This window comes from Astatotilapia calliptera, chromosome 11 (assembly GCF_964374335.1).
Source record: "Astatotilapia calliptera chromosome 11, fAstCal68.1, whole genome shotgun sequence".
Lineage (NCBI taxonomy): Eukaryota > Metazoa > Chordata > Actinopteri > Cichliformes > Cichlidae > Astatotilapia > Astatotilapia calliptera.
Window position 1 is genome coordinate 27,696,820 of NC_137432.1, and position 288,358 is coordinate 27,985,177.

General features: G+C 39.1%; 1 protein-coding gene and 1 long non-coding RNA gene across 2 annotated transcripts; one reads left to right on the forward strand and one right to left on the reverse strand.

Annotated features, from left to right (window-relative positions):
* The first annotated feature begins 230 nt into the window (after positions 1-230).
* Positions 231-130,376, forward strand: grik3 (glutamate ionotropic receptor kainate type subunit 3). The gene is made up of 16 exons (XM_026185792.2): positions 231-1,080; positions 91,074-91,247; positions 91,435-91,692; positions 91,783-91,964; positions 94,834-94,887; positions 97,412-97,582; positions 98,175-98,318; positions 102,492-102,599; positions 104,610-104,723; positions 107,295-107,498; positions 112,550-112,773; positions 117,283-117,401; positions 122,664-122,881; positions 125,666-125,891; positions 126,139-126,389; positions 127,080-130,376. The coding sequence occupies exons 1-16, from the start codon at positions 966-968 to the stop codon at positions 127,443-127,445; spliced, it is 2,928 nt and encodes a 975-aa protein (XP_026041577.1). The 5' UTR covers positions 231-965; the 3' UTR covers positions 127,446-130,376.
* LOC145431829 (uncharacterized) lies at positions 91,117-218,051 on the reverse strand. The gene is made up of 2 exons (XR_013912130.1): positions 217,791-218,051; positions 91,117-91,563 (listed from the first exon to the last, which is right to left on the reverse strand). It is a non-coding gene; the product is annotated as an uncharacterized LOC145431829 (long non-coding RNA).
* Positions 218,052-288,358: the final 70,307 nt, after the last annotated feature.

Consider the following 288,358-nt stretch of genomic DNA (forward strand, 5'->3'; position numbering starts at 1 on the left):
AGTGTCTGAAAAAAGACAAGAAGCTCCAACAACAACAGATCGCAATGAGACAAACCCAAAAATACTGTATAATAAAAATGAGAAGATATTAAGAATACCATAATGTACGTGTACACAGCATTTGGGACAAGCAGTGAATCAAGTGATCATTCGGATCCCTCTCACCTCCATAAAACACTTCTTGGACATAGTTGACAACTATGCGCAAGGACGCGTGCCTCTAGTGGCACCGTGGAAGGAGGCTCGTCAGACGCACGCTGATGCACAGCTTTCAGCACTACCTTTCCATCCAGCACAAACTGGAAGATTTGTAAAATCAACACTGTTTAACGGGGGTCCCTTTGAGCAGATTGGACGTTCTTCGATAACCAGCCCTGTGCAATCACCGTGCGCAACTGGAGCGGAGCGTCACGGAGCTGCTTTCCTCCACTGTGTTCTGAACTGTTAGCGTTAATGGAATGAAAGACTGGAGTGACTAAACTCCAACAAGCATTTTATTTCGTGCCACTTAAGTGTATTGAAAATCCTCTGCGCTTTTTCTCTGTTTGGCTTTCGGACGGCAGAATCGTCCGAGACGACCCAAAGTTCCGCAGGCGCAGTTCTCCTCTTCAACAGAGGTGTTGGAGTCCGGCTCGGCTGTTGCCGTGGTACTTGCCAGCAGACAGATAGCATCGTCGGTAGGAGGGGATAAAGAGACTCCTGCAAGCTAATTGTTGCAGCCTGCGTTCGCAGGTGTTTCGCTGATCTGCTTGTGAGGGACTGGCGGCTTCATCCTGATCGGGTCGCTTTTAGACTTGTGAGAAACAGAAAAAAAGAAACCCCGGGAGAATGTTGCACCAAGTACAATGAGCGCTGATTTGTCGCAGACTCCAAAATCCATATATGCTCCGTCGAATTCAGTTTTGATGAGCAATTTTGACTCGTCTTTGGAATTTTAAAAAAGTGGATCCCGCGACTTTACAACCATGCGAAATACTTGGCTGTTCCCCCGGAGTGCGATTAGGGATTACTGGACATCGCTGATTGCATGTCTCTTTTGGATTCAGTACTCTTACGGGATGCCTCATGTTATTCGAATAGGTAAGTTGTCCACGGTTACATTTGCACACACACGTTTGTACTCTAACCCTGAAAGTTGATGCCTATTCAGTGCATTTCAGCGTTCCGCTTTCTCCGCGACAGCAAATAGTTTTTGTAGTAAATAAACAGTCGCTTTCATTTACCGCTCTCCACAGCCGGGTCGGATGTAAATATTAGATTTACTTATACGACGTGCAAATGGTAAGCAACAAGAGAGAAGTGCATTAAAGCGCACGCTGCCAGTAATATCGAGAAACACTCGGAAACCATGCAATGAAATATTGTGGGTTAGTGTGACCTCTATGCACCCTGCTTTGTCTGTTACATTTGCTACAGCCAGCATGTTGAGTCACCAGCTAAATAAGGCTCATTGCCATGCCTTCTGGAAGTAAGTTTTTAAAGACAGTCTGTCAAATTAAAGAACATAGTTATAAATCAGAAAAAACAAGCTCCATCCAAAAGTTTAATATCGTCTTATATAATATATTAAGGGGACAAGGATGTTCCCACAATATCAGTCAAATCACAGAGTAACACGCTTACTATATATAAACAGTAGCATTTTCAGGTAAATCTTGGTTACTTCATTTATCTACACCGACGGACCCTAAAAAAATGAAGCCAGGTGTCTGGTGGCTTTGTCTTTTTCTCATCACTCACAGTGGAACAATGTGCGAATTGTCATCCGGAGCTGGCAATGCGCTGAAACGTTTTGCGCGGCCAAGAGACAGAAACAGAATGAAGATCAATACGTTTTTTTTGTCACAAGGCAAATCGTTTTTGACATTTGGCAGAGTGCAGTGCAGGACAATTACTCAAAATGGCACTGGTCCACATTAACATACCATTACAACAGCCTGAGTACAGGGAGTGAGAGCATCTTCCAGCTGTAAATGATGGGCGAAAGTGGAATAATGTTACAAACAGGGATAGCCCATGTGTTACACAGTAACAGCGGGTGAATTGCCTTAATAAACCAGTTGTCTCTTTCTATGACATATCTACAAATCATCAACATCCCACAGTGATTTTGTAATTCATAATTCCTGGCGAGCACTGTGGGTGGTCCCTGAAAAGCTACATTTAAAATAAAGTTATCAGACTCCAACATGAAGATGTATAGCAGCAGTTTATTGCACAATAACCTTGAGTGAACGCTGTTGACCTTCTGCATATTTAATGTGCTTTTTGAATTAAAGCCAAAGAAACACGATGCATACACTCAAGATGTGTGGAATAATGTTTACTGCTGAACATAATATGAAGATATCGGGCAGGCCTGTGTACCTGTGATTGACTACAGTGTTGTGAGGAGCCATGACTCCTGACATCACACTTTATGGACTTTGGTGATGTATTAGAAACTGCATAAATCCTCAGGCTCGCTTTCTTCTGCTCTAACCTGAAATTTTTTGGTTAAAGGGCATTTTTCCCTCTTATTGCTTTATCTATTTACTTATTTTTATCTTGACAGCAGCTCAATTGAAGACCCGAAATAGACTTGACAGCCTTTTATTTTTAAAAATGTCAAAGTGCTGACAAATTTACCCTGAAATGTGCTACAGTCCTACTATTGCTTTTTATAGAATCTATCATAGCTTCCAGTGCAGGATCAGTTTAGTTGCATGTTTTTTTTATGTTTCATAAGAGTAGAGACATACAGGAAATTGAGAATTTACCCGAATGCCAAAAATAGGGGAAGAAAAAAATCGAAAGGCTCATCTCTCTATAGGATCTTTTAAAACTGAATTTGTATGCATGATAGCTATGTGTGTATTCATGTAATTTGTTTACCTTACAGACAAATATTTGAAAGGTAAAGAAAAGAAAATATATCTCACCATATTTACATTGTGTAATTTTATTCATCATAGTAGCTGGAGTGTATGCAGCCTGCGTGTATTATTGTAAACATACCGCATTGTTCTCGGGGACAGAATGTTGGGTATTGTACAGAACAATTTATTTAGGAATGAGCGTTTTTTTTTTTAGAGCTGATGTGCAGCAGACCTGTTTTCCCTGTTTTTTCCTCTCTTTTTTTGCAATTTGATACTTGGTTTGGAAGTCTGTGCACGCACTCTGTGTCACAGCCACTCCACTAAAACCAACAGAGGGCTCTCTTATAGTCAGTGCAGGGTAGCTAATGTTGCTCCTCAACACTGGTTACCAACATAAGCGAACCAGTGAAATTCATCGAGGTGGGCGGTGGTATTTGAGCATGATACTCTCTGTCTGTGCTGTGTCTGCTCTTGGTTAGGTGGCCTGCAGTTCTCCAAGTACACCATCTGGGTAATGGTGGGCATCCAAGGTAGAGTTGTTGCCATTGATTTTAGTGCTTTTACAGTGCATTGCTCTAAGTTGAGGCCAGATGGTCGCTCCGTCTCATTCAGCAGCTTCTATTTGTTGGAGGGAATAAAAGACTACTCCTCCTGTATTTGTCCTCTTACATGCTGTGCTCCTCTTTAGTCTCCCTCTGCTTGCTTTTCATAATTCTTTTTCTCTTTCTGACGTGTTTTGCAATCTCTCATCTCATCTAGGGACCATTTCAGTTGATGATGCAATGTTTTTATAATAAAGACAAAAGTGCTCGAGGATGCGAGTGCAGTATTTTTTTCCGCCTCGCTCCAAAGATAATGTGCGTCCTTAGATAATTTGCATGTTTGCCAACATGGAAAAAGATGGTATACAAATGATTTTATTGGATATAGTAGCAGCTCTTTATGCCTTATTCTGTAGCCCGAGTGCGCGGCATTCTGTCTGCAATTTGCTAATGCTCTACACACACTGCTTTCTTCCCAAGACAGGGATTTGAAAATGTGTTCAGATGAAAATATATTCATAGCGTTCTTGAATTATAATATATCTACCAGTGAAGCATACAGTAATGACAGATTAATATACGTTGTCTCTTTCATCTGCGGATTGATGAAACTAATTTATCATTTGTTGTCTCTTTTTTTCTCTCACTGAGGTTATTCACTGCCTGACAGGGATTTATTGAATAATCAATTACTTTATCTACCTAATACTTAAAGCACTTAATCAGTGTCAGTTAATCAATCTCTTTCATGATTTCGTGTTGATTTCATTTCCTCGGCTCCACAACACCTGGTCACATGCATTTTTCACTTAGGTTTCCTAAAATGCTTTGGGCAGGCAAGACTCCAAATTTAATTATTGCCTGGGAAACAGCCCTGACATTAAAGCTCCGCAGCACTTGAAGCTGTATGCAATGTGACCACTCCGAAACTTGAGTGGGATAAATCGGGTTTGTGGTCACCACTTTTGGTTGAATTCTCCAAACACAGAGCCACTTCAATTTCTTGTCGTTATCCCTGCACCAGCAGCAGAGAGAGACTGAGAAGTTTTCATGTGATTAACTCTTCTAGCGAGCTATAGAGTGTGCAGTCTCCTCTCGCACGCTCCCTGAGATCCTTTTTCGCTTGGGGTCTGTGTAAATGTCTCATCTGAAATGACTCAGACATATTTCAAGAGAGCGCAGAAAACCGTAATGGCACTTTGCAATTCTACTTTTAACAAAGTCAAATCCAAAAGAAGGGCTTGTATCGAGAATTACCCAAAGGAGTGTTGCAGAGAATTAAAAAGTGTTTGGTAATGAAAAAGAACAATAAGGAGATATTGCATCAAAATATGTATCAAATTAAGATGGCCATCAGTTGCTGAGTGGGAATGAATATTTCATTTTCATCTAAATTTAATCCCTCCCTAGACGCAGAGAGAGGGAGGAAGCAGGGAATAAGTAGCCTGCTGGCGGAGACTTGGGGCTGGGAGTTGTTGTGGTGAATATGAACAAAGGCTTGTAGAGGTCACAGAAGAATTGGATACAGAGAGTAGCTTCTTTGATGTGTAATTCCATTATCTGTTAGTGAAAGCAGAGATTGAAATGGGAGGAATACAGCGGTTGTTTTACCTGCAGTAACACACACCCCTTCATCCGCTTGTATAAACATGGATGGATAAACGGACTGCAAAAGAAATAGCAGAGGCCTATTTTCAGTGTCTTACACTCCCGGGCATCTGTATCTTAGCTTACACACACGTGCGCGAACGCACGGACACACACCATATAAACCCATATTCTATCCACAACATTTTCTAAAACATATGTCTGGTCTCACTGGGGCTCTTGTACACAATCCAATTCCATTCTCTCTGTCAGCACACTCGTGGCTCATCATTAGCTTCAATCTCGCTGATGAGAAACGGCAGATGTTCGTTTTGTTGAGCAGAGTACCCGTTTCTGAACGTGCTGCCTTCTCTTCGCGTCTGTGATCCTGTTTCACCGCTTTAGAAGGAAACATGCTTCCACAAACAAACATGTGCTCCAAGCGTGCCGTAATCTCTCTCTTCTGACATGCAGAGCACGTTTTTAAGAGAAGTCATTGACGGCAGTAATCATGTATTAAACATACAGCACGAGTTCAAGTCAGAGAATATTTGGTAAATGGTATGTGTGTGTGATTTTATGTCAAAGACAAGGTGCAACGAATGCATAATGCTACGAAATGTGTTCACAGTGTGTATTCTGATCACATTAACAAGAGTGAACTGCAAAGGAAGTGCAGGTACTTAGCCCTATGTTCAGTCACACACAGTAATGATCATCCAATAATCCAAGCCACTAGGGGCTAATAGAGTGGATCTACCAAACAGTAAGATAATCCTGTGACACAGCAGGGCCCTATCTAGCCCCAGCTAGCTTAGCCTAGCTGCTGCTCACACACCAGATGGTGTTTTCATATCATACTACAAAGTGGGTGCTCCACAGTGAAAAGTCTGCTGCAAGCATATGCTTCTGCCTATTGAAATAAATAAGCCGGCGAGTTCCTTATGGCTATAAATTTCCTCATTTTTATTCAAAATGTGTCGCAAACACTTAAATGTTATATGTGTGTTTGATGTTAACTTGCAGTTTAATGTTAAAAATCACTGGTTGTCATTTGTAATCTTTTATGGATAAAACATAGGGGTCAGTGCACCCGAATTACCAAAAAGCTAACAAATAAAAAAAAAGATTCTTATTTATCGCTGGATTATTTCTGGATTAAAATATTAGAATGATGTACTGTAAAATGTAAATTATACTTGAAGAAAAAAAAGCAAAAGGAAGAAAAAGATGTGCCGCTCGCCTACAGTTTAAGGGTATAACAAGCAAACGGTGACCTTGTATTCTTACACTGAATTATAAAGATTATGTGACGACCATATAAATATTCCTGTTAGTGTATAATATCAGGCTACTTCCCAGAATAATTTCCCATTAGGGAATAAATGTCATCTCTTATAAATTTTACACAGCTTCTCAGGTTTGTTGTAGTTCAATAGTAGCTTTTCTCGATATGTAGCACCTAAGAATAGTCGGGAACCTCTGATGTCAGTGTCTTTCTTAGCTTACTGCTAAACTCTACTATCCATACCAGCATGGCAGTTGTGTTGGCAGGTGCGTTGCGTAACTGTTACGCTGAAACTTACACCTATCTAACCACTTTATTGCTGAAAGCAGCAACTTGATTAACCCTGTCGGCATGCACTTCACATTGGCTACATGGATTTAATGGTACTTCTTACTACACACTCGAGCTGATCATTTCCCGCAACGCTGCACCTACGTAGCACAGGGGTTAGACTGAGGCGTAGTGATACAAGAGCATCATTACAAGTCAGGTTTCTGCTGCTCTCATCAGCTAATGTAGGGATCTTGAACTGGTACTTTGAAGCACTCACCTTCAGGGGCTGCCCTGCCCCCCCCTGTTAATTTGGATGATAAACCTTTTTAAAAACTCATCACTGAACTCTGTGTCGAGGTGTCAATCAAAGAGAATAACTTGACTGATTTTTTTCCTTCAATTTGCCTGATTTCGCCTGTGGGCTCCTCGGGGACTCAATGTCACTGTAGCACGATGTGTGCTTTTTGGACTTGACAGTGTTTTGAAATTCATGGCATGTCAATGTTGGCTATTTCCTTGTGAATGTTTCTGTACCAAGGCAATGAATTAAATTTCATGCTCTAGCCATTTGTCTTTATTATGTGCCCTTGTCCTTTCCATTTGACTCTTCAATCTCAGCCCTCCTCGGGGCTCTGCTGGAAAAAGTCGAATAACAACATCAAAACTGTTTGAGAAGAGAGCTTGATCACAGGGCATTTCACTTTCAGGGTCATGCTGGTAATAAAACATAGTTAATTAGAATGATCTTGTTGGAGGTAATTCGGTGATTATTTTTTTTTATATTTCAGCACGGGGAGCAATTTGTCTTCACTGTTCCAGACAGACTATATATGTTTGCAAGCCACGCACACGCCATAGGCACACAAAATACTGCAGGAGGCGGAGGAAAGGGAAAAAGAATGAGGGTGGCTACATAGATGAAGCTAGGGGACTCTTATTTAGCTGGTTAATTAGCTTGAACCTTTTGATCCCAATTTTAAAACTCACCACATTGCAATGCTGGCTTCTTTTGTGTGCTGCCCCAAGCCAGATAAAACGCAGCTTTATTCTTGTGCCTTTTTAACACCAAGGCTTTCACCAGAGCTGTATTAGCTTTGCTTTCCCTTCCTCCAAGAGCGTCATCCTTATCTGTTCCCAGACGCTCTGTGTAAAACCTGGTCACCTCTGACACCTCAGTTACATACAGTTATGCACACGTATTGCAATAACAAGACCTTTTCTTCCCGCAGCTTTAAAGCAATCAGAATTTGACAGTGGAGGTATCAGCCACATTGCACAGGTTTAAATCCTATTTGACTTGGGCTAAGGACAATGAATGGAGGGTGACACTGTTTCATTCTGCCCTTTTAATCAAGCTCTCATTGTTATAGGTGCACTGCAAATGTCAGGTCTTGGTTGTGTGATTCCCTCAAATTGCTGTTCCATGACTGTAGGGAGACGTGAGTGCACGAGCACATGTTTAGGAGGGGGAGAGAGTGAGAGAAAAAGAGGAAGTGTGAGTGTGTGCATGACAAGGGGATGTATAAGGGGAGCTGGCATAGAGTCCCTGGAGCGTAGGGGTAGAGCAGGAGTTACTAATCAACTGTGAGAGAGCAGGCTAGAGAAGACTCACCCTCTATTTCCCCCCAGAGAGAAAGTGAAGGAACAGATAAGACAAACCTCTTCAGGCCAAAAACACTACAAATGAATGGCTATCACCAAAAATATCTTCGGGGGGGGGCAGAAATCCTTTCCTTCACACTCTGCCTCACACATCTGTTTTCACCCCTTTCCTTTTCATCCCAGCAATAACAAATGCGAGGACTACCACTACAACTGCATAAGACTCAGGGGTTACCTCGCTAGCCCCTCTACTCATCCCTCCACTGATGGATAGCCAGGAGGTTGGAAGCCAATGTCGATTTAGTTAACACAGCCAATACCCAGAAGATTCCACACAGCACTCGCACTGCGTGCAGGCGAGACAATCTGGGATAGTCTGTCCTCCGTCTCAGCAAGTGTTTTACCGGCTGCCGATCTACTGTCCAGGTCGCCCCTGGAGAACAGTGTGGTTAACCGCAAAAATGTTCCCCTGTGACTCATCTGAAGACAGCTTGTCTGCATGTGACCAACCTCAGATATATGGAATGAGACAGAGATTATCATTGACAGGAAAGAGAATGAGAGACTGTGGGTGTTTTGAGGCTGGCAGGACGTTTTAGGAAAGCTATTAGTGATGCTTGTATGAATTGCAGCTTTTAATGTAAAGCCAAAAAAAACCCTAGCAACTATCTGTCCCTGAGGGTTTTTTTTTATACCCTTTTAGATGAGGTTTGAGAAGTACAGATGGCTGTCATAGTAACCACTTAGTTGGCGATCTAGATTGATTAGTGTAGATTATAGCTTGTGATTAAGCAGCAGGTTTTTTGTTCAAATCAATTCTCTATCACAGAGAGTTAATGAAGAATTAGGCTTCTGATTGTTCCTAAATCATGTTTTTCAGTTTCAAGTGCTTCTGTTTTTAGCCTCAAATATTGTTTTCCTCTCTTCAGTGTTGCTGTTGCACTGTCATTGCATCCGCAGTCAGTGTTATTTATATCAGGTTAAGAAGTTTGTTGATGTTTTTTGATGTTGATGTTGCAGCATCTTCTAACTACAGGACATTCCACTTTTTGCTTTAAGAAATTTCATCTGCTTTTGCCCCCCTAAACTTTCCTGCTTAGTGGTTACAGTGTTTAAGAAAATGCTGCTTAATATCCCATCCGAATCCTCAATGTCAGAGTTATGTTTTGACTCGTATAGAGAAATAAAACAGAATTAGTTCAGTGAAAGATTTCTAATTTCTGAATAAAATCAGACAAACTGCCAGCTATGTTCCTAATTGCTTTTCACCAAGACTGAATATAATACCATGGAATTTGCCTGCTCCAAAATAATCTGCAATCAGGAAGCATTATCTGGTTTGATGAAAAGGATCAATTGAAGTAATGCTGCAATAATCATATGCAAATTTAATGAGGCATCTGCAGTGTATTAGTCTGATTATTTTCACTGCTAAAGCAAACAATGCATGTCCTTCTTGCCTGCCATTTTAGTCAGAAATGGCATAAAAACATTAGCGCTGAATAAGATTAGCAGTTTTTAAAGCACAGTTACAATTTCTATTTACTATGTAAAATGTTGCATTTGCCTCTATGTGTTTGCTAAAAATGGCATCAATCCTCAATTAAATGTTGCTTGTAATTTTAGTCCATGGCATCTACATGTAAGTGGACTTGGAGAAGAAAAAAAGAACAATTTACTTTAATAACATGTCTAGGGTTACAAATCTAAGCTTACAAATTTAAACTGTAACACTGTTTAGAAATGTCAATGTTACAAATGTCTTGTAAAGTCTATTCTAATATCACAAACCGTAGGGACGTGGGAATGATGGCAATAAAGATATGCAACTATGATGAGGCTTTTATGTCTCTTGCCTTCCTTTTCTTTTAATTCCTGACAAATACGTATATAAATAATTTTTGTTTAAACAGCCAAACTGCGATTGCAGACATTTGCCTCTCCCATTTACACCAATATGTTTTTTCAGCTATATTGTTGCTAATAATTTTCAGAAGATTGACCACATTAAAAAAATAATTGGCTGCATGCTGGCATCAGAGATTTAATGTTCAGTTAATATCCTGCTCAGCCTCTGTCTGCACTGCTCACATATGGAGCGTATTGTCTGCCAGAGTGACAATTCTTTTAAATGTGGTCAGGTCCATTTAAATTAAATAAATCGATTTAAAATGTGCTAGTTCCTTCTTGTCAAATGTGCATATTCCGACATATATGAAAATTTGAGATTAGATGGAAAATTGTGTGTTATTTTCTATCGGGACCTGGTGCAGCACAATCCACAGGTTTATATTATCTACTAGTCTGTAACATAGCTTGAGCTCCTCATCAATATTCTAACTAAGCACAGTCAGAGGCGACAGGATGAGCGTGCGTGTGCGCCAATGATTTTTTGAGTGGTGGCTATTAGTGAAGGGAAGCCTCTCCAGCCACTGTTAATCTTGAAACAGGACAGGAGGAGCTATTACCTCCAATTATGTGGTGTGGTGAATTTTACAAGTGCGAGTCCCATCTAGCTGTACGACAGGGCTCCAGTTTTTTGTTTTAATTACACATACCATAGTTAAAGGGACCCCAGTCTTCCCCTTTTCTGGTCCTCTTTCTTGTCTTCTTCTTTCCCTCATCTTCTCGTCCTTATGAAAAGATTAAAATTACCACTTAAATCTTGTTCTTTTTAAGGTGGGTAAAATAAAGCTTATAAGTCGCATTCATCGCTTCACTTCTCTTTTTCACCAGACAAAAACTTTAACATATGCTCATTGTGGTAATTCCTTGCCAGAGTAAAATGAGAACTCCCTTCTCTCACCTTTTTGACCCGTACACCTTCTGTCTCCTTAGCACACTGTATTACAAGACTTGCATTTCAATTTGCAAGCCCAATCATCAGGATCTTATAAACCTGCTGGTTGGAAAGCAATTGAGCCTCATTCAATCTGCTCCCTTCGTGTTTCCAATCCATTCATGATTTTTTAAAGATATTAAATGGCTTGAAAAAAATCTCTTGCAGAACCAAAAGTTTCTTGGTCTTTCGTTTCTTTTGTCTTTTTTCCTAACCGTTGATTGCACCCTCCAGCCACCTTTGCTTCCATCCAGTACTTCCCTGGTCATCTGTGCACCTTGATTTGAGAGTCGAAGGTTTGGGGTGGGGGTGGAACTAACATGGAAATAAGCTGGTGATTGCCTTCCTTCCAATGTGGTGATGGAGGGCTTGAGTGATCGTGCCCCTTGAGCCCCTCCTTGGTGGCTGATTAGCTGTGGAGCCCTGGAGATCCAGAGTGACACACTGGCTCATCAGACTCTACTCAGCTTGTCAGGGACCACCTTGATTACATGGTGCTTCATAATTGTTCCTCATTTGGCTTCAGTGTCCAGTGTGGTGCAAGCTCATCATCATATGAGAGAATGCACCATATGAAGCTTGACATTTCTTATTGCTGGTCAAAGAAGAAAAAGTTCAAAAAAATGCCATCCAGCCAGGACATATGTGTTGCTAACATACGACAATGTTCTTTAGGGCTTTGACTGCATTGTCTCAGAGTCCTGATCTCTCAGTTACAAAAGATAATCAATGGAAAATGAAAAGTCTATCCAGATGCCGGTAAAAATAAAGCATTGTTATTCTAACTGATGCAAGGTTGCACTACACTGCAATCGCAGAAGAGGTTTATGTGAAGGAGTGCTTGCTCCAGATACTGGTCCCTTTCTGCCAACACCAGCGATGGCAAATGGGCCTGGTGTAATGTCTTTTTTAGTAAGGCAATTGAAAAAGAAGAGAGTCATCATGGCATTTATAATCACTGAGTTGGTAGACATGATTGAAAGTTAAAGCAGTCAGAACTGAGAACTCGAAGGACTCTGACCCGGGTTATTGATTCATATGGCTTATGTGGGTGAACTGCCCGAGGTGTGAAACTCATCAAATCATAGACTGTATTAATTATTTTTATGTTCTGGCATTAGCCTCAGGTGACACTTGAATTCCTTAAAGTTGAGAGTTATGCCCACGCAACAGCAATCAAGCTGTAATTCCTTGGCCAAGTCTAGTATGAAGCATGTGCAGGGCATAGTTCACAATCCTGATGGCCTGAGGAAAAGAGCTTTTTCTTTGAGCGTAGAAGCAGATAGTCTGTCGCTGTGGTTTATAATCCTACTAGTTGCGGCTCTGTAGCGTCAAGAGTGCAGATGCAATGGTACACTCCACTTGGCTGAACAAACTACTTTCTCCATGATCTTAGGCAGAGCAGTTTGATTGATTTTGCTGGCATTCAGTAAGAAGTTGTTGACCTTGCATCACAGTGTTATGTCCCCCATCTCTTCCAGGCCTACCTAGAATTGTTGGTAATCCTGCCAATCAAAACTGTGTTAACTTGAGAATGGATTCTGAGCTGATCCTGCCGCAACATTTATCGGTGTACAAATATTGCAGCAAAAGAGCAAGTAGATAACTTTGGGGGCCACCTGTTTTAAGGCATTTGGAGGTGTTGTATATTTTCTGATAGTATTAGAAAAGGGTATATTTTAACCCAAACCATGATCTTCAAATACTTTCTGTACTCAACCCTAAGTACTTGTGCCTAATTGAGATAAAAAAAATTGTAAAATGTCAATTAAATGTTGAAATTGTCCCAGTTAAGGCAGGAAGTCCAGTCTACTGGTGTAAAGGGGGGTGTTTTTGTGCTACAAGTGCTGCTATCTCACCCTCCTCGTAACAGACTTTTTTATCATTTTAAAGTGGAAGTTATGTTGTTTGATTAAATAACAAGATATGGTTCAGAAAAAATAGCATGGTAATACTCAAAAGATCATTTGTTCAGAGGACTTATGGTTAACCCCAGGCCCATTAATGGGCTGTTGCATGCTTTGGTTGCTGAACCGAAAGATTAGACTTTACATATTCGTCTTAAGCTAAACATTGCATCCCATGCATCAGACAGCTCTGTTACTCTGGTTATGCTTTCAGCTCCCTCGGACCCTTGCTCTGCCTCTGGGGACAGACACAGCAGGACTGCTGTGTTCCCACATTGCGAGTTTTGATTCAGCAGATAGCTGGCATGACCTCCAGTCACTCAGCCCACTCAACCAAGATACATGAAATGACATATCCGTTGTTTTGGCTCCTGGAAGCTATTGTCCATGTTCAAGTCACAAATGGCAATTAAAGCTGCAAGCAGCGTTATGAGGGCCCTCGCACCCCCGGCACGTCGAGCCACTGCCAACAACTCAAACCGGCACGTCCGATGTGATGTCACATTGATGGATTTCATGCTTTTAATCACCAGCTAACATTTCATCTTATTCAACCAGGATTATAGTCATGCCACTAGGTGGCGCTCTAACCATTATTGACAAATAGCATAACAAACATTTCCAAGCTCGAGTCTCATCACACCTGCGACCTTTGGGAGAGATTGGACATTGTGTTTTTTAGTGACAGCAGATTACTGCTTTTTGCGAGTGATTGAAACTCTACGTGCCGCCATGACCACCCCGTTTCCCTGAACGGAAAAAGCTTCGCAATTTAACATCACAAAGGTCTTTAGATTCTACACACTGAAGAATCCTTCAATATGATGAAATCCCTTGGAGGAGTTCGTCAAAGTATGAGGCCTGAAAAGGGGGGAAAATGTCATCAAAATTACACATTAATTTTAAAATGGCTGACTTCCTGTTGGATTTGGGATATTGCTCCAAGAGACTTTTTTGTACATCTTGATATCTCCTATAAGCTTACCAGGTTTCAGAATCATACATAGAACACAGAGCAGGGGCTGTGGTTTTGAAATATTGTAGGGGGCGCTGTGGAGCCATTTCGCGCTATTCAATGAAAATGATCACATGCCAACAAAGCCTTCATCCATTTGGAGGTGTGTGCCAAATTTCAAGCCTCTATAAACTTGCCAAGACCCTCAAAAGCCACTTCATCTTTCATGTTGAACAGCATTGCCACCAGGGTGCGCCGTTCAGTTTAAAGTCACAATTTTTGCACTGAAGCATCACGAGGGACTGATGGTGATATTCACCGCTTTTGAGGTGGCCAAGATGAACCTGTGAAAATCAGTACAACAAAATTAAAGCCATGACATTTCCTGTTGCCACTAGGTGGCGCTGTCCGTATTTCCGACAATGGGCACATCAATCTGTTCAGGGCGGGTCTGACATCATGCCTGTAAAGTCTGGTACTGATCAGACTGGATTTCATTGAGTTATACTAATTTGTTTCTTCATGGCGTGACATCAAAGTTCGCCATGCTGCTGGGGTCACACCCTTTCGCGAAAACTCACAGTTTTCACTGTAACCCAAGACCAACTCGTTAAGGCTTTCCTGGAGAAATTTGAGGCTGCAGATGTCACCCATCACTATACTGTACCCCAAAGTGTAAAACATGACATTTCCTGTTCCCACTAGGTGGCGCTGTCCTTGATGTCAAATATGGCAGTTGAAATATGTTCAGGGGTGGAGCCTTATCATATGTGTGCTCTTTGGTCCAGATCGGAACATGTATGACAGAATGAGAGGCAATAAGATTTTCATGGCGAGTCATCGAAATTCGCCATGGCACCACGGCCTCATAGTATTGTGAAAACTCAAAAGCTCCGCAATTTAACATGGCACAAGGGTGTAGTTGACACTGTCCAAATTTGAAGCTTATAGGACCAAATCCCAAGGAGGAGTTCGTTAAAGTTCGAGGCATGGAAATGGCAAAATTAGAGCCAAAATGTCACCTTCTCTTCCAAATGGCGGACTTCCTGTTGGGTTTGCGTCAATGGGCCCACAGACTTTTTTGTTCGTCTTGGCATGATACACATGTGTGCCAAATTTCATACGTGTAGCTCAAACGATGTGGTCGTAGGGCTGCATTTAACAAGGCATAGGTGGCGCTGTAGAGCCATTTCCCAGTGCTCATAAGTAAAACCATTAAAATACAAAATTTTTCACCAGACCTGGCATGTGTGCAAAATTTCATGAGTTTTTGAGCATGTTTAGGCCCTCAAAAAGGCCCTTGTTTGGGGTGAATAATAATAATAATAATAATAATAATAATAATTAAAGCTGCAAGCAGCGTTATGAGGGCCCTCGCACCCCCGGCACGTCGAGCCAAGCCCAACACCTAAAACCAGCACCTCCGATCTGATGTCACATTGATGGAATTCATGCATTTAACCACCAGCTAACATTTCAACTCATTCATTCATGATTAGTTAGTCGTTCCACTAGGTGGCGCTCTAACCATTATGTACAAATGGCATAACAAACATTTCCGAGCTCGAGTCTCATCACGCCTGCGACCTTTGGGAGAGATTGGATATTGTGTTTTTGAGTGACAGCAGATTACTGCTTTTTGGCGAGTGATTCAAACTCTAAGTGCCGCCATAACCACCCCGTTTCCCTGGACGTAAAAAGCTTCGCAATTTAAAATCACAAAGGTCTTTAGATTCCACACACTGGAGAATGGTTCAATATGATGAAATCCCTTGGAGGAGTTCGTCAAAGTATGAAGCCTGAAAAGAAGAGAAAATGTCGCCAAAATTGCACATTAATTTTAAAATGGCTGACTTCCTGTTGGATTTGGGATATTGCTCCAAGAGACGTTTTTGTACATCTTGATATCTCCTATAAGCCTACCAGGTTTCAGATTCATACATAAAACACAGAGCTGGGGCTGTGGTTTTGAAATTTTGTAGGGGGCGCTGTGGAGCCATTTTGCGCTATTCAATGAAAATGATCACATAACAACAAAGCCTTAAGCACAATGGAGGAGTGCGCCAAATTTCAAGCCTCTATAAACTTTCCAAGCCCCTCAAAAGCCACTTCATTTTTCATGGTGAACAGCGTTGCCACCAGGGTGCGCCGTTCAGTTTAAAGTCACAATTTTTGCACTAAAGCATCATCAAGGACTGATGGTGATATTCACCGCTTTTGAGGTGGCCACTATGAACCTGTGAAAATCAGTACAACAAAGTGTAAGACATGACATTTCCTCTTCCCACTAGGTGGCGCTCTTCATATTCCTGACAATGGGCACATCAATCTGTTCAGGGCGGGTGTGACATCATGCCTGTAAAGTCTGGTACTAATCAGACTGGATTTCATTGAGTTATACTAATTTGTTTCTTCATGGCGTGACATCAAAGTTCGCCATGCTGCTGGGGTCACACCCTTTCACGAAAAGTCACAGTTTTCACTGTAACCCAAGACCAACTCCTTAAGGCTTTCCTGGAGAAATTTGAGGCTGCAGATGTCACCCATCACTATACTGTACCCCAAAGTGTAAAACATGACATTTCCTGTTCCCACTAGGTGGCGCTGTCCTTGATGTCAAATATGGCAGTTGAAATATGTTCAGGGGTGGAGCCTTATCATATGTGTTCACTTTGGTCCAGATCGGAACATGTATGACAGAATGAGAGGCAATAAGATTTTCATGGCGAGTCATCGAAATTCGCCATGGCGCCACGGCCTCATAGTATTGTGAAAACTCAAAAGCTCCGCAATTTAACATGGCACAAGGGTGTAGTTGACACTGTCCAAATTTGAAGGTTATGAAATGAAACCCCAAGGAGGAGTTCGCAAAAGTTCGAGGCATGGAAATGGCAAAATTAGAGCCAAAATGTCACCTTCTCTTCCAAATGGCGGACTTCCTGTTGGGTTTGCGTCAATGGGCCCACTGACTTTTTTGTTCGTCTTGGCATGATACACATGTGTGCCAAATTTCATACATGTAGCTGAAACGATGTGGTCGTAGGGCTGCATTTAACAAGGCATAGGTGGCGCTGTAGAGCCATTTCCCAGTGCTCATATGTAAAACCATTAAAATACAAAATTTTTCACCAGACCTGGCATGTGTGCAAAATTTCATGAGTTTTTGAGCATGTTTAGGCCCTCAAAAAGGCCCTTGTTTGGGGTGAATAATAATAATAATAATAATTAAAGCTGCAAGCAGCGTTATGAGGGCCCTCGCACCCCCGGCGCGTCGAGCCACGCCCAACACCTAAAACCAGCACGTCCGATGTGATGTCACATTGATGGAATTCATGCATTTAACCACCAGCTAACATTTCAACTCATTCATTTATGATTAGTTAGTCGTTCCACTAGGTGGCGCTCTAACCATTATGTACAAATGGCATAACAAACACTTCCAAGCTCGAGTCTCATCACACCTGAGACGTTTGGGAGAGATTGGACATTGTGTTTTTGACTGACAGCAGATTACTGCTTTTTGGCGAGTGATTCAAACTCTAAGTGCCGCCATAACCACCCCGTTTCCCTGGACGTAAAAAGCTTCGCAATTTAACATCACAAAGGTCTTTAGATTCCACAAACTGCAGATCGGTCCAATCTGATGAAATCCCTTGGAGGAGTTCGTCAAAGTACGGTGCCTGAAAAGATGGGAAAATGTCACAAAAATTACACATTAACTTTAAAATGGCTGACTTCCTGTTGGATTTGGGATATTGCTCCATGAGACTTTTTTGTACATCTTAAGATCTTCCATAAGCTTACCAAGTTTCAGACTCATAGATAAAACACAGAGCAGGGGCTGTGGTTTTGAAATTTTGTAGGGGGCGCTGTGGAGCCACTTCGCGCTATTCAATGAAAATGATCAAATGCCAACAAAGCGTTCATCCATTTGGAGGTGTGTGCCAAATTTCAAGCCTCTATAAACTTGCCAAGACCCTCAAAAGCCACTTCATCTTTCATGTTGAACAGCGTTGCCACCAGGGTGCGCCGTTCAGTTTAAAGTCACAATTTTTGCACTGAAGCATCACGAGGGACTGATGGTGATATTCACTGCTTTTGAGGTGGCCAAGATGAACCTGTGAAAATCAGTACAACAAAATTAAAGCCATGACATTTCCTGTTGCCACTAGGTGGCGCTGTCCGTATTTCCGACAATGGGCACATCAATCTGTTCAGGGCGGGTCTGACATCATGCCTGTAAAGTCTGGTACTGATCAGACTGGATTTCATTGAGTTATACTAATTTGTTTCTTCATGGCGTGACATCAAAGTTCGCCATGCTGCTGGGGTCACACCCTTTCACGAAAAGTCACAGTTTTCACTGTAACCCAAGACCAACTCCTTAAGGCTTTCCTGGAGAAATTTGAGGCTGCAGATGTCACCCATCACTATACTGTACCCCAAAGTGTAAAACATGACATTTCCTGTTCCCACTAGGTGGCGCTGTTCTTGATGTCAAATATGGCAGTTGAAATATGTTCAGGGGTGGAGCCTTATCATATGTGTGCTCTTTGGTCCAGATCGGAACATGTATGACAGAATGAGAGGCAATAAGATTTTCATGGCGAGTCATCGAAATTCGCCATGGCGCCACGGCCTCATAGTATTGTGAAAACTCAAAAGCTCCGCAATTTAACATGGCACAAGGGTGTAGTTGACACTGACCAAATTTGAAGGTTATGAAATCAAACCCCAAGGAGGAGTTCGTTAAAGTTCGAGGCATGGAAACGGTAAAATCAGAGCCAAAATGTCACCTTCAATCCAAAATGGCGGACTTCCTGTTGGGTTTAGGACATTGCCATAATAGACTTTTTTGTTCGACTCTGAACGTTATATAGGTGTACCGACTTTCAAACGTGTAGGTCATACCCATACCGGGGGCTCGCGTTTTTCATTTTTCTAGGTGGCGCTCTAGAGCTAATTTTCCCTGGCCATGTCTGGGAACATTAAAATACGTAAATTTTCACCAGACCTGACGCGTGTGCAAAATTTCATGAGTTTTCGAACATGTTTAGGCCCTCAAAAGGCCAATTCATTTGCCGGAATAATAATAATAATAATAATAATAATAATAAACAGAGCAATTACAATAGGGCCTTCGCACTGTCAGTGCTCGGGCCCTAATTAAAGCTGCAAGCAGCGTTATGAGGGCCCTCGCACCCCCGGCGCGTCGAGCCACGCCCAACACCTAAAACCAGCACGTCCGATCTGATGTCACATTGATGGAATTCATGCATTTAACCACCAGCTAACATTTCAACTCATTCATTCATGATTAGTTAGTCGTTCCACTAGGTGGCGCTCTAACCATTATGTACAAATGGCATAACAAACACTTCCAAGCTCGAGTCTCATCACACCTGAGACGTTTGGGAGAGATTGGACATTGTGTTTTTGAGTGACAGCAGATTACTGCTTTTTGGCGAGTGATTCAAACTCTACGTGCCGCCATAACCACCCCGTTTCCCTGGACGTAAAAAGCTTCGCAATTTAACAACACAAAGGTCTATGGATTCCACACACTGAAGAATAGTGCAATCTGATGAAATCCCTTGGAGGAGTTCGTCAAAGAACGATGCCTGAAAAGAGGGGAAAATGTTGCCAAAATTGCACATTAATTTTAAAATGGCTGACTTCCTGTTGGATTTGGGATATTGCTCCAAGAGACTTTTTTGTACATCTTGATATCTCCTATAAGCTTACCAGGTTTCAGACTCATACATAAAACACAGAGCAGGGGCTGTGGTTTTGAAATTTTGTAGGGGGCGCTGCAGAGCCATTTTGCCCTATTCAATGAAAATGATCACATGACAACAAAGCCTTCATCCATTTGGAGGTGTGGGCCAAATTTAAAGCCTCTATAAACTTTCCAAGCCCCTCAAAAGCCACTTCATCTTTCATGGTGGACCGCGTTGCCACCAGGGTGCGCCGTTCAGTTTAAAGTCACAATTTTTGCACTGAAGCATCACGAGGGACTGATGGTGATATTCACCGCTTTTGAGGTGGCCACGATGAACCTGTAAAAATCAGTACAACAAAATTAAAGCCATGACATTTCCTGTTGCCAGTAGGTGGCGCTGTGCGTATTTCCGACAATGGGCACATCAATTTGTTCAGGGCGGGTCTGATATCATGCCTGTAAAGTCTGGTACTAATCAGACTGGATTTCATGGAGTTATACTAATTTGTTTCTTCATGGCGTGATATCAAAGTTCGCCATGCTGCTGGGGTCACACCCTTTCGCGAAAACTCACAGTTTTCACTGTAACCCAAGACCAACTCCTTAAGGCTTTCCTGGAGAAATTTGAGGCTGCAGATGTCACCCATCACTATACTGTACCCCAAAGTGTAAAACATGACATTTCCTGTTCCCACTAGGTGGCGCTGTCCTTGAGGTCAAATATGGCAGTTGAAATATGTTCAGGGGTGGAGCCTTATCATATGTGTTCACTTTGGTCAAGATCAGAAAATGTATGACAAAATGAGAGGCAATAAGATTTTCATGGCGAGTCATCGAAATTCGCCATGGCGCCACGGCCTCATAGTATTGTGAAAACTCAAAAGCTCCGCAATTTAACATGGCACAAGGGTGTAGTTGACACTGTCCAAATTTGAAGCTTATAGGACCAAATCCCAAGGAGGAGTTCGTTAAAGTGCGAGGCATGGAAACGGTAAAATCAGACCCAAAATGTCACCTTCAATCCAAAATGGCGGACTTCCTGTTGGGTTTGCGTCAATGGGCCCACAGACTTTTTTGTTCGTCTTGGCATGATACACATGTGTGCCAAATTTCATACATGTAGCTCAAACGATGTGGTCGTAGGGCTGCATTTAACAAGGCATAGGTGGCGCTGTAGAGCCATTTCCCAGTGCTCATATGTAAAACCATTAAAATACAAAATTTTTCACCAGACCTGGCATGTGTGCAAAATTTCATGAGTTTTTGAGCATGTTTAGGCCCTCAAAAAGGCCCTTGTTTCGCCTGAATAATAATAATAATAATAATAATAATAATTAAAGCTGCAAGCAGCGTTATGAGGGCCCTCGCACCCCATCGCGTCGAGCCACGCCCAACACCTACAACCAGCACCTCCGATCTGATGTCACATTGATGGAATTCATGCATTTAACCACCAGCTAACATTTCATCTCATTCAATCATCATTATAGTCGTCCCACTAGGTGGCGCTCTAACCATTACTGACAAATGGCATAACAAACATTTCCTAGCTCGTGTCTCATCACGCCTGCGACCTTTGGGAGAGTTTGGACATTTTGATTTTGAGTGACAGCAGATTACTGCTTTTTGGCGAGTGATTCAAACTCTAAGTGCCGCCATGACAACCTCGTTTCCCTGAACGTAAAAAGCTTCGCAATTTAACATCACAAAGGTCTTTAGATTCCACACACTGGAGATTGGTTCAATATGATGAAATCCCTTGGAGGAGTTCGTCAAAGAACGGTGCCTGGAAAGAGGGGAAAATGTTGCCAAAATTACACATTAATTTTAAAATGGCTGACTTCCTGTTGTATTTGGGATATTGCTCCAAGAGACTTTTTTGTACATCTTGATATCTCCTATAATCTTACCAGGTTTCAGACTCATACATAAAACACAGAGCTGGGGCTGTGGTTTTGAAATTTTGTAGGGGGCGCTGTGGAGCCATTTTGGGATATTCAATGAAAATGATCACATAACAACAAAGCCTTAAGCACATTGGAGGTGTGGGCCAAATTTCAAGACTTTTTAAACTTTCCAAGCCCCTCAAAAACCACTTCATTTTTCATGGTGAACAGCGTTGCCACCAGGGTGCGCCGTTCAGTATAAAGTCACAATTTTTGCACTGCAGCATCATGAAGGACTGATGGTGACATTCACCGCTTTTGAGGTATCCACAATGAACCTGTGAAAATCAGTACAACAAAGTGTAAGACATGACATTTCCTGTTCCCACTAGGTGGCGCTCTTCATATTCCTGACAATGGGCACATCAATTTGTTCAGGGCGGCTCTGATATCATGCCTGTAAAGTCTGGTACTAATCAGACTGGATTTCATGGAGTTATACTAATTTGTTTCTTCATGGCGAGATATCAAAGTTCGCCATGCTGCTGAGGTCACACCATTTCGTGAAAAGTCACAGTTTTCACTGTACCCCAAGACCAACTCCTTACGCCTTTCCTGGAGAAATTTGAGGCTGCAGATGTCACCCATCACAATACTGTACCCCAAAGTGTAAAACATGACATTTCCTGTTCCCACTAGGTGGCGCTGTCGCTGACGTCAAATATGGAAGTTGAAATATGTTCAGGGCTGGAGCCTTATCATATGTGTGCTCTTTGGTCCAGATCGGAACATGTATGACAGAATGAGAGGCAATAAGATTTTCATGGCGAGTCATCGAAATTCGCCATGGCGCCACGGCCTCATAGTATTGTGAAAACTCAAAAGCTCCGCAATTTAACATGGCACAAGGGTGTAGTTGACACTGTCCAAATTTGAAGTTTATAGGACCAAATCCCAAGGAGGAGTTCGTTAAAGTACAAGGCATGGAAATGGTAAAATCAGACCCAAAATCTCACCTTCAATCCAAAATGGCGGACTTCCTGTTGGGTTTAGGACATTGCCATAATAGACTTTTTTGTTCGACTCTGAACGTTATATAGGTGTACCGACTTTCAAACGTGTAGGTCATACCCATACCGGGGGCTCGCGTTTTTCATTTTTCTAGGTGGCGCTACTGAGCTAATTTTCCCTGGCCATGTCTGGGAACATTAAAATACGTAAATTTTCACCAGACCTGACGCGTGTGCAAAATTTCATGAGTTTTCGAGCATGTTTAGGCCCTCAAACGGCCAATTCATTTGCCGGAATAATAATAATAATAATAATAATTAAAGCTGCAAGCAGCGTTATGAGGGCCCTCGCACCCCATCGCGTCGAGCCACGCCCAACACCTACAACCAGCACCTCCGATCTGATGTCACATTGATGGAATTCATGCATTTAACCACCAGCTAACATTTCATCTCATTCAATCATCATTATAGTCGTCCCACTAGGTGGCGCTCTAACCATTACTGACAAATGGCATAACAAACACTTCCAAGCTCGAGTCTCATCACACCTGAGACTTTTGGGAGAGATTGGACATTGTGTTTTTGAGTGACAGCAGATTACAGCGTTTTGGCGAGTGATTGAAACTCTACGTGCCGCCATAACCACCCCGTTTCCCTGGACGTAAAAAGCTTCGCAATTTAACATCACAAAGGTCTTTAGATTCCACACACTGGAGAATGGTTCAATATGATGAAATCCCTTGGAGGAGTTCGTCAAAGTATGAAGCCTGAAAAGAGGAGAAAATGTCGCCAAAATTGCACATTAATTTTAAAATGGCTGACTTCCTGTTGGATTTGGGATATTGCTCCAAGAGACTTTTTTGTACATCTTGATATCTCCTATAAGCCTACCAGGTTTCAGATTCATACATAAAACACAGAGCTGGGGCTGTGGTTTTGAAATATTGTAGGGGGCGCTGTGGAGCCATTTTGGGATATTCAATGAAAATGATCACATAACAACAAAGACTTCGTCACATTGGAGGTGTGTGCCAAATTTCAAGCCTCTATAAACTTTCCAAGCCCCTCAAAAGCCACTTCATCTTTCATCGTGAACAGCGTTGCCACCAGGGTGCGCCGTTCAGTTTAAAGTCACAATTTTTGCACTGAAGCATCACGAGGGACTGATGGTGATATTCACCGCTTTTGAGGTGGCCACGATGAACCTGTGAAAATCAGTACAACAAAATTAAAGCCATGACATTTCCTGTTGCCACTAGGTGGCGCTGTCCGTATTTCCGACAATGGGCACATCAATCTGTTCAGGGCGGGTCTGACATCATGCCTGTAAAGTCTGGTACTGATCAGACTGGATTTCATTGAGTTATACTAATTTGTTTCTTCATGGCGTGACATCAAAGTTCGCCATGCCGCTGGGGTCACACCCTTTTGCGAAAACTCACAGTTTTCACTGTAACCCAAGACCAACTCCTTAAGGCTTTCCTGGAGAAATTTGAGGCTGCAGATGTCACCCATCACTATACTGTACCCCAAAGTGTAAAACATGACATTTCCTGTTCCCACTAGGTGGCGCTGTCCTTGATGTCAAATATGGCAGTTGAAATATGTTCAGGGGTGGAGCCTTATCATATGTGTGCTCTTTGGTCCAGATCGGAACATGTATGACAGAATGAGAGGCAATAAGATTTTCATGGCGAGTCATCGAAATTCGCCATGGCGCCACGGCCTCATAGTATTGTGAAAACTCAAAAGCTCCGCAATTTAACATGGCACAAGGGTGTAGTTGACACTGTCCAAATTTGAAGCTTATAGGACCAAATGCCAAGGAGGAGTTCGTTAAAGTTCGAGGCATGGAAATGGCAAAATTAGAGACAAAATGTCACCTTCTCTTCCAAATGGCGGACTTCCTGTTGGGTTTGCGTCAATGGGCCCACTGACTTTTTTGTTCGTCTTGGCATGATACACATGTGTGCCAAATTTCATACATGTAGCTCAAACGATGTGGTCGTAGGGCTGCATTTAACAAGGCATAGGTGGCGCCGTAGAGCCATTTCCCAGTGCTCATATGTAAAACCATTAAAATACAAAATTTTTCACCAGACCTGGCATGTGTGCAAAATTTCATGAGTTTTTGAGCATGTTTAGGCCCTCAAAAAGGCCCTTGTTTGGGGTGAATAATAATAATAATAATAATTAAAGCTGCAAGCAGCGTTATGAGGGCCCTCGCACCCCCGGCGCGTCGAGCCACGCCCAACACCTAAAACCAGCGCGTCCGATCTGATGTCACATTGATGGAATTCATGCATTTAACCATCAGCTAACATTTAAACTCATTCATTCATGATTAGTTAGTCGTTCCACTAGGTGGCGCTCTAACCATTATGTACAAATGGCATAACAAACATTTCCGAGCTCGAGTCTCATCACGCCTATGAGCTTTGGGAGAGATTGGACATTGTGTCTTTGAGTGACAGCAGATTACTGCTTTTTGGCGAGTGATTCAAACTCCACGTGCCGCCATGACAACCCCGTTTCCCTGAACGTAAAAACCTTCGCAATTTAACATCACAAAGGTCTTTAGATTCCTCACACTGGAGATTGAACCAATCTGATGAAATCCTTTGGAGGAGTTCGTCAAAGAAGGGTGCCTGGAAAGAGGGCAAAATGTTGCCAAAATTGCACATTCATTTTTAAATGGCTGACTTCCTGTTGGATTTGGGATATTGCTCCAAGAGACTTTTTTGTACATCTTGATATCTCCTATAAGCTTACCAGGTTTCAGACTCATACATAAAACACAGAGCAGGGGCTGTGGTTTTGAAAGTTTGTAGGGGGCGCTGTGGAGCCACTTCGCACTATTTAATGAAAATGATCACATGACAACAAAGCCTTCATCCATTTGGAGGTGTGTGCTAAATTTAAAGCCTCTATATTCTTTCCAAGCCCCTCAAAAGCCACTTCATCTTTCATGTTGAACAGCGTTGCCACCAGGGTGCGCCGTTCAGTTTAAAGTCACAATTTTTGCACTGAAGCATCACGAGGGACTGATGGGGATATTCACCGCTTTTGAGGTGGCCACGATGAACCTGTGAAAATCAGTACAACAAAATTAAAGCCATGACATTTCCTGTTGCCACTAGGTGGCGCTGTCCGTATTTCCGACAATGGGCACATCAATCTGTTCAGGGCGGGTCTGACATCATGCCTGTAAAGTCTGGTACTGATCAGACTGGATTTCATTGAGTTATACTAATTTGTTTCTTCATGGCGTGACATCAAAGTTCGCCATGCTGCTGGGGTCACACCCTTTCGCGAAAACTCACAGTTTTCACTGTAACCCAAGACCAACTCCTTAAGGCTTTCCTGGAGAAATTTGAGGCTGCAGATGTCACCCATCACTATACTGTACCCCAAAGTGTAAAACATGACATTTCCTGTTCCCACTAGGTGGCGCTGTCCTTGATGTCAAATATGGCAGTTGAAATATGTTCAGGGGTGGAGCCTTATCATATGTGTTCACTTTGGTCAAGGTCAGAAAATGTATGACAAAATGAGAGGCAATAAGATTTCCATGGCGAGTCATCGAAATTCGCCATGGCGCCACGGCCTCATAGTATTGTGAAAACTCAAAAGCTCCGCAATTTAACATGGCACAAGGGTGTAGTTGACACTGTCCAAATTTGAAGGTTATGAAATGAAACCCCAAGGAGGAGTTCGCAAAAGTTCGAGGCATGGAAATGGCAAAATTAGAGCCAAAATGTCACCTTCTCTTCCAAATGGCGGACTTCCTGTTGGGTTTGCGTCAATGGGCCCACAGACTTTTTTGTTCGTCTTGGCATGATACACATGTGTGCCAAATTTCATACATGTAGCTCAAACGATGTGGTCGTAGGGCTGCATTTAACAAGGCATAGGTGGCGCTGTAGAGCCATTTCCCAGTGCTCATATGTAAAACCATTAAAATACAAAATTTTTCACCAGACCTGGCATGTGTGCAAAATTTCATGAGTTTTTGAGCATGTTTAGGCCCTCAAAAAGGCCCTTGTTTGGGGTGAATAATAATAATAATAATAATAATAATAATAATAATAATAATAATAATAATAATAATAATAATAAGAAACGGAGCAGATACAATAGGGCCTTCGCACTCTCGGTGCTCGGGCCCTAATAATAAGAAACGGAGCAGATACAATAGGGCCTTCGCACTCTCAGTGCTCGGGCCCTAATTAAAGCTGCAAGCAGCGTTATGAGGGCCCTCGCACCCCCGGCGCGTCGAGCCACGCCCAACACCTAAAACCAGCACGTCCGATCTGATGTCACATTGATGGAATTCATGCATTTAACCACCAGCTAACATTTCAACTCATTCATTCATGATTAGCTAGTCGTTCCACTAGGTGGCACTCTAACCATTATGTACAAATGGCATAACAAACATTTCCGAACTCGAGTCTCATTATGCCTGCGACCTTTGGGTGAGATTGGACATTGTGTTTTTGAGTAACAGCAGATTACTGCGTTTTGGCGAGTGATTGAGAGTCTACGTGCCGCCATAACCACCCCGTTTCACTGAACGTAAAAAGCTTCGCAATTTAACAACACAAAGGTCTTTGGATTCCACACACTGAAGAATAGTGCAATATGATGAAATCCCTTGGAGGAGTTCGTCAAAGAACGATGCCTGAAAAGAGGGGAAAATGTTGCCAAAATTGCACATTAATTTTAAAATGGCTGACTTCCTGTTGGATTTGGGATATTGCTCCAAGAGACTTTTTTGTACATCTTGATATCTCCTATAAGCTTACCAGGTTTCAGACTCATACATAAAACACAGAGCAGGGGCTGTGATTTTGAAATTTTTTAGGGGGCGCTGTGGAGCCATTTTGGGATATTCAATGAAAATGATCACATAACAACAAAGCCTTATCCACATTGGAGGTGTGCGCCAAATTTCAAGACTTTTTAAACTTTCCAAGCCCCTCAAAAGCCACTTCATCTTTCATGGTGAACCGCGTTGCCACCAGGGTGCGGCGTTCAGTTTAAAGTCACAATTTTTGCACTGAAGCATCACAAGGGACTGATGGTGATATTCACCGCTTTTGAGGTGGCCACGATGAACCTGTGAAAATCAGTACAACAAAATTAAAGCCATGACATTTCCTGTTCCCACTAGGTGGCGCTGTCCGTATTCCCGACAATGGGCACATCAATCTGTTCAGGGCGGGTCTGACATCATGCCTGTAAAGTCTGGTACTGATCAGGCTGGATTTCATTGAGTTATACTAATTTGTTTCTTCATGGCGTGACATCAAAGTTCGCCATGCCGCTGGGGTCACACCCTTTTGCGAAAAGTCACAGTTTTCACTGTAACCCAAGACCAACTCCTTAAGGCTTTCCTGGAGAAATTTGAGGCTGCAGATGTCACCCATCACAATACTGTACCCCAAAGTGTAAAACATGACATTTCCTGTTCCCACTAGGTGGCGCTGTCCCTGGTGTCAAATATGGCAGTTGAAATATGTTCAGGGGTGGAGCCTTATCATATGTGTTCACTTTGGTCAAGGTCAGAAAATGTATGACAAAATGAGAGGCAATAAGATTTTCATGGCGAGTCATCGAAATTCGCCGTGGCGCCACGGCCTCATGGTATTGTGAAAACTCAAAAGCTCCGCAATTTAACATGGCCCAGGTGTGTAGTTGAAACTGACCAAAGATGAAGCTTATACGACCAAATCCCAAGGAGGAGTTCGTTAAAGTTCGAGGCATGGAAACGGCAAAATTAGAGCCAAAATGTCACCTTCACGTCCAAATGGCGGACTTCCTGTTGGGTTTGCGTCAATGGGCCCACTGACTTTTTTGTTCGTCTTGGCATGATACACATGTGTGCCAAATTTCATACATGTAGCCCAAACGATGTGGTCGTAGGGCTGCATTTTACAAGGCATAGGTGGCGCTGTAGAGCCATTTCCCAGTGCTCATATGTAAAACCATTAAAATACAAAATTTTTCACCAGACCTGGCATGTGTGCAAAATTTCATGAGTTTTTGAGCATGTTTAGGCCCTCAAAAAGGCCCTTGTTTGGGGTGAATAATAATAATAATAATAATAATAATAATAATAATAATAATAATAATAATAATAATAATAATAATAATAATAATAAGAAACGGAGCAGATACAATAGGGCCTTCGCACTCTCGGTGCTCGGGCCCTAATAATAAACAGAGCAATTACAATAGGGCCTTCGCACTGTCAGTGCTCGGGCCCTAATAATAAGAAACGGAGCAGATACAATAGGGCCTTCGCACTCTCGGTGCTCGGGCCCTAATAATAATAATAATAATAATAATAATAATTAAAGCTGCAAGCAGCGTTACGAGGGCCCTCGCACCCCCGGCGCGTCGAGCCAAGCCCAACACCTAAAACCAGCACCTCCGATCTGATGTCACATTGATGGAATTCATGCATTTAACCACCAGCTAACATTTCAACTCATTCATTCATGATTAGTTAGTCGTTCCACTAGGTGGCGCTCTAACCATTATGTACAAATGGCATAACAAACACTTCCGAGCTCGAGTCTTATCACACCTGAGACGTTTGGGAGAGATTGGACATTGTGTTTTTGAGTGACAGCAGATTACTGCTTTTTGGCGAGTGATTCAAACTCTAAGTGCCGCCATAACCACCCCGTTTCACTGAACGTAAAAAGCTTCGCAATTTAACATCACAAAGGTCTTTAGATTCCACACACTGGAGATTGGTTCAATATGATGAAATCCCTTGGAGGAGTTCGTCAAAGAACGGTCCCTGGAAAGAGGGGAAAATGTTGCCAAAATTGCACATTAATTTTAAAATGGCTGACTTCCTGTTGGATTTGGGATATTGCACCAAGAGACTTTTTTGTACATCTTGATATCTCCTATAAGCTTACCAGGTTTCAGAATCATACATAGAACACAGAGCAGGGGCTGTGGTTTTGAAATTTTGTAGGGGGCGCTGTGGAGCCATTTCGCGCTATTCAATGAAAATGATCACATAACAACAAAGCCTTATGCACATTGGAGGTGTGCGCCAAATTTCAAGACTTTTTAAACTTTCCAAGCCCCTTAAAAGCCACTTCATTTTTCATGGTGAACAGCGTTGCCACCAGGGTGCGCCGTTCAGTTTAAAGTCACAATTTTTGCACTGCAGCATCACGAGGGACTGATGGTGATATTCACCGCTTTTGAGGTGGCCAAGATGAACCTGTGAAAATCAGTACAACAAAATTAAAGCCATGACATTTCCTGTTGCCACTAGGTGGCGCTGTCCGTATTTCCGACAATGGGCACATCAATCTGTTCAGGGCGGGTGTGACATCATGCCTGTAAAGTCTGGTACTGATCAGACTGGATTTCATTGAGTTATACTAATTTGTTTCTTCATGGCGTGACATCAAAGTTCGCCATGCTGCTGGGGTCACACCCTTTTGCAAAAAGTCACAGTTTTCACTGTAACCCATGACCAACTCCTTAAGGCTTTCCTGGAGAAATTTGAGGCTGCAGATGTCACCCATCACTATACTGTACCCCAAAGTGTAAAACATGACATTTCCTGTTTCCACTAGGTGGCGCTGTCCTTGATGTCAAATATGGCAGTTGAAATATGTTCAGGGGTGGAGCCTTATCATATGTGTGCTCTTTGGTCCAGATCGGAACATGTATGACAGAATGAGAGGCAATAAGATTTTCATGGCGAGTCATCGAAATTCGCCATGGCGCCACGGCCTCATAGTATTGTGAAAACTCAAAAGCTCCGCAATTTAACATGGCACAAGGGTGTAGTTGACACTGTCCAAATTTGAAGTTTATAGGACCAAATCCCAAGGAGGAGTTCGTTAAAGTACAAGGCATGGAAACGGTAAAATCAGACCCAAAATGTCACCTTCAATCCAAAATGGCGGACTTCCTGTTGGGTTTAGGACATTGCCATAACAGACTTTTTTGTTCGACTCTGAACGTTATATAGGTGTACCGACTTTCAAACGTGTAGGTCATACCCATACCGGGGGCTCGCGTTTTTAATTTTTCTAGGTGGCGCTACTGAGCTAATTTTCCCTGGCCATGTCTGGGAACATTAAAATACGTAAATTTTCACCAGACCTGACGCGTGTGCAAAATTTCATGAGTTTTCGAGCATGTTTAGGCCCTCAAACGGCCAATTCATTTGCCGGAATAATAATAATAATAATAATAATAATTAAAGCTGCAAGCAGCGTTATGAGGGCCCTCGCACCCCCGGCGCGTCGAGCCACGCCCAACACCTAAAACCAGCACGTCCGATGTGATGTCACATTGATGGAATTCATGCATTTAACCACCAGCTAACATTTCAACTCATTCATTTATGATTAGTTAGTCGTTCCACTAGGTGGCGCTCTAACCATTATGTACAAATGGCATAACAAACACTTCCAAGCTCGAGTCTCATCACACCTGAGACGTTTGGGAGAGATTGGACATTGTGTTTTTGACTGACAGCAGATTACTGCTTTTTGGCGAGTGATTCAAACTCTAAGTGCCGCCATAACCACCCCGTTTCCCTGGACGTAAAAAGCTTCGCAATTTAACATCACAAAGGTCTTTAGATTCCACAAACTGCAGATCGGTCCAATCTGATGAAATCCCTTGGAGGAGTTCGTCAAAGTACGGTGCCTGAAAAGATGGGAAAATGTCACAAAAATTACACATTAACTTTAAAATGGCTGACTTCCTGTTGGATTTGGGATATTGCTCCATGAGACTTTTTTGTACATCTTAAGATCTTCCATAAGCTTACCAAGTTTCAGACTCATAGATAAAACACAGAGCAGGGGCTGTGGTTTTGAAATTTTGTAGGGGGCGCTGTGGAGCCACTTCGCGCTATTCAATGAAAATGATCAAATGCCAACAAAGCGTTCATCCATTTGGAGGTGTGTGCCAAATTTCAAGCCTCTATAAACTTGCCAAGACCCTCAAAAGCCACTTCATCTTTCATGTTGAACAGCGTTGCCACCAGGGTGCGCCGTTCAGTTTAAAGTCACAATTTTTGCACTGAAGCATCACGAGGGACTGATGGTGATATTCACTGCTTTTGAGGTGGCCAAGATGAACCTGTGAAAATCAGTACAACAAAATTAAAGCCATGACATTTCCTGTTGCCACTAGGTGGCGCTGTCCGTATTTCCGACAATGGGCACATCAATCTGTTCAGGGCGGGTCTGACATCATGCCTGTAAAGTCTGGTACTGATCAGACTGGATTTCATTGAGTTATACTAATTTGTTTCTTCATGGCGTGACATCAAAGTTCGCCATGCTGCTGGGGTCACACCCTTTCACGAAAAGTCACAGTTTTCACTGTAACCCAAGACCAACTCCTTAAGGCTTTCCTGGAGAAATTTGAGGCTGCAGATGTCACCCATCACTATACTGTACCCCAAAGTGTAAAACATGACATTTCCTGTTCCCACTAGGTGGCGCTGTTCTTGATGTCAAATATGGCAGTTGAAATATGTTCAGGGGTGGAGCCTTATCATATGTGTGCTCTTTGGTCCAGATCGGAACATGTATGACAGAATGAGAGGCAATAAGATTTTCATGGCGAGTCATCGAAATTCGCCATGGCGCCACGGCCTCATAGTATTGTGAAAACTCAAAAGCTCCGCAATTTAACATGGCACAAGGGTGTAGTTGACACTGACCAAATTTGAAGGTTATGAAATCAAACCCCAAGGAGGAGTTCGTTAAAGTTCGAGGCATGGAAACGGTAAAATCAGAGCCAAAATGTCACCTTCAATCCAAAATGGCGGACTTCCTGTTGGGTTTAGGACATTGCCATAATAGACTTTTTTGTTCGACTCTGAACGTTATATAGGTGTACCGACTTTCAAACGTGTAGGTCATACCCATACCGGGGGCTCGCGTTTTTCATTTTTCTAGGTGGCGCTCTAGAGCTAATTTTCCCTGGCCATGTCTGGGAACATTAAAATACGTAAATTTTCACCAGACCTGACGCGTGTGCAAAATTTCATGAGTTTTCGAACATGTTTAGGCCCTCAAAAGGCCAATTCATTTGCCGGAATAATAATAATAATAATAATAATAATAATTAAAGCTGCAAGCAGCGTTATGAGGGCCCTCGCACCCCCGGCGCGTCGAGCCACGCCCAACACCTAAAACCAGCACGTCCGATCTGATGTCACATTGATGGAATTCATGCATTTAACCACCAGCTAACATTTCAACTCATTCATTCATGATTAGCTAGTCGTTCCACTAGGTGGCACTCTAACCATTATGTACAAATGGCATAACAAACATTTCCGAACTCGAGTCTCATTATGCCTGCGACCTTTGGGTGAGATTGGACATTGTGTTTTTGAGTAACAGCAGATTACTGCGTTTTGGCGAGTGATTGAGAGTCTACGTGCCGCCATAACCACCCCGTTTCACTGAACGTAAAAAGCTTCGCAATTTAACAACACAAAGGTCTTTGGATTCCACACACTGAAGAATAGTGCAATATGATGAAATCCCTTGGAGGAGTTCGTCAAAGAACGATGCCTGAAAAGAGGGGAAAATGTTGCCAAAATTGCACATTAATTTTAAAATGGCTGACTTCCTGTTGGATTTGGGATATTGCTCCAAGAGACTTTTTTGTACATCTTGATATCTCCTATAAGCTTACCAGGTTTCAGACTCATACATAAAACACAGAGCAGGGGCTGTGATTTTGAAATTTTTAGGGGGCGCTGTGGAGCCATTTTGGTATATTCAATGAAAATGATCACATAACAACAAAGCCTTATCCACATTGGAGGTGTGCGCCAAATTTCAAGACTTTTTAAACTTTCCAAGCCCCTCAAAAGCCACTTCATCTTTCATGGTGAACCGCGTTGCCACCAGGGTGCGGCGTTCAGTTTAAAGTCACAATTTTTGCACTGAAGCATCACAAGGGACTGATGGTGATATTCACCGCTTTTGAGGTGGCCACGATGAACCTGTGAAAATCAGTACAACAAAATTAAAGCCATGACATTTCCTGTTCCCACTAGGTGGCGCTGTCCGTATTCCCGACAATGGGCACATCAATCTGTTCAGGGCGGGTCTGACATCATGCCTGTAAAGTCTGGTACTGATCAGGCTGGATTTCATTGAGTTATACTAATTTGTTTCTTCATGGCGTGACATCAAAGTTCGCCATGCCGCTGGGGTCACACCCTTTTGCGAAAAGTCACAGTTTTCACTGTAACCCAAGACCAACTCCTTAAGGCTTTCCTGGAGAAATTTGAGGCTGCAGATGTCACCCATCACAATACTGTACCCCAAAGTGTAAAACATGACATTTCCTGTTCCCACTAGGTGGCGCTGTCCCTGGTGTCAAATATGGCAGTTGAAATATGTTCAGGGGTGGAGCCTTATCATATGTGTTCACTTTGGTCAAGGTCAGAAAATGTATGACAAAATGAGAGGCAATAAGATTTTCATGGCGAGTCATCGAAATTCGCCGTGGCGCCACGGCCTCATGGTATTGTGAAAACTCAAAAGCTCCGCAATTTAACATGGCCCAGGTGTGTAGTTGAAACTGACCAAAGATGAAGCTTATACGACCAAATCCCAAGGAGGAGTTCGTTAAAGTTCGAGGCATGGAAACGGCAAAATTAGAGCCAAAATGTCACCTTCACGTCCAAATGGCGGACTTCCTGTTGGGTTTGCGTCAATGGGCCCACTGACTTTTTTGTTCGTCTTGGCATGATACACATGTGTGCCAAATTTCATACATGTAGCCCAAACGATGTGGTCGTAGGGCTGCATTTTACAAGGCATAGGTGGCGCTGTAGAGCCATTTCCCAGTGCTCATATGTAAAACCATTAAAATACAAAATTTTTCACCAGACCTGGCATGTGTGCAAAATTTCATGAGTTTTTGAGCATGTTTAGGCCCTCAAAAAGGCCCTTGTTTGGGGTGAATAATAATAATAATAATAATTAAAGCTGCAAGCAGCGTTATGAGGGCCCTCGCACCCCCGGCACGTCGAGCCACTGCCAATACCTCAAACCGGCACGTCCGATGTGATGTCACATTGATGGATTTCATGCTTTTAATCACCAGCTAACATTTCATCTTATTCAACCAGGATTATAGTCATGCCACTAGGTGGCGCTCTAACCATTATTGACAAATAGCATAACAAACATTTCCGAGCTTGAGTCTCATCACACCTGCGACCTTTGGGAGAGATTGGACATTGTGTTTTTTAGTGACAGCAGATTACTGCTTTTTGCGAGTGATTGAAACTCTACGTGCCGCCATGACCACCCCGTTTCCCTGAACGGAAAAAGCTTCGCAATTTAACATCACAAAGGTCTTTAGATTCTACACACTGAAGAATGCTTCAATATGATGAAATCCCTTGGAGGAGTTCGTCAAAGTATGAGGCCTGAAAAGGGGGGAAAATGTCGCCAAAATTACACATTAATTTTAAAATGGCTGACTTCCTGTTGGATTTGGGATATTGCTCCAAGAGACTTTTTTGTACATCTTGATATCTTACACAAGCTTACCAAGTGTCAGACTCATAGATGAAACACAGAGCAGGGGCTGATGTTTTGAAATATTGTAGGGGGCGCTGTGGAGCCATTTTGCGCTATTCAAGGAAAATGGTTACATAACAACAATGCCTTCATCCATTTGGAGGTGTGTGCCAAATTTCAAGCCTCTATAAACTTTCCAAGCCCCTCAAAAGCCACTTCATCTTTCATGATGAACCGCATTGCCACCAGGGTGCGCCGTACAGTTTAAAGTCACAATTTTTGCACTGAAGCATCACGAGGGACTGATGGTGATATTCACCGCTTTTGAGGTGGCCACGATCAACCTGTGAAAATCAGTACAACAAAGTTAAAGCCATGACATTTCCTGTTGCCACTAGGTGGCGCTGTCCATATTTCCGACAATGGGCACGTCAATCTGTTCAGGGCGGGTCTGACATCATGCCTGTAAAGTCTGGTACTGATCAGACTGGATTTCATTGAGTTATACTAATTTGTTTCTTCATGGCGTGACATCAAAGTTCGCCATGCTGCTGGGGTCACACCCTTTCGCGAAAAGTCACAGTTTTCACTGTAACCCAAGACCAACTCCTTAAGGCTTTCCTGGAGAAATTTGAGGCTGCAGATGTCACCCATCACTATACTGTACCCCAAAGTGTAAAACATGACATTTCCTGTTCCCACTAGGTGGCGCTATCCTTGAGGTCAAATATGGCAGTTGAAATATGTTCAGGGGTGGAGCCTTATCATATGTGTTCACTTTGGTCAAGGTCAGAAGATGTATGACAAAATGAGAGGCAATAAGATTTTCATGGCGAGTCATCGAAATTCGCCATGGCGCCACGGCCTCATAGTATTGTGAAAACTCAAAAGCTCCGCAATTTAACATGGCACAAGGGTGTAGTTGACACTGTCCAAAGATGAAGCTTATACGCCCAAATCCCAAGGAGGAGTTCGTTAAAGTTCGAGGCATGGAAATGGCAAAATTAGAGCCAAAATGTCACATTCTCTTCCAAATGGCGGACTTCCTGTTGGGTTTGCGTCAATGGGCCCACAGACTTTTTTGTTCGTCTTGGCATGATACACATGTGTGCCAAATTTCATACATGTAGCTCAAACCATGTGGTCGTAGGGCTGCATTTAACAAGGCATAGGTGGCGCTGTAGAGCCATTTCCCAGTGCTCATATGTAAAACCATTAAAATACAAAATTTTTCACCAGACCTGGCATGTGTGCAAAATTTCATGAGTTTTTGAGCATGTTTAGGCCCTCAAAAAGGCCCTTGTTTCGCCTGAATAATAATAATAATAATAATAATAATAATAATAAGAAACGGAGCAGATACAATAGGGCCTTCGCACTCTCGGTGCTCGGGCCCTAATTAAAGCTGCAAGCAGCGTTATGAGGGCCCTCGCACCCCCGGCGCGTCGAGCCACGCCCAACACCTAAAACCAGCACGTCCGATCTGATGTCACATTGATGGAATTCATGCATTTAACCACCAGCTAACATTTCAACTCATTCATTCATGATTAGCTAGTCGTTCCACTAGGTGGCACTCTAACCATTATGTACAAATGGCATAACAAACATTTCCGAACTCGAGTCTCATTATGCCTGCGACCTTTGGGCGAGATTGGACATTGTGTTTTTGAGTAACAGCAGATTACTGCGTTTTGGCGAGTGATTGAGAGTCTACGTGCCGCCATAACCACCCCGTTTCCCTGAACGTAAAAAGCTTCGCAATTTAACAACACAAAGGTCTTTGGATTCCACACACTGAAGAATAGTGCAATATGATGAAATCCCTTGGAGGAGTTCGTCAAAGTATGAGGCCTGAAAAGGGGGGAAAATGTCATCAAAATTACACATTAATTTTAAAATGGCTGACTTCCTGTTGGATTTGGGATATTGCTCCAAGAGACTTTTTTGTACATCTTGATATCTTACACAAGCTTACCAAGTGTCAGATTCATACATAAAACACAGAGCTGGGGCTGTGGTTTTGAAATTTTGTAGGGGGCGCTGTGGAGCCATTTCGCGCTATTCAATAAAAATGATGACATGACAACAAAGCCTTCATCCATTTGGAGGGGTGTGCTAAATTTAAAGCCTCTATATACTATCCAAGCCCCTCAAAAGCCACTTCATCTTTCATGGTGGACCGCGTTGCCACCAGGGTGCGGCGTTCAGTTTAAAGTCACAATTTTTGCACTGAAGCATCACGAGGGACTGATGTTGATATTCACCGCTTTTCAGGTGGCCACGATGAACCTGTGAAAATCAGTACAACAAAATGAAAGCCATGACATTTCCTGTTGCCACTAGGTGGCGCTGTACGTATTCCCGACAATGGGCACATCAATCTGTTCAGGGCGGGTCTGACATCATGCCTGTAAAGTCTGGTACTGATCAGACTGGATTTCATTGAGTTATACTAATTTGTTTCTTCATGGCGTGACATCAAAGTTTGCCATGCTGCTGGGGTCACACCCTTTTGCGAAAACTCACAGTTTTCACTGTAACCCAAGACCAACTCCTTAAGGCTTTCCTGGAGAAATTTGAGGCTGCAGGTGTCACCCATCACTATACTGTACCCCAAAGTGTAAAACATGACATTTCCTGTTCCCACTAGGTGGCGCTGTCCCTGGTGTCAAATATGGCAGTTGAAATATGTTCAGGGGTGGAGCCTTATCATATGTGTTCACTTTGGTCAAGGTCAGAAAATGTATGACAAAATGAGAGGCAATAAGATTTTCATGGCGAGTCATCGAAATTCGCCATGGCGCCACGGCCTCATAGTATTGTGAAAACTCAAAAGCTCCGCAATTTAACATGGCACAAGGGTGTAGTTGACACTGACCAAATATGAAGGTTATGAAATGAAACCCCAAGGAGGAGTTCGCAAAAGTTCGAGGCATGGAAATGGCAAAATTAGAGCCAAAATGTCACATTCTCTTCCAAATGGCGGACTTCCTGTTGGGTTTGCGTCAATGGGCCCACAGACTTTTTTGTTCGTCTTGGCATGATACACATGTGTGCCAAATTTCATACATGTAGCTCAAACGATGTGGTCGTAGGGATGCATTTAACAAGGCATAGGTGGCGCTCTAGAGCCATTTCCCAGTGCTCATATGTAAAACCATTAAAATACAAAATTTTTCACCAGACCTGGCATGTGTGCAAAATTTCATGAGTTTTTGAGCATGTTTAGGCCCTCAAAAAGGCCCTTGTTTCGCCTGAATAATAATAATAATAATAATAATAATAATAATAATAATAATAATAATAATAATAAGAAACGGAGCAGATACAATAGGGCCTTCGCACTCTCGGTGCTCGGGCCCTAATTAAAGCTGCAAGCAGCGTTATGAGGGCCCTCGCACCCCCGGCATGTCGAGCCACTGCCAACACCTCAAACCGGCACGTCCGATGTGATGTCACATTGATGGATTTCATGCTTTTAATCACCAGCTAACATTTCATCTTATTCAACCAGGATTATAGTCATGCCACTAGGTGGCGCTCTAACCATTATTGACAAATAGCATAACAAACATTTCCAAGCTCGAGTCTCATCACACCTGCGACCTTTGGGAGAGATTGGACATTGTGTTTTTTAGTGACAGCAGATTACTGCTTTTTGCGAGTGATTGAAACTCTACGTGCCGCCATGACCACCCCGTTTCCCTGAACGGAAAAAGCTTCGCAATTTAACATCACAAAGGTCTTTAGATTCTACACCCTGAAGAATGCTTCAATCTGATGAAATCCCTTGGAGGAGTTCGTCAAAGTATGAGGCCTGAAAAGGGGGGAAAATGTCATCAAAATTACACATTAATTTTAAAATGGCTGACTTCCTGTTGGATTTGGGATATTGCTCCAAGAGACTTTTTTGTACATCTTGATATCTTACACAAGCTTACCAAGTGTCAGACTCATAGATGAAACACAGAGCAGGGGCTGATGTTTTGAAATATTGTAGGGGGCGCTGTGGAGCCATTTCGCGCTATTCAATGAAAATGATCACATGACAACAAAGCCTTCGTCACATTGGAGGTGTGCGCCAAATTTCAAGCCTCTATAAACTTTCCAAGCCCCTCAAAAGCCACTTCATCTTTCATGGTGAACCACGTTACCACCAGGGTGCGCCGTTCAGTTTAAAGTCACAATTTTTGCACTGAAGCATCACGAGGGACTGATGTTGATATTCACCGCTTTTGAGGTGGCCACGATCAACCTGTGAAAATCAGTACAACAAAATTAAAGCCATGACATTTCCTGTTGCCACTAGGTGGCGCTGTCCGTATTTCCGACAATGGGCACATCAATCTGTTCAGGGCGGGTCTGACATCATGCCTGTAAAGTCTGGTACTGAACAGACTGGATTTCATTGAGTTATACTAATTTGTTTCTTCATGGCGTGACATCAAAGTTCGCCATGCTGCTGGGGTCACACCCTTTCGTGAAAAGTCACAGTTTTCACTGTAACCCAAGACCAACTCCTTAAGGCTTTCCTGGAGAAATTTGAGGCTGCAGATGTCACCCATCACTATACTGTACCCCAAAGTGTAAAACATGACATTTCCTGTTCCCACTAGGTGGCGCTGTACCTGGTGTCAAATATGGCAGTTGAAATATGTTCAGGGGTGGAGCCTTATCATATGTGTTCACTTTGGTCAAGGTCAGAAAATGTATGACAAAATGAGAGGCAATAAGATTTTCATGGCGAGTCATCGAAATTCGCCATGGCGCCACGGCCTCATAGTATTGTGAAAACTCAAAAGCTCCGCAATTTAACATGGCACAAGGGTGTAGTTGACACTGACCAAATATGAAGGTTATGAAATGAAACCCCAAGGAGGAGTTCGCAAAAGTTCGAGGCATGGAAATGGCAAAATTTGAGCCAAAATGTCACCTTCTCTTCCAAATGGCGGACTTCCTGTTGGGTTTGCGTCAATGGGCCCACAGACTTTTTTGTTCGTCTTGGCATGATACATATGTGTGCCAAATTTCATACATGTAGCTCAAACGATGTGGTCGTAGGGCTGCATTTAACAAGGCATAGGTGGCGCTCTAGAGCCATTTCCCAGTGCTCATATGTAAAACCATTAAAATACAAAATTTTTCACCAGACCTGGCATGTGTGCAAAATTTCATGAGTTTTTGAGCATGTTTAGGCCCTCAAAAAGGCCCTTGTTTCGCCTGAATAATAATAATAATAATAATTAAAGCTGCAAGCAGCGTTATGAGGGCCCTCGCACCCCCGGCGCGTCGAGCCACGCCCAACACCTAAAACCAGCACGTCCGATCTGATGTCACATTGATGGAATTCATGCATTTAACCACCAGCTAACATTTCAACTCATTCATTCATGATTAGCTAGTCGTTCCACTAGGTGGCACTCTAACCATTATGTACAAATGGCATAACAAACACTTCCAAGCTCGAGTCTCATCACACCTGAGACGTTTGGGAGAGATTGGACATGGTGTTTTTGAGTGACAGCAGATTACTGCTTTTTGGCGAGTGATTGAAACTCTAAGTGCCGCCATAACCACCCCGTTTCCCTGGACGTAAAAAGCTTCGCAATTTAACATCACAAAGGTCTTTAGATTCCACAAACTGCAGATCGGTCCAATCTGATGAAATCCCTTGGAGGAGTTCGTCAAAGTATGAAGCCTGAAAAGAGGGGAAAATGCCGCCAAAATTACACATTAATTTTAAAATGGCTGACTTCCTGTTGGATTTGGGATATTGCTCCAAGAGACTTTTTTGTACATCCAGATATTTTCCATAAGCTTACCAGGTTTCAGACTCATAGATGAAACACAGAGCTGGGGCTGATGTTTTGAAATTTTGTAGGGGGCGCTGTGGAGCAATTTCGCGCTATTCAATGAAAATGATCACATGACAACAAAGCCTACATCCATTTGGAGGTGTGTGCCAAATTTCAAGCCTCTATAAACTTTCCAAGCCCCTCAAAAGCCACTTCATCTTTCATGGTGAACCGCGTTACCACCAGGGTGCGCCGTTCAGTTTAAAGTCACAATTTTTGCACTGAAGCATCACGAGGGACTGATGTTGATATTCATCGCTTTTGAGGTGGCCACGATGAACCTGTGAAAATCAGTACAACAAAATTAAAGCCATGACATTTCCTGTTGCCACTAGGTGGCGCTGTCCGTATTTCCGACAATGGGCACATCAATCTGTTCAGGGCGGGTCTGACATCATCCCTGTAAAGTCTGGTACTGATCAGACTGGATTTCATTGAGTTATACTAATTTGTTTCTTCATGGCGTGACATCAAAGTTCGCCATGCTGCTGGGGTCACACCCTTTCGCGAAAACTCACAGTTTTCACTGTAACCCAAGACCAACTCCTTAAGGCTTTCCTGGAGAAATTTGAGGCTGCAGATGTCACCCATCACTATACTGTACCCCAAAGTGTAAAACATGACATTTCCTGTTCCCACTAGGTGGCGCTGTCCTTGATGTCAAATATGGCAGTTGAAATATGTTCAGGGGTGGAGCCTTATCATATGTGTTCACTTTGGTCAAGGTCAGAAAATGTATGACAAAATGAGAGGCAATAAGATTTTCATGGTGAGTCATCGAAATTCGCCATGGCGCCACGGCCTCATAGTATTGTGAAAACTCAAAAGCTCCGCAATTTAACATGGCACAAGGGTGTAGTTGACACTGACCAAATATGAAGGTTATGAAATCAAACCCCAAGGAGGAGTTCGCAAAAGTTCGAGGCATGGAAATGGCAAAATTAGAGCCAAAATGTCACCTTCTCTTCCAAATGGCGGACTTCCTGTTGGGTTTGCGTCAATGGGCCCACAGACCTTTTTGTTCGTCTTGGCATGATACATATGTGTGCCAAATTTCATACATGTAGCTCAAACGATGTGGTCGTAGGGCTGCATTTAACAAGGCATAGGTGGCGCTCTAGAGCCATTTCCCAGTGCTCATATGTAAAACCATTAAAATACAAAATTTTTCACCAGACCTGGCATGTGTGCAAAATTTCATGAGTTTTTGAGCATGTTTAGGCCCTCAAAAAGGCCCTTGTTTCGCCTGAATAATAATAATAATAATAATAATAAGAAACGGAGCAGATACAATAGGGCCTTCGCACTCTCGGTGCTCGGGCCCTAATAATTAAAGCTGCAAGCAGCGTTATGAGGGCCCTCGAACCCCCGGCGCGTCGAGCCACGCCCAACACCTAAAACCAGCACGTCCGATGTGATGTCACATTGATGGAATTCATGCATTTAACCACCAGCTAACATTTCAACTCATTCATTTATGATTAGTTAGTCGTTCCACTAGGTGGCGCTCTAACCATTATGTACAAATGGCATAACAAACACTTCCAAGCTCGAGTCTCATCACACCTGAGACGTTTGGGAGAGATTGGACATTGTGTTTTTGACTGACAGCAGATTACTGCTTTTTGGCGAGTGATTCAAACTCTAAGTGCCGCCATAACCACCCCGTTTCCCTGGACGTAAAAAGCTTCGCAATTTAACATCACAAAGGTCTTTAGATTCCACAAACTGCAGATCGGTCCAATCTGATGAAATCCCTTGGAGGAGTTCGTCAAAGTACGGTGCCTGAAAAGATGGGAAAATGTCACAAAAATTACACATTAACTTTAAAATGGCTGACTTCCTGTTGGATTTGGGATATTGCTCCATGAGACTTTTTTGTACATCTTAAGATCTTCCATAAGCTTACCAAGTTTCAGACTCATAGATAAAACACAGAGCAGGGGCTGTGGTTTTGAAATTTTGTAGGGGGCGCTGTGGAGCCACTTCGCGCTATTCAATGAAAATGATCAAATGCCAACAAAGCGTTCATCCATTTGGAGGTGTGTGCCAAATTTCAAGCCTCTATAAACTTGCCAAGACCCTCAAAAGCCACTTCATCTTTCATGTTGAACAGCGTTGCCACCAGGGTGCGCCGTTCAGTTTAAAGTCACAATTTTTGCACTGAAGCATCACGAGGGACTGATGGTGATATTCACTGCTTTTGAGGTGGCCAAGATGAACCTGTGAAAATCAGTACAACAAAATTAAAGCCATGACATTTCCTGTTGCCACTAGGTGGCGCTGTCCGTATTTCCGACAATGGGCACATCAATCTGTTCAGGGCGGGTCTGACATCATGCCTGTAAAGTCTGGTACTGATCAGACTGGATTTCATTGAGTTATACTAATTTGTTTCTTCATGGCGTGACATCAAAGTTCGCCATGCTGCTGGGGTCACACCCTTTCACGAAAAGTCACAGTTTTCACTGTAACCCAAGACCAACTCCTTAAGGCTTTCCTGGAGAAATTTGAGGCTGCAGATGTCACCCATCACTATACTGTACCCCAAAGTGTAAAACATGACATTTCCTGTTCCCACTAGGTGGCGCTGTTCTTGATGTCAAATATGGCAGTTGAAATATGTTCAGGGGTGGAGCCTTATCATATGTGTGCTCTTTGGTCCAGATCGGAACATGTATGACAGAATGAGAGGCAATAAGATTTTCATGGCGAGTCATCGAAATTCGCCATGGCGCCACGGCCTCATAGTATTGTGAAAACTCAAAAGCTCCGCAATTTAACATGGCACAAGGGTGTAGTTGACACTGACCAAATTTGAAGGTTATGAAATCAAACCCCAAGGAGGAGTTCGTTAAAGTTCGAGGCATGGAAACGGTAAAATCAGAGCCAAAATGTCACCTTCAATCCAAAATGGCGGACTTCCTGTTGGGTTTAGGACATTGCCATAATAGACTTTTTTGTTCGACTCTGAACGTTATATAGGTGTACCGACTTTCAAACGTGTAGGTCATACCCATACCGGGGGCTCGCGTTTTTCATTTTTCTAGGTGGCGCTCTAGAGCTAATTTTCCCTGGCCATGTCTGGGAACATTAAAATACGTAAATTTTCACCAGACCTGACGCGTGTGCAAAATTTCATGAGTTTTCGAACATGTTTAGGCCCTCAAAAGGCCAATTCATTTGCCGGAATAATAATAATAATAATTAAAGCTGCAAGCAGCGTTATGAGGGCCCTCGCACCCCCGGCACGTCGAGCCACTGCCAACACCTCAAACCGGCACGTCCGATGTGATGTCACATTGATGGATTTCATGCTTTTAATCACCAGCTAACATTTCATCTTATTCAACCAGGATTATAGTCATGCCACTAGGTGGCGCTCTAACCATTATTGACAAATAGCATAACAAACATTTCCAAGCTCGAGTCTCATCACACCTGCGACCTTTGGGAGAGATTGGACATTGTGTTTTTTAGTGACAGCAGATTACTGCTTTTTGCGAGTGATTGAAACTCTACGTGCCGCCATGACCACCCCGTTTCCCTGAACGGAAAAAGCTTCGCAATTTAACATCACAAAGGTCTTTAGATTCTACACACTGAAGAATGGTTCAAAATGATGAAATCCCTTGGAGGAGTTCGTCAAAGTATGAGGCCTGAAAAGGGGGGAAAATGTCATCAAAATTACACATTAATTTTAAAATGGCTGACTTCCTGTTGGATTTGGGATATTGCTCCAAGAGACTTTTTTGTACATCTTGATATCTTACACAAGCTTACCAAGTGTCAGACTCATAGATAAAACACAGAGCAGGGGCTGATGTTTTGAAATATTGTAGGGGGCGCTGTGGAGCCATTTTGCGCTATTCAAGGAAAATGGTTACATGACAACAAAGCGTTCAACCATTTGGAGGTGTGTGCCAAATTTCAAGCCTCTATAAACTTTCCAAGCCCCTCAAAAGCCACTTCATTTTTCACGGTGAACAGCGTTGCCACCAGGGTGCACCGTTCAGTTTAAAGTCACAATTTTTGCACTAAAGCATCATCAAGGACTGATGGTGATATTCACCGCTTTTGAGGTGGCCACGATGAACCTGTGAAAATCAGTACAACAAAATTAAAGCCATGACATTTCCTGTTGCCACTAGGTGGCGCTGTCCGTATTTCCGACAATGGGCACATCAATCTGTTCAGGGCGGGTCTGACATCATGCCTGTAAAGTCTGGTACTGATCAGACTGGATTTCATTGAGTTATACTAATTTGTTTCTTCATGGCGTGACATCAAAGTTCGCCATGCTGCTGGGGTCACACCCTTTCGCGAAAACTCACAGTTTTCACTGTAACCCAAGACCAACTCCTTAAGGCTTTCCTGGAGAAATTTGAGGCTGCAGATGTCACCCATCACTATACTGTACCCCAAAGTGTAAAACATAACATTTCCTGTTCCCACTAGGTGGCGCTGTCCTTGAGGTCAAATATGGCAGTTGAAATATGTTCAGGGGTGGAGCCTTATCATATGTGTTCACTTTGGTCAAGGTCAAAAAATGTATGACAAAATGAGAGGCAATAAGATTTTCATGGCGAGTCATCGAAATTCGCCATGGCGCCACGGCCTCATAGTATTGTGAAAACTCAAAAGCTCCGCAATTTAACATGGCACAAGGGTGTAGTTGACACTGTCCAAATTTGAAGTTTATAGGACCAAATCCCAAGGAGGAGTTCGTTAAAGTACAAGGCATGGAAACGGTAAAATCAGACCCAAAATGTCACCTTCAATCCAAAATGGCGGACTTCCTGTTGGGTTTAGGACATTGCCATAATAGACTTTTTTGTTCGACTCTGAACGTTTTATAGGTGTACCGACTTTCAAACATGTAGGTCATACCCATACCGGGGGCTCGCGTTTTTCATTTTTCTAGGTGGCGCTACTGAGCTAATTTTCCCTGGCCATGTCTGAGAACATTAAAATACGTAAATTTTCACCAGACCTGACGCGTGTGCAAAATTTCATGAGTTTTCGAGCATGTTTAGGCCCTCAAACGGCCAATTCATTTGCCGGAATAATAATAATAATAATAATAATAAACAGAGCAATTACAATAGGGCCTTCGCACTGTCAGTGCTCGGGCCCTAATAATAATAATAATAAACAGAGCAATTACAATAGGGCCTTCGCACTGTCAGTGCTCGGGCCCTAATAATAATAATAATAATAATAATAATAATAATAATAATAATAATAATAATAATAATAAGAAACGGAGCAGATACAATAGGGCCTTCGCACTCTCGGTGCTCGGGCCCTAATAAACAGAGCAATAATAAACAGAGCAATTACAATAGGGCCTTCGCACTGTCAGTGCTCGGGCCCTAATAATAATAATAATAATAAGAAACGGAGCAGATACAATAGGGCCTTCGCACTCTCAGTGCTCGGGCCCTAATAATAATAATAATAATAATAATAATAATAATAAGAAACGGAGCAGATACAATAGGGCCTTCGCACTGTCGGTGCTCGGGCCCTAATAATAATAATAATAATAATAATAATAATAATAATAATAATAAGAAACGGAGCAGATACAATAGGGCCTTCGCACTCTCAGTGCTCGGGCCCTAAATATGGAGTATGACTTGAAATGTGATAGATGGCTTCGTGTTTTGTAGAATAACTTGCTGACTATTTTTGATGTGTGCAATGGCATTTAAGACCATGCCACTTTATATCTTATTTCTGTGACCACATGCTTGTTCATGTCGAAACTCTTCCTTTACTCCCCAGTTGGCTTTTTGCAGCTGTCAATCTTTGGAAAAATTCACTTGCTAACATTTGCCAGTGTCCTTTCCTTGGTTTATTTCCTGTCATCATTTTTCCTATAGCAAAAGTAATTGCAGAGTCGTGCCTTACCACTGCAGTTGCTTTTTCTTGATCACCTGGCTTTCTGTGAACTTTTATCTTTGATGGTACATTTGCTTCATTCATCTATTATAATTTAGGTGATTTAAGCGGCTCTACATTTACTAGATGTGGAGTATAATACATCCTTTACTTATAGTGCCGCAGCTCCGAAATATGAAAAAAGGCCTCGGTATAAGGGTGATAGACTTCACAGTGCTTGAAGAGGCTTGTATTGAAAAGTAAAACCACCATGACACTCAGTGCAACCATTTACATAAGAAGCACAGCTGCAGCAGATGACTGAGTCCTAACATGATTGATTTGTTCAGTCAAAACATAAAAACCAGTCAAGGTGTTTGCCATCCACTAAAGACAGAATATCTGCTTCATCAGGTGTCCCTGAAGAACTCTGTAACCATGGTATAAATGATATGTGGGTTTATATCACTTTTTAAATGGATGTCTGTGTTTACATATTTCTGAGTGGTCACAGGAATTAAGTGATAGCATGACGTTTTTTCCCCCCAAACCGACTATGCAATTATTTTGATCACGTCACTGATGCATAGGAATCATTTTAACTGCTTTTTTCTGCATTTTGTTGTCCTTTTCATTTGATCTATGCTCAGTTATTTTTACATAGGAGCACTTCACAACGTAACTCTTCTCAGGGCATGGTATATTGTATGATAAAGATAGAAACCTTTTGTGAAAAAACATTACATTACTTGTCAGTGCTATTTATTTAGCAGAGCAAGTGACCAAGTGTTTCTCACTAGTGATTTTGATGAAAATATATATATATATATATTTTTTAATCTGAAACATTTTAATGCTTGCTATAGAAATGCACCATTGCTGTATATGGTCTTCATTCTAGATTGTTCTGAGGGCATATTAAGGAGAAACGTATGTCTTACGTCCTACACATTTTGCATTGTCAACAAGATGGAATAAAGAGAAACATATAGACTAACTGGTCAAGGTCAGAGGTTTATACAGCGATATCTGTCAGCCAGAGCTATAATTTTGGTAACCAGGGAAATGTCAGGAAAGCTTGTTGCGTGTCTTCTGGTTGGAGCACATGTGAAGTACTGTACCATTCGTCACCTTACTTCACTGCTAATGAAAGATATTGGAGGTTATTGTTTTTCCTGTTCAGAAAATGTAACTTAAAGGTTAAACCATTATTTGGGAACTTTAGGCTAAGAATACACTGATTGGATTAAATTGTGGCAATAAAGGATTCCTGACTACATTACCTTTATATTATAACAGGTCATTCTTACAAAGTCAGTGGCGACTGAAGCTTGGAGAGATCCTATCTACTTGCAGGTCACACATTAAATAGTATTGTTTGTGCTTGGTACTGCATGTCAAAATGAATGTGCTAAATAAAAAAAACACAACAGGATTATATCAGATGTGAAGGTGCATTATTGCTATATTAGATTCTTTGGCCAATCTCTTTCCTCTTGGAGGTCATCAATGTGGAAATGATTTACTACTGCTCAGTGGTGGAAGTCCACCAAAGCTGATCAATGCATGAAAAATGGGGCCGATTATTTCTTTGCTTAGTATCAACATTTTATGTGCACATGTGCAATTCTCAGATCTACATTGTCAAGTAAGGTAAAATTAACTTGAACATGCCATCCTACAGTTTATACCAAAGAAAAATGTGCATGGCTCTCATTTCCATAACTAATCTACAAGTGAAGTCTGTGTGATAACATAATTAATGGTTCATGGAAATGTGGACTCTACTGTTAGTCAGTGGCAGACTCTTAAGTGCACGCTGTAACATGAGCAAGAAAAACACCGAGTAAGAAAGACATACTCTCTAAAAGAAAAGCAATGGACTGGAGAGTTGAGACAGTCTATTCATCTAGTACCAGCAGTGATGGAGTCTCCTCCTAAATCTGACTCAGTTATTTTACACTCATACTCGGGGTGCAGGCCACCCGAGACCAAGAGAAATGTAACAGCTGCCTTGCTGCTCTGTCTGGCATTCTTACAACCCTTTCTGTTAGAGCCCCTATGCATCTCTAGTCTACAGCCAGAGGGATAGTGCAGGTGGGTCCATCATTTCTCTGTGCACCAGTTTTCCCACTCTCCCATTTGCACTACGCAAAATGGGTGTGACTCTGCAGCCCTCTACTTCCCTGGACAGACAGGATGTTGAAGAAAGACAGTTTTTCCAGTTTTTGCCTTCACCTCTTAATGCCACACTGCCGTTCCGTCAATATAACCAAGAGGGGCGATGGAGGAGGAAATAACCTCAGTCCTCAGGAAGGAAGCAAGGAATAATGACAGTCCTTCAGTTGATGGCACAGATGGGCTTTGTCTACAGTGTTTGCCACTGTGTAGCCAATTGCATTGCATTAAAGTTCAAATAAAAATGCTTTTTTTTAAAGCACAGTGTACATCAGTAATAAAATAAAATTTCAACATTTAAATTTAATCTTATCTTGCAGCTCTACATGAAAGCATTGCCATTGGGCTAATTCGTTGAGGGCTAATTGATCACTGATTGAGGCTGATATCATTTAAATTAATTGATGTTAGTGTTTTTTAATCTCATGTTGTGCTTGAATTCTGTATATCTTGGTATCATTATGGAAATATATGTTTTCTTAAATACTGAAGGTAATGCCTCTTGAATGATACTTCATAAATGAGCACAGAGTGGCTGTTACTGCTTACATCACTCATTTGATGTGTTTTATATGTACTGAAAAAGGCAGCAGGTCAATAAGGTTGCAGGAAGCTATGGAAAGAGTGATTGTTTTTCCATAACCTATATTTAAATGCATCAGACTATCTTACAGTTCTGATCAGACTAGTCGCTAAAAAAGTGAGAAATCTCTGCCATGGCGGATGCTTGATGTTTTTCAACCATTGTTGTGTAATCAGATTGCTTTATATGTATAAATACCTAGTGTTTTTAGCATCACAAAAATGATCTGAACTTCCATTGTTAAAGGGTGAAACGTTACCCCCAAGTCCACTGTCTATTCTCAGTGTATTTCTTCTGTATTGGCTTAACAATATGTAATGTCTCTCAGCGCTGCACAGTTTCCTGGTTATGCGTCACAGCTGGAGACAGAGACACTCACCTCAGTTCAAAGTACGGTATGTAATTTTGTTGACAAGCTGTAGCTGGGTGCTGGGGAGTATGCTTGGGAAGACATTTTCTGTATTCCCTCTCGGAAAAATCTGTATCCTGACAGTTTTTCAGTGTTCTGTGCGAAGATCTTTTAAGTGGAGCATCTAGATATGGTTGAAAATGTAAGCTGTGTTAACGATAGAGCCAACATAATTAACTGCTTATGTACTTATGACTACTTACCACATGACGTTAACTTGTCCGCCAGTGTGGATGTGAGACAATCATGGTGACAAAGTAGGATCTAGTGAATAAGGCCCCAGTCACCCAGGCCTTGATACTGGTCTGCAACCACTGGCAACTGCTGGTCTTGAAGTAAAAATTAATATTTCCAACTGGTGGCAAGTGGTTGCTGGAGGTTGATGCAGCTCTGAGCCACAACTTTTACTTCGGTAGTAAACCTTCTCCACTTCCAATTTCTGTTGCACTTTCTCAAGTTTTACTATAGCTATGCTAATGGTTAGCAGAGGTGTGGACTCGAGTCACATGACTTGGACTCGAGTCAGACTCGAGTCATTAATTTTATGACTTTAGACTTGACTTGAAAAAATGTTCTAAGACTTGTGACTTGACTTGGACTTTTACACCAATGACCTGGGACTTGAATTGGACTTGAACCGGTTTACTTGAAAAGACTTGATATTTCACCCCAAATATAAAATTTAACATACATATTATATAGAGATTGAAAATGTGACGTCATTCAGGGGTAAAACCGCAAAGGATTCTGGGAACTCGTGGCAAGAGGTACTAGCGCACGCAGGCTTTCAATTGAAATCACAGCGATAAAAAAGAAACACAAAAATGGCAAGAAGCTGTTGTATTATTAACTGCAATAGCCGGTCGCATGACAGCCACGGGAAGCCGACCGGTAAAGAGATCGGTTGTTATCGGATTACGTCGTTGAAGAGAAATTGTTCGAGCCATGTTTCCGAAGTAACAAAGAGGCGACGGGTGGCCTGGATTGCAGCCATTCAAAGACCAAATATAACGTCCCAGAACACTCCAGCTCACAGGTTAGTCTGCTCCAAGCATTCCCACAAAGGTCAGTCTTCTGTTGTAGTTAATGCGTCATTTTCATAACATAATTGGTGATATAGGTTACAAGCAAGTCTGGCGCTGAACAGAAATTGTCGCTCCTTTGTTTGTTGTGCATAAATAGTGAATTGTCCTGACACAATATTGCATTTCGCTTCTGTTATTATGGTACATTGACAAAAACATATACTTTTATTCACAGGATAAAACAGGTTTTTTGTATCACTAATTGCCCAGTACGATTACAGCATACAGTATTATTGTCACTGCTACATTTCTGTAACGCGTACCAGAAATTATTTCCACTGCTAATTAATTACCGTTGAGCTTAAAGGTCCTATTAATAAACGGTTAACGATTGTGTATTTATGAAGACGATTTGTGAGACTGGTAAACTTATGATATGTACGATGGTCTTTCGTTCTACACGGTGCATTTCAAGGTCCTGCACCCATCCGTCGGTAAACTGTACCTGGGCTTGTTGCAGTGACCTGAAGTTACTACTTTGGCACGACACCGGTCCTACAACCGCATCCAAGAATAACATGCAGCTTAGAACTGTCAGTGAAAATTATCCTTGGAGCTAGGTTTAATTGAGCTGCATTTTAAAGAGGTGCAATTTCACAATTTGTGTATATTTTCCAAGTTCACTATTTTGTCATGTGTTGAGAAAAACACAGATTTAAAAATTACATGGTCTAATATTTACATTTAGCATAACTGCAACATTATTTTTTCGTTTTTTTCTTTTTAAAGACTCGAAAGGACTTGAAATTCAAAATTTCAGACTTGTGACTTTACTCGGACTTTTACACCAGTGACTTGAGACTCGACTCTGACTTGCCTGACATTACTTGAGACTTGACTTGAGACTTGAGGATAAAGACTTGAGACTTACTTGAGACTTGCAAAACAATGACTTGGTCCCACCTCTGATGGTTAGTGAGTATCGCCACACAAACATGAAAAACTATAGGCAACCATGGCAATCCGCTAGCAACCAAAACATTTGGTCAACTGATTTCAACCAGCAACAACCAGTAACATCCAGGAACCACTGCCAGTCAGCTTGGGAATACATATTTTTCTCTAGCAATCCATGTTTGTATCATGTCCAATATAGTGGAGAACTCTTGAAATGTGCGCAAGACATCATGTAAAAAACCTCAAGAATGACATTAAAGTTGTAGCGTTAATGGGTACCCTGTTGAAGGTATCGAGTTGATAGAACCTCAATACCTTAAAAAAGATTAGTATTTGAGATAGTTGTATTTCAGCTTCAGAGATGGCCTTTTGTCATGTAAACAATGAGGTGTACTTGTGTTGAAAATCAGAAAAAATGCTATATATATTTCTTGTTCATGTTTTTTTCTGGACGTAGTGCATTATTCATCTTCGATGCTCCTTGGTTGCTCATTAGCTTTTGTAATGGTAAAATACTAGTGATCAAAACTGGTTGTTCATACGTCTGTGAAGGTTCTCAGTCATCCAGGTCATCGTAGTCTAAGGAGCTTGGAAAGAAAAGCGTCTGGACTTCTTTAAGTTGCTTGAAGACGTTTCACCTCTCATCCGAGAAGCTTCTTCAGTTCTAGGGTCAAATAGTGGAGAGTCCCAGATTTAAACCCCGTTGGAGTTTCCCCCCCAAAGGACCCCCTGATGATCCTCTACCTAATCACATGAGCCAAGGTGTGAAAATGGGTGTGGGTCACAATCAGCCAAGATTTCGGGTGAGCTCATTGTGAAATCTAGCCCCACCCTATCATGTGATTTCCTGAGGTCAGATGGCCCAGGGTGTGAGTGGGTGTTAAGGCGTCTGGGAAGGGATCTCAAAACTGGATTATAGATGGCAGACAGTTGGTGTCGTAAGTCACCGCCTCTGTTCAAAGATGGTCGCCATTTATGTCCACTGTGAGCGACCATCTTTGACCATCTGTGAGCGACCATCTTTGAACAGAGGCGGTGTCTTACAACACCAACTGAGAGAGGATCATCAGGGGGTCCTTTTGTCCCTCTTTGGGGGCATACTTCCACGGGGTTTAAATCTGGGACTCTCCACCATTTGACCCTAGAACTGAAGAAGCTTCTCGGATGAGAGGTGAAACGTCTTCAAGCAACTTAAAGAAGTCCAAACGCTTTTCTCTCCAAGCTCCTTAGACCGGTTGTTCATACATTCACCAGTTATTTCACAACTGCATTGTATTGATTTGCGATTCTACTACATGTACTGTAGGCAGGTTCAAACGTGCACAAGGAGAGGACCTTCACGAAAAGATCATCAAAATTAACCACCACTAACAAAATAGAAACACCATAGGACAATTCATTGTTCTAGAGATGTACTGCATTTTGTGCTTTGAAAAAATATTTGTCATACCACTGGTCCTTGCTTTTATCTGCTTGCTTTTATTTAATTCAGTTTCAGCTATAGTATGGTAGTTTTTTTTTTAGGATTTTTTGAGTGAGAGATGGATGGATGTATTGGATGGAGTGAGATACAATATTCTTCTTGCTATATCAGGGACCTTGTGATTGCTAACCTGGCTACCCTCATCTTTGGGCCTTGTGAATGCTAAACAGCAAACACTGCCTGATGGTAATGACTTGCATTATGGCCTTGGTCCGTCAAAGGCAAAAGATCGATGTTGATGCACATATTATATTGCTCTACTTAGTGTTTTGCCAAACACATTTTAATTTCACAAACTCTCTGGAGTAACAATGGAATCAATAAGGTTTCCTGCTGGCACTGTGATTAAGTTCTCCACCGGCTTGGGATACAACACTCTTTAGGTCAGGGAGCCAATTGTTTTCTACACAGAATTTGGTTCAGGTGCAAAGTCAGTGCTATGGCTACTCGTTATTAAGTTGTTGTATTTCAGCATCTTTTAAAGCAAGTCCTACTTTTTAGCCCTTCGACCTTTTCCAGATTAGACAATGTTCACTTTGTTATTCTGTTCATATCTAACAGAGTGTAAACATTATAGGTTGAGCGTATGTTTTATTAGTGTAATTACACTCACTATTTGAGACTGCATGTCTCCACCTTCAATTAAATTTCTGCCAGTGTATCTGCAAATGTAATAAGTGCAAAGTTTGCTCAAGTAAAAGTGATACTACTCCCCTCTTTGCTTTTTCGTTAATTAACAAAAGATGTGCCTTACGTTCCCTCACATTACCTCAAGGATGTCATGGTCTTTGTTGAATTGAAAAAGCGTGTCTGTAAATTTGCTACCAAGTTGGCTGTCAGCATTGAACATAATGTTAATGTGAAGGGAAACTCAGGAAATTATGCTTAATTCAGTGCTGTGTTGCTATTAACTGTCCATCTATTTGTTCCATTCATTCCTATATTGTGCAGACTACTAACCACACACACACACGCACACGCACACACACACTCTGATAAGACCTTTGTTTTCCAGGCCACATTCTATCACATCAGGCAACGATGAATATGAGACAAGTCATCCATTATAAGAATTTGATTGGTTTTGTAGTGGCAAATATCATGGCACCATTTCATCCCCACACCATGGACATTCACATCCCTACAGCAACAGACACATATCCAGACACAGCGTTGCCCAGCCCATCCTTTTTCATAATTTTCTTGTCAAGCATAGCAGCCAGTGCAACGTGAGAAGGAATGCACCAAGTAAACAGCAGACAGAGTCTAGCTGTATCTCTGCAATGGAGCAATTACCTATCAGTGAGGGAATGCACATTGCTGCGTTCCAGAACTCTAGTTCAACAGAATCAAAAGGAATCTTCAAATAAGCTATTAAAATTTGATTACTAGTATTTTTGCAGTCTGGTTTAACCCAGACCATTTTTAGCCTTAATATTAATTCCCACTGTATCCTCAAAGCCTCTTTTATATACATAGATTTTAATGCATTGCCTGATGATATAGATATAATCCTCATGGTCATGACACAGTCATAAGTTTAGAAACTACAGTAGGCTAACTGATGCTGTCTTTTTGGTTGTCTGTGTTTTGTGGGTTCCAGCTGAATGTTTCGAAGCTTGTCATTTTTACTCTTGTCTTTATTAAGGTGAGTGAGAATATAGCTCAAGATGGGGATGGCTGTCATGCAGAAGACTTAAGAGCAGAGCAAGCTGTGTGGCATAGTAAGAATCTGTGGCACAGGGAATCATATGGTTAGAGCATCATTAACACAAGGAACAAAATAAGCTCAAGAATTTGTCTAGCTACGGTGGTGGGTAATGGAAAAATCTGTCAAAGACAGATAGGAAATTCAGCAGGTAGTGCAGAACCAAAAGGAAGTATGGTCAAGGACACACAAGAGACACAAACAGACAAATAACAGGACAAAAAAGGGCTCCTTTGAACTATACTCCTCCCGGTTGATCAGATATTGGAGGGCATAGCCCTGGCAGCACGTAAACAGTATGTTTCTAACTGTATATGCAGACTAAGTAATAGATAGTGGAGGGATTTCCAGCATTGCATAATGTACTGAAAGACAAATGATTTAACTGGGGGTCATGGAAAGACTCGTGAATACAGATGGTTTAGGAAGCTGACGTTTGACATTTGAAGGACTAATGATCTTATTCGTGAAGAGTAAAACTGGCAAATCTAAGGAAGTGCTGCAGCTGTTTCTAGATAGAGGGTCTTGGACACACAGCTACTGATTTCTTTCTCGGTCTGTCTTAGCCTGCCCACTTTCATTAATATAATCCAGCAATATGACAGAGCTTGCATAAGCCATGCATTTAGGTCCTCCTGCGTCTCTCCTGCAGCTGGTTGTCTAGCTTGATAGCCAGCTAAACAACAGTCCAGAGACAGCTCTTTTATCATAATGCATGTAAAATACACACCCAGCAAAGATTCACCATTGTGCTCAAACTCAGCTAGAATCCCAAGCTCTTCAGAATAGTGGGGACTATTAGATATTAAACAGTCTTTTAACAACTTCACAACTGCACATAGCATGATCAAATACTTCCTTCTTAAACTCACAATAGATACAGCATCAGCCCAATTTAAAGGGTACTGGTAAGTGGCATCTGGTCACACAGATGAAACTACTACCTCTGCATTTTCCTAAATCCCCAAAATAAGGTTTAGATGGTGTGGTAGACAATTTTCTAAAGTTGGGTTATGGAGGAGTAGGGGCCTGAATGAAAATCAGCTGTTAGCAATTGTTGCCTCTGTGCCTATAGACTGAACATGAGGCCCTGGAGAAACTGATGAATGAATGGGGAGGGTGCAATGAATGGGAATTACTTCCTGAGAGTCAGACACTGCTGGGCCACTGGGTCCTTGTGGCCAGATTGTTCTGTTAATTGGCTATAACAAGTGGACCCCAATGCAGCACAGTAATTAAAAATAGTTTAAGGAGTTTATAGTAAAACTGAACTCTTTTTGTTGTAAAAGCATGCACATGTATCGTTATAGATACTCCTATTTAAATGTGATAGGAATTGCATACTGTATAACTGATGGTATGAACCTGGGATTACTAATCTAACCATGTATTGCAGAGCAACAGCCCACAAGTCAAGAAGCAAGTATGAAACATACTGTCAGGATTTTAGTCAAAACAGATCAATATGGAAAATGACAAAATGGTGTTGAAGATGAGAAGGATGGAGTTAGAAACCATGTAGCAGTTTTTTATATTACCTTTCCAGTGTGAAACACAGACTGGGAAGCATGGAAGCTCTCTGGTGTTCAGTTTGTGGAGACCACTGTACTGGTAAGGGGAAAAAAAGAATTATTAAATGTAATAGTATGTAGGAGAGAGAAAAGCAATGAATAAATAAGAGGTTATATAGTGGTGCAATTCAAATCAGCCTTGGATTCAATTTGTCGATAGAATGGTAATAGGAAGGCCAGAAAGGAGGCAGAAAATGGCATGTGATTTCCCCTGCTCGCTTGCATCACACCATGCTAATTTGTGTTTCATGCTCTACAAATGCAAGCATGAAAAGAAAACCTTGGTGTGCAATTAGATTTTTTGTTGTTGTTTTAAATACTTTTTTATTTATTTGTTTATTAAGTTACCTTTAAAATATTCAACCAAAGGCTAGTTTTTGTAATAATCACAAGAGCTGTACAGCTGTTAGGTAGTCTTTCACAAAAACTACTTTCAGTCCAAGTGGTGGCTCACGTTTCATTTCCATGATGTCTCCGTAGCCTTGTGGCTCTCTTCAAAGACCACAAAAAGTGTATGAATAAGAAAGGCACAGTGTAAATGGTCCTCCTAATGACTCTCAGCAGGACTACTCGTTGTGTCTTTTATGAGCCAGGAAGAAAGGCGCGCATCATTATACAGTGCCCATCTGAAATCCACCAGCAGCATGATGCTCAACAAAAAGAATCCCCTCCTGGCAAATCGGGCGTAATGGGACACATTAGCGTATCGTTAGCCTGTTAGCATGCCTGGAGGTCAGACACTTGCTGCCAAATTCCCGCTGCTCTAGAAAAAGAAAAGCTGACTCTAGACGTCTGTTCATTCATTTGTGAACAGATAAAACACTAGCGTTCTTACGAGATACTAAAAACGTTTTCAAGATTCAGTAAGGATAGCAATTAATATGTGAATTCAAACCTAACAACAGGGATATCTTAGCTCACCAGAGAATGATATTCATAGACGGTTTAAGCGCTGATTCTATTGTAGCAGCTGTGCTCAAATGAATGCTAAGAAAATTTCCAGTATGCATTAGGAGTAAATGACCTGTATTTGCATAGCGCTTTACACATCCAGTCATCCACCCATTCACACACACATTTACACACTGGTGATGGCAAGCTACAGTGTAGCCACAGCCACCCTGGGGCGCACTGACAGAGGCGAGGCTGCCGGACACTGGCGCCACCGGGCCCTCTGACCACCACCAGTAGGAAACGGGGGAAGTGTCTTGCCCAAGGACACAATGACCGAGACTGTCCAAGCCGGGGCTCAAACCGGCAACCTTCCGATTACAAGACGAACTCCCAACTCTTGAGCCACGATCGCCCCAATATAGTAAATACAGTACCTTGTCGCTCACTTGAAATACATTCAACATCCTTTTGAGTCTTTGGCAATAATGTTAGGTCATAAAAAAAGGAGGAGAAAAATTGTAGTTTTACCAAGTAATTTGCTTTTTTTCCACTCGATCTCTTCTTAGATTTTGGAGGGCGTATAAGAATATGTGCTTATTTAAAATGGCACTGTTACAAAACACAAGAACATATTAAGATAAGATAAGATAAGATAAGATAAGATAAGATAAGATAACCTTTATTAGTCCCACACTTGGGAAATTTGTTTTGTCACAGCAGGAAGTGGACAGTGCAAAAGTTATGAGGCAAAAATTAGAATACAATAAGAATAAATACAGTACACAACTGTACAGAATAGAATAAAATAAAATACTATATACAGTAGAATAAAATAAAATAAATATACAATAAGATAAAAATAGAATACAAATACAAATACTATATACAACTGAGTAAAAATACAACGATGACAGAAAGGATTATTGCACTTAGTATTAATTAATTATTACAGCTGAATTAATGATAGGAAAATGATTTAAATTTGCAGTTGCTACCAGAGAGTTCACCTACAATACTGTTTCTCCTTGTCATGAGGAGATACATATCCTCATTCTGTTTATAATTGCATTATAAGACAGTTAATAGCCCAATGAACTTAATGTCACTGAGGTAGACTACATGACATCAAGGCAGAGATTAATAGGCAGATTAAAGGAAAGCACAGCTGATGATTAAGATGATTGGGGAGAAAGATGGATGACTATGGTCAGGAAGAGTTTAATAAAGAGAGGGGCAAACACGAGGGCTGTGACTGTGGCTATTCACGTGGTGCCATCTGTTGCCCACTTTACAGTGCCCTCTTGATGGGATTTAAAACCAAAATATATCAAAGATTTGCATCACCTTCAAAACACACCATCACAGGATCAATGTATTCTGCATCACAGGAAAATGAATCTTAGATAGTAAAAAATGACCTTCTAGATCCTGCAGCACTATCAACAGTACGCAGAGGCTTCGATTTTCTAGAAATGATAAGTGACATTTCAATGCATCACTGTGCAATCTAGTTAGGGGCAAAAGGTGGGAGATGGGGGAATTGTAAGGCTAAGAAGTGCAGGGGCTAGTCAGCAAATAATGGGAAAGTCATCTGTGAGAGATGACTATCAATTAACGGCACTTAAAGCACTAATGATCAGCAAAGGGTTCCTAATGAGAATATGTGAAGGTGGGATCACATCTCTGGAAGTCAAGTGCAGTGTTAAGATTCCAGCAGTACGCTGAAAGCCATGGCTACACACAGTCCCACTCATCACACTATCAAGGTCATTAGATGGTGTAATCAACTTAGCTAGCATTGTTTCAGGGAGAGACAAAGTTACTTTGTTTTAAAGCAGCGACAGGAAACCATGCGCCATGGTACAGCAGGTGATTACGCTAATTAGTTCCTTCTGTCAGCTAGAAGGCATGCTAATCAGTGAAATCGCCCTGTGCAGTGTTTGGGTGAAATGAAAACCTGCACACTGTGGGCTATTCCCTGTCACACGGTTGCTTATCCCTGTGTTACAATAGAGAACTAGAGACTGTGAGCTCAGCCAGACTGCTTCAAAATCTAGGCTACAGAGTTAAGAAGTTTCAAATAATTAGCTGAAACAATTACAGTTACATGAAATGTACGGGGAAGACTTTTATTAAGCAGTAATTATTTATTAAAATGCCTGTAAGACAATATGCCGTGTACCACGAAATGAAAAATAAACACCAGTTGTGATTTCTCTTAAGTAATATAACCGTTAGATATTTTCAAGGATGCATTTTCTGCTTTATGCGTATGTTTTAGGCTTTAACAAATTAACTTGCACTTGCTAATACAAAACCGCCTAACAGCAAGCAAATACAAATGCCCCTCAGCTCAGCGGCACCATCACTGCCCATACCCTAGAGTTTTGTTAGCATTGTGTCCAGTTTACATCTATCTGCAGCATCTTATGGTACTCCCCATATCACCTGCTGGGAAATGTGAGGGTAAGCAGCAGGTGTGTCTGGGCCATTTCCAGTGTTGTTGTTAATTTTAGATTTTGAAAGTCCCATTCTGTCCCCCTTCACCTGTGCCTTTGTAATGCATGATGGAGCATCACTATTGTGTCAAAATAGCAATTCTTACCTTTATTTATTTGTTGATTAAATTCTTTTGGGAAGTTAAAGATGCAGGGATGCAAATTAGATGAGTGGGGCGGGCTGGGAATGAAGATTGTGTTGATTTTTTTTTTTTTGGGGGGGGGGGGGGGGGGGGGTAGTTTTTTTATTTACTAATTTTTATCCTATTCCCATTTTTTCCCATGTGAACATGTGTGCATTGTCCTCACCAAAACCCCACGTCTACAAGACCACTTACCTTCAAAGAGGGCAAAACACACCACAATGAATCCAGAATCTGATTGTTTCTCAAGCAAGAACAGAGAAACAACATGCAGTGAGGACACCCCCACTCCTATCAGGGCCACTAGGGCCTGAACATCAACACACCGAGTGGCCACATGACTGTAACTTACAGCGAAGACCAAGCTGAAAGTGAACACGTGTGTTGAGCCAGTAACAGGCAAGAGAGGCCAGTGCCCAAGGCCCCAGCAAGACCCAACAAAGGCCAGACAACACATTCTGGTCCCACCCAGGCAGCTCAGACAGCCAGACAAAGGAGCCTACTGCACTCCAGGAGCTGAGGGACAGTGAACCGATCCAAAGCCCCCAGTGGCACAGGCTGACCCAGCTCCACTGGGCGGCCACCCGATCCCCCAAACCCCCCTCTCTATCCCGCAACAGAGCAAAAGGCGCCCATGCTGCCTTGGATGGCTGGACACACAAGCCAGGCACACCTCCCTCTGGGGGCACTGCACAGTTAGCACAGTGCAGGGGGTAAAAACAAAAGAAAGAGAAGGGTAAAGGGTAAATGAGAGATTGTTCAGTGTAGCCAGAAATATTTTAATGCACCATGACTGAATGAATGACACTGAGGGAGTTGTACCTTCATGATGCCACAAGTCAATTCACAAATTCAACATTGTTTTCTGTGAAACACACGGCAAGGCTTAGTTTCTAAGTTTGAGGTCCATAGTGGAATAATAGAGCTCACCGTTGTTGCAGACATGAACAAATAGTATTTCAAATGACACATCTGTGAAGTCTGCCTGAAAGGCACATGTGTAGTTGTGGAAGAGTCATTTAAAACTGAAACCTAGCATACTCATGGCTGCAGAAACTATAATTCACATGCAAGTGGTCAGAATGGGAGTTCCAGGGAGTGATTTGAAAATAATGGAAACTGTCTGGACATGTCCAGGAAGGTGGCCTTGAATGGGAGGTTGGCCAAATCTTTTCATTTTTTACGTACCTGTTCTTGTTAATTTTTTAGCTACCACAGACAGCCATTTTGCCATCACCAGGTACGAATGGAGCAGAATACAAATCCAGTATTAATCAGAATACAAAACAGGGTTTTGTTTTGTTTTTTAGTTAAAGAGGAAGAGAAAAGTCAAGCAGCTGCTGTTTGTCTGAATACAGAGACTGCCACTGAGAGAGCACAGATTGGAAAGCAGTAGCAAATACCGATTAAACTGTAGCACACTGCTCTACAATTATTTATTTAATTATTTATTTTACCTTAACTGTTTTTTCAAAGATATTTTTTTTATTATGTCTGTTGTTTTCTGGAAATATTTTAAGTAGACTTTGTTGCATCAGGAACAGGAGACCTACATTAGCTCTAGCTACTAGCTCCTTCACCAACACACTTTGCAAGCCTTTTGCGGATATCATACTGAATGTTAGTTTCTCAGTAATGATTGTGATTATATTTGGGTTTAGGAAACCCATAAATCAAAATTGCATTCAGATATTTACATTATAATAGCTCATTGATGAACATTTGGATTTGTGTTTAATCTTTTAAAACTGAAAATGTATATTTATATATATTTTTTGCGTCAGTGTCCAATGTTACAAACAGTGGGATCACTGCATATCCCTAATAAGACGATTTTTTTAACATTACTATAGTATGTTAATTATTTATATGACCACATGTATCATTTAAAACTTCATCTTGCAGCTCATAAAGTGAGCAGGTCTAATGCACATAAAAAAACAACAACTCAAGCAAAGGAAAAGCGTGAACTGAGCTCAGCTTCAGAAAGAAAATATTGTTTGGGGTGGAAAGACCATGATACTGCTGACATTGCACACTCTCAAGCACCTCCAGGTATTTTATTATCTCCGTGGCAACCGGTTCACTGATGACCCCCATTACATACCCGGCACAGAGGTCAGGCACACACTGTGTCAAATAAAATGTATTTCCTGACAATCTCAAGAAGCCACATAGAAAGAAAATGGAGATGCAGGTGCAGTTTTACATAGTGTTATTTATAAAGCCTGTCTTTAAATATTATGCACAGTTGTAAAATAGCATGCAGATTTTCTTTTTTTTTTAATCTATTTCTCATTGTTTACCTGAGCAAATAAATAAATGTATATGTAATCAGACAACAAAGGGTATGGTAGTACTGGTTTTGTTAAATTAATTAAAAAATGACAAAAGCAATGTGGGGTGTATAGTTATATTTTAGAAACCAACCCAATTTATGTGTAGTTGAGGTGAAAAATATTTAGTTTTATGTTTATAACCAATATACCAATATATCACTGTATTTATATTAATGGCAAGACTGTAGTACGGAGAACTGTATATTTGTTCTTGTAAGTCTAGCAGGCCAAACACTGCAACACATTCTGTCATCTCTCAGAGTTGATAGAACATGCTTTGTTTGCAACAGTCAACATGAACAACCTCTACAGAGTGTAGGGTTGGCACACAACCATAAGGAATGCACATGGAGTCAAGTTTGATAGGTGGACATTTGGTTCACCTCACATAGTGACATTAAAAGTATGTTTCATGGATGGAACTATGGTAGAGTACATGCTTTATACACACAGTTGCTCTGAAGCACACAGTTCACAAAACCTGAAGTTATGACCTATGATGCACAGTCATAACTCAATTACTTTGCAGTTAATGGAGTATTGAAAGAAGCAATATACATATATATACGTAATAAACCTGTACAATGAGCCATCTTGACAGGTTACATAAAAATTTAAAGGGTAAACAACACAACAGGAACAAACCACAACCTAAATGTAACCAACTAACTGCAGAATATGAGCCTTGTGATCATGTGATATTTTTGTTTTCTGTTTTATTTATTTAACAGGGACAGTGCAGTTTAACATAGTCCAAGTACAAAACATGAAACTGATGTAATGCACAGAAGTTTATAGCTATTGCTAATTTTCAACCACTGTCCCTTGTTGGGCTTAGAATCACAATACATACATACATACTTACAATAAAACACACATTTTCATAAAACCAAAATACATCATAAATACAACTACAATTAATAGACAATAAATTTAAAACAACAACAACACCAAAAAATCTGTAATTAATACATATTAGTGGGTGCAAATGTTCTTCAGTGTGGAACAACTTTTTACTTGTGGTGGTACAAACACCATTGGTGACACACAATGTGACACTCCTGAGTCCTAAGTACTTTGTAGTGTTGTGTCAGAAGCTTTCTAATAGTCAACTTTTCTAGGCTGCTGTTTTTTTTCCTGAATTTAGAGATAAAGTGTTTTTCCAGATTCTCCAACTGCAGCCTTTGTCAAGTTCATGATTGACTTTATTGTTGTTATATCCAAAACTGTCTTCTTCTGTGGATCGGACACCTTAAGTGCAGTGGCCAGCTCGGTTTCGCAGTCATTAAAGTGCAATATCTTCTATCCAAGTACACGATTCAAGGCACTGAAATGCACTCTCTGTAGCTCAGTTTTGTCACTTCCCCTTGATCTGATTGTTTCTTCAGCTATATACGTGGTGTGTTTTGCTTTGGTTTTATAGGAACAGTGGTTTATGTGCCAGTGGTACTTTCTGTGTCCCAGAGTGTCAGTCCATTTAAAAGATCCATTGCTTCTTCTTGTTCTAGCTGCATAGTCAAATAGCAGGAGAAGCACCAGTGACAAGGTTGGTGTGACAAAAAAATAGAGTCATGAGGGAAATAAAAATGAAAAGACTATTTCACTGTAATACATACCTTGTGAAGCAACTTTGCTCTGATATCTCTCCTAAATTTGCTCTGATCTCTGATTTGCATCTTGAGGCTTGTGTAAGTTGTGTTTTGACAGATCAGCTTGACAGTTTGACACAGCTGGAGGACACGGGATAAGAAAAGCCCACCGCTTCCTCCAATCAAAAAATACTTCTAATATAGGCATCTGGTTGGGAACTAGTGACTCTATGACAAAAATATAATTAGAAGTGCTGTTTTTTTTCTTTACTGTGATAGGGTGAAAACATGAATAACCTCTTTTTGTTCCAAAGAGACATGAGGGGATGCTTCTCAAGGTTGATTTGCATAAGCCCATCCACTCCCAAATCATCGGGGCAAGTGTCAGACTCCACTAGCTGCTTAAACCTGAGAGCATCCGTGTCCTGAGTGCTATCATTACGTTCATCACCGCAGCCAGTCAGGATCAGGTGCAGTGGTAACTAGACTTATATTTGCCAAATCATTAGCTTGAGTTCCTACTATGACTGATTGCACATATTGCTGCTGTTCCAAACCATATTCTGATGGGTACTATTGGCCAACTTGCACTTCAGTAGCAAGTTAGCATCGATTCATTTGAAAACCAGTCCCATTCACCTAACAACCTCTGTTACCCATCATGTAACAGAGGCTAACTGGCTTGCCATTAAGTGACGATTGTTGTTTTTTTCAATTCGCTAGGCTATACAGAGTTTGTGATCATAGACTGTACATGGTTGTCAGAAAAGAACTGCTAAATTGAAGTTGTTTATCTTTTATTTTGCATTCCCCTGTTAGCCCCTTTATTAACAATTTGTATGATTTCAGTTCAATTTAATAATAACATTTCTCAATGTTATTTTCCAAGAGTGGCGATCGTGGCTCAAGAGTTGGGAATTCGCCTTGTAATCGGAAGGTTGCCGGTTTGAGCCCCGGCTTAGACAGTCTCTGTCGTTGTGTCCTTGGGCAAGACACTTCACCCGTTGCCTACTGGTGGGCCCGGTGGCGCCAGTGTCCGGCAGCCTCGCCTCTGTCAGTGCGCCCCAGGGTGGCTGTAGCTACAATTTAGCTTGCCATCACCAGTGTGTGAATGGGTGGATGACTGGTTGTGTAAAGCGCTTTGGGGTCCTTAGGGACTAGAAAAGCGCTATACAAATACAGGCCATTTACCATTTACCAAAGTAATTGGAGTATGTCTGTGAAGGTTTTCAGTCAATAATCAAGTAATTGGAGATTTTATCATCTACAGCACATAATATTAAATTCAATTTATTATTAAGTTGCTATATCCACAAATGCATATTAGAGGAAAAAGGAGTGTATGTGAAAATATCGATGAAATGTTGCAAGATTCCATTTTTTAAAATGTATTAATTGTTTTGTAAAGGTCTTACTTATTCCAGCAAAACAATGCCAAAGTACATTTTGCACATAAGTATAACTAAACAGACACGTCTGCCTTTTAGGCCTTTCAGCCACTGAAAAGATTTTAAACATTATGAAAACAAAAAAATATATGACAGACGAGTCACCAAAATGCAGCCGAAAATCCAGAAACAAACAAACAGAAACATTTTTAATTTCTTCCTCAAGGAAGAATTTAAAAATGTTTAAAACTGCAGCATATGGGTTCCACAGTTTCTACACCCTTAAAAAGTGCATAAATGAAGAGGTGATGCAATGTCTTGGTAAACTTTCCCACGTTCCAGCTTTTTGGAAAAAAAAGCTTGCATCAAATCAACATGACCATATTTGTGTACTTCTCAAAAACAACGCAGAAAGCTGTATAACCCTAGCCATTCCTCAGTACAGGGGTAAATTAAATAATTTACACGGCATCCTCTATTTCTCTTTTCTTTTCTTTTTTTTTTTTGAAAACATGAAGTAGAAAGGCTTATCTAAGTACTGGCATCACTTAAAGGAGTTTGTTAACAAGACCACTACTGTTAACAAGTGTAACCACCTCTGACAAAAATAGAAAGTGAGATTTTTGTGCATGGCAGAAACTGTAATTTTTCAACTGTGAATATCATTTTAATGGAGGTATTATTCACCCCATTTCCCTTGGCAGAGTAAAAGTGTGACTGAGTATGTCTGTGTCATTTGGCCATGTGGGTGTTTTGGAATAGAGTGTGAGCTTTCACATATCTTGCAGGTTATTTTTTCCAATCACTCAACTGTGTTAAGGAAATGGGGAAAACATATGCTGTACATCAGCTATTATAGATTTTTTTCACATTAAATTATTTTAAAAATGCCCTCTATAGTTGACAATGGATGGCGTCTCTCTTGAACTGCAAAATAAAGTCATGCCTGCCTGTGTACTTAATACTAAAAAAACAAACAAACCCCAAAACAAAACAGTTTTCTGTGGAGTTCATTTAATATATTTTTTTCCACTACTGTTAGTTTCCTACCTGTGACTATTTTAACAAAAGACAAAGCATATCAAATTCTTCTATGCTTTTGGATTAAAGTCACACTGCATTGAACTGAGGTAAATGATTGATAATTCAACAAACAGTATACTGGCAGAAAGGAAAAAAGACTCTGGCTCTTGCACTATAAAAACTAACACTTTATCTCCCCAGAAGCACTACGCATATTAGCCCTCAGTTAAAATAACCACTGTATATGGAGCGGCTAACCTATAGCGTCACAAATTATCACTGGTGTGCTCAAATGTTTGTCTCTTAGCTAATCAATTGCCCGTCTGCTAAACCTTTAGTGCTCATGAGAGCAGTTTATATTCTATGAAGTACACTTGAGGATAAGTACTGACAGTGTAAACTTAACTTTTTCAATTTTTAACTGACTAATGTTTTTTAGAGCAAAGATATAGCAACTTTAAATCCAACTGTTGTTTTTCATTGTTGTTCATTAGTGAAGTCAACATTTAGTTGCTTTACAGAAGCTTTAAATGACTAACAGGGCTCCAGAGGTACCATACATGTACAGCAAACTGAGTCCTGGCGCCTACTTGATGATCTCAGGAGAAGTCTCTAGCACCTTCCCACACCTGCCAGGGAGAGGCCTTCCTGTGGTTGCCTCTCCTCTTCCTCCTCCCACTAGCAGCAGGGCAGGCGGTAATTAATTTCCACATTTTAACTGGGAGGCAAAACGCTAGTATCCTGGGACTGAGGCGCACGCCACCAGCCTACATTCAGGATTCATGGGATTAGGATAATTAGCCCCCGGAAGAGTGGGCAGACAGATGGAGAGAGAAGATGGTGGCACCTCGTGGCCGGGGAGGCTGATCCCCCCCAGTTTTTTCTTCTGTCTTATGGAAGCAAAGAAGCTGTAAACAATAGTTTTCGAACTTAGTAAAATCTAAACACAAACAGATTGCTAAATACTTTTGCCACAAAGCATTTTTTTTTCTCCCCGAGAACATATGGTTTCAGAAAGATTTCAATCTAAATTCCTCTGCTGTGGGAAACTGCTGACTAGTTGCAAACATGCAAAGGAGGCAGTGAATCTGTGCATGTCTGTATGTGGGAACAAATGTAAGGAATCCCTGTTATCTTTCAAAATGGTGCCTGCTAATGTGCGTGATGGTTGGGCAGGGTGTTTTGACAGCATCTCTGCTCTCTGCTCTGCTGGTCTCCAGGATCTCTCTGTCTCTTAATGAAAAAAGAGAGTGGACTTGTTGCAAGTCACTGGTGCAGAAAACAGATTAACTCAGCTGGGTTGTATAACAAAAGCATCACCTCAAGTGGTGGACATGAGCAGACACAGTATAAGAAGGGTGGATAACAGGAGTGAAGTTGATGCAATGTACAGCATTGTAGTATATGACCCTAATAGACATAGACATAAACTGTGTTTGGAAAATGTGGAGGCTGTGCTATATTTGAACTCTTAATATTGGGTATTGTTTTCAAATGACGAGACTACCTGCATAATGCTGCATAATGGCTTATTTTTCTTGGTCACACTCCTCTTTTAGTCAATCCAGATGTCTTTAGGCAGCATAACAGGTTATGTCGTGATCACGGTTTATATACGCATAGGTAAATATTGCTGGGTTTAGCCCATTTATCAGAGTTAGTCAGCACTAAAAGTGTTTGGATTTTTTGGGATCAGTTCAACCTACAGGCGATTCTGACGGTTCATGTAACATGGCTTAATGTCACAGAGGAAATAAATGTGTGACAACTGAAAAGGAGTTAATAGCACCTCTCGACATTACGGCAGAAATGAAGCAGGAAGAAAATCTGTCAAACAACCTAGAGTTATGGCTGTCACAGACGATGAGCTCAACAGCACAGTCTGAAAAATACATTGGGCACTAGAGCTTTATATGGAGGATAGGACTGATAAAATGTACTGTAGATAAGTGATAAGTTTGAATATTTTTGATATAAATATCTTTTTTCCATTCATTACAGGTACTGGGCCAACCCCCTTCTGAAATGAGGCGTTTTTAGTCCCATTGCCACAGGTGTAAAAAAAATCAAGCACCGAGCCATGTAGTCTGTCTTTACAAATGTTGGTGAAAGAACGAGTCAAAGTTGTCAGTTGACTCACTAACTGCAGACTTCCAAACCTTATCTGGCATTAACATCAGCACAAAAACTGTGCTCCAGGAGCTTCATTACATAGGTTTCTGAGCAGGTCCTGTAGGTTTGAGGTATAAGATATAGAATAGCATACAAGGGATAACATTATACACATACAGTACAGCATACACAGGCTTTGTCTTTGCCTCCACATTCTCCCCTAGTGTACTGTAGCAGCATCACTGGCAATACTAATGTTACATGGCTCCCAATATGTGTATGTCCTAATGAGTTCTACCACTGGCTGACAGCTTTGGTCATATCTTTTCTTTCTGACTGTGTTTCTGTGCTTTGCGCTCCCCCTCCCTATTAAAAGCACTGGGAAAAAATAAGTGACAGTTAGCTCCAGAGACTCCAGCGCAGTGGTGCAGCATGTCTGTAGCTGGCATCTGACAGACCACAATAGGGGGCCTGCGGTTGTGAATAGGCTGGAGTAGCAGGGGGTGTGGTGGGCTGGCAGTGAAGGAGGGGAGCCAGCAGTACAGTGAAGCCTTTTGACAGGTAGACAGCAGGTGTGAGTAAAAAAGATATACTTGTACCTGTGCAGAATGGGCTGTATCACTCCAAGTGTTTCTGCCATCACTTTTTTTTTTCCTTTTCGGTTGGCTGTTTTTAAAACTGTGGCATTCAGTCGGCAGCTGCTACTCTCTTTGTTCGTTTCATGTAAAGCAATAAATCTCTCCTTTCTTCCTATTTTAGTTATGTGCTTTGTAGATTTCAAGTTGCACTTTTAAAATGTCAGAGAAAGGGTTTGTTTTTTAACAGTAATTACAGTGACCTGGTGCAATAACTCCTCAGTCTTTCAACTTTCAACAACTTTTTTTTGTGTGTGTGTGGAAAAAGCAGTGAATAAAAAAGCTGCCTTTGAGGTCACTTCATTGAAGTGTTACTCTTTCCACTCTGTAGACTGTTATAATTAGAGAGCACTCTATAGTTAACAGCATCACATGAATTAGTTCCTGCCACATCTGAATCCCAATCAAACTGACCTTCACTTTTACATGAACTCATACGTAAAAGCAGCCACCTCTGTGTACGGTCACAATAGTGTTTGTAAGTTGATCTTAAACTGATATTATTTATTTTATAAACAGTAGCTCAATGGTTTAGGTCTTTAGTCATATATTTAATTTTGACAGACAATAAATATATTATCCTTTCATTTGTTGAATTTGTTGATTTGTTGAATTCTTTTGTTGCGGAGGAATGTTTATAAAAGCAAATCAATTCTGTTGTGTGTATCAAATGTCATACTGTAATTCACAAGAGACAACAAAGCTAGATGTGGGTCACCTGGAGTAGAGACAGGTGGCTAGTGAGCAAGCTAAACGTCTTTGTATCTCTGTAGGTTCAGAGGAAACAAAAGTAGAATGGTCCTCCATGTGTGCAATAGATTAAAGCCAAATAAAGTTACAGAACAACATGCTCACAGCTAAATTTTATCAGTACATATTGCAAAAACATGATCATTTAATATCCTGTGTATCATACCAATCATAAATCTCTTCCAGGGAGACGAGCAACATCTAGAGCACATGCATCATTTTATATGCTCCAGTCTAAACTTAGCTTTTTTCATCTTTTGGGAAATGAATACAGACTGGCTCTTTGTCTTAACAACAGCACCTGGCAGAGAGAACAACTCTGTAGATTTTGCACGGTAGACCAATACTTGAAAGAAGAATAATTATGTCCAAATTACCTGGTAAGCAATCATTTAATTCTCCTTGTCACATTGAATAAGGATTAATTTGCAGGCAAATATTACACAATGAATTATTGAATAACTCATCTCCCAAGCCAAATTAATCTTGAGGACTGATGGTGTGGATATAACCTGTGATCAGAGTAACATTTCATGAGTCATTGCTGGTGTGCTACGCGATCACGAGGGCATTACCAAGTGATGACTTGATTTCGACTGACTGTCCCCGTTTGGATCTAGGTTATATAAACAAACGGGGGACATGAGATCGGGAGTAGACGGAATTACAATCGCACTGAGCTCTTTAATTAAGTATGTTAACGGATTATGACAGTGCCTGAAACATTACGCATCACATGTAATGACTCATGAACCATTCCTTTCTGATTCCTCCAGACACCCAAAATGATTTAGCACGGTGTCCTCTAAAAGTTGAGTGAGGCTCCCTTGATGTCTGGGATTGGGACTCGGTGATGCACAAACAGCTACGCCACTGTAAAACGTGATTTTCTGCAGTCTGTCATCCCCCCTCAGAAAACTGTAATATGGACAAGGTAGAGTAGGTCATAAGTTTCTTCAAACACCATAGTGCTTCAGGCTGACTCTGCTTTGAATGACAAAATAGGTCCTTGACTTCATCCGCTCACTGGCTTTACAGCATCTCTTTTTTCACGTTTGAAGCACTGGCGTTGAAGTGACTGTTACTAAACTAGTGCTGTGTGAAAGTCCTTAAGGAAGCAAGTGTATTACAGTTGTTTCTCTGTGTGATAGTCACTTGCCTCGCCATGCTCTTGGCTCTCTTTAGGTCAGGCATTATGTTTGCTTTCGGCTCTTGATCCCATAAGCACCCTTGAGATTGGCCAGGCGGGTGCAGTAGTTGCCTCCTGGCATATGGCCTTTATTATACTCTGTTAGATTGGCAAAAGAAAACAACTGCACTTTTTGCTTTATGTGTAAGAGGCTATGGGGCTATAGGGAGGGGTCTCAGCAGTTGTTCAAGGGTGTCAGCAATATACCCAGCAGCATTGTTCAGGCTCAAACTGCACAAACTCTCCCTAAGAAATTACATATACTCTTTGCTACTAATATTTTCTGCCAAATATGTTTTCAGGGGTCTTTGTTTTGCTTGTATGGTGCATCCACACAGGGAACCAAATGCACAAATGTCAGCATGCCTGCAGTGCAATTCGCATGCTGCTTGTGGTTTAGTTGCACAATTTAAAAAGAGCTTTTTTTTGAAGAAAGGAATTCATCTGACATGATTTGCTTTACTTCTAACAGAAGCGCTATAGGCCTCATTCACTTATCGCTGCAAAAACTGCACACAAAAACTTACCATTGGATTCATCAAATGTGCGCACCACCCAGTTACGTTGATGTGCTCATCAGAATCACTGTAAAATTAGTTTGTACTCCCCACCTGCAGTCTGCGTACTGCCCTACCCCCTTTTTTCCTTATAAGAAAAAGCAGCCTGTAAAAAATAAAAGCAATGTCCGACTGCACTGATGAATCCAGATGTCACAGAAATATAAAAATAAAAAATGAACCGCTGTGCTGAATATTGTTTCCACTGAGACACTCACTGTCTCAATAATTGCCATCATATCAGCTTTGACATCAAACCTGATATGATGAAAAACATCTATATCATCCAGGATCCAGGAGCAAATCTTTATTTTTTTAAAGAATAATAAAAAAAAAAAAAAGATGCCTATTAGAAAATATATACAAAATTAAAGCCTTTACCATTTCAGTTAGATGTAAAAAAAATATATATATATTATTGTTGAACTTAATTTTAACTATGAGAGTTTGTGGCTTGTAGTGCTTTGAAAAACTGTTAATAATATAAAAAATATTATTATTGTGTTATTATTATTAATATTATGATAATATTATCATATTAAAGTGACTGAAAAAATAACTTGGATGAGTGATGAAATGTTTCACCCACTGAAAACGTAACATCCAGAACAGAATCAGCTTCATAGCAATTATGATACTACTACTTGTATTAATAAAAAAGGTAATTATTATGTTTAAAGCTTAATGTGTATTTAAATTTAATAAGACAGACAGACATGACTTCATTATTTATTTGTATGCATGTCTGAGGCACTTCTAAATTAGCTGGTAGACTACAAACTAATTCAAGTTAGAAAATATTGATGAATCCCACATTTGTGAGTAACACTGCATTGTTTTTAAATGAGACACAATGCTTTTTGACTGCAAATTTACCTACAACAGATTTGTTTGAGTATTTAAACGTTTTCACATTTCTTCACATATACCGGTATGTAGATTCTTGGTCAGGGTCACTCATGTCCTGATATTTGAATGAACTGTGCAACATAAACGTCATTTTTTTTACTTGCAGCAAATACATTTGAATAAATGACTCGTTTCCTAAACCTAACCATATATCTGTGGTAGCTAAACCTAAAAGTAAACAGCAGGCTAAGTTCAGTTAAACACTGAGTGAAATTTGAGTTAAATTAAGGGAAAATTAACCGTGGAGTCCATGGTAGTTTTTTTCTTCTTCTGCTAAACAGTGTATTTTGCAAAGTATATTTTTATAGTGTTTCTAAATGTGGGAAACAGGTTTGAGAATTGCCATTCATTTGGGGGGAGCACTGTGGAGTTTCCCATGGCAACTGTTTTTCGTTAGGTTGTTTATTTAACTTCTTTGTGTCGCTCTGGAGTGTGTGTATTTTCATGTCAAATCTGCCTGATTATTTATAAAAACCTTAATTTAGATTTCAGTAATATTCACCGATAGACATTTTGTATTTCACTGGAGAAGCTGCAGCCTCCTAAGTTAAATAATGAAAGAAAAAACGTTCTTTTCAAGATGTAATAGGAGCTACAAAAAAGCTTGAATATGTGAAAGGAATGTATGGGATTAAAAACATGACCTTGACTTGACACCAACCCACCTGTGTTGTTGTGGTCAGAGAGAAATTGCAGCATGTGCAGTTATTTTTGAAACCTTTTATTAGTAAAAGCCCCACAAGAAAAGCTGTTAGCTCGGTGGTTTCAGTGGGTAATGAACTTGTCAGCTCTGAGGTTTTAGAGTTTGTTGGCTTTGTCGTTTTCTGTTATTATTCAATTCAGCACCTTGGTCACACTTCTCCCCCTTCTGATTTCTCAAGTCTCCACTTGGCCGCTTGTTTTGCACGAGGAACACATTTTAGCTTCTCTCTGTGGACCCAAGGTATCGAATTGCCTCTCTTTCAAAATAAATAATCTGCCCCCATAATGCCCCTACTGTGTATTCCAACAAATGCTAAACAGCCGAAATGCTGTTCTAGCAAAGGGATTTTCTGTTCTTTTTCAACAGCCCAACAGTAGTATTAGACCTGCCAGATAAAAGCACTGAGACCTGACTGCACAAGATGGTGAGGTGAGTATGAGGTATGGATTTGCCTAAGTCCTTTCTCACTCCATCTGAGATTTCTTGCCTTTTTCATTTGGCAGAGGAAAATGCCATCGGCTCAGGTAGCACACATTTCTCTGTAGTGGGTGGGAAGAAGTTTTTCTGATAGCCCATATGGCCTTGTAATATTTTGCAGCAGTTTCTGGGACAAAAGGAGTATAGCATCCAATTATATAACGCCCGATGTAATAACTTCTTAATCAGGTAGTAACATTGGGCTTGAACAACACAATGTCTCACAATTTCAGAATAAAATGAGCTAGGCTGAAATAACCTCAACAAGCTGTAGATATTTCCTCAGGTTTGAAATCAAGAAATTCAATGTTGACAATATTTTCAAAGCTGGTAAATAGGCTTTAAACTCTACAGTAATATTACAGCTCCTTTATCATTATAAATAAAAAGTGGCAACATGACAACCTCCCTTAGTGTGGTCAGTTGGCAAGCGTGCCAGTCCCGAGTCGCTTAGAGTAATGTGCACTGATTTGACTGTCTGAGCATAAGAGGCGGTGCAAATTTAAACAAGAGAACCAATTAAAGACCATGCTTCCAATCTGAAACCATACTGCCAAATGAAAGGAGCCCGTGATGACAAAGAAACAGCTTCTTGGACGCCGTCCTATCCTGGTGTCGCATTCAACTTCCTGTTCCAGCAGCTTCGCTGACCTGCACTGTCTCTCTCGCTAACACACACACACAGATATAGTAACCAGCATTTTGATTAGTAACTGTAATTTAATTCCATAATATAATCGTGAATACAGACTTGTGATCTAATAATTTCGCTCTCTAACTCTTCCAGTACATTTGGCCTCATTTTAAGTAACATCTTTAAATTTAAAAGGAATTCATTTTTATTAAAATTTGTAACATTTGGTGTGCTAGAATGTAAGACATGTAATTGTTAATGTCAATGTTTAACATTTTACAAACCAAACAAATAATCAGACAATCAGGAAAGGAACACCACGGCTTCTTTTTTATTTCAAAACATAATTTATAGTTGGTGAAATAAGGACGTAAGAAGCTGTCACTCACATAAGAAACATTGTTTGCACTGATGATAGACAGCTCTGTTGCAGGGTTCGCTGCATGATGAAAATAACAGTGTGGTGGCAGTTTTAGTAAGAGCTATAGGATTAATATTTGAAATATTACAAACTTAAAGAGCTTAAATGCTCTCTACAAAGTGTTTCCCATAATCTTGATCTTGTTTAATTATGATTCCATTAGTTTAACAGAAACTGTACTGTAAACGATCATATCAACCACTCTTGTACCAGTAAATACAGACTAAATCAGGATTCCACTGCTGCCAGGTCAGTATTTCCACTGTATTTTTGGGTCAGTGATCAGACATGATGCACAGCCTGTTGTATAGGCAATTCACATCGTGCACATGTTATGTGTTCTTTTAACAACAAAGTGTCGGATGATTGTCAGTACTCCACATGGAGCTGCTCTAGCAGGGTGCCTTGTGCATGTCAGGGATCAAAGCAAATAGTGAAGACAATTTATGCTGTGCAGCCTGTGTGACCATTGCTCAGTGGGCGAGTAGGGAGGAAGTGATGTGAGAAAGGAAGTTGTGGTACTGTGAAGATGTTGGCAGAAAGACAGTGGTGTTGTTAGGCTGCCCGTTACCTTTTAACTCTGCTGATGTCACTGCAAAGCTCTCCCACCTTGAAGCATTGATCAAATATTGCCTGTGTATTGTGTGAAAAATATGAGGGCACCACACTGTTCTTAGTTTAAAAATGTAAACATTTAATGGAAAGCTTGAGCTTTGGTCATCTGGGAATTGTTTGGATGTATCATGTTATGTGAGAGCTGTAATAGCAAGGCTTTTCAAATATTGCTGTGGCATGATGAACTGTCCTCAATTTTAGATAACTTGAGTGACCTTCAGGTTAAAATGTGATAGAGACTTAAAGTGAAGCTGCATTAAAATATCTGATTTACGTCCTTTGAAGTTAGTATGCTAGAGGACTCCAAAATAAATACACCATGCCCATATAGCTGACAATCTGATATTTCTGATTAACTTAATGGAGAAAAACAAACAAAAAAAAAATCATACATTTTCCAGAGGATTGCCCGTGGTCTTTATCAGTGCCTGTATAATGAAACACGTAGTTAATGGGTTTGTTTAAAATGGTCTAATGGTGTTCTTGGTCTGTGTCCAAAGATACTCAGAAAAGCAATACAGGAATAATTTTAGACATTTAACTTTAGGCCGTATATTTTTGTCAAGGGCACTGATCTCATTAGAATTATTCCCATATGCCACAGACTGACGTTTCTTTTGTGCTTTGGCTTTTTGACTCACAAGTGTTTGCTTTGATTTCGATTTCACTGCAATCGGTGGTGCGAGGGAACTTGGCACTATGAACAAAGATCAGTGATGAGACTCGTTGCACCTGTCAGAGCTGACCAGATCAGGTAATGAGGAAAGTCCCTCAGGATGTTAACGAAGCCATTAAGCACTCATGTGTGAAACTGCGAGGAAACCGGTGTGTTAAATCGTAGCAACCAAATTAAAATTCACTGCACATGGCACTGAAATGTAAATATCCTGCCTTTGCAAGGATGAGCTGGCCTCTTTCTTCGTGCTCTAATCGGCTTTGAAAAGACGGTGCAAAGTGCTTAGGAATAATGCTTGTGCTCTGTGATAAAAAAGGCAGCTTTTATTATAAACCTACAATAGTCGAGCCATGTTTGAAAAAGAACTAAAATAAAAGCTTTGGGCATTTTGCATTTAGAATAAATGACTGTCATTCTGGATTTAACATGTATGCAACAGTTTGCTCACACGGTATCTCTTAGTTATCGGTGTTTCATTGCAGAGGATGATAAAAAAAAATCAATGGCTGAAACTGCACATCGATACTTTTTCACCAAACAGAAGCAGAGATTATAAAAATAAAATTAATAAACCTCACTAGCATTATTTGTTTCATGAAACTGCACAACTTGCCACTGAGAATGTGTTTACAAGAGAAACTTCATGTAGGCTGTCAATCACATCGCGCACTCAAACAAGTTGATTTACATACAGTCATGAGGGAAATGTGCTTTGAAGCGCATAATTAAGGCGATATTTTTAGAGGGTTTTTTTACAGTTATGAAATTTTAATATGATGAGAGTTATATTTGACCTGTAATACTCTAAATTTAGATTCTATAAATGCTGAAAATGCCACTCAGAATGTATAAGTTAATATCCCTCGGTTCACTGGTCCTTCGCATCTGTTGCTCCTTGCTCTCTGCTAATCCCCATGAGTACATATCCCACTGTACACGCCCTGAGGGGGATAATCTCAAACCTCATACCACCAGAAGATTTGGAGAACGTGGATAAATCATGTGCCTAGGGCTTCAATTCAGATGTGTTAAGATTGGTCTTGTTCCACAGGATGCATACACTCTAACAGACACAGTGAACTTGAATTTCGATTTGAGTGCCTCCTGTCCCAGAAACTAGCCAGAGGTGTCCCATATGATCTGACCCGCACCTCCTACTCATTTGTCTGCATTAACTTTGCATGTGTGGTCCGTCCAATCTAAAGTGGGGCAGATTTATATTTAGACGCACCTGCAGCCTGACTTTGAAAAGCAGGGTGACTCTTGTCTTCAGACCCTAGTCGAAATCACAGCTCTAGACCAATATGGGTTTATTGCAAATATTGGCTTTGACTGCTACTTTCGCATAAGTTGCGCTGCAATCAAATTCCTTTTTTTTTTCTTTATTGAATAAAAATGCAATAAAGTATGTCATAGATGTTTATTGCATTTTGGAGAAGTAAAGCAAGAGATTGTAAAAAGATACTTACATCCTGCTTTCATTATGCCACTGGTAAAAGACACTAATTTCTGTGGGTGGATGGGTGGGTGAATGACGATAATAGCACTGTCAAAGAGTTTTATATGAAGCTGAACTCAAACTCGTGTTCTCATTATGTTAAGCATTAAAGCAACTAAGTGGTTGTCAAAGCTTCATGGTAATAAGGTGGCCTAAATTAAACAATTCCTTTTCATTTTACTATGGACTTTGAAGCAGCTTGCAGGGATAAACACAGGCCTTGATATTAATTGCGCCGTCAGTTGCAAAATCAATGTCAATTACAAAGCGCAATTTTTGTTACCCAGAGTAGTTCTCTAACCTTCCACTGTGGAAAACTATACATCTAACCCCGTGGTGTTTTTAACCCTAAGGATAAGTCAACTGGTCTGCAACAGGTTTGTGACAGTAACAGTAAAATGTACCTTCAAAGTGCCGCTAATGAAAATGAAGCCCCGGAGCCCCAAAGTGACCAGACACAAAGAATATGAACATAAAACACCACAGTGAAGCCTTGAGGTGGAAAGTTATCATGTTCAGCCTTCCCTGCTGCTCTTTTGCTGACGCTCATCACTTTATATTGATTTTAACATGAAATATAGTATGATGGAAGCTGTGTGAGAATAAAAAGTGATTGTGTTTGTGCGGTGGAGAGCATGGCATGCATATATAAAGAATGCAAGAGGCTACATTTGTGATGGAATACGATCAATAGAAAGGGAGGTGGTGGGGGGTAGATGAGTAATAGAGGCTAAGAAGGTTTCAGCTGTTCATATTATATCAGAAATGCTTTTACAACTCTGGAAAGGTAACAGGCTAGACTGATTTAAGGTAATGCTCTGTCCTTAGGAGTCCCAGGCAACAAATGTAAAATACCATCATCACATTTTAAGGTATCTTCTGTACCAGGAATTGGTTCCTGTAGGTTTTTGATTGGTACATTGTTGCAACATGCCAACCCCAAGCACACACACACACCTTGCTTAGAAAGTGATTACGTTGAAATGAATTTCAAGACTGTGTTTTTGTCACACACTGCTGTCGTCTGCCTGAACACTGTCTCACTCTGCTGCAGCGGTTGTTGAAATACTGTTGAAATCACTCTATTTTGCTTGCCTGGCAGGTAGAGCCCCCTTACTTCCACACTTACTGAGATTCTTTTTTTAAAGCAATCAAACTGAGAAAGGAAATTTAGCTATGTGGTTATGGGTACACAGCCTGTATTTCCAGATCTAATTCTAAACAAGTGGCACTCCACTGACCTGCAAAGGCAAATCCTTATACATGTATAATACCTGCTTGTTTGCATTGCGTAGCAATATTCACAACTCCATGAATGCTACTGATGACATACAGCTATTGAAAAAAAACAACAGAAAAAGCTGGAGAGGGCAAAGACAGGCAGTGGAATAAGTATGGGGTTTGTGTATAAGCTGGTGTATGTGAAGCAGCATTCCCTAGGCTCAGCATCATATTGCAGTCAGGATAAACAGATTAGTGTAGGTAAAGAAAAGGCTCAAACACAATAATATAGCTAAAGTGCAGCTATTACTTTTGTATTACACAGGTCTATCAGCATTTTCATCTGTGACCAGTTGAACAGACACAGCAGTGTTTGTACTGTATTTTGCACTCAGAAAAGAGGAGGCGGCCAAAGCTTCCTGGTGAGTAAGCTTGTTTAGGGTCACGATCAAATTGCTTATTGACAAATTTAGCAAAGGATATAAAAGTAGCCACATTCTGTATTTATCTTTACGTAAGTCAACTTTAAAAACACACACACAAAAACACACTTTCAAAAACTGCATTCACAGTGTGGCGCTTTTTGTGCTGTTGGCCACCTTAGCATCCCACTGTGACAAAATGCCAAGGCTGCAGGTCTGCGTAGTTTCTGCCACCATATGTGGACAAAGAGTGGCTGTGGGTGAGGAGATGGATGGGGTAGGGAAGGTGATGGACACAGGTAGCTTGGCACAGCTCAAAGCCTACATCCACCTGGCATTAGTTACCATTGTCTCAGTCCCTGTTTTTCTGGCATAGCCTTTGATTGAACTGGCTGTGAGGTGAGGATTTGGCATGGGGAAGGTTTTACCTCCATGATAACAATAGACCACAGACAGGGGAGGTGGCTGTTTGTATCGTGCATTGTGGAACAGCATTGTCTAATGGAGGTTCACTGTGCATTGTGCAGCGTTTCTGGAAAAGGATTTGCAGTTTGTAAAAGGGCATCTGAGCCCCGCTGCTCGGTTTGGCTAATCAATTCAGTGTCCTCGCTGGGTTGTCCCACAATTGTCCTCATGCAGTATGAGGCAGTTTCTCTTTGCTAAAGAACCTAATTGACACAGCCAAGATTTTATAGCACGCAGGGAGAACCATATATCCATTACTTTTAGTTTGGTTTAAAGGGAGGGGGAAAAATGGTATTTTCATTGCAAGCACGCCCCAGCACCCCTAATCATGACCAGGGTGCCCTGTACGGTGCAGAGCACAGGCTCCCGCCCTGACAGATTATCCGGTGTGAATGTTTGGGAATGATAATGAGATCAAAACACCTCACTAAGCTGGAAAGAGAGGGTGGAGACTGGAGAGGGAGAAAGCTAGCAGGAGCAAGCAGGGAAGAAGGTGAGCGATAGCTGCGATAAATTGCAGAAGCAGAACCACTTGAGCATAAAATTAGATTTTACAAATGTGTTGTTACCTGACAGTTCTCTGACAGAGGAGATATCACAACATTATAGGGCTGCATGAGTACTACTAATCGTATCAAATAAATAAGAATGCCTCTCAGCTGTGATAGAGCTGGAAGGGGATTCAATGTGGACAGTGATTTACAGGGAGAAATAACATAATTAAAGCAGCCTTTCTCATTATGGACTCAAACATTAGAAGCCCAAATTCAATTTATATGGTAATATACAGTATTGTGCTGTGTGAGAGCTGTACATGTTATTGCATATTTGTCCAAATGTTTTGACACTTAAAACATGAATCTTTTTAAATCTTTTCTAAATTCAAAGATTCAAGATTTCTCGTCTTGATTTAAAAAAAAAATGAATGAAAAATGTTTCTATATGATACAGCTTCAAAACATCATGGGCAATATATATATATGAGGATACTAGAAACTGCATCCTTTACCTGCCATCACTGCCAGATATGTAAACATCATAAGAACTTTTCATGTAGTCATTTGGTGAAACGTATGGAGGACGCTATTGCCTTTTAATAGTTAAATCGATTCAATTTCACAAATCATACTATGTGCAAAGAAATATAAACACGCATTCTACATAATGCCATTTGACAAAATAATTGTTTATAAGTGGTGGTTACAATAGTAAGTTAAATGCATCATTAAGGCAACAATGGAGTCTGAATGACTCAGTTTGAATGACAAATAGAAGCTCTAATTCAAGTCGGCTTCACAGAGACACAACGTGTGTGTGAGAGACGAATCACAGAAACAAGCTTTATTTACAGTATGCTTCAAGGAGAAAGAGTCTATGAGTGTCAACCCATTGCAATATAAATAAATATAATGAGAGTTTTCTATCCCCGAGGTGATAAATATGTGGGGAAATATTTTACCGCATGTTTATTGCATGACATTACAAACAGATAAAGATTATCTTAGCCATTACAATCCAAAGGTCTTCACAGTCGCTGAATAATAATGAATAATAATCCATCAGACATTAAAGTCTACAATTTAGTTTCAGTTTTTATTCGTTTTAGGTTAGCTGCTATTTTCAAAGAGAGTTAAAGCCCTGCTGTCAGATTTACATATATTTTTAAAATCTTTTAAACAATATCAGATATTAATCCAAATTTTGATTTCATCTTAAAATATCTGTTTTTAAACACCAGGAATTTTATACATCTTGCTGTGTCGTTGTTATAGTACCTGCTACTTTCACTAGTATCTCAAATACTGTGGCAAGTAAAACAAACGTACTGTTGTGGTTTTAAAAAAAAAAGCAAAAATATTACCAGCTCAGTGGCAGAGTTGCTAATTTTTTCAAGGTTAACAGGTTGATAGGCTAATATTACTATTGTTCTTTGATGTCAAGTTTTATTTACTTACATTTTATCCAGTCTTTCTTTTGCAGAAGCTTTTTATTTTAATGATTTTAGCACACAGACAAAAAATGACAAACTTTTATTTTATTTTCTACATTATGACTTACAGTTCTCTGTGTATTAGTATTATTTTTATTAACGATAACCAGTGTTGGTCAAGTTACTTGAAAAAAGTAATCAGTAACTAATTACTGATTACTTCCCCAAAAAAGTAATCCCGTTACTTTACTGATTACTTATTTTCAAAAGTAATTAATTACTTAGTTACTTAGTTACTTTTTAAAAACACGATTTACAACCTGAATAGGTGATAAAGCGATAGATCTTTCAGCCCAATTCTACTTTTTCTGCATAATCCATCATACAAAATGTAATCAAATGGAAAAGTCTCTTTTTTTTAAACTTGTTTTTATTAGTTTTAATCTTTTAACTTTATGCATCAAGCAAAAATTAAATTATATGCAACATTCTCTGACTGGAAGAAATTAGTTTAACATTTAAACCTATTTTCTGCACATTCCAGCACATAAAATAAAATATTTTTTGTGTTTACACTCAGTCTTTCAAATAGATGCAAGTAAAACACAGCAGAAAATAAATAAAGTCAAAGACTAGCGGTCCTTTTGCTCTATTTTCACCTGTAAAGCAGGAGTGGGTTAGGCGGAAGTTTACCCTGGTGCAGGTGTGCCGCAGCGGTCAGTGGAAGAATCCCTGAGTTTCTGAGTTTTCCATTACATCGTTGCCCACGAGCTTATTTAGGGTGTTTTTCGGTGTAAAAAGAAGTTTTCTTCCCACGCACAACGGACGCTAATGTTTTTGTCACTTTTTATGGAATCAAACTCAAAGTAAGGTCAGTACTTCCACGCTTTAAACGCTGCATGCTCATACTCTCCTCAGCACTCAATATATTATCCATTGTTGATCTGCGCACAGCTGTTGTCACAAACGTCGCACTCGCTTACGTCACTGTCATGAGACATTCTCGCAAAAAGAATCACGGTTTTAGTAACGCAGTAACGCAGCGTTCCTACGGAAAAGTAACGGTAATCTAATTACCGTTTTTGCAATAGTAATCCCTTACTTTACTCGTTACTTGAAAAAAGTAATCAGATTACGTAACAGACATGAATAAATAAGAGTATAAAGCCACTGATAACTAGAAGTGTTGTGATCCATATCATCTTCCTTTAAACCTAACTCCATAACTGTTGCTGTTGCTGGAGATAAATAATTAGTGGCCAAGTTTAACAGATGTTTCAGATAACATTTTAATAGCTAATTTGTCTTTTGCAGTGTTACACTGTGTCACTTGTGGCATTTTGCACTTAATGTGCGTGCCACTCACATGCACATCAATTACGCTCATCAGTTTTAATTCAACACTATCAACAGTAATTACTTTTAAAATTGAACTGTCGACATGTTGTTTAGCACAATAAAGAGCCTCAATAGTCGATATTCTTCCGTTTCTCTGCTGCAAACATTTAAACCTTTTGTTAATTTGGTGAGTTTGTTAATAATTACTTTATCGACAGTTCTGTAAAATAACTTACACCACTTATTTCTGATAAAGATTAGAGAGGGACTAGCGCATTAGTGGAAAAAGTAGGGAAACAGATTGAGAGGGTTGCTGATGAACTGCTGCACTGACACACATGCTCACACTAACACCTACAGGTGATCTAAAGTCTGATTCACTTGAAAGCCATTTGTTTGGACTGCGAGAGGAACCCTGAGCAGTGAGGTTAAACCCAAGTGAGCATGCAGAGGAGAACCATAGCTAAGATCAAACCCAAAACTGTCTTGCTGTGAGGTGACTTTGCTAACTAATGAGCCAACATGCTGCCAGACATCATTAATTAACAAGCGCCCTTAATTTCCTCTCGTGATACTCATCATTGATTAAATGTAACAGATTCCTGGCCTGATTTATTTATTTATTTTCTGAATTGTGTGTTATAAAATGGAGCTTTGGCTAAGTTAACAACTGGTCTTGGTATTGTGTAACAGTTGGCCTCTAGTGTTTTTTGTTTCTCATAATTATGAACGAACATGTTCTTCCTCAAATTGGCTGCATTTCTGAATGTTCATGATGAATTGTGTGTGTTTTCTTTATGCTGGTCATTGTTTGCTGCCACCATTGTGAAAATGAGTGTTGCGGCACATCCAGGGAGACAGGAAGCTATTCACAGGGAGATTGGGAATCCCACCAGTGAAGAGAAAGTACAAAAGAGCAACTCTCAGAAATCCAGTGGGCGAGCGCACATGTATCCAAGAGCATAATGAACTAGTCTCATTGTTTGGGTTTCTGCATTGGTTTGTATGTAAGCAAGGGATTTTATTTTAACAAGCACAACATATCCTGCAATATGGTCTTCATCCTACAATCATTTCTATGTTCTACTGTTTCTACAATGGTATAACATCGAGAGTGAATACACAGTAGACTAACCTTCTTTACTTATTCATTTTAAGATTAGTTTGATTTGGGATCAGGGAAATTAATTTAAATAATATCAACTTAATATGATTATAGATAAGGTTAGTAGGTGCCTGCCTAGACCTGTTCAGTGTTTTTTTTTTCGTTTATTTTTTTCATTCTAAACAATAATAAATAGCAACCAGGATTATTTAAAAATCCTCCCGCAGTGCATGTGAATACATTCCTGGAGTCAAAACCCCATGAACCTTGAAAATTGAGCTCTCTAACATGTCTTTAACCTTCTAGTTTGTCATCTATTCCTAAGTTTAACTGGGTACCGGTTACTTACTGTAACTGCTAAGGTTTTACCTCTGTAGTTAAAAGATTCTGTACACACACATCTGAAAGGGAAAAATGTGTGTTGTTTAAAGAAAAAAAAATATCCTAGTGACATTTCAGTTAAAAGTAAAACTTTGTGATAACTGGAGAAAAATGCATCTAAGCCTTTGGTTGTTTTCTGCAAAAAGACATGAACACTGATGTTAATTTTGCACTGCAAACAAATCTGACCCCAGTCACTAAAAGAATGAAATTACATTAACACACAACAACACAAAAGTGTGTCCAAGTAGTCCAGCTTTATCAGATGTGGGGAAATTGGTGCAGTCGGTAGAAACACGTTACACTCAAAACGATTTTACTGCCAAACTGGACAATGTGAAACTTCCACTTAAAAAATTGGCAAAATGCATCAAACCAAAACGAAAAATAGAAAGCAGACCTCTTTTAATGTATTTGTTTTGGCAGACTGTTATTCTTCCACTTATATCACATTATTAAAGTCAATAAATGCAGTAGATGATGAAAATATGTATTTTCAGTGGAACCCAGATGACAACTAAGCTGGTTTGCAGGCAGTCTGCCACAACACAACAGCAGAGGGTGGGTTTATGCTTGTGCATTTGCCCACATTGTTTGTGGGCACATAACATGTGTGGCTTTCATGCTACAACATTGATTTTTGCAAGGGCATGTACAGCTAAAATGTGAAACCTCTGATTCTGACACTGCACAGCATGTCTCTGTCAGATCCTTTAGGCCCTGCAGAAGCCGCTGTACCCATAGCTTCTGTTTATGATTAATTCCTGAGCTGTTTTTGCATAAAGGCCAAACGATTAAACGCTTACGTTTATTTTTTTAGTCATCAAGCCCACAACAACCACCAGTCACTAGGGAAAAAAATGTGCATTCCCTGACTGGCTGCCGAGTGGTTTCTGGAGGTTACTGGAAGTTGCTAGTGCTGCACTGAAAACCTGTTTGCTCAATAGCAGATTGCTGCAGACACACCAGAAATGGAGAGCCTCCACCTTCAAAGTAAGAGATGGACCTTTTGAAACATGTTGGTGGCAACGGTAACGCACAACTTTTACTTTGATGGCAAACATTTTCTGTTCAGCTGAACTGAATTTTCCTTCAGTGGTCTTTAAAAGGATTTGGACCTATTATAACATAATCTCTTTTAATAAGATAAAAATGTTGCTTGTTGCAATAGAAGCTAATAAGAATCTGTAACTTAAGGAAGCTATTAGAAAATAACTTTCAAACAGTGCCACTAATCGATGGGAATTAATAAGAATATAAGTGATTCAGATTCCATTATCGATATCACTTATTGATTTGATTCCTTTATTGATTCTCATTGGCTCCGTTTTGAGAGTCACCACCATTGCTAAGCAGCAGTAAAGAAATTACATTCGTCTAAATTAACTGCATGCTGCGGATCAAACGTTTGTGCGTTTTTGTTGAGGTATTTCCCCTCTTCGCTGTGATTACTGTTACTCAAAAAATTCATTTGATACACATAACACACAGAACACTTTTCTTAAAAGTAATGCAGTACGTTACTCCCGGGAAAAAGTAATTTGTTATACTACTTGTTACATAACTTTCATGTTGCCCTGTTAAATAGCTGAAACACATTATCTCATAATGACCATTTCCTAACATAAACCCGAGGCTACAACCCCACACATCAACACAAATCCCTAATGAGGACACGCATCTCCAAGATCTTGCTCTTGGTAGAATACAAAGCTGACCGCACAAAGCAAAGATGAAAACCAGACAGATGAAAACTGACTGCTCATCTGCTTGTTACCTGTTGAAGTTCAGGGTCTGGCTGCTGGGGTAGGCATTCACTTAGCTTTCACTCTGGGTTCTTGGCTAGCTTAGCATTAGCATGCTGTCTTGGCAGGTAGTAGCAAAGAACCAAAGTTGTGTTACCAGTTTGGTGCGGTTGTTTATGTCCTGGATGCAGTTTACCACTTTACTATTTAGCTGGTCCTTTTGTGCAATAAAAATAAATGTCTATATCCACGCTCTAGACTGCGTAACTATTTATGCCCTGACATGCAAAATGAAATCAGCTTATTGTAGCGCAAGTACAAGAACCGATAAGTGGGATCAATAGGCAGGCAAGAAATTGGACTACCAGACAAGTACAAGAACCGGTTCTCAGTTCCCATCTCTAGCGCCACAGATGAAACACTGTCAATCCCTAAACTTGCTTTATTTTTACTTTTTCAGCACCACTGCTAGTTATGCTTGTTTTTGCTTTCAATACACCACTAAGTTTGGGTGATCTAGTGCCATATGCATTTTGCAATTTAAGTTTGAATCACTAGCTACAAATACATAATCTTGTGGCTTTTCAGTGCAGCTGATCCACAAAGTCCTCAAAGGACAAATTATGGAAACAGCTGCAATTAGTAGCTGATTTATATATTGTGATAGGACCTTAGAGACTAATTAAAGGCTTTTGTGTTCTTGTCTATTGGAGACATGCTAATTTGAAGCCTTTTGACTGAGAATCACAAGAACAAGTCTGAAATTCATGCATCTCAATTTGCACACGCCCACTGCAATAACGAACATTCAGTGTAGTTGTTAAAATGGGAACTTGCAAACATGTCCCTAATATTCGGATGCCTGCATCATTAGAGTAAATTCTGTATGATGCTAAAAAGAACTGCTTGTCCCTTATCTGATGGAGTTGTGGGAGGTCTTGTGCATTAAACCTTGTTATTGTGGTTATGGTAGATTTCTGAAAACGGGCAAAACAAATTATCTTCTGGATTTTCCTTCCAAGGAGCAGGTTTTCCCCTGTTTATTAAATTTGTTAGAGTGCTTCTGAGCAATGCACATTTTATCTTCTTAACAGTCAAATTACTATATACTCCATTACTTAATGTACTCTAATGAGATTTCCCCATGAAATGGAAGGATTCATTTATTTTAATGTGACGCATTCTACCGGGTAGGTTTATGCATCACATCCCCTTGCAACTCACTGAAACTTTGTCTCATAACTAGTAAGATGAGCTTGGCTTTCAGAACTGCCACTCTGGCCACAGTAACAGAACTATATAATTGTGTGATCCAGGCACTGGGGATCTTTTCAGGGGCATCAGTGGGTCACAGGTACCATTTCTAAGCTAAGCTCTCTGCAGCCAGGTATTCTCTAGGATTAGTAAAATACCTTGTAAAAACAAGCTGGCAGGCAGCATTTGTGTGATAGACGAAGGGAATCCAAAATCTCAAACACATGCTGCAGAAAAAAATATGAGGTAAAATGAAATGTATCGCTTTGTATTCTTGGCCCACTGGCTGAAATCAGCGATGTTGCAATATACCGGTATGGGCGACAACTGGAAAATACAAAATGAAAAATTGCTATGAATAATTGATTTTCAAAGAAATAATTGGTACTGGAAAAAAAGCATATGATAACATCGTAAATCATTCAGTGTCATTATGGTTATGGTTGCAGACTCAGTTTGCAGTTTATCACAGCTCTTTTTTCAGTAACTACTCTTCTGCACCATCAGCCTGTCTATGCAAGTTATTAACAACATTCATTTTTCTCCTACACATTGGAACAAAATTAGTTCCAGTAACAAAGCCAGTACGCTAAACTGGACCACTTACACTACATTTGCTCTGCTGCAGTCAGGCTGTTGTTACATTGCTGCGTGAAGCACCCGAGATGGGCAACTGTTAACGACTTAATTCTTAATTTGATTACTGATTTTCTTTTTATTTGCTCTTGCTACGTCTCCCGCTCTCTCCATTCCAAGTGTTCTGAGCATATGCTAGCTGCTTCATTAATCTGTGCTACTGTGTCTACATTTTATGGATGGACTGAGTCCCTGCAGTCTGATATATATTTACACTACCATTCAAAATCTTCTTCTTATTTAATGATTTTTCTCTATTTTTACTACTTTCTATATTGTAGATACGCACTGTGGAAATCAAATATATGATGCAAGATATATGAAATTATGTAGCAAAGAAAAAATTGATAAATAACTCTAAATGTGTCTTTTATTTTATATTTTAAATAAAAAACATTAAATAAGAAGGTGTTTCCAGACTTTTGACTGGTAGCATGGGGGACTCAGTCAGTAAGAATTTGAAAAAAATAAAATAAAATGTAAAAATTTTAAAAAAGCTATAATTATGATATGAATTTTAAGTGCAAATCAGAGATCATGACAGCCCTAGGTGGACAATTTTAAACTTTGTTGTATTTATTTGTTCAGTGCACTGTAAATAAATATTAATATTAATGTCATGTTGTGAATGTTGTAATGTATGTGAATTGAATAACGTATTTATTGGTAAAAGTATTTCACTGTTCAGCCCTCGTACTGAATGCTAATCATTGTGTTTTTGAATCTGTAAACTGGAATTTAACTATTCACAAAATCTGTTTACTATTGTCAGACTTCGTATCTTCAACACTGGTTAATAGTCCCTTATTAACTGGATATCTTAAGGGGTTTGACATTAGCACAGACAAATCCAGCAGCTTAAAGAAATCCACTAAGGTATATTATTTTAATACAAGCATGAAATAGAGATGTATAAAAGTACAATAAAAGAATAGGAGGAAAATAATTAGGCACTTTCAAATGCTCTGCGGCATCACACTAACACAAAGCAATTTGTTGTTCCTCCTATCATTTCCTGATTGAATTGGAGCGTTAACATAGACTGGGAGTGATTATTAACTGATATCAATATGAGCCTGAGCCTTGACTCATACACCCTATTAATATGCAGCAGAAAATACTTTAAAGGCATCCTCTATTGGTGTTTAGACGTGTGTGATCCCGGTGTTTAAAAAAAGCAAAAAAAGACCTGGTTTTGAAAGGTTGTCTGTATATCTGAAATATTGGGCATAAAGTTAAACTTAAGCACTGACATTTGTAACTTTTGATGGTGGTGAGCATTTTTTTGTTCCAGAATTGACAGAAGATGGCAGAGACTTTTCGCTTTGTTACTGAAATGGATAATATGATGAGAGTGGAGGTGGAGGAGCCATTGTCTCCATAAGCTGATGTTCCTGCAGGCATCTTTGAAGAAGCTGTCTAAACTGTCTTCTTTAAGGCTGTAGCCGAGACACGAAGGGACTTTGCTGTCTTACATTTGACAGTTCATGTTTGTTACTGTACCAATTACATATAAATTGAAACGCTTAAACTATTTAACATTAGATACGGCATGCGTCAGCTTGGAGGGGTGTTGAAATAATGTTTTAATGAATCCCAGTTAATGGAATGCAAAACACAAATATTAACTTAATAAAATGAGTTTACAACAGAAAGACTCCAGCACCAGCTTTTTTGTTATTTCTAATTGTGTATTATACAAGGAGTAGTGAAAAGGTGGATGAAAGAGGGATTTCAGCTTCAGTCTATCATGTACATCTAGGCTGCCATAGCCTGCTCTCCTTCAAAGCTAGGATATCGTTCCCCCTCTGCCAGCATCAAAGATCTTAGAATACCTTAATTGCCCATATCTCCAGATCCACTTTTTTGCTGGGAAAAACATTGCACAGTTTACAGTGCATGAGAGTAAATTTACATTGGGTGTATAATTTTACGTAGCAAACTGTGATTTGTGCAGGTGATGAATGCAAAACATAATTAAGTTCTGAACAACTCCCACTTTTCTACTCCTTTAATTTCAAAGGTGAACATTAAAGAAACATTTATCTTTACTTCTGCCACTTAACAGAATACAAAATAAAACCCATTGGTTGATAATGCATGTTACTAAAGGCAGGAGCTCTTTCTACATTTACAACCAGTTTTCAGGGGACTGGTATTAATTTTTAATTTAATGATTACATTTTTTTTTCTTTTTTAACATGTTTTGACACCAAAAATCCATCCTGATTCTATCAATCATATCAAGAAAAAAGGTATTCCAAAATAAACAAAAAATACATAATATACAGTAGTGGATGTAGTACAGGATTACCTGTCTGATACACCACCGTCTAAAGCAATACTGGACTTTGATGTTCATACAGACATGTTTGCAACTTTAGAGCAGTGGTCCTGGCCATCTGAAAATGGGAAAAATGCTTTCCTTTGAATTGTATGTTAAAGAAGAGTGCCCAAGTCCAGTTATCTGCACCAACAATGTGGTATTCGGGCGAAATAAAAGGATATCTTAATGGAGAGACAAGAGCCTGAGATATTCTGCTGCCCTGATGAAACAGCCAAACACACACACACACCTTAAATCCATTATGGCTTTGGACTTCAAACAGATATTGGGTTTTTTGCCCATTTCCTAAAAATGGAGAGAGTTGCTCCATGTTTGCTGAACAAAATTTTATATCTCACATAATGTGCACTTCTCCCATCAGTATGCGTCCTAATATTTTCTCCATTTAGTCCTACCTTAATTTGTGTCTGTCTTCCTGCTGTTGTTTTTTGATTAGATTTCAGACCAGTTGTTGTGGTGCTTACCCGTCTCTCCTTTTTTGTTTTTCAGGTGGAATTTTCGAACAAACAGACGGACCTGTTTCGCTCGTCAGTGCGGAGGAACTTGCCTTTAAATTTGCAGTCAATAACATAAACAGAAACAGGACTTTGTTACCAAACACAACATTAACTTATGACATACAGAGGATTAATATCTATGACAGCTTTGAGGCATCAAGAAAAGGTGAGTAACTTGTCTCACATTTATTCAAGGATTGTGACCACAGTGTGGATGAAGGCAGGAATCTGGTTTGTCACACTGTCATTAACTTCATATTAATCTGTGTTTTTGATTTGAGAATTCCCAAATTCTGCTGTGACAGGACATAAGTGAGGTTCTTCTCAAGCTCTTGTCCCTTTCTCCTCTTCAGCTTGTGACCAGCTGTCTTTAGGCGTAGTTGCAATATTTGGGCCCTCACATAGTTCATCATCGAATGCCGTGCAGTCCATCTGCAATGCACTGGAAGTGCCGCATATCCAAGTGCGGTGGAAACATCACCCTATGGACAACAGAGACACCTTTTATGCCAATTTATACCCAGATTACTCATCTTTAAGCTATGCTATCCTGGACCTGGTGCAGTTTCTCAAATGGAAAACAGCTACAGTTGTATATGATGATAGCACAGGTAAACAGACTGGTATATTATAACATGTTACTTCAGTTACTTGGGGTATATGTTATATGATCATTTTTGTACTGTTTCTTGTCTGATAAGGTCTTATAAGACTACAGGAGCTGATAATGGCCCCGTCTAGGTATAACATCCGACTAAAGATCCGCCAGCTTCCTCTCGACACGCAGGATACAAGGCCTCTTCTCAAAGAAATGAAGAGAAGTCGGGAGTTCCGGATCATCTTTGACTGCAGCCACCACATGGCAGCACAGATTCTCAAACAGGTTAGTGTATTTATAAATGGTCCTACTGTCAGATCTCGGAATGGGTAGAGAAATGAAAGGATGTGGTCCTGTTCAATATATTAATTCCCATCAGATTGGTTTTGATTTAAGTTACAGAGGATTACACATGGGACCGGGATTGAAGAACAGTAACAGAAAATGCACCACTAAAAATAAGACAACAGCAAGCTGCTAGGGAGTATGGGGATTTCCGCAATTACATTATTTCTTTTTTACATCAGTGTGATTCTTGTGCCCAGATCGCTGGTGCTGGTTCCAAAAGGGAAGCACAAAATGGACACAGCACTGCTAAAGTGCTCGTCCAAAATTTGGAACCGCTGATATGAGAGAGACTACAGGAATTTCATCAGCGAATGAAGCCCACAAATTCTGTCTGCAATAATTTCCTTCCTACAAAAATTACCCCAACTTCAGATATATGAAGGTACATAATGTTCACTTCTGAAATCTGTTGAAGGTGAGCTGGTTCTCAATAGGCACCAAGGCAGAACTGACTCGGCCTGCACCAGCGTAAAATTGGTAGAAAATAGGTGAAATTGAGAAAACTTGGATATTCGTTTCATTTGGAGGACATTTGGAATGATTTTCTTGTAATCATGAGCGGAGACTGTCAGTGTCTCCGAATTTTGGTTTTGCCCATTAAATATTTGCAAACTAATACGACACTGTGAATTCCACAAGGAAAAAAGAACAAAATCCACATCCACATTCTTATTCTGTTTGCTAAACTTTTAACTACTCAGACAAAAAAAATGCGATCTGAGAAGTTTTATTATCAAAACTGTATATAGTGTGTTTTGATTCTAATGATTGTCAGTCAACAAAGAGCTGTCACTATGATGCATGGAGCAGAGAATATGTAGGTGGTCTGATGCTCTTTGGATGTCAGGAACAGGCTGGTGGATCCCTCCACCCCCACCCCTCATTCAGTTTGCTGTCAGCTTCTGTTAACATTTTGCCAAATGCATCATCTCCTCAAAAGTTATTTGAATAACTCAGTCCACCCCAGTTATTGAGATCTAAGGTGACATATATTCGCTCTTGGCCAGTCTGCACATCTCGCGCTAAGAAACCAGTGTCCTCTTGAGAGAAGTGGTGAGAATGCTATAAGGCAAAAAAGCTCCAGACAGTTGTCTTCCATGACTGAGCCGGCCGGCCAAAGCTTTTACATAGAAATAAGGGCAAACTACATTCATTGCTGACTGCCTTTTATGTGCCATGGATCAATTAAAAAAGCTCCTTAAATGTGCATCTGTCAAAGTGTGTGCTGTACTGTATAGTACTGTGACCTTACATATAAAACGTTATTGTACTTTGCTGTGATACATTCTACAATAAATTTTTTGTGAGAATTTACTTTACGAAAAGTGCATTAGACACAAGTGCATCATATTAACTGTCAATCCCAGGTATTCATCCAAGCATTATGTTCAGTATCAATTACATGTCTGATATTTTTTCTTTAATTAATAGTTGGGCCTTTAAAATATCAGAAAATAGCGAATAATTGCTCATCGTAAGTGTCTCGAGACATTAGTGATATATTCAAATTGCTTGTCACATCAAAGAGAACAAAGAAAACACTGATGAGATATAATTTAAGACATTTTTACTTGAGAAATTACTAAAATGATCAGCTGATCTTTTTTTTCCCTCTTTCATATGTTGACTGACTGGCTAACCATTTTACCTTCGATAAAGTCAGCTGTGCATACTGTCAGTTTGGTAAATCTTCTTTATTTGTAATGCATGGAACAATTTTTAAATAGAATGCGGTGTGATTGTCACTTAAGACTTGAAATGCAAAATTTTGAATGGATACCATCTGTGCTTTGATTAGCTGGCAGCATTCACTGTATTTATCAGCTACTATTAAGGCAGACTGGTCCATTTATACATTTACAAAAAGGTTGCTCCAGACTAAGATAATGAGTAAAAATGAAAAGCATTGAATTCATTTGTAATGAGACTTGCATCAGGCTATTCATCATTGCAATCTGGATGATGCGACTGAATTTTACTAAGCTTTACACTCTGACATGCTTTATTGGAATCATTTCTTTTGTCATAACAAAACACTCAGTCCTGTCTTTCTTGCAGCATTCTCAGATTTACAGGTTGTCCTGTCGTCACACTCGTCAGACTGGGCAGGCATATATAATAGAAGATTACCAAAATAAAGAGTAAAATAGAAGGCTGACAGGGTTACGCAGCATCGGGAAAATTACAGTTATTAATGAAAACTCCTTCTTATACTATAAAAAATAAAATAAAATTTCAATGTCATGTGTTTAGCTGTCTATAGATGCAGAAATAAATTTGCTACCACATGAGCATAACGTCTTATTTACATAACCTTCGCTGTTTTTTTTTTTTTTTAAACAACAGATGGTACAATTAAATGGAAAACACAGCCACCATGGGAATGTAGTGCCTTTGAATGTAGATGGAGTGAAACAAGTGGCAATGATGGAGTGTTCAGATATGAGGCAAAGATTACCGAGCTCTTTTGATTGAAAGCTCTCTTGTCTGCTGGGATAACGTCACATGCCTCGAGGCATTCCAAACCATTTAAATGCATAGAAAAGCATCAAGCCATTCTGTAATTCTGTGGACCACATATGGTGCAGAAATCCCAGCAAACGGCAGCAGAATCTCACCCGCAAAATTAACAGCATGTTGGTCAACATGCTCGTTAAAACCTCTGTCTGCATTCCTTTAGCATTGTTTACTCTGACAATGCCGTTGATTCTAAAATGCCCTGACACGACACAATTACAGTCTTCTCTGTCCCGTCTCTACTCATTCACACCTTTCTTTCCCATCTTCTGTCTTCATATCCTTTCAGGCCCAGACCATGGGGATGATGACAGAGTATTACCACTATATCTTCACCACTCTGGTAATGTACCATGCTTGTTAATGCAAATAGAGTCTCGTTTGTTCTCATCTTCCCACCACTTGAGTTTTTGATGAATAGTGGCTAATTGCCAATGGAGTTTGGATCCAGTCCATAACATCAATTTTGTTTGACAAGCCGAAGGCATAATGGAGTCTTCTGTTTGCTGTAGTAAACACTTCGCTTTATAGTAAAGTCAACAGAAGTCTTTGAGGTAGCAGCATGGGGAGGAAAAAAAGGAAAACAAAAAAAGACAAACAAACAAAAAAAAAACCAAACCCAGCAGATTGAGATTTAAAGCTGAATGTGACTTTCAAGTTGGTACAATCATTGTATATATTAAACACACACACATATATATCCTCTTATGTACTTGCAGTTTATGCAGTCAAGCAGCCAGGTGATAGTCTATATCATTTATATTCAGGCACTCAAGAAACAAAAGAAATCGCTGCACGAAGAAACAATGAATGACTGACTGAAAGAATTTAGGTTGATCATTTAGATATGTTTAACAGCTTTTGAGTATGTAACCGTTTCCCTCCCATCATGAGTATTTTTAGCTCCCGCTCTGATGAAATGATCTCATCTGACTAATACTAGCAGACCCAGCAGGGTACCATTGCTGCTCCCTACTGCAACCCTGACTATCTGGTGACTGAATGAGAATGAATACCAGCGTGTTCGGTGTTGTTCCTTTCATTCCCTGTTATTGTCTTTGTTTCTGCCTCCCTTGTGCACTCCGTCTCTCCGGACTTGACCAGTCTGTTGTGATAATGCAATATGACATAGCGGTCCAGGCGTGATGTGTGTCATCTTTCATGCTCAATAGCGTGTCAATGACATTGTTCTGCTATGTGCCATGTTTGTATAGCAAACTGGTTGGTTTAATAGGGAATGCAAAATGTCTTTTCATCGCCGGTGCACTAGTCTGTGTGTGTAAGTGCAGCAGTTTCCTGGCTTGTTCTCTAGCAAGATATTTACTTGAGGATTAACTGAAAAACTTTTATTTGATATGATTTTTTGCATCAACAATATTTTTCACATAAAGGCACTATATCTTTATAGAATCAGAGTGCGATATCTATCTAAAGCTGCAATATACTGTCATATTGACAGACACCCCATTAAGAAGATTATACCTCGCGGCTTGATTTGATCCAAAATGATGAATACTTGCATGGTGTACATGGCAATACAATTTCCTCTCGATGGAATTCACTGATGTCTGTGTTTTATCTTCTGAGGTGAGGGAAATGCCGACTTATTAGAGCATGAAAAGGTAACAGCAGAGTGGTATCGGGTAATAACTTCCTTGTCCTTTGAAATGAGTCTGTCATAGCTCCCGCATTGCCATAGCTATCTCTGAGAACCTAAAGACAAGAACTTTGTTATGTTTGGTACCTGTACAACACTTCTGTGTGTATATAGATATACATTGGGGTTTTCTGGTAAAGAGATAATTGTACGGTTACACAAAGTTTGCATAGCATATGTGTGCGTGGAAGGCAGCAGTGCAAAATTCAGACTTGTAACAGATTGCTTTTCTGGCATTGCAAATGGGCTAAAGCAACCCCTTTTCCAAAAATGCAGTGATGTGTAAATCATTGCATTGTGTGCTTGTAGCAAAATCAAAATGAGGGCAACAATAAAATCTCAGCGTTTGTTGTCATTGTTAAAAATAAAGACGTATTATACTAAATTTTCTATCCCAGTATTTTTGGATACATAGATTCAAAGCTAAAAAACCTTAAACCTGATCTGCTGTACTTTATTGCTGTACTGCTTTCTAGTGGGAAGGGGGGAAAAGATGAGAAATATTTCAGTGATTCAGAGCAACGACCGTTTTTTAGTAAGTGTCTTACACGCTCTTGTTCTCCCAGCACTAACCCCACAGGGTGCTAATGAAATATCTATGTTCATCCAAATGTCTTTTCCAAGCCCCCTGGCCCATTCTGACACGACATGTGTCAACATGTGACTTCACACTTCAGCTACAATGGCTTCCCCAGAAATTGCAGTGGCTCAAATTGAATTGCTTTTTGCTTATAAGGTACCATGGGAATGCAAGTGTTGAATTATTAATATTCATTTTTTTTCCTTTCCTTGTTCTTTAATTCTTTCTGAGCCACAAGCAATAATTAGAGTCTTGCCAAATTACAAAAGTACCTATAGAGATCTATTCACATAAAAAAGCAAAATACATCCTGAGCTTTTAGCTTGTGCACTTGGTTCATCATTTTGTAGGAACTAAAGCAACAAAACAAACAAACAAAAACAGTTAACAGGCTGGCTTTAAAAGGATTATCCAGCAACAAAAGCTATTTAGGTCTTTTGAGGTTTGCCTTATGATACAAATACCACTTTCCATGCCATACTTAAATCCTACTTTATTTCACCTTAATAAAGTTATCGCTTTAATCAGCTGCTGTGACATTATCTTTATGTGTGGGATTGAATAAATACTTAAAGACGCTCAGTGGTACTAATTAAGAATCCACTCTTCATTACTTCTGTCCCTCAAAAGGACCTGATGGCCATCGACCTTGAGCCCTATCGCTTCTGTGGCGTCAACATGACTGGTTTCCGCATCCTCAATGTGGAAAACCCTCAAGTTGCTTCCATTGCAGAGAAATGGTCAATGGAAAAGCAGATACCACCTAAACCCGATTCAGGCCTGCTGGAGGGCATCATGACGGTATGTGGTATATACTTTTGAAGTCAGTCTTAAAAATCTTTAATCTTGTGTGGTTTGGTACGAAATTACTCTTTACCTCAGGAATTATCTCTGCAGTAAGCTCTTTATTTTGGTCTTGTGCTTTACTGCTAGGCTTCAGCAATGACTGAAAAAAAGACAAAGAAGTTCATCTTACACATGGCTATCCAAAATTATGTGTATATAATAAGAACCAATTATCCTTTGAGATGTATTCATCACTCTTGTTCAGTTTAGTTATTGGGACATTGTACCTTGATACATAGTATATTTTTAGGAAAACAATAGAGATGTAATCTTAATAAAGCTCTTTTGGGGTAGAGTGGAGCAGGATGCTTACAGCGTGAGTGCACCAGCCACACACACACATAAAGGAAACGGAGACCATGTTTATTTTTTACTGTTCTCATCAGTAGTATAAATAAGGCAAGCAAATCAAGGTTGAAGGTTGAATTATTAGTTAGTGTATAATTGATGTGAAAATAATAATAATTAGTAGTAAGACTAACGGTGACTCAACTGTTTATGTCTTTGTAGAGTCTTTAGCTGAAACAATGTTCACCCCTTATTCCAGACAGATGCAGCTCTGACCTATGATGCAGTCCACATTGTTTCCGTCTCATACCAGCACGCTCCTCAGATGACCGTAAACTCACTGCAGTGCCACCGCCACAAACCCTGGAGATTTGGAGGCCGCTTCATGAGTTTCATCAAAGAGGTGATGGGGCATTGGCCTGTTGATATTTGATATAAGTGTTTATATAGAAACATAGTGAGTGAGTGGTGAAAAGGACTACGGTGAGCAGAGTGAGAGCCATGTAGTCGTGTGGGACTTGGATATTTACCCAGCAAAATCAATCTTATCCACATACAAAGTGAACCAAGACTTGATAGACACATCAAAGCAGCATTGTTGTCAGCTTTATAAATTCCCTGTATTCATAACCTATTTTCCAGAAAGCATGTACTGTAACCTTTTGAAAACACAACTTGTGTAATCGTCTCTTATTTCATCTAACATGAGGCCCTGACAGTGCCTCAGAATTCAAAGACGAGTCTGTGCAAAGTGAGAGATTAAGGGTGTGCAGAGATGCTACTATTTGTATCTTCATTTGTACAAACAACAGAATCATTTGTATCTGTGTTTTTCACGGGTGTGGTCGTGTGTGGTGGGGAAGAGTTGAAAATGTCAAGTTACATTTTTCTCACTTAAGAAAATAACTCCAGTTAAAGCAAATTTGAATGACTGTACACAGGCTTTACTTTCTAAAGAAGATTCTACAACTGTGGGAAGCCTTTTTTGGTTATTTGGCAAAATGGATGTGTTGGTGGTGTTTGATATATGGTCAATATTTGTGACCAGTTTGTGACTAGTCCTGTGGTCAGCTTTGGTCACTTTTCTTGTAGGAATCTCAAACACCACTATGATAACGGAGAGGAAATTTTCTATGTACATTATAATAACTGACCTGATACCCATTCACTCTTTTATACAAGAAAAGTATTCTGTTACGTAGGGCTGTTCGATATAACGATATATATCAGATGACGATATAAAAACGTCTATCGTTTCATTTTACGCTATCGTTTGTTTCGTGGTGTTGCAAAATAAAATGTTTACGACAATATTTTTTCATCGTTTTGATGGTCACTGTAGTGGCTATATTAATTTCTTAAAGTTCTCTCTTTCTCTTATATTTAATATAACCACACTACGGACGGAAAAGCGCCTGTTTTATGCATTGTGGTTAGCAACTACGATGGTAACAGCACCGCGTGTCCGCTTGTTTATGTTCCACATAAACCTTTCACAATAAAGCTCAAGATCCTGTTGAGACTTTTCAAAATAAACTGAATCACGTGAAAGAGCAGATTATTTACGGATGAGAATAAAAAGAGCCACCAGGTGCTAAAAAATAAACTTTAGACTCAAACGTTAGAACAGGCTTTTCCCCGCAGCACGCCGTGTAATGACTACTCACAAAGAAAACGGCGGCCGTTACAACTTATGTCTAAAAATGTATAGTTTCATGCATCTGTTAAAACACTGGACTCCAGCTACATGACGCGCAGCTGGAAACACTTCACGCAAGACGAGCTGCCCGAGATTCGCAGAATTTACAGAAAATGTTACATCTGTGTGATTTATAACGTTATGGGACAATAGAATTCTTATATCGGGATATGAGATTTTGGTCATATCGCACAGCCCTACTGTTACGTAATTACTTTTCCTAAAAAAAATGCAGTATGCTACTTAATTACTCCTCAGAGAAAGTAATTCAATACACTACTCGTTATATTACAGTCATATTACTCTGTATACTGACTTGAAATGAACATAACTGCCAGTTAATGATATAATCCTCAAGTTACAGTCCTACACAGCGACATAAAATGAGGACGTACATTATGTTTCTTTGAAATTTGTTAAACCCAACGCTGAAAATAGGTAGGACAAAATCACAATAGAGCTGTCATTGTGGATGGTCACCTTCACGTGTTCCCCCCCAAAAAACAAAAAAAAACATGTTCCCTGTGTCATGCTGTTTCACTTACTCCACTTTGCCTTTAATAAAAGCAGCAAGGGAGCAACGAGTAAACAGTCTCTCTCATTAATGTATGTCCACTGATCTGTATCTGCAACCAAGCTGCAAAGAGAGGGAAGAGTAGACGTGTCTATAGATCCTTGTGTGGTCCATTTGTTGGGCAGGACAACCCCAAATACAGAGTATCAGTTGCCACTCCCTTTCTAGTCTAGATTACCAGGAAAATTAAGTGCAGAGAAAACATCATCTGGCTTGCAGCCTTGTTCAGTGATAAGCACAAGTGGAATTGGGGCTCCAAAGGAAAATAAGTATAACCTTTCTTTGCCCTAATGCATTGCTTTCAGAAAGAAAGTGGGGGTGTGTGGGAGGTTTTAAATGGCCACGACTTGTAGCTCCTCCAAGACTTTGCTTCACCAACAGATGGCATACTTGAAAGAACAAATTCTGGTCTGGTCTTTCTATAAATGGTAGTAGACTCCCAGTAAGCATTCAAATACAGTGTTATAGCCAAATCATCATCTGACTTTGCTGAACAGGAAACACTTTTTTTTGTTTCAAGTGAAAATATAAGGTGGTATGATTTTTGAGTTGCCTGGAGATGCCTTTTTCTTAGTGGCAGGGATAGCAGTGCATGTGCTTATGTGTCTTGGACTTCCCAGCAGTACACTTGAAGAGACCTGAAATTATAAAGCACACTAAGACTGTATTTGCAGTATTTTATTTTCACAGATATCTGAGTTCAGTTCATTTCATTTTAGACGACTCTGTAATTAGAAATTGGATCATTTGATTCATAGAACAAAGGAAGACGGGTGAAGATGGGTAAACTGATGAGTGAAACATACATAAAACGGTGTAACTGTATATTAAGCAGTTTTAATTAAAGCTAATTAGTTTTAATTAAAGTTTTTTAATTAATTAATTAAAAGTTTTTTATTGATTAACAGTACTGTATTATTACCTTTTACTCACAATGTTGCTGTTTTTAATCATTTAACAACACTAGGAATTTACTACATATACTATGCACTGAAATGTGATATATATTCTGTTAGTTTTTGGCTACACGTTGCCAACTGGAACAGGAGCTATAAAATCCCGCTGCTGTTTGAGATGCAGTAATAGACACAATTCTCTTTGCCTGCAAAGTCTGCACACCCTATATCTTACAAACGTCTGGTGTCTGTGTGTGTCTGCAGTATTTAGTTTAAAAAAATGCCAGTGTTAGCCATCTTGAAAGGATTAAAGTAAATTCAATATTATTACATGATTGTTCTTATGCAAACATCGTAAGTCTTAGGTTATGAAAGCTTAAACTCAGGCCTAATTTACGCTTACTTCAAGACAGGAGTGTGACATATTCTGAAGGTCGACTTCGCCCTTTCGATGTGATATGGCTGACGCATTTATGTCACTCTCTGAATTAGAGCTGCTTGAACATACCACCCACCTATATGGCAATAGGCCAGTGGGAATGAGGTATGACAGTGTTTGGAAAAGCAGAGTGCCACAAATTTTTCCTTGAAGCCTCAATATTCTCATGTTCTGGCAAGCTACATGGTGGTTGGACAGCTATAGCCTGTAGTGTTGTCACAGTTTAGATTTTAAACATCAGAAAAGTGTTTATGATATGTAAAGATTCATTACCATGTACAAAGACCCTTTAAAAAAAACCTTACAATGCTGTGGTGTACACACTGGGGTGCAATCGCAACCATAAAACTAAAAGAGACAAAAATAAAATGAGTAGAGTTACTTCCTGAGTTTTTTATGATTGCTGCAATGGTCTGAGGTATGTTCGTGTATTTAGTACGGGCCTGCATGTATTTGCCTGTGCACACGTCTGTGGAGGTGGCAGGTATCAGGGAATCATAATAGGGGGCAGTTGTATGTTTTTCCCCTCATGGGGAATCAAGCAAAGGGAGACGGTTGTTAATTAACTCCATAGTCTGAAGGGAAAATGCGTTGGAGGCAGTGAAATGTAAAATGTAATTAAAAAAGAAAATGCAGCCTGTGTGATTTGTGTTTGTACTTTTGGTTCATGTCTGCGTGGGTGTGAATTTGCTTTCCGTGAACGTCAAAGTATGTTGCAGTGTGTTCTGTTGATAGGACTTAAACATCTTTCTCCGGTTTGTTGTTTCTTACTGTTGTTGACGTACCTTGCACCTTCTAGTTTTTGAAACATGTAGGAGCGGTACAATCAAAATATTATATACAGGTATATGGGTAGATGTGTACTGTATATAGGTGTCAGAAAGTAGGTATGCAGTAGCACTAAATTCTGGAAACATGGGTAGTTTGAGCTCATGCTGGGTAAAATATGTAGATATTTTGTCTTTCAGTCCCACTGGGATGGTTTGACGGGTCGACTGTCCTTCAACAAAACAACTGGTCTACGTACAGACTTTGACCTGGACATCATCAGTCTAAAGGAGGATGGACTTGAAAAGGTAACTATTGTTTAATGTAAATCCTTGTTAGATGAGGTGAAACATACAGCAATGTTTCACGGCAAGGAGTATATAAAATGTAGGATTTTCATCAAAAGAATATATAAAATTGCTCATTAAAATATATATATATATATATATATATATATATGCATATTTCTGATTTTTTTAATGTTGAATACACGCACACTTGGCAATATCATTTACCTCCTAACAAGGAAGCAAATTGGCTGTTTCAACATAAGCATAAGTTAGTGGATCATAAAGCAAATTGGATTAGGGTACACATTAGGGTGTTAATTGCTGCCTCTCTTAATGATAATTTGAGGTGATGCCCAAAATGCTGTTTGGTGTTAATGAGCTGTATAAACATGTTTCACACAAAAAGGGGGTGTGGGGGACTAAAAGGTTCCTACTGTAGAACTTATTTTATTATACTGGAAGGCCTCTGGATTACAACAGCTATTCTCTACTAAAAGGCTTTCATACATTATGAATACATCAAATAGGGATAAGTCCCATTATGACTTCTTCAAGTACTCCCTAAAGGCTCAAGAATATATAATAGCAGGGGCTTTTCAGCTTGTAACTCCTCTGTTCCAGAATGAAGCTTGTAATACTGCAGCTTTGAAATGATTCTTCTTCCCTCTTTTATTGGCATCTTGTCCTGCATGTGGTCAATTAAGTTGAAGCGCAGTCATCTCCTAAAAGTATTTGATGCCATATTAGTGCATTCTCATTGTGCATCTGACAAATCCCACTCTAATGCATGCTAGGGTTGATCCGGCAGCATGCTGCAGATTGCTGGAATTTTTTTTTTCCCCTTGTATATCCGTGGAATCGGCTTTGACTGTTTGAGCCTATTAAGATGTGGACTTTTTTCTCAACTAATCCATTGTAATTGAATATTAGCCTAAGTTTGAGCTCACGCTGGAATTATGAACAGGTTCTCAGACTGCCACTTTCACTCAACACTGGCATGCTCAGGAGGGTGAAATAAATGTAATGCTCTCCGTGTGGATGCATGAGTAAATAACTTTTGAATCCAGTCTTTTGCTAATCATGTTTAATGAATTGAGCTAATTGTAATTGGGTACAATTAGAAAGAATTTTGCAAAGCGGAAAGCATTCAGATATTTTTAAATCTCTCTCCTGGAGTCCTGTTTGGTTGTGTGACAAGCTGTAACTAATGTGCTTTTCAAATTAGAGCATATGCCTTTATCTGGATTAGGCAGGGAGGACATTAACAAACATTTTTCATGCTTTTTTTCTGGGGTGGGGGTGGGGAGCAAGTTTTTAAATGGATCCACCTCAAGCACAAATCCCAGTGAATATTAAAAGCACTGTCTCTAGTAATAGAGAAAGAGGGAAGAATGGGAGGAGGGTTTGGTGGAGAGCTCGATTTGCAAACAGAGATTGTTACCGACAGCCACAGGACTATTTGTGCTAATGATATGTTCCAGAGAGTGTCTCTACAATATGCAGAGTTTTTTTGCTTCAGGGCTTCATGCATGTATAACTCCTTTTATTTGTTCAAATCTCTTGGCTTATATGAGGCTGTACAGCAAAATTACTTTCACAATGCAGTCCTAATGGCATCCCCATTCTCCAACTTCATTTAAATTTACTGTGAGCTTGTTGTAATATTTGAAATATTCAATATTTCTATTGGTTTAATACACAGTCGTTTCTGTACACATGTTCATATTACATAGATTCTACATTTATATAAAAATGTTTTGACGTGATTTGATTTATCTGACTTATCGCATTGCAGTTCATTGTTCCAGTTTCTTTGATTTACCCATAATGCTTAATGCTTAACTAACCCCCTACTCCCCAAAATATACTGGCCTGCTGATAAAAGGTGACTCAGCCAATCATCTAATGCTGCCAGAGATGTGTTCAGCCTGGCACTAATGTGGGAGATGGTTGCCGGCAGAGTCTGCTAAGGTCATTGCTGATCAACAGAAAAAGAACACTTAGCTACACACTTTTCCTTTTGCACAGGTGGGGAAGTGGAGTGCGTCTGGAGGTCTTAACATCACAGAAGTGCCGAAGCGAAAAGGGATGAACATCACGGATTCTCTGGCTAACCGCTCCCTTGTCATCACCACCATCCTGGTAGGTCACCTGTGTTAGCCTGGCGTAAAATATGCCATACCCTTCATTCCTTCCCAGTTGTCCATCTTATAGATAACACATTGCAATCCAAGCCTTGCCATATATTTACTTCTTTTCATTCTGTTTGGTTCACTGCAGACTAGAATTCTTCAGGCGTGCTTTATACTGAATATACTGCACTATAAGGAAGAGAAGTGGCTGCTAGATACAGTAATATGTTGTACTGACAATTCTAAAAATAACACAAATACTGACACAAATCATAGATATGATAGTAGATATTTTTTTTTATAGCAAAAGCAACTACACAACACAGACCTGTCAGTTTTGAGAAGCCCTGGGGCAAAGAAAAAAAAAGGAAACAAAAGAGTCAGTGCTACAATAAACTATTCCTGAGAATGCATTAATTACATGTTCAGATAGAAAGAACTTGGCAAGCCCTCCGCCAGATCCACATTACCTTCATTTGTACAGTATTGTAGATTCCCAGTGGTATGTACTTAACACTGTCACTGGCTGTTGGGGTCTTTGTATAGCTATCAGGAAGGTGCTTGCCCAGATGTTCGCCTGTACACCCCTTTGGGACAGCTACACAAGCTACAATGATAAACACTGTTATTAAGCCTATATTGGACTACAAAGCTATAATTATGAGAAGTGAGGTCAAGGTGGGATATAATTAATGCCTATCAGGTGGCATCTATGTTAATACTGTCTTATACAGGAGACATGAAACAAGGATTTTAGTGCTATACTAAAATATACTAGCACTAGTAGTTACAGACTCATTTCTGTGAGAGTGGTGTAGATTTTGGATTTTTTATCTGCACTTCATTTTCTTCTTAAAGAGTATTTCTAACATTTTCCAACATTTTCCTTAATTTGCTTTTTCTTTGGATATCATTTGTTTAAGATCATAAAACTGACTATTTTCAAATTGCCGAAGAGAGCTCCAGCTTTAATATCAATCTCACGTCTTAGTGTAATGGCATTGCATCAAACTGATTCCAGTGAAGCATGGAGAAGACGTCTGACAGCTTTATAGTGATAACTTCGTAGAAGAGATTAAGGCACTTAATGTGTTTTTCCCCTTACATTAATTGTTTGCACTCCATTGCCTGTAATGTCTCTGCGCAGGCCCACCTTCCTTCCCTTTCTGTTATGCACGCCCATGCTGCGATTGTGAGCATAGAACTGGTATAAACACTTTGCTTTGAGTTAAAACCTTGGGGAATAGCAAGAATTGGAAGGCTAGAAACAGATGGTAATGACTTTCTCCCTTAACATGCAAACTTTTTGATCAAGTTAATTGGACAACTTGAGCAAAGTTTGCTGCTAAGCACTTGCTCTCGGAATGCATTGTCATCAAGTATTCATAACTTATTATTTATTTAAAAGGTCATCCCGATTGTAATGTCCAAGTAGCTTCATATTTTGTAGACAAACAAAGATCTTGAGCATTTACTGAACACTTTTATGGGCATGTAAGTTTAACTAGGATGCGTAAAATAAATTATTGCCTGCTTGATACTCGGGTTGCTTTACACCTTCTTTTACAGACAACTGAACAGAATTATAAGTGTAAATTTTTATTTTTTATTTTTCCCACCCCTCATTTTCTCCTAAAATAACTTTCTGGGGGACTAAAAGAGTACTGTGACTTTTTTTTCCCTCCCCCTTCTTGACTACATCATTTTCTTTAGTGCTCTACCAGCTACAGCTGAGGGAAAAAATATAAAGAAAGGGGTCACCTTCGATAGAGAATCAATTACCCTACGTCTGAGCTCAGTTTGTAAATTATACATCTTGCTATTGGAGGCAGTAAATTGTATTACAGCTTTTGCATAAACACACCAACATGTTTTGAAATGCACAGTGAGATATGCTCGTCTATCTGGCAGAGAAATGGTAACAGGCACTAAATAAAGGAAACCATTTATGAGCGGTTCTGCGTTAGTCATTGTCACTGTAGGCATCAGCTCAGTTGCTCTCCCTTGGAGGTTGGTGACAACTGATGAAGGCAACACAGTGGCTATGTTCCATTACACTGCTGCATTCTGTTCCTAATCAAGCTTTTATACAGCTTAAATTATGAGCATCCGGGCAGGATATTACAGGCCAGTAAAGAGTGTCAGCTACCTGACCATAAAATAAACGGTGCACCAGCTATATAGGTCAGTGAGTGGGAGACAGTAGGTTTAGCTATTTGAACACTAACTAAGCTCATTGGTAATATAAATATTCCTTCTGTGTGCATTGCCATCACTATAAGAATCACTAGATGCTGATATAAATACCTGCAATATAAATTTTTTACTTTACATTACCATCTTGTTTTAGCTCGGGTCCCGTTTCTTTAATACTTCAATGTAGGAACAACCTCAGCCTTCTTTCATATTTTACCACTGCCTATATCCACACTGTGTACTTGAATCTGCTGTCACTGCCTGTTAAATGCAACAGCGACTCGTCAGCTCAGATCACTTTGCTTCAATTAGGTTCATGTGCTGAAACAAATTGAAAAAGCTGACCTCACCATTGCTTTTCATTTGATCTTTTTGGTCTGAGCAGGAGGAGCCATATGTCATGCTTAAGAAATCTGACAAGGCGCTGGTTGGGAACGACCGTTTCGAAGGATTCTGCATCGACTTGCTAAAAGAGCTGGCCAACATCCTGGGCTTCACGTATGAGATCCGTCTGGTGCCTGATGGGAAATATGGCTCCCAGGATGACAAGGGCCTGTGGAACGGCATGATTAGGGAACTTATAGAACATGTAAGTTTTACTCCTTGTTGACGTCTTTTTTTGACCAGAAGCATTATATGCTCATATGTGCATAATATATATATAGCTGTAATCTTTAAAAGACAAAACAAAGCAATAAAAAAAAAGATACGCCTACCAGAACCTCCAAAGCTTAAGACAAAATGAGGTATGTGTTTAATAGAAGCAAAAACAATCAAATTTGTAATTTTATAGTGGTTATGAACCAGACTATTTTTTATTTGTAGGGAGTTTTTAACAAGAAATCATTTTATTATCAAAGTGTAATGATTTAAACTTTGATTTATATGCTCCAAACAGTCTTTCGCATCATCATGCGCACTTACAAAAGCATGCCATTGAGCTGAATTACAGGTTATGTCCTCCATGTGGACAGTGATATAGTTATGATTGAGTACAAGTCACAAGGAGCCTACAAAGCTGTCAGTTACATTTATGGCACAATTATGTCAAGGTTGCCTAAAAGTTACAAGTGTGTTGATGTCATTTAGTAAGACAGGCCATTTTGTTCAGCTGGATAAACCACAGATCTAGGATGAGCACGTAACGCTGCATAGATTCAGGGAAACACAATGGCAATCATCTTTCTGAGGGATAGCGACCAATCGTAGCTGTCTATGTCAAACTCAAAGCCTCAGTGGCCATGAAACTGCTTCGCATCGAAGCGATGGTGGCAATTCTCTGCTGGCATTTCATAAGTGTCCCTGTCAGTGCTCTCTCTTTGTCCTCAGCCCCATCGGGTCAGCGCTGTACTCAGCTGAAAACTTGTAATAGCTTAAGTGGCATTTAGTGCAGGGAATCGTATGGCAGGAGTCAATGGCTTGGTGCTGAAAGGGTTGGAAAAGGTGGGCTCCCACTGCAGCACTTTATTTCTCCGTCCAAGCTTTTTGCTAGATCCGTGTTGATAACAATAACCTTTAGAGGAACAAATAGATTACCAAAGGGAGAGACAGCTGGCACGAAAAGGAGATGCATGACTCCATCATTAAACAACACATACGTTATTGGTGCATTCTTTGGTTTCAAAGAGAGGACTCACAGGTGGCCACAGAGTCTGTTCATCTGCTTCCAGCCAAATAAAAAAAAAAATAATAATAAAAAAAAACAGTGCAAAACTGTGGCATCTGGTGATTACGACCTTTGCACTCAGCTTAAATATGAACATAAGCTGTTGAACACACATAAACAGCAATGTAACACCATTTAGTCTATAGCTACAGAAAGTGAGAAATTCTTAAGTAACAGAGATTGGAAAAAGGAATAGATTTAAATGCTTTTATGATGCACACATATGGTCTATTTTAACCTTTTTATACCTATTGCTTTTGTAAATAGCAGCAGAAGAGGAGATTGGAATCTATACTGCTGGTTATTGCTTTTACTGCTTCTTATCACATGGCCAAGGATGCAAGACGATTTTTTTGTGGATTTTTAGTCAGTTCTATTTTGTGGTCTAGTGCTTTCCTTACTCCACTGGTATGGATAAGCTGATCGTAATTCAGCAGACCTGAAACGTAAACGTTAAGGCAAGCTCAAGAGATCTGACCCTGAGATGATATGGGAGAACTGTAAGGATACAGATTTCTTCAAACTATACTGCAGCTGTATTTTTTCTTTGCTTTGGGTCAAACTGAGACATGCTGTGCAGAAAGTTTCTGTTTTTCTATACATGCATTGGAAGGAGGATATTTCTATAAAACAGATAACAACAAAGAATGTTTTCACCTCTTCTGTTTCTCTCTTAACAATGAGATACAGAAGGTAGCTGACATTTTTTATCTTTTCTCTGTGTATTTATAATTACTTTATGTTAGCCCCCCATTGCTTCCCCTCTTGTGATACAGATAGATAAGCTGTATAACAGTTTATTGCGGCTTAGCGAGATAGGGTCTTAGGTAGAAAGCAGGGAAAATAGTTGGTTTTGAGTGATAAAAATAGTCCTGAAGCACGAGACTTGTACTTTTATTGCTATCAGCTTGCCCACTGTACCCTCAAATCATCACTGCATTGCATAATTGCACAATTGTCTGTTTAAGTGAACAAAATGCAAGTTTTAGTGTTAAATTCATTCATCCCTGTAGCTTACAGAGATTTTCACACTGATAGCTACATGTGGCAGAAATAGAATAAAACCCGTATATATTTTTTAGTATGAAAATGAAAGTCAGTTATGATTTACTCGCCACAGAATTGGAGACTTGAATGAGAAACTGCAGTGTTGCCAAGTGCAACGATTTAGCATTGTGTAACATGTAGCGCTTTATTTTCCTCTGTGCAGTCACAAAGCTCACTGCAGTGCCAAAGGGCATTGTTTAGAAGGTGCTAAATGATGCAACAGGCCTTGTTAAACTTGATTTAGTCACAATAGATGATCACTTTAATCATGCTGTGATGCAAATGTTAAAGGCGTCCTTAACACATCATTTGTTTCTGTCATGGCAATTAATCTTTGCTTCGACAGATACACTGGAAGATTATAGTCAGCCCACTTCCTCTTTGTCTACATTGCTACACAGTTGATTAGATTTATTGCACAAGAAGTAGTTACCCTATTTTCAGTTAAATAGCACATTTTCCAAGGCCTCAAAAATCTTATGATCAGCATATGCTAGATGGACAGGTGTCATTTTGATTGCTAGTTATTTTTATCTTTAGTTTTGTATTTATTTATTTATTTTTTATGTGAGACAGCAGCGTGATATGGTGGTGACAGTGACAGACCCATAGCTGCAAGGACAAAAGTTCAGCTGCCACAACAGCAAAAACATGTCCCGCCTGCCAAGGCACCCTTGAGTAAATCACAGTTACACGCCACGACACTCTGAACCTTCAGCTGATGCAAAGTGACAGTTTCTTGATTACACCATCCCTGCCTCATAATTAACCCTTTGTATATTTCGAGACTACATTGTATAGTATAAGAGGTACATCTATGCTCATGTGCTTTGTATGTATTTCACTGTGCATTTATTTTCCACTAGCGGTTTTTTAAATGCATGTAAAAGTGGCTAGGCATACCGTATGTGTTATCTTCCCTCAGCATTCCTATATCAGAAATTGCCGCCTGTTATCTTCAGTAACCATTGCATAGTTCAGAGGAGGGGGTTTCTGCAATTAGAACCCACTCTACTGAAGCAACACACAGTATGCACTTCTATCAGCTCTAAATATTTCATAAAAGGCAGAGATGCACCAGCTGTGAAATTCAGAGCCCATATTGATAGTCACGTTTGAAAAAAAACCAAACAAACAGTTTGACCAGAAGCAGACATGGATCTATTTATTTTTCTCACTTTTTCCATGCACTGGAAACAAAGAAAACTTCCTGATGAACATAAATCAACTTTTTTTAAAACCCATTCAGCTTTACGCACTATCTTTAAAAATACAGTGAGCGTGAAATTGATGTGACACAAGAGATAAACATCAGCCACTGCCATCAGAAAACATCATTTTGTTTGCAGATAGGCTGGTGGCAGCTAACAAGGACGTTTGCTGCAACCAATTATCAGTGCATCCGTAATTAAGAAAAAAAAAAAAAAGGTCAACATGGCAGCAACATATGTCCATCCTATGCAATCCTTATAACCCACTATAAAATGCAGATATTTGGTACTAAAAACTACATCCAAGTGTTTCATCAAGAAATAAAATGTTGGTTGTTCAGTTATTACTAGTTAATGACCTTTTAGTGTGCTATATTTATTCATTTGCAAAATACCGGTAATAAATAGCTACAGACTAAGACTGTTATGCACTCTGCGTTCTGTGTACATTCAGTGGGCTGTAAACATGTAGATCATGATGGTTGTAACTTTATGAATCCTCGAGGCTGTTAGGTACAGAACACCACGACGCCCACCATCTGCAAACCAAGATAACACCAAGCCATGTGGCACATAGCAGGGCACTATCAGGTTATCTTGCTTGTGCCCAGTTTGTGTTGGTAAGCACAAAGCAGAACAAGGACAGGCGGCATGTATATTAGCCCTCCATAGGGATCTGTGGAATCGCATGCTGGCTGACTTTACGGTTGAGTGGCAGGTTGGTTCAAGGCAGTAGAGAAGAGAGGGAGCAGTGTGTGATCTACAAATTTGAATAGTTTAAGAGAAACAGCCGATACACAGCATGATGCGCTGGTTTTCCCATTTTTCTGTCTCTTCAGAAAACGCCACTGTGCATTTAACTACCATGGCGTGGACTGCAGGAGTATGTAATCCGCAGTGCCACATGCAAAGGGAAAATGTTGTCATTCGAACCTTTATTTACTGCGATGTGGTAGTTATCATACGAATCTGATAGAAGAGCTGCCTAGGACACAGAGAAAATGTAATTCATGTTGAGAACAGCCCCAAGATCCTTAGAGGACAACTTGGAATAAAAGTTGTTTTATGGTATCAACTATCAGCAAACATAGAGTATGCTATATAATAGATGAGTTCCAAGAACAGAGAAGTCGAATGGGTGAATCATTTGGGTAATTTTCATTTCATTAGGTTTGCGTAGGTTTAGCAGGTTTAATTCACATAGGACTAGGTCTTGAAGTTTTGCATAAAGTTCCAAAGCAAACACGAGACCTAATTTTATTTTTAAAAAGCTGTACGGTGAACTGATGTATGAGCAAACTCTGGTTCTCTCCCACTGCTCACTATGTAGAAAGTAAAGAAAGCCTCCCCTTGTGAGCTGTGTCGTTTCTTGGAGGAAAGAGGTATTCGAGCGTGAACTAAGCAGCTGGTTTCATTAACCTCCTGTCCAGCCATGGTGCAGGGGAGCAGTGGGGGCTGTCAATACAAATGGTAACATCCAGAATATGTAGTCATACACATATAATAGGTGAATGCACCTCATCCCGACATGTTCAGCCTTGTTCACTGCATGACGCTGTATGGTGTCATATGTCATTCTTGTGACACTATATAAAGCCTCATAAATGGGACCCCATTTCATCTATTGGGAAAATGTGTCTACTTTGATATAACTTGATAACTTGATATAGTCAATAAATATCTATATAAATGTTGTGTTTTTTTCCCCTAATACAGAGAGCAGACTTGGCAGTCGCTCCTCTCACCATCACTTATGTACGTGAAAAATTCATCGACTTCTCCAAGCCTTTCATGAGCATGGGCATCAGCATTTTGTATCGCAAACCCAATACTACCAACAATGGCTTCTTCTCCTTCCTGAACCCCATGACTCCCGACATATGGGTCTACATCCTCCTGGCCTACCTGGGTGTTAGCTGTGTCCTTTTTGTCATTGCCAGGTAAGTGCAAAAGTTACATGCTATTTCTCTGTGAGGTCTTCCAGTAGACATAGTAATTTACTCTATCATCACAGACTGGGGTTCGAGTACCCAAGCCAGTTCATCATACTGCGTTAGTTGCTGGGTAGTGATCAAGGCAGTTTTGTCTGCATGGGCTCTCTTCAGCGCAGCAGTTGGGGAGGAATACAAAAACCTCCAGTTGAGTTGCAAAGTCCTATTCAGAGGGCAATTTCTTGTTTCCTGTGTTCTGTCTTTGGAATTGGCAAAGCATCTTGAACTAACCCTTCAAAAAGTACTCATTTCGCCTCGAGCTAAAATAAGAAAAAATATATATAATTGTCATATTCAGCCATGCAAAAAGAAAAGAATATATACACCTGATGTAAAATTGCATCAGAGTAGGCTATTTATAGTTGATCACCAGCATTCACATATATTATAAATAATGAACTTCCAGGCTGGTACAAGTCAGTCACAGTTTTAATGGAGGGAGATTATCTGTTTGATTGGGTGAGAAGTATCTCACTTGTAAATTATTTTTTTTTGGTCATGAATATGATGAATATCTTTTTAGTGTCATTGTCTGTATTTCCTGCTGCTTCTCATGCAAAGTGGTGCTTGAGGAAGTTATAGAAAAGCGAGCACTGAAAGGAGTTCAGGGGCTTGAGAGCAAACAGCTGCACTCTATCCTCATTTGCTGTTGTGAGACCAAACAAATTCTGGAGTGGCTTCACATAAGTGCAAAATCATCTTAAATTGTTGCATCAAGTTTTTGAAGGCTGGCCTAGATAGCTGAGTCGCATCCCTAAAAGTGCGTCATAATTGAGCATAAAGCAGATGACAGAAAACAGAGACGGGGCTACTCCAAGCACAAATAGGCCATTTCAAATGCTGGACATTTGCGTCAGTGTATTGTCATCGATATCAGGCAAATAAATATAACAAACATATTAGAAATATATGAAATACAATATTTATGATTTGAAGGAACACTTATTTATCCACAGATAAATAGCATATAAACTATGCTGTAACACTGTGCTGGAAAAATCGCCTATATATTAAAATTAGAGATGATTTCTGAATATTTTTGCCTCACACATTTAAAACCTGAAGATAATACATCCGAAGAAAAAACATTGCCTCACCAATAAATCTGAAAATCTCTGTAACTTGTTGATGTGGATGAGCATTTATACTCTCACTGTCTGTTTAACACGCTTAACACACACAACTAAGCAAGTGTGTGGTTTTACACAACATATTCAATATGTAAAGATATCGTGGCTTCTTGATCCGTTTACATTTATTATACAGAGATATCCAAAGGATCTGAATAGTGATATCCATTCAAAGATCCACTAAGACCATTACCTGACAAAACACAGATCCTACTAAGAATGATTACCTGTGTTTCCAAAGCCTTTTATAGTTTATTCCTCTGTGCTGAGGAGCTCTGTTGTTTTTAAAGAAAACACATTTTTGCACTGGGTGACCTGTTCCTTCATTTCCATGAGCCAGTCTCACTTTCAAAAAGAAATATCCCCACCAAATATACAATTTACTTCTGTTGCCTAAAAACAAATCTCTAAACCACAAAATCCAGCGTTTGCAGGCAAAGATTGGAATCAACACTATATATGTGTTGATTTTAAAACCCTTTGATTTTCACTAAGAACTTGGCCCTTTTGTGGGAATTAAATAAAAAATATAGACTGTTGTTAAAAAAATGTTACAATCCTTAGAACCACAAATGTGTATTTAGATTAAATGTGCTACATTAAATCAGTTTGCAATATCAGCGCATTTTGCCTTTTTTTTTTTCTTGTCTAGTTAGTCTTGGTATTTGTGTGCTTCCTATGAGATCAACTTTATTTAGAGCTAATCGCAAGACATGTCTTTGGGTAAGCTTTGCTCGCCACATCGAATAAATCACAGATGCTGATTTGGTCCTCCAATGATCCAGACTGAAATCATTCACAGACAACAGGGAGTGCTGTTATTATAGTCTGAAAATAGATGTAATTTAATAACTGGCAGCACTAACATTTCAACAGAAAAAAATTGACAAAAAAGTTAAAAACTGTGCCGAAGTAGTATATATTTAGCAAGCTAATGTTTGTGAATGCAAAAATGAGGCTTTTGCTTTGTTACGTTTAATTACCAAGCTGTCTCCAGGTCATTATTTCTATGGGCATGCAGTTGGTCTAACTATATTCTTGGTCGTGTAGAAATGAAGTTTATTTTCCCTCATAGCCACATTATCAAACACTGTGGAAAGCAGAACCTATAGTCGCTTTCTGCATTTGTAATGGTGGAAAATTAATGGTTATTTGGGACATGTGCATTTAGCTAAAGAAGGTACACGTATAACAAAGTGAGACCAAAATCTCTAATACTTCAGCCACTGTGTCATCCGTACACTTTTGCTTGGCTACCTACCAACTACAGCGGGAAAATATGATCAAAAAGTCCACATCAAGTGGAATTATGGCCACAGGAGAATTTACAAAAAAAAATGTTGTATTAGAGTTTCCCTTTTTACTAAAATCACAACTAGTAAATCTAATAACATATATCAGCAACACATGATGTATTGAATGAATCCAAAAAACTGTCGTTTGCAGTCCCTACCCGGGAGAGTACCTTGTTCCGCAGCATCACTCTACTGCATGTAGGCTGCTGCATGAAGTCTGAAACATGCTTATGGCCCTGGTTGACAGCACAACCTTTTTAGACATTAGCAGAGAAATCAGGAGGATTGAATCAGTACTCTCACATTGCCTATGTAGGAGATGCTCTGAAATAATGAAAAAAGGCATTCTGGTTTTCCTCATTTGTGTCCTGTTTAAGTCCTGTTCGTGTATATTTTGGCTGCAAAAATCTCTCCTATTTTCCAAGCCTCTATCACATATTACATGGCCAAGGCTTTCAATTTAAGATTAAAGTAAAACAAAATGAGACTGAAGGAATTCATTAAAATGTTAGAGAGCACCACATTTGTACAACAGCTGCCCAAGGCCTCTTTGATGTCTGCACATGTTATTAAGGGCAGATGAGTCGCGAATGCTAATGGAAACACTTAAAGATAGTAACACTGGTGAGTATATGTGGCTGTTGTCATTTTAGTCTATGGGAAACAACACTTAGGCAAGATCACAGTGGGCAAATACAGTCTTTTAATGTTCATCAGTTCATATATCTGGATGCCTAAATAAGACTAGAATTAATGAATGACACCTGGAAAAGCCTCTGTCTATTTCATGATTACCCATCGGTTCAGTTCGCCCTCAGATTAAAATAGATTGCTGACATATTAGAAAATATTTCTGCGCTGTGTAATTAGATTGAAGTCTATTAGTCTTTTCATAATATACATTCTAGTTAATTCAATCTTTCTAGATTATTCCTGCCATATCCCTTCAGAACAGAAATATGCAACCAAAGATTCAGTATAGGAGAGTCAGTGGACTGTTTTAGTTACTCATTATGTCTAATGCCATATTCTGCCACATTAGCAAATAAGACACGTCGGGGTAATGATGACACAATTCTTGCCACGAGGACGTCAGAATAAAATATAGTTAATATTAATACTTTTTCCCAGCCTCTGTCCTCCTGTGCAGTAAAGTTGCATGGGGTGGAGGGTGGGTGTCACAGATATGGAAAGTTGCACAGGGGTCCTTATTCCTCACATTCTCAAACATGACATTTTACACCCTCTGAAAAATTGTATTTTAATGCTTCAATCGTCACCTTTAACTACAAAGCATGTTGGAATAAGTCAAGGGGGTTTCCAGAGGTAAGGCTTAAAAAACTAGGACCAGTGTATTTAAATTTTTGATGTGACATTTGATAATAGTTTGAAAATTTTTTTGCACCTATATAACCATTCCAGCTACTGCATATAAACTATATTATACATATTTCACCCAGACGTTATGGCCATGTTCGTGGCCAAAATAACCGACCGACTCCGGAGTCCCCCATAGTGACTCCCCTTTGTTTTTGTAACTCATTGTTTTTGTGTTAAAGCCCACAAATCTATTGCTTGCATTATTCCTTTGTATTATTAAAAGACTATCAGAGAGCTACTCTTAGTGAAAAAAGGCCTAAAACTAGCTGTACAGTTACTACCCAGAATTAAGGCAGATGATGGAGACAAAATTCTAGATTAATTACTTAATTGATTATTGGTGTTGATCCTTAGCTTGACAGATGTTTGCTTATATGTTCACCAGATCAACTGTAGAGGCTAATAATCAGTCCAAGGTCGTATTTACAGCTTAATTTGCTGCTAATAATCAATTAATCGTGCTTTAAGTAGTGCTTGTAGAGTTGCTGTCTAATGCATCATTATCTCTTTTACTCTAAACCAAAGATGAAACTCTGAAATAGCAGTGCTATTCAACATTGTTCAAGAATGATGTAAAAGATATAATACTATTGTTCTTTGATCTTGTGACTGGTAGAGGTTTTTGACTCCTTTCCAACTTCTCTTAATCTCAGATTCAGTCCATATGAATGGTATGACGCCCATCCTTGCAATCCTGGATCAGATGTGGTGGAGAACAACTTTACCCTGCTCAACAGCTTCTGGTTTGGAGTTGGTTCCTTAATGCAACAAGGTAAGGCGGCGCACACATCCTCTTTCCTGTCAGAAACAATCCTGTCACCCCCACCCTCCTTTTCTCTTCACCACCACCTCCCACTTTCTGCCTCTTTAACTGACAAGCTCCATGATTTCCATTCCGTGACTGTTTCATAAGACATTTACCTGTCAAGAACAACTGCCGAGCTCAGTCTTACATGACAAAGGGAAGCTGTTGTCACCTACCTGCTGTTTAAAAAGGGAAGAGTATGTGCCAGACACTTGTCAGAGATTGGCGGGTAAGGGTGGAACACATCGTTGCATTTATTTCCATGTTACACAGTCACTGGCCCTGCTCAAGAGCTTTCTGAATGTTGAGGACGCAAAGGGTAAGTTGAGGAACATGTTTGACAAATGCCAGCTGTCAGCTATGCTCGAACTGGCTGCTGTGACGTGTTCAGCACTGCTTGGCTTGCGCTAAGAGTGGCCGGGTGTAGAGAATCCATATGCTTCAATTATAACTGTCCAACAAGTAGCCCACCAACTTATGTCACTGTTGATGCCTTATAATTTTGAACTCAGTCATCATATATTTTAGTGTCAGATCAAAAAGCGTATTGTCGATGTAATATTATTAAGTAAAAGCAGAGGGATATAAATAAGTGTTTGCTGTTAGGCCATTGCTAGGTGTCCCTGAAAGGGATAGGTAGGCAAATAAAGGCCCAGAAATAACATAATGAAGTCAACTGTGGAGAAAAAGACCAACGTAACAAAAATGTTTAACCTCAGTGTAACAAGACAAATCAAGGAGGCTTAGTGAGACTCGGCAGTGGATCTTTGCCCGTAAGGATAGCAAACACATTCAGCAATTCATTAAGCACAGAAATTCGGCGGCACTCTTGTGAAACTGCATAGCAGCACTGCCAATTTGCTGGTGCAGTCAGAGGGTTATGAGTATAGCACCAGTGGGCTGGAAGGGAGAGGAGAAAGAAAATCAAAACAAAATGAGCTAGTTAGTAGCCTATATTATTAAACTAAACTGGGGAGAATTTTTCATTATAATTCATAGAGTGTTGTCTGTAAATGCCTCAGCTCCAGTTCTTCTTATTTAGCCTGCTGGAGCTGACTAGAGCTGCGTCTGCTGCTAATCAGCTCTTCATAGTTCATTGAATAAATTTCTTCACACCAGGATATCAAGTTAATATAAGGTTAGTGTTCCAATAACTGTTTCTCCGTGAATTTTTAAAGAGGTACAGTCAAACGTATATTTCAACATTTAATGCATCGACGTGAAAAAAAGCGACGACGCAGACTGATTCTGGGATTCGGTGACACACATTTGTGCTATGGTACCTTGCACACATGCTGCACGGTGGGATCTGCAGCGAGTTATATTTTGTCTGTGTCACATAAACAGACTTCCCTTGCTTGTCTGCCAAACACAGTGACAGCAGCTGAGACGGAAGCCATTTCCTTGACATGTTTAAAATGCAAATGGACGTGTTTGAGAAAATCCAAAAAAATCTACCAGCTTGTCTGTGGGAGGGAGGTGTCCTAGACAACACAAAGAACATAAAATATGAGGAGGTGCAAAAGCAAACACTTTGTGTGCTTCAGATGTGTTCCTGGGGTCTCGGTAGGTTTTTGCTCACATCATGTCTGAACGTTTCTTGCAAAGTGGCTTCTGCAAAATAAGCACTGCAATGCAGTTTCTGATATTTGTGATGACATCGTTTCTTTATTAATTAAAGCACATCTCCCTGCATAATATAAATAGGATTGTGAATGTATGTTTACCATGATTTTTTTGTTTTGAAATTTTAAATATAGCATTCTTTATTTTGTTATTTACACATTATTACATTGAGGTGGGTTTCTCTCACTCTGGTTGAGAAACTGGAGCAGTGTCCTTGCTTTTTTTTGTATCTTGTTTTTTTTAGAATGGCATCAAAATTAACTTAGCCTACTTTGCGTGCAATGGGACAAACATTTCCATTCACAAGTGTCCTTATTTTAAACCAATTAAGTAAAAGTAAAAGCCTCAAGCTTGGAAAAGGAGTTTTTGTCTGACTCCGTAGAAGAGAATGCTAAGTGCAGGTAGCTATTCTCATGGGAAAGCCGAGTGCTAGTGTTGAGGTGAGACATTGCTTGCGGGAAGAAACACTCCAAAAAACCAGGTGCATCATACTTAGCACGATGCATTTCTAAATTCAAAGAGAAACTCTTACTCTCCCCCCCAAAGGATGACAACTCAAAAGGCATTATTAGATGCAAAGCAATCTGTTCGTTTATTGAGAAGAAAATAACATCATACTGTCAAAGAGACTTCTTAATTATTGTGTTTTGATGAATGTATGTTGAGATGTTAGTAGCAGCTATAGAGATGGTATATTTATCATGCATTAGCTTACAAAACAAAGGAAAAATCCTTTTACAACTCAAACAACTATTTCAAAATAGATTCATTCAACATGATATAGAACTCGTAACATTATAATATTAATATAGAATCAAAATGCCTCTATAATGCAGACCTTCAATAACAAGTGAAAGATTTCTAGTTCCATTCCGGCAGGAGATGCAAATCCCTGTAGGGTTGCATCAGGAAACAAAATAAATCAAAAATCCGGAGCCACCTGCTGTGGCGACCTCTTGTGAACAAGAGAGCAACCGAAACTAGTACTGCATAATGCATAATCTTACGACTTAAAAATGCAACACTACAATTTTTACATAATTCAGTTCAAATTAACTTTCAAAAATCAGCCGGGCTATTTTTTTTTTCAATATTAAGCGATGACCATAGTTTTTGAAGCATTGTTATTGCTCACATTTAAGTGGAATTAGCAAAGTATAGCAAATCAAATGCTGTAGTGAGAAAGGATTTGCTTTGCTGTATCGGCGATAAGAACTTTATAATGTGCAATAGGAGAGATCTGATGCAATGGTAAGAAGACACAACTGTGACATGTTTTAACATTTACAATTGTAGGCATCATGCTTGTTTGTGATGATGACATACCTTACCATGAGAAAATGAAAATATTTTGATAATATACATTTAAATTTAATTTTTTTTAATTTTATAATAACAAAAATATATCAATATAAATGCTATATAATGCATTACACAAATAAATACATCCAAATGATTGGATGCTGTATTGTCAGTTTATTTTAATTACCAGATTAAACATCTGTAATGTCACAGTCATCAGTGTATTTCAGTAATACATTTTTACCTTGAAGTTATAGCTTGCAGTACTCAAAATCTATATTAAATTGAAAGTATATAGGCTAAACATTTTTTTAAAGATAAATTATTATAGTACTACTGCAATGTAATTATTTTGCTGACTACTCCTGTTTGAGACAAAGCCTAATGGGTTAGTTTGATGTATTTTTTTCAGTGGCCTATAGAATTAAAATATTATAGTCATGTCTTTATTAGTGAAAAGATATCAACTTCACCTTTAGTTAGTGCACATGTATGTTAATTTTATCAAAACATTGCTAGTGTTTTGGAAGCAGTCTGTGAGTTATTAAGGAAAATCTTAAACATTTTTAGTCTCTATCGCCTAAAAAGCCCTTATGAGTTAATTTTTAACTCGTAAAATATGATATTTTCTTTTGAGAGTATGCAATATAATACGAGAAGTTTCACCGCTTTTTACTGGAAAATGTATACATCAAGGGACAGTGAATTTTTATTTCAGCTAAAGATTAATAGGCTATTGATATTGCTTTAGCTAGGTTAGCTAACTAGTTTAAAACCATTTTTTTTGCTTGTTAAACATAATATATACACTGTTTGTAATATATATTGTATATATTTTTAGAAATACTTTAATTGGTTATGGAAATAACCATATCGACATTTCTTCTGAGAAAGTTTAGAAAAAAAAATGCCATAATGCTAATTAGCTTAGCATTAGATATATACTGGATGCAAGAGAAAGCTAACCAGAAGTAAAATGTTTTGTTGCAAAATAGTAAAATATTAATCAATACACACATTGTTTCATCTGTTACTTTGTTAATTGATCACTAAAAAAGGAAACATTTCTGAAATGTCAAAAAAGGCAGTGTAGCTCCTGGACACCAAGATGTGAACCGCTGGCTACTCATAGGATCTGTATTGTTCTCCCAGAAAGTACTTTGTTATTTCCTCGGTTTACAAGAGACCTTCAAAGAACTGTATGGTATATTGACACCATTTTATTTCCTTGGCACTACATGACTGATCTGCTTTTTGTATTTATTAGAGTTTTCTGATACAGCACCATATACTGCTCCCTGCTGACAGCAGCGCTTTATAGTGTGGAATTCAATTGAGTTACACGTTGCTTCACTTCATTTTTAGTGCAACAAGAGAATGCATCTGGATCTTCCATCTCTGAAGTCATAGTGAATTAAAGGATGCTACTGTCTTCCCTTGTTTGTAACCAGGCAGAGTCTTTGTCAGACCACAAAGGACAAATCCAATCAAATTTGGTAGAAGAGGTTAAAGAGCTGACCACTCTGCCCCTCTTCTGTGGGCTTGTTACTCTTCAGAATTGCCCTCGTAAATCTTCTCAGTAAAGTAACAGAGTGCACAAAGCACAAGGGTATTTTAAAGGTTGTCAGAGATGAGATATAAAGTAACTTTAACACCAGTCAGTGAGCCATTGTAAACATAGTATTACTCAGCAGAGGACCACTCAAAGTCGAGGTTGATGCAGAGGTGCACTGTCAGTCCGGCTAGGTATTATAGCTTACCTTTATTTTCTTCTCATTTTTATACTGGTGTTGATGATTTGACACAATACCTCAATGTAAAGAAATGATAAGTTATGAAATGCCATGAGGGTATAAATAAATAAGCTTTTCATCAGATTTCACATCCTATTTTTTCACAGATTAAGTTCTTTTGCAGTTGCTTTACCAAAGCTGACTTTAAGAAAATATTGATGACTGAATACAATCAAACACATCAATTATTTCATTTTCATCTTGCTTGAAAAAATAAATAAATAAAAATAATGTAAAACTCTAAGCACCATACAGTTTTACTGATCTGATCTGCCATTTTTGAATTCTAAGCTTAGAGTGTGGCTAACCTGGCAAGCTCGCATCAGTTTCCATTTCCTCATTGACAGTACCTTGATCAACACTAGTGGCACTGCCAAAAACATTTGCAGACCAATTAACAAAAATGCATGGTCATGTCACTGCATTTGTTTTATTCAGTTACACTGTTGGCATGTACAGTTTTATATAGCTAATTGTTTAATAGTCTCTCACTCTACGTTGCCTACAGGCTCAGAATTGATGCCCAAAGCCCTGTCGACCAGGATAATTGGTGGGATCTGGTGGTTCTTCACGCTCATCATCATATCATCCTATACAGCTAATTTAGCAGCTTTCCTCACTGTGGAAAGAATGGATTCACCTGTGGACTCAGCTGACGACATTGCCAAGCAGACCAAAATCGAGTACGGCGTGGTCAAAGATGGTGCAACGATGTCTTTCTTCAAGGTACAAATGGTAGTATTATTATCAGAATTATATTACACATATAAATTCAGTTACATTTTAATTCCCACAGCAAAGGCTTTTTTTCTTTTTAGTTTCTCCACTTCTCTACACCGTTTGATGTGTTCCAGATGATGTTTTTTTTATTCCGAAGTTTCAGCGATTGCCTGAAGGGTCTTGACTTTATTTCATTATTTTGAGCTTTGCTTCAGATGCTTCTGCTGCTGTGGTGCTGAATAACACATGTAACAGAGTTACAGTTTCTCAGAGTAAGAAAATGAAAACACTGCACATTTCTATTGAAGACACATAAGATTATGATATTCAATTGGAATAAAGAAAAAAAAAAACGAATACTTTTTCAGGGCCTGCCCTAGTTTTTTTTGTTGCCCTGCAAATCCTGTATTTTAGTTCATGAATACTTTAGTCTTCACTGTCGAGTTTGATTTATGCATATTTTCTGTTGATAATGTTTACATTGAAAACAATATTGATGTGCTGATGATTAATCGAATTGCATTTTGCTTATGTAAAGGAGTATCACCATAATCGCAGTTTACCATCTATGCAGAAGTAATCTGTATTTATGTTACTTTTTCCAATGTAAAACTGTTATTTTTGATCAGTTTCAATACTTTGATAATCACGGTTGTGATTATTGCATCATAAATAGGTGTATAATTATCCAAGACTCACGTGCCCTCTGCTCCTACTTGCTCTTACAGAACGGCTTAATGATGTTAACTCAATGAGGCAGAGAAGCATGATAAATACTGATGAGACCAGGGAGCAGATAAAGCCTCTGCAAATGGATGCATTTGGTCTTAAACTTATTTAGAAAAATATATTCAACTGTTCGTAGCTTTGCTCTGGATGGAGTCACACGTGCTGTGTGCTGCACATACAGAGGACTGAGGTCAAAAAAGCTACCAAAAGATTGTGATACCAGATGATTTCTGTTACTACCATTTGGGGATTAAGATTGTATTGAGATTGTGTATAATTTAAGCCACGGTGGCACGGTGGTTAGCACTGTTGCCGCACAGCAAGAAGTTCCTGAGTTCAATTCCACCATCAGGCCGGGGTCTTTCTGTGTGGAGTTTGCATGTTCTCCCCGTGTTTGCGTGGGTTCCCTCCGGGTACTCCGGCTTCCTCCCACCGTCCAAAGACATGCAGCTTGTGGGGATAGGTTAATTGGATAATCCAAATTGCCACTAGGTGTGAATGTGCGAGTGAATGTGAGTGTGAATGGTTGTCTGTCCCTGTGTGTTAGCCCTGCGACAGACTGGCGACCTGTCCAGGGTGTACCCCGCCTTTCGCCCTATGGTAAATGGCCGGTATTTATATAGCGCTTTACTAGTCCCTAAGGACCCCAAAGCGCTTTACATATCCAGTCATCCACCCATTCACGCACACATTCACACACTGGTGACGGCAAGCTACATTGTAGCCACAGAGGCGAGGCTGCCGGACACTGGCGCCACCGGGCCCTCTGACCACCACCAGTAGGCAACGGGTGAAGTGTCTTGCCCAAGGACACAACGACCGAGACTGTCCGAGCCGGGGCTCGAACCGGCAACCTTCCAATTACAAGGCGAACTCCCAACTCTTGAGCCACGATCGCCCATCGCCCTATGACGCTGGGATAGGCTCCAGCGCCCCCCGCGACCCTGAAAAGGATAAGCGGAAGCGAATGGATGGATGGATGGATGATTATTTCAACACATTTATAACACAATCTAAGTCTAGTTTTACATTTATCCAGAATAAGACAGCTTTCAAATCATGATCGTGAAATTATAATAGTGTTGTAGCACATGTTTCGTTTCTCTAGAAAAAGAGTCAACCACTATAGGCCAGAACTTATCTTATGAGCTGCCCATTGGATTAAAACAAGTGCACTAAGGAGCCTGTCTATGACTATTACCACCTACTAATGATAGGCTGAAAAAATGCCTGATGTAGCTCCCATTGTTCACTGGGGAAAGATGGGGAGACGTTCTTTATTATGAGTCATTCGTAATTTACACACTGCTGTAACACAAATAAGCCGTACTAAGCTACCATATGGTAAGATGCCAACTTGGCAGCATTTGCCATACATCTTAATTGGTACTTTAAAGTTTTAATATCAGACTATCATATCTCAGTTTTAAGCAGCCAAGATTGTGCTTATACTGCAGTTAACAATAATAGAGGGCTTCTTATAGTGGCATCTTTCACAATTTGAAATGGCTTATACTCTTTAAATAGTAATTATCTAGGATTAGACATGGCATAAATGTGACCTCCTAGAAAATTGCATGAAATACCACATAGCCCGATGTAACACTAATGGCAAGGCTGTCTATTATTGCTGCTTCAGTAGCACTTATGAGGACAGATATGTACAGAGCTTTAATTTACTGTCCTTTAATCTTGTGACAAAGAAGATATGGGTAATCATTTAAATCTATTTGATCACAAGCTAAGAAACTGTATTGTTAAGTGCTGTAAATGAACAAGTGTCATCTCTGACATTTTCTATTCAATTTTTTTTAAAAGAAGGAGAAAAAATCCCCCTAAGTTTTTCTTCCAGAGGGACTAGAGAGATTTTATGGTTAGCAGTATTTTCAGATTTAACACCTTGGGGCATCTAACATCTGAAATTTATTTATTTAAAATTGATTTTTTTTTTTTTTAGTGGCAGAAGCATTGTACTTTTTTTAGCTACTTTCTCTCGCCTGCAGCTAGGGAACTGTTAAAATGAGTCACTTTTTAAAAACTGCATCTTTTCATCCTTTACAGAAATCTAGAGTTTCTACTTTTGAGAAGATGTGGGCCTTTATGAGCAGCCGGCCAAGAACTTCACTGGTGAAGTCTATTGAAGATGGTATTCAGAGGGTGTTGAAGTCAGACTATGCCCTCATTACGGAGTCCACCACTATTGATTACATCACTAGAAGGAACTGTAACCTGACACAGGTGGGAGGACTTATCGACAGCAAAGGCTACGGCATCGGCACTCCCCTCGGTAGGACTTTTAAATGGCTAACGAGTATATTTGAGACTAGAAGTTATAAAAATTGAAAAGTTTTCAAAAGTTATGTGTTACTTTTTGAAGAAGGAGGTTGAGGTATTACTATTCAGATGTGGCAGCAACATAAAACTTTTTTTTAAGCTACTAGTGAGAGTGTGTCACAGCATGTTTATGAACCTTATTATCACAGAGTCCAGCTGGTGTTTCTTCCAAAGTAAAATAGGCCTTATGTTGCTTCCAGGCTCTCCGTACAGAGACAAAATCTCCATAGCAATCCTAAGCATCTTGGAGGATGGGCGCCTACACATGCTAAAGGAGAAGTGGTGGAGTGGGAGCAGCTGCCTGGATGAACGGCATCGCGAAACAGGCCCCATGGGTATCCAGAACCTGGGTGGTATATTCATTGTGCTGGCATCTGGCCTAGTGCTATCTGTTTTTGTGGCAATTGCTGAATTCATCTACAAACTACGGAAGACTGCGGAACGTGAGCAGGTATATGTCCTCATAAATTAACAGAAGAATATATTTTTTTAAGTATGCATGGAAAATTACTTAGAAATTAATTTAATTACACTGTACTAGCATTTGATTCACCTTTTTGCTAAGAAGTTGGTGCATGTGCCATTTTGTTATTTTGCTGCGTTCCATATAGCCGCTAAACCAAAGCTGTGCTCTATTCATGGCTTTTTCGTTCAAACATGTTATAAAAGGATTTGCATGCCTTTGGCTAATCCCCAGGAGGACTTGGCCATAACACCACAACATTTACTTATTTTAACAAGCATAATTGCAAATTGGAGCATAGAGACGTAATCCATTATTAGTCACTGGCGATGTCAGAATATCATGAGCGCCTTTGCTGTTGTAAATCATTAATTTGAGTCATGTTAAGAAAATAGTTGCATGTTCTCACACCAAACTTTTTTGACACAGAAACAATGAATTGTGTGAACTCTACGCGGGGTGGTGTTGCAGTTTGATATTGATGACAGCCATGCACATGCACACAATGCAAACATACCAGAATTAACCCAACATAAATGTTTTTATCCATTTTGTGCTCCTTAGACTGCCGACACTCTCTGCTGTCAGAACAATTTAAAGCTAAGGCATTTACCCCCCGTCCCTTTCCCCTCTTCTCCTTCTCGCTGCCCTCTCCGCATCCTCCCTTTTTGCCCAGAGGTCTTTGTGCAGTGCCATGGTGGACGAGATCAGACTGTCGTTCACCTGCGAGAGACGGGTGAAACACAAACCTCAGCCTCCAGTCATGGTGAAGACGGATGCAGTGATCAACATGCACGCCTACAACGACCGACGACTCCCAGGAAAGGACAACATGAGCTGCAGCACTGGGATGACTCCTGTGTTCCCGTGACAATGTGTTCCCCACAGGGCAAGAGCCTGCTGAGCAATGTTTCAGGGGCACTGCCAGTGACTAGAGACAATGGTATAGATGGGATCACCAGATACAGCATTAACCACAGTGACATGGGAACACTAACAAAACATGGGCAACTGAAAATGGCAGCATCAGCCACACAGGTATGACAACATTCACCATTGTAATCCAAACTGAAAGAGGTAAAAGCAGGATTCAGTGAGGTTCTAAGAAAAGAAAAAAAGCCCATTCCTGAGAAAGGAAACAGTATATACACTCAATCAGTTTCAAGTCTGATGTTTACGTGCGCAACATAGAAACACAAGGAAAAAAAAACACAATGTTCAAGGAATCCTGAATCAGGCTGAAAAAACTTAGCAGAACACAGCGAGAAGAATGGCTCTATGGACAATGGCAATAAATGAAAGATATACAATACAAGAACGGAAGGAGATCTGATTGAAGTTCAGTTTTGCCACATGCAAAAATTGAGTTTCTACCTTTACCCAATTGATTGATTTACACACTCCTAAATGGCCTCAGACAGCAAAAAATAATGTTACCTCAAACTTGTTGTCTGGGCTTTAATGGTTGTCATTGAGTCAAAAGGTATAGGAAAACTAATTTAGTATGTGCAGTATTGTTATTGGTGGACGGCTAGTTAAAAGTTGAGCAATTAAGTTAGTTGTAATTTGTAATTAATTATATTGATAGACACAAGCAATCATAGTCACTGATGCAAAGTGGATTGTTGAGATGTATTAAAAAACGAGAGATACAACCTTGCTATAATGGTCCTAGTAATACCTTTTGTGTCTAATAATTTTGTACATGACTAAATTTTATTAACTTAAAATGATGATTGCCAAAGATATGATGATTCAGTAGAAGCATTTACATTAGCATATGGGGCAGAACGGTTCACTTAGGAGCACAAATCTTGCATCCAATGAAAAGTCCAATGAAAAGCAAATTGGAGCGTTTTAAATTTTGTTGTAATAATCTTGTTGTAATATTTGTTCAAACCATGCAGGGTAATAGGTATCCTAAATACATTATATTTTATGGTTAAGCAAACCAACTTAGATTAAAAAAAAATGTTTATCAAAATGTAATGTAAAACAATTATTGCACAAACAACACAGGAAAACTTATTGATCAATTTCCTGTTCAAAAGTCAAAAATGTCAAACAGTTTTAATAATAATACTGAAAATATTGAAGCAGTTTTGACTAGTTGTGGCAGCCTGCAGTTTTTCTAAAATCTCTAACTCTTGATTGGGCTGAAGGGCATTAGTTCAGGCATTTCTGTTTATATTACAACTGAGAGACAGAGTTTGTTTTGTTTGGGTTTTTTGTTGTTGTTTTTTTTTTTCAAGCATTTAAGCATGACATATTCACTAAAATATGTGTTTGGTCTGTGTCTGAATGTGCCACAGGACCACTGAATGTCCCAACTGCTTCTGACATTTTAAACACTCCATTCATCTGTGTGATCTGCAGGCTTTTTGGACAAATGATTGGTTTGCGTTATATATACTGGGCATAAGTTTGGGTTTAAATGAGCAAAGCAAGATTCTGAAGGTCATCTGCGACCAGAACGTCCGTATTCTTCTTTTCAATTACCTGATGTGGACTGAATTCATACGTGTTGTGTGTGAACATACTGAAAGACAATGTGGTGACAGATCACAGTTTTGTGTGCTCATATACTGTATGCTATACTGTATCTAAAGCGAGTGTCGTGCCCAAGAAAGATTCGAGGAGTCTGTGAGCTGCTGTCGCCTGAAAGCTGAATGAACAGCAAACCTCTGTGAGGTTTAAATTGTTGATACACAGAAACAACATCAACAACAACAACAACAACAAAATAATAATTTGTAACTATCTATGATTCAAGGAAACTCCAGTCTGTAATACTAAGCATTGATTTGGTAGAGATTGACTGTATTATTGTTTTATCAATTCCCTCCTGCAAAGTAGAATATGTAGATAAAATCAGCAGGAGAAAATGTATTTTGCTAAATTTATACTGTTATAAATGAATTCTGTTAACAGGTAAATATGTTCTAGATGCTATTTATTTCATTAGAGAGGTCAATTTTAACTACTTCCTCACTTTACCCCAAATCCATAGCCCCACACCTTTTTTTAATTTATTTAAAAGAAATGCATTATATGATATGGTATATTGGATTAATATCATCCGGATGGAAAAAATATACAGTATGTAAATCTTCTTATATGATGGCGAGAATGTTTCTATGAAGTGAAAATGAAATGGAAATGCTGAGCTTTCCTAAGAATTTGGGGGACGTTGTTTTAGAGTAGGATTATATTACGTAACCCTAACCCGGACCTTCACTCTTCATGAAATCCTGATGACAACCTGGTCTAAGGTACGGCTGTGGTTGATACATGGTTCTGCTACGTTACTGTTACCCTCATGTGAACTGTAGCTTTTCATGCAGGTTATTGAAAGACAAGATTGCTTTTCACGTCTGTAATATGTGAAAGTAAATCAAAATGTCATCCGATTAGTTGGAATTACAACAGGGTTTCGGATTTGGCTGATCCAGTCAGTTTGATTACTGAATATATATGTTTTTTAAGAAATAAATTAATGTGAATAATGTCATTTTACACAAACTTGTAAGAAATGTGGGAGAAAAGTGTGTTCCATTAGCAGTGTGTGATATGAATTTTGATTTTCTAGCAGTCATGATGGTATGCCTTCTTATGTATACCTTTCTTTTCAGTTGCAAAGCTTCTATCATTTGGCAGAAAACCTCTCAAACAATATGATAAATATGTTGGTGCCAACCAGGGTTTTCTTTGTGGACATGCAGAATTTCTATGAATATAGTTTTTGTAAGGTTTTGTAAAAAAAAAAAGGAAAAAAAGATTTTGTTTTCCTAGTAACTGTATGTGTTAAAAGAACATTAGAATAACCCACAGCCGAGTAAAACATGGGGAAAATCGACAAAATACTATATAAAAGCTACTGAATTATTTTCTTTTTAACACACTGTGAATAATTCAATTGTACAGTTTGCTGTATGGGTTATATGAGGTTTTAAATAAAAATACAAACTATTTATATCTGTTGATCTACTGACTGATTAGTGATGTTCCATCGTGCTAAAGATGTGGCTTTAGCATGTTATCACTGAATATCTTTGAGCTTTCAGTATCAACACATTCAGAGTTGCAGTTAAACGTTTTGCAGCGAGTCTCACATTCAAGGTACTATTTGCATTTCTGTGATTTTGGTTGCTTCGTGTTAGAAAGCTTGCAGATGTGCCCAAAATTACTGGATTAGATTCAATTTCCTCGAATCAGATTTTGATTATCATTTGATTATCATTATGAAGAACCTGTTAGTGACTATGCCATTATGCAGAATGCATAAGGAAACATCAAAGACATAACAAAAATGTATAACAGCAAGCGATGATGATGAAAATATATTGTCTAATTGCAAATACAAACAACCATGTGTGGAAAGAGAAGTCAGTGCCCACTGTTTAAGGACTTTGACTCAACATCTGATGCTTTCAGGCAACATTCGAGGATTTGAAATCAAACTGAAAGGCTGCATAATAGGATGGCATAAAGCAAGTTATCTTAGCCAAATGCCTTCTATAGAAAATAAGATTAATATTCAAAAATATATTCACTGGTATATTCATTAGTAGGTAACCTTCTTACTAACAGGTTGGTCCCCTTTTGCCAACAAGATGCTGGAAACATGCTTTATGGATTTTGGTCCATGCTGACATGATAGCATCACATGCTTACTTGATAAATAGCATCTTAAAGGCATGTCCCTAAGAAATATGAAAAAAATCCATCAAAGACCAAACTCTTTGGCACTCCCTTTGAGAACTCTTCCTGAAGACTAAAAGAAATTGCAGAAAAGCTTGCCTAGAAGAGTTCAGGCTTTGTTGAAGAATAAAAGTGATCATTATCTTTCAAGCTCATTAAAATTGTACACACTCTGCCTTATATACTATATTTTATAACATTACCAATTTTCTTAGCTGAAATATTTCCAATTTTCTTAGCAAAGCATAATGAGGGGTGGCTCAGTAGGCTGTGGCATTTAAAGAATATTCAACCCTAACACTAAAACTTGGTTGTAACAAGCGGTTATTTGAGTTACTGTTGGCTTCCTATTTGCTCAAACCCTCTAGCCATTCTCCACTGACCTCAATGAAGGATTTCACCCAGAGAAATGCCTCTCTCTATTTTTTTTCTTTTCCAGATTCTCTGTAAATTCTACATATGGTTATGCGGGGAAATCCCAGTAGAACAGCTGTGTCTAAAATAGTGAGAGCAAATGGCCTAGCACTAACAACCGCGGCACTCTAAAAGAAAAAATAACCTAGTAAAGTGGCCAAAAAGTGTATAATTTGCAACAGTAAAACAAAACTGATCATATCATAACAGAACATAGAAAAATGACAACATAGATTATACATTCTTAACAAAACAGGTCTATGTGCTGAAACTGAGACATTTTGAAACACCTGAAGACTTGACATATTCTATAAGTATCCATATTCTAGATTGTTATATTTCCTATTTAGTTGAAGATTTTGTATGCTGGTCTTTTTTCAAATTCTCTAGATTGTTGTATTTGCATACAACAGCGTGCACATATCCAAGCTTCTCAACTCTGAGAAAAAAAACAAGAAGAGAAAGAATAAATAGACATGTGTGCTTTAAATGGCTTTCATGCATGAACAAGTATGTGTCTTGAGAGAGAGCCAATCTGCTACGATAGAGAGAAAGAGATTAACCTTGCTGGCGTTGGGATGGCAGATGTGTGTGTTAAAAAAGCCGGGGAAACCCCAGGCCATGCCGTTGAGGAGCAGCAGGTGCATAATGAGCGATGGGCAGGGGCCTTGCGCCTAATGGGAAGATTTATTATCTCTCACTATCAATTAATCCCTTTGGACAGACTAGGGCCAGCAGGAATGCATCAAGGGTATGTAAAAGAGAGAGGGAAACTTAGAGAGAAAGGGAGCTAGACTGATGAAGAGAGATGTGAAAGGGCATCAGAAGTGAGGAGAAAAAAAAGATTACGAGACTATGAAAAAATTAAATAAAGAAAATGATTCTAAAACAGTTGGGTAGCCTCAAAGATTTGAGAAACAGAAGTGAAGAAAGAGCAAATAATGAGTAAAACTCCACTAGATAAAAGAACCCAAGTCATATATGAGAAACTTAGAGAGCATAAAACAGAATTTGGGAGACTGATAAATACTTTTTGAGATCATCTTGGAATCTGGACTGGTAGTGCAGCACTCTGGATTATCTCTGGAAGTAGTTCAACAGATGTTAAGAAATTACACTTTCTGAATAAACTACACAATCACTAAATGGATTTAATAAAAAAACAAATCAATTAAAAAGCTGTTACATGCAGTGTTGTTTAATTATGTTGGAGAGGCTTTTAGGAAAAATTACATTTTTTTTCTATTTTTTCATTCTGATGGATATTCTGTGTTCAAATTAATGTTAATGGCCTGCAGCCCAATGTTGAGCCATAAATTATTTATCTAGAGGAGGGTTTGTCGAACTCGTTTTAGTTCATGAGTCATATTCATACAGTCCAATTTGATCTCAAGTGGGCCTTGCTGATAAAACCATTGCAACACTCTATTAAACAAACCTTCAAAAATATTATTTCCCTTTAGTGTTTCAAAAGTAGAAAGGTATTCTTTATTGAAATTATCATGTATAAGTCAAATGTGCTTTAACCTGAGATAGCTTATGTAAATATGTGTTTAGGTTTTTTTTTAATTCGGTAATGTGTTTGTTGTTGGACCTGCAGGGAGAAAATGACATCCTGGACAACTACTCTTGTGTCATTTATATACAGTATAATGATTTAAGAGACAGTGGTTCCTGGTGCACAATGCAGCGAAACTGATATCATCCTCATTAACAGTTTTTCACTCTACAAAACAGTCCATTCTGTTGTGTGTCAGTGCTGACATCTCCGATCTAATTTTTCATACTGGTGTCCATGTTGTGACTAGCTAAGCTAATAAATGACATTAGTACTTTGCAGCACCTTTTCAATACCATGTACTGTACAGAGATCATTCTCAAATGTCTGCCACAACAGTAAAACCAAAGACAGGCAATGCGAATGTCTTTATGCAATGATACCTGCCAAGGGACGTGATATATTAGGCAGTTGGAGAACGGTTCTTAAAGTCAGTGTATTGGAAGCAGGGAAAACTGCAAGTGTAAGGATCTGAGCAACTTTTAAAAGCGCCAAATTGTAATGACAAAATGACTGGGTCCAAGCACCTCAAAAACAGCAGGTCTTTTGGAGTGTTCTCGGTATGGAGTGGTTAGAAGCCAACATACTAAAAATGGTCCAAGGAAAGACAACTGGTGAATCTGTGCCATATTCATGTGCAGCCAAGGCTCATTGATGTTCATGAGGACTGAGGGCTGGCCAATATTCTGAGTCCACTCTTAGGAAAAATGTGGAAAACCTCAATACTACAAATGTTTCAGTTCACACACTGCATATGAGCTTGCTCCAAAGTGGAGTGGAGCTACAGACCAGTAGGGCAGCAATGACCTTGAAAGGGCCGTCACTGGATGACGTTATGCTTGACACTCCAGGGCAATGTGCAGTCATTCAACCCATTTCGGCACCGACCCGTGCCATGCCCATCTCTGTGGACCCATGGGTGAGAGACCCATCTCAGCTGAAGCTGAACCAGCACCAGAGGATTGGCTTGATAGGAAGGCCAATGTGCGCTGAACCTTATTATAGGCAATGTGAAAACTGAATTCCCTCCAGGGAATAAAGGTTATATAGCTGTAAAGAATGAGGCTGAATAAAAACTGTTCTAAAGGAATGAAAAACATGAAAAAATATTACTTTTTAACACAAGACAAAAAACAGGGCATGAAAAGTAAAACTGAATCTATGTTCCCTAAGATTTTTATGAAAGCACGCTCCATATTTGATGCTATATATGGTCAGCATTTTCCCATTAGTATCTGTTCAATGCATTTACATTCTGTAATTACTTTAATAACTTACTTCTTCAAATACATTCTGTTATTCTTGTCAGTTGTACAGTCTGCTTTTCCTGTCTTGAATTCAAATTGTCTTCACATAAAACGCACACACACATGACTCATACGAACAAAAGTGGCACAAAATCCACATAGACTATATAACAGAGCTGTGCATCGCCACCCTGTGGTTTGTGGATTACTTTTTGGAAAGCTCAAGTCTGACATCATGTCCACTGCCACCTTGATGTGACCATATTTGGGTGAGTAACACCTGAAACCACATAAGGGAAACATAGCTCCAAGTCCTAATATCTACCTAATGAGTGGTACATTTAAAAGGCAGTTTTGCATTAACGGGACCTTTCTGATCTGTTGGCTACACCCATCCATTATATAAATCTATTAGTGCTGTCAGCGTTAATCTCATTAACATGACGCTGGACGGGGTCAACGCGCCACGCACGGAGCGATCCCCGGTAACTCGTTAATGGAGATTTGTTGTGTTAATGCAGTTTTGGCGTTAACGTCAGTTTAACGAGATTAATGCAGACAGCACTGAATTCTATAGCAATCAACTATTAAGTCAACTTTAGTTCAATGGACTAAGCTTCACTGTTCACTGGCTACTCAAATGACTACTAAATCCTAATCCCACTAAAACCAGTTAGCAAAACATGGAGCAGCTATTATTACAATGTTGCTGTGTGTTTGTTATAGTCATTATTCATTTAATCAGCATCTTTCAGCAGATCATTTAGTTCTCATTGTGTCACTACTGCAACCAGAAAGGAAAGCCACAATAAGGTATCATCCAGCTCCTAATGAAGGTGAAGTGTATCTAGATATCACCACTACCAGGAGCAAAACAAATTTGCTGTCACGTCACATGATAAAATCTGAATCCTTACAATCACACGAACACGTGAATGTTACAAGTCACACGTTGAAACTGTACTGACATTGATACATTTCCACGTTTAGTTTTGGACAGTGCGCCAGAGCAGAATTACGAGACTAATAGGTCGATAGCCGTGACCGTCCCTATAGCATTAAAAATGATGAACAATTGATGAGAGTGTAATTACAGAACATCGTAATGCTCTAATGAAGTGATTCCACAGTGGGAATACTCATGCATATTCTGCATTCCATAACGATCTCTGCATTGCATTTGTTGTATGTGGACTCGGAGACGCCATATGGCAGAGTGTCACAATGAGACAAGGCCGTTGTCTATTCCAGACCTAAATCACTGCCACCGTCACTACGAGAGCTTTATCTTGACACCATCGTGCTGAATTATCCATTTGAGTTTAGGTGAAATAGCGTGATGGAGACGTTGCCCGTGAAATGCCTTAGCGAATTGCTCTCTCTATTCTGGATCTTTGACCCTGATAATGACTGGAATAGAGGCTTTTCATGAATATAAATATACATGTGCATGAAAGGCAATTTTCTCCAGTGTATAACACTCTTGAACATTTAATTTAGAGCAGTGTTTGTCAAGAAGGTGCTGTGTTGTGCACATAGTGGCCACTCCACCATTTCATTTTACATGAATCCGTCACGTCCCTTGAGAAGTCATTTAAGCCTAAACATTTTGTGATGCTTATTTACACAAAGTTGATGCTATAATGAAATGCTATTGTTTCTGAATAAGGGATAACTGACTGTACCACCATCTTAGACCAACAATTATAGTGGGTAGCTGATGTAACACACACAGCCGGCAGTGCCAAGAAAAAACAAATTTGTTCATGAGAGGTGTCAGAAACGAGTGTGCTGACAGATGGGCCACGAAAGAATAGACAAAAATGTTGTGCAAAGGGAATTTCATTAAAACACAGTTCACTGAACCTTAACCTTGACAGGTTATGGTAAAAAAAGTAACTATAGGGGTAGACTATGATTGAGCAGTGGAGCTCTACCAAAAATAATCGACGTTTCTGGTTTGACATGCTGATGGGCGGTTGTGTGTGTTGTGAACAATATGGAAGGAAGAACAGCGATGGACGTGCATTTTATGCCAATAAAACATCATCTGTATGAAAAGAATGGTGGTTTAGATTGTGCAAATAATACGCAGCATAAAATATCCACGTACCAAATAAGTGTCGCAGGGTAACAAGAAATTAATTCAATTACAAAAATATAAATCTGTATTATGATTAACAAATTAATTGCACTATTCTGTCACATAAAAACATTTCACAAATTAGCAGAAGGTATACACTTTCAAAATAATTGCACTAAAAGTTATATAGCAAAAATATTGATATTACTTTAAGAAAAAAAGAAATTGTAGTGGGTTTTTTTCTACCCTAGGATGGTGCCAGGAACATAAGACTCCACCAGCCTTCATAACACTTTCAGTTTTTGAAACACCTGAAAACTTGAGTTTTCAGTTTTGCTCACCTGTCAACAAAAGCAACCAGGTCCTACTAAGGAGAATATATCTGGGGTGACTAAAAACCAAAATTGTGTGTCCGGAAAATGTTGTTTTTCAGCTACACACTACTACTACCTATTAGCTCGTACAATAAATCCCCAAACAGAAAAGGACTTTGAGATGAAACGTTAGCTGCATGAATGTTTCACTAATGTCACTTTAGAAAATCCTGGATGTTTTCCAGTCATCAAAGACTGGACTCCTTTGAAAGCGTCTTCTCCACACACAGAAGAATTCTGTTTGTTCTTGATGAAACAGAGACAGCTTTGCATCACTGTAAATGATGAAAACCTCCTAAAGGCAAACCTCATCCCTGTGCAGAACTGTAAAGTGCACTGCCTGCAGAGCTACATTTACAGAAGCTATTGCTTTTCTTGCCTGCAGGTGGCACATATAAAAGGGTTTTAGCAATGACTGATTACTTCCTCTTTTGGTTAATACATAGTCTGCTAAAGGCAAGTCAATCTGTGATCATGACTGAATTGCAAGTCACTATACTTTGAGTCGCTTTGTTTTCTACACAGAGTCCCATTGAGCTCATCTACAGTCAGTACAGTTAATTCAACACTATGAGACTTAAATTCAACTTGTACCTACTTTTGACAAATATAGGATTCTCTTTAAACTGTTTTTAAGTCTTAAAAATTACTTAATCTATCACAGAATTGCACACAACAGAATAAAGTGCACAAAATAAGCACTTTTGCTTAAGTACCAAAACTGTATTACTTTGAATAAACCTTGAAGCTGTTGAAACAGATCTTTCCCAAAAGACTCCACGATTTGTGAGTATAAATTTTTTTTTTCAATAACTTGCCTGTTATGCAAAAACAGTCTGTTTTTATTAGACAAAGTTATTATCCTAATTAATATCAAACTAAATTAAGGACATTGTTAAATAGTGCTAGTGCTAGTCTGCTCTCTTGTCCAAATATGGCCACTCCGGGCTTCAAATTATACAATATTGTCACACTTGATGTTTTAAAATGGTCCCCGTGGCTATTTCCATGTGTTGCATGATTGTACCATTAACTCATTAGTGATGTCCTTGAATGCAAAGAGAAAAACAAACACACAATGTTGTGCCTACAAGTGAAATTGCTGGTCATACTGCAACATGTCTTCCTCCACAACATTAAATGTGAGCTAAGAACATTTTACAACTAGAAAAATTTGCATTTCCTGCGAAAATGCAGTGTGGATGCTTAAAGCTGAAGCTGTATGCAAAAAGTAGCTGAAAAAGCTGAAAAGTTGCAGAAATTGTAAAAACTTTGCAGAAGCAAAAGAAGTTTGCTAAAATGGAATAACTTAGCAGAACTGCAATATCTTAGAGGAAACATAATACTTGGCAGAAATACAATAGCATAGCAGAATTTAGCAGAAATATTGTAACATACCAGAAACATGATAACTTCTCAAAAATACAAGAATTTAGGAGAAATAGTATAAGATAACAGAAAGAATATATTTAGCCAAAAATACTTAAACATTACAGAAACACTATGATTTAGAAAAATAGTACAACAGAGCAGAAATATTGTGATTTACCAGAGACACTGTGATGAACTATGAATATTGTCATTTTAAATTGAGACTATGTTTTAGCACAAATATTATAATTTGGCAGAAATACTATAATTTAGCAGAAATACTATATTAAGCACAAATCCTATAAAAAGCAGAAATGGTATGATTAAGCACAAATACTACATTTAGTAGAAATACTTTGTTTTAGCACAAATCCCATAAAAAGCAGAAATACTGTACTATGATTTAATAGAAAAACTATAATTAATCAGAAATACTAAATTTAGCAGAAATACTATATTAAGCACAAATCCTATGAAAAGCAGAAATAGTATGATTAAGCATAAATACTACATTTAGCAGAAATACTATATTAAGCACAAATCTTATAAAAAGCAGAAATACTATATTAAGCACAAATCCTATAAAAGCAGAAATAGTATATTAAGCACAAATCTTATAAAATAGCAGAAATAGTGTGATTTAGCACAATAGTAATAAGTTAAACAGAAAAATTGGAAAAGCAAAATGGACAGCTGAAAAAATGCTGAACATGCTGAGGTTCCCTCAAATATACTTGTTAAATGACAAAAATCAGCAAAAAGATTTATGACTGCCACACAATTACAAATATGTACACATGAGGAAACACACATGCACAGAGAGACACACACACAAGATCCAATTCAGTCAACCAGTCTAAATATATTGAATTTGAATCTTACAATGGGATCATCCCATTAAAAGGCTTTCTCTCCCTCTCTCTCTCTCTGTCACAGACACACACACACACACACACACACACACACACACACACACACACACACACACACACACACACACACACACACACAGGGAGAGAGGACTAAGTTTCTAGGTCAGCCTGGGAACTGCTGAATTTGAATCCACCAATCAGAGAGCCTGTGCACTTTTCCCCACCAAAACAGGTGCATCTGTTTACACACGCAGCAGCACAGAGAGACACAGGATTTTTGCAGTCTATTTCTCATAGTGACGACTCCCTCAAACAAATGACCGTAATTTCCTAACCGTAGGGGCTAGAACGGTCATTCTTACACCGTTTTGTTCAGAAGAGGTGGGGGAATCTTCAAGTGTTGACAATTTAATATTAAAATATGAATTTTTAGAGATATATGACATGGATGACTTGTTGACTTAGAAGCCACGAATTCCCCAATATGCAAATTTGAATACCTGGAGCCCACATACATGATTGGCTGGCTGGGAAGCTGTGCAGGCCCTGATTTGTGGATTTGAATTCCTCAGCCCTCAGATATGATTGGCTGGCTTAGAAGCCATGAAGTCCCCAATATGCAAATTTGAATGCCTCAGGACACATATATGATTGGCTGGGAAACCGTGCAGGCCCTGATTTGAAAATTTGAATGTCTAAGTCCTCAGAGAGGATTGGCTGCCTGGGGACCTGGCAGAAATATATAGAAATACTATGATTAAGCATAAATACTACATTTAGTAGAAATACTATGTTTTAGCACAAATACTATAAAAAGCAGAAATACTATAATTTAGCAGAAATACTATATTAAGCACAAATCCTATAAAAAGCAGAAATAGGATGATTAAGCATAAACACTACATTTAGTAGAAATACTATGTTTGAGCAAAAATCCTATAAAAAGCAGAAATACTATATTAGGCACAAATCCCATAAAAAGCAGAAATAGTATGATTAAGCATAAATACTACATTTAGTAGAAATACTATGTTTTAGCACAAATACTATAAAAAGCAGAAATACTATAATTTAGCAGAAATACTATATTAAGCACAAATCCCATAAAAAGCAGAAATAGGATGATTAAGCATAAACATTACATTTAGCAGAAATACTATGTTTGAGCACAAATAGTATAAAAAGCAGAAATATTGTAATTTAGCAGAAATACTATATTAGGCACAAATCTTATAAAATAGCAGAAATAGTATTATTTAGCACAATAGTAATAAGTTAAACAGAAAAATTGGAAAAGCAAAATGGACAGCTGAAAAAATGCTGAACATGCTGAGGGTCCCTCAAATATACTTGTTAAATGAAAAAAATCAGCAAAAAAATGCACAGGGAGAGAGAAGTACGTTTCTAGGTCAGCCTGGGAGCTGCTGAATTTGAATCCACCAATCAGAGAGCCTGTGTACTTTTTCCCGCCAAAACATGTGCCTCTTTTTACACACGCAGCACAGAGAGGCACAGGATTATTGCAGCCTATTTCTCATAGTGACGACTACCCTCAAACAAATGACCATAATTTCCAAACCGTAGGGGCTAGAGCGGTCATTCTTACACCGTTTTGTTCAGAAGAGATGGGGGAATCTTCCAGTGTTTACAATTTATCATTAAAATATGAATTATTAAAGATATTTGACTTCTAATGCACCATAACTGAGTAGAGCGAAGCAAAAACTGCCTTGACTTGCCCTCAAACAACGCTTTGTAACTTGAAATCTATTTGGAGTATCGATATCATTCTTTCACCGTAAGAGACAGCAGGCTTTGGTGAACAATCATGGAAATTTTCAGGTCTCTGTGGAAATCCAACAAAAAGTTATGACGAGAGAAAAAAGTGGTTCATTTCCACAGTTTGAAATCTGAAGAAATCTGAGCGAAGGACGAATTTCCTACCCTCAAACAAGTCCAACTCATTTCAGAACGGTAATAGGTGAGAAAGAAATTCTTGAATTGTGAGCGTCAGGGGTGTCTGAAGATATTCGGGGACAAGCCTCATGTCTTAACTTTGCTTCGTTAAGGAGATATGACGATTCGAATATGCCTCTCATTACAGAAATCCAGCGGTGATTTTGAACAAGCTCTCCATTCACTTTATATGGAGAGTTTTCTGACCTTGTGTTAGTCTGAGGAGATTTGCAAAAATTCTATAAATCCCACAACAATGATGGTGACATTTTCTGAAAGCCAGCAAAAATACCTACGTTTTGATGTATAATTTGTGGAAGTTGAGTGAAAATTGAGCAAGTAGCAGGAAGTTGTTCGGACATGAAGTGAAAATTGCAAAACCTTCAGTGGCACACTGGAAGCCAAGAGCATAGCAACCATAACAACACATGTATTTTGTGAAAAATCACAATTTTGCAACTCAAAACTTTAAGAGGCATAAAAGTAAAACAGTAAAAGATTTGAAAAAGCTGAATCATACCTGAATAGCCCAATAATTTGTGAACATTTTAAAGTTTGAATGGTTGTTCTAGGTGAAAATATGAGGAAGTAGTTAAGTTTCAAAAACAAGCAAATTTTAGCAGAATTGCTGAAGTTTCCCATTCATTTCAATGGGACAAATTAAAGGAAAAAAGCTTAATATTTTAAAAAGTATAATAGTTAAAAATACCAAAAGTCATAGCGCACATTAGCAGAAGAAGCAGAATAGTTTAAAATTTGAACGGTGAAAATCGGCTGAAAATTGTGGAAGTAGTTAAGTGCCAAAAAGTGTACGGAAGCAACTAGAATAAAGTATAAAGAATAAAGAGAAACAGGAACTCAATAGTGTGGATGCTTAAAGCATCCACACAATTATATTGTGGCTCACAAATAACACAAATAACAGTAGTGATTTACTTAAATTTATGTCCAGCGAAACATTGTTTTAGAAAACTCACGTTTGACAGAGAAACTCATGTTTGACAGAGACACTAGTCATCTTGAAAAATCAATACAGTGTGGAAATGTTTCCAGAATCTGACACTCAACTCCCCGTGTCAACAACTCAACTGTTTTTGAGGAATAATTCACTTGCAGATCCATTAAATTATGTTTTTGTGACCAACTCTAATACTGAAAACGTAACACTTTTAGACGTGTAATATAACCTAGCTTGGTTTACTTAATAAAAAGTTAATACTGTTTGTTTTTTCCATCATTAGCCAGTAACTTCAAACCGTTTTGCTCCATCCTGAAGAGATACTGTCAGTGTTTCATTCCTGAGTTGCCTGAAGCCTATAGCAAAACAGTTTGAAGCTGGATCTAGACCAGACCCCATCGGTTCCAAATGGAGGTATAGTTCACCAGCAGACGATTTGCTATTCTCTAACAAACTCAATCCCTGCATCCCCATTGAGAAACCAGCAATATATATATTTTATATAAGCTGCCACAAAATTTCTTACAGTATACCAGTCGAGACTGTACAAACTCAATATCAAAATCAATATAACGGTTTGACATGGACATGAGTGACAGTCAGTGCCTGACATATTCTTGTCAGTTGAGTGTTCAAATAACTTTTTATTTTTAATAAGTTTAGAGTTTGCTAGTAGCATATTCACTATGACTAGCACGTCAATAATTTCATTTTCTTTTAGTATGAAATCATTTGCTGCACAATTGCTAAGATAAAGTAATTATTATTAAGCTAAATTCTAGTGTGTATTTTTGCAAAAGCTCTATTTGCCTATTTATTAAAAAAATCTTACTGGTGAAAGTCAGTCAGTCTCTATTCTCTCACTTTTTCTCTTCCATAAAATACATTATATGACCAGTCCATTGGGAAAGTGCTAGAAGGTGTCTGACTAGCTGGGGGGACATTTATGGTCTGTGAAGGTCAATTTAATCAAAGTGCAGACTAAGAGCTGCTATGGCACCTCCATACTTTACTGTTTTCCAGTAGAACATTATAGAAAAAAAGAAAATAACTTACTTTAGGTAATAAGACTGTTGTCGAATAGTTCTACATTACTTGATATTCAGTCAGTGGCATAGATATCAGTTTGTAAACAGCTCATTAATATTAAACAGGAAAGTGACAGTTGGGGGGACTTGGCACACATTCTTGGCAACTTTAGCCAAACTGCTAGTGCAGTGAAGGCTGGGTGCTTTGTTTAACCCAGTGGTTCTCAAACTGTGAAATTAAGCTAAATGAATATTATTATTATTGTAGCTGATATGTTTTAGGAAAAAATAAGTAGGCAGGATTTTGCCTGTGGACAGTTCTGAGGTTCTGAAGTGGGACATGCTAGAAAAAGTCTGCGAACCACTGATTTAATTCAACATGTTGAAGTTGCTTCTCGGACAAGTTCCTGCATGCCTAGTCGAGATATGTTTTCAGACTACAAATCCTAATATTCGATGATAATTTTACAGAAGGTCACATCTGCATTGTAATAAAGTCCTTTCTGCACTGGTTTACAGTATAGTGGTCTATCAAATGCAACGTGTTTTCTTGAATAACAGAGTGGGCATTTAAATCAGAAGCAAAGTAATTTTTTCACTGTTATTAATTCATTCTTATTAGTATTTAAAATTCTGTTCTGATGCATGGCTATTCAAGGTCTTGTGGATCTATTTTCTATAACAGACTCAGGCAGTGTTAGGCAGTTAACTAACACCACCTTATGTCACACACTAAATATGCAGTTGTAAACAAAGCTACACGCTGCTGCCACAAAGTGAATGAACAACACGTATGTCAAGCTTTCAGTTTTTATGAGAGATGACTTTCATTTTGCAAGACCGACTAATATCAACACAAAGCTACAAAAATGTTAATACGTAGCCACTGAAAATAACAATTTATGCCCTCTATTGCACTTTATTTGTGTGGCTCATCGTTGCTTGTGTTTACGAGTAAGGCCAAATGTAAAGTCATATTTAATTACAGACAATTATTGCTCAATGAGGCTTTTTTAATGCAAACTTGTGTCTCAAAAATAAAAGATAACGAGTCAGCACCTGTAGCCAAACATAAATGGGGTAGTACACTACCTCTTTCATGACACTATGTTAACTAAGCATTTGTTTTACGACTGCATTTTGGAGATATGTGCAACATATAATTCTAAATTATATATTAATTTGATGAAAAGTATGAATAAGTATTGTTGGTTTCTTAAATGAAGGAGATTTGGATTAATATGTCTTAAGAAAGGGACCTTGAAAGCAGCTTAGAGGTATTCCTCCTAAAAGTCAAGTGGCATTTCAGCAATAAAAAGCCTCCAGATCTGAAAGAAGATTCGGAACCCCCACACCACATTCCAATTCCATACCGTTGACTTCTGCAAGCAAAAGACCGTTAGGAAACGCTATTTGGCATGAAGCGAGTGGCACAGACTTCGTTGGCGGTTTGTGCCATTGCATATGGGAAGTCTTTCAAAGTCAGCCGTCATGCCGCAGGCAGCATTCTAATGAGGTCATCAATAACCCGCAACAGCTGCTCGGAAAGAGAGACCTCATCTGTTGCGCTCACGCCACCAGTGACTCTGCTGTAACTGAACAAACAGCTCCAAAAATAATGAGAGGTATTCTATGGAACATACAGCAGTACTTTACTATGAATCATTAATTGGTGCAACTGCAGTGAATTTTATAAAGTGACAACAATGAAAGTGAATGAGCAAATGGAAGCAAATCCCTCAGGGGCTGTCACCTGCTCCGTGGTTATACTGGAAAAATGAGCCTTTAAAAACAAGTCACATGTTTGGGCCAATTACAATTTTGTCCTCATAGTTTTCAGCTACAGATCTGAATGGAAAACTGCCAAGGGAACACTTCTTTAAATGATATTATGTTAAATTTAAAGATTTATCACTATCAAAAAGCTGGGACATTTATTACACGCTGATGTTTAAAACAAGGATTAGCAGTGCCAGATATAAAGGATCATTACTGAGGGATAGGCGCAGACCTACATGTAGCCTACCCTATCGTTTGCTATTATTCACCAAGGGAAGCACTTGTTGGTTTCTTGTTCATTTTTTCTAGGTTGAAAAGACCATAGTGGCATCCACGTTTTGATATTGGAGGTAACATTTGGGTGAATGACAGATTTTCAGTTTCCCACCTTTTTCTCTTTTTAATTTTTAAAGTAATTAACTAAAAATGTACCCATTTTTTCCACACACAGTTTTTAGTTTTAGTTAACTATCATAATTTTGGTGATGAAAAATCATGGCTCAAACTACAGTTCAAGTCCTTTTTCATTGATTGTTCTGTCTCAGAGACCTTAGTATGTTACAGTAGAACTTTGTGTTAACAGTCATTGAAAAGAATAAAAGTGAGGCGTGCTTCTGGCCTCACTCTTCACCAGACACATTGCTTCGGGCTTAAAAACTGTGAACTTTTCAGCTGAAAACTGCTGAGGATAATGGTGAAATCATACAGCGTACAGTGGACTTGCAGAGAGCAGATTCCTAGTAATTGATCTAAAAATTATGCTGGAAGTTCACTGGAAGACATGCCTGAGAAGACGACCTTGAATGGGAGATAGACCTCATCTACAAAATCATCATTTTTACCGGCCCATTCCTGGACCTTTTTGTTGACACCTCATGTTTGATGAAACTTTATAGTTTGGTCAGTCATTCAAACATTACTATTCTGCTAAATATAGCATCTTATTCATTTTCCTTCAATCATTTGCTGATACATGTGGGTAACAAATAACAGTACAAATCTGCAACCTTGCACTGTAAAAATATTTACAACTGTATTCACTTGGATTACCTGTATGTGTGGATTTCAAGGTCAAATATGCACAACTTTGCAGTTCCTGTTATACTGTTTCCTGAAGCCTTCAAAAAAACAACCTAATACGATTCTACACTTTGGTACCTTTGCCGAGAGAGTTGTTAAAGAAAGATGTGTTGTAACAATCATGTAAGTAGCACTTATTAAATAAATTCTATGGATTTAATTAACCATAGAGCTAGTATAAAGATGCTCTAGTTTGCAGGACTTGAAAATGCAAAACACTGCCGTTAAACTTCTGTTTTATGTGCAAATTTTACTCATGATACTTATAACATCAGCGTGAGCAAGGCTTGGTGAGTAGGTTTCTGTGTGACATTGAGTAACATGAGTAAAATTTCTGATAAGCCTGCTTTTCTCTGTAGTTCTGCCAAGATGGCTTGCATGCAGGAAGAAGTAGGGAGGTGGTGAATGGATTAGGGACAGGTTATATGTGAGGCTCAGCTGCAGTAGGGCACACTAAGGGGTGAGGATAGAAGTTCAGCAGATGCTGCTGGAGCCTGGCCACGCAGTCACAGATATACAGGCTCAAACTAAAAACACACTAACTCACTGGAGCTTCTTTACAACAGTTATATAAATTTAAAAAGCTGCTATTGAAAAAAACATTGTAAAATACATATTTGTGCTGTTCTTGTTAATTTACCACTTGAAAATAAAATAACAAGATGCTACCTATGCTTATATGTGGACTTAGGGCTCTTCAAAATTACACATTTTGGCTTATACACATTTACGTTAGCTTGTCTGTAAAGCAAGTTGGGGCATTGGAGATTGAGCTATCATTTGTTACAAAGTTACATTTGGCAAAACAGGAATTAGCAGTGACTGCCAAATTATGCACATCACATAAGAGGTAAGTCAGGTGGGAAAGGATACCATAAAGGCCCCACATAAGAGACACTGGATGTATTTAAGGAGGCAAAAAGTGAGAGTAACATGGAGTCTGACCTCTCCTTGTCCTCTCTGTAACTTCAGCAATAGTTAACATCATAATGCTGCTATTTATGGCACCTGTTAAATAAGGCAATATCTCAGGATCGATTTTGCTGCAGCTTGCTCTCCCCTTTGGCACTCTCTTCTAACACACGTTGGATTTGATAACTCAAGCTCTATTGATTTTTATATAAGTAAAAATAGCCTGTATAGAGGCATAAACAAAAAATATCGGTTGTGTCCACATGATTTTTTTAAGACAAATATTTGCATGTTTTGTATTGTTTGTGTGGGATACTGTAACTTTGTATCTAAATGAGAAATGCACTGGCAAATAATGAAAAAGATGTACCAAATGAGATGTGATGAGATAATTCTTTAGTATTCCCACAGTAGGGACATTTAAGATGTTATAGAAGCAAAGATATAGCAGCATAGCAGCATAAACAGTCCCATCTAAAGGGAGAATGATAATAAGTAAAAGTAATAAGTATAAAGAAAGCAATACTGAGATGATAATAAAAATAAATCATGTTGAAGGTAGGCACTGCAATGGCTTATATTATTTACATAAGGCACACTGTTTTTTCAATACTGCAGGAGTGATTATGCATATGTTAGCGTTTAATCTAAAAAGCACTGTTGGTCGTACAGTCTAACTGCAACAGGGACAAAGGGCCTATGTTATCTCTTCTTCAGTCATATTGGGTGAAGCAGCTCATCACTGAAGGAACCATCTATTGATTAGACTTGTCTGACCTGTCCAGTTCATCGTTCGCGTGGACACCCGAATATTTATAAGCGTTCACAATCTCAATGTGTTTTTGAAAGAGAGCAACTGATAGAATGGTACAGATAAATTGCTTCCGTTGCGTAAACAGAAATGCAGTCTATGCAGCAAATGTAGAAAAGGGTAAAGGCGAGGCAGTGTCTGAAAGATCTTACAGGCTGGGGTGAAAAAAAAAATCTAGCGGAAAAATAGAAAGAGATGCACCATAACATTCAAATACACGATTGCGATCATGCTTCCTGAGTCGGGGAGAAAATGACAGAGACTAATGGACTTTTGTACTTGTTGTGATTAAGAGGCTGTACTAAACCTTAGATAATGTGCTGATATCTGCTGGGAGCTGCTTGACGCTGGCCGATCATAATCAGTGGACCCAAGACAGTCTGCGTTGTTCACCCCTCTGCAGTATTGGGCTGGCCCTGCATGTCTGGTCTGGTTCTGTCTGATCCATCGCCTCTACAATCAGTCTCTTTTCAAATAATACAGGGCTGATTTGTTTCAAAGTTTTAAGACTTGCAGGTCATGGCTTACTTGATTCACAGAACAAAACGGATGCATAAGAATGTAGGTCTAAAAAAATGCTAGTGAGTAGAGAGCTAAACCTCTTGTAAATATTACTTGTTGAGAATTCACAAACCAAAACCTCAAGTTTTGTGGAGTAATTGCTTGCATTAAGCATTGCTGACATTCTTACACATGCTGCTTGGGCCTCACTGTGCTGTTGTGCATTTTAATTGTAATCTTAATCAATGTTCCGTGCTCTAACGAGAGCACTGGTTTTTACACGCCTGTTGACCTGACAGATGAGGATGTACTAAATGTGATCAGAGTCTTATTAGCCTTGGTAAGGTAAGCGATCTTCTTACAACCTTACAGCACCATAACAACTACGCCAACCAATGCTTCATTGCTGGAATTACCTTGCTTTTTTCAAAGGAATAACATTCTTTGATAGGAGAGGGTATCATAATCCAGCGGTCCCCAACCTTTTTGCGCCACGGACCGGTTTATGCCCGACATTATTTTCACGGACCGGCCTTTAAGGTGTCACGGATAAATACAACAAAATAAAACTAGTACCGGTACCGAAAAAAAGAAGATTTATTCATAACACACGTGAAAAGACCCAGGAAAACCGAGTTAACGATAAAAACGATAACGAAATAACGCTGAAAACTTATAAAAACCCTGAAAAGCATACATTTCACACCTGAGCCTCAACTCTCGCAGCCCGGTACCGGTCCGAGGCCCGGGGGTTGGGGACCGCTGTCATAAACCATGAGTGAGTCTGTTATGTAACATGTAGAACTATGACTCATGTCCATCCATTCCTTACTGTCATTACTACTTAACTGGTCCAGTGGGAGCCCTTTATTGCAGAATAACAAGTTTCTGCATTGCAACAACCATATGTCCAGGGATTCCCTGGGGAAGATGCCTCTGGCTACTCAGATCCTGTTCCCTTGCTGTCAGCTGCAGACAGGAGAAGCCTGACAGGTATATATGTTGTCCAGCCAAGATGGATTAGGATGTGTTACTGTGCTTTCAAGTGTTAACAGACATCTTTTACAATATAAAGTCCATGTTGATTAATCTTGTGTGTGTTCTGCCCAACTGTAATATTTTTGATTGTGTCTAAACCAACATCACAGGCCTACAGATAAGAACCTTTATTTTTTGATACAGGTGCTGTGCACCACATAACTAACTAAAGAAATATCACGCTTAAGGTCCAGACCCTTTGAGACAGTTTCTGGTTGATCATCTTATCTCCCCAAGAGTGAAAATTGATAAATCCACATTGAGATTAAATTATCACTCTGGCTTGTTCTAGAAAAAGGTGAATGAGAATAATGATAAGATGAATATAGCTTAAAGATAGATTTAGGAAAAACCTGGAACAACTGTACTACCTCTGAATATATTTAAACAGAATTCTTTTTAATGCTTATTAATGCTGCTCTGTGTACTTACTGGCATTTTAAGAGTGAGCTTTTAAGATTACTAACTCTCCATGCACTGACAGTTAACAATATGATTCGAATTAATTGCATAAAAACGTAGAATATCTCATTTGTTTATTTTTTTCTCTCCCTTTGTTCATTATTGAATTAAATGACACAATCCAATTAGTGGTGTGCATTACCCTTTCTTGCAGTTCGATTAAGCAAGTAAAATATTAAGCCTGATGCTCAGCCAAATTATGTTGCATTACAAATCCTCAAAACCACAGTGCTTTCATTCATGTGCAAAGATATAATTCTACAGAAAGTCTCTGAGCTGCAGGATTAGAACAAGAACGCCTGCATCTGTTAGCGGTTTTGGGTTTATGCTTTTAGGAGTGACCAGTCCAAAGACATCGAGTATAATGTGGATTCCATCAATGTTAAGAAATGGATGTTAATGGATTTTCTTACATAGAAAATCATTTTCTTCTCACTCAAACCCCAGTGCTACATATATATATATATATATATATATATATATATATATATATATATATATATATATATATATATATATTTTTTTTTTTTTTTTTTTTTTTTTTTTTTTTTTTTTTCCACAGTCATCACAGTGTATGTGTAATATCTCTCCTCCCCTCTTGGATTGTCAGGACAACAAATATCTGAAAAGAAATGACCTCAATTTCGAAGGAACATTTCATTTGGCTGGAGTGCACGTTATACATCTTGAGGAATGGCAACATGTCAGGGCTGCCAAGCTGATTCCTCGAGTAGCTAAACATGACACCGCTTACAGCCAGCTGTCTTCACCACACGCGTGTGCTGAGTATTTTGGATGTCACTACAATTATTTTACAAATCAGGTGCAGAGGACGTTTTGTTTTGTCTCGCTCTTATTCACCCACTTCCTTCCCTTCCAGGGAGTGCTGTGACACACACAGGCCATGTTTTCATTGTCAATCAAAGGATCACCTGACAAGGTTTCGAGAAAACACCTTTCCACTGTGCCCGAACACATTACTTTGACGGTATGTCTGCTGGAGAACAACAGCTGTTGGGATAGTTGAAGGTTATCACTTTTTATTTTCAAGAAAACATGGCAGGTGTCATACATAATCCACTGACACACTGCAGCTGGCTCTGTGGAGGAATCGCTTCAGCATAGGGAGAATTAAACACTTTATTCAGCCAGTTACTAGACTGAGTAAGCCACCAGAAAATATAATGTATGACCCCAGTTTACCAATGGTTATGACAGATGTATTTTCTTGGGTCTGTTAAGAGATTTATTTTCTCTTTAAACCAATTTCAAGGGTTAGAACAATAACTGACAAAGCATGTGATATCTGTGTCTCATATTAAAGCTCTTAGCAACAGTCTATGTCAAAACTATGTGATAAAAATAATAGACAAAAGATAAGATAGCAGTTTAATGATTATACAACTCTTGGAAAAAAAGGATGAATGCCTCCCCCATACTTGCTTTTAGTTATAGTTGTATGCTACATATTGAACGACCAATTTCAGGGCTTATGATTACCAATATTAGCAAAACATCTGTATTTGCTTTGCATAGTCTTAAATCGAAGCCAGCATGACCAAACTAAGAAACCTCGATTGACAGATGTGCAGGCTTGCAGCTCAAAAAAGGAAGCAAATATAATGACAAATCAAAATTGCAGTGCCATAACAATGCTTTGTCAAAGGGACATCAACAAGGAAATTGAGTACTCATGAAACAATGGAATAGAAAGGGAGAGCATCTATTTGGAATAATAAAGTGCAAATACAAGCAACCAGTCCTTAATGGAGCTCCTCGCTGTATTGCTCATTGCCAGGGCCCCCCAAGGCTTAGCAAGATTGAATACACCATATGTTTATCTGGAGCTTCTCCCCTCGTAAGTGGCACTGACGGCACGGTTTTGGCAGTACCCTTGTCCTTCCCATAATACATCAATCCAAAAGCTCATTTAGCCAGTCACTTCCCAGACACCACACACAGAAAGGGAGTGGAGCATATATTTGGTTTTTAGATCACAGCTATCCATCCACTAGGATAATTTGTCTGTTGAGAATATTTCCTTTGCCTGACCACTAGAAGTTTGGCATATAAGTAACTTCTATTCCTTGTCAAATTATGTTTATTATTAGGTTTTGATTTCAAAATGATACACTATAGCATATTTTTTCTCAGCGTAACAAGACTAATATTTATATAACCTGGTAAGTTTTCACTTGTCAGGCCTTTTCTGGTCTGATGATACAAAACTCAGTGTTTGTTTATTGTTTTATTAAAATTTCAGCCACCAAGGCAATGGTAATGTTAATTATGAGTAAGAAACAAGTTGTAACCTTGTTGTAAAGCTGTCTCTGGGATGAGATCTGAATGAATGGATGGATGATTAGTCAATAACCAAGGTCATTTGAACATGTAACACATTTCTCTTAAAACACATTTGCTGTTGTTTATTAGTAAGATAGAAATATAATTTCTGGTAGAAACAAGCTTATTATGCCATTGTAGTTTTTTCAGTAACCCTCCAATTCAGTGTGCTAATCCAGGTAGTCTACCTGCTCTTTCTGTGTGAACTGCGCTCTGATTATTATTTTGTGATATCCATATCTCACATAACCTTGTAATGATATTCTCTTGTCCTGCCTGAGCGGCACTCCCCCTCTCCCCAGTTACCCTGCTGCTGCCGTACGGCCATTTTTAGCCCCATAATTTCCTTGGCAGTAAGCTCCTGATGAGGTTGGTCAGGGATGAAGACTTCTATTAACTCAAATGTTGTACATGAAGGGAATTGCAGACCCATAAAGCAAGGTCTTGTCAGTCTCCCAGGTGAGCTAAAGCATGAAGAGCATAGTCTCCCTCTCCTCCCACTGGCAAATTTGCCTTAAAAGTTTTAGCGCCTGAGGGGGAAGGTGAAAACTTTGGGAAAGCTGTTTGATTTCACTCTTCGCTTTTCGAGCATGCATGTTTATTGCATGAAAAAAAAAGAAGTACAGTACATTTAGAGTATATAATTTAACAATATGGGGAAATTTTATGCTGAGGCCCCAGCCATTATGGAGACGTAGCATAGTTAGAAGCTGATTAGTTTTGGCTTAAAATGTGTACAGACAGACAATGCTGATGTTTGAGCTTAAGACTTTAAAAAGTCTTTCGAAAGTATTTTGAACTGAAATCAGTTGAAACTGAGGAAACATTTCTAAAAAGCTAAAATATCCTGTGTGATGTAAGCACATGATACAGCTATTTTTAAAAGCTTCAATGAAGCTCATTTTGGATGCAACTGATAATTTAGGAACTCAAGATCCATAATGAAAACTGTACGCCAGACCACAAGGTCATATTTTCCTTTATAAATGGACAAAAAATAACTCCACTGAACTTCAATTGTCTTAAATCTAGATCATAGGACAGACGGTACTTAAAGTCATATTTTATGAAGTTAAATTGCTGAAAACTGTAACAGCGATTCAGCTATGTTTTATTCATGGCCAGCCTGATTAACACTATTGTCTAATCAACCCAAATGAAAATGAAAAAGTCAAACTACATTAGATAAAAATGCTGTGAACATTTTTTTTTATCTATTTTTTTTAATTCAAATTTCCTTTAATAGAACTTCTTAGAAAGCTGCACATTACGGAATATGGATGTATTATCCTGAACACTGTAAGGTAGGATATTGTGCAGACAGCATAAATATTAATGTTGTTAGACAGTGTGTAAAGTAAAACAGTCATGTTAACTCAAATAGCTACACATTGTTTCAAAATGATATTTTAAGAGAAATGCCAAATCATGTGGGCAAGCATTATTTTATCAATGCCTTAATGGGGAAACATTTTCTGCTATAGCTATTGTTTACTATATGTAAACTCCCACCATTTCTTTTCTCGAGCTCATGTATCAGTGTTGTAACAACCTTGTACAACTTGAAAATGTGCAGCCTGGTTATCCATAGGTATTCTGCCCACGTAAAGTACTGAATGAACTCCTATAATTTGGTTGATAACCCTCTGTGTTATGTCAGCAGTATAACATTCCCGGCGAGGTGCAATGCAGTGTAAACAATAGTGATTAAAGTGTGTTATCTATACTGGCATTTGACACTAGTATATCTGTAGCTAGGTTATGAAGACACATGCTGTCAGGTAATAAATCTCAGTTATTTCCCCAGGTTTAACCATGTTTACATTTAAAGTGTTGCCTTCAGTCTTGTGAAGCATAATATCTCAGCTAGTCACATCGGTGTTTTGTAAAGTTTTCATTTAAATGTGTCTTTTAAATATAAAACAAACAAACAAAATACTGGAAATACACAGCTATTGACTCATAACTACTAAATCAAATAATAAGATTAATAACAATAATAATGATCAGGGGCAACTTTTCTGACACGCCAGCTTAAAATTCCACCGTGAAAATCAAGGTCAAGCAAGCTATTGTTTTTCTGCTCCACGATACATTTTTCTCATTCCTGAGTTTGCCTTAAGACACTTGTGTATTGCCCATATTTCCCACTAGCACTGACCCCAGTGGGTACCAACCAGCAGCTTCACACCAAAAGCGAGTGCCCACATAGAGCTTGTTTCCTCAACTAATCGATAGGTGAAATTCCTCTCGTTTCTCTTCACAGTGCCTGCGGTCACCCAGAAGACCCAGGTGAGTGTCAAGCTCACCAAAGTCTTCTTTTCCCGCTGATTTTGTCAAGCCTTTTCCCTCGGCTGTGATTTTTTCATTTAAAGGATGCTTAGCTGGTACTAAGGGACCCAAAGTGTCCCAAGAAAAGTTCGCTCACACCATTACACCAACACCAACCGCATGAACTGCTGATACAAAGCATTGGATTGGATTGAATATTTTTTGCCCCAAATTTGATCCTACCATCTAAATTTCACAGAAATTAGAAATCAATACTCATCAGATCAGGTATTGTTTTTCCAATCTTCTTTGTCCGATTTTGGTGCGTCTGTGTGAATTGTAGGACAAAGTTTCCTGTTCTTACCTGACAGGAGCAGCACCCAGAGTGACCTTCTGCTGTTGTGCACCATCTTCTACAAGCTTTGACATGTGCATTCAGAGAGGTGATCTTCTGCATACCAAGGTTGTAACAAGTGGTTAATTGAGTTATAGCCTGAAGCAGTGTGGCCATTCTTCTTTGATCTCTGACATCAACAAGTCTCTGTTCATTCTCCTCAGTTGAACTTCAGCTGGTTGTCTTGACCATTTCTGCACGCCCAATTGCACTAAATCGCTGCCATGTGATTGTCTGATATTTGCAAAAGCAGTTAAACATGTGACCCTTAATAGGTCGGGGGGTGACTATGTATATAAATGTGTGTTGTATCCTGCTGAATTGTCCCACCCAATGTTTGTGAACTACCTTATTTTACTTGTCCATTTCAGTCAGGTCTATAGTACAGCCTAGACAGCTGGTTTTCAAAATAACAACAACAATATGTCAAATATATTACATTTAATATAACATATAGAGAGATTTTGTAGGTAAAAATGCACACAATACACAACTTTGTTTGCTGGTTAAAAGAGAAGAAAAGAAAACCCAAGTGCAGTGAAAGTGGAAAGGTATTACACATTCAGAGCAATGCAAGAATCTTACGTCACTGCAAAATATGTTCAGCCTACCAAGGTGTCTGCCTGCACTTTAATGAGAATCAGGGTAATGGGCTGTTTAATCTGGCCTCAGAGCATGGATGGATATTATGATTAAGAATACGACAGCGCCACTTCCACACCTTGAGAAAGTGATGATTGTACACGTGTTGGTTGTCGCCTTGCGTTAAATGGTTGTTTCATCACTGTCAGTGACAGATGCCGCGATCCCTTTGCTGCCATCCTGAGCTTCTGTGCAAAAGCTTTGTTACAACACCCTAACGTGACAGGTGAAGAAATCATTCACTGGTGTGTATTATTCTGTAAAGAATATCAATCCTGTTATATGTGTTTATAGAGAAGATATTGTATCAAACTCGAAAACAAGTGCCCTCCTGATACTTGCCTCAATTTGGTGTCATGAAAATGCCTCAGACAAGAAAAGGGCTCATTTACTACCAGATCCCCAGATGGAAAAGTAACATTTGCTGCAATACATCACCTGTTTCAAGGGAGGTGCACTGCTGCAGGCCATTAAGACCACTCAGGGTTTAACCACACCAGCAATGAGTTGTAGTCATAAACTACTAAAGTGTAATTGTGTGGCTCTCTGTGAGCAGGTTGTACATAGTGATGGAGTGCCCAGACTTCAATGAACCTATGAGTTGGCCAGTGTTGGATCATTTGAACGTCATGCTGTTGTAGTGCAATATAAATATAGATTGTTCTGCTCTCACTGGGGTAAAATCCATAACCATGACCTGGGAAGCTTTGATCTCGGGTTAACATATGACCAAGGCCAGTTTTGTTTGCTGAAGGTAAACAAGGCAATCTATAAAGAAACATAACCTCTATGGATTACTGCAGCATGCTCATGCTTTTGAGAAGATTCAGTAGGGAGAATGATTGATATCCTTCTGTCTTTTTGGGTTCAAGTGAATATCAAACTGAAGTATTATTTACAATAAAGACAAATAAACTATTTGTTAACTGTTAGTCATTTAAAATAGAAGCTTACTACTTAAAGTCATCAATTCCTTACAGTACATACATTTTTTTTTCATTTAACTATAAAGATTAAAGAATCTAGCGAGGGTATAATAATAGGTAAAAAGTATGTGATTTTGTAGCATTTTACTACTTTTCAATTGTTTGACCAATCTTTGTTGTATTTGTTAGATCATCAAAATATGTATCCACACACTATGGACTAGTAGAATAAAAAGAAAGTTTCCTCACAATGTGATCACCAAAGTTATCCCTAAATTAGGGGTTTGTTTTGTTATTATTCAAATTATTTTCTACTAAGTTTTGCTTTTCATTGAAGCATGAATAAGCTTGTTTGGGTATCCACATTCAATGAAGGGATCGTAAACACCAGAGCCAGGGAGGTTAGCCGAGTTGTAGGTTTAAACAAGACCCTCTTGTTCTACAGACTGAACTCCCTGTGAACGTTGACATGATGATGGAGGGAGTCCGGATGGGACCTTGTCAGTTTGCCATCCTGCAGTGCAACACTACAATGGATAAGGGTGCCACGGCTCTGTCGGTTAGCATAGAAAAATGAGAGAAGGGTAAGCCGAGGACTGTAAAACAGGGTCATTGGGGACTCCCTTCATCTAGTCCCACATCAAGGAATGAGAGAAGACACACAAGCCCTGCTTTTAGAGAGAACACATTCACAGAGTAAGCAGTGAATGGAGCTCTGTCAATTTGCCAAACTAGCTTGGGTGATTAACATTTGAACTGTGGCACATCAAGAGCCCCCTGTGGATGAATGGTCATTCTATCAGCCTCATTAGGGGAAACCTATTCAAGGATGCCAAGCACAAATTGCCCAGGCCCAACTGTCAAGCATGGATAGGGAATGACAATGGCCACCCAAAGTAAACAGTCATGTCTCGCAGATCGTTCAAATCCTCCAGTAAACAACATTCAGAGCCAGGATTAGCAATGAGCTTCTTAAACTGACGGAGTGTGTCATAATCATAACCTGTGTAGCGCCATAGTAAATCGCTTCAGTGTGGTCGTCTGCTCAGAGTAAATAACATGGACAAGCAGCTTGGTGGGCAATCAGCCATTTACTGTCACATAAACACACACACACACACACACACACACACACACACACACACACACACACACACACACACACACACACACACACACACTTTTTAAATTTATATTCCTGTGTTGTCAACTATCCTTTAACATTAGCAAACAAACTTCTGCTGCTTTTGTTTTCACTTAGACGTGCAGATATCAGTAGATGTCAGTAATTATCACCATACAACTCCATGGAACAACTGTGTCAACATGCACGCCTTCCACTAATGACACAAAAATCAGCAAGTAGCTCCGATTTGTTAACTGACAGATTTTTTTGAGACGCAGCATGGTCATGCCAGTATTTTAACCCATTGTTTGGTTTTCCTGACTTTTGCAGATGCATAATTAACAATTGCTGAAATTTACAGGGAAGCATACACACAGAGGCCAAGAAGAAGAAAAAAAAGGTCAGTGAAAGCAGCTGCACAACAGTTACAATTACCATACCTAAAAAATACTTTCAAATCAGCAAATGCAAACGCTTTGTCAAGAAAGCAATGTGTGAAATTCCAATTTCCCTAAGGCATGCTGGATCATCTGCCTTGCACCGAAAGTGGATTGTCTAGTTACACAGCTACACAAAGCACATCTGTACTCACTGTTTCACCACAGTCCCCACTGAAACCACTTCACCAAACCACTCATCAGAATTTTCACCACCTCTGTATCAACTTGGTATTTTTTGCCTCCATTCAACGCCACCACTCACATGGCTCAGTCCTGAGCTCAAAATCCCTCTGATTGCGATTTGTAAACTCTCAGTCAAAGGGACTCACTCCAGCCCTGACTCTTCCTTTCTCTGTTGCCCTCTCCTGTCAAATCAGTGGCTTTCGAACTCTGGTTATCAGCCCCGCTGCCCCGAAGTCAGGGCAGTTGTGTGTTTTTTTTTTCTTTTAGAAAAATAAACAAGAATTTGCTGATACTGCTGTGATGACCTTTAGCTAAAGTTCTACTTGGATCCTTCTTCATCATTAATGACTACTGAGGACTGTGGGATGTAGAGTATGAACTTTTCTTGCCTAGTAAAATGGAATCAATGCCTTAGACTAAGAAATCACACCTCTGCCCTCTACTTCTCAATCAACCTCTGCCATTTAACCAAGAAAGGTGCCCCCGGAGCGTCTGTATTTCTCCCTCTCTCGCTGGTCAGACTTTCCCTTATACAAGAAAATGAGCTTTTTTTTCTTTTTTTTTGGTTTTGTTTTTTCAAACAAACCTAAAACTTTATCCCTGGTCTTCTGTGTTCTGCACCTGGGTTATGGTTCAGGCCTTATACTCTCATGAACATAACAAGATAGGGGGAATAGGTCTTAGGGGTTGGGCTACCTTCGTGTTACCTGAACAGCTTTAATATGTCTTGACACTGATTCTACAACTCTCCTAAACTCTCCTGGTGAAAAAAAAAATCATGTTATGTTTATACTCAAATACATCAGAGTCCATTTGTGCCTGTGGGATAGGTGTCCTGATATCCCGGAAGAAACCGGTTCCATCACAATAATGCCTCATGATAGGATAAATGCAATAAATCTTCATTCATTAGTAGTAAATCATCCCTTTAACGGGAAAACTGGACCCAGATCATGCAAAATGCCTATGGCACAGCATAACAGAGCCACTAGACCCCTCACTGAAGGAATCAAGCTTTCAGCTGTTTCATTTATTTTATCAGCCCTCTTTACATCTAAATTTCACTGGGACTTTAGAGAGAGAGAAAGAATAGAGGGGACATTTGTACAAGCAAAATGAGATCCAAAGCTTTCTATTCATGTCTGTGTTTAAAGGTTTTAGGAAATGAATCAATGAACTGTCTCCTGACCAAGCTGCCCAATTTCCCTACTTACCAAGGCAAGTTAAATGCACCCAAATCCATAGTGGAGCTACCAGATCCCTTAAGTATTCATGTTTGTTTTCTTTTTATTTTGATTTGTCCTTTGAGTGTACGTCTGGGGATTAAACATTAAATTCGCTTTGCCATGTAATAGCCATGAGAGGATGCAACTGGTATCAGCTTCTGATGCAAAGGATGGAAAAAATGTGGGTAAAATAGAATTCTTTTTCTGGAAATGGTAATATTCTAAAGTAAATTAATTCATACGAGTATTTAGTTTTTCAAAATAACAGTGCACTATTACACCAAAATTTGTCTCTCTCCTTTTAGCAGCAAATTGCTGCTATTACAGATATAGAACCGTCCCTCTTCCAAATCCTAAGTGGGAACTGCAGCCATTTTGGCACAAAAAATGTTCACGGTTAATGATTGCTCTCCCATATTTGTTTTTTCCCCCCTTCTCTTCTCTCTTTAGTTAAAAATCAGCATGATCTTGTTTGATAGACATGTTTACCCAAGCTCTGGATGGAATTCATTAGCCATAATTAAGCGTTTACTTGATCAGGAGGGTAAAAAAAAGGATTATGTGAAGTCAGATTAAAGGGAGCTGAGTGAAACCAACGAAGAGATTATCAAGCGCTGCCAGGCAAGCAGCCTGCCTTTGGAGATGGGCCCTCTCTGATCGCTATCTCGTTAGTGCTTTATTCGTCAAGCGTAAGCTAATGCCTAAAACAAGCTTGGCTTTATCCAGACTCTTCTGCAGGAACCCAGCTCTAAAGATGTGTTATTGACCGATGGTGGAGTGTGTACGCTAAGACAGACACGAGTTTAAAATGCCTATAGAAGAGAACAACCAGCCACCTCAAACTTGTCTATGATTTAGAAAGAAGGGCGCAGTGGCTGGGTCATCTTTGCGGTCCTTGCTGGAAATTGTAAATGCTACATGCATTGTCTTTCTTTTCCTCTCTTCTTTTCCGTCTTTGTGTTGGTCACTGAGTATCATTAAATCACACAACCTATGTGTTATACATTGTGATGGACTGTGCAGCGAAGGAAACTCGGGCACAGGTTAAAGTCTAAAAAAAGGGTTTTTATTTAACCCCAAAACAATTGATTCAATTGTACAGAAACATCTAAATCTAGGGCCCATAAAAGAGGTCAAAATAACAGAATTCTACTCAAAAGTTAAAACCAATACTCAGACAAACTGACCTACCTAAAAAAGACAAAGGGGAAACATAAATAGTGGCTGATCAGCCCACAAAAACACAAAAAAGGGGTAGAACACAAAAAAACTAACTGAAACTAACATTACAAATTCCAAACCCCCCCATCATGATCCAGAGTTATGGTATGAGCCAATTTACAGTTCTCCATCTAGGCTTGCTCCGCCCCTTTTCCACTTAAGGGACTGGAGCAGCTGCAACTGAGGTAACTCAGACAACAAAGAGATTAAATCATACATAACAGTTTAAACTAAAATGTGCACACTTATTTTAGAATACTGTGTTATGTGAGTATGTAAATTAATTTTAAACCAAAACTAGTTAGTTATTATCCTGTATTTAGATCCTATATTTTAAGAAAGAAAAATGTGAGTGTAGCGTTATGTGTAAGCCTTTACACTGATATTTAGTGGATATTACCACTGTTGATATTTTTATTATTTTTACACTTCTATTCATTGCACGTCATGAGACATGACTATGGTCTTCATTTAGTTATTTGTAAAACTGTGAGGTATTTGATCCAAAGACAAATACAACTGATGCACGCACATATACTGTCTGCTTACAGATCAAGTTACACGTATAAAAATACTCTTTTAAATGCCAACTACAGCTATTCGGGTTTGAAATTGTAATTGTCAAACTGAGAACTCAGTGAAACGTGTCCATTGCTGTGTGATGGACTACACCTGATGTTACTCTGCGAGAGGTTCTTGAGTTCAGTAAATTTCAAGGTCATCAACATTTTACATTCACTATAAATTACCTTGCAAGTGTTTCCCACTAAAATTGTGCAAACACACAGCTAAAAGTCTGTATAAGTGACAGGAAGAGCTGCCAGCTCCTGCAAATACATCACTGGGTTTAGATCCTTTCTGATTAGCAATGCTGATAGTTACAGAGTTACTTTATACGCACACTCAGTTTTCAAACAACAAAGACCTGAAAAATCTTGTGAACCTCAATACTACCACAGGTAGCTGGGAAAACAGGTTTTGCTGTTGTGATGTTAAAGAATTGACCTTTTGGAAGTAAATTAAGTTATTTCACATCAACTTTTCTGCATCCCATCTTTCCATTTATTTTCTTGCACATGATCTTTGTCAACAGAATTCCGTATCAGAACAGAAATAGTAAAAGACACCATCTCATTCTCTTCACACAACTCCTTGTAATAACAGGTCAGGAATGTTAAAACACTCCTGAATGTTAAAACATTCCTGACCTGTTGATTTAAGGACTGCAAAATATACCCTGTCTGATTTTTCCTGGAATGCTGAAAGAAAACAGTAATGAGACCTGTGAGAGATGCCAACTGGTTGGAAACCAAAGAATACCTGCTGCTGGCTGAGATACAAGGCAGCCTAGTAAGCCAGACGTAAGGATTACTGGCTTTTCAAAGAGAAAGCAAAACTATGGATTTAAAGTTTACTGCATGAAAAATGTTTAATTTAGCTTTTTTTTTTAATGTTTTCATTTGATAAAAAAGGTTGCCAAATTATTTGAATTATCTAATCACGGCATGGTGCATCTCAAAAAAGTAAACATTCATATATTATATTGTATGTGTGTGTATATATATATATATATATATATATATATATGGATATATATATATATATATATATATATATATATATATATATATTATATGTTATATAAAGTGAAACACTGGAATTTTTTTCTTTTATTTTGATGGTTATTGCATGCAGATCATGATCAGACATCCAGTATAGCAAATTATTACAATCATAATACATGTCAAAATATTTGAATATTTGATTTCAATAGTAAATTGACACTGAAACAATTTGTATCATATATATTGAAAAGGTTGCTGACTTAACTGGTATCTAGATCACGATCCAGATCATCATAACCTAAGCCAAAGATGTCCATTGCTGGTTGTTCGCAGCATATTAAGTTCAGTGGAAGTGAAAAGTGTGGCAGGAAAAGGTGCACAACCCACAGGAATGATCACAGCTTTGACAGGATTGTCAAGAAAAATTGAAGAACTTGGAAGAGCTTCTTAAGGAGTGTACTGAGACTCGGGTCAATAGCCTCCACACACACATCTAATATAAAGGCACTCCAGAACCAATGTCAGGAGCATCTTACCTGGGCCAAGAAAAAGAACTGGACTGTTGCTCAGTGGCCCAAAATCCAAAGTTAATAATGCATTTCAATTGGAAATAAAGGTCCAAGAGTCTGGGAGAAAAGTGAAAAGGTACGAAGTGTTTGAATTCTGGTCTGTGATGATTAGGGGTGACATGTCATCTGCTGGTGTTTGTTGGCCCACTGTCTTTTATCAAGTCCAGAGTCAATGCGGCCGTCTGCCAGCAGATGTTAAAGTATTTTATGCTCCTATCCCCTGACAAGCTTTATGGAGTTGCTGATTTCCTTTTGCTTCCCCAGCAGCAGATCGTATGCAAAACTGAAGTGCAGTATACAAGTACACTGAACACATTTTAACTGAGTCATTAAGATTGTGGAAGAATACTGGTACATGGATTTGTAAATGTGCAGTTCACATTCCCTGGGCTCTTTAAATCCAAGAGTGCAATTAATACCACTTATTGCACTGACACATAAATGCCAATTGAAGTTAAAACTTATGCATAGAAAACGGAGAAAAAAGAAGACCTTTCTTTTAGCACGATCATAGTAAGAACTAATCAACTTCTGAAACATTTGCTCTGCGTGTTCAACTCTGCTTTTTTTACCTGTAGAAAATTCAAGCTTTGGCTCCTCAGTCTGTGTTTTCGTGTAACAGAATCCACAGTCTCAGCTTGAACTTCACTCAGGGTCAGGAGCTCTTCTGCCATTGCTTTATGTTAGCATGTTTTATTCCAGGTACTTGGAGAGATTTCATGTTTGTAGAAATATGCAGTTGTTTCTGGATTGGAACAGTTGATACTATACTGCGATACTCTTTGTCTTAAGAGCACAGAATTCAAAAGGTGCATATCACCTTTCCACAAAAGATGAACACTGCTCTACACATGGATTGGAATCAGGTGAAGGCAGGGAATTTGATGAATGGTGGTACAAAATTGACAGCTGACGGTTCCAAATTACATTTTTGCGTATGCCGCTTCCCTCCATGCAGCAGGCTAGCATTTTACAGCAGGTATGAATGCCGAATACCAAAAAAATACAATCTAAAAAAGTTTTCCATACCAAAAATGTATTTTTTGGCTACTGACTGTTTAGTAACAGATATGAACATCCTGTTAAATAAATACAGTTTGTTGTGTTCCTGCTGGACCTATACTGTATGTGAAGCAGAGTTTGCTTTGACCTGGAGTAGCACATTAGTCTACAGTGGCTTGCAAAAGTATTCGGCCCCCTTGAACTTTCCCACATTTTGTCACAAACATGAATCAATTTTATTGGAATTCCACGTGAAAGAACAATACAAAGTGGTGTACACATGAGAAGTGGAAAGAAAATCATACATGATTCCAAACATTTTTTACAAATAAATAACTGAAAAGTGGCGTGCGCGTAATTATTCAGCCCCGTGAGTCAATACTTTGTAGAACAACCTTTTGCTGCAATTACAGCTGCCAGTCATTTAGGGTATGTCTCTACCAGCTTTGCACATCTAGAGACTGAAATCCTTGCCCATTCTTCTTTGCATATCTTGTCAGGATGCATCATAAAAAATGTGGTTAAATATTTAAAATCAGTCACAGTCACTGATATACAGCTTAGAGGAAACATTCATTCTTCGAGTGGCAGAAGCGGCTAGGCATATTGCTTAAATTCAGTGTGATATGCTTTGAAGAATGTGGCAGAGTTGTCTGATGAAATCAAATAGAAACAGGAACTGATGCTCTATTTACTCTGCAAAGTATAGCTCCAGACTTTAAATACTCTGGTCATTCAGCCAATATAAATCCATTGTTTCTTTGTAGATGTTGAGTAAAACTCATAAAATAATTTGTTATTTGTTGGTAACTCTTGGTCAAGGATAATTGGGTTTGATTATTTCCCTATATAGTATTAATAAGGTTATGTTACATTTATTTTGTTAATTTGTTGTAGTAGAATGCATTCACTTAATTAACAGTCTGTGTAAACCCTGGTGATGGTTGTTTTGGAAAACACCAGTAGATTAGTAGTTTGTGAAATACTCAGACCAATGTGTTTGGCACTACAACCATGCCATGTTCAAACTCACTTGAATCACCTTTCTTCCTCATTCTGATCTTGCTCAGTTTGAACTTTAGCAGCTTGCCCTAATGATGTGAGCCCAAATGTAATGTAAATGCTTTGCTGCTATGTGATTTGCTAATTCCATATTCACATTAATGAGCAGCTGAATAGGTATGTGGAAAAACAGTGACCATGAGTGTACGTGCATTTTTAAAGAATAGGAAAAACAAGAAAAGGAAATGTCTTAAAGTAGGCTAAGCTTAAAGTTGCTTTTCATTTCCAAAAGGGAGTTGCGAATCTGCCCATTCTGTTCCTTATTTAATTTAATTGTTGGTCCTGAATGAAAGGAAATATCTTTTTCTACTTCTGTTTTCTTCCCACTGAATTTTCAACCAGCGACTTCTCAAGTTTTCCAACCAGAGGCGTTCCTTATATCCATTTTCCTTATATCATTACCCCTGTGTGTTGTATTACCACAATGCAGATATCAGGACTCATTTCTCAAACTTGTTCACTTTGCACAATGAAACATTTGCATGAATGCACACAAATACTGCACACACACCACAGTAAGCAAACTACACGAGGGTATAACAACTTTTGATGTGCAGCAAGAAAATAAATCAGCTTGTACTTGAATATGTGCACATCAGAGCCCTTTGGTTATTGTAATTACAAAGTGCAATAAATCAAAATAGAAATTGGAAGCACTTTCTGTAGCTTTTCTCTCTCCCAGCTGATTTTTTTCAGAAGATCCTACTGCTGATGCAGCTTTTCATGAGACAACAAGCCCTGGAGAATTGCGCATGTCTCAGCAAATATGAGAAATCGACATCAGGGGTAATGAAGTGACTGAAATAAGAGTACGTGCTGCCACATGGAGTTGTAATAATGTTTTCTTCCAAATGATCTGATTGTAGGGTAATAATTAGCGTGCTTTTGATTAACTTTGGACAAAAGTCTTTAACTCCTTAATGGACATGTCGACTCTGAAGAATTCTCATGCATTACATTGTAATTACATAGTTTAAGAGCTTCTATGAGTTGCTCGTGTGTATCAACACAAGACATAATCCAGAGTGAACCATAATGAATTTGTTAGTAATATTACCACTGGATAGGACTTAGTGACTTATTATTTTCACTAAAGAGAAAGGTGACAGATGCAAGCCAGCTCCAAACACACTATTATTTGCAGTAAAATCATTTATAAGACTGACAACTTATTCTGTCGAGGATTTAAAGACAACAGTTTCACTCTGCTTGCCGCACTAAAACGGAAGAATAACACCATAGTAAAAGGTGAATACAAAGTGCATCTCTTGCAGTTTTCACTATGACTTTTCATTCAGCTGGGCTTTCTTTGACAAGCTACAAAAGAATGCAGACTTCAATTTTACCATTGTAGAATTCATTCCAGAGGTAAAAGTACCAAATTCCAAAGATGATTCCATGTTGCTGCAGTCAGCGAAGTCGGATTATGCAGTATTAATACTGCATTGCTCTAGGGGAACATGTCATATTAAGTTAGGTGGCAAAAGAAATGCATGGCTCAAGGTTTCTAGGCTTCTAGAACATTTCATGCAGACTTAGTATGTGGGGCCGTGGCAGAAACAGTGGGGCAGAACTCCAGAGAGCATGCCCTTTCAACCAACCCTGAGGTCAGTGGGCTGTCACTATCACTCTGCAACAAATGTCAACACTCCATTTTGATTTGTGTGTATTTCAGAGTGACATCTGAGTTTTTGCAAGTCATGGGCAGATTGCATAGTATGAAGAGTCAGTATGTATGAAAGATGTAACGCAAAAGCAAATTATTGTTAAATTCCTAAAGTGATTTTTTTTTCTGCAACAGGCCAAAAACTCTGCAAATTCTGGAAAAGAGAAAAAGAACTACATAATTACAATCCTTTGGATGGTGAATACACATGCAAACTGCATACAGTACACTATAAAGATCAGTGCATATGAGTAGGGGAATGAGTATGCATCATCTTATTTGACAGAGATCTGCAAAAAATTTCGTAATGTTTAACAAATGTGGCTATTATGTGGATGTAAATGAAGCCCCATTTATCCAAAAATGATAAAAGAAAATTGGGGAGGGTCCGGGTAAGAAAACATGACTGGTTTGACACAGTTAAAACTAAGGATGGTTAATAAGCATTCATGCCTCAGTTAAGCCAACTCTTAGAAAATTGCACTAAGATTAGGAGCCATGACTTTACATCTTGGTTTTTTAAATCTTAAGCATAGGATGTACCCACCATGCAACTCTGGCAGGATATAAACTTGACATTGCTGATAGCTAGCAAGCTAGATGTTAGAATGTAACCATAATCGAAAATAAATCTTTAGAGTTACATTTATAGTTCTTGTCTTTCATTAGAAAGCTCAGTACACTTAAGCTAATACTCATGAGCTAACCGTCGCTCACTGAATCGCATTAAATCAACACAATATGGCCATAATTGTTGTTGACTGGTTGTGATCCAAAATATATCTCCACCTTTCAAGATCTTTGCTAACTGTTCAGTTTATTTTATCTGTTTTCCACTTAACCAATCCAACAGGGACAGGCCTGATTTTTAACAAGCAGCAGACAATTTTTTGGGCTTTCACTTTTATTGAAGCTAGTGTCTTGTCTGTGCCTTGGATGATTGCTTCAGTCAAGAAAGAACAAGATGTTATCAGAAAATGTGGGCAACCCATGATGAAGAATGTTCTCTGGTTTCCATGGCTACTGATCCTGTGTAGCGGAGCACAATTGTCAGTCTCAATTACAAAACGGCTGATTAGTATCAAGGTACTTGTGCCAGAGGAAGTACTAGAGCTTTTCAGATCCACAGGCAGCTGTGCGACTGAGGGGCAATCAAAGTGTGTGATTGCCACCATTTCATAAGAACTCTGTTTGTTTAGCGAATTAGCTAAAAATCAAAAAAGAGGTCAGAAATGCTCTGATCACCTATGAAGAAGGAAAACTTTGGAGTACATCTTCTTTAGACCTTACATGTTGCGAACGTGAACACATTTTATTTTTTCTTATAATGCATCTACCGTGAATTATAAATATTCCTTTCTTAAAGCATCAATTTATCCACTCTGCATTTAATTTACAGATGACATTTAATTTAACCAGTGTGGAACCGAGAACTTTGTGGCATTGCAAAGCTAATTAGAATGATATAATAGAAGAAGAAAAAGGTTCGTAGGTTATTTGTTAGAAATTTTTTGAATGCAACATGTATCCAAAGAGAAGAAGCCCTTATTTATCTCTGTTGGTTCGCCTGGGTCAGGAAGAGGACACAATCAAGCTAATAACAAAATTAGCCTTGATCAAATTACTTCTGCCTTGGTGGTTAATGATACTGCAAAGTTTGGAGCCCCCTGGAGCCAAGAATGCACATTTATCTGATGTTCGTAGTGCAGATTAAGTTAAATTACCTTTAAAATCACAGAACACTAATGCTTATGGGTCTGTAGTCCTTTAGGCTTCCTCAATAGTCCCTCCTCATAACACAGTTTCACTGTACCTTAGCAGCATCAAATGACTTTGACATCTGCGTTGTCAGCATACTTTCGCTGCCATTTCAACTTAATGTGAAAGAAACTAGATGGGTAGACATTATGAGGCCTGTGATAAACAATGTTCTATCTTTAACCTAAGCTCTGTAGCTCTAGTGTCTTGGTCAAGGACAATTCCAGTGTAATATCTTTACTATGTGGGATTGGATCAAGTCCTGCCATGGTTTCTGTCTGTGCCCAAGGCCACTCTAGTGCCCAGTCAGACTTCACAGCCACAGAGCTCTCAGTCTCCCGGTGGGAGCTCATGCTCAGTGTCAGGTGTCAGGTGGAGTTATTTGGGCCCCGGAAAGAGGACTCCATTGTTTGTGAAAGCCCCAGTCATTGTCACAACACATCTCTTGCCGCAAGGAGAGATGTTACAGGAAAGCTTCTGTGGTGATCTGATCTCTGTTAGTAGAGTTAACTGCAACAGGAAATGTGGCTTACATCTACAGTAAGGTTTCATGCATCTGAATGGGTCGCATAGCTACAACTGCCTTGGGTGAAAGAGCAATGTACCAAAAAAATATAAAATAAAGCAAATCTTTAATACCTTACAATCATACCTCAAATCTACTATATTGAAAATACATTTATTTATTATTTTGTACTGACCAATTATTTTGGATATAAAGCAGCGAAAAGGCAGAGATGATGGTAGAGATGCAAAGGAAGCAATGGAAAAGTTTCCTTGAAGCAAGAGTGAATATGATACCTGTCACTCTACATTTCAGCTTTCTTATCACGAGGCAGCCAGAGCAGATGATGCGTGGTTTTTGTCATGTTGCTCCAGTCAGTCTTAAACAGAGTGGTTAAACTGACTTGACTATATTAGCGCTTGACTTTCAGATGACCCTTTTTCACAAAGACTCCAGAAAGAGCACTGCATATTTATATGATTGATCTAAAAAGTAGTAGGTTGATAAAAAAAAAAAAAAGCTTACATTTTTGCAAGTCCTTGTGAATTGAAAGAAATTAAAATGAGGGGCAGCAGAGAGATAATTCAGAAATTGAATGGTGATAAAACTGAGCCTTTTATTCAGTGTTTTGTGAATTTACAAGGTCACCTTGCTTTTGACTACAACAGCAACAGGAATTCATGTGGCAGTTGCTCTTATCTTATTCACGACTTTCGGCACTACAGTACAAGAGAGGCACATCCATACTGTACCCCCAGGCCTTTTTGCAGCTTGACATGCTGCTGTACTGTCTGCTTAGCTGTCCCTTCTGTGCTCTGCTGTGGTATCACTACACCTAGTCTACACTCTTTTTACCTCTGGAATGACCTTCCCACTTCAGACAGTCATAGCTGTGGCTCCAATCTTCCATCATAGGGTGAACATCACCTTCTGCACACTGAACAAAAACAACTCTTACTCCTCTCACTGCAATTACTCCCTGAGAAAGCCCATTTCATCTGTCTTTTTCTATTATTGTATTTATGTTATGAGTCTTGCCCTTTGCTCCTACAACAGTGATATACAGTTACAGAAATATCTACTAAATGTGCTTTAAATGGGACATTAGTTATTTTGGTAATTTTTTAAATTAAATTCTACTTCAAGTATCTCTTTCCTCACTGTAACATACCATTGTTTGTCTTGTCTCCTTCATGCGCCGACATTTTCAACTTTTTGTAATGTCCTTTTTTATTATTAAGCTTCTCTTTGTACAAGTATTTATCACTTTGAATTACAATAAAGCCAACTTTTTGTTGGCTTTATTGTATTTTTTTTTCATACAGCTACTAAATTGTACATGGTTTTACAGATTGTGTTTATAGCATTTACTTGTATAATTGACATAACCATAAGCAATCTTTTGAACTTGACTGTTATTCATTGGTGTTATCCAATATTGGTGTCATTGGTGTTACTCTTGAGTAACTCAAACAACAATGAGTTAACACATCAGTAGTGGTGCTGCTTAAGAACTTAAGTAATCTGGCTAACCCCCTCCTTGTTTAATGTTGTTGCAATCCATGTATCGCATGTCTTTACCAAACTATTCCTTGATGGATTAAGAGACATTAAAGAGTTCTTCCATTTTAATATAATGCCTTAGTAAGTTATTCATATCTAAAGTGTGGACATTTTATCCCTATGCAGTCATAAGGCATCTATGAACAGTCTTGTATCCAAATAGCTGTTTTAAAGCTAGTTGGGTACTGCAGACATATGACTGCTAACAGTGTGACTTTAACTTGTCAGAAACTTTGGATGTGTGGTAATCATGAAATCATATGATCGAGTAAGGCCTCAATCATATGAGCTTAGAAACTGGTCAGTGACAATCTCAGAAGCACCCACTGGGAGAGAAACATGTATATTCCCCAACCAGTTACAAGTGCTTGCTAGTGGTTGGTGGTAGTTACTAGGAAAATAATTGGTAAGAATAATTATTTATAACCAACTGGTTAGTAAAAACCTGTAGCTGTAGAGAAACAGTGAAAAGTGTTACACAAACCAGAAACAAAAGGTTTGTCTTCAAAGCAAAAATTGTGCCTTTTTAAACACGTTAGCCAACCGGTGGTCTGGGGCAGAACTTCTACTTTGAAGGCGAAGCTTCTCCATTTCCTGTTTGTGTCCCAGTTTCTCGAGTTTTACTACACTTTAGCAGGTAGTTAACTTTAAACTTCAGGCACCTGTGAAAATATGTTAGCAACCAAAGCAGTTAATTAGAAGTTTCTAGTAAAGCATATTCTTTGCAACTGATTTCACCCAATGAGAACCAGCAACCTCCAGGAACCACTGCTGACTAGTCAATGAATAGACATTTTTCTTTAGCACTTGTTGTCTAGGCAGCCACAAATGCAGTGGGTGCATGATGCCACATAAAAAACCTGAATAGCTGTGTTGGTCTTCTGTAAAAAGCTAATTATTTGTTTTCAGAATAATTATCATATTTTCCGGACTACAAAGCGCACCTGAATATTAGCCGCACAAGCTAAAATCAGGGGAAAATCCTGTTTTGTACATACATTAGCCGCACCTGACTAGAAGCCGCAGGGTTCAGAGCTTGTGCAGAAAGTAGCGGCTTATAGCCCGAAAAGTACGGTAGTTACAGAAGAGAAAGAAAACGTGTTCCTCAATCTCAACTGCAACAATTTACAAAAACAGCTTCAAAAATTGAAATAGTCCAAGTTGTCCTTGAAAATAAAATATGCAATACATCCATCAACTTTGTCTGATAGCCATTTATTCATGAATGGGTATAGGGACAGGGGAAAGGGTGTTTTCTTATCTTGGTTGACCTTCTAGCAATTTATATGCATTGAAATGCTATTTCTTTAACAAATATTTAACTCATTATAGTGGTTTGCATCTGCTTTTTTATGAAGGTTACTAGAAAGCCTTTGCCTCTAAAGTCTTGATTTTTTGACAAATTCAATTAATTAGTGTGAAGTTGACAAGACTGTCTTTGAACAGCATGCACAGAAAATTACAAATACTGTAGTTTTACCCTTGTATGACACAGGCGACTCTTGATCTTTCACAATTGCCTGCCTTATGGTGTTTAGCAGGGAAGTGATGATATATGTTCCAGCTAGTAAAGGCTTGCAAGGTAATTAACAAATGCTGTCTTGGCTAACAAAGTACAGCCTTGATGGAAATGCATTGCTTTCATGGAGTCCCACAGCTAGGCCACTCACAAAGATGCTGTTTAATAGAGCTAGATGAATGGACTGTGACTTGGACCAAGCAGGTGGACCTTCCACTACCCCCATCTAGACCCCTACTGGCTCAAACACTCATATACAATCACAGACACACATGGACCAGTGCACATACACATCATCCTCAAAGGAGAGTGTGTACAGCTGCAAGGTGAAACATGGCAAAGAAGAGACCAATTATCCTCCAGACAAATGACTCAAGCTGTGGGAGGCCTCATCATTTTTCTGCCGCAGTTTGAAACCATGCTGTTGTCGGCGGCTGACAACTGGTCTCCTCCTCTGTAGCATAGCCCTTTGTTTATGGTACAGGCCACTTCAAAGAAACACTTTACCAACAAACTGTTTGAGTGATTGGGTTAAGATGTCACTGTGTTTACTTGTAAGATATATAGAGATAGAGCAAATACATAGCTATACAGGGAGTGCAGAATTATTAGGCAAATGAGTATTTTGTCCACATCATCCTCTTCATGCATGTTGTCTTACTCCAAGCTGTATAGGCTCGAAAGCCTACTACCAATTAAGCATATTAGGTGATGTGCATCTCTGTAATGAGAAGGGGTGTGGTCTAATGACATCAAATTCAAATTCAAATTTTATCAACACCCTATATCAGGTGTGCATAATTATTAGGCAACTTCCTTTCCTTTGGCGAAATGGGTCAAAAGAAGGACTTGACAGGTTCAGAAAAGTCAAAAATAGTGAGATATCTTGCAGAGGGATGCAGCAGTCTCAAAATTGCGAAGCTTCTGAACAATGGCGTGTCCAGCGGGGTGGCCTGGGGGGGCACAGGCCACCCCCCAAACCAGACTGGCCACCCCAGGTGCCACCCCAAAGGCAAAACAATAAAATTCAATCAAATATCAAATGTCCGATTATGTTTTCACGGTGACGCTCAGATATCCGAGTGTAAGTGAATGCAGCATCGCTTCTGCGCTATGCGCATCACGTTAGCAAAGGTAGGAGACCCAAGCGCGAAAGACGGCACTGCAGGAAACAATTTTTCGGTGAAAGAAAATGAGGACAGAATAAATGTCCCGGTAAGTAATATCAAGTTTGTTGAGTTTAGTAAACTTCGGTGAAATTAGAATACCAAGGAAAAAAATAACACTTAAAGAATTATTGCAGCTGTGGAATATTTCAGACAGTATGCTACTGAGGGCAGCTAACATAAGAGTTATGAGTTATAAGATATAATCTAAGTCGTAACATTGCTGTATGGAGCTGCAGATTTGGTTGCAGGTTAACATAGCTGCAGTGGCGTGTCTAGAAAATTTTTGTTGGGGGGGCCAGGTAGGGGCACAGATTTGGAGAAGGGTGGCAGATTTAATTGGCAGATAATGTTTAAAAAAAAATTCTACCAACCCTTAACCATAATTCAATAATCCTATAAACCTAATAACCAAATGCACTTTTAACTCTTATTAGAATGAGATTTTAACCACTACGGTGCAAAGTTTTTAGATACTGTGTTGATAAAGTACAAGAGATACAATCAGTGCTTTGTCAGTGCTTACTCAGCATTCAAGGACATCAATATTTGCATAGTATTTTTATTGACATATAGTGCACATATGTTTTGGGCAAAAACATTTTTGAAAATTAAAATACGAACATTTGTAACAAACAATTGACAAATTAGCCAATGCCAATGCAAAACTTTATCTGCCTGTTAAAAAAAGAAGATAATCTTCTCACAAACTGGTGTTTGATTTTGAAACAGGAAAAAAGTGGGGAAACAACTGAAAAGACTAACATTTGAATAAAACCTGAAAGCAAGTAAATACTTTCTATGCTGCCTTATGGTAAACTTTGGTAATATTGATAAAGAACAACACTGGCTGATGATAAAATACAGTCAGCTGGCATGGTGACACTGCCAGTATTAACCTGCAGGGCTGGACTGGGACAAAAAAATTGGGCATTTTTACTACAGACCGACCCACCAGGTAGTAAAGCCATAAAGCCTTTGAATGAAAACAAATGCTGTTGTGACAGTGATGTACAGTCTTGTTGGTATATGTATGATTTCTATACATTTTACGTCAGATAAAAACTTTGGTTGTAAGATTTAGATAATTATTTAATAAAAACTAGGTATTTTAAATGAGAATAAGAAAGAAAAGTATTTCTTTGTGCCCCCCTTTCCCTGTTAATGCCCTACCTGGCCCCCTGGCAAAACTTTGCTAGACCCGCCCCTGCACAGTTACCAGCTGTCAGCTACATAAAAAAGGATCCTGGTGTTATTTATCTCTCAGAAACAGTTGATAACTTCAACTCATTCATGTCACCTAAAAGGTAAACCTGTTTCTCCATCACCTGTTCAGCTCTGATGGTTCAGTAAGGACATCTCCTGGTTTCATCTTCATGTTTCCCTCTCACCACATATCTAAACAGACATCATGACCAGCAGCTTTACAGCTGTGGCTCCAGCAAACATCAGCTGATACTAGAAATTAATATTAAATACATTCTAACAACAGCTGATCAAGCTTAAACGTGCTGCTGTTGTTTAGCGCAATATCCGCTGGTTTCCTCTTTCTGGCGCAAAGTGGGCGATAAACAAACAAGAGAGAAAAGCCGATCAGCTGATCATTGATCAGTTTCATGATTGAAGTAGCAACAGGAGAGGGAGGGGGAGAGAATGAGAGAAGAAGAGGCAGCTGTGCAGCATAAAGACAGAATAAATCCAGCTTTGTGTCTTTTTTCCATTCTAGCTAAAGTCCGGGACAAACTGCGTCTCTTCTCAGCTCAATACGAAACGCGTAATATTTTCTCTGAATGAGGGACCATTCCATTTTTTTAAGGAGCCGTTGGCAACTCTACTAACCTTATGAATAAAATAAAGTTCACTATCAGTAACATCATAGCACCCACCCAGCTGTATAAAAACTCCGTCAAACTGGCTAGAACGCAGTATGAGTTATTGCAACTGACAGTAAAAAGTCAGCAACATGAAAATAAACTCCACCTAAACTTGGTTTATATCTGACCCAGATAGACTGCAGGTCATAACTTCTTACCTGAAGTTCAGTTCACCTGACACTCGGACTGGCGGCTGCTTCGGGTCTCTCCTCCTGCCTCCCCTTCCCTCATCCACCTGTTGCCTCTGTGGAAGCCCCGTCATAGCCACCACCAAACAACGGAGTTATTTCTACACATCGACCTGCATCTGGCCAATCCACCACCTCTCATTGTTCATGCCATTACAAAAAATAAAATAAAAAATAAGTCACCGGGCATATGCCCGGTATGCCCGATGGCCAGTCCAGCTATGTTAACCTGCAACCAAATCTGCAGCTCCATACAGCAATGTTACGACTTAGAATATATCTTATAACTCATAACTCTTATGTTAGCTGCCCTCAGTAGCATACTGTCTGAAATATTCCACAGCTGCAATAATTCTTTAAGTGTTATTTTTTTCCTTGGTATTCTAATTTCACCGAAGTTTACTAAACTCAACAAACTTGATATTACTTACCGGGACATTTATTCTGTCCTCATTTTCTTTCACCGAAAAATTGTTTCCTGCAGTGCCGTCTTTCGCGCTTGGGTCTCCTACCTTTGCTAACGTGATGCGCATAGCGCAGAAGCGATGCTGCATTCACTTACACTCGGATATCTGAGCGTCACCGTGAAAACATAATCGGACATTTGATATTTGATTGAATTTTATTGTTTTGCCTTTGGGGTGGCACCTGGGGTGGCCAGTCTGGTTTGGGGGGTGGCCTGTGCCCCCCCAGGCCACCCCGCTGGACACGCCATTGCATAGCTGGACTGGCCATCGGGCATACCCAGAGGTGGGACCAAGTCATTGTTTTGCAAGTCTCAAGTAAGTCTCAAGTCTTTATCCTCAAGTCTCAAGTCAAGTCTCAAGTAATGTCAGGCAAGTCAGAGTCGAGTCTCAAGTCACTGGTGTAAAAGTCCGAGTCAAGTCACAAGTCTGAAACTTTGAATTTCAAGTCCTTTCGAGTCTTTAAAAAAAACCCGAAAAAAAGCATGTTGCAGTTATGCTAAATGTAAATATTAGACCATGTAATTTTTTAATCTGTGTTTTTCTCAACACATGACAAAATAGTGAACTTAGAAAATATACACAAATTGTGAAATTGCACCTCTTTAAAATGCAGCTCAATTAAACTTAGCTCCAAGAATAATTTTCACCGACAGTTCTGAGATAAGCTGCATGTTATTCTTGGATGCGGTTGTAGGACCAGCTTTAAAATCGCATGACAAAAATATCATACATATTAAAAAAAACTGAATCACCAACGTAGCCTGGAAAACATTTGCTAGTTAGATGAAGTCAGCTATCTCATCGTAGCATATTTATATGCATATTTATAATCATACGGTTCTTGGAGTGAGTGCACACACTCATGAAGTTTAGTAACTTCCGGTCACTGCAACAAGCCCAGGTACAGTTTACCGACGGATGGGTGCAGGACCTTGAAATGCACCGTGTAGAACGAAAGACCATCGTACGTATCATAAGTTTACCAGTCTCACAAATCGTCGTCATAAATACACATTCGTTAACCGTTTATTAATAGGACCTTTGAGCTCAACGGTAATTAATTAGTAGTGGAAATAATTTCTGGTACCTGAAGGAAACGGTTTCCAGGGCCTAATCCGTGGATCGACTTCCTTCGAGGCGTGGACGTCTATCAGCAGAGAATGTACCTTCACCTATCAGCAGAGAATGTCCCTTAGTCTGTAACACAGTCAAATATATTCTCAAGTAATATTCAAGCATGCCATTCAGCGTGTTAGTACGAGCTCGGGAGCAGCTTGGGAGAACAAGAAAACAGAGACTGCTTTAGATTGTCTTCCCAAAGTGACTCAACTTTATTCACAAGTACAACAGTTTATATAGAGGGTAAAATTCATGAGACAGCAGATTTATCAGTTTAAACCAGTACAGACCAAGATAAGGCAGCGTCTTCCTGCCCTTGGGTGAAGAAGCATCCTTTGTGTAGTGTATCAGTTCAGCTACAATTGTGATTATCTCAGCGACATATTTTCAAGGCACAAAACGAAGAGTTCTTTCATTAGTGAAATCTGAAACAAACCATTTGGCCTTCAACAGGCGTCTAAAAGATTAAGAAACTAATGTAGCTGAGGGAGTGATCTCTGTGGTATTTCAACCTTGTACCAGCCTGTGATTCTCACACATCAATTCTTGGGTCAAAGAGAAAAATAACTAAAACAAAGGGGCCTTATTGAATGACAGAGTTTTCCTGTATAATGTCACTATAAAACAATATCCAGTAAATGCTACCATGGTACTAAAATACCTAACAGTACCCATCACAGAAATGTAGCAGTGACAATAATACTGTATGCTGTAATCGCACTGGGCAATTAGTGATACAAAACAACAGTTTTATCCTGTGAATAAAAGTATATGTTTTTGTCAATGTACCATAATAACAGAAGCGAAACGCAATATTGTGTCAGGACAATTCACTATTCATGCACAATAAACAAAGGAGCATAGCGCGACAATTTCTGTTCAGCGCCAGACTTGCTTGTAACCTATATCACCAATTATGTTAAGAAAAATGACGCATTAACTACAACAGCAGACTGACCTGTGTGGAAATGCTTGGAGCAGACTAACCTGTGAGCTGGAGTGTTCTGGGATGTTATATTTGATCTTTGAATGGCTGCAATCCAGACCATCCGTCTTTGTTACTTCGGAAACATGGCTCGAACAATTTCTCTTCAACGACGTAATCCGATAACAACCGATCTCTTTACCCGTCGGCTTCCCGTGGCTGTCATGCGACCGGCTATTGCAGTTAATAATACAACAGCTTCTTGACATTTTTGTGTTTCTTTTTATCGCTGTATAACTGATTTCAATTGAAAGCCTGCGTGCGCTAGTACCGCTTGCCACGAGTTCCCAGAATCCTTTGCGGTTCTACCCGTGAATGACGTCACATTTTCAATCTCTATATAATATGCATGTTAAGTTTTATATTTGGGGTGAAATATCAAGTCTTTTCAAGTAAACCGGTTCAAGTCCAATTCAAGTCCCAAGTCATTGGTGTAAAAGTCCAAGTCAAGTCACAAGTCTTACAACATTTTTTCAAGTCAAGTCTAAAGTCATAAAATTAATGACTCGAGTCTGACTCGAGTCCAAGTCATGTGACTCGAGTCCACACCTCTGGGCATACCGGGCATATGCCCGGTGACTTATTTTTTATTTTATTTTTTGTAATGGCATGAACAATGAGAGGTGGTGGATTGGCCAGATGCAGGTCGATGTGTAGAAATAACTCCGTTGTTTGGTGGTGGCTATGACGGGGCTTCCACAGAGGCAACAGGTGGATGAGGGAAGGGGAGGCAGGAGGAGAGACCCGAAGCAGCCGCCAGTCCGAGTGTCAGGTGAACTGAACTTCAGGTAAGAAGTTATGACCTGCAGTCTATCTGGGTCAGATATAAACCAAGTTTAGGTGGAGTTTATTTTCATGTTGCTGACTTTTTACTGTCAGTTGCAATAACTCATACTGCGTTCTAGCCAGTTTGACGGAGTTTTTATACAGCTGGGTGGGTGCTATGATGTTACTGATAGTGAACTTTATTTTATTCATAAGGTTAGTAGAGTTGCCAACGGCTCCTTAAAAAAATGGAATGGTCCCTCATTCAGAGAAAATATTACGCGTTTCGTATTGAGCTGAGAAGAGACGCAGTTTGTCCCGGACTTTAGCTAGAATGGAAAAAAGACACAAAGCTGGATTTATTCTGTCTTTATGCTGCACAGCTGCCTCTTCTTCTCTCATTCTCTCCCCCTCCCTCTCCTGTTGCTACTTCAATCATGAAACTGATCAATGATCAGCTGATCGGCTTTTCTCTCTTGTTTGTTTATCGCCCACTTTGCGCCAGAAAGAGGAAACCAGCGGATATTGCGCTAAACAACAGCAGCACGTTTAAGCTTGATCAGCTGTTGTTAGAATGTATTTAATATTAATTTCTAGTATCAGCTGATGTTTGCTGGAGCCACAGCTGTAAAGCTGCTGGTCATGATGTCTGTTTAGATATGTGGTGAGAGGGAAACATGAAGATGAAACCAGGAGATGTCCTTACTGAACCATCAGAGCTGAACAGGTGATGGAGAAACAGGTTTACCTTTTAGGTGACATGAATGAGTTGAAGTTATCAACTGTTTCTGAGAGATAAATAACACCAGGATCCTTTTTTATGTAGCTGACAGCTGGTAACTGTGCAGGGGCGGGTCTAGCAAAGTTTTGCCAGGGGGCCAGGTAGGGCATTAACAGGGAAAGGGGGGCACAAAGAAATACTTTTCTTTCTTATTCTCATTTAAAATACCTAGTTTTTATTAAATAATTATCTAAATCTTACAACCAAAGTTTTTATCTGACGTAAAATGTATAGAAATCATACATATACCAACAAGACTGTACATCACTGTCACAACAGCATTTGTTTTCATTCAAAGGCTTTATGGCTTTACTACCTGGTGGGTCGGTCTGTAGTAAAAATGCCCAATTTTTTTGTCCCAGTCCAGCCCTGCAGGTTAATACTGGCAGTGTCACCATGCCAGCTGACTGTATTTTATCATCAGCCAGTGTTGTTCTTTATCAATATTACCAAAGTTTACCATAAGGCAGCATAGAAAGTATTTACTTGCTTTCAGGTTTTATTCAAATGTTAGTCTTTTCAGTTGTTTCCCCACTTTTTTCCTGTTTCAAAATCAAACACCAGTTTGTGAGAAGATTATCTTCTTTTTTTAACAGGCAGATAAAGTTTTGCATTGGCATTGGCTAATTTGTCAATTGTTTGTTACAAATGTTCGTATTTTAATTTTCAAAAATGTTTTTGCCCAAAACATATGTGCACTATATGTCAATAAAAATACTATGCAAATATTGATGTCCTTGAATGCTGAGTAAGCACTGACAAAGCACTGATTGTATCTCTTGTACTTTATCAACACAGTATCTAAAAACTTTGCACCGTAGTGGTTAAAATCTCATTCTAATAAGAGTTAAAAGTGCATTTGGTTATTAGGTTTATAGGATTATTGAATTATGGTTAAGGGTTGGTAGAATTTTTTTTTAAACATTATCTGCCAATTAAATCTGCCACCCTTCTCCAAATCTGTGCCCCTACCTGGCCCCCCCAACAAAAATTTTCTAGACACGCCACTGCTTCTGAAGCGTGATCATCGAACAATCAAGCGTTTCATTCAAAATAGTCAACAGGGTCGCAAGAAGCGTGTGGAAAAACCAAGGCGCAAAATAACTGCCCATGAACTGAGAAAAGTCAAGCGTGCAGCTGCCAAGATGCCACTTGCCACCAGTTTGGCCATATTTCAGAGCTGCAACATCACTGGAGTGCCCAAGAGCACAAGGTGTGCAATACTCAGAGACATGGCCAAGGTAAGAAAGGCTGAAAGACGACCACCACTGAACAAGACACACAAGCTGAAACGTCAAGACTGGGCCAAGAAATATCTCAAGACTGGTTTTTCTAAGGTTTTATGGACTGATGAAGTGAGAGTGAGTCTTGATGGGCCAGATGGATGGGCCCGTGGCTGGATTGGTAAAGGGCAGAGAGCTCCAGTCCGACTCAGACACCAGCAAGGTGGAGGTGGAGTACTGGTTTGGGCTGGTATCATCAAAGATGAGCTTGTGGGGCCTTTTCGGGTTGAGGATGGAGTCAAGCTCAACTCCCAGTCCTACTGCCAGTTTCTGGAAGACACCTTCTTCAAGCAGTGGTACAGGAAGAAGTCTGCATCCTTCAAGAAAAACATGATTTTCATGCAGGACAATGCTCCATCACACACGTCCAAGTACTCCACAGCGTGGCTGGCAAGAAAGGGTATAAAAGAAGTAAAACTAATGACATGGCCTCCTTGTTCACCTGATCTGAACCCCATTGAGAACCTGTGGTCCATCATCAAATGTGAGATTTACAAGGAGGGAAAACAGTACACCTCTTTGAACAGTGTCTGGGAGGCTGTGGTTGCTGCTGCACGCAATGTTGATGGTGAACAGATCAAAACACTGACAGAATCCATGGATGGCAGGCTTTTGAGTGTCCTTGCAAAGAAAGGTGGCTATATTGGTCGCTGATTTGTTTTTGAATGTCAGAAATGTATATTTGTGAATGTGGAGATGTTATATTGGTATCACTGGTAAAAATAAATAATTGAAATGGGTATATATTTGTTTTTTGTTAAGTTGCCTAATAATTATGCACAGTAATTGTCATGGTCCCCGTGCCTGCTCGGCTGGCCCTGTGTGGCTACATGTTATGTTTTGTCTTTTCTCTCTCCTCTCTCTCTGCTCGCTGCCTGGGCGGAGCTCATTGTGAGCTCCCGGCCTCCACCACCTGTAGGCAATCACCTGTGGCTCCTCACCTTGTTTGCTCCCGCTACTTAAGGCAGTGACTGAGAGCACCTCGCCGCTGGACTATTGAGTAACGCTCGTCAGTGCTACTTTAGCCTCAGCCAGTTTTGAGCTCTGTCCGTGAAAGTTCCGTGCTAACTCTTGTTCTCTGTATGCAGATTTCTCGTGCTTGGTTTGGAGACTCTGGACGCTTTTCCCGACCCCTCTCTGCACCCCTGGGAACCCTGGCCCCCTTCTCCTTCACCTGTATATAGTGCACCTGGAGTGTGTAAATAAACCTGTTTTTCTGAGATTTCAGTCTGCGCCGAGTCCTCCCTGCTCCTCCGTGACAGTAATAGTCACCTGCACACACAGATATCCCCCTAAAATAGCTAAAACTAAAAACAAACTAAAAACTACTTCCAAAAACATTCAGCTTTGATATTAATGAGTTTTTTGGGTTCATTGAGAACATGGTTGTTGTTCAATAATACAATTATTCCTCAAAAATACAACTTGCCTAATAATTCTGCACTCCCTGTAGTAATAGTAGTAAAGAATGATGCTCTAAACTCACATTTTAATTTACTATTACAAACATGCAAAAACAAGCATTTGCGTATCTTCCTAAAAATATCCAAAGTAAAAATGAGCCTTCCATATATAAAAGAAAGTTCAGACTCTTTCAATTCTGGGATTTTATGTATAAGAACATAATACAAGTTATTAAAGTAGATAAATACAATCTCGGATTAACAAAAACACATGGCACGTCACATTAAGTCATGGTTCATTTAAAGCTAAAACAAAATTCTGAAGCAGTGCAAAAAGAGTGCACGATTACTGCTTCCACAACAGTTAAAAGGTTAAGTAGCAGCCAGGTGGTTTTAATTTGAAATGCACTTGATCATCAGCAAGTGTGATCACCAAGACCATCATACATCGTTTCCAGACCTCAGTCCTATAGAAAATCTGTGTAGGGAACTGAAGCTTTGAGTTGTCAAGCGACAGCTGAGAAACCTAAACCTCTGATAAGAGTAGGCCAAAATCTCTCCTAAGATGTGTGCAAAAAGGGGTTTTCCAGTAAGTACTAAGTCATGTTTTCCTTGGGAATCAAATAGTTTCACGCGATGACATGTGTGATATGCTTGAAAAAACTTTTATGAAATGTTTTTTTCCCCAAGTCCCTGGACTTTTGGTTATTATTCAGTCTTTCTCTATTAAAATGAAGCTACCATAAAATTTGAGTATATTTTCTTCGTGAGTGAGCAAACTTAAAAATTCAGCAGGAGATCAAACAATTATTTCCCCAAATATTTATCCACATATGTAAAATAGAACTGACGATAAATATACTTCTCTTTTCATATCACTGTATCAACAAGCCCCGCCAAACTACACCGACCCCAGCAAAGGTCTTTATTAGAACGGAAAAGTGGAACAGATGCATCTAACAGAAAAGCAGATTCGAATAAAATGTTCTACTAGTCTGGAGAACTTTTTATTTTACTTATTTTACTCTTAAATTTTTACTGTTATGTCACTACTACTTTGTTAGTCTGAAGCACCATGGTGAGCAAGAAATCATGAGAATACCTTTGTAAAATATGCAATACTGATTAAAATGTTTCCAAAAATGTTTGTGTCTAACAAAATGACAAGATAGAAGAGATAGAAGAAACACTGTGATAGTGCAAACCCCCACAAAGGCAGCTTACCCTCTGAGCAGCATTTGCTTTTAAGGGAATAGTATTGTATTTTGTATATTTTCATTTTGTTTTTTTTGTACTTTTTAAACAGAATGCAGTGCAGTAAAAATAATGCATTTTAGGGTCAACTTGAAAGAAAGGCAGATCTGTAACATGTAAAAGATCCTCAGCGGAGCAGCCTAATAAGACAGGTTTCAGGGCTGAAGAGAGGTGAGGATGTAAAGAGCTGCAGACTGAGGCAGAGTGGTATTAAATGTGGATGAGAGAGAGGCTGCAGATGTGAAAAAATGATAAACTTGAGCTTTTCTCCTTCAAAAAAATGTGTTTCTAATTTTGCAGTAGCAAGTTGTGAGGTCAAAATGTTGGCAGTGACTATTTCAATCTTTTAGTGTTTATTTGTAATATCTTTTTTATTTTTCATAAAGAATATCACATTTTACCAAAAGTTCCATTGTAACTATAATGCTCTTCTACAATAATTAAATTATTGAGCTGTTGTGATGTGCTTTTTGTTGTTCACTTTATTTATTCGTAGCTTCTAAAACACATTTTACCTTCATAATCTGTAAGAAGATCTGGGACAGTGCCTCTGGATTGGCAGACTGGGGTGGTGGTTCCCATTTTTAAGTAGGGGGATCGAAGGGTGTGCTCCAACTACAAGGGGATCCCACTCCTCTGCCTCCTGGGAAGGTCTATGCCAGGGTGCTGGAAAGGAGAGTTCGTCCATTAATTGAACCTTGGATACTGGAGAAACAATGCAGTTTTCATCCTGGTTGCAGAATACTGGATCAGCTCTTTATCCTCTCAAGAATATCTGAGGATGTGTGGGAATTTGCCCAAGCAGTCTACCTCTGTTTTGTGGACTTGGAGAAGACATTTGACTGCGTCTCTCAGAGTCGGGTATGCGTCTGGTGTATGGGGTAACTGGCCCACTACGAGCCATTTGGTCAACTATTGCAAAAATTTGGTACTCATTGCCAAAAGTAAGTTGCGTTCTCGGTGGGTGTTGGACTCTGCTTGGACTGTCCTTTGTTACCAATTCTGTTTTTTGACAAAATTTCTAGGTGTTGTCACATGGCAGAAGGCTTTGACTTTGGTAGTCTTAGAATTGCATATCTACTCTTTACAGAGGATGTGATACTGTTGTCTTCATCAGGTGGTAGCCTCCAGCTTGTACTGGAGCAGTTCGCAGCCAAGAAGTAGAGGAGTTTCTCAACCATAGGCCCATACAACACTGCACACATTATTGCATTCCTGGACACCTTGCATGACATGCTCGCTGTTCAGAGACCAGAGCAGACCCGATATGTCATCATATGGGACAATGTTAGTTTCCATAGGGCTGCTTTGGTCCGCAACTGGTTTACAGACCATCCATCCTTCATGGCACTCAACCTCCCTCCATACTCTCCATTCTTGAATCCCATCGAGGAGTTCTTCTCTGCCTGGCGCTGGAAAGTGTATGACCGTCATCCTCATCAACAGGTAGCCCTTTTACAGGCAATGGAGGAGGCATGTGGAGATATTGACCAGGCATCATGTCAGGCCTGGATATGGCATTCAAGGAGATATTTTCCCCGGTGCCTTGGACTGGAGGATATCGCATGCGATGTGGACGAAATTTTGTGGCCGGACCCAGAAAGACGACATGATGTAGGCTGATTGTCTTTTTTTTCCCCTTTTATTTGTGGAATTCCTATTTTGTGTTCTGACTTTGTCTTGGTTTTGATGAGTGTGAATAAACACCAATACTTGACGTTTGGATCCTTGTATGTTTACATGACACTATGACAAAGGTGTGACCTCAAATTGACATCTGTACACAGAGAAAGCAAAAGCCAGATGTGTTTTGTATTCATACCATCAGTGTGCAGTTGGCGCATTGTGTGCTTAGTAGATGATGGCTTGTGTGTACTGTTTGATACGAAAACAACATTTTTACAAAGGTGTGAAGGGTTAATCTAGCTGTGTTCGCTTTTGCAAGAGAACTAAAATGTTTTGATAATTGGGTGACAGGTTTTTTTATTTGTGTGTAGAGTTTTGCAAAATTAGCCAATAGTTACAAAAAATGTGCTTAAGCAATCAGAAAAAAACTGTAAACATATGTAAACAACATTCATCTCTTATACCTAATGCAGAGACAGTATGAAACTACACTACAATGTGACCTGGGGAGTTAATCTACACAATATCTCGACAAGTTGCTTAGTCAATGAAAGATTTCAGAATAAATTAACATAAGAATTTCCCCGGAGGACTATTCTAATCAGAGTATACTATCGTTTTCTGTTCCTGCTTAATGAATCATACGAATTATAGTCATATTATAAATGGCAAGTCTTTGCAGGGCTATTAGTTTGTTTCTTTAGGGGTCTAATAGAAGACATGCTTCATTTAGGGCCCTGTAGTGTCCCGCAGCAACACGAAATGAATTGCATTATTTCCAACAGCTGCCATTTTCCAATGATCTTATCAGAAATGCACTAACATAATGTGGCAGAGGAAGTTATTATTCCAGACCAGCCGTCTCACTCCTACTCCATAATAGCATTCATCTTTCTGAGCAGGTCTTTTACTTCTAGCTCTCCGTCCTCCTCGCACATTTCCCACACATTCATTCTTAATTACAAAAGATGGATTCCATCAGTAGATACATTTCTGGTCAAGATTTACATTCAGTAGGAGTTTGCCTTTAACTTTCATTTTGATGCTAATGCCTTGTGCTTTATTAACTCCCCAGCGTGTAAGCCCAGCGTGTAGAATGTGTGACTGCCTGAATGCAATAACACCTCATTCAATATGTTGATTAAATTTTGGTGCATCCGAAGAGATGTCCATAGAGATTTCACTAGGTGGGACAATATCCCTTCATCCTATTACTGGCCTTAGGCTTACTTTTGGTTACTGCAGAACTGAGAACAGCCTTTATTTTTCAATTTTTGGCTTCTTTTGTTTTGCCCCCAATATGAGTGAAGTGCTTTATCTGGCAGGTAGTCTGTAGGAGAATGAAACAAGCACCTCTCAAGTGCACATTTTTCCAGGCCTAATCATGCCGCACCTGCTTTGCCCGTCACACTTGTTTGTCATCACTGAGAATGAGATAGTTTCATGCTTCCATCTTCAAATCCATTATAGTTATAAGCAAAGTTCAATTGATGTATGAAATCAGGACGATAGATGATTTATTATTCTTTCTGAATACGTCGTTAGCTAGGTTACTGTTACATAATATAACTTTTTTTTAATCACATATTTTTTTGCTGAAAGCTTTACAAAACCAAAGACAATCATTGCTTTTATTCAGTGCTAAAATGTTTTTTTAAGTGTATGTAAATGTGAAATTTAATATTTAACTAATTCTCTGATAACTAAAACATGGCAGATATACACAGAAACTTTATTACTAAAAAAATACAGTTCTTAATAGGGATACAGAAAACAAATTTATTGAACAAATTCAGTTTGGTTATTAACCCTCTCAGGCTCAAATTAAACTTTTTGTTGCTAATGCACAACCAAGTCCTGCAGTGGTACTTCTGAGTAAAAAAAAAAACCTCATAAAATATGTATGTAGGGTAATCAGGTTGTTAGTTTTTAACTGTTGCAAATCGTCGACGCCTGCCTTGAGAGGGTTAATCAGCAATTTTTTTGTGCAGTCAAACTGACAACTGATATGAAATCCATCTTGTAGCCAACAGTCAGTAGGGAAAAATGTGTATTTTCCAACCTGTTGGTGAGTGATCGCTGGCTGTTGACAGGTGAAATCAGTAGCAAAGAAGGTGCTGTACCAAATATGTCTTTCACAACAAGCTTTACATTTTCATTTGAAGCCTTGTTTGCATGGATTACGCAAACTTGTCTCCATTTGCTTGCTGAGCACAAATAAAGGCTGCTCCTTACTGCTGCAACAATGACACTATTTAACAAGCACACCTTTTAATTTCAAGGTGAATCTTCCCAGATCTTTGGTAGACCAATGTTTATTGGTGATGGTTGTGGGGGAGTAATCATTATTTTATATATATATATATATATATATATATATACACACACACACATACATATAGGTTATCAGGCAAAGATCCAGGGAAGCTGAACCACAACAGAAAACTCCAGGACTGAAGTCCAAAACAGTTAGCTGAAAGTTGCTAAAATGCCTTATGCTGTGCGCAACTGAATAATAACTCTCTTTGGACAGTGTCAGAGATTGTTTAATATAAAATTACTGCAGCCTTGATATATAAAGAACATAAATAAATATTGTAATTTTATTGGTGCCGACAAACTTAGCTAATATAGACGTTTACAGTAGCAGATGCTTTCCTCCATCACTTTTTTAGAATCAGCAAAAGATATCCATGAATATGTATGGAACATTTAATAGATAATCCATTATTTCTAAATGATTGAGGAGAAGCTTTTTACAGACAGCTATTAAAACATTACACTGTGGTATATTTCTATGCGGTTCCCTCTCCTTTATGTGTTCCCTCCAGAAACTATACAAAAACAAATCCTCAGCAATAGCTCAAACTCTAACACAAATCCCATTGTGTCAATCAAACTGCTCAATATTTTAAACACGAACGAGACTGCCCTCAGCCTCCTCTAGTCTTATACAACATCACTGCAGTGATAAAGCAGCTTGTGGTTTAACACAACATCTTACAACATGAATGCAAGGACATGGTGGTCTGATTACTTAAATAATACATGAGAAATCTAATGAACATACTCAGACGTCACCTGCCTGTGCCGCACCGAGCGTTGATTAAAGTTTGCCTGTTTGGCATTTGAATAATGAACAAACACTGTGAAGAAATGGCAGCCATTAACCTTTCAAAGAGTCCCTCTTATTCTAAATCATGGTGTATCGGGACGTTCCAATACCTGAATCCTATTTTCCACTACATTACCCCTTTGGAAAAGATTCCAGCAGTGTTCCTGTCAACAGGTATGTCTTTTTTCTTTTTTTAAAATGTATGAGCAAAACGACGAGTTGCTATACTGTCTGTGTACTTGCCCTTATTTAACAGTGCATGAAACAGTCAGTTAAGTGTAGATATGGATATTATAAAATATTTGAAATCATCTGCTGGCATTAAAAACAGAGACGTGCAGTTTTTTGAAATGACAATTAAAAGTTGTGACACTCATTAGTTGGCACCACAAAAACTAGTCAGTCATTAATAACATTTTAATAATTACTTAACTGTTAGCTCTACAATGTTAGTACAAGCAGCGGCAACTGTAACAGCAGGACCACTTGTTCTCCATAATAGAAAGTAGTAAAACCCAAAGTGGAAACATAAATAACCACCTTGTGAACCAATATAGCTCTAAAGTCTGGGATCTAGAAAATGAATTAGGTGTGTCAGAGTATTTTTACACATTCAACTAAAACAATATGTAACTATATTCTCCACAGGTGTGTTGACTCACATTTCAATGGGATTGAAAAAATGGGTCGATTGATTATCAGTGTTTTTTTAAATGGCTATTACAAACGTATATCATCTCTACCCTCAGTGTTTAACCCGGTTAGAATATGCTCAGTTTTGGCTGTGAGTCATTTAAGTTTAAACTATAACAATTAGGTTAACTTGATGCTAGTCTGCTTACTTGGCTCTTTCTCAACTGTGATTTCCCTAATGCTTGACTCGCTGTTCAGGTTCCTATTGTAGCAGATATTGATATCATCAAGCTCCTGTCTAAAATTCTAACTTTATAGTTTTAAACTATAGTTGACAAAGCTAATGGTCACAGCATGACTCTAATAATGTAAAATAACCTTTTCTTTAGCAGGTGGGTGGGGGGACAGAGACAGACGGACAGGCAGACAGATCTGCTGCATTTCTGTTAATTTCTTCTGTTACTTAAATAGATTACTTTTCAGAAGGACGCCAGAAGCCTGCTGAGTTTGAATTCTGTTTGCAGAGCTTTAACAGCATTTGTACAGTTAACATGCTGCTATGAGTATTGTTAAAAACAACCTTGTGATGTTTTCATTCAAGCTGAGAATCTGTGGTTAACAGCTAAATATTACGCGGCTTTCACAGCTATCAGGTGGCAAAATGTGGTGTCTTACTGCGCTTCCACACTTTTCTTTCCTTTTTAAAAAGCGGCCTTTGCGTGTTTGTGGCAAACATTTCTGCTTCCGCCAAGCATCTAGAATGTTGCAAATGGTGTCTGCTCAGTCTTTGCTCCAGGAAGTGGTACTGTATCTTGTTAAGAAGAGCTTTTCAAGGAATAAAGTAAAACTTTTCCATCAATTAATTAATTTAATTATTGAAAGCTCTTCCCAGCAGTTAAAATGTTATTTTAAGTGAGATTTTAAATATGAGTTCTCAAATACCAAAAAGACGAAACCTTAAAACCTCTGTCGATACTGCAGTAACCAGATAAAAGGTGTTCATGCAATGATTTGTGATGACTTCATAGCAATAAAAGCTTATGGCAGCAGAGTGTGCACACTGCTTTTACTGGGACTTCTTTCAGCCATCACTTATATACCACAATACATATTTTAGCAGTATATATACAGGCATGCATTGGCAGGCAGCAGCAGTGACTCAGAGTATGTAAAAGCATTGAGATGTAAACATTCATCTTAATTATCTGGAGGACAATATTTGCATTCATTAAGCTGGAGTGCTTTTACTGGACATTAAAAGAAAGATGTGTGGTATGATGAGGTTAATTTTGTCTCAAGTATAGAATGAGTTGTTGAGAATAAATCACAGTGACACCAACAGTAGAGCCTAATACCGTATTTCTGCAGCCAAGCGGAAACGCAAGTGATGTCTGGCTAAGCTAAAGAAGAAAAAAACTCTCAGGTTTTGTGCTAATGTTCAGCATATGGTCACAAAAAAGTGTGACAATCAACACCAAAAGGTGCAAACTACCCTAAACAACTGCATACGCTACCATCTGCCGGACATTTCCTGAAGTTGCTGCTTCTTCAATTTCTTTCTTCTTTTTTTAATGAACAGGAACAACAACTACATGTAGATGTCTTCCCATTCAAATATTGGCCAAGTCTCAAGCTTGTAAATTTCACATTGTGCAGAATTACTGTGTAATGAGGCGGTTGGAAGATGAAGAGTCCATTTCCAACAACTACTCTCCTTAACATTTCGTGATTGTGCATGATTTCATTGTGCTTTCCTTTAAAAGAACTATATCAAAAAGGAATTGTGAAGTTAAGCGGAGTATGAGGAAATATGATTTCTGGATTCTTTTGTCAGACATTTTCTTTTAAAATAATTGGGATATGCTACCAATAGAATTGCCCAGTGTGTAGTTTGAAAGTCTGCCGCTTAGACAGAAAATGTACAAACAGCCCTCGGACCAGTAATGACTTTGGAGGAAGGGTAGTAAGGAAAACACTTCTTTAACAATGTGCTGAACCTCTGCAATTCTTTTGCTGCATCCACTGAAATCCTGAGGAGTAAAGAAGAAACGAGGAAAAACAAACCCTCTGTAAACTGTAAATAATGAAAAGTCATGTTCAGTGTTGATGGAATACTGTGCTGTCGACACCTCTGTCTAGAGTGCAGATTCTGAAGTAGTCTTGGATGTTCATCAAGATTCATGCTGGTAGGTTCCCGCTGGCTGGGATTGACGGCCTATTGTTTGCCTTGACTAAACAACCTCATCATTTGGTTCACCTGTAAAGCTTAATATTCAAGAGCAACATTAAAATGTAGGAAAATCTTGATAATAAGAATGAATTAATCCATGAGTGCTGAACACGTCATAGACACCTCAGCTTCACTACTGGAACTTTAACATTATGCACTCCATACTGTACAGTGATGCCACTGTTTTGCACATGTCCCAACTCTGTATATTTTTATATATTTTATTTATTGCTTACTCTATTTAATTTGTAAAATATGTGTACACACACACACACACACACACACACACACGTAGAAGAATATTTAGTATACACATCCAGAAATGCATATACTATTATACTGTATATTGTACATATATTTATTAGTTTCAGATGTAGCCATTCTTGTATTTTGCTTGTTTACATTATTGTATTTTGCACAACTCTGTTGCTTGTGAAGCTCGCACACAAGAATTTCACTCACATGTGCTGTACCAATGTACCTGCACATGTGATGTGACAATAAAAGTGATTTGATTTGATTTGATTTGATTTGAGTGCACAGATAAGACATGGAACAGTCAAAGACTAGCTGAATGCAAGTTTAATTTATTGGCTTTGTTTAATGTTGAACTTCTTTCTGAATATACTTGATGAAAACAAATATGCATTTGGGGCTTTTTGAAATGCACATATACAAAAAGATGTGAGTAAAATATGTAGCATAGTGTGTCTAACTCATCGGGTCTTTCCTTCTTTTATTTCCTCTTTTTTTCAGACAGAAAATTACTTGTTGGCAATCATTTACTTGTACTCAATCTTTCCTTTTATTCAACTATTTTTATTAATGTGATTTATACTGGTTGATGTTTGCATCATACTTTGAGAAACACCTTTTTTCCCCAAAGGCAATTTCTTTCACATTATTTACAAGCTTAGGCAGATCAAAACAACAGCTCATATGCCTTAGACACAGTGTTCTACTAGGTCATTCGACAGATAATGTTATATAAAAGGTTGGGTATATCAAAAGTCACATAAGCTATAATTAACATTTGTATTTCACTTGTATTTCACTAATATTTATATACATAAAAAATTAATTCTTTGAAACTATAACCATTAACTGAACAACTACATTATACAGAAACATATACAGCCCTTTGTCACTTCTTTCGAAGTTCTGTCAATCACTTCATGAAATGTGTCTAATTTGAAAATTACCTCATTCTTTAAAACTTATGTATGTCATCATCTTTACAATATGACAATCACTGACAAAGCACATAAAGCCTCATTTGATGTTTGATTTTGTTTAATTAGAACAATCTGCACATTGTCAAAACATGAAATTAAGTGATGATGAGTATTTTTGTAAAATGTTGGACACCAGCATAATGCACATATTGCTCAGTATCTACTACAGATGGTTACTGGGACAGCTTGATCCTTAATAGTTAATTAAAACTGCGCTTCTCTGAGTATTTACGCAGACTTCTGTTTTGCTTTGTTTTTTACCCAGTGGTCGAAAATAACATCTGAGGCTTTATCAAGTTCTTCTTAGTATAGGTTCAAGTTGCAAATGGGAAATATTTGACTGGAAAATGTATGGAGCTGAGACTTTAGCAACAGACAGAAAAGAGACCTAATTCCATAAAATAAGAGCATATGCCTTTCAGCAGTTATATCACTTCTCGGGGGCTTAAAAATTAGTTAAATACAAGACAATGTATCAGATATAGTACAAGTATAGGAAACAATATTTCATTTGTGAAAACAGGTCATAACAAAATTCCTTCCTCATATCTCGGTTCAGAGTATAAACTTTTGGGTCTCTTGGGAACATGCTGATTTTTGGTCTGAATTCCCCTCTGACTCGTTCATATGCCTTCGGCAGTGTCTGATAACACTTCCATTGTTTGATAGCATTGAAACACACCACACACTCACACACTCACACTGCTGCTGTAGGAGGGGGACGGAAGTGTCAGCTGGAGGCATAGAAAGATAGGCCGCCCCCGCTACACAGTTAATCTTAATGAAAAACAAGTCTGCCTCCAGACTGGGTACTTTGGCTGACATCCATTGATGTTTGTTCCTCAATGTATTTTTTGTTGTTGTTGTTGTGTGTGTACATACACATATATACACACATACATATGTGTATATATATATAATTACATATATGTATGTAATATACACATATATACTTATATACATATATATATATATATATGTGTATATATATGTGTATATATACACACACACACATATATGTATGTATATATATGTGTGTGTGTGTGTGTGTATGTATATATGTATATATCCATAGGTCCGTCATCCTATTCATGTATTCATGTTACTTGCGTAGTAGCATTCCAACAACGCCCTGTTTTTGTCTCTTGCCCATCGATGCCTTCTTGTTCCAGTAGCCCACTTTTCGTCAGGGTGCCCTGGTTCCTCAACACCTGACACAGACCTTGTTGATCCGGGCGACGTCCGAGCCGACATGCCTTCATATTTATCTGTCTCGCTCATGTCTGCGGTAGGCTCGCTTAGCATAGGGGGTCTAGCCTTAGGACCCTTACTGGATACAGACGCCCAAGGCAGGAATGGATCTTGCGATCCTGGGTTCCAAAGGCGTGTAGTCTAACCACTACGCTATCCAGCTGCTCTTTTCCTGGAACGCCATAACCAAGTGGCCGGCATAGTGTACAGGAACATCTGTGCCGAGTACAACCTGGAAGTCCCGAGGTCAAAATGGGAGATGCCCCCAAGGGTGGTGGAGAATGACCGAGCTAAGATCCTGTGGGACTTCCAGATACAGACGGACAAAATGGTGGTGGCTAACCAACCGGACATAGTGGTGGTAGACAAACAGAAGAAGACGGCCGTAGTGATCGATGTAGCGGTTTCAAATGACAGCAATATCAGGAAGAAGGAACACGAGAAGCTGGAGAAATACCAAGGGCTCAGAGAAGAGCTCGAGAGGATGTGGAGGGTGAAGGTAACGGTGGTCCCCGTGGTAATCGGAGCACTAGGTGCGGTGACTCCCAAGCTAGGCGAGTGGCTCCAGCAGATCCCGGGAATAACATCAGAGATCTCTGTCCAGAAGAGCGCAGTCCTGGGAACAGCTAAGATACTGCGCAGGACCCTCAAGCTCCCAGGCCTCTGGTAGAGGACCCGAGCTTGAAGGATAAACCGCCCGCAGGGGCGTGCTGGGTGTTTTATATATATATGTGTGTATGTGTGTGCGTGTGTGTGTGTGTTTGTGTGTGTGTATTTTAATTTGAAAAAAAAAACTGTCATTTTGATGCTGTTGGCGTTTTGATTTAAATGCTATGAATATTAATGTGGATTACTGGCTGCAGCCTTGTTTAAACGCAGCTGTTATGGCTGTTGTTCTTTGATAAAGAACATATTAACTGAAGAAAATATTTTGTAGTCCAAAGACAAAATTAAGACAAAAAAATTACAGAAAATTACTACAACTTCCTTCCATGTAACTTAGATAAGTAGGGCAATTTACAGCAGATAAAAAATTATGAGTCCAAAGTCAGTGGCACTGAAGTTGTTTTTTTTAATAGAATGTGTTGAGTTGTGTCTGTGCTTTTACGTCAGAAATGACAAGAAATCTAATATGTATGGCAAGCTGATATAACTAACAACATGAGACAGAATTTTTCACAAATCTCATATCTTCAATAGATGGATGCAGCATCACCATAATGATACGACTGTTGTAAAACTTACTCCAGTAAGGGTTTTTTTGGTGTGTGTTTCAGGAATAATATGAACCCCATCGGCTATACTTTAATTAATAAAACAATATAGCTACTTAAGATAAAGAAGGGATAACCAAAAGGTAGAGTTAAAAGATCTTTACCAATGGGACAAGAGTGTTGAACGGGTTCAATTGTTTCTACACTTACTAAAAACAAGTGCCTTGAGCGGAGTCCTGACCTCTTGCGCCTTGCAAATGCTAAAGTTGGTGCTGTGACTTCCAATTTACTCGTCTCATTGTTGCAGCACTGGGGGGGGGGGTGGGCTTTTTCATGACTGGTCTCCAGACAGACATGGAGCTCAGCGAAAGTGTCTCGTCCCCCTGGGAAGCTCCGCTGGCATGGTTTATTTTCAGGGTTCTTAACATGACGTTATGCATTAAGAATCCACTGTGCATAAGTGCATAAAGGAGCTTGACACTCTCCCCCCCTGAATAGCCAAGGGCTTGGACACTTAATTAGGTCCTCACAGTTCTCTTCACTATTCATTAGTGTAAAGGGTTATGAGTCCAGTGAATACATGAGCTTTGTCAGGAGTGGCCATCTAACATCATAATAGCGTATAATCTGTTGTCTATCTGTGAATGATTGCAGCTCCAGTCCACATTTAATGGATTCTCTCCCCCCCCCCAATTTGCTTGCATTTTCAGAAAACCAACTGAAAATGCAAAAAAATATCCTCAGTAGTCGATACTGGAATAATATGCATTATGTCAATATGGACCAAAATCTCTGCGGACTGTTGTAGACAGTTGTTAAAGCAAAAGAAGATCCAGCTTAAGTACCAATGTGTACTTAATAAAAAGACCAGTAAAGGTATGCAAAGTTGGTTTGTTTGTTTTTTGAAACAACTCTTCACTTAAACCTAACATTGTATTGATAGAACCAAAACTAAGCAAAGGATTGGTATGGAGACTGTTCTAAAAGACTGTGAAGCATAAAAGAAAAATAGTATGATATATGAGCGTAGTCTGTTGCAGGAAAGAGCACTTAGAAGTAGAGCTATAAGTGTCACGACTATGATACTGACACACTAAGCTGAGGGACTTCCTAAGAGTTTGATAAAGCTTCATACAGTATTTTTTGTCTGGGGAATGATTTAAATGACTGCGCAACAGGGGATATACCTTCATCAGCAAGTGTATTAGCAGAGTTTGCAGTTTCTTTGGTGTCAGCATAAATGTAGAGAGAAAATAAGAAGCAATCCAAGTTTCCCAGACACACACACAGACACTTCTCCAGATGTTGAGTCAGTGGAAGTTCCTAATTGGATGCTAACTGATTAAAATCAACCATTTTATGATAGTGAGACTTCTGAAGAGGCTTTGTTGGCAAGGTATTTGAAATGTTATCGCACTATAGCAAAAAGATTCTTGGTCTATCAAAACACTCCTCACACATTCTCATCACTTTATCAGAAAAGCTCTGAAGTACACCACCTTTCAAGTCATCAAACATGTCTGTATGGGCCTCGAGTTTCAGCTGCACTCTTTCTACGGTGTGTCTGTGCGCTGTGAGTGTGAGTATTTTGTGAAAGTTGCGGGTCTAAAGCAATTACGTACCACAGACAAGCCTATTGTTACACCACGACAAACCAATTTCCTGAATCTATGGCAGCCAAGTGACTCATCACTTTACTTATTCAGACTCCTTAGCATACAAGTAACACATAGGAGCCCTTGAAATAACCAATATTTCTTATCTAAATAAATCAATAACCACCATCTGCACACATCCCCACAAGATCACTGAATTCTCAATTTCTGCAACCGCTCATGATTCAAATAGCTGGCAATCAAAATACTGAGGCAAACCAGCTTCATAATGCAAGCATTGTTGTTAGGTGAACTAAATTGAAAGCTTCCATTAAACAGAGGGCGCCTCATCAGGTTTGAATAATAATGATATTCGTGCCCATCTCATAATAAGTCTTGGCTTTATGTGGTAGACAGCTTGAGCAGCCTGGGCTGAAATTGAATTTGGTTCATTTCCTTTGGCTCCCTAATTCTTTTGTGCGCTTCTCCTCTGTTTGGCATTGACTGGTACTCAAGATACTAGGTGCATCTAGAGTAACTTCTACACACACAGAGACACACACGAACGCACACAGCTCAGTAAGGGTCAATGTGTTTTGCTGTATTTTGCACAGTGGATGATGGAATTGGCCCCAAACCAAATGAACCTGAATGCGAACAAGCATGTAGGTCAAAAACAAGTGAATTAATGAAGGTGAATGGTCACTATCTCATTAACAGCAGTTTTTAATTATGATAAGCAACAAACAGTGTAGTGAAACCACCCCTGATGCAGTCTGTCCAAGCTTTCTGTTCTCGGCTTTGTCCACATAAATTTCAACCTTTTTAATCAAACACATGCTGTAGTGAGGACATGGTAGCTGTCACAGTTTCAATTTTGGACCCAAAACCCAAGTATTTAAGATAATTACTGTTTATTGGGTCTGGTTCATGCTCTGACTATCAGTCATGGCATTTTTGTCCAACCTCTGGGGCTTCTTTAGTGCCAGTAATCCTTTCTCTTTTTTTTCTTTTCCCAGACAGCTGTTCTGGCATTTGCCCCCAGATTAGCACTAATGTCAATAATGATCACACTGTGCAGAAAAACATCAAAGATGGTCCAGCCAAGTCTTTAGTACCACTTTGTGTAACATCTCTGAGCACAGGAAAAATCCATAATTCGAAAGAATAATCTGTAAAGCAAGTGCATTTTATAAAAGGTATAGAGCAACACTGTCTGGCAATACAACGTTTTACATAAAATGTGTGTCACTGTTAAAATGACTCACTAAAATGCACCTGTCTGTTTTGATCACAAAGCACCACAGCACAGATCTGACACTAATATGAACCACACTTAGCCACGGAGGAGGTCGAGCTACAATTTATGTAACACACTGCTGCCAGACAATTTATAATAAGTGATATCTTATCTTTGTCTTAATATTAACTATGACTATGAATTCAGTAAAGTTTAACATCTACTTTTTTTTTTATTTGATTTTACTGATTACTTAAACAAAGTCAGTAAAGTAACAGGATTACATTCTTGGAGAACTAATCAGTAATTAGTAATTAATTACGTTTTTTCAAATAACTTGACCAACACTGGAAATAAACAATAATGGCAGTCTGCTGCAGCTGGGACAGACAGTATTGTGCAGTTGCAGACAGATAATAGACACCAGTGTATGGGTCACAACGATAAAAATGATTTTTTTCAGCCTTTTGGATTATTTATTTATTAACTTTTTTAATATCTGTGTTGTAAAATTTATGGAAATGTGTTTTTACAAGTTGCACTGTTGGATGTTCTCTATTTTGTGTACCAGTACTGTGCAGACGTTTTCAGCTACCCCTCACGTCTTTATGTTTTACTTCCAAGGAGTAAGACTTTCTTTTAACTTCTTTTGAGCAATAGTTATAGAGGCTTTCTTAAGGTCTTTTCAAGTTTTTCTTTTGGACAACGCCTCCACTCCTTGCACCTGACCATTTTCAGAGGCTTTTTATTTGTTAAATCATTTAATACTGACCTATGAAAGCATAAAAAAGGCAGATAACTCAAGGAGATGAACCTAACAGACAATTTAGCAAAGATTGGATTTTAGATTGCATCTTAGGCGCTTTGTCCATTATTCGGGAAGGGAAACTGGAAAAAAGGATGAGGTATTTTATTTGAATGAAGAGACCAAATTTGAAATTTGTGGGTGAAATCACTGTCAACATGTAAGGCGGCGATAATGAGAGAGGTACAATAGTGAATGTTTACAGACATCTGTAAAACTGGATGGAAGCTCTACCTTGATTTGGAGCTGCATTTCAGCCCCTGGTGTTGGACATATTGCGAAAGTTGATGGAATCACAAAAAAATATTTTCATATTTTATTTATATTTGCTTTAGTGTTTAATTGTTATTTATATTCGACCATGCTATAAAGTGGATCAGCTCAATTTTGAGGGTGATGGCAAAGGCTGTGAATAATTATGCACATGTTATTATTTTGTTTTGTTTTTTAATAAATTTGCAAGAATTCCAAGTAAACCTTTCACACTTTGACATTATGGGGCATTGTGTGTAGAATTTTGTGGTGAAAAATAAATGTAATCCATTTTGGAATAAGGCTACAGCATAACAAAATGTGGAACAAGTGAAGTGCTGTGAATACTTTCTGGATGCACGGTACCATGTGGTAAGTGCCTGATTGGCAACAGCTTTGCTTTTCAGTATGATAATGATCGCAAACACAATGCCAAAGTAGTAAAAGCGTACCTGGATAGAAAAAACATACAATGAAACATATCAGTCATGGATGGGCCACTCTAGAGCCTAGACCTTAACATTATTGAAGCAGTGTGAGATTATCTTAATAGAGAATAAATCAAAAGGCAATATCCAAAGAAGAGCTTTGGACTATTCTTTAAGAAAACTGGGCCACTATGTTTGCATTTTAGTAACTGTTGCACGTATTTCACCTACATTTCTAGCAAAATATAATGAAACTAGCAGTAATGCAGAAAACAGAAAGGTATAAGCTAATTGTGATTTTTTTTTAAAGAAATTTTTTTCTCATTTGAAAAAATAGTCAAGCTGATATTTTTGTGAAAGTTCCCTTTGCAACCTTTATTTAAAATCCTTATCATTTATTGATGTGGAAGGAGGTGAACGCAAGAGGCAGTAAATTCTCACATTAATTGGGTCATACCTGGAGTGCAGGGAAGGAATTTGGAGTGAAATCCCATACTCCTGAGCGTGTGTGCTAAGTTCAGATAAGCCTCCACTGCATGGATTCTCCATCTTATCTTAAGCCAGCAATAGGACTATGAGATTGAATAATCTGGGGAAGGTTGTGGAGCAATAGTTCTGGCATCCATAGGCTCTTAAAAGCAATTTGACAATGCTTCCATACTTTAATAAGTGTGGCAAGTCCGCTGTCAGTGAAGGACGCCAAAATAAGAGATTCCCTCTTGACATCCTCACTCACAAGAATATAAAACAACCAATAACTGTACGATGCAATGTTAAAGTCAAAGTCATGTGAAGTGCAGCCCCTCTAACCTGTATGCTGTTACAACTATGTAGTTTTAACACAATACTGTGATAAAACATAAATCAAATATTCACAACTGAACTGAAATGGCAAAGGATTTTCTCAAAACATTAAAATATAATGCTTTTTATGAAATGTATTCAAATTTGCAAGGTTGTACTTTAGGTCAGTTACTTATTTGGCCTACACCTTTAATGAATGTCAACTAAAATATCAAGCTTGAAGGTAAATTGACTGTATTGCTACTTCATTTTTATAGAGTTCAATAACACTGTCAAACTGTATAGAAAAATGAAGTAGAACTGCTCTGTTATGGAAAATGATTTTGGTTAGTACTGAACATGACTACTTACTGAAATCACATATTTATTGAACTTAAAGCGCTAAAACTGTTCACTTCCTTAATGTTTAAATACTAGATTATAAGATTTCCTAAAACACCTTGAAGCACATTAATCGAACGGTTGTATATTGTTTTATTTTGGGCATTTTCTCTGTGCTTCCTCTTTTAAGTTTGTAAAAATAATACATGTTAATAATCTTTAAAATGGTTTCATTGGAAAGCCACAAATTATTCCATCAGTTTATGACCCATGAGTGTACACGAGCTGTTTAGGGGACTACTGAGTTTATAGGACAAACAAATTACAAAAGATGGCAACGAAATACTGTTATAGATTAATAACGGTCCTCTTGAAGCCCAGTGAAGTGTACCACCTGGATGCCATGAGGAGAGAGGAGACATGAAGAGAGTGAAGGGGAAAAAAAAAAAAAACAGTCACGGTACGTTTTCTGAAATGTAAAGATTAGAGATCGTCAGAGAGTAAGAGGCTATGAAGTGTGAGCGAAGGAGCGGAAATTGAACCTCACTGCCATAGCACCAGTCAATCAGATAAATAACGGTATAATCGAGTTTTGCCTCTCACATGCATAATTCATCTTACATTTAGTTTTATATCGCTTTTTTTTCCCCTCTCAGAGTGACTTTGCTGCTTGGGACAAATTGTCGTGGATTTAAGAACATGATGGGAATTAATTTTCCTTCTGTCAAACGTGCTACAGGTTTTGGCCCAGAGGAATATTACAGCGGTCTCATGAAAGCCAGAGAGTTGAACTTCTATGTACAGATCGCTCTTTCATCCTCTCTTTGAAAATAGACTGCATCAATAAATCAGGTGGCAAAATTCCTCACAGGGATCAAGGCCATAAAAGCATAATGGCGTTCAAAAACAGTAATCATTAGGAATAATATAATTTTCTTTCAAATTGCAAAAGAGTAATGTTGAACTAGCGTCATTTTAATTCGTCCGTCCATTTTCTTAATCACTTACCCAATTCAGCTGTACCAGCTGACGTTGGCCCTTATAGTCCTGTTTGTTATTTCAACATACGATTTTAGTTTCACCCTTTGCATTCTTTACTCTTCTGATAACAAAATGATTATTCTGAAGATGCTGCAATCATGATGGATGACACATCACCACCGGCTAGATACCATTGATATATTGAACCAGTGGGAGGTGCAGGAGAGTCACCTGGGTGGAGAAAAATAGAGTGTTTTCTTTTGGCTCCGCAGTCCTTGGCAGGTGTAGAGGCAGCTCACTCACAACTCCACGGACCACCTGCTGCCAAATCTGATTTAGTGCAGGGAAATATTTTCTCCCTGAGACCCTGCCTTCGGTTTAGAAGGCCAGGCCACATGTTGTGAAACGAAGTAGGCCGCCAAACTAAACGGGTTGTCATTTGCCCACACTGCGTAGCTATTGATTTACTGCTCCTTGCTGCTGGTTTCCTGGAGGGGACTGCAGGTTCAAAAAAAAAAAAAAAAAATGCCTGCATGCTCCATCAAAAGAGGTTCCCCAGGCCAGACCTCCCGTGAGGCTCAACTGCCAGCCTTTGGCACCACTGGGGGTTGAATAAGTGATTAGCAAACGCACAAGTGATGACATTAATTGAACATGTGTCATCACATGCAGGTTAACGGAGTGATTCCTTTTGTTGCTCATTGATTTTACTTTATTTAAAATGAGCTGTTTTTTATTTGCTTGTTTTTGTTTTGCATGCATGCTACAGCTTCAGGCATGTTAGACTACATTTGTGCAACACTGATCTTGCAGAAGTCTTGGTGATCTATTGAAAATATTCCGTTTTTCCTAATGACTCAGCTCAGATTCATGCATATTTGAAACAAAATATATGATATATCTCAGGGTGAAAACGTATGAAAATGTTAAGAACATTACACAGAGTCCACTTTTTGCACTTCAACCTTCTTGTTTTTGTAAGAATGGCAATAGCAGTGATAATAGTTATGACAGAGCCATAGTAATTTAGACTTTAGAGCTCTGATCTGATCCTACTCAGACATTGTCTCAACTCAAGCTACAGAAGCACAGTGGAAGTAAATAAATCCAGATCAGATCTCTGCGATACCCAAGCATGGATCTGATGATAACAATCACACTGAAAAGACCATTTTAAATGCAGCAAGACTGCTCTGTGGTACTGTGGGAGCATCCTGAGTGGGAACTCATCACTCATTATCTTTATTTTTTAATTTATTTATTTTTTACATGTGGGTTGGTCCAGTGGAGGTTTCCCTGAAAGTCTGAAAAAGATGCAATGAAGTTACTGAAAAGTGCTTTGCTGGTGAATCTCACTACTGCGGGATGTAATCGAGGAAATGCCAAAGAAGCTTGTTGCAGGAATAGTCAATCTTTAGATGATTGTTTATTGTTGATGAAAGTGTGTCCTTTCATGACTTTGCACAAAACTGCACCATGTAGCTCTTTGCATAAAAAAAGTAGTTTTGCTCCTTAAATTAACCACCTATTTACAGTGAGGAAATAAATATTTGATCCCCTGATTAACTTATAGGTTTGCTCACTTACAATTAAATGAACAATCTCTAATTTTTATGTTAGTTTTGTCTTATGGAGGGAGAAAAATACTTTGTGGACAAACTCTTTTTAGCAAGAACACCTCCCGTGCACATGGTAAACCATTTCTGGCAGCTGGTCAGCAGGGTTGCACACATCTCTAAGCTTCAGCTCCCTAGACAGATTTCCTGAGGTCTCAAGACTGGCTAGGCCACTCCCTCACCTTAATATACTTCCTCTTTAGCCACAACCTTGTTAACTTGGCAGCATGTTTTGGGACACTATCATGCTGGAAGACCCATCCATGAACCATCTCAGTGTTATGGCTTATGGAAGGAGGGTCCCGTTCTAGATGTTACAGTACATGGCCCTGTCCATTGGTCACTCAATGCAGCAAAGTCATCCTGTAACCTCAGCAGATGACAAAAACTGGTTCCTAAAAAAGTCACATCTCAAAGCATCAGGGTTTCCTTAAAATAAATAACATTAAATGGAAAAACTTGCTTCAACCCCTGTACAGAATCATCTGCTTCCTTGCCAGTAAATTAAGATGCTGATGCACTTCAGTTATTTCAAAACAAGATCATAAGGCAATGTTAATGCAATCTGTGCGTGTGATTAGTGCTGGTGGCCAAGGTGCAGACTGGCTGCGCATTGCATATGATCAACCCATTACATGCTGCCAGGGCCGGTTATGGAAATAGACTTATAACAGTGCTACCTGATGTCGCTGCCCACTGAGACAGAGGGAGAAATCACATTCATTTACCTGCTTCCAATTAGTGCTGAGCCCGCATCATCATCAATTCACATACTAATTGTCCCGGGTGGCTGGTATAGTATACCACCATCTGTGCAGGTCCTCTACCTCTTGAGCAGGTTGGAAGGGTTTTTTGTTTGTTTTGTTTTGTTTCAGGGTTTTTTAATTATAGAAAAAAAGTGGTAAGGTCCTTCAACTCTGTAGATATTTGCACTGTATGCACCTAACCCTAACCTTAAATTATATATAATTCAAAACACCATTAATAATTTAGGAGATTAAAGAACATAACTTTGAGTTTATCATTATAACAAATAATAACTGTTGAAATGTTTAAAGAGTGGACAGAACAGAAGCAGAAATGTTTCTTCAGTATAAAAGCGATAAACATCAAGTTTACTGCCTCTCAAAATCAAAGAGCACTGTTTTCTCTATAATTGCCATTTTGCGTTCTTTATCAAAAAATCATGCTGCAAAACTCCACGACTGAAAAGGTCAATTTCTCAACCAGCTCTAGCCTCAATCGACCAGAACATGAAACTTCAGACATAAGGATTATTGAGAGAGGAGAAGATAAGAAATCATAAACTGAAGAGGGAAAATTCAGACAATAAATAATTATGAGAACATTAGAGCAATTAGCTAAAGGTCCAAAAGTGTTAGTGGCTCAGTCATAAATGCTTCAGGAAAATGTGGCTGACAAAAATAAGTTTACTGACAGAACAGCCAAGTAACAATTTAAGTATTTTGGCTACATATGCTGCGTTAGGCTGCAGTGTAACCCCAGCAGCTGCTGTGGTAAACTGCTAGCAGAGACTGTATAACTGTTTACCCTCAGGTTTAGCACAGACCTTGAAGTGTTTTCAAAGCTTACATGGAGGGTAGGTGGCTATGAAACTGGCCCTACAGGTTTAATAGAGACCACATTGCCCAGCAGTCTATAAAAAAAGACAGGAATTTCACCATGATATTGATGTGAATGGCTGTACATAGTTGAAAGTCTTCTGTTCAGAGCTGCAAAAGAGCAACCTACTAAAAACATATTTCATAGTTACATAAAAAGGAAAGATTTTTATTTATTGCAAGCCTTTAAGAGTTAAACCTGTTAGTATGCTGACAGCATTTTTTAACAGTACACTATTGTTTGAAAAACAAAAACCTATCACTATTGTTGACTTTCATGTACAGATATGTATTATTTTACTGATGAACCAAAATTTACTTTTGCATTTTTTTCTAATTATCTAACATTAAAACATTAAAATATACCGTAAAAATAATTAACATTCTATTACAAGCAATTACAACAGATAAGTGTTGTTAAAATAGGACTTTTCCCCCACAACTCTGTCTTTTACAGAACTGTTTTTAAAAAGTATATTGGCTCAGCCTATGTGTATGTTTCGAGATGTCTGGTCAAGTGCGCTTCTGATAACACATTTCGACCTGGAACTAAGTCTGATCACGCATCCTATCCAATCCCTTGGCTGGCTGCAAAGTAAAATGATTCAATACATCCAATAAGCTTCTCTCTTTCTTTTCATTTCTTTCATTTGAAGCTGGTTGTGTACTTCCATCCTGGGTCAGCCAACCCCATTTCAAGTGGCTCTCCTTCAATCTATAGCACGAATTTCCTCTGTGGCTTCTCTTTTCAGAAAATCACAAACCAAGGCATTAGGGTCTCACGAAAACACAAAAGAGAATAAATCCTTTAGCATGATAAGACAGTTCATTGTGCCAAAGAGGATTATTTACAATAATGCATTGGCATTGTTAAATCTAGATGGCACAGAGAATCAACTCTGCAGAGCTTCTAACAAATGGCTTTGAAATATTATTCAATTATCACTTGATTCATCAGGTTGTACGAGTGCAATGCATTTTTAAATGCATTGTAAAAGCTGGCAGAAATCACTCACTTTTCTAGCTCATGAGTTTGAACTATGAACATTAGTGAGAAAGGACAGACAATAAAACTGGACATTAAAAATGTCATCCTCCACTCTGGCTCCACTGACGAGCATTAGACCAATAAGCACAAATGTCTGAAGGATAATGCTCGCATTAGGGCCTGATTCATTCGCTGTTCCTATTCATAGCCCTCTGTGAAACAGTAAAGTGAATATTACTGTGTGTGCATTACATCCCCTGTCAGTGGAATTCTTTCTACAGGAAGTAAATGCATAGCATAGATCACCAAACAAAAAGCCTATGGGAGAGGTTGAGATTAGCCTTATGATTATCCTCCATTGTAATCATTGCAATTGGTCCTCTATCATGAATGGCACCATTAACTTTGGTATACTTTTCGTTTCCAGGATGTTAGGCTTTTTGAACATGTTTTCGTGTTTAATGTGTCAGTGCAACTGCAATGTAGGCATGTGGCGAGGGTTAGCTTTGATATATTATATTGATTTTCCATCTGGCTAAAGTGTGGGATGTAGACATGGTCATGCCTGTGATGTTCATCACTGCTCAAAGACAATTATGAAGTGAGAACTTAAGGGTAGCAGAGGGTAATCCTTTTACCAGGCTCCCTCAGGGCTTTCCATTGGGTTTCTTGATTCAAGATATTGACTCCAACCACTCTTGTCTAACCCCAAAATTACCTATTGATTTACCCTTTTGACAGTTGTTAGTTGGAAACATAATCACAGCAACCTACATTGTCATATAAAACACATTGTTGTTCAGTACTTGCCAGTTCTGCAAGTATTTTTACAACTGCATCACAGACATTGAAAGTCAATATATGGAGTGTACCTCTTCATTTTGTTCACAGATGTTGAACTGTGAATGTAAAAAAAAAAAAAAGAAAAAGAAAAATCAAATAATTTCATTATTTTAAAGCATTTTTCACTTATATGTTTTGATTTCTTAAAACAAAAATATTGACAAATGTAATTTATGTAAAACATTTCTTAAAAACATTTCCCCTCTGACGTGCAGAGATAAGCAGTAGGTTGTAAAGAAGAATAAGAAAGGAGGAAACTACAGAGGGCCAGTTGGGGAGTGTACCTTTCCAAGTAAACGTTAGGGGGCATGTTCTTGGGTGTGCTTGATAAGGAAACAACATGTATTCTTTTTATGTTTTGCTTTGTTGGCCGTAGTGAGCACGAGGGTGGGCTCACCTGTAGCCCCCGTGATTAAGCATGTAATCTAAAGGTTGCAAGATGCTTGTGTGACTACTAGATAACTATGAGGGCAGTCTCTTAAGGAAGCACCCAGAACCTTTATAATGAACTGGCTGAAGAACTGGTCCTCAGATCAACTTGGTGCTTGCTGTGGCTGCATGTAGTGTGATCTTCCAATGTGCATTGGTAATAAAGCTTTAATGAAAGGATAATTCAGCCTGATATGACTCTTCTTCTCCAGCTGGGAGAGGTGAGGTCGAGAAGTAAACCTCAACATGTTATACAACTATCTTCCACCAGTTGGAGCATCATTGTTGAGAAATGGCATAAATTCTCAGCCTGATCTTTTTGATAACACTATTATTGCTAGTTTTTTTTTTTTTTTTTTAAGTATTATTAATTCGTTGTTTTCAATAAATTGCATGCTCCATAGCATTTTTTGTCTCATTCCCATTTCTTCCTGTTGCATGTTGACGCTCTATTTGGAACCTTGTTAAGATCCAACCATGCAAAATATGATTTTTTGTCATTTTTCAAGTGGTCTTTAACTTTTGAGTGGGACAGTATATATATATAGATAAAAACAAAAAAAATTCCCTCTTTCCCCTGCGGTCGATCTATACTTCAAGCTCGGGTCCTCTACCAGAGGCCTGGGAGTTTGAGGATCCTGCGCAGTATCTTAGCTGTTCATAGCACTGCGCTTTTCTGGACAGAAATCTCAGATGTTGTTCCTGGGATATGCTGGAGCCACTCGCCTAGCTTGGGAGTCACTGCACCTAGCACTCAGGTTACCACTGGGACCACTTCTAACTTCACCCTCTTCTAGGGTTGCCAACTCCCTGAAAAATAAATAAGGGACACCTCGTGGCCAGGGCCGGGCGACCCAGTTGTCTTCACCCTTCCCAGTGTGGTAGCTCTTTTTTTGTGTGTGAAATTATTTTTTTAACCATTTGACTTGAATTTGATTTAAGTAGATGTTTATTCTTTGTGATATGAACACATGTGAAACAAATGATCATTTAGCCATTTATTTTTAGCTCAAAAATGACAACATTAACACAGTAAAACAGGTCTCCTTCTTAAACAGAAGCCTGTCATGCTTAACTTTTGAGAATATAAGTAAATCTTTCTTTAAAAGAACTCTGTCCTGCTTAACTTAAAAAAATAGAAAACAATAGAAAGAAAAACATTCTTGTAACAGTGCACATTTAGTGCATTTAGTACAATTGGCTTCAGTTGAGGTATTATTTCAGCTTTTCTAATGCTAATCAGCTGCTCCTGTTTGTAAACCCGCTTGTTCCCATGATTACGCATCATAACTCATCATCATTATTCATCTATGTATTACTTTTATGTATTAGTCATCTATTTGTAATCATCTATCCTTGCAGTTGTTTATTACACAAAATAAATTATATTATCACACTTCTGGCCACATAGCGCTGATATTCACTGCACATGCCCATATTAACTTTTTCCAGCCAGGTGTTTTCCTTTTCCCATTCTTCCCCTTCTCTGAGGGGAACAAACATTGCTGCTCTAATGCTGGGCTCACACTGTGCGGTTTTAGGCCCATTTTGAGCCGATTTTTGAGTGATCTTCATCGTGCATCGTGTAGTATACGTGGGGTAACTTTGGAAAGCTCATCCGAGCCTTTTCGATGTGGCATCACAAAATTATCACGACCACAACAACAGTGAAAATAGTGGGATTTACATTGCTGCTCAATCACAGCTGCCTGATCAATGTTTTTCATTAGCAATTTAGCAAAGTTGATGGTGGTGGTGTGTCTGTGTGAGTGTAATGCTGGGCTTACACTGTGCGATTTTTGGCCCATTTTGAACCGATTTTTGAGTCGTGCGACCAATTTGGCGATCGGCCCGATTTTGGCCTTCATGGTGCGTCGTGCATCGTGTAGTATACGTGGGGTAACGAGACGCGATTAACACCTCACGACCAGCTCCCGATCATCAATCGCTCGTGAGGGTCTCACCACAGCCGCTCACACTGCTCACGCGCAAACACGTAAACGTCGGTGAAAAAGACGGAGCAGCACGGCTGTGCAGCGTGTGATCTGGACACAAGCGATGGAGGCACAACTTGTAGAACTTTGGAAAGCTCATCCGAGCCTTTTCGATGTGGCCTCACAAAATTATCACGACCACAACAACCGTGAAAATAGTTGGATTTACATTGCTGCTCAATCACAGCTGCCTGATCATGTTTTTCATTAGCAATTTAGCAAAGTTGATGGTGGTGGTGGTGTGTCTGTGTGAGTGAAAGACAGAGAGGGAGAGCGAGCGACAGATTTTCTGTTATAACCTTCATTTTATGGACGCACAGTGTGAGCACTCAGGTCGCATCAGAGCATCGGGCGGTATAGTGTGAGACCTGCATCGTGACCTGCAAACTTCTAACCCCTGCGAGTCAATTGTGCAGTTTGAGCAGGAGCTGAATAACGTGACTGAAAAAATCGCACAGTGTCTGCCCAGCTTTAGGTTTACTGTCGTCCGAGACTTGCACCGCAGTGTCGGCGTTTGTTTCCCTGTTGGCCATGCTTCTTGTTGTGGTCATCTGTTGTCTTCCGGTATTTTCTCCGCAAGCGACCTTTCCTCGACCAATGAGATGAGCGGTAATCTGAATTGTCATACTCGAATTGTCATAAGTGTGCTGTCAGCTCATTGGTCACAAAGCAGGAAAGGGGCTGGGAATTATGTTTTCAAACAAAGCGTTAATTCCATTAAAAGTTATAGACTACTTTTGATTCTCACTGTATTACGGGACAAAGTGCGTCCCTTATTAGCTCAATACGGGACGTGTACTTTTGTTTCGAAATACGGGACGATTCCGTATTTTAAGGGACGGTTGGCAACCCTACCCTCTTCTCGAGCTCTTCTCTGAGCCCTTGGTACTTGTTCAGCTTCTCGTGTTCCTACGTCCTGATGTTGCTGTCATGTCTTGTCTACCAGTACTACGTCTGATTCGTTAGCCACCACTATTTTGTCCGTCTGTATCTTGAAATCCCACATTATCTTAGATCGGTCATTCTCGACTACCCTAGGGGGCGTGTCCCATTTTGACATTGGGACTTCCAGACCATACTCGGCACAGATGCTTCCGTATACTATGCCGGCCACTTGGTTATGGCGTTCCATGTATGCCCGGCCTGCTAGCATCTAGCACCCTGCTTTCATGTGCTGGATTGTCTCAGGCGCATATTTACACAGCCTGCACCTGGGGTTTTGCCTGGTATTTTGACCTATTTATTCTCTTTCCCTTTTTTGCATATAGTACTCAGCTTTAGCATTGCTTTAAGAAAACTATGAACATACTGAACTAAACCATTTGCACTGTTTTGACAAATCATGGTGGGTGGCCTGGACAAAAAATGCCAGTGCCATTTTTTAAGTACCAGTCCAGACCTGGTTAGAACATATTTAAGAATCCTTTTCCTTATTATCTGTGTTTGTAAAACACCTTTATCCTTGATATAAAACACAAGGCAACGTCCATTGCTTAACAAGGTATCTCTAAAATGTAGAGAAGCAAAAACCTTGCATATCATCTATGTAGTAGTTTAGCACAGAAATGCATGGAGTGCTTTGTCAAACGGGAAATTCATTTTCTCTCAATTGAGGGATCTCATAAAAAATGCAGAGTATGAATGTCACTTTGACAGGCATAACATCTGGGATTACCACTGTATTTTAAACCTGCACATCCTCATTCCAAGTGGAAGAAAGGTCATTCTACCCAATACAGCATTAAAGATTTATATTGTTTTCCCATTTTCTGCACTAAGATACCTTTCAGCAAGTTTTGATATGCACGAATGTATGTTTTCTCTCCCAGCTGGATCTTATGTTTTTATATCCATTACTGCAGGCATTAGTAGACTGTTTGCACTCTGCACTAAAGCTTTGTGGTGTAATAAACTGTTAATTTTTCATTCTCTCTGACAGAATACCATTAAAATCAACTATAAAGGAGAGATTGCAAATAAAAGCTAGGCATTTTTATAATAATCTGCTGCACAACTTTGGTATTAATAATAATTATACCACTGGGAGACAAAGTCGAGCACAAATTTCCCAGTATTAATAGTGCAATACAGCATACTGATGATGTAGGATTTACATGGCATTGCTCATTCTATGAGTAGATGCTAAAGAGTCTTTGATGTGGAAAAACTATCAGCTTGTTCCATGTAGATTAGATGAATGCTCAAAAATCCATTACAATGATGTTTAAGGTGTGTTTTTGTTGTATTTTATATGAATGTTTAACTTGATATTTAAATTTCAAACAATTAATATCTTGTCAACGATGCTAAACTTCTTTGTGGTGCTAAAACATAACCTAAAACATATCATATTGTGTTCCTGAATGACTCATTTCCCATATTAACTGTAGAAAAAAATAAGAGGCTACTGCCAGCCTGTGAGGTACCGAGCGGAATGAAAAGCTAGTTTGGAGAGGATATCTGTCCATCTCCAACCATGGAGATTACAGCCATGACAGCTGTTGTGGCAAATGGCTTACAGCTTATAGAAGAACCTGCAAAGAGATGGCCACGATAAAATAAATTACCTGTGAGACGGCTGATGGCTTAAGAACACTGGTTCATTTTATTTTTTTCCCCCTCTAACAGAACTGTTATCCGATTTTGTTTGGGCTAAACTGATAGAGATTAGCAGTTCTAAACTCACATATTTCTCATTTCACACTAAATAAAAGATTATGTATCTCTAATAAACAATATTCAAACATCTGACTAATCCTCTAGGTTACATCACATTGAATCTACCCACATCCCACTCTAATTTTACATGAAGAGTTTCTCATTTTATACTGGTCATGTGCTCAAAGCTGTCCCCGTGGCTATAGTAAAAGACAAAAGGCCACATTCTTGGCTGGACATCATGATTTCTGATGTGACCATGTGGTTGTAATAGTGCAGGGAACTTTGCTGCCTTTCTTTCTTTGCACACTCGGGCTGTGGAGCCAAGGTTTAAAGGAAAGGGCTTATCAGCATCCTCCAGGTCCTACACCTTCACTGGAGTTGGTATCCTCAGGGGTTAAGGCAGAGGGGAAAGAAGACTTTTAGAGAAACAAGGAAGAAAATGAACTGTGGCAAAAAAAAAAAAAAGGGGGGGTAATATGTGAAGATGAAAAAAAGACTTAGGCCAAACAAGGTGTTATAATCAAACCTATTGTAAATTTACAAGGACCTGTGAAATTCAAAGCCAGCTGGCGGAGACACAACAGTTCATATCTGCTTTACAAATGTGCCGTGGTTCTCTAAAGCATATTGGAAGTGGATGAAAATAAGTCAATGTTTAAGATTGTTTAACAGGTTGAATAATAAAGGACTGCAAATGCCTTTTTACCTGCAATGCTTTAAATTGAAGTGAAAAAGCCTTCACTTCACATTGCCTCCTTGCTTGTGCTTAAATGTGACCCTGAACGGACTTAGGTCACCGTGCTATTCACACACTGAAGGATTTGCACTGTCCATCACTGTAATCTTTTGATTTGTAAACCTGTGACACACTGTTTTTTTCTCCAATCTCTTTTCCCTTATCTGGCAAGTGAGAACAGGTTCAGTTTTAGCATCTAATTTTAATCCTTTGAAAAGCTGTGGGAGTTACTGACTGATGTTGTGCTGTTTTCACAAAACTATCCTTTCATTCATTTATTCATCCCATTGACTAAACGAATGAATGAATTCATGTAGCTTTATTTTCATTAAATGTACAGTAGTAAAGGTCACTGACAATGTTTCACTGTCATGACAGGAGCCTGCTTTGGTACTCTAAGAGGACAGTTCTTAAATGTATGTTAAAGTAAAATTAATTTTGCATTAATACCAATAACAGCACCTATTGTCCAGGTGTTTATTAACACCTCAGAACTGATGAGTAAAGTATAAGTATTAATTTTACACCAGTCTTGTCAACGTAGGCCACCCTAGCCCAATCCAATACTATTCTCTATGTCATGTAACACTGTTAAAAAAAATAAAAAGCAGTTTTTTCCCCTTTTGTCTCTCTTTTTTTCTTTTTGAACTTTTCCACATTTAGTCACATTACAGCCACAAACATGAATCAATTTTGGATTTAGATCTGGACTTTGACTGGGCCATTCTAACACATGGATATGTTTTGTTTTAAACCGTTCCATTATTGCCCTGGCTTTATGTTTAGGGTCATTGTCCTGCTGGAAGGTGAACCTCCGCCCCAGTCTCAAGTCTTTTGCAGACTCCAAGAGGTTTTCTTCCAAGATCGCCCTGTATTTGGCTCCATCCATCTTCCCATCAACTCTGACCAGCTTCCCTGTCCCTGCTGAAGAGAAGCACCCCCAGAGCATGATGCTGCCACCACCATATTTGACAGTGGGGATGGTGTGTTCAGAGTGATGTGCAGTGTTAGTTTTCGGCCACACATAGCGTTTTGCATTTTGGCCAAAAAGTTCCATTTTGGTCTCATCTGACCAGAGCACCTTCTTCCACATGTTTGCTTTGTCCCCCACATGGCTTGTGGCAAACTGCAAACGGGACTTCTTATGGTTTTCTTTTAACAATGGCTTTCTTCTTGCCACTCTTCCATAAAGGCCAACTTTTTTCAGTGCACGACTAATAGTTGTCCTATGGACAGATTCCCCCACCTGAGCTGTAGATCTCTGCAGCTCGTCCAGAGTCACCATGGGCCTCTTGGCTGCATTTCTGATCAGCGCTCTCCTTGTTCGGCCTGTGAGTTTAGGTGGACGGCCTTGTCTTGGTAGGTTTACAGTTGTGCCATACTCCTTCCATTTCTGAATGATCGCTTGAACAGTCCTCCGTGGGATGTTCAAGGCTTGGGAAATCTTTTTGTAGCCTAAGCCTGCTTTAAATTTCTCAATAACTTTATCCCTGACCTGTCTGGTGTGTTGGACTTTATGGTGTTGTTGCTCCCCAATATTCTCTTAGACAACCTCTGAGGCCGTCACAGACCAGCTGTATTTGTACTGACATTAGATTACACACAGGTGCACTCTATTCAGTCATTAGCACTCATCAGGCAATGTCTATGGGCAACTGACTGCACTCAGACCAAAGGGGGCTGAATAATTACACACACCCCACTTTTCAGTTATTTGTAAAAAATGTTTGGAATGATAATATAATTTTCATTCCACTTCTCAGCTGTACACCACTTTGTATTGGTCTTTCACATGGAATTCCAATAAAATTGATTCATGTTTGTGGCTGTAATGTGACAAAATGTGGGAAAGTTCAAGGGGGCCGAATACTTTATCAAGCCACTGTATAACAGAAATCCCAAGCCTTTAACTTGCCTGTATTATCGAACAGCTAATAATATCTTGCTAATGTTACATAAGCCTTGTTATCAATCACCTCTTCTCACAAGTCCCAGATGAAGCTAGATTAGGTGTGCCACATATATAACCCAGCTTCTCTGTGACTTTGAGACAGTCATTGGTGCACTACTGTTTCACTGTGGTAATAATCAGGAATGGTACTGACTGCTTATTTTTACTCATGTGTAGTCTAGCACAAAAAAATGAATAAATACATTAAAAAACATGTTAACAAGGTTAACATTTTAGACCAGTCAGCATTTTGTGCCAAAGAACAACTATTTGTAGTATACAGGTTCTCCCTACTGTCTCAATTGTTTAAGATCCCAAAATGGATCAAAAGCACTGAAAAGTGAAATTACTGGAGAGGTGCCAGTGCACAAATGTTCATGTAATCCAAATTGCTGTATATTGCTGTAAACTGAATGAATACTGACACTAATTAAATGGAATAAGCACATAACAGAACAACAAAACCATTTAATTTGTATTCAAAAAGCGCCATCTGCTTTATAAACACAGGGATGCATTTCTAGACCGATGTTGTTATTTGAGGACGTGTTTTTTTTTCTGCTACTTCTACAAATAACTATCCAGCATGAACAAAGTGATGTTACAAATAGCTACAAGGGTTTCCTCTTTGCATCAACATTAAACAGAACAGAAAGAAATCCATCATAGAAGAAGAAAAGCAATTGCTCTACCAACAGGATAGACAATTATAATGCAAGTCCTGGCACAAAACATTGGATTCTGAGCAAGGGCTAACTCCTTTTTTTTATTTCCTAAAACCTTGTGTCACACTGCCTTTTTTGTCCATATACATCGAAGAACCATAAGCTGAAAGTAACAAGCTCTTCCAATATAGGAAATCTGCAGGATAATGAAGGACAAAGTATTCAGTACACATTAATATTGTCTTGCAAATATCATTGAAACAGCAGTGTAACATGTTCGAAAGCATCAAACACACATGGTATTTTTGCATTACTGTACTAACTGAGTAACCAAGCTAAAGCTACTAATCAAACAAAGATGTTATTACTTGTGTTACGTACTGTAAGTCTTTCATTTATTTTCACAATGGGTGGGCATTATATGAAAAATCTTTTAAAATACATTACATATTTATCAAATTGCTTTTGCTTCAACTGTAATTTTTTCCTGTGACATCTTCATTTATCCATGTGTCCTCATTATATACTTGCAAAAGTAATGTACAGAAATTAATTTCTTAAGGGAAAAAGCTAGATTTTTTTAAGTATCTTTTTAAAATAAAAACTACATTTAAATTCAATTTTGTCTCACCCCCTGGCAAGGATAGCCACAAGCCTCCCTCACAACCATGAATTGGATCAGCAACACAGAATGGATGGATGGATGTCTAATCTCTGGTAGACAGTTAGGGTAAATGAAAAGACTGATGCAAGTTTATGCCTGTATAAGCTACGGCAAATGTATATGCTAAATACGAAGGCAAAGTCTACCGTGAAGGATCCAGCAGAGGTCTAAGTCTAAGCCAAGCTCTAGACTTGAGCTTTGTAAAGTGATAATATATAAATAAATATGTTTCAGGCATGGAAGATTAAAGTGTTTTTTCTGGGTTCCATGTGTCATCAACTCTGAATGCAATTTTAATTTTTGGTTTGCATGGAAGACATCGGCTTGTCTGTAAATGTTCACCGAGCAGTAGCGAAGCTATGCAAAATGGGGGTCACAAACCAGACACACAATCTATTCACCCTTAAAGTAAAAGTTGTGTCTAGCAAAGCAATCACAAGGAGGTTTTTGTGGTGCAAGACGCTCTGTGACCAGTTTCACATAGTGACAGCCTGAAACTTCCAGTAGCAACTCACAAACCATTCAGGGACTTTACAGTTTTTAGCTAAGTGACCAGAGGCTGCTGGGGGTCACAGACTGATCTGTAGACCTGTCTGACTGAGGCATTACACAAAGTTGCATTTATTTTATTTGACAAAAAAAAAAAAAAAAAATGTGCCTGTAACTATTTAGACATTCAGTAATATTGTCCTCCAAAGAATTCTGATTTTCCTGGTCTCACATGTAGCAAACTAAAAAAATTTCTGTAATCAACTGTTATCCCAAAAAAACAAAGACATTTGAAGATCAAATGTGGGCACTTTATTTTTAATATAATTACTTCATTTTAAAGGATAAAAAAACCTAAAAATTATTGGATAAATACATAATAGAAAAAAGCAAATAGCTGCAAAACAGTTTTCTCATGTAGCTCTTGCCAAGAAAAAAAATGAAATCAAAAATTTATCTTCAAAGCATTACTTATACATTGACAAGCTATGACAATGAAATAGAAAATTTATAAGACCTACATGCCAACCCTAGGGAAGTGACAATTATAATGTGGTGGAGCTGGAACAGCCGAAAGCCCTCCAGCCTTTAGACTGAATCAGAGGTAATATAGGTCGCTGTTGGTGTGTTCTAATTTAGACATCTTTCCAGGGGCAGAATACCTAACCAAACATACTTCCACAATGGCAAGACATATTCCTTCAAGTTAGATCTAAAAATACAAGTGGCTTCATCATGTGAAAGAGGTCAAGCCATCTGTGTAATGTATGCAAGAGAGAAAGAAAAGGACAGTAGTATGAAGGTCATTTGACCAGATTAAGTATTATTTTCCAATTAATTTTGCACTATATAACATAAAATTTGCCAACTTGCCCACAATTTGCAATGCTTATATAGGGCTGTGCGATATGACTAAAATCTCATATCCCGATATAAGACATCTATCGTCCCGATAACGATATAAATCACAAAAATTTAACTTTATTTTGTAAATTCTGTGAATCTCGGGCAGCTCGACTTGCTGTGTTTCCAGCTGGGCGTCGTGCACCTGGAGTCGAGTGTTTTAACCGATGCATGAAACGATACATTTTTAGACATAAGCTGTAACGGCCGCCATTTTCTTTGTGAGTATTTATTACACGGCGTGCTGCGAGGAAAAGCCTGTTCTAACGTTTAAGCACCTGGCGGCTCTTTTTTACTTCTCATCCGTAAATAATCTGCTCTTTCACGTGATTCAGTTTATTTTGAAAAGTCTCAACAGGATCTTGAGCTTTATTGTGAAAGGTTTATGTGGAAAATAAACAAGCGGACACGTGACGCGATGGTTTTACCGTCGTTGTTGCTCACCACAACGCATAAAAACTGTCGCTTGTCCGTCCGTAGTGTGGTTATATTAAATATAAGAGAAAGAGAGAACTTTAAGAAATTAATATAGCCACTACAGTGACCATCAAAACGATGAAAAAATATTGCCGTAAACAGTTTATTTTGCAACACCACGAAATAAACGATAGCATAAAATTAAACGATAGACGTTTTTATATCGTCATCCGATACATATCGCTATATCGAACAGCCCTATGCTTATACATAGAAAATACGGACATGTTCTATCAGATCTCTACAGAGATGAGAGACCCATAAAAGACAGAGGTACCCAGACTGAAACATCAATACAAATAAAGAAAAATTGGGCCTAAGCATTTTACGAGTCACAATTTGAGCTCCTTGACTGAGATATGGGCAAAGGATTTAGGTACCAGTTCCTCGTTAGGTACTGTGTTTTTTTAACTACTGCCTCCCTCAAGAAACATAAAAGTGTCAAATCAAGAAACTAGCCAAATGCAAATATGAGACACATTATAACAGAAGTAAATGCAGTGACTATATCTGAAGTCTTATCTCCAATGTCACATTAATGAGTTTATCTAAAATATGTCAAAAACTGAACAATATATTTCTGCCTATTTATAGCAGAGAAATGCCTTCTAGCTGCATCAGAGTGCCCTGCTTCTGACCATGTAAATATGTCAAATATTTATTTTTAACTTCTCAGTTCACCTCCAGGCCAACTCTGTTTTCAGATAAATATTTTAAATAGTTTTCCAAAATCTTCAAAAAATTAGCATCCTGTAACATGCAGGACGGCTTCTAGATCATCTAAAAATTCCTGAGAACTTCAGGTTGTGTTCCAATATGAAGAGTAAATAAGGATTTTAAGAAAGCATGTCTACACACTGCAAAAACAAAGAGACTATAAGCAACACTATACTGAAAGATCTGATTCAAAGAGATTATTTCAGCTCAGAAGCATTGGAAGAAGTAAATATAAATTACATCACATCAATACAAACTATGCAATTTTGAAAGTCACATTATAGAGGGCTATCCCTTACGGGCTGTGATTCAATACTTGGAAAACTGATTTCTTTCAGGACTGGTGGTTTAATACTGAGCCCCTTCAACCCTCAAGCCAAGGTGTCTTTGGGCAAGATACTGAACGCCTTGATGTGTAATTTTTGGAACTGCAAATGTGTGTTTGCGTATGGGTTTCCTCACAGACAGAGTACAGAGAGAGGTTATCACTCACCACAAATGTGCTTCCATGCAGTCCCCCAAAAAAGCAACTGCACATCTCTGGACAAGTAAGACTTGTTTGAAAAATGGGCTGGAATAATGAAGAAAACAGCACAGCTCATCAGAAATGGAACAAATCTGTAAAAAATGTCAATGATAAAAAAAAATAAAATACAGTATGCAAAATACATTTCATTGTTTTTAACACTCACTTTCACTTAAGCAATTCGTATGTTATAACTTAACTCTTCTCCATGGCTGTCAGATGGACTAACAACAGCACAAACAGGAGTGGCCTGCAGACCAGTTGTACCACATATTTTGTACACTGGCTCCATCGACAACAGACACTCTCTGCAGGTAGACGGGCAGTTCGTGACTGCCCATGGACTGCCTTCGCGCTCCCCTACTGAAGCATAATTTTGGCTTATCACTGGCCAAGATGTGTCATGAATGTATGTGTGTGAGAGGAATAGTGCTCTATGTATACAATAACAGTGCTGTATGAATGTGTATGTAAACAGTTGAATATGGGTTTTAAAGTGTGGACTAAAAGGACAGATGTTTATATAAATGTAATCTATTTTCTTATGATTCCAAATGAGATATGACTCACTTATAAGAACACCAAATGTGAGAAAAATCATGATGAAAGTGGCCAAAATAGTACCATTTGAAAATATTATTAAAAGGCTTTGATCTAAGTTTAAAAGCTTTTTCATTAAATCTTTGTTCTGAGATGCCAGACAGAAATTATTTAGACAAAAAACAGTACTGTGAACCAATTAATAGAAAACTGTGGTGGTAATTGTTATTGCAGACTCAAAAATCTAAACTTGAGTGCTTGTTTATGTTTGCATGTATCTATGAAAGTAAAGTATTAAAGGGTATGAGAGATCCTTTTAATATTCCTAATATTCCTACAAACAGCAAGTAAGGTGACTTTCAGAACACTTGGCAACCTCCCATAATTGCAAGCTTTTATGATGATGGAGCAAAGCTGCCTCTAAAAAAGAGGTTCTTCAGGAAAGAAAGACCAAATGAGCGATGTGTCCCCAGTGTTGGGTGGGAACTGTTTGTTCAAACTGCCATCAGGCAGCATTGTTGACGATATATTGTGGTCATTTGTTTGAAACTTGGGACAGTGTCCATTCAATTAGATGAAACGCAGAATATCCTGGGAAAATGGGAAATGGAACAAAATTTCACATCATGATCCAAGGCCGGTACTTACCTTCTGAATTCTCAGTGGAGTTCTATTACCATTATGTAAGGTAGCAACTGTCTAAGGTTCTGCTCAAGTCTTTTTCTAAGGAAGGGCAGCATTCTAATAATGTTAGAGGCACCTGAAATAAAAATCTGATCCATTAACTTACTGTACAAATCAAAATAAAACTGGAAAGCAAAAGACACAATATTAAACATGGCAAAGTGGAACTCGAAGACAGAGGCAAGGAAACACTACAGGACGGAGACAGAAACACTGCTAGAGGAAGAAAGAACAAGGTAAGTACGAACTGAAGCTTAATATAAATAAAAAATTCAGAAATTAATGCCGTATTCGATGAGTTTTTGTGAATTATTGAGCAACTATAAGCAACTAATTGCAAAAAACAAATGCTGGATGTAGCAAATATGATACAAATTAAAGCTTAGACATGAAGATTAATATTTATTTTTTATTTTTTTGAAAAAAATAATTTTCTCATAGTTATTTCATGGTTCAAGCTTTACAAGGTGAACAGACATTTAAAATCATTAACATTAGACAATAAACATAATTTGAATACTAAAGGTAATCATATTGGGATAACAATGAAAACGTGAATCAAAAGAACTCCAAAACAATCGCTTATTGCAAGGAAAACCATCAAGAACAAACAAAGACTCAACAATATCACAAGAACTCTTAAAATTAAAAAAATGATATAATGATATCCAAAAAAGAAATGGAAAACTTCAAATTCTGATTAAAAATTCCCAACTCCAAAATGACACAAAACCCAGGACCATGACGATGACTTAACTTTGAGAATTTCCACTTCCCTGCATCGCACATTAAAAATCAGAAAGACATCCAGTCATACACAAAAATAAATCTGTCCAGTTGAGGGAGGCCACTGACATCAAGCCGGCACATCTCCTTGAAGTGACAAGTGGGCATATGACACATCAAAGTAGTGCAGCAGGTGAGCCAAATCATTAGATTAGGCAGATTTATGGCTTCATGAAACTTGTTATTACCCATGGCGCGCTTCACTGATGTTTAGCTTGATGTCTTTATGAGGGGGCCGTTGTTCACCTTGCTCTGACAGGCACAATGTGATGATTAGAATACTACAGATTCAATTTGATTCACTTTCTCAAGTCAGGCAAGCAGAGGTTTGTTTTGCCATTTAAAAACATGTTTGGTTGAGATGAAATCCAACCCGAATGCACATTTTGTTAACCAGCAGTCACACTTTATTCACGTTATTACATGTTAGCATGTAATAACCTGGGACAGAGTCACATGGAAATGAAATGCTTACTTTGTGAAAGATGATGAATTTTGGGCACTTTTAGGACTGGGACCCTTTTACATGTGTTTGCTTCTATCCTACTCTATATTCTCATATTTATGTATTTCAATGTATGCAAATTTTCAGTTAAACTGGCATATCAGAATCAGAATCAGAATCAGAATCAGAATGGGGTTTATTGCCAAATGTTGAGCAGGTTTACAACATTAGGAAATTGCTGCGGTGCTTCAGTGCAAACATGCTGTCATAAATAGCACTTAAATAGACATGGAAAAAAATAAAAGTAGGGATAAGAATTAAAAGTGCTACATGGAAAGATATGTGCATGAGATATACATGAGATATATACATGAGAATAAGAATTAAGAGTGCTACGTAGAAAGATATATACATGAGTGCAGGTGGTGATCAGTGCCAAACATAGAATGATGCAGTGACACAGCGTAGGGTCATGTGTTAGTGGCGGGTACAGTCATATGGTTATTGTTCATGTGTCCAACAGCAGAGGGGAAGAAACTGTTCTTATGGCGAGAGGTTCTGGTGCGAATGGACCGGAGCCTCCTGCCTGAGGGGAGCAGGTCAAACAGACTGTGTCCAGGGTGAGAAGGGTCAGCTGAGATCCGAGCTGCACGCCGCAATGTCCTGGAGGTGTACAGGTCCTGCAAAGATGGGAGTCTGCAGCCAATCACCTTCTCAGCAGAGCGCACAACACGCTGCAGTCTCTGTTTGTCCCTGATAGTGGCTCCAGCGTACCACACGGTGATGGAGGAGGTGAGGATGGACTCGATGATTGCAGTGTAGAACTGCATCATCGTCCGTGTTGGCAGGTTGAATTTCTTCAGCTGCCTCAGGAAGTACATCCTCTGCTGGGCTTTCTTGATGACGGAGGTGATGGTGGGCTCCCACTTCAGGTCCTGGGTGATGGTGGTACCCAGGAAGCGGAATGAGTCCACAGAGGTGATGGGGGTGTCAGTCAGGATGATGGGGGGGAGTGGGGCTGTGTGCTTCCTGAAGTCCACAATAATCTCCACTGTCTTCTGGGCATTCAGCACCAGGTTGTTGTGGCTGCACCAGGACACCAGACGTTCAACCTCCCTCCTGTAGGCAGACTCGTCCCCGTCCGAGATGAGTCCAATAACGGTGGTGTCATCTGCAAACTTGATTAGCTTGACAGACTGGTGGGTGGAGGTGCAGCAGTTGGTGTACAGGGAGAAGAGCAGAGGAGAAAGAACACAGCCCTGAGGGGAGCCGGTGCTGATGGTCCGGGAGTCCGAGACATTCTTTCCCAGCCTCACATGCTGCTTCCTGTCCGTCAGGAAGTCAGTGATCCACCGGCAGATGGGATCAGGCACATTCATCTGGGAAAGCTTGTCTCGGAGATGGTCTGGAAGGATGGTGTTGAAGGCAGAGCTGAAGTCCACAAACAGGATCCTGGCGTAGGTTCCTGGGGAGTCCAGATGCTGCAGGATGAAGTGTAGGGCCATGTTGATGGCGTCGTCTACAGACCTGTTGGCTCTATATGCAAACTGCAGGGGGTCCAGGAGGGGGGCCGTGAGGGTCCTGAGATGGGAGAGAACCAGGCGCTCAAATGACTTCATGACCACAGATGTCAGAGCCACGGGTCTGTAGTCATTTAGTCCAGTGATCCTAGGTTTCTTGGGGACAGGGATTATGGTGGAGGACTTGAAGCAGGCAGGCACATGACATGCCTGCAGTGAGGAGTTGAAAATGCCAGAAAACACTGGGGCCAGCTCGTTTGCACAGTGTCTGAGGGTGGCAGGAGACACACCGTCTGGGCCGGGAGCTTTCCGAGCATTCAGGTTCTTAAACTGCTTCCTCACATCTGCTTCATGAATATGAAGAGTTGTGGTGGGAGGAGGTGGTGTGAAATCCTCTTTTGTGTGGGGTGAGGAGGGGGGTGTTGTAGGTGAACGGTTTGAAGGTGGTGATGGCTCTGTGGAGGGGGGAGAGGTGGGGGAATGAGTGTCCAAAGTGTCTCTATTGTTGGGGCCGTTGGAGGTGTGAAGGCTGCCTGAAGGCTCGTCAAAACGGCAGTAGAAGTCGTTAAGGGTGTTGGCTAAGAGCAAGTCATCAGTGGAGTGGGGGGTTTTAGGCTTGTAGTTTGTGATATTCCTAAAACCTTTCCACACAGAGGCCGAGTCATTCTCTGAGATCTGCTGCTGCATCTTCTCAGAGTGCTGATGTTTAGCAATGTCCACTTCTTTAGTGAACCTGTACTTGGCCTCTCTGTAGCAGTCCCTGTCTCCGCTTCTGAACGCCTTTCTCTTTTCCAGCCACAGCTTTTTGAGTTTAGGAGTAAACCAGGGTTTGTCATTGTTATAACTCACCCTGGTGCGTGATGGCACAATGCTGTCCTCACAGAAGTGGATATAGGAGGTGACAGTGTCCGTAAACTCGTCCAAGCTGTTAGAAGCAGCCTTCAATGTGTCCCAGTCTGTGGACTCCAAACATAGTATAGTATATATATATATGTATATAGTATATAATATAGTTTAATTGGCAATATAGTATATATATATATATAGTATTTTCCAGTGAATACACTATTCACAAATATTAAGAATAATCATCGTACTGGGAGTTTTGGTTATATTAAATAAGTAAGAGAGACAGAAGTACCAGATGATGTCAGACGAGATCAGAACTTCTAATGCCTGCTTCATAGACCTCGTCCTTTAAAGGGCAGGTGCAGGAGCAAATCCAGTACCATTTCTAAGGGTTTGTCAATATATATTGACAGTTTGAAATTACATTTTGGAACATTACATTTTCAAGAGAGTAAATTTTCAAAATATATAAATCAAAGCTTCACTGACTAATGGTTTTGACATGCATTACAAAATTTAACATCAGAATGATATTTTGTTTTTTTGTTTCTGAATTAACTTCAGAAGTAAATTACAGGCATTGACTCTTTTCGTTCAACTGAGTAAAAGACTCACATGAAGAAACAGTGCTGATAACAGACAGATGTTTTCACCTTCTTTGTGCAGTATGGCTAGTTAATCTATTAGAGCAGCTCGTGCCTATGGGTTTTTCTTCTGCTCACAGAGGCTCAGCGGATAGATTGTTGAGGCTTAATTTAACACTGCAAACAATGGAAAACAGCCACAAATAACGGCAGCCGTCATGAGCTTATCAGCCTGAGCAAGGATTACAAGGGAAATGAATCATTAACACTATTGCCACTTGAATGCGGCTAAAGCATGATTGACAGGTTGAAAGCTAGGTGTTAGGAGGGGGAAAACGAAATGGGTGGAGCTGTGGCTTGATACCCACTGAAGCGGGTATCATTATCGGATAAGAGCTCCAGGAGGTCTGGCCAAAATGACCCAATGTCTGCGAGGGGAACGCAATATAGAGCAAAGTAATGGATGAAAAAACATTTAGGTATGAAAGACAGACTGCAATTTAAACTGCATGCCTTAAATGCCTGGTTAAACCAGAGATATTCTGACAAGCTATTCACAAAGTCCATGAACCAACTCAGTCCCAACAACATGCTGACAGCAGGTATTGAATGGTAATGCTGTCCCTTTCTATTTATAGTTTATTGTTGGGTTTTATGTATTAACAGGAAAGCTTTGAGATGTGCAAGGCATAGAGTGCACTGCAACCCCACGGTCGCTTCTCCCAATATGACACCAGGTAGATTTTAATAGTTTTATGGAAAATAGTGGGATGCCATGCTGGTGAAGGGGATTCTGGGTCATGGAGGGATTTGTTAAGTTATTACAGTGTCTGGAGCAAGGCCCTTATCGGCACCTGCCAAGTCTTTGGCGGACCCAGTGGGATTGCACTGACCCTGGTGGAAGTAATGGATATTAGAAAATCTTCCCACTGTGAGGAGGGGGGAATGGGTGAGGGAGCAAGGAAACGGCAGTAAGGGAGGAGAAATGGACAGAACCTCAAGGACACAGTGGTATAGTACAGGAGGCTATAACTAAGCTAAGATCTCCAATTCAAAGAATATAGATAGACAGGGAAACTAAGAAAAAAGGTGTGGTTAGTAAATGGGGGGATTACAAAAAGACTCACATATTACTTTGAATTGTATCTTTTTTATATATTTCATCTTTTCATTTTAATTGTGATTAGCTATATTGGTCTTTACATATTGTTCACTCATATCGTTTAACAATGGTAAATACAATGCATATTTGTCAAGACAGTCTAAAATTACAATGCTGGGTTGTATTCCATTCAAAATTGTGAAACTGCACTTCTTAAAAGTGTATTTTATTTATTGTTCATATTTGGACATACTCCCTTTGTACCTCAACTTTTTCATTAGTTAATTCATTAGTTTCTCAATTCCTCGATATGCGTATCAGCACTGTTCATTTAGACAGTTAACAGTAAAAGGTCATGATTTGTGGATCTAAAACATTTGCTAGATAATTATGTATTTATTCACTTGTTTGTAATCAGTCAATGTTCAAGTTTGAATCACCCTCCAAATGTAGAATAAATTTTACATTTTAAAAATCCTTATTGCAAATATCTAGAACTTGATAATGTCATTTTACTGCATAATGCAACCAGAGTCAGTAGGAACAATCTGAAATGTATTAAAAACCGGTTTTCAGATGATATACAGGCTCTTTAAATGTATCAGTCAAATCTACCTGCAAAGTCTGGACATAATCAAAAACAGCATTTGCTCCAAATGATCCAAAATCTGATTCAGAAATATGAACCTGATAAGCCTAAAACAGATTTAAAAGATTAACTTAAAACTTTGAGATTTGGATTCTCCTACAGCAAAGGTTATACAGTTCCCTTATCCATTGTTCCCTGGTGTTGTTGAACTACTAAAAGACACAGTAAATATCTTTAGCATTATGAAAGAATGTTGAACAATGATGTATTGTTGTCCCTGCTTGACAACAATGCCAGCTTGCATCAATGCACCAGACAACAGACACAAGTTTCATGTTACTGTCAATTCGTCCCAGATCATAATGTTTTTTCTTTGGGTGAAAACTGCCATTTTAACTGACAGTAACAGAATTCAGCTCCAATCGTAAATGGCGATGGAGAAATTACATTTGATCCAAAATGAAATGTACCACGTCATCACAATGCAGTTTAAAAAATGGATTAAGGTTGGTAAAATGCAGTCTTACTCATCTTTATTTGTGACATTATGTGCAACTGTCAAACTGAATGAATTTGTCTATAACAATAAAAATAAATACATTTTAAAAATGTAAAAAGCTGCAGGCAGATTTGAAGATGTTAAGATTTTTATCTTGAGTGACCGGGGGGGGGGGGGGGTCAGAAATGAGAACTGAGAGCAATGAGAATATCAGAGGGACACCTCAGGTTAAGTGATTTAGTAACAAAGTTAGAGAAGCAAGGTTTAAATGGTTTGTACATGTCCAGAGGAGGGATTCTGGATACAGTGGACAAAGGATGTTGAAGATAGAGCTGCGGGGCAGAAGGAAAAGTGGAAGACCACAGAGAGCATTTATAATGTAGTGAAGGAGGTCATGCAGAGACTTAGTGCAGAAGAGGATGCTGGGAGTAGGGCAAGATGGAGGCAGATGATCTGCTGTGGCAACTCCTGATAGGAGCAGCTGAAAGAAGAATATGAAGAAGAAGAAGAAGAAGGAAAAATGCAACCAAACAGCAAAGTCAAAATACAAAGAAAGTGGTCAAGATGTTTGCTCTACATACAAATACACAATAACTCAGCTTTGTAGCTGTTCTGTCATCCTGCTGACATACAGACAGACGGCCTAACTAACAAACCTGCTTAAGCAATGTGACAGTTTGATGGGCCAAGAAACAGCAAAAATATAAAGGTCTTCACTTGAATTGCCATACTATGACAAGTCTGCTACATGTTACCCTTGTACGAGTCTGGCTGTGCAACCGTTCATCGTGAACGAAGACTGAATGTTAGCGGCGACGACACAACCACATCTCACATTAAGAGGGGGAAGCAGCTCAGAGTGGGGCTGGCTTTCTGACAAATGCTTTATTATCACAGGTTGCCTTTGTCAAGGTTAAAGCCACAAACAATGCAGCTCATTTGCTTACAAATGCACTTCAGTCATCCGCTGCACTGTATGAATGGCATTACGTAATATATTCCAGAGCAATATGGGTACATTTCTTTTGATTAAGCCTTGCCTTCAGACATACCAGACACAAACCAGGCCAAACAAATCAAAGCCAAGCATAAATGTTTCAGAGCTTGTCATATCTCCTGTTGGTTCTCAGAGTAAAATGCTTTCCCTTTTACTTTTATGCTAATCTTACAGGCAGACACAAAATGATATCCAGTTGCTGAACTGTCAGGAAGGAGGTAGGATCAAGTGACTCCTTACTGGGATGCAAAAATAGACCGAGGAGAAACAGATTCTTTGGTGCTGTAGAGGCTTTAATGTTGGTCTGTCATTATGCATCCTGCGTGGATCTGGGCTCAGAAATGACAATGTTTAGACATCCGACCTGGCCCTACTGTGGAGTAAACACCCGGAACCAGAGCACACTGCAAAAACAGCCATGTTAATCATTCATCGGGCTGGTAGGATATTGACTCAATATAACAGCTTAGATGGAAAGCGCATTAGGACACGGGCAAAATCCATTGTCTCCATTTCTCACTCTTGTACTCCATGTTCCAGGGGCAGAAGGAGGATTTAGAACGCCAGAAAGACACATAGTTTTGCTTTTGAGATTTGAAACCTAGAGGATAGAGGATTTTTCTGGCTGCACTTTTCTTGTAAGGCAAGAAAAGAAAAATTACCGGCAGTAAATAGATGAGTATGATAAGGCCCCCTAAATACAAGTCTTATCTCTCTCTCTCTCAATTTGAAAGTGCCACGGAAGAAATAGGCCACGTTGTCACTCAGGCTTTTAATTAAAAACAGAGGAAAAAACTGTGTGTATGTGTGCGTGTAGGCGTGCATGTGAGTCTTTCGGTGTGTGTGTTTGTGTGTCTGAGTCCCTAAGAGAGAGCACTTTTAAAAACATTTATTCACACTTAATGTTTACCACCTACAAATGACCTTGTTCTTGTAACACTAATTTTGTCTGTGACTGGTTCAACTTGCCTGCTCCAATCTCATTCACATGGTGACAAACGGAGTGAATGAGACAGTGGGAGAGAGAAGAAAAAGCGAGAGACAGACAGGGAGAGAGGGAGGTGACGTGACCCCGTGTCTATTAATCAGCAACTCAGCTACGGGCTCACATCACTACAGAAGATAACGCCGGCTGTTGTCACACAGGTGGAAGTAATGGCTAGGAAGCAACCTCTTCCGATAGCGGCTTGTCCGAATGCTGACACGTGGACTGACAAAGACACGTACAAGGCCGAGAAACGGAGAGCCGCTGTCGGGCTTTTGACTGATAACAGTTTGAGTGAGAGGAGTGCAAGTAAAGAGGAATGTGTCGAACTGGATAACACAGAGGCCCGAATGTGATTATGGATCATCATCAGTTAGGGAGCATTCCCCTAAACATTGATTTGTGCCTCTTTGCATTTATTCCAGGCACAGTGGGGAAAATTGATTATAATTAAGTCTAAAGTTAAACTAAATAAAGTATAATATGGTAATTCTTTGGGCCATTTTCCTTTCTTTCTGCTGAAAATACATAGAAATGATCTATCACAGCGTTTTCTGACTGTCAGACAAAAAGGCCCTATTATTGCAGCAGGTCCGCATGAAAAAATTATATCTTTCCTGACATGCAGGTACTGTGGTACTTCATTAGAAAATCTTTGCTATATTTTAAATGAAAGCGATAATAAACTGGCCATTTTAAATGTAATTATGTTCAGCAGTGAAGGAGCCAATTTTGGTCAAGTTTAAAATGTGAGAGCGTAATGAAAGTGAAGCCTATGTAATCTTGTATATTGATCAGATTTGAATATAGCCAAATTCAAAGAATGTTATATTCAGTCCATGTTGTTTTTATTTCAGGATACACTGCTTGCCTAATAATGACATTTAAGACTTGTTACTGTATATCATATGCTAGCACTCAATATTTGCCATAGAGCAGGATAATTAAATTAGCAGTCTACAAATAGCACAAGAGCTAGTTTTCTGCAAAAGACTTATATGCAGCAAGTCATCAGCAAATTTCTTAGAACACAAACATTAATCCGAGGCTTAATGCACAAAGTGAGTTTAACCTATACGACTCAAAGACTACAATTTCACAAAACTAGGAACTAAACAAAATAAGATCAACCATTGCAGGAGAGCAATCCAAAATTCATAGCAATCCATATGGAAATTTATGCACATTACAACCACCTGATACAAGAGCCTCAAGAACAGCAATGAAGCACACAAAAAGCAAACACTTATTTTGCTAAAGTGAAGCAGTGATCCCTGATGCCTCAACAGATGTTTTGGAAGGAGCTGTCATTGTCTTAAACAGATAAACTCAATTTGTGGACATTCCAACGGGGGCACGACAAAGTGAGATTAATGGGTCTGAGAGCTTCGTGGAGCTCAAAGTCAGAAATTTCAGTGCCGTGAAAGCAGCTCACCTTTTAACTGGCTAAATCACCATGGTAACTTATGCTAAACACACAACCTGGTTGGGGGCAGATTATGTTCAGGGTTTCGGCTTAAAATTGGCCAGAAGCACCACATTTACCACCGATTCTTTATTTTCAGCATGTTTTAAGTGAAATATAGATTCTCTCCTGAGGTAATGATTTCATATGCACAACCTGTTAAACCGTACCTTGCTAACACCACTGAGTGAAGCCCAGCTGTAAAGCTGCAAACTGTGCATCATATTATCACTTAAATTTGCATGTACTGAGTTTGTGATGCAGAAAATCTTGAAATGTTTTTATGCTTGATTCTAATCTGCTACTAACACTATTTGAACTGAGTCACTAAGACACAGAACACACACCAATGCGACCTGTTTAATCAATAAAAATAATTTCTTTTTGATCTGGCAACAAACTAAAGTGATTTCTACATCTCCTTTATTAGACTGAGATAGTAGTCTATATACAGTTTAAAGTTTCTGAGCTGTACAAGGGCACACTCATTGTTAAAATAAATATATTAACTCAAATTAAAATGTTAAATCCCATGATTAACAATTTTCTGCAGCATTAATTTCTTAATTTCTTTTTATTGTTATATTTTTATGTTCTTTATAGATTTCTAGTCACCATTTTATCTGATCATCTGTCTCTGATTGGGCTGCAATCACAGAGATCACTTTGTACAGAAGAAGAGTTATATGATGTGTGAAACACCTTTTATGTGAGCATGCACAGAGTCTGAAGCAGAAAGCTAGGGTTGATTGGGGATTTAGGTTTTGTCAAGCCAGCTAACACAAAGAAAGGCAAGTATTGTATACAGGGAGTGCAGAATTATTAGGCAAGTTGTATTTTTGAGGAATAATGTTATTATTGAACAACAACCATGTTCTCAATGAACCCAAAAAACTCATTAATATCAAAGCTGAATGTTCTTGGAAGTAGTTTTTAGTTTGTTTTTAGTTTTAGCTATTTTAGGGGGATATCTGTGTGTGCAGGTGACTATTACTGTGCATAATTATTAGACAACTTAACAAAAAACAAATATATACCCATTTCAATTATTTATTTTTACCAGTGAAACCAATATAACATCTCCACATTCACAAATATACATTTCTGACATTCAAAAACAAATCAGCGACCAATATAGCCACCTTTCTTTGCAAGGACACTCAAAAGCCTGCCATCCATGGATTCTGTCAGTGTTTTGATCTGTTCACCATCAACATTGCGTGCAGCAGCAACCACAGCCTCCCAGACACTGTTCAGAGAGGTGTACTGTTTTCCCTCCTTGTAAATCTCACATTTGATGATGGACCACAGGTTCTCAATGGGGTTCAGATCAGGTGAACAAGGAGGCCATGTCATTAGTTTTTCTTCTTTTATACCCTTTCTTGCCAGCCACGCTGTGGAGTACTTGGACGCGTGTGATGGAGCATTGTCCTGCATGAAAATCATGTTTTTCTTGAAGGATGCAGACTTCTTCCTGTACCACTGCTTGAAGAAGGTGTCTTCCAGAAACTGGCAGTAGGACTGGGAGTTGAGCTTGACTCTATCCTCAACCCGAAAAGGCCCCACAAGCTCATCTTTGGTGATACCAGCCCAAACCAGTACTCCACCTCCACCTTGCTGGCGTCTGAGTCGGACTGGAGCTCTCTGCCCTTTACCAATCCAGCCACGGGTCCATCCATCTGTCCCATCAAGACTCACTCTCATTTCATCAGTCCATAAAACCTTAGAAAAACCAGTCTTGAGATATTTCTTGGCCCAGTCTTGACGTTTCAGCTTGTGTGTCTTGTTCAGTGGTGGTCGTCTTTCAGCCTTTCTTACCTTGGCCATGTCTCTGAGTATTGCACACCTTGTGCTCTTGGGCACTCCAGTGATGTTGCAGCTCTGAAATATGGCCAAACTGGTGGCAAGTGGCATCTTGGCAGCTGCACGCTTGACTTTTCTCAGTTCATGGGCAGTTATTTTGCGCCTTGGTTTTTCCACACGCTTCTTGCGACCCTGTTGACTATTTTGAATGAAACGCTTGATTGTTCGATGATCACGCTTCAGAAGCTTCGCAATTTTGAGACTGCTGCATCCCTCTGCAAGATATCTCACTATTTTTGACTTTTCTGAGCCTGTCAAGTCCTTCTTTTGACCCATTTTGCCAAAGGAAAGGAAGTTGCCTAATAATTATGCACACCTGATATAGGGTGTTGATGTCATTAGACCACACCCCTTCTCATTACAGCGATGCACATCACCTAATATGCTTAATTGGTAGTAGGCTTTCGAGCCTATACAGCTTGGAGTAAGACAACATGCATGAAGAGGATGATGTGGACAAAATACTCATTTGCCTAATAATTCTGCACTCCCTGTACCTCTCTAGACAAACCAGCACAATCTTCCATAACCCAAATTTTAACATTAGCCTCTACCAGAGACACACGCAAGCAAGAACTAAGAGCAAAATCTAGTTTGTGTCCAAAATAAATGTTATTATTCTGGATATCATTCATATCTCCCAGTATCAGCATATAATTTATGTTGTGTCGCTACTATTGTAGGGCCCTTACTTTTTTGTTGTGATTTAGTGCTACATAAATAAATAAATGAAACTGCATTACCATGCAGCTAGTGCTGCATTGTAATGCTTACTTTTCGTTTGGTTATAACCAAACGAAAAAGTGACTACAAAACAGCCCTTAAAAATACCTGCAGCCACTAGTAGCTAGCTAAGATTAGCTCAGAGATGTCGAAAAGCGTCTAGACAGCAAAACTAGCAACTAATACATAAAGACTGACAGAATGTTACCAGACTGTTACCAAACGGCTCTACTTACCTTGGTGAGGTGAAGGTAAGCTATTTCATTCCACCTCAGGAGAAAATTTGGGCTAACCGAATTTTAACACAAATATCCAAAACCCCAGTTTAGATGTAGGCTTTGACAAAATGTGTCCAAGTAGCGTCTTTAGCAGGTCTTGGTCAATCACTGTTTCCTCTTTAAACAAAGAAGTCTGTAGCTAACACTGTAACACTGCTAGGCTGCAGAGGAAACGCTACCTTAACTAGACAGCGGAGTACCAGTCACAGCTGGTGACATTCAATAAGTGTAGATATGTTTGGTCCATTGTGCTTTATTCAGATCTCCTTCGCCCTTATAATAACTTTGTTGCACATGCTAAACTGTGCAATTTCAGGCTTTGCTAGACAAACGTTGTCTAGTTTGAAAGAATAATGAATGCCTTTGATCCCAAACAGTGGTGCTCTGTCGCATTGTATGAGACCTCCACCTTTATAATGGTTTTGTGAACCAAGGCAGCCTGGGACCAGATTCTGACAGTATAAGAAATTTAAAATGACTCATTCACGACATGGGTCGTGGGCAGTGTTGGGAAGGTTACTTTTAAAATGTATTCCATTACAGAATACAGAATACATGCCCCAAAATGTATTCTGTAACATATTCCGTTACGTTACTCAATGACAGTAACGTATTCTGAATACTTTGGATTACTTAATATATTATCATGATTTTTACAACAACGTGAATGTACTATTGCTGTGTGATTTATTACTATTACTGAAGGTCCGCGACTCCGAACTGTAGTAAAGGGACCTCTGACTAATACGGCGGGGTCCCTGTCGGCTTGTAGCCGAAAAATAGCTTTACTTTGTTGTGTGGGTCAACTTTTCTTGACAGAGAGAGGCGTTGAAAGGTTGCTCCAACGGAACTTATTGTTTTCGGAGGAAAACACGAACACGGTGTACAGTCGAGTCTTAATAGCTTACTTACAACTGGGCTCGTCAGGCTCTCTTCTTGGCTGAAGTGGTTATTATTATATTTACATGCTTCCAGCTCCCGTGTTTCCTCGATGTCAACTCGTACCTTTCCACTCCCCTTTTTCTCCCTCCTCGCGCTCACAGACACATAACGTGTATGGCAGTCCATTCTCCCTGCAACACGGACTACACTACCCATGATGCTACATTCTTTAGAGCTATGCTTGTAGCATTCTGCCTGTTAGCTTAGCACAACAACAACGAAAAGGCGCTCTCTCACCCAGGAAGCACACAGTCGCAGAGAGAGAGAGAGAGCGTCGCCCTGTAACCATGGCAACCATAACGCTGCCACCTGGAACAAAAGAACGTAGCTGTCAAACAAAACCCAAACAGTTCTGACCCACGACAAAATGAAACAGGAAAGTACTGCAGTGTAATCCATTTATTTCAACAAAGTAACTGTATTCTGAATACCACCTTTTTAAACGGTAACTGTAACGGAATACAGTTACTCATATTTTGTATTTTAAATACGTAATGGCGGTACATGTATTCCGTTACTCCCCAACACTGGTCATGGGATAACTTATATCATCATGCGTGCCATTTGCCATTGCCTGCCGATCACTTCAACATTTTTTTATGTTTTTTAAACAACCAAAACAAACCAGACAGATATAGAAAATTTTAGGATTTGTGGCAGCAGAAGGATTTGTTTTATGATATGTCCTCCAGCTGTTATTACGACTGTGCCAAGAAGACATAGCCTGACACTTAATTTTGTACCATTGCCCAATGATTGCTGAAGTCTCAGTCCTTACTTGCCTTTAGGCCAGCAAAAATGACATATAACATTTTCATTTGGACATTGTGTTGTTGTCACGTATCACAAATCAGTTATCCATCTATCTTCAACTTGCAAATGAAGTCTAATTGACGAAAGTAACTAAAGACACCTGCGTAAATTTGGGGAGCTTTTAAGATTTAAAATGGCTCGAGTCCAAAATTAGAAAACCAACTCCTGGCGTGAATAAAGTTTGAAAAGCCTGATGACGAGATGCTAGCAGGCAGTAGAGCACGGTGGTGACGTCATGTTTACAATTACCTCTGAGAGAAATAGGTTATGTAATATGAAATGGATTGTGTGAGTGTGTGAGCATCCACTCCACTTTATATTGCAAGTAATATTAAATGCTAGAACAGCAGGTCTAGAACAGAGGACACTGACTGAGAATTATACTACTGACCATTAATATGGTAGGAGTATTGTGTAGAACTATTTAAAATGATGTGAAGGTTTACACCACTAGGGGGAGCAGTACTGCGGGCAGTTGGGGTAAAATAAGCGCATGTTTTCAGTCAGCGTGTTACTGACTGAAAACGTATTGATTTACATTTTTGTTATGTGTAATTACAAATATACTATTGTATGTACTTTTTGAAATACATACTTTAATAACTGAACACTTGCTATCATAGAAAACTTGGAATTTCTTTGGCTTTTTTAAAGAGTAAATTGATCATTACAGGTGACCTAAGGCCATTCTAATAGATTGACACCGACAGCAGGCTGACAGTGTTTCTGCACGGATCCTCCACTTGTATGTTGGTGAGGTAAGAATAAATATTGTCACTCTTTTTATTCCTCACAAGCGTACTTGTTGGTTAATGCTGTGATCTGCCAGCATCCATTTGTTTTCCCTGTTAATCTGCACATCTCTGATGTTTGCATGGCTCTGTTTGTCACACTGAATAGTTCTGTTTTTCTCTTCATTCCTCTGTCATTTTCTTGTGATGACAAAGGGCCTTTAAGGCAGCTATTACCTTTCTTCTCCCTCCATTTACCATTTGTTCAGCTGTGCAAGCCCCATTGTTTTAATTTCATGCAAGATGTAGTTTGGTGTTTTGGTTAAATCAAAAGTTTATTCAAAAGTTAAAGCTTTTCTTTTTTTTTCAGAGCTGATGGTGGCATTTATGTTTAGCACACACCTTTTATCAATCAAACATTGCCTAATGTTGTGTTTTGTGTGTGTGTGTGTGTGTGTGTGTGTGTGTGTGTGTGTGTGTGTGCATAACTACCTAAATGAGCAAGGATTCAGAGATTAAACGAATCAGACTCCTTGATGTTTTGCAACATTTTATTTGTAGACGGAAGACAAAATTTAAATTTGCATGCTTACTGAAACCGCCCACTCTGTATATCAAGCCACCGGGTGATCAAAAGTCGAGTTAACAGGGATACAGCGCAAGGGGGAGTTTAATTACTAACCTAAAATACTTTCAAATTATGTTTGGACTGATCCTGTTGCTGGAAGCGAGTGTCTGGCAGTGAGGCGAGGCTGGGTTTCGAGAATTTCTGAGTCAAAGCAGCTGCCTTATTTGTGTTGTGGGATTTAGAAAGCAACTGGAGCAGAGATCAATAAGGTGTAATAGGTCTGGGAATGAAATGATGCCAAAGTGTCCCATGTCAATGAATCTGCTTATCTCTGTCTGCCAAACTCCAGTCTACTAGCCCATGCTTACTCACCTGTAGATTACCGATAGTGAACTGGAGAGCTTGTAGAAGCACTGAATAAGGCCTGAGTTTAACTCTGTGCCCTTGACTTATCTGTAGACCCAGGGGTATTACTCCTTTATAAGCAGCTGCAGGTGTATGGCTTTTGCAGTGAGAGGTTATGTTAAAGACTTTAGGGAATTATTTTTTGACTTCATTACATTGCCTAGAGCAGAGAACACATAGTATCATGAGGGAAAGTGTCAGGGGTAGATGTATAAAAACTATCCTGATCCAAGGATTATATACCCGCATATAGCAAATATCCTGTTATTTTCCGAATGTGGTGGCTCTTGAGTTCAGAGTGTACAGAGCGTTGGGAATATTCCATTTTATTTTTCAAACTCTAGACTGCATCACATATATTTACATTCTATATTCAGTGTTAAGCAGTTTATTAAGACTAATTTAATTATGAAAATTACCTTTTCCTATTGTAGCCCACACCTCTCTCCTCCTTTCTTACCCACCTGCATCACATGCATATTTTGCACTTGCGTCTTTGAGGTTGCAGCATTGTAAACAGCAGGCGAAACCCTCTCCTGGCATAGTCCGATAAGGCACGTGAACATGCACCCTGCTATTCTCTTATCTCACTGACATGCACAAAACGCCCCCATGCCAGCGCTGAGCGTGACATGAGCAGCCCAGCGTTATTAGCGTGATAGGAATAGGTCCTTTTATTCACGGACGTGACGAACATAGCAAATGCCGCAAAACCCTAGCTGCTGTCGTCATCACTCTAAATGAGGTTTGCCTTCTTGGAGGAAAGCTGCGTGTTCAGGTCGGTCTCACTGGAAACGTGAAGCCAGTGGCGAGTAGCGAGGCAAATTGAGGAATGAGTGACAGGTTAACACCTGTCAACTGCATGGCAGGAGCAGGTGCTGATCTCCTGGCCTGCCTCATTTGACAACTTATTGCTGATGGAGAGTGTTAAAGCTTGACCAACTGATTTGTCCTGATATGGATGAATTTTCACAAGCATCAGAATTTATGTATTTATTGCATTTAAGCACAAAGCATTTGGAAGGGACATTCAAAAGATTTTTTCCCTATAAATGTGGCTTTTCACCAAAAATTAATTAATCACCCAGTTTGTTTGTCTCTGTCATTGTTTTTTCTGAACAGCAGTGTCAGTTTCATACCTAACATTAGACATTACAGAGCTATTCTGACATTTATGCATGTCTTATACTACTTTAATATTAAGTTATGTTGATGCTTTTTTTCCTATTGACAATCTTAACTACCTACACTTGTCCTTGACCAGATTCTTCACAAATAAAAAGTCAATTATAGGATAAGTGAAAGACAAACAACCAGGTGTATTATATTCATTAGCTTGGTTGTGGATCATAGCTTTTTATTATCACATTGCTCACAAGCAGGTTTTTTAGCAGATGACTCAGACAAAGAAATGAGTGGGCTGCAAGAAAAGTATTGACCTAGTAAGTGCCAAACTCTGGAAAGCCCTGTTGAAAGTGCTCTTGTGTATATTTCTGTATCGCCCAATAGAAATACTCTAGTCTACAGTTTACCAGTCAGGTAAACTAGTCACCGTGTCACAGTCAAGGTTACAGATATAAAAATAGTACCCTTTATATTCTATTCATAGTAGAAGATTTAACATGGAATCAATATTCTGAAAATACCAAGGCATTTATACTTCAACAGGAGACTAAGGGGTTTATTGGAAATGCAAGGGGTGTCAGAAGCTAGGAAGGATAAGAGGATTTTTTAAAAAGGATTGAGGTAACAAAAGATGGCATTTCCATTTTTTTTTCTGTTAAAGAAAGGTTTGCGTTTATGTACATGTGTACAAAATAAATGATGCAGTAGTTCTGGAGCACTGCAGAAAACCAAAAATGAATTTACATAGATTCAACTAGAATTCAAAGAGCAACAGTTATAATTTATTGGTTGTTATAAACCCATGACAAAGCAGAAAGTAGTTATATAGGATAAATGGAGCAAATGTGCATTATAACAAATCCCAACTGAAGCCAGAAATGCATCACAAAGAGGCGCATACTGTAATAATCATTTGTTTTATGTTATTTTGAATTGTATTTAAAATGTTCTTGTTCCTGAAAGGGTCAGAATATGTCTCTTTTAGATGTGGTGGCATCGGCAGTGGTGTGTTTGTATGGGTGGGTGGCAGTTGTCTCCTTATGTCAAACACGATCTTTTCCACTGATAACTGTGAGACTATATGACAGCAGTGTAGAGGAAATGTGACTTGTGAAGACCCCGTGTCACTGCAAGCATGCCAACACATTTCATGTGATCACCCAGGACTGATTTTATGTCATATGTTAATGTCTTGCGGCAACATTGCATTGAATCTCCTCCTCCCATTTTGCCCTCTACATTGACCAGCGTCATACAAACATGCACAAACAAGCAACTTTAAGGTTATTTAAAGGACAGTGATCAATAATGCTCCTGTAACTCCTACTTAATCTCCATAATGAGCTTTATTGCAGCAATTAATCATGTCCTCGCAGCCAGTGCCCAGCCTCCCAGAAGAATGCTGGCAGAATAAAGGCCAGGCCCGGCTGGTGCTGCCTGCAGACTCTCATGGTGGAGAGACCCATTCTGTGAATTAGGCTGACCTCTCAAGTTGAGCTGATAGCTGTTTGATTTTGTGTGTTTACATTAGAAACTACATCAAGCTTATATTAAATAAATCTTTCTCTCTTTTTCTGAAGATAATAGGTATCTCCGTTATATTTAATTTCCTAAACGTTGGTTCCTTATATTTATTATTACTAGAGCTCATTTTGAATATATCACCATAATATCACCTATTTGTTTTTCTCATATCACCATCAATATCATGAAATTTAAATTTATAACTTACCTTCTCCAGACTTCAAGGGTCATATTGGATTTAATGCGTTGTGCTTTCATGTGTATTGAAATCTGTTAACGTGATAGCATCTCTGCGCAGTTTGATCAAGCTTTTCTCTTTTGGTGTTGGCATAAATGGGTAATCAATACTCTATGTGAGGAGGCAAAACAAGTAAGGCAGGTCGGAGAGGTAGCAGGAGGTAGCTGCGGTGGATGGCACAAGGCCTCTTATGATGAATGATTCAGCTGCATTTAGAAAACTATTGATTCTGTCCTGGGCCTAATAGAAGGTGATGATGGCACGAAGGTGAATCCATTACTGAGTAGGAAGCTGCGTGAGGTACGCTGAGAGCTAATGTGTGTCCTTTCCCATTTGTCATCGCCACAGTATACGCAACTGGAGGAGCATGCAAGTGTGGCATAAATGTGCTCCTGTCCTCTACACCCATAGGAGGAGCTGGAAGCATTGTCTATTAATCTCAGTGGCGACTTAAAAAAGGTTCCACATCCTACAGCTTCCTGTTTGAGGAATTTCCATGTCAAAGCTGGACAGAAAAAGAGGAAATGGAAGTAAAGCTTCTGTCTTTATTCAGTTAAGATCCTCTCTGTCACCATCTAAGCAGTGCTTTGCCAACTGGAAGCAAAGAAGATGACCCCACACACCACGCAATCAATAAGTCTTCAGAGACAGCAGTGTGTTTATGAACCAACAAACATTTCTCACGAAAGAGCATAATCACTTTTATATACAGTAGCTGTAGTGTATGTTTACCTTTGCAGCTTATAAAAAAAGAAAATGTTTAAAAAATGTTGTTTTAATAGTTTTTTTTCTCTCTCTCTCTCTCTCTCGCTAGAATTGACATTTTGCTGCAACCGCTGACTCGCACAATGTTTGACACATCACTTTATTATTGCTGGATCGATATTCTATTATTGTTCAATTATATATAATAAACCAAACCCAGGCAAACAAACAATCCATCACGACGGCCAGTGCAAGAGGCATCTTGTTACTGCCAACAAGGTTGAGGAGGTTTGGAAACAAACAAAGTCTTCTTGATGTGTTGGCTTTTGCCATTTCACTGGCATAGCCATAGGCTGAATTGCTTCGCTGTTTCCATGAAGGTCTTGTGACATTTGATTAGAAAGCCTGTTGGGAGTTCTTACATGCCTTTTTCCTGAGATGTTTGAAGTGTTTGCAGTTCACTGGAACTGTATAAACAGCAGCCGTAAAGCCTCAGAGGTCTTTTCTTAGAGAATCCAAAATGCTGTGTGGTTCCATCATAAATCTTTGACTAACTAAACCATTGCCTCTCATCTAAGAGTAAGAAAGCAAAGAAACCCAAATCGATACACATCTGATTTTAAATCATCTTTTAAAAAATGGTCTCATCATCAAGTGTATCACTGATGTTAGACTTCATCTAACATCTGTGCTTAAGACTTTGTATTTAGAAATGCTCCTTAAAACATCATATCTGCATTTATGTTATCAAGAATGTTTAAAACACTTTTTTTTTTTGCATTATCTTTTCATCTACTATTTCTTAGACTGATTGGAGAATGATAAGTGATTTTAATTCTGTGAGTTTTCAGTGTTATCTATATTGCAATAATTGATAGTTTGCAAATATTTGCAAAACAAAAGCACTTTTGTCTTGGCAGTAATTATAAAATGTCTCACATGCACATGCTGTATCCAAGTCTGTGCAAACCAGTATTCATTGTATGTTCTTGTGAGACTATGAAATCTGTGACTAAACATTACTGAGACAGTACAGTAGAACAAACCTAGATAAGTTGACATCACCAACATCATTACGATCATGACTGTTGTTTTGCGTCACGTCTGTAATTCCACACTCTGTGCCTTTCTAAAGGCTGCTCTCCTCTCTTTATCTTAACATGCAGCCGTTTGCTCGGGGGAATAGTATTTTTAGCTCAGGAAAAAAAAAACGTATGGAGCTTATTTACCGCCATCATATCATCAGACTGTCAAGAAGCATCTTTTGCAGACTAAACCTTTCGCATATCTGTGTACTCATAATTGATTCTCTGTTATATCGCAAGGAAAATGCCACCAAGATAACTAAGGGCTGCAGCATACATGGTAAAAACCCCTCACTGAAGTCTGATAGATTGTCACATCTTATCACAACTTTGAAACACTGAGAGGAAGGAGAGGTAGAGGGGGGTGAATACGCACTCAACTCCTGTACCTCAAAAGGTATTTTTGCGCTAAACATTTTCAAAGTGCTCTGCCTTGAAAATATCATTTTGTATTTTTCAGGTTAGTGGAAATGTGAGGATTAAGTGAGATAGAGGTAACAACTGACTTCAAGCAACAAACTTTGGGATTTAGATCAAGTTTGTGTTTGGAACTTTCCATGAAAGGTGCGAATAGAAATGTGCGCACAGCGCATACAGTGCAAGTCTAGGTGATGACTTTTCATAAAGTAGGACAAGGTAGCAACATTTAAAGCCATGAAATGAACCTTGTTTATTATCAATTTAATCTTTTTTTCTGAGATCCGTCCCACTTGGTTATTTTTGCACATCAAGCATTTCACTCAGTGCAGTTTAGAGCAATAATGGCAGCCAAAGATGAAACAACAAGCTCTCATTTTAGATAGAGGCTCCTCGTTTCTAGCTTGCAGCTATTGATCTTGGTGGCTGAAATAAAAGCTTGCAGATTTGATTGGTTCCATGTCTCCATTCGATAGGTGAAAACCTTGCCTCTAGATGACCTATTTATAACTGCTAACTTTGTATGCACTTAATGGCTGCATACATGATATTATGCTAAAACATCTACATGCCCTGAGCTAGAAGTCATGCTCTACTGATTAATGACCCATTTAGAATATATGGACTTAAAGATTTTTTTTCTTGTATTGCAGGGTAGCCCATTAGACAGAGGACTGCACTGAAGTGTATTAGTGGAAAGACTGATTTATCCTTTCTAACATTTGCTTGTATGGGAAAATTTCTTTGAGAAAACCTAGAATAACTAACGCATTAGAATTTATTCTAACATATGTTAGTCAGAAGAGGCAAGAAGTTCACTTCATAGTTCATTACACTGAATTATACAAGTAAATAAAGTAAATACATTTTTTACGATACTACTATATTTAACCAAATGCTGCTTTTTACAGTTAGGAATAAAAATATTATTTTTCTTAGAAAATGCAGATTTACTAACACAGTTGAAACCTGAATATGAATGCAACAGGGAAGGATAATGCTGTAACAATAATAATAATAATAATAATAATAATAATAATCACTTGATTTGTATGCTAAGATGCAGTCCAGGATGCTTCCCAAATCAGGATGACAACTGATTTATTTTCACTGATTTATTATTTTCATGGTACCTTTGTTCACCAGCTCTCTAAACTACTTTGCGCTTTTGTGTTGTAATACAAACACATTTTTTAAAATTTATTTGTACAGATGCTGACATTTCATCCTGACAGTTTGGCTTTGAACTTCTAAATCGAGCAATTTATTTAAAAAAAAAAAATCTTTCATGAATCCCGAGCACTCTTAATAATTTCTAAAAAGATAAGGTAAAAATAAAATAAATCTCAGCACGATGGATAGAGCCTTTTGATGTTTCTTTTGGAGACTTGCAACATTAAAGGCATGTGTTGACAGTGCAAGCCTGTGATGTCCTGCTGTGCTGAGCCCGAGAAAACACCCTCCAACAAAGAGCATCTTCCCTCAGCACCACCAGCCACCCTCCTCTAGCCAGTACTCTGCGCCAAGTTACCCATCATCCCCCTTTGTGTGCCAGCTTTGAACATCAACTACATAACTGAGTCCCCAAGTTACACGAAATCCCAAACATCAACCGTCACATCATATATTTATCTAGAAAAATGACTCTGACAGAGTTCTGCTGGGTCTTGCTAATCAAGCATGCTTTTTGCCAATGTTCTTTTAAGAGCCATCAAATTCTGACATTTAATGTCAGATTGCCAGTGATTTATTAGCAGATTGGCTTCTGATCTATACCACAGCAGTGACTTACTGTTAAATTATATAATATTTTTTTCCTTTAAAACATCAGACTGTCAAATTGCTTGTGGTTTACGGTCAAATGTGGTCATATCTATAACATTGTTACAAAGACAGATTCATGAGCTCCCAGTCAGTGTAGATAAGGATGTAATAGAGATTGAAAATGGCCTGATAAGCCAGCGCCATTCTAAGAATATGTCATGTTGGTCCAACTAGTGAGACATATTAGTGGGTTTTGAGTGGAAATCAACCAGGAATACTATGGATATGGTGCATCTAAAACAAACTGTTTTTAATGTTAACTTGGACATGAAACCAAGAGAAAGAAAAACACAAATATCTCTGAAATCTGTGTTCTCGCACACATACATTTCTCCTGAAGCTAAGTGCTTCTCCAAAGAAACTTATCACGCTTCATGAAACCTGTGACTTTTGCACTGCAGGGCATGACAAATGTCAAAAAGACATTATATAAACATACAGTTCTCAAAAACAATAACAACTCAGAAAATGGGGAGAAAAATGTGGCCTTTAGCTTAGCATTCAACCAACAACCTCTGTTTAAACAGCCTAAGTTACTCCTGCATAGTTTGTTTTTTCACTGTGTGGCTCACAATTAGTACAAGTCATCATGTGACCTGTCAGTGAGGAGAGGAGGACATACACTGTGCTTGTACTAGTTTATTAATGTTGGTAATATAGCATATTTGTACCCAAGTATACACAAGCAAATGTTATACCCATAAAACCTAATATTTAGGATGCTAGACATTTAGTCAGAATAAAATAGTGTATTAGAATTTCTTTTATTTATATATTGATGTATTCTCTTAGTAACAGCGCTTTTATGTCACCTGGTTTAGGATGTCTGGTTCACACTTTATTCACGCAGTTAAACAGATGGTGGGGGCCTGGTGATTGTATCTTGGGAAATGGGGGCACTCACACAGGAAGCCTGGTGCCAGTGTTGGAGAAGTCTTTTGTTTCTCTTTGAGGACGGGGGAAAGAGACAAGGGGATCAACCGCTGTAAAAGGTGATAAGGGATTGTGAACTCTTTCTTTGGGGGAGACCAAAGGTGTAAACAACAGCTGTGTAATGCCTTTTGTTTTGTGAGCTGTATTTAAACCCAGGGCTGGCCTGGGATTGGGAGAGACTGCTGGTCAGCGCCCCTCAATGGCCGCTCTCTCACTCAAGCTTTGGTTTTTATTAAAAGATGTTAGCTACTGCTCATTGTTGTCTGCGGGCTTTATTAAATGAACATTTTCTTAGCAATGGAAAAATAGATCAGATGTCTCAAATAAGAAATTTATTTCCTCTAAAGCTCATCATAACAATCCGGTCATTAAGTGATGACGCAATGAATCCTGCTTCTGGGCCCAAACTGCTCTGCGTTTAATACGGCTGTTGTGTTCTTGACATGTTTTAATGCTTTGTATCTTGTTCTATTTAACCTCAACAAGCCCCTAAAAACAGTCCGTGATCACTGTTGGTTGCCACTATTCAAAGCTCAGTTTTTAAAATCGTATGATGTAACTACAGCCCAGCCCATGCAGCAGTATATTAATGACTAACCTCGTATTGTGGATGGATTATCTCAGTTGTTCTCCTGACTGAAGTTTGGTCCGTTTACAGCATCCTGCCATGCGGCTGCATTTGTCCCTAACCATCGGGAACACTCTTGTTAACTTTTATCAAGTGGGAAAAAGTTAAGATAAGATAAGTTCATCCTCCAGCTTCACTGTTGTGCTGCTAGTAATCACATAGCACATCATTATATACCAGCTAGCCCAACTTCAGTAACCCTACAAACATCGCTGCTGTTTACTTTCCTGTCTTCATTTATGTCGGAAGTGATAGCAAAGCTGTACGTCTTAATTTGTTTCAGAAATCTCTCAGTCAGAACATATTATATTTAGATGGAAACTAGCAAGCTAACTTCCTGCTAACTTCTAACTCTGTTAAATTTTATAAATTCTGTTTTCATGGATGCCTGGATGTTAAACTTAATTGTTACACCTGGTAGAGTAGCCACACTGATCATTTTATTACAGATAAAAGAATTTAGACAGTTTTTAACTCTCAGTGATGATCGTTTGAATTTGGGATCTGAAGCGGAGTTTGGGCCGACAGACTTAAAGACCGGATTCCTTTGATTGTTGGTATAAGTAGGGATGGGTACCGGTATCCGGTGCCATGATGGCACCGGATCTGACATAAACAGTAGTAACCAGACCGAAAAGCAGCGCACATTTCGGTGATTTATTTCGGTGCTTTTTTTTCCTGAGCTGTGATACACTTTGAATTCTAGCCAATCATTTTACGTTTCCGAGGATAGTAAGCGGGTCCAGGTACGTACGTTCTTTTAGAGCAGAGCTACAGATTAAAAATGCCCAAGGCGAAGCGGTCAAAAGTCTGGCTGTACTTCACAGCAAAATATACAAACTCAGCAGCCTGCAACAAGTGCTTTAAGCTGATACTGTGATACTTTCAAAGGAAGTAACACCTCAAATCCGATGAAACACCTGGCGATGCATAGCGTTTTCTTTTAAAAGCCGAGAAATGCGCCGTATTTGATAGCTTGCTGCGAGACCTCACACCAAGCACATCTACTGCGGGTGTGGTGCCTGTTATCGGACCCAGAGTTAGCAACATCCCCCAAAAACCCGAAGAGGAGAGTCCTAGCCCTGCCAGTATAGCAGAAATGATGACGGATGATGATGGCAGCAGCCACCGTTCTTCTTAGTAGCTTAATGTTGTTCGTGTGTAATTTACGTTGAGTAGGCTAACCACGTTATTAAATTAATGCATGTAAGGTGAACTAGCAAACACCGTCGTAGTTACATGTGGCTGTCTTCTTGTTTGATGGCAGATACTCCCTTCACCCTGGCCAAAAAGACTAAAATGACCAAAGAAAAAGTGGAAAACAGTTAAACATGAGAGGTTTTTGGACAAAGTTTGTGTTTTTTCCATTGTTTAAGCACTGCTTGCAGCCAAGAGTGATACCATATATGCCCCATAGCTGCAGAAAAGGCTAACATTGTTATCTTTTTACAAAAAAAGCAGCTGAACATGAGAGGTTTTTGGACCAATTTTGTGTTCTCCATTCTTTAAGCACCGGTTTGAGCACTGTTTAAGCACCGGCACCGTTTCAAAAGTACCGGTTTGGTACTGGTTCGGATAAAACCTAAACGATACCCATCCCTAGGTATAAGTTAACACAAGCTATGCAGTTCAATGCTTTCCATGAAGAAAGCTATAAACAGTTTTAATTTATCAGTTATATTCATACAAAGTACAGTTAACAGAATACAATAATAATAATATTGTATTTGAGGGTCCCTTTCTAAAACCCAAGGTCACCTTACAAAGACAAAAAGACATCAATAAAACAGTAAATTAAAATAGTTTCTAATAAATTAAGAAACATCAGTATTTGGTGAGAACAACTCCAGCTCTCCCAAGGACAGGATGCATGCAGCTTATCAAGTTACTTGGTAAGGAGCATCTCGGTAAGATTAGAGAAAACTGTTTGGATTTTGGCTCCTGCCACATGCAATCCAAAACAGACCTACTGATGTTTAGTTCAGACTACAGTGCCAGTTTAGGACATTAATTTTCTTGCTGTTACTTCTACAGTCTGACTCTATTTGTTAATGATTACTTCAAATTGGTGGGGAAAGAATTTGAGACCAGTGGTACTGTATTATGTACAATGCACAATGCACAATACATGCAGTTAGGATGAAACGCTGTTGAGCACTTTCACATAGTCCTCCAGTCTGAGTCAAAGTATCCTGCCGTGAAGCTTTCTCTTATAATTGCTGGAAAATACAACAAATCTGTAAGAACACTGACTGCACTGTACCACAGAACAACCCCAAAACAGACAAATGAACACATATAGACATGAGTATAAAGTATGCCAAAGGATGCTCTTTGCTCTTAGAGCAAAAGACCTCCCTCCACCCTTAAAAGAGCCCAGGAAGCTAATTGTCAATGGTACATTTTTGTATGTAAGAGAGCACTTCCCCAAGTAGTGCCTATTACTCCCTGCATGAATTGACAGGGCTAATGAGGAAATTAAGGTTTTATTAATTCACCCAGAGGACAAGATGAGGGAGAAGCAGGGGAGGAGAGGAGAGGCGAGGACTCCTTCTTTGATTTAAAGGTTAATTTGGAGACGAGGGTAGCGGGAGCACAGAGAGTGGTCCTGACAATATTTTGATGCTCCTGGATGAGAGCCAGCTGTCCCGCTATGGGTGTAGCTCTGGCGGAAAAAGGAGTGAGAGACAGACGAAAGGGAGATGAAGTGGCAGCCAAGTATGGGTCAAGCCTGGGAATCACGCGGAGGCAATTAGGAGTGGTAGCTTCATCTCTAATGCCAGCGGCTACATCCGGCCATATAGCATTGGTGAAGGCTTCTAGCACTACACACGCTGGGTTAAGGGGCATTAGCAACTCAACACTTGACTTTGACAAGGTCAGGCTTGAGGAGCAGCAGGCAGACTGGCGTGGTGCTGATGACCTTACTCTGACTTGCTGGTGACCTTGCCATGCTCAGCACTGTCTACCTCACAGGTAGTGATAAGGATCACTCTCCAAAACTCTCCATATTTCTGCACTCTTATCAGCTCTTGAGCCTAAACTGAAGGTTCATGTTATTTACTTTATAGAGGTCAATGTGAGCTCAGTATTGATGATTCCCTTTTCACATTAGCATACACTATTTCACAGCATTTTGTGACTATAAAAGATACTGGAATAAATATAAAGTTCTTTATTTACCTGCAGTAGCAGCAAAATTCTCTTGGTTAAGTTGATTAAATGTGCTTTGACTGATGGAAATTCTTCCCCTTGACATTTTACAAGCAAGATGGCATTGTGTGAAGTACACAAAGGACCATCTGTGTAGGAGTCAATGGGAAAATCTGATTAGTGAAGAGAAAACGAAACACGCTGTAAAGTTTGCTTTCAGATTTTTCTCTCTGGACAACAAATTGCACAGTGAGGAATTTGAACCGATTTAGTAAAACTTCAGTTTGAATTAGTAATTTCATTGAAATTCAGATGTTGATTTGTGATGAAAGTCTTTTTCTTGCCACACAGTTGTGACAATTATTCATATTGTAAGTGGCTTGGATTCCTTTGTTTTTGACAAAATGTTTGCAATTGAATGCAACATCAGTTTTTCACGAGCGATAGAGAGACAGACAGAGAGGGCGATGCCAAACTTGACATTCACAGACAGACATGATTGACTACACAGTGGGGACACTGGGAAGGAAACACATGGGTGAGACTAAACTTGGACATGAAAGGGAACTGACTAAATTAGCAAAAGACTAAGAATTAGAAACATGACTCACTTCACAAAACACAATACAAAATAGATTCAAGTCCAAAAAACACAAATCATTGGGAACCAACCCAGGGATCCTAAAAATTTTGGCCAACTGATACATTTTAGTGCTGCTCTTGAAGCTCTGATTTTGGTCTCCACCAGCTCCTGATAGCAAATATTCTGGAGCCAGTTTTCCACTGTTCCTGTCATGCTGCATCTATACATCTATATATATGGCAAGAGATTCTCGCCATGCACTTTGTTTCCTTCCTATTTTTGTCATGATTTTAGCCAGCTGGTATCTGTCTTGGCTGTCTGCTGTAGAGCATCTAATCTGAAAACAGCTGCGATGAGAGCAAGGTGAGCAAAAAAATAAAAAAAATGCATTTGTGGGTCTTAAAATTAAAACAATCACCTAAAACTAGTCATGTGACACAAATATAAATTGTGATTAGGATTACTTTAAATAACCTAGCAACTAAGATACCATCCATCCATCCATCCATTTTCATCCGCTTTGTCCGGGCCGGGTCGCGGGGGCAGCAGCCTAAGCAAAGAGGCCCAGACCTCCCTCTCCCCAGCCACCTCCTCCAGCTTATCCGGGGGAATACCAAGGCGTTCCCAGGCCAGCCGAGAGATATAATCTCTCTAGCGTGTCCTGGGTCTGCCCCGGGGCCTCCTCCCGGTGGGACATGCCTGGAACACCTCACCCAGGAGGCGCCCAGGGGGCATCCTTGTCAGATGCCCGAACCACCTCAGCTGGCTCCTTTCGATGTGGAGCAGCAGCTGCTCTACTCTGAGCCCCTCCCGGATGGCCGAACTTCTCACCCTATCTCTAAGGGAGAGGCCAGCCACCCTTCGGAGGAAGCTCATTTCTGCCGCTTGTATCCGCGATCTTGTTCTTTCGGTCACTACCCACAGCTCGTGGCCATAGGTGAGGGTAGGGACGTAGATCGACCGGTAAATTGAGAGCTTCGCTTTTACACTCAGCTCCCTCTTCACCACGACGGTGCAGCGTCCGCATTACTGCAGCTGCAGCCCCAATCCGTCTGTCGATCTCCGGCTCCCTTCTCCCATCACTCGCGAACAAGACCCCGAGATACTTGAACTCCTCCACTTGGGGCAGGAACTCATCCCCGACCCGACTAAGATACCTCAAAATAAAATCAATAGCAATTTTATACCCCTGATTTTTTTTTACATAAATAAGCAAGCCCCCACAGAGAGAGAAAAAGAAATGATGCTCATAATTCATGTTCTTACACCTTGTTAAATAGCAAACACTCATATTTATGCAACTTGCTAAATAATTCAAATGTTAAACCCTCAATCTGAGCTGTGTGGGTTCTTTTAATTGGGCCTTGTAAGAACTCCTCCATTATAGAACAGCTGAAACAAGCCAGGGTGATGCTGCATGATTTATGGAACACCTTCATCTAGATAGGAACATCAACAGGCTCACATTTGTCTTTATTCTCTGCTGGAAAGGAATCATATGTGAATACCAACATGTGTCAAAAATATAATGTTAGCAACAGGGAATATTTTTTTAGGTCATTTATTACTCTAGGTTAAAGGAGAAAAGGAAAACGTGCAAAATAATTAGCATCGGGTTTTGCTGTTACTGCTTTTACCTGTGCCTGGTTGTGAGATTGTACATTCATGTCCAAGCTTGTGCAGAGCAGTCAGAACAAGCTTCGAGGCATGATGAACCTACCAAAATCACACTCGGAGCATTACATTTTGCTTGCATAATGCAGTATATAATATTTAAAACCGAATGAATGGTTTTAAAATAAAATATTTATATTTTAATGGTACTCGTCCAAATCCTCTCTCTGCCAGCTGAAAACCTGATAGGGCCAAACAACCCATGCACGCACAAAAAAAAGCATCTCATGAATAACAGACAAGTGTATGGACCATGGAATATGTGGTGCTCTGATCTAATTATTTGACTTCTCTACCTCTGCCAAGACTCTGTAGCAATCACCATTGAAGCAGAGCTTGTGGAATTACTCAGATGGTGCATCAAGTCAAATGAGATATTTATGCTTACTGCTTAGATTGTGGTCGCTGCATTCTGTGGTGGCATTGTCCACTTTAATGTAATAGCAATTTGGCTTATTGGGTCAGCTTGTCCTGCTTCCACTGCTATTCCAAATAGGCCAGGCATGTTTAACGCACATAATACTCAGTTAGATAAAATTCTTATTTATGCACATGTTAAATCTTAATCGCTATTCAGTTTGAAAACTGAAAACAAACTCCCCTTGTGAAAATCATTTAGCCTTCAATATGGACACTGTGACATGTTTGCTTTTAAAAGAAATCACTATGGATGAGGAGTTTTACAATCATTTCTCAATCTACAGTAAAGTGCAAAACTCTCGATCCACCCTACATGTTTGGCCAGGAAAATGGGAATATATTAAAACGTGTGCAAACATGCATGAAAATGCATTATATAATGCAAAAACATCATTTGCACAGTTGTAATGAGCTTGAAAATAAGCGTTTGGTATGACTGAACTCTTACGCAAGATTTCTTGTAATTTATTTAACCTCTTTAGCCCCAACGCCCCCTGATACGGGGGCAAAAGGCAGGAGATCAGTTAGACCACTGCTACACCCCGTTCAAGAACTGTTACAAGGCTCAGCTCCTGCCGGCATTTGGAAAATCGGACCATGCCGCCATCTTCCTCATGCCTGCTTACAAACAAAGGCTAAAGCAGCAAACAACAATCAGGAGGGAGGTCGCTCACTGGACGGACCAATCAGTGGCCGCGCTGCAGGACGCACTGGATGACGCAGACTGGGACATGTTTCGGCGTAGCTCTGATGACATCAACATGTTTACGGAAGCGATTGTGGGAATTATCGGGAAACTAGCGGACGACACAGCAGAAAGAACCATCATCCGAACATTTCCCAACCAGAAGCCGTGGGTGGATAAAAACATCCGCGACGCTCTGAGATCACGCACCGCTGCCTACAATGAAGGGCTCATCTCCGGTAATATGGACCTATACAAGGCTGCGTCCTACAACGTGCGCAGCGCGGTCAGAAAGGCAAAGTGGAGCTACGGGGAAAAACTAGAGTCACAGCTACGACAATGCGACTCTAGGAGCCTGTGGAAAGGACTGAAGACTATAACGGACTATAAACGACCAGCTTCTTCAATGATGAATGCCGATGCTTCACTGGCTGATGAGCTGAACACGTTTTATGCTCGCTTCGATGCCGCAGCAATTAAAACAACAAACGGCTGTGCGCGCTCGGAGTGCACCAGTGAAGAAAATGCATTCATCATCACAGAGCATGCCGTGAGGAACACCTTCAGGAAGGTGAACACCAGGAAGGCAGCAGGACCAGATGCAATCTCTGGCCGGGTCCTGAGAGCCTGCGCTGACCAGCTAGCACCAGTGTTCACGGAGATCTTCAACCTCTCCCTGGCCCAATCTGTGGTTCCCACGTGCTTCAAACAGTCCATTATTGTTCCTGTTCCAAAGAAACAACAGCCCGCTTGCCACAATGACTACCGTCCAGTAGCACTGACTTCAATTGTGATGAAGTGTTTTGAAAGACTGATGAGAGATCACATCACTTCTTCACTTCCTGCCACCATCGACTCACTTCAGTTTGCTTACCGGACTAATCGTTCCACAGACGATGCCATATCTCACCTGCTCCACACATCCCTGAGTCACCTGGACACTGGCAGAGGGAATTATGTTAGGATGCTGTTCGTGGACTACAGTTCAGCATTCAACACAATAATTCCCTCTAAGCTTTTCACCAAGTTGACTGATCTAGGACTCAGCTCATCACTGTGTCAGTGAATCCTCAACTTCCTCACAGACAGACCCCAATCAGTGAGGGTGGGAAAACAAGTCTCCCCTCCATCTCACTCAGCACTGGAGTGCCTCAGGGCTGTGTTTTAAGCCCCCTGCTGTACTCACTGTACACTTATGACTGTGTAGACACATCAGACACCACCTCCATTGTCAAGTTTGCTGACGACACTGCTGTTGTGGCCTGATCTCCGACAACATCGAGACGGCCTACCTGGAGGAGATTACGAACCTGGAGACCTGGTGCCCGGAGAATAACCTCCTCCTAAACATCAGCAAGACTAAGGAGCTGATCGTGGACTTCACTACAAAGCAGGCGAGGAATTACAAACCCCTCATCATCAGTGGCACGCCAGTGGAGAGAGTGGACAGTTTCCGATACCTGGGTGTCCACATCACTCAGGACCTGTCATGGTCCTGCCACATCAACACCCTGGTTAAGAAAGCCCGTCAGCGTCTCTTCTTCCTCAGAAGACTTAGAGACTTCCATCTGCCACTGAAGGTGCTCAAGAACTTCTACTCCTGCACCATCGAGAGCGTCCTGACGGCAAACATCTGCACCTGGTTTGGGAACAGCAACAAGCAGGACAGACGAGATCTGCAAAGAGTGGTGCACTCAGCCGAACGCATCATTCAATCAGAGCTCCCTGACCTGCTGTCCATCTACACCAAGCGGTGCAAGTCCAAAGCTAGGAAGATTATGATGGACCTCTCCCATCCCAACAATGGACTCTTCTCACTGTTGAGGTCTGGGAAGCGCTTCTGCTCCCTTAAGGCCAAAACAGAGAGAATGAGGAGGAGCTTCTTCCCCCAGGCTATTCGGGCCCTGAACCAGGTGTAGGACTGGACTCTCCCACACACGTCACTATAAGACTGGACTCTCACACACATCACCACACGCACCACCACACATTTCCTATAATCCTATAATTCCTATAATTTATAATCTTTATAATCTTTATAATCTCTTCTGCTATTTGCACATTCTTTACTGTAAATTCCCAAGTTAATTTGTAAATTTTGTAGTAACCTGTAAATTGTAAATATTGTAAAACTTTTTTTCTGTCATTTAATGGTCGGGCATTGCACAGCTACAAGCATTTCACCCCCATGTCATACTGTGTATGGTTGTGTGTGTGTGACAAATAAAATTTGAATTTGAATTTGAATTAGGCTTGGGGCTTAAGAGGTTAAATAGAACAAGGCTCTTCTTTGGATGATGGATGCTTTTTGTTCTATTCTGTGTCAAGATTTGACATTTTTTACTAATGGTGCTAGGTAATCATTGCTGTACTTTTCTTCTGACCTCCTCTTTACCTACTGACAATGATTTGAATCACAAGTTTAAAATTTGGGTTCATCACTCTTGTTGCTACTGATTTATTGTGTACTTTGGCATACCTCTGCCTTTTCTTCCTGTTTCCCTTCCTTAAGATTGGCTTCTTGACAGCCACCCATCCACTTCCATTTCTAATGAGACTTCAGCAAACCACAGATTGATCAATTGGAGGGCCAGATGCATTTCTCAGGCCGTTTTCCCCCCCTATTCCTTAAGGACAGATTATTTATTTTGTGACACACTGTTAGTAATATAATGCCTACAATCTAAAACTGAATCTTTGCTAAGTTCTGTTTTATGTGTAGACACAACACTATCACATCCATTGAGTTGTGTGCTTTTTATGCTGGAATGTTTCTTAAGTAGCTTGACAAAGAAATAATAAAGACTAGAAATTACTCTTAGGATGGTTGGGTACAAGAACTGGAGTAGGAATCAGCAAATGCCCAAAGAAAACCTTAAGAGAATGATTACTAGCGATTAAAAAAAAAAAATCAGTCTTCTCAAAAGCAAAATATAAAGAAATGATGGGTAACTCAAACTTTTTGCATAGTACATCTGCCAAATCTTTAATAGTGAGTCCATCAGCCAACACACCTTGAGTTAAGTTTGTTGTTAGGATGAGTCACAGCTTTTTACAGTATAAAACAGTTGGAAATGCAAGCAGAAAAATGTGCCGTCCACATCTGTAGTCATGTTTGTTCATCATTCGGATGGATGGCAGTAGTAAAAAGCAACATCTTAACATCAATGTAAAGTGTTTAAATATCACAATCCACCAGAATAGTGTTATTTCTTGTTAGCATCATTCCTACAAGTCTCTGGAACACAACCAGAGGGAAAGTTATTCCTGCTTCTTCCTTTCATTTGTCTGTGCATGAGCACAGCTAAAGCAGCATCTACTCAGTAGTCTGTTGTTTTCTCTGCTTCCTTGTTTATAGTCTCTACAGAAAGTTTCAAGCCTCCCACTGTGACACATACCGGTGCTCTCTCTGCACTGAGAGGACCACAGAATCCAACAAAGGTTTTCTACAGTGAAGGGAATTCCAGCAGAGAGCCTCACCTTCAATATTGTTCAGTTATCAGTTACAGCACATTTCTCTACTACTAGCTCATTGTAGTTCTCTGCTCCAGGCGGTTTTACTATTATCACCAGATGTGAATATAGCCCTTACATAGTTGGCATACCAAATGTAAATGTTCAAGCATTATGCTGGGAATTTTACATCACTGTCCCATTTATATATGATTTTACAAGCCTGCTTCAGGCTGCTCAGTGAGGCTTTGACATTTGTTCTTATGCCATGATGTCATCCTGTCCCCTTTGACTTCTAGTTGTTGATTTTAAGAGTGCTCTATCACTGTGCTGTTGCAGTCCACTAACATTATCTGAATCACTCTTCGGCTTTATTTGACACAGCCCCAGCTGACATCAGTTAGATGATTTGGCAGCCTTTTCACTTATACAATAGCACTGCACAATATGCCAATTTTCACTTGTACACTTGGTGATGAATGCTTGATTGATCTGTCAATTTTAAGGGACCTCCCAGATACTATAGCGTTGAGTGTAATCTGCTGTACAGCCTCCTTTTAGTTCCACTGGGAATGCTGTAGTCCAAACAATATGTTATGAGCACGTTAAGAGATCACACCGTCTCCCAACATAGAACTTCATTTGATAGATGCATCCCAGTGGTGCCACTGTGTCCATGTACTCTCTTCTCAGGGAAAACATAATAAAAAGGAATCAAATTTAATCTCAAGCTGATAGAATTACCAGCCAGGGAATTCTGCTAGCAGCACTTTGCATTCGTAAAGGCTGAGAATACATAAGATGTGAACTGCCATTAGATCTGTTTGTTCTTATTGCAGAAGGATCTAAATGAGGCCATTAAAAGGGCTTCCTTTGTTTCTATAACATGCAATGCATTGTTTTTATAATTTGTGTAATATGAATTAGATCTTTTGAAAATGCACTATAAATAAATCTCAGTAATATGTATGTCTGTAAGAAGGGAGTTTTTATTATATTGTATACCACACTGTATTGTAATGTTAATAGATGGTCATACTATACGGCATAATGTTTTAGAATTAAATATTATGCAGTAATTAAAAAGTCATCCCTGGAAGATCCTTCACGTCTTTCTTGATGTATGTATGTTAAAACTTGTATTTTCTCTATTTACACATGATTCATATTGTTTCCTGTTGTTCTGCTGTGGTTGAACACTGCCATCTAAGGATTGCCTGTAATTGGATTCTACTCTGCTACAGGCAGGCACAGTTGATGATACTTTTCTAAGCTTTGTTTGTGCTTTAAAGCAGTATATCAGTCAGAAGCAATTAGAATTCTTGTAGATTAAGCGAGGTATATGGATTTGAATAGAATTAGGGACTTCGTTTTGGTAAACTGAAATGAATAAATGAACCATTCTGACAAGAAAAAAAGAGATTTCTGAAAGAATGTGTGATTCGTTGTACAACGCAATGTAACTAAGTGACCCTCTATGAGTCCACAGAAAGGCTTGTCATAATTTGAGCTGTTCATTATTCATTTAAGCATACACATTTGCAGCTTTCCACATCCCAAATCACTCAGATTCCAGCCATGTAGCATATGGAAGAAATGACTGGAGAAATGGCAATGTCGATCTTGATGTTAGCCAGTGTGCAGTTTAATTATGACAGTTTGGTGGATATTATAACACTTTGTCCTGCTGCGATTGCTGTTATGACTTAAACAAAGAGCAGGTCAATGTTCCAGGATGCGCACTGAAACCCACAGACATCTAGTCTTCCTGTCTCGATCCAACCATCCTCTCAGGGGAGTGACTGGCGGAAGGTTTACCAAGACAATCACACCCCAAAATCCACCTCTTTTTCTTTGATCCTCAAAGGGCTTTGAGTAGGTCCAGACAAGCTTGAGTGCTGGTTGTTACAAAAAGGTATTTGCATTCTCAACCAGCAATTGCTTGTGCTTTGTGGGTTTCTGCACTGAGCCCTTAGCTAGGAATGTCAGACTTTGTAAGCTGTTGCAGAGATTTGTGGGAACAGTGCTTACATTTTCCATTTCCACAGAACTGAGTCCATATGATTTCCAGATTTAGTGAACATGAAACTAACTAAATGAAGGTTCAAGCTGAAATTGGATATTAAACATGACAGAAAAATGCACCAGAAGGCTCTGTTATCAGCAAAGTCCAAAACCAAATTACACAAAGTCTCAATTAAAGTCTGGACTCAAAAGGGTGTAATTGCATCCATAAACACACAAGCTTGGAAAAACACGGCCTTACAGGCATCCAAAATACTTGTGCATGATGAAATATTTCTATCAAAGCCAGTGGGGGAAGAAATTTGTTTTCCTGTCTGCAGTTCAAAGCATATGGCAGAATAACATATTCTCAAAAATAATGTCAAGTGCCAGATAATCCCTGATTAAAGATCAGGCCTAAGTGTCAGTGAGTTATTTGCTTGTGATGTGGTGGTGGGATAATGAGGAGAAAAGCCACTCCACCTGAGGTACTGCTGCCATAATCTTCACAGTAAACACTTATCATACATTTGCCATTGATTAGGATGTGCCTCTCATCAATCATCAGTGGCTCGTCGGCGCAGATGAATAATTATGACATCTGCGCTCAGTCAAGAGCTCTGATTAGAGGGAGGAGAGAGGCAAACGCATCTGATAATAGTGAGCAACGAGGTGTTCAGGAACTCCATCATATTGTCTGGTTCATTTGATGATCATCTTACTTTCACAAGTTTGCTAGCTGACATTTCTATTAGCATGTACAAAATAATATACTGCAACACAAATGAATTACATATCAGTATTATTACTTTACAGACTCCACCGTGGCTGCTGAAATCTGCTTAAGAAGACAGCTAGCATTACTTATTTAACATCAGTTGAAAAGATATCTATTTTCAGTCAAAAGAAAATATACAGTTATGTGTTCTTCTGAGTTTATAACACAACATGCTATTATTAAAATCATGTAGAAATCTGAATCACACATTACCTCTGTATGGGTTCACACAGGCCTAAAATCAGTACTTCTAACTGATATTTCCAGTACTTCTCACAGTTATTGCATGTTAATTTGGATTCCCGTGTATAGATTTGAACACTCTAACACCTGTTTGTTAAAAACAATGCCCTAACATAGCTATACATCTGATGTTTGATGATTTACAGCCTTTTTTCTAACAACAGGAAAATGGGATTTTTCTCGTGTAACACATGAATGGCATTTTTTGCCATTCGTGTTACACATTTTTTGTTGGTCCATTAACAGTGGTTGTAATAATGTGAGGATGAAACAGAATTTCAGTGCTTGCTATCAAAATAATACATTTGAATACAAAACCTTTTCTGTTAAATGCCATCTTAAATTAAGTAAGGCATCACATTAGACATCAAAATATGAGGTCCATTATCAGGTGGAGGCTGGCATTGTTATTTCCAGTTTTTGGTGTTTTCATACATCATATTATCTGTTCCATTTTCCAGCTTGCATGTCATCAAAATATGAGCCCAAGTTTGAGAAAAATGAAAAGAAATACAAAGACCTTGGATTCATGTAGTTTCTCGGAACAATTTGCTGCCATTAAGTGAACATACTGTACCTCTCTCTTGCTCTTTCTTTTCTTTTTTTAAGTGACTAATTTAAAAAAATTCAGCCTTTCCATGAAGAATGCCTGTGAGTGCACTTATCTGGCAAATATTAAAAATAGATTATGGGCCATTGGAAGGTAAGTGGTTCCATAAGTAGAATTGATTGTGCCAAGAAGTATCATGGACATTGCCTACATCACCTTGAGGGTCTCATCCTCTTAATGATGCCATGTGCCACATGCTTCCTCCTGAAGAATGGCAACCGTTTCGCTGCGGGCTCTGACACTCCAGTTAAACTGCTATTCCAAGCAGTTAACAAGAGCACCAATGCCTACATAACAGACAGCAGCTGGACAAGCGAGGACGTTATGGTGGGAAAGCAATACTCGGATCCAATCAAAAATTCCAAATGGCAAAAGGAAATAGGATTACTGCCCTGAAAAATAAGCTTCTTGTAAATACTGGACAAAAGCACTCAGCTATCTAGTGCCAACTTCCACATATGAACAGGAATTTCTAGTTCCACAAGGATCTGTGTGAACTATATCTTAATTTAAATAATTTAATCATTTACATTAACTGATTATTTCTGGCTACTTGCAAGCGACTCTCATTACTTTCTCTAAATAATTAGTTGAATAACTTGACACAGGTTTTTAATTGTTATGCACCATTGAAATGGGATGTAAAACATATTCATTAGAGTGTTTCCACTGCCAGGCAATATAGGGAAAAAAGCCACCATTTACAGAATCAAACTTCAGGTGAAGTTTTTAAAAACCCTTGGTTTGTGCTTCCAGCATGATTTTCATACGAGTGATGTACTCCTCTAAGCCTGCTCAAGGGAAAGGTGTGGACAGCTGCCAGTTCCGTGGGGTTTGGAGATGCCTTGTGCAATTACGTTCTTCCACCGTAAAAGACTGCCATGCCGATGCTGCCAGTTTCTTCCCCTGGACCCCGAGCCTTTCCTCCCAGCCAGCCCGTCAGCAGACAGGTTGAAAGGTGCCATTTGACCATGGAGATGGGGCTCCCTGTCCTGCCAGCAAGCTTCTGAGCCGATTTGAAGGTGTGTGTCCCTGGACTGGAAAATCTCCCCTATCCGAAAAGTCGATTAAAGCCAACAGCTGCGTTTCAGGTTCTGCCAGGCAACTGTGCAATACACACACATGCACACACCTTGACATCAAGAAGTGTTTGGAGCTGTTCAGCTGTACGCTTCAACCGAGCCTAAACACGAAGTCAACTTTGCTTATCATGGATAAGTATTCTCTTGTCAGGAAGTTGTGTTCACTTTATCAACAAACTTCATCAGATTCATTAGTGAGATGGCTCTGGCAGTAGATTAAACACTCTGCAAATATAGAATCACATAACAAGATGGCAGGTTATTTTCCCACTTCATCTTAGTATCCAAATAAAAAAGAAGAGGATCATACTGGGTAGCAAGATAAGAGAAAATCAGTCTCTTTCTGTACTTTTTCTGTGCCGAATGTGGAAAAAAATAATAAATTACATTCTATTTTGAATTGAAGATGTTTTGAAAAAAATAAAAAATAACACAGCAGCTGCTGATGACAAAAAGCCTGGAACTTTAAACAAAGCAAAACAAAAAATCATGTCACATTTTCTGCAGCACACCCACTTGCTCTTTAGTGTTACAATTGTTTGTGTCAGGAAATTGAGTACTGCAATGGCGCTCATTGCTCAGCAGCCACCAAATAAATTTCCATTGGGGGAAAGGAAATCGATACACGCATTCTGCCTCTTTTAGGATCTTTGTAGACTCTCCCTTGTGATTTTAAAAGTATGTTAATGTAATTTATTGAACCTCTTACCCTAATCACACACATTGCCTATAATTACATACCTTGACGGCTGCTGGACTTCTAATTGCTAATGCTTTTCCTGGAATTTGTCCTCTAATCCTTGTATGTAATGACTCTTAAGAGAAAGGAAGAAAAGTGCTTTGCTGCTACTTTTCGCAGTTGCAGCTACCCGAGCTGCAAGGGCACTGTGGTTCAAGCTGCTCCTGATGCTCCTATATCATAATGTTTGTCACCAGTTGACGGAAAGTATATATTAACCTTTGCGTATCTGATTATCCGAGGTAAAATGATTGGGTTGAGGTTGCACTTTAGTTAACTGTAAATTAGTAAGCTGTTCAGAAAACTTAACATAATAAAGTGAAATCAACATCTCAGCCAACATCTCCCTTTTATTAAAAATAAGGTGGATAGATCCACATGATGTACGATGATCCATGTCATTTCTATCTTTAAACTACACACAGCATGTTAAGTTCATTAAACAGGCAAGTTTATGATCCTTTACGCCAGTGTTGAATGAGGTAAACAGCCAGTTCTGGAGAGTGCAGCTTCTACTGCGTGGGGCACCTGCTTTGTTTTGAATTCTGCTTGCATTTTGCTTTGTTTTTCTACTGCCTTGAATCCCCATGAAAACTCGAAACCCAGTAACACATTAGCCACAGACAGATGTTCCCAGTGTTGTTTTTTTCTGCAGGTCTGCCTTAACAGTTGGAAGTCAAATGCTCACACTGTTTTTAAAATCCATTAAACAAATCCTTAGCCCATTTCAGCCTCATGCCATATAGAGGGAGCTTGGTGATGTTTTTTGCAGTAGTTTCTTTGCCATTAATTCAAGGTAGTAACCTAACCTAGCTTACTATTGTTTGACAAGCACTGAAGCACCAGTACACTAAATGACTCAAACCAAACCAAGGCTTTTACAGAAGACACAATTTTTGGAATTTTGTCTTTTTACACCACAGTGGATTTTAAATCAAACAATCAATACAACTAAAAAAAAAATATTGTACTCATAGATTAATGTGTAATGATATCTTCAAACAAACTTCTCATTAACTTATAATTGATCAATTAGAAATAAATATGAGTGGGATTGCAGTTTGTGGAAGCCACCCTGTTTCCCCACCATATCCTCAACAACTCACTGTCATCAGTCTGAAGTGAACTTCTCTGACTCATTGACTCGGGTCGGACTCCTTTCACAATCTTTACAGACAACATCCAGAGTAAACAGATGCGGACACTTTTCACCCAGCATTGACAGCTGAGGTAAGCAGTGGACTGACACCCTTCCACAGACAGGAGAAAACTAGTCAGATCTGGTCGAAACAGCTGGAGCCGTTAAGGGGTAAAGACTAAATTTCAATGTTTTTGATTTGTTGTTTTTATTTTGCTCTATAAAAATAAAATTGAACTCAACTGAATTGACTAAAACGTGTTTTCTATAGCTAGAATTATTCACTTTAAGCGGGAGGGTTAAGATTGCAGAACTGAGTTAACTGCAATCTATTGGCATCTAGCAGTGAAAATATTACACACTCTAATTTGAATTCTAAATTTTAAAGTGGTTTTATAAAATTGGTACATTAACTGATAGGGAATTACAGCCATATTTTCTGAGCCTCAATATAATTGGACAATTGACTGATAACAGTTCCATGACCAGGTTACATATATTTGCTTTTCATTGCAATTTTAAATGCAGTCCAGTAGATGTCAAAGCTAGGCTGGTAGGCTGAAAAACCAAAATAAATCTATCTAATAGTAACAACTTGAATAATGGCCAAATCAAAAATCTAATATATTCTTAAAAATAATAAATGCACTGGGCAGCTCAGCAAGCAAAAGACAAAATGCAAATGGTTAATGGTTCTTATAGAGCTTTTCTATTCTGTCTGAGCACTCAAAGCGTTTTACACAACTCGCCTCATTCACTACTCACACAAGCACTTTTTTCTATGCTCCTTCTATGTAAGTGCTTTCTATCTAACATTCACACACATTCATACTCCGATCGATGCATGGGTTTAGTATCTTGCCCAAGGATATTTGGCATGCAGACTCGAGCAGAAGGGGATCAAACAGCTACCTTCCAACAAGTAGATGACTTTACCTCTTGAGCTACAGCCAAGTGCATGGTGACAGAGTTTTTTCCATGGTTAGGAAACAGCTTTACACCAAACCAAGTCAAGAACATTCTCAAGGAGATAGAGTTATATAATCAAGAGATGCCTTCGTGAATGGAAATACAGAGGGTTTACGACATTGTGCAAACCGCTGGTTACACTCAGTAACAAGAAGGCCAGATTAGGATTAGATTTCTTTTTTGTAATTCCTTTTAAATCAAAGCAGGAATTCTGCACTTCATTCACATCTTGACTATGATCCACTGTGATAATGTACAAAGACAAACCCTAAAAATGATGCCTTTATTCAACAATTTTACTGTGTAACTATATGTAAACATTTGGGTAAAGGTAATTTGTGTAAAAATGGAGGACAAGCTAATGTTATATTCTTGCTTTCGCTATTGCCAACTAAAGTAAGTAACTGTTGTTGCACTGGGTTCTATTTTTATTACTGTATTTAAAGGATGTTTACTCTTGATGAGATGTTTTATTCGTAGGGCAGGATACCAGATTTCTTACAATGTTGAAAAAACGTGTTGCATAGAGAAATTTTTTTTAAACTGTCAATAAAAGGTAAATATTCACTTGCTGTACTTTAGCTATTTATTGATTAGTAAAGCTTGATTTTACTACTTATGCACAGGTTTTCCATGCTTTTTTGTGTTGTAGTTATTCTATTGGTGCTCGTTTTTGTTGTGTAGTCAGTTCGAGTTTAGTCTCAGTGCCCTTGATCACCCAGCTATCTGGCAAACCTTTGTTGTTAATTCATTTGTTTTATGTAAATTCCTTGTCAGTCCCACTGTATGTGCTGGAGGGGCCAACAGTGGTACTGATGACTCAATCAGGAACTGTTTCAACTACTCCTGGGGGAAAAAAATGACTGGGACTTTTATTTATGGAATTCCATATTTCCCTGCACATTGCTGCCCCCTGATTTTTCTAATAAGCCATACATTGGCAGGAAAATGTTTTCTTTTTTTTTCTTCTATAGAGGAGAGTTTTTTCAATGAACACTCATTGTTGTTTCAGGTTCTGGGTGCTGGTGTTGTGCATACTAGCTCAGAGTCACACTGTTTACTGGCTTACTGGGACACTACAGACAGGGACACATTGTGATTTGTACTGGAACACATGCCATTCTCTCAATAGTAAGTGTTTGTGGTCCTAGAGGGCCATGAAACTAGTTACTGATAACTATTTACCATATCAGGATTGCAATGTATATACATGAAGAAATTCAAACAAAGCAGTGAGCAGGTGCATATGTCTAATCTGCATAACAGCAGTATTTTATTAATTTACTTTTTTGAACTAGGCAGAACTTCTCTTCTTTTTCTACTTTCTGTATATAAAGTCAAAAAATTTAAAAAATAAAAGTAATCATCATGTAGATCCAAATTGCATCTATATTGGTGTAGAGGTGGTAGGATACAAACTCTTGGTAAGCTCTTTTATTTTAAAGTATCTTACCACCACTGACAAATATCCACAGTAAATTTAAATACTCAATCAAGCTATTCCACAATGAAATATTTTCTGGCTGCACAATGTTTGCTTTAACAAGTCTTAGAATAACAATGAAACACTGTAATACTGTTGGCCCTGCTACCATGCACACATTATTCACTTTTCTCCTATCTAAATGACATAACGTATATGTTTAATGTTGACACTAAGCAAGCTGTCACTGTCATATTAAGTGAATATAAAGCCAGTCAGTTGCACATGAATTTACTGTTTGACACAACTGATACAAAGCTACACATTACTGTGCATTTATTCATCTGGTGCAATACCGAAAACAATAAAGTGATTTGTGAGGATGTGTCACAAAGTCAAAAAATACATGTAAAAAAAGATATTTTCTTTCCTTCTGAATTCTCCCTTCAGTCCGCTCACCCATGCTGTGAAGCTAATGTCTTCCTCTCAGCCTTCCAAGCCTTCTCTCCCTCTGTGACTCAAAATGATCCAGCCACACAATAACAGTGATCCAATATGAGGAACAAGGGGCTTATTTTTCCTCATAAAAACAGACATTACACTAATTTAGTAATGTCTTTGTAATTCACACATAAGAAAGTAAACTGAAGATAAGGATTAAGAGAGAAACAGATGATACGACATGAGCAGTGACTGCAAGTTATGTCTAAGCTACGTCACGTAGGGTGTGTCAAGTCATGACAAGTATTTCTTTTTTTCCAGAAAGTAAGTATTTAGTGGATTCATTTAGTTCCCTGTCAGTACTGTTTAAAAACTTTTTTAACAACCTGGCTATAGTTAACAAAATAACAATACCTACTTAATTCTAAGAAAGAAATTGCTGAAGATTTTAATGTAAACTACATCATGAAACAAAAGCTAGTTCTCTGGAGTTTCATTAACTACATTGCAAACATTTTGAACTTGAAAAGTTATCTGTTGTTTGGAGGTGGTACAACACGGAGATCGGCTAAGGACATTAGAAAAAATAAAGTGGTAGTATTTTTGCGAGATCCTGAGAAAGACTTATTTTCTGCATTTATCATACATAGAGTTCCATTGGTACCCATGAGGCTGCCTAGAGTACTGCAGCTGGTTGTTAATGAATTCAACCAAGACTGACATCGCCTTGCGATGACTGTCCCCGTGCAATTCAGACTTCCTGAAGTGAGAGACTTCCTTCAGATGTCTCTCACTTAAATACTGCCAAACGCTGATTTATTCTCTTAATGTCATCATTTAGGCCAAGTTCAAAATAAAAATGTACAACTCTCTTCACTACTATGGTTGTTTCCAAGGTCTCAGTAAACTGACTTTTTGTTATGTAGGGCTTTTCTACTTCACCTGGAGCACTCAAAGCACTTTATACAAAATGCCTCATTCACCAAAGCACTTTTTTTTGCTTAATACGTGCTTTCTATCGAACATTCACATGGATTCATATGAGCAACTTGTGCTTAGTACCTTGCGCAAGGACATTTGGCATGCAGACTAAAGCAGCTAGGCATCAAACCACCAGCCCTTTTGATCAGTAGATGACTTGCGCTACCTCCTAAGCTGCAGCCAATTAACTCAATTTGAAACTTTTGCAAGAAATTGTAAGAGTAACTCAGGATTTCGCAAAAAACCTTTGCCGGATCTCAATTTATTTTTTTCAAATGTTGCTTGCCGGGCTCTAGTATAAAGTGATAAATATAACTTTATAATACCAAAATTGTATAAATAGTTTTTTAAAATTACATTTTAAAATTAGGCGTTGGGTTTATCTAGGCACAAACCCTGCTGGAACACAAGACCAAAATCTGCACGACAAAACGGACAAGACAGAGCTCTTTGTCTTTGTGGCTCGCGAGGGAAGTCAGCCAAAGTTGAGGAAAAGATTCCTTCAGCTGAACTCAGCTCACTTCGACTGACTCCTTCGCTACAGCCCTTTTTATTGTCACATACATGAATATGCAATTACGTGTAGGTGCATGTGTGTGTGTGTGTGTGTTTCCAGCCATGCCATACATAGACATACGACCTTTCAATGAACTTAAACTGTGTGGTATGAGGTATGCAGAAAAGCAGAAGTAAGCGTCTTGCTAAACTATAAAAACACAAACTTGCAATAGGTCGTATCTCAAATGACCATTTAAAGGTGTGAAGTCTCGCACTTTAATAGAACAGAACAGTCTGGTTTCTAAATCTATAGTGGAAACTATAACGTTAAGGCTGCTACCTCTCATCTCATGGTACACAAGCGCTCACAGACTTTTATCAGACCTAATAAGGATAAGATACTTTATCAGCATACAAATGATTATATATTTCTAAGCATAAATGACAATATAAAAAATATCAATCCTGACATTAGGTGTTTTAAAATTTCATTTAGTTGGATCATCTCATTGCCCTGAAAAGTCTCAGAACAAGTAGCGGTATTATGGTATTATTTAAAATAAAACAGATTTTTTTTAAAATTGTGACATTTGTAATTTATAAAAGAAGTATTGATGTACAACACTTACATTAATAGTTTGTAACAACTACAGTCTCAAATTTCTCCTGAGACCACGACCCTGTTTAAAAACTAAAACGTTGTGTGGTATTCCACATCTCCAAGCTTGTAGATGTGACACAGATCGATGGCATTCCACCATCAGTGTTTTCAGACCGCCAGATGGCTGGTGGGCTTCGGTCTCCTGACATTCATCAGTGTCTTGCAGTCCAGTGCCCCCACAGCAGTGCTCTGACCCTGGGACTGGTTCTGCAGACCTGTGTCTCTTGTGTTTTCATGGGGATTACACAGGCTTGGTCTAATGATGCCGCCAAATGAGATGCAATTGCCTAGGAGCATTTGGATATTTGGCAAATATGGGACAGCTTTCTCATATTCCTATGCATTTCATGGGAAACGGGATGGGAAAAATGTGTGGCCTACTTCAGATATCCTTAGTCCTCGGATACGAGCATTTTCAAAGCTTGCGCAAACTCAATTAAGCTATGATACTTTGTGCTCTCAGCTGTTTTAGTGCCATCGTCTATCTCAAAATTTGCCATCATGGGAACATAGGTGTAAAATACAACAAAAAACATTGTCCTTATGACCCAGCAAGTCAGCTGATTGTCATGGAATCTCATCTTCTTCCTCCACCACCTCTGTCTGGGAGTCCTCCTCTAAAAGGGAAAAGCAATCGTCCCACTAAGTGATTTTCTCTGACTCCCCAGGGTGATAAAGTGCACTTTCAGGCCACCCTCAGAGGCTTGTCCCTAAAACACCCAGCAATTCACAACTGTGGCTTTGACAAGCTGGCTTTTTTCTCGACAAGTAAAGTGAAAGTCTTTTCTAATGGACGCAACATCACTACTGTGGAAGCCAACAAGCCCCATGGCACCACCAAATGAGCGTTGTGCAACAGTGGAGAGGGAAATAAATGTCACAAAAATGTAATTTCGCCTCTCATGTTAAGGGCTCTCCTGGCTCCCACTCTGGATACCTACTGGCATGTTATTTGTAGTGGTGCAATTCCATAAAGGTTCCACATAAAATGTTCATTCTGTTAGTTCAGCATCAGCGGTCTACTTTAATGCAATATTTTCTTTGTAATATGACTAAATGACCAAAGATAAAATTAACATTAAAGGGTCTTTAAATCCCCATAAGAGGCCTGCACTTATAGGATATCCTGATAATTGATTTTACTTGTGCGTGTGTGTATACATATATGTATGTATATATATGTGTGTGTGTGTGTGTGTGTGTGTGTGTGTGTGTGTGTGTGTGTGTGTGTGTTAAATATGAATGTTATGAATTGGTATTTTTTTAATATAAATATAAAGACTGGAATAAATAGTGTTTCACAAGTTCCTCTCCTCCTTCCAAACAATAGTCTGAAGTATGAATACTGTCCTTACATGTCTTCTCTGCCACTACAGGTATGTTTCTATATAATAATTAAATTTAATGGATGGATGAACCCTAAATTTCTAGCACACTATACTGATGCTGAGGACAAATACATTTATGATTTTTTCTCCAAAGTCAAATCTGTATACCCCACTGTGTGGAACATTTTTATTGGCTGTATTGGCAGTCTGCTGTGAATAAATGGTTTTAGCCTATAGTGGAAACAATGAATTGTATGACTGAAAAAGTGTCTTTAAGATAGACTGCTTATGTCATGGTTAATACTTTATAAGCTCTGTACTAGTGCCGATACTATGTTGGATCAGAGTACTCCTAATAAAAATAAGTATTTTTTTTTTAATTATTGTGAAATTTAAAGAACTATTTAAGCTTTATTTAAGTAGCGACCGGTGTACAGTCGTGGTTCATAATATGAATTTATAACGCAACATGACACTATGATCCACATATCATACATTACCACGTCTAACTCGCACCACATAGACTCTCATAGGTAGCTGTCATTTCAGCTAATAATTCTGTGGAGTTTAATTTACTGCACTAACGTAGCTACCTAGACAAATTAGTACCTCCTCACATAATTAGGAAACAGCTTACCCAGGTACTGATAATGCCAGTACCAAGCTAATCTATAATTATCAAGCAGACTGACTGTGCCGCCCGTACACTCAAAAGTGCGGCAACCATTATTTTAACCCGAAACATCAAAGAAGCTAAACAGTGGGAGAGAAAAGGAGATATGTAGTTGGTTAAAATTGATTTCATTCTTTTGTATGAATATCAAGGTTTCATTCTTTCCCGTGTTACCCCTCACTCCCCATGGTAGCGTGCATTCATTGGGACTGCTGTTCTGACCAGATAAACAGGGCTTTTTTCTTTTTTTCCCCCCTTTTTTTTGTTTATGGCAATTATTGCCTGAGGATTGTTTTGAATGTGACGTGACTGTCAATGAGGAGGCAGGCAGGAGCGAGGGGAGATGTGATGAGAGGGAATTTAGACCAACTGCCAGAGCCCATTCTGTTGCAGCTCTAGGGAACATCTGGCATCGATATGGCTGCTACTTATGGAAGTTGTATAGAATTTAGAAATAAATATATACATGTTCCTATTGTTTATGCATGTGCTCTAATTATGCCGTTTTCAGCTGCATGATGATGCTGGTTTACCGTGTACCAAAAAAAAAAAAAGAATGTGAAAATTTAAAACATGTTGTGTATGACATGCACACATGTTGCAGCTTAAAGCTTTCAGCGGAAAACACACCGACTGCCTGAACAGTTATTCTAGCATTACAAAATCGCTGGCGTCAAGAGACCATCACTCTTAATGGGATTCAGGGACTGCTTTTTCAGCTTGACAGCTTACTCACCATGATCGAACAATGCTGACTGCATAATACCACCTCACCACTGTTATGTTTTTTGCCCCATTATGCATATGATTTCTGTAGAGTGGATCTGTGCACTTTGTAGAAAATGAAATAGCGCTACATACCAGCAGGATTGAGCTTTTTAATTGAAAATGCCTTGTCGCATGTTTGACTTGTTTGCATTTTTTGTCAGTTAGAAGACATGTAAAGCACATATGATAATATGGTGTTTGTGTTGTTTTTGCTTTTTTAATGCTATCTTTTTATCTTTTGCGTCACGTGTCTCATTAAGCATGTGGAAAAAGACATTCAGCGAAATCACTCATTGGTTACTTCTCAAAGCTTTGCTGTACATGTCTAAATTACCTTTCATTTGTGCATTTTTGTGTACAAGACCAATTGCACAAGTTGAGATCTAGTTGTCGCTCGTGAAAAAACAGATATTACTCACACGTGATATTTTCATATTTTAAAAAAAACTGATGTGTGGTTTGTCATTAATCCCAAATGAGATAACCCTGCAAAAGTGGCACCGCTATGATTTAAAATACACTTCAAAGTGTAACTTGTCACTTTCTATTGTCCCAAAAAGCTAGTAATTACGATATCTGTTCATGCATGATTTTTCTAAGGCAACATTAAACAAAAGCAGTAGTTTTTCCCCCATCAGAGTAGTTTTCAATGGACTCTACATTATCACTTGTGCTGAGACCTCAGCAAGGTCATGGGAGAAAGGCTTCCCTTTGAGACAGCGCTTGAAGGTGGTTCTGGATTCTATTTGTGTATAATAGAGTCAGCATTGTGTATGTGCTGTACACTGCAGTATGTCTCATGTCGTGAGCATGATCATGGTGCATATCCCTCTTTCTGAATTTGAGCACTATATTTTATTCCTGTCTGTGGCAACAGGCTCCATATTTTTAACAACTGGAGGTTCACTGTTAAATGATCACGCTAGTCAAAAGCAATAAAAATGTAAATGTGAATCTCTTGACACTTACAAGAAGAATGTAAATGTAAATTACACAAATTAGTCATATTTAAGTACTGGTAGTTATCATTTTATGAAGATGTCACAAATTTTATGTGGATGAGGTCTTACTAATCTAAGGCTAAAGAAGGAGACGCAGCAACAAAGACACACCTGCATATTATCTGCTTGTTTCATTTTCAGACAAGCAAGCTTTTAAAAATGGAGGTCTGCTAGAAAAAGAAGTGGGAGTCTGTTCAGTTAAAAGTCAATTCTCTATTTGGTCTCGACTAGCTTCTCTGTATCTCTTCATTAATTGAACTGCTGCAGTGATTCATCACCTCAAACTATTTGACCTGGTCTGAGTAACGCACTACCTCATTTCCACTCCAACTCCCTGGAGTGGCACTTTGCAGGCAAATGGAAGAGAGTTTTTTTTCCTGTTCTCACTTTGCTTTTGAACCATCAGGTACACTCACAAAGTTAGTGAAAAGGCCGTTCTAACAAAAAATAATGACATTATGAGCGACAAATGTTGCTTTTAGAGTAGCTTCCCTGACACTTGACTACTGAAATCAAGACTTGTATTTATTCAGTATGAATATTTCATGTTGGTTGGAAAGCTTAATTTCTCAAAGTCTGCATGACATGTGTTATTATCGTGGTCATGTGAGTTCTTGTAAAGGCCCTCACATGTTTGACAAATTGTCAGGAAGGGCCTTTAAACTAATTCTTGACTCTCAGCAATAATTAGATAGAAAACACATCATTAAATCAGCGTGTTTCCCCGACATTTGTCAACTTGTCAGGACACGGCAAGTGGTGCTGTAATGTGCATAATGTGAAAGTCACAAACCTGCATGAGTAAAACCTGCATTTAGATGAATATGCAGCACATTTTTGTGCAAATTGTGTAGACATGATTATATTATAAGCACCTATTCTTAATTGTTTTGAATTCATAGAAATATGAAATTGTAGTGTTTTGTAAAATCTTGCATTAAACACATAGAAAACATTGAATATATGCTAAAACTGAGGCACTGTAAAGAATTCCGCTCTTTGTCCCATTAAATAAGTGTCAACTGCTCAGAATACTAAAATTTTTGTATTACAAAATAATATTGTAGTCCAAAGCAATTACAGCTCTACTGAATTCAGAATAGCTGATTTCTTTTCTTTTCACAATTTCTGACTGGACTTAATAATGTCACATCATTGTTGTGACATTTAATCAGCAAGGGACAGTCAGAATTTTGAATTATAAAAGAAGTTGTGTTTCTGATTCCCCCCGGAAAGCAGCACGGTTTCCCGACCATAGAAAGCTCCTTTACAGTTTGTATTTACGTGAGCCCAATCAATAACTGTAGGGCTTGAAATATATCAAGACATGTCATTTAAAAGTTGAAATATATTTTTAACCCTTGTATGGTGTTCGGGTCTGTGAGACCCGTGTTCAGTTTTTTTCAAAAGAAAAATTAAACAATTAATTATTTTTTCACGTGTAAATGTGTTGTGTCTTTCCACTCACTCCACTTGATTATAACTGATTTATTTATAACATTTTATATAAAAGAAAAACGAGAAGCACATTAATTCATAAATGTGATCTAACAAAGGTAAAGGGAAAAAATTAACCATGTTTGCTGTTCATATGTCGTGTAATTGGGATGAAGTAAACATCTGTTGAGTAATTTAACATAAAATTGTTTGAAAGTGTTAATTTGGAAAGCCAAAACTCTAGCGGGTCCACCAGACCCATGAACACTGGCTGAGTAACAAAAATACGAACACCACACAAGGGTTAAGGTATGTGGCGTTAAACTTAAATTGCATCTGCCTCTTTAGTGACTTGGCACTCATGTTGTTGTATGACACTGCACCCTCGTTGCAGTAACTTGCTGGTGTTGGGGGCTGTAATGCAGTGTGAGATGGTAACATTATTTCCTCAACCTCAAGCCTCTGGGATGCTTTGCTGGGCTTTGTAGCTGTAATGCCTGGAAGCTGAATGTGAGGATGTAGCACTCACTACTGGTGGCATTTCACTATAAGCCAGAGGCAGACCACAGGCTTTCCTTGGGGGATTTGCACCGTAAAAAATGAGTCAGGCTGGTTTGCAACCCCTGGAAGTGGCAGTGGAACAGAGAAGAAAAAGTGAAATGCTGCCATGAAAAATCTATCACCTTACACTTTGCAATGCATGTCATACAGTTGTGCAGAAATTGCTTGTGGTCTGGAAATTGTGGCTTGCATAAAGATTCCTTCTATTTCTCTTCCATCATGTTATTCTCCTCTTTTGCATCCTTTCTCTTTGCCTGTATTCTTTTCTCCTCTTTGAATTCACTCAAAGAAATAGACACAAAAGCATACTCACTATTCAGTGCCATATTTACTTGAAATGTGCATGCTTTTTAATTTTTATTATTATTTCCTAAATTCACTCAATCCTAAAATTCCTGTAAAGCCACTAAATGTGCAATATCATCCCCCCAACACACTTAATGTGCAATGTCACTGATCACACTGCACCTCTCAATGCACCTGCTAGTTAGATGGCATGTATGTGTATATATATAGATGTAAGCATGTATGTGGAAATATGTGTGTGTATGTATGTATGGATGCATATATGTATATATACATATATGTATGCATGTGCGTGTATGTTTGCAGGTGTATGTATAACTTGTACATATCTTTCTTGTGTAAATGTAAATTTGTCTGTTATTGTGGAAATACTTACACCAGTGTGTACTTCACACATGGAGAAATGCCAAACTGCCTTTCATTGTTCTTGTAACAGTGACAATAAAAAGCTATTCTATTCGATTCTATTCTAATGATGATGATGGAGCTGCTGTTTTTGACATTTCATGAGCGCTTCCATCCTCGCTTTAATTCAGTATGTCTGTGTGGCAAAATGAGAAAACTGACTGGTTGGTGCACGGACACTGAGGGCAGAGGGATGTGCTATATCACCAGGAGACAGGATAGAATCACAGCTGCTGAACTGCCCAGATTTCATCAGCATAGAGGGGACTAAATCCTATCAGACAAGTCAGTCAAGGGAGAGGAGTCCACCGTCACAGTGCTGAAGGTAGGAAAAGTGAGAGCTAATGAACAGAAATCTGATCACAACAGTGTGAAGATCATTTCGATGTGTAAGAAAAATCTGAGTTAAAGGTGCTAGATAGGGCAAAGAAATCTTCCGCTTATGGGAAGTATATATGTTTTCATGACACAATAGATTGTATTTCCTAAAATTTACTGTGTTCTATAATACAGGACAGCATCTTATGGGAGAGGCCATGTCTTTCAGTAACTTATGGATAAATCATAGTGTGATATTGAAATACACAGGAAAATAATAGAATAGAAAGCTTATTTTTATCATTCTAGAGAATACAACAAAGGAGTCACAGTGCACTGAAAGACACAGGGAAACTTAAACATTAACTATATTAATAATAACATGAAACTGAACAGTGACAACTCATGGAGGCCATAGTGTTGTCTGTTACCATTTACATGGACAATGCTAGCTGGACTTAAATGCATATTGATCAAAAGATCCATCTGCTGTAGGGATCTTAATACTGCAACAGACAATAAAAGACCAGACTGCAAGTGTTTACTTGGCAAAGGACCTGGTTGAAATTATTTCTTTCTTTTTTATTTTCAGATGTTCCTTTTGATTAGTAAGGTAGATTGTCATGAACATTAAACCAGTAACATTACATGGATATAAGCAAGGTAATTAAGTTTAGGCATTTCTATCCGGTTGTTCAGTCTGACGTCACTAGCCGTGTCTGGGTCTAAACTCCGCTGCAGGTCCATATATCAAACGATCACTATGGCATTACTGAGAGTTGAAAAACTGTCTAAAGTCTTTCATCTTTAATAAAATGATCAGCGTTCTGCTCTACCAGGTGTAACAATTGAGTTTAACACCCAGGCATCCATGAAAACGGAATTTATGACATTTAACGGAGTTAGAAGTTAGCAGGGAGTTAGCTCGCTAGCTTCTATCTAAATACAATATAGCATGTCCTGACTGCGGGGTTTTGGAAACAAATTAAAACGTACAGCTCTGCTATCACTTCCAGCATAAATGAAGACAGAAAACTAAACAGCAGTGACGTTTGTAGGGTTACTGAAGTTGGGCTAGCTGGTATATAATGATGTGCTACGTGACCGCTAGCGACACAGCTATGTTATCATAATATAAACAAGCTAACTGTTTTTCCACTCGATAAAAGTTACCGTGAGTGTTCTCGGTGGTCAGGAACAAATGTAATCGCATGGCAGGATGCTGTAAAAGGACCAAACTTCAGCCAGGAGAACAACTGAGATAATCCATCCACAATACGAGGTTAGTCATTCATATACTGCTGCATGGGCTGGGCTGTAGTTACATCCTAAGGTTTTAAAGACCAGAGGTGGGACCAAGTCATTGTTTTGCAAGTCTCAAGTAAGTCTCAAGTCTTTATCCTCAAGTCTCAAGTCAAGTCTCAAGTAATGTCAGGCAAGTCAGAGTCGAGTCTCAAGTCACTGGTGTAAAAGTCCGAGTCAAGTCACAAGTCTTAAACTTTGAATTTCAAGTCCTTTCGAGTCTTTAAAAAAAAAAAAGAAAAAATAATGTTGCAGTTATGCTAAATGTAAATATTAGACCATGTAATTTTAAAATCTGTGTTTTTCTCAACACATGACAAAATAGTGAACTTAGAAAATATACACAAATTGTGAAATTGCACCTCTTTAAAATGCAGCTCAATTAAACCTAGCTCCAAGAATAATTTTCACCGACAGTTCTGAGATACGCTGCATGTTATTCTTGGATGCGGTTGTAGGACCGGCTTTAAAATCGCATGACAAAAATATCATACACATTAAAAAAACTGTATCACCAACGTAGCCTGGACAACATTTGCTAGTTAGATGAAGTCAGCTATCTCATCTTAGCATATTTATATGCATATTTATAATCATACGGTTCTTGGAGTGAGTGCATACACTCATGAAGTTTAGTAACTTCAGGTCACTGCAACAAGCCCAGGTACAGTTTACCGACAGATGGGTGCAGGACCTTGAAATGCACCGTGTAGAAAGTAAAGACCATCGTACGTATCATAAGTTTACCAGTCTCACAAATTGTCGTCATAAATACACATTCCTTAACCGTTTATTAATAGGACCTTTGAGCTCAACGGTAATTAATTAGTAGTGGAAATAATTTCTGGTACCCATCACAGAAATGTAGCAGTGACAACAATATTGTATGCTGTAATCGTACTGGGCAATTAGTGATACAAAAAACCTGTTTTATCCTGTGAATAAAAGTATATGTTTTTGTCAATGTACCATAATAACAGAAGCGAAACGCAATATTGTGTCAGGACAATTCACTATTTATGCACAATAAATAAAGGAGCATAGCGCGACCATTTCTGTTCAGCGCCAGACTTGCTTGTAACCTATATCACCAATTATGTTATGAAAATGACGTATTAACTACTAAAAAACACTGACCTTCGTGTAAATGCTTGGAGCAGACTAACCTGTGAGCTGGAGTGTTCTGGGACGTTATATTTGATCTTTGAATGATCCAGGCCATCCGTCGCGTCTTTGTTACTTCGGAAACATGGCTTGAACAATTTCTCTTCAACGACGTAATCCGATAACAACCGATCTCTTTACCCGTCGGCTTCCCGTGGCTGTCATGCGACCGGCTATTGCAGTTAATAATACAACGGCTTCTTGACATTTTTGTGTTTCTTTTTATCGCTGTATAACTGATTTCAATTGAAAGCCTGCGTGCGCTAGTACCGCTTGCCACGAGTTCCCAGAATCCTTTGCGGTTCTACCCGTGAATGACGTCACATTTTCAATCTCTATATAATATGCATGTTAAATTTTATATTTGGGGTAAAATATCAAGTCTTTTCAAGTAAACCGGTTCAAGTCCAATTCAAGTCCCAAGTCATTGGTGTAAAAGTCCAAGTCAAGTCACAAGTCTTAGAACATTTTTTCAAGTCAAGTCTAAAGTCATAAAATTAATGACTCGAGTCTGACTCGAGTCCAAGTCATGTGACTCGAGTCCACACCTCTGTTAAAGACTGAGCTTAAATAAATGATTAGTGGTAATAAAAGCCGAGGGAGGTCAACAGTGGTCGCTGACTGTTTTAGGAGCTTTTTGAGATCAAATAGAAGAAAATACATAACATTAAACATGTTAACAACACAAAAGCCATATTAAACGCAGACTACTTTAGACCCGGAAGTAGGATTCGTCGCGTCATCACTGAACAACCGGATAGGTATTTGCAGGCCAAGGTGATCCCTGGTGCATGCAGAGCATGTAAGTCAGCTCTTGAATGATCCCTAATGGTGTCTAAAATGTATTACAAAAAATGTGCATGTAAGAAGTGCGTGGTTCTGCCCACACTGCTATTTGATATGATTATTATATATTTGTGGATTCGAGATACAAAAAACTGTCTTACAACAGTGGAAACTGTGGAAAATGGTGATGCAAGACATTTTTTCTCTCCATTCTTACTTTTCTTTCAAAGTGAAAATGTGGAAACTAGTGATATAAGATAAACATTAAGTTAAAACTGGTATGCTTCATGTCCAATCAAGTAGACATGAGCACTGGACATCCTGTCCCGGCTGTAGCACACAACTTTCCTTCCTCATTTCAGTTTAGAAGAGGAGAAATCACTCTATCATCGGTAAGTGCCATTAACTTGCATCCATTTTTAAAATTATTGCTAATCAACATAGCAATCCTCTCTGTGAATGAGACTCGAGCAGACCCACCCGGTATATGCAGCTGCCAGCTCTAACCTGCTCAGTGGGTGCTTTGAGAGTGCAGATTAAAACCAGTCAGGTAAATGAATGGCATTGATCAACCATGCAATTATTTGTGCACTTCTTTTCTGAGATCTCCAATGTGTTTGAGAAATTAAATGAACTATAATATCAACATGTGGAGAAATCTGTCTGTGCAGCAAAATGAAAACCTTACAAGTATGAAAGATTTAGGCCCAAAGTCAAACGGTACAATTCCGCATCTACAAAACAATAGAGAGCCGGTAAACACGATGCAACAGCATACGCATAAAAATACAGCATATTATATTGGCAGCCAGCAAGGGAGGGAGATAATGGATGATGCCTGTTGATTACATTGTTTTCTATAATGACTCAGTCACCATACACCATACATGCACCATTTGTTTTGACTTCAAATTTCTGTCTGCCTGATTCAGATAATGAGCCAGATTTGACCAGACCAGTGGTTCCGCTATTATTTACCTGTTGCTGCTTCACGTGTGCAACCCAATTGTTTTTCCTCAGTGAATTAAAATAGAGTTTTCAAAGGTTACCTCACCTCCATAAAATAGTCACTCACAACTGTTAAAAGAGAGGAAAAAAGCTGAATTAAATCATGAAAAGCAATTGAAGAGTTATGACTTGCACTGTAACTTGTAAGTCACTCAATTCAGTGTTTTTCATTATTTTTATTCTTTCAAGTTTGGCTCTGGGAGATAATCCAGCTGTTTGGCTTTTTCAAATAGCGACACTTACATACAGATGGCCATCTGTACTCAAAGAAAGCGACAGCTGCAACAGTTATCAGTTACCTGATGGTTACATGTTGATGTCACTGACCCTAAAAAATGTAATTTAACATTTCACTCTCAGAACACAAGCTACACTGTATTAATATACGTAGCTGACTACCAGCAAATTCTACCTGCAGGAGCTGCTTAGCCATTAAAACCCAACCACGAAGCTCCTGGTGCACATGCTTTGTGCTGCTGGCCTCTGTGAGCTACCAAACAAATTTCATTGTACTGTATAACTACAATGACAATAAAGTTCTTCTTATCTTATCTGATATTAATGCCAGAGGAGGTTTGGATTTATTCTGTCAGCATAGTGTTGGAGATTTCATGCACTCATGGGCATCAGCAGTCGGTGACTTGCTGTGGCGTCTAAATGTTTCCACTTTACAGCTTACAGTTGATGGTGAAATATTTAGAAGGGAAGACGTTTCATAAACACACTTTTTTACAACATTCTCTTTCTTCTTGTTACTGTAAATGCATGCATTGTGAGTCTGCACTTGTGTGATACCATCCGGTCTGATTTCAGGTGTTTCGCATCAATAACAGTGTGTGTCCTTGTTTGCCACTGTTGCACTGAACCTGCAGATTTCTGGATCTCATTTGCAGTAAGCTAATGCCAAATCAGCGCAAACACCTGCACCTCCACAGTGGAGAAAAATAATTTTCTTTGGCAGAATTTTTTTTTACCATGGCTGGACTTAATGTACAGTTTCGGTCTTATAAAATGGGTGTAGCTGCCACAGATTTCTGAATTTTAGAAATGCAGGTACTGTATATGAACTTTATTGAATAAAAACACCATTAAATCAGCAGTTAATCCCCAAGACACCTAAAAACACACATTACAAGTAGTCATTATAAACCCTCATAATTCACCAGGCTTATCCTTTAAAACTAGCGTTAGTGGTGTTAACGTAATACTCTGACTATTATCAGGACACTTATTGACCAATTTCTTAATAATTAACCTTCCTGTTTAAATAAATGTGACTTTCTTTAGTGCGCAAAACCAGGCAGGGAAGATTATTACCTCTACTTCGTCTTTAATTTTATTAGGAAACGCTTTTGATGTCCATGTGTACTTAAAAAATAAAATTATGAATTATTTAATACTTAGTAGCAAGTACGATTACCTCAGGTAACTAGAAGTCCGTGATCTTTTCTCTTGGTAAATGAAAAGCCTGAATATATCCTCTTACTTATCTAAAACAAGTAAATTAAAGTTAATGTGCCTCCTGCTCGGCTAGTAGTATTGTGCATCTAACTATTACTTTCCTCTTTTTTCATGTTTTGAATCACCTAATCTCCTTCCCAACATCCTTTCAAACAAACAAATAAATAAACTTACACAAAAGATAAATTGTGCGGTTTTTCTTGCAAAAGGTGATTGCCAATTGTAATATTTCCACACAGTTAAAATTATCTTCTAAAGAGCAATGAATGTTGTGGCGAGATTAATGAAATAAGGCTATGTCAGTTAAATAAAAAAATAAAAAATCTAAATACAGTAGATAAGATAAGTGTCTCTATTGAGCATTGGAGCAGTTAAGCATTGGTGGGTCAAAAGCATCTAAGAGAGATGATGACAAAATATTCTGTGACAAGAACAGGAGCTGAATGTGAGTAATAAATCAATTCGGCTTCTCGTCGGGAGCAGAGCCAAGTGAGCAGTCCTGTGATGGGCACCTGGGGATGTGATGTCATCACTCAATATCCAAGTCTGATGATGAACAGGGAGTTTTTCTCAGTGCCTCCTCTTTCGATTATCAAACAGCCTTACCTCGTCTTTTCTGTGACGCAGGATCGATACAAAAACAGCGTGCACATTTTGCAGTGGCACCACTCTTATTCAAATCATTATGCCACATGAAGAGTTTGGACTTAATTTCTGAATAAGCACCACGATACCCCTCAGTCTCTGCCACGGTGGAGTTTTTTTCACGTACCCCCTATACGTATAAGGGATGCATCATTGTGTGGCAGTACACATAATGACTTGTGCTTTTCTTCAGCACTTCTTTTACTGCACAGAAGGTCTGATGGAAAATCTCAGAGCAGGCGAAGAGAGCAAAATCAATAATCTATTCTATTTAATGGGCTGGAGTGTCACAGTAACAAGATGGGAGTGGATGAGGCGAATTGTCCATTGCCAAATCTTAACAGAAGGTTGCACACAGAGACGCCCCCCTTTCCCTTCTCATCTTTCTGCCCCTGTCTTCTTCCTGTCATGTGCACAGTTAAACATATGTACACCCTCTCACTTCATTCACACACACACAGACCTACACATATGCACACATACATACACGCACACTTTCATTTCCATGTAATGATGCTATGCAAAGTTAAAATCTTCCAGTTTTTGAATCTTTCTTATATCCCCACTAATTTTAAAATAGTTTAAAAGGACACACAGCTTCTGTTTGCCTCCTTCATACCACTGTGTTTAAATAGCTAACGACTAGCTGTTCTACTTTGCATTGACTTGCACTGCCAAACTCATGCATACCAAATGATTTGAAAGACTTTTGACTTTGATGCCTGTTTTCTCCATGCTGTGCTCTCCTCTATCCATCGATGTTTCAGTATCGACTTTTAAATTAATCTCTCTGATTAAGCTATACAGGAAAGTGACGGTTTCATTCCTTGTACTACAAACATAAGATTTAGCTGTAGTGTTTTCTCTGTCGCCCTAACTTGGCAGTCAGTATTGGCAGCGGAATGATTTCATATTTGGCTGATGGAAATTGGAAGTCATCCTCTGAAACAATGGTACTGTCGACTGCTTTTTCTAAATACAGTCTGCTACAGACCATCTAGAACCTGTTAGCATACTACTGCTTCACACCTTGACCTTATAACTATTTCTGTCTGATAACATGTGAAAGAAATTGGGTATTAATGTATTTAAGGGTAATGTTGGGGACTTCATTCAAAAAAAATAACCTGTTAAACATTACTTGTTACTTTTCTTAAAACCAAAGCATTATTTTAGGTATCCCAGTACAATTTAAGATTTATACTGGTGTATTTTCTTTATCTCTGTCTCACGTTCTCTTTCTTCTGCCTTTTCTTCTTCTATTTTATCCACCATTCCTCTTTCCTTCCTCATCTCTACCCCAATCTCTTTTTTTCTCTTCTGTCCCATCTTCTGAATCCAAGTAAAGGCTATAAAACAAGAATATGAATTTATTTATTACAGATCGTGTCACAGCTGGTTATAAGCTAATGTTATACCAGATAACAATAGGCTTGAGTGTCCTAGAAATCATCCTTTCCTTCTGATAAACAGTTTGAATGCATTTGCATATCATATGGGGATTTGAGTCTGAAAACATTTCAGTAACACCAGCTAACAGCAGCTAACACAGACAAAAACAGTCCCTACATAGAGAAAAGTTCAAGATGTGTTCAGTAACTCAACTCAAACTCACTGCCACCGGATAGAAGTGAGCTTCACTCACTCATCGGATATGAAACTCCTTTCACAAAACTTAATAGCCTCCTCCACAGTAAATAGATGTAGATGCCTGGCATATTGACAGCTCAGATAACGAATAACACCAGCCAGACTGACTCGGGGGTAAAAATGTAAAATATTGCAAAACGTTTAACTGACACATTTCCGATTGTTATTCCTGATTTGTTGTTATGTGTTGATATTACTCAAACACTTTAAAATATAGTGTTTACATTTGCAGCCATTATACAGAAATGCGAAGCGATTAATTACCGACTGGAGGATGTAATTTGCTTATACTACTCATTACATTACTTTTACATTCCTCTGTAACATGATCATTGTCACATAAAATCAAAAATATAACTCCTAGGCTATAGTTCCAGATGCCATCACAAGCCTCCAAAGCCATCACTGAAGTGATTCGACTGTAGAAAACTTTACAGAGGATGTAATCCCACAAGCTGAAGTGCTCATCATTGTTTTTATTATTTGGTAATTTCCTTTCTTATATTAAAAAGAAATATCCATGTCGTCACTACTCAGAAGTTGGAGACACCATTTTTTCCTCTATGTGTGACTTGAAATCAGCTGATTGTAGCGCAAGTGAGAAGGAAGAAAAATATGTTGTGTCTTTTGTTTGCTTTTTTGTTCATGCCTTATATTACTGGGTTACTGACAGATGTAACTGTAATGTGATGACAGTAGCATGTTACTTTAAAACTGTTTATCAGTTTAATTTACAGTTTACTGCCAACTGCTGACTTATTAGAAACAGTACTACAAGGTTGTATATCGGCGTAATAACCAAGAATAAATCTGTAACTAACAAGCTAATTTGTGAGTTGGTAGTAAGCACCGACCCAAATCGCTCAGAATAATAATTTATTGACTTGGTAGTATTTAATTGAAGACTTGATTCTAAAGAATAACATAAATCATAAATCTAATAACTTCATATTTCAAAAGCCAAGAACATTTTAACAGATACTAAATAGAATTTATTGACAATGTTCATATTGGTCAAAATGACAACTCAAGCAGGAAGAAATGTAATGTAGGAAGTTGCCAGATTTTGAATATACACTGATCTCATTGTATACATTTCATCAGGACCAAAATTAATCAGTATGCAATTTTTCCTTTTAGGATTTGTACCTCAATCTACTGCCAAAGTAATCATGTGATTAACCTACCACCCAGAGGTTAAAGTGGGCTGTCAAGTTAGTTTTCTATGTGCTTCCAGTTGACAGCGTGGCGATAGAGTAACAACAAAATAACACCCGCAACACATACATATATGTTTTTGTATATATATACTTTTCAAACAGCTGAACAAATATCAAATGAAAACTCTTCTGCTAGCTAAAGGTAATGCTGCTGTAAAAAATTGTAATGTGTGACAGAGATGGAGCAAATCACAAGATATAAGAAAGAGGCTAGGAGACACACGAGAGAGATTATTTTTAAAGGCAAGGACTGTTGAGCAAGTGACATTTGATAAACTGGAAATCTAAAGGTTACTTGTAATGCCCTTGTTCATTTTAGAGTTTTTAATTGGTTAAGGATATGTTCCTGAAATTTGGGGGGTTTTTAGATAGTGAAACATCTTCAAAAATAAACATACAAATTGGCATATACAATAATTATAAAATGTATGTGTTATTCAGAGGTTGCGTGAAAATACTAGTAGAGTTTAGTATAGACTGTGGTGTTCACAGATCAAGGTTAAATTAGTTTCAATTATGATGATTAGAGTCAGATTAGAGTCACTAACTGAATTTAGCCTTTTTATAGTAGCTGTTTCTTGCCTAGAAGTGGGAGATCCACCATGATAGTTTTAGGATTCTAGGTGTTTGTCTCTGTCCCTGTGTCTAGTTTCCGTGTCTGGGTCTCGGTCTCTTAGTGTGTTGTGTTTCCTATTTTATTTTGACAGTCCCTCTTGTTGTGTATGTTCTTTTGTTACTGTCTCTCATCAGTTTGATTCCTTTCACCTGTGTTGCCCAGGTGTGTCCTCTCTGCCCTGATTTCCTCCTGTGTATTTATTGTCTGAGTCTCTCTTTGGTCTTTGTCACGTTGTTATCATACTTTCTCCATGTGTGTGCTCTGTTCATTTAGTTTGGTTAGTTTGAGCTTTTACTATTTGGTCTATGTTTGGTGTTTTTGTGTTTTGTTCCCTGAGCTCCAGACACAAAGCTGTTCTGAGTGTCTGCAGTTTAGGTCCACACTGTTCCAGCCACACACTGACACGTCACAATAAGATCTTCTTATAACATGCTGAATGCAGTTCCATAAATAGCAAGGCAGCATAACACCCCAGTCAATCACAGCCCGTACACAGAGAAAAACTTTATTGTGACTTATTTCCAAGGAATTCTTCTCCCCTCATGGCATCACTATATCTGATCTTAGGGTTCCCCCACATGCAAAATCCCCTTTAACCCCTGCTGCTACCTACCTGTTACTATTAACTTACTCTGGTTTGGCCAGTCTCTGTCACAACTTGGCTTTTCTAAAGCCTGAAATCAAGAGAGTGCAGGAGGGATTCTAACTTGCTCTTATACTGTACAACTTATTATTGGAAAGCACTTTGGTCAACTTTGTTGTTTTTAAAAGTGCTATATAAATAAAGTTGGATTGGATTGGATTGGAACTTGTTGGAAAGCTTTTATAAATTTTCTGTTTTTAATATTACAGGTTTGAATCCAGAACTTCAAAATATGAGCTTCCAATATAATACTCATTGTTTATGGTATTGTGCACTCAAACACAAAATGTTCACTGAACTCATTAAAAAAAACCTTTAGAGAGCCTTAATTATATTGAATGTAGAATCACCAAGACAGCAAACCTTTAAGAAATCCTCATATTCAGGCCGCAATCAGATTATTATTCACATCGGTATGTGCCAGTGAGAATACTGGGTTCCCCAGACATTACATGTAGAAGGAAAGAGACGTGGAAGACGTGTGCAAAGAACTGTAAGACGATGATTATCCAGAGAGTTTGGAGCGATGGAAGAAGAAACATACTTCTAGATGATGGACGGAGAAGGGCGAAAGCTGAAATAAACAGGATTCAAGTGTTTTTAGATGTTTTGATAGGTATAGAAGGCAGTTGTGGCATCTTACCTATCAGCTTGTCCAACAAAAAGCCCAATGTGCTTAACATGTAGCTTGCTCTTTATGCATAAACTGTTTCAGTGCTGTGGCTCAAATAGTTTATGTAGAAGTACAATCTGCCCTAAAAGTGTTCACCATGTATTTTAGACATGTTAGATTAGATTTTTGAAAATATTTAGTTGACTTCTCAAAGGATATTTTACTAATCTTTCACCTTAACAATCAACTAGTCAGCATTTGGGCTTTACTATTTAACTAAAGATCATTTGGGTCTTTAAAACAGTGTCTGTCACTAGTTGATAAATTTGCTTTTGCAGCTTTTGCAGTAAAACTTTCAGCATTATTGGTTCAATCCAGTGGGCGAATGGTACATCAAGAAGCTCGTTACTTGGAAGTCTTAAAAATAGTGAAAAAACAAGTTTATGTTCAAGTAGGAAGCTAAAATGTTGAACTTTTGCAAACTAATGATAACTCTGTAGCCAGTTAGTACTGGAGACTGGTCTGTTATCAAGACTGTGGAATAAACCTTGAAACTGTATGCATCACATAAACACATGGCCATTAAGTTTAAGTTTCATTCAGTGAAATTTTTCATATTAATTAACAGATAATTAAATGTGTAACAGGATTGCTCAGACTGCAATATTTTTAAATATCACAATTTTGATAATCCCCCCTAAACATTTCCAACCCTTTAAATACCAGTAACGTGCAATATGAGATAAGCTATGGTATATTTAACTTTGACATGATCTATCAAGTTTTATTAGACAGTATTTTTTATCTTCACTTTAGTTGGAATGTAAAATTAATGTCTTTAGATGTATAGTGATGCAATAAGCCCACAACCTTGAAATCATTAAGTCCAAAGTTCAGCTACATTACAGAAGCTTGTGCTTTGATCCAAGGTGTCACTCCATCCAAGATCTATGGGTTTAGTATGAAATACTCCCCTCCTGTTGACTTTAAAAGGTGGTGAAGGTTGTAAAGGATGGCAGTTTCCTCAGGCAGAAAATGAGTGGAAGTATGTATTAAACATCCATAAAGACCCAAAATCCTATTCCAGAGTAACTCGCTTTTCTATTGTGCTAAAAACAGCCTGGTTTTGGGCAGAATTTTGATACATCAGGATTAGTTAGTGCAAATATGTTGGCAGCTGTTGCCTTTCCCATGTGTTGAGACATATTCTTAAGTAATAAGGTAATCCAGATATTACCCTACTATAGTTTAAGACAAATATGTACCTTGTTATACCAGAGCTATTGGATACATATAGTATTAAAGGACATAACAATTCAGTCAATTGACTTAAATCAAAACACTACCACATTCTTAACCAGATCTCCATTACACCTGCCCTCTCTTCCGGTCAAAGCATCGGTTAGTTTGAAACATCACTCACTTAACACTTCTCGACCTCTAAAAATGCTCTGATGTTTCTGTGGTAGCGATGAAGTTGAAAGGCATCTGCTTCTGTATGAGGAGTGAAATGTTGTCCTGTAATACAAAACATCATTATTTTGCAGCCTATGTACCCATATAGCCAGTTTATAATGACCAGTGAACCCAGCGTGTGTTAATGTGGGTGTGAATGGTTGTTTTTCCCTGTGTGTTAGCCTAGCGATGGATTGGCTACCAAATCAGTACACAAATACACACAAGAGTTTCTACTCTGCCGTCCATTACTGTAGGCAGTAAATAGTACAGCTTGATTGGCAGCTTCTGTTTATTTGTACGTTTGTTGCTTGCTGTCTTGAGGTCTCTGGGCTCTCGCCCATGGAGCGTTCAGGATGAGGAGGTAGAGCAGCTCCAAGGGCACCCTGGCTGAGTGCCATACTTTTTAACTTCTGACAGTGAAACAGAGTTAAACAAGTCGTTAAACCAACACTCATGCATATACAAGAGGACAGCCCACATAAGGCTTGGGTAGTCTCTAATAATGAATATTATTTTAAGAGAAAGTTTTAGAAGTAAGTATTGTGGTGCCTGAGGAAAATGCGAATATTGATATTGGTGATATAAAATGACATTTTGGACTCTAGCGCCATGAGATGAAACTTTTTGGCTCACCTCTTGCTTTTGCCTTGCATGTAAGAGAAATCATATTCTGTTTTTTATCCTGAAATGTCCGAAATCTAGCTGCATCCAAAAGACACTAGACACTAGATTTAACCATCAAGCACCTAAACTTAAACATTTCCTCTTTATCTTAAACTAAAAGAACACTGAGTCGTAGTATAAACATTTAATCCATTACTCTATTGACATTCCAATCTATTGTGACTTACATTGTTGGCTCTTTTCCAGCTAGTCACTTGTTATTAACTGAAAATTAGTCCGAAGCACAGTCAGTAATAGGATATCAGTGTTAGTATTGCAACATGTCCTATTTAACTCTTGAAGGGAAAAGTGAATGACATGAGTGACTTGAAGCCAAGCTATCAGGCTGTCAGAGGGCAGAGGACAGAGCAGCTGCAGACACCTCCAGCTGCCTGGAAGCTCAGAGCAGCCAAAGGCAGAGGACACAAATGCTCTGCACATTACCGAGGAAATCAGCACATTTCATCAGAAAGAAGTCAGCAGCTGAATGGCCTATGATAAAAGCTGTTATTGAGTCATCAGTGATTTTTTTTTTTTTTTCAAAAAATGGTGGCAATAGTGAAAACTGATTGCGTGCATTCATCATTTACATCTCATTTCCTGTTCTTTATTCCGAACAAAAAGTCAGATTTCTAAGGTTTTGATGGCAAGAAGAAGTAATTTGTAAATGATTTATATGCTAAATGTAGTCATCTAAATCACAAAAAGGGCTCCAGGAGAGAGCACACTGTTTTTTCATTGACTCAGATTTTGTCATTGTTTTTCTTATAACATATGTGCTGTTGTTTTTCTGGTTTAGTATAATATGTAATGTTCTCGCATTTATGTATTCGCACTCTTCTAGCATTACTTACTAACTACTAGTACTAACCATCACTGCGCCTACATCCAATCCATGGCCAATTTAGCCATTTTATGTATTAATTTAATGATCTGGATGAGAGAGTGAATACTTGTTACAATAGTCAGGATTTTGCTACACGTGGATGTCACTTTACCTAAACCTAATTACAAACAAAATATTTAACATCCTCACAGAAAGATAAACACTCAAAACATCATGCTGCTAATTTGGACCAATTCTGGGTTGTAAAAGATATATAAATAATATATAAATATCATCCTCAAAGAATGCAGCTTCAAAAGCCAGTACATCTTTCAGTCACAAGAAAGAGACTGATTGAAACAGTCCTTTGTGTGTTGGTAGAAAGAAATTCTTCTGAGAAAAACTGAAAGGAGTGAACCATAAAAGCACATTCACAACCATCACTTCCTTATCTAACGCCTTCTGTTCATCTTCACTCAAAGCTAACTTGGGTGCAATGAGGGATTTCCTTACACAAGTAAGACACTTTATTTAATTTTTATTGTCAAAATATTTTAGTTGGGAACCTTTAATTAAATACAGTTTCACAATCTCAGTTTTCATCTCAGATGTATATATTATATCAGATATATATTATTTATATCAGAAATCTAACAAAATGTTAAAAAGAAAAAGAAAAAAATCAGATGCAAATGAATAGTAAATGAGCATGTTAGGGAGTGCCCACGTTTAGTTATCCGTAATGTTTTTAGGGTTATTCAACACTTCACATTCTAAATGCAGATTTAATTCTGTTACGAGGTCTAAGTGCAGTAGTTTTGATTTTAGTTGATTCAAGCCTCAGGAATAGGTGTAGTCACCTCAGTCTTTTATCTTTTATTAATTTATGGTGTTGCAATTCAAAATCATTTTATTATAACTTGTTAGTTTTTTAAATTGGGAGCACACTTGAAGGGAAGGGCCAAAGAATTACCCCCTAAGCTACAAGCATTCAACTTTTGCCTTAAACCAGATAATGATAGATAGTATATATTTTTCATGATACTCTTAAAAAAAAACCACAGCATATAATTTAGTCAGTTTGTTCTCTGGTTTGCGTTTTATTCACTTTTTTTGTTCATAGAATTTCTCCTGAAATGCCCCTAACAAGAGAAATAACTTTTTCCAACCTGCATAACTTCAGTCAGAGCAAACTTTGTTTAACTAATTGACCTGCCAGCAATTTATAAATTGAAGAGATGCTATATTAACCTGCTGTATTTTTAGGTTTTGCATTAATAGCAAAGAAAAAATAATAAGAGAGCAGAAAAGAAAAGCCGGTTTATGTGCTCGGTTAATAATTGCAAGGATATTACAGGTATTTGCATAATGATTTATGTTGTTAAAAAATTGTAAACAAATCGGATGACAGTGTTGCCAGCCTGTAGCGATTACAAAAACCCTAAGATGAGAACTGTGTAACAGAGGTACATTTGCTGCATTTTAAAGAAACATTTGGGGGATAAACGCTGTAATTTGTTTTAATATTTAAAGACGCCAGTAGCAATCTGAATAATTTAGTGGTATAATAGTTCCTCTGTTGTTGATTTTACACTCACTGACAAAGAATTTATTCCTATTTAATCAGTTGCCTTTCTGCTTTTCTGCCTGTTAATGTCTTTCAGAAGAATTACAGTTAGTGTGGGAATGCTCAGAAGTTCAGAAGTCCCCCAATGAGGAGGAAGGCTCAGGCCTACAATGTGGGCTTAACAGCAGTTTGGGGCATCTTGGTCCTCTTGGACTTTCTTGGTGGGTTTATGCAAAAAAACATTGTTTTAACGCTCAAAACTTTGTTTGTACATTTGGTTGAAAAGCAGAACCGATCTGCCAACTGACCATGACCTACTGGTGTGTATAAACCTGCAGCTGGGGAAGCTAGAGAAACCAAACTGGCCTGCAGGATCTAAAACACCTACCTCCTAAAATTTGTATTATTTTTTTTTTCACCTTGCTTAAACAAAGAGGAATCTCAGTGTATCTTCTCCAAAGCTAGATTTGTTTTCAGAAGGTAGCTCGTAGGTAATGGCAACCTAAGGAAATCCACAGTTATGCATCAATAGGAAGAAAGACACCAAAACAGTTGTGATACAGGTTTTATACCAACTTAGTACAGAGGTAGAAATTGACAGAGAAGTTCCTTCAAAACCTTGCCTATAGTTATAAGGTTTCAGTGGCTGAGTAAAGGTGAGACTACAACAGCTCCTTTCTTTTAAAGAGTGCTAAGAATAAGAATAATGTACAACAATGCAATAATATAAAAAT

Coding starts and splice junctions, on each gene's coding strand:
- grik3 (XM_026185792.2), top strand. CDS start 966: ATGCGAAATACTTGGCTGTTCCCCCGGAGTGCGATTAGGGATTACTGG. Junction 91,248..91,434: donor CTTTGAGGCATCAAGAAAAG/GTGAGTAACTTG, acceptor TCTCCTCTTCAG/CTTGTGACCAGCTGTCTTTA. Junction 126,390..127,079: donor AGACTGCGGAACGTGAGCAG/GTATATGTCCTC, acceptor TTTTGCCCAGAG/GTCTTTGTGCAGTGCCATGG.